General features: G+C 51.6%; 6 protein-coding genes, 1 long non-coding RNA gene, 1 other non-coding gene and 1 pseudogene across 17 annotated transcripts; 4 read left to right on the forward strand and 5 right to left on the reverse strand.

Moving 5' to 3' along the window:
- Positions 1-8,290: 8,290 nt before the first annotated feature.
- NMRAL1 (NmrA like redox sensor 1) lies at positions 8,291-19,051 on the forward strand. Of its 2 annotated transcripts, none has more exons than XM_066379987.1 (6): positions 8,291-8,555; positions 8,752-8,825; positions 11,425-11,654; positions 14,629-14,878; positions 17,510-17,700; positions 18,786-19,051. In XM_066379987.1, exons 2-6 carry the CDS (start codon positions 8,786-8,788, stop codon positions 18,963-18,965), a joined length of 891 nt encoding a protein of 296 aa, XP_066236084.1. In that variant the 5' UTR covers positions 8,291-8,555; positions 8,752-8,785; the 3' UTR covers positions 18,966-19,051. The 2 variants fall into 2 exon arrangements, with proteins under 2 accessions (XP_066236084.1, XP_066236083.1); XM_066379986.1 differs by having other exon boundaries at positions 8,292-8,555; positions 11,425-11,663.
- Positions 19,052-25,562: 6,511 nt separating this feature from the next.
- DNAJA3 (DnaJ heat shock protein family (Hsp40) member A3) lies at positions 25,563-59,128 on the reverse strand. Of its 2 annotated transcripts, XM_066382693.1 has the most exons (12): positions 58,880-59,128; positions 50,856-50,989; positions 45,551-45,634; positions 44,795-44,995; positions 42,472-42,624; positions 39,386-39,533; positions 38,283-38,347; positions 36,650-36,778; positions 36,044-36,159; positions 34,181-34,278; positions 27,393-27,508; positions 25,563-26,788 (listed from the first exon to the last, which is right to left on the reverse strand). In XM_066382693.1, exons 1-11 carry the CDS (start codon positions 59,088-59,090, stop codon positions 27,405-27,407), a joined length of 1,443 nt encoding a protein of 480 aa, XP_066238790.1. In that variant the 5' UTR covers positions 59,091-59,128; the 3' UTR covers positions 25,563-26,788; positions 27,393-27,404. The 2 variants fall into 2 exon arrangements, with proteins under 2 accessions (XP_066238790.1, XP_066238791.1); XM_066382694.1 differs by lacking the exon at positions 27,393-27,508 and having other exon boundaries at positions 58,880-59,125.
- An 11,075-nt stretch (positions 59,129-70,203) lies between these two features.
- On the reverse strand, positions 70,204-70,291 carry LOC136404578 (small nucleolar RNA U3; annotated as a pseudogene).
- Positions 70,292-71,738: 1,447 nt separating this feature from the next.
- Positions 71,739-71,814, reverse strand: TRNAV-AAC (transfer RNA valine (anticodon AAC)). The gene has a single exon. It is a non-coding gene; the product is annotated as a tRNA-Val (tRNA).
- An 861-nt stretch (positions 71,815-72,675) lies between these two features.
- On the forward strand, positions 72,676-155,172 carry LOC136403683 (mitochondrial import inner membrane translocase subunit TIM16). 5 transcript variants are annotated; one of them, XM_066382712.1, is made up of 31 exons: positions 72,677-72,861; positions 76,375-76,471; positions 78,091-78,165; positions 84,209-84,279; positions 84,746-84,929; positions 87,159-87,235; positions 98,594-98,644; positions 107,896-107,982; positions 108,440-108,522; positions 129,937-129,991; positions 130,509-130,566; positions 130,674-130,819; positions 130,898-130,990; positions 131,146-131,286; positions 132,501-132,627; positions 132,968-133,143; positions 133,616-133,724; positions 133,836-133,922; positions 134,007-134,149; positions 134,223-134,327; positions 134,405-134,490; positions 135,283-135,424; positions 135,529-135,618; positions 137,473-137,589; positions 137,838-137,973; positions 138,366-138,457; positions 138,952-139,038; positions 152,800-152,884; positions 153,719-153,855; positions 154,170-154,294; positions 155,023-155,172. In XM_066382712.1, the coding sequence occupies exons 1-30, from the start codon at positions 72,802-72,804 to the stop codon at positions 154,251-154,253; spliced, it is 3,081 nt and encodes a 1,026-aa protein (XP_066238809.1). In that variant the 5' UTR covers positions 72,677-72,801; the 3' UTR covers positions 154,254-154,294; positions 155,023-155,172. The 5 variants fall into 5 exon arrangements, with proteins under 5 accessions (XP_066238810.1, XP_066238809.1, XP_066238807.1 ...); XM_066382710.1 differs by having other exon boundaries at positions 154,229-154,294; XM_066382711.1 differs by having other exon boundaries at positions 131,146-131,277; positions 154,229-154,294.
- On the reverse strand, positions 112,830-124,200 carry VASN (vasorin). The gene is made up of 2 exons (XM_066382695.1): positions 124,075-124,200; positions 112,830-115,891 (listed from the first exon to the last, which is right to left on the reverse strand). Exon 2 carries the CDS (start codon positions 115,879-115,881, stop codon positions 113,878-113,880), a length of 2,004 nt encoding a protein of 667 aa, XP_066238792.1. The 5' UTR covers positions 115,882-115,891; positions 124,075-124,200; the 3' UTR covers positions 112,830-113,877.
- Positions 155,173-155,906: 734 nt separating the features above from the next.
- GLIS2 (GLIS family zinc finger 2) lies at positions 155,907-180,373 on the reverse strand. The gene is made up of 7 exons (XM_066382726.1): positions 179,876-180,373; positions 162,443-162,680; positions 161,029-161,201; positions 160,355-160,531; positions 160,140-160,273; positions 159,929-160,047; positions 155,907-158,728 (listed from the first exon to the last, which is right to left on the reverse strand). The coding sequence occupies exons 2-7, from the start codon at positions 162,612-162,614 to the stop codon at positions 157,929-157,931; spliced, it is 1,575 nt and encodes a 524-aa protein (XP_066238823.1). The 5' UTR covers positions 162,615-162,680; positions 179,876-180,373; the 3' UTR covers positions 155,907-157,928.
- Positions 180,374-189,524: 9,151 nt separating this feature from the next.
- Positions 189,525-213,114, forward strand: LOC136402522 (uncharacterized). Of its 3 annotated transcripts, none has more exons than XR_010750981.1 (3): positions 189,525-189,652; positions 190,206-190,255; positions 212,516-213,114. It is a non-coding gene; the product is annotated as an uncharacterized lncRNA (long non-coding RNA). The 3 variants fall into 3 exon arrangements; XR_010750983.1 differs by lacking the exon at positions 212,516-213,114 and adding an exon at positions 205,990-206,109; XR_010750982.1 differs by lacking the exon at positions 212,516-213,114 and adding an exon at positions 198,392-198,796.
- Positions 213,115-222,946: 9,832 nt separating this feature from the next.
- On the forward strand, positions 222,947-238,829 carry TFAP4 (transcription factor AP-4). 2 transcript variants are annotated; one of them, XM_066382731.1, is made up of 7 exons: positions 222,947-223,083; positions 234,168-234,333; positions 234,435-234,533; positions 234,950-235,120; positions 235,808-235,948; positions 236,539-236,694; positions 237,787-238,829. In XM_066382731.1, exons 2-7 carry the CDS (start codon positions 234,259-234,261, stop codon positions 237,979-237,981), a joined length of 837 nt encoding a protein of 278 aa, XP_066238828.1. In that variant the 5' UTR covers positions 222,947-223,083; positions 234,168-234,258; the 3' UTR covers positions 237,982-238,829. The 2 variants fall into 2 exon arrangements, with proteins under 2 accessions (XP_066238828.1, XP_066238827.1); XM_066382730.1 differs by lacking the exon at positions 222,947-223,083 and adding an exon at positions 224,069-224,291.
- The last annotated feature ends 4,724 nt before the right edge of the window (positions 238,830-243,553 follow it).

Below are 243,553 nucleotides of genomic sequence, written 5' to 3' on the forward strand. Positions count from 1 at the left end.
TTGAGCAAATTTGGCCCGGGTGCTGAGGATGGCTCCATGGCCTCTGCCTCAGGTGCTAGAATGGCTCTGGTTGCAATGGAAAAACGCCCCAGATGGGCAGAGCATTGTCCCCTAGTGGGCATGCCAGGTGAATTCCAGTTAGGCGCATGTGGGAGTCTGTCTCTCTGCCTCCCTGATTCTCACCTTAGAAAAATACAAAAAAAAAAAAAAAAAAGGAGAGAGACTGGCAAGCAGATTAACTATACTGCTCACAAAAATTAGGGGATCAGATAACATGCAGATACTCCAGTACTTTCAGCCTTTTGTATAGTACATTTTCACCAATGAAATAAAAGTTAGTTTTGAATCTCATTTGCATAATTGAACAATTTTCTTTGACTTGTTTGCTTTTCTGATGTTCTTGTTGAATAAAAAAAATAAAATGCTTTTTTTTATCACTTCACAGTCATTTGGAATATATCCCCTAATTTTTGTGAGCAGTCTATTTCCTAACCCTCACATATCTCCTATTCATTACAACTAAAAGGCTGCTTATTACTGAAGCCAAATTTCTCACTTTTGGGCTCCCCTATTGTGATAGGGGCCTAGTATTGTATATGGGACCCCAGTATTGTGTATAGAGAGTTGGACATAAAGAGAAACTTTAAACTTGCTTTTAGTAGCTGCTCAGAGTAGAAAATCCCCAATAGTCTGTACAAGGAAATTAAGCATTGACCGGAGCTTGCCTTCTTAAACCTAATCCGGAGGGACTTGAAACATTGAAGACATGAACAAAATCCGTCAATTCCACACCAAAGCTTTATTGTCTAGCTTGGCCAAGCGGAGGCAACTCCAACAGAAATCTGAGGGAGAGCACGCCACCCTTTGTTCTATCTAGTTTTTATAGTTTTGCAAGCAGGAAGTACAGAAGCAAAAATTGCAATTAGGTGCCCTTTACCACTATTGGTTATAGTCATATACCCTTTAATATGATTGGACCATGTTCAACTTGCAAGCCATACATCATTTTGGAGAAAACAAAATTTACAAGTCAACACAACGATAGAAAGATGTCTCTTTACATATTAAAAGACATTCCTATATTTTCTTTTTTTTTTTTTTTTTTTTTTTTTTTTTTTTACAGAGGCAGAGATAGACAGGGACAGACAGACAGGAACGGAGAGAGATGAGAAGCATCAATCATCAGTTTCTCGTTGCGCATTGCGACTTCTTAGTTGTTCATTGATTGCTTTCTCACATGTGCCTTGACCACAGGCCTTCAGCAGATCGAGTAACCCCCTGCTGGAGCCAGCGACCTTGGGCCCAAGCTGGTGAGCTCTTTGCTCAAGCTAGATGAGCCCGTGCTCAAGCTGGCGACCTCAGGGTCTCGAACCTGGGTCCTTCCACATCCCAGTCCGACGCTCTATCCACTGCGCCACCACCTGGTCAGGCCCTATATTTTCTAATGTTTATCTGCCATCTCTTTGTCCAGAGTCATACACATTAACTACATGCATTCACATGGGAGAGGTAATTTCTGTGGGGACAAATGCCCTCAAATGGCTCATTACTATAAGAAAAGGTTTATTTTGGCTTTTCTCTTCCTGCACCTGGCTAGCCATTCACCCCTTTCCCCACAGGTGTGGTGGAATGTCAGGAAATCCATGTTTTCCTTCCCTTTGCATTTACAATACAATGTCAAGGGCCATCCTGGTTTTATGCCAATCACACAGTACAGAGATCATTCACAAAATTTCTCTGCACACCTTAACCCAAATTAATAAAATGTTCTTTAAGCCTCTTAAAATATTAATATTGATTCTGTAGCTTTTGGTACAACACCTGCGGGTGAGGTGGCGCAGTGGCTCCTCAGGGCTCCTCAGCCTATGGCAGTAGTTTTGAGTAGAAAATTTTTACAAGCCCAACTAGTTAGATATCTTGACTTAAATCTTGCCTACAGAAGCAGGATATGCTTTTAGCTTTGCAGTACTTACAGGAAGAACTGTAATCAGCTTTAGAACAAAGAATGCTTTCTACCGAAATGTTGAGAATGTTGGTGCATATGTATTGTAATAGCTATGACTTTGTGATTTATCCCCTTAAATACTGCTCTCTCCCTAGGCTTGGGGCTGTTAGCTGTTTCTCTGCTAGCAGTTGCCAGCTGGTTAATAAAGGCTTGTTAAATTTATAATCCATTTGGGCTCTGATCAATAATTACTCGCATTTCGGTCCATAACACTATCAGCAGGAGCTCAGAAGGGTTCCTCCCACTGCTATTATTAGTATATGTCATTGGGCTGGGTGAACTGGCAAGCATTTTGTAGGAAGTCCTTTTCAGATATAAATTTCCACAGAAAGTGCTGACTCACAGCTGAGCATATAAATCTCTTCATTCATATCTCAAGGAACCCCAAGGTGGGTGGGTTTCAAGAGATAACACCTTTGCCCAGGCTACTACTATGTCTGCCCACTTCCAACAGCTCCCCTACCAGAAGCCCATGTGGTAAGGTACCAAAGAATATTAATATTATTTTTTGGAGGAAAAGTCAGGCTTCTTGCACCATCCCTTCTTTAGAGAATGGAGGGAGAAGAATGCAGAAGCTTTCTGGCTTGCAAGGACGACTGGGTCATTTAGTTTATAGAATAAAGGTTATCTAAAGAACTTCCTTTCCCTTTCTATAAGAGACAATATTTACATACCCTACACCAGGGGTCGGGAACCTTTTTGGCTGAGAAGCCACATATTTTAAAATGTAATTCCATGAGAGCCATACAACGACCCATGTACGTTAGGCATTATCCAATAAAAATTTGGTGTTATCCCGGAGGACAGCTGTGATTGGCTCCAGTTACCCACAACCATGAACATGAATGGTAGGAAATGAATGGATTGTAATACATGAGAATGTTTTATATATTTTTTTAAATTTTTTATTTATTTATTCATTTTAGAGAGGAGAGAGAGTTAGAATGAGAGAGAGAGGAGAGAGAGAGAGAGAGAGAGAGAAAGGGGGAGGAGCAGGAAGCATCAACTCCCATATATGCCTTGACCAGGCAAGCCCAGGGTTTTGAACCGGTGACGTCAGTGTTCCAGGTCAACGCTTTATCCACTGCGGCACCACAGGTCAGGCTGTTTATATATATATTTTATAGAGAAAGGGATAGACAGGGATAGACAGACAGGAACGGAGAGATAAGAAGCATCAATCATTAGTTTTTTTTTCTCGTTGAGCATTGCGATACCTTAGTTGTTCATTGATTGCTTTCTCATATATGCCTTGATCACGGGCCTTCAGCAGACCAAGTAACCCCTTGCTCGAGCCAGAGACCTTGGGTCCAAGCTGGTGAACTTTTGCTCAAACCAGATGAGCCCACGCTCAAGCTGGCGACCTCGGGGTCTCGAACCTGGGTCCTCGGCATCCCAGTCCAACACTTTATCCACTGCGCCACTGCCTGGTCAGGCTGTTTTATATTTTTAACATTATCTTTTTTGTTTAGAAAGGTTATTTTATTTTATTTTATTTTATTTTATTTTATTTTATTTTATTTTATTTTACAGAGACAGAGAGAGAGTCAGAGTGAGGGATAGACAGGGACAGACAGACAGGAACAGAGACATGAGAAGCATCAATCATTAGTTTTTCGTTGCGCATTGCGACACCTTAGTTGTTCATTGATTGCTTTCTCATATGTGCTTTGACCGCGGGCCTTCAGCAGACCAAATAACCCCTTGCTCGAGCCAGCGACCTTGGGTTCAAGCTGGCGAGCTTTTTTTTTTTTTTTTTTTTTTTTGTTCAAGCCAGATGAGCCTGCACTCAAACTGGCAACCTCGGGGTCTCGAACCTGGGTCCTTCCGCATTCCAGTCTGATGCTCTATCCACTGCGCCACTGCCTGGTCAGGCTGCTTTATAAATTTTATAAAGTTAAAGTTAATTCCCTACTTAATAAATCATCATTACTGTGGAACTGGTAGACGGTTAGAAAATTTTACTACCAAGAGATACAAAAGTGGGTGGTAGGTATAAAAAGGTTGACTACCCCTGCTCTAGACAAATGTTATAAGCTTGTTAGTGACTTTGTCATGCTCCCCCCCCCCTTTCCCCCAACCTGTATGTGGTCAAGGGTATATAACCAGCCTCTGAGCTATATTCGGGACTGCATGATTTGGGTCAGGTATACCCCATGTACATCATTTGCAGCCGGTTTAATCAATAAATCTCCTCTTAAAAATACTTCTGTATCCTGTCTTTTTTTTTTTTTTTAATTTTATTTATTCATTTTAGAAAGGAGAGAGAGAGGGAGAGAGAGAGAGAGGAGACAGAGAGAGAAGTGGGGGAGGAGCAGGAAGCATCAACTCCCATATGTGTCTTGACCAGGCAAGCCCAGAGTTTCGAACTGGCGACCTCAGCATTTCCAGGTCGATGCTTTATCCACTGCGCCACCACAGGTCAGGCCCTGTCTTGATGTCTCGATGTAAACACACGGAATGCTACTTTACAACACCCATGGCAAAGATACCATTCCCTGCCACATATTACCTGCAGATTCAGCAAGGCCAAAAGGCACTGGAGGCCCTGGCCGGTTGGCTTAGTGGTAGAGCATCGGCCCAAGAGTCCTGGGCTCGATTCCTGGTCAGGGTACATAGGAGAAGCGCCCATCTGCTTCTCCACCCCTCCCCCTCTCCTTCCTCTCTGTCTCTCTCTTCCCCTCCCACAGCCAAGGTTCCATTGGAGCAAAGTTGGCCCGGGTGCTGAGGATTGCTCTGTGGTCTCTGCCTCAGGCGCTAGAATGGCTCTGGTTGCAACACAGTGAATCCCCAGATGGGCAGAGCATCGCTCCCTGGTGGGCGTGCCGGGTGGATCCTGGGCAGGCGCTTGCGGGAGTCTGTCTAGCTGCCTCCCCGTTTCCAACTTCAGAGAAAAAAAAAAAGGCACTGGAGTTGCTTGCGTCCCAAAGTGGCTCTGGGATGCTATTCTCAATTAAACCTGCGCACCAGGGCCAGTTTTATGGGCTTGTGATCCAAACAGTTACATGGTGCTCAATGCTTAGAAAGACCCCACACTTGGTTTTTTGTTTTTTTTTTGTATTTTTCTGAAGCTGGAAACGGGGAGAGACAGTCGGACAGACTCCCGCATGCGCCCGACCGGGATCCACCTGGCGCGCCCACCAGGGGTCACGCTCTGCCCACCAGGGGGCGATGCTCTGCCCCTCCGGGGTGTTGCTCTGTCGAGACCAGAGCCACTCTAGCGCCTGGGGCAGAGGCCAAGGAGCCATCCCCAGCGCCCGGACCATCTTTGCTCCAATGGAGCCTCGCTGCGGGAGGGGAAGAGAGAGACAGAGAGGAAGGAGAGGGGGAGGGGTGGAGAAGCAGATGGGCGCTTCTCCTGTGTGCCGTGGCCGGGAATCGAATCCGGGACGTCTTCACACCAGGCCGACGTTCTACCACTGAGCCAACCGGCCAGGGCCCCCACACTTGTTTTAATGTTGAGCTTTCACTGTCTTGAAATGCTTGGTAATTTTGAACAAGGAGACCCTTGTTCTCAACTGGTAATCACACACATTTTCATTTTGTACCAGGTCTTGAAAATTATGCAGTTGGTCCCACGGTGAGCCTTCTTGTCTGGATTTATCTCCGTAAAGTAGAGACCTCAGAACATTGGGTTTTGTGTGGTTTAACGCCATGCAATTAAAGAATAACCTCATCAGAAAAATATGCACTTGAGTTCCTACTGAGTGCTGGACATTGTGTCTAGAAAAAATGATACAGGCACAAACAAGACATGGGGTCAGCTCTCAGGAAGTCCTCCATCAATATGAGAGGACAGTTTTGGCCAGTGCGAAAGACATGGAAGTGGAATAGGAGTAGTACCTACCCTAGGGGCCAGAGATGGCTTCCTGGAGGGAATGATGATTTTGTGGTCTTAAGGAATGAGTAGGGATTACCCTACTTAAGGGATAGGGATAAATTATTCCAGGCAAACTTTACATTCTGAGGAGAGGCAAAGCATAACTGGCTTCTCCCTCAGTACTCCACCATCTTGGCTGCTTCTCCTCTCCTCCACGTGGCCTTTCTCTGCTTTCCTTTTTCTGCTCTCTCCTCTAATGCTAATCTCAGGAACTAAGAGAGAGCAAAGCTCTCGGTCTGCCCCACTTTATAGTGTATAAATCAAAACCTTTAATCCAATATACAAACAAGGAAGTCTCTGATACAAAGTCACTTATCTGAGGCATAATAGGATTCCTCATGAGAGTGCACCACCCCACATCACGCAATCAGTCAAGGGTGTGGGGAAAAGCTTAGTCTTAAAACTAAGCCTTAGGCTATAACGACTCAGCCTGCTTACAGCCTGTCCCCCACACCCAATACAAACTATAAGCAAGCAAACAAATATATCATATTTACAAATTTATTTGACCAACAGTTGATATCTTCATTTATAAATGAAGTAAACATAAGTGTGTATTAAAATAAATATTTTTGTGTGTGGTTTTTTTAGCAAGAGACATTGTTGGGCAGATAAAATGTATTATGCTCACTTTATTAAAGATGGAGGCCGTTGCCCAGGTGATATTAATGTGTGTTGAGAATCCTTGTAGCCTGGGGCTTGGTTTTGGGATTAAGCCTTTCCCACCCTTTTTGATGTGGGGTGGTACAATCCAATCATGCCTCAGAGAAATGATTTTGTATTAGAGACTTCCCTATTTTGTATATTGGATTAGAGGTTGTGAAGCTACAATATAAAATGGAGGCAGAACGAGAGCTGGCGCTCTTGGTTCCTGAGAATAGCATGAGAGAGCAGAGAGAGTAGAGCCAGCAGCGGAAGGAGGCCACGTGGAGGAGGCCAGGAAAAGCAGCCAAGATGGCGGAGTGCTGAGTGAGATACCAGTTTGTGTAGAGTTTGTATCTGGGATAAGGAAGGAGATGGGGAACTGAGGAGAATAAGGCTGGTGAGCTAGAAACCTTTGATTCTAGGAAACTCGGATAAGTCAGTGGCTTTGTGAGCACTGAATGTGAGTGAGTTTTGGAGCCCAGTGTGTATTTTTACTTGCCCGCTGGGTGCAAGCTAGAATTAAAGACTATGGCCCATCAGTTTTTGGCTCCGCTGTTTCTTTACCGACTGTCCGAATCCAATGCGAACCTGCATGGGCCAGGAAGCTGCTGTGATAGTGGCCCTGGCCGTGCTTACTGGCTTTACAGACATATTTACAGACTGATAGGAAGGGAGAGAGATAAGAAGCATTAACTTGTTGTGGCACTTTAGTTGTGCATTGATTGCGTTTTCATATGTGCCTTGACTGGGGAGGCTCCAGTGGAACCAGTGACCCCTTGCTCAAGACAGCGACCTTGGGCTCAAGCCAACGACCATGGGCTCATGTCTATGATCCCATGCTCAAACTGGTGATCCCACACTCAAGCTGGTGAGCCCACACTCAGGCCGGAGACCTCAGGGTTTTGAACCTGGGGCCTCAGCATCCCAGGCTGACACTATCCACTGCACCACTGCCTGGTCAGGCTAAATATATGCACCTTATTATAAAGACCAGTATTTTACATAAAATATACATTCCCATGTAGCGTATCTCCACTGCTAGATTAAGGAAAACCACCTTGGTTTTAGTTAGAGTTCCCTGTAAGTCTAGCATCTAGCAGATGTTTAGACAACTAGTCAGTCATCCTACTTTGTGCCAGGTACTATTGTAGGTTCTGGAAATTCAGCAGTAAACAGAAAGACAAGTGCCTACTGTCCCGAAGCTGACATTCTGGGATGAATCTATACATATTTTGTTATCAATGTTTCTTAGTTTGACATCATTTAGATGAGTATCAAGCTCCTGTGGCAATAACAGGTCATCACACCCTAAGCAGGGCTTGAACCTGCCCAGAATCACCCCGGAGATCTTCTGGCCACTGCCTTGACCACTCACCCATAGCCAAATCCATACATATTTTGGAATGAATGGAAAAACAAATGTTCTCATCCAGTCCGAAGAACCTTTCAGAAGAAGAGTGAGAGGGGCAATTTTGAGTTTTAGTTGACCACACAGACATCTGACTTTTCTGTTAAAAAGAATTCAAATCTGTGCAAGTAGCAGCAACTTCAACAGCGAGTCGGGCATATAAGAAAGAACTCAGGCCCTAAGTGGGTTAAGACTCACAGAGATAGATTTAATTATCTTTAGGTGACACCCCACCCCTACAGGTTCAGATGTTCTCGGAGGATAAAGAGGTGGTTTTGGGAGGGAGGTGAGTCCAGAATATCCTCGGACTCTCGCGGGAACCAGGAGGAACCATCTGTGTCCGCGGGAGGGGGAGGCGGGTCAGCTCCGCGCGAAATCAGAACTGGGACAGCGTGGGTTTCGGAAGCGGCGCGGCCTGGGGTCCCTTCACACAGGGCGGCCCGGAAGAGGTGGGTCCCTTCACACCGGGCGGCCCGGAAGAGGTGGCTTTGCCAGGAAAGGACTGAAGCTGCGGCCGGGGGTCTGCGCCCCTCGCAGGATTCCTTTCTCTCCTCCGCGGTGGACTCGGCTGCAAAGCGGGTGTCGCGTTATACAGAGCGTTTCCCGCCCAGGCTGCGGTGAGGACCTCACGCTGGCAGGGCCCGGGGGTGGGGTCTAGGGTCCGAGGGCCGGGCCGGGGAGGGGGTGTCAGGCCCGAGGGTGGGGCCGCCACCCGCTCAGGCCTACGCGGTGCACGCGCGGGCTCGTTCCGGACAGGGTCCCCTTGCCCTGTCGCCCACACCGGGCCTCCCTCATCTCTCCCCTTGCTCCCAGGCTTCTTGGGACAGCATTTCCCACTCCAGCTCGAATGGCAGACAAGAAACTAGTGGTGGTGTTTGGAGCCACAGGTAAGCGGAACCCCAATAGAGGATCCTCAAACAAAGGGCCCTTTGATTGAGCCAGAGAGTCACCCAACGCCGGGAAACCCCCCCCCCCCTGGTCGGGAGGGGTGAGATACCTTGAACCCCTGATCCAGTGTGGGGCCGTGGGGACAAGACCTGAGTGCACATGCCCCTGAATCTTTAAGAAATTAACTTCTTTGAGTAAGTTAAGTGGTTGCACTGTCATACCAAAATTAAATCTCCTTTCCACCTCTGTACCCCCACCCTGTCCATCGCTGTTACCAAGTGTAAAGCCAGTAGGCACGGCCACCATCACAGCCGCCTGACCCCATGCAGGTTCGCATTAGATTCGGACAGATGGTAATGAACAACGGAGCCAATAAATGGTGGGCTTGCACCTGGTGGGCAAGTAAACACACACACTGGACTCCAAAACCCACTCATTCAGTGCTCACAGAGCTACTGACTTATCCGAGTTTCCTAGGATCAAAGGTTTCTAGCTCACTAGCCTTATTCACTTCTGTTCCTCATCTCCTGCACAAACTGCATTAACTGGCTTCTCCGTTAGCACTCCACCCTCTTGGCTGCCTCTCCTCTCCTCCACGTGGCCTTTTTCTGCTCTGCTTTCTCTGCTCTCTCCTCTAATGCTAATCTCAGGAACTGGTCTGCCCCACTTTATAGTGTATAAATAAAAACCTTTAATCCAATATACAAACAAGGAAGTCTCTGATACAAAGTCACTTATCTGAGGCATAATGGGATTCCTCATGAGAGTGCACCACCCCACATCACGCAATCAGTCAAGGGTGTGGGGAAAAGCTTAGTCTTAAAACTAAGCCTTAGGCTATAACCGCCCTGCCTGCTTACAGCCTGTCCCCACACCCGATGCAATCTATAAGCGAGCAAACATATATATCATATTTACAAACTTATTTGACCAACACCAAGTTTCTTGAGCATTATAGAAATGTCTAAGTAGATAATTATATTTAAATGATAGTGTTTTATTTTTCAGTTTTTTCATAGATTACAGCTTTATTGAGGTGTAAGTTACATTGTTAACATAAGAAACATCCAGACCTGTACGAATTGTTTTTATTTTTATTTATTTTTTTAGTGAGAGGAGGGGAGACAGACTCTGGCATGTACTCGTACTGCGATCCACCCAGCAATCTCGGTCCAATGCTTGAATCAATGGAGCCATCCTCAGCACCTGAGTGCTGAGCTGGGACCACTGAGCTATCCTCAGGACTCAGGCCCATGCTTGAACCATCGGGCCACTGACTGTGAGAAGGGATGAGAGAGAGAATGGGGGACGGAGGGGAAGAGAAACAGATGGTCATGTCTCATGTGTGCCCTGACTGGGGATTGAACCCAGGATGTCCACACGCTGGGCCAACACCAAAGCTGTGTAAGAATTTTTATTAGTTTATATGAGCCAAAATGACAGTTGCCAGCAGGCAAAATCTCAAAAGATTGCAAAAATGCTTCAGAAAATGGCAGTTTTACCACTTATTTTATCCATCAGAATCAAAGAAGAGGATACATGAGATTCACTGGTTGTAGATTAGGGAGGTGGGAGAAATCAAAACCAGGAAATCTCTGGGACTGGATAAAAAGTGAAATGTGTAGACACTGGCCTGACTTGTTTTCGTGGTGGTGCAGTGGATAGAGCATCCACCAGGACTGCTGAGGACTCATGTTCGAAACCCCGAGGTTGCCAGCTTGAGCACGGACTCAAATGCAGGCTCGCCATCTTGACTGTGGGCGCACCTGCTTGAGTGGGGGATCATCGACATGATCCCAAGATCTCTGGCTTGAGGCCAAGGTTGCTGGCTTGAGCTAGGGGTCACTGGCTTGCCTGGAGCCCCCTGGTAAAAGCATGTATGAAAAGCAATCAATGAACAACTAAAGTGCCGCTACAACAAGTTGATGCTTCTCATCTCCCTGTCTGTCTCTCTCTTGCTTTAAAAAAATGTTCTAAAATTAACTGTGGTGGTGGTTGCACCATTCTAAATATACTAAAAGCCATTACATGATACACTTTTAAAGTGTGCATGTATGGTAAATGAATTCTATCTCAGTAAAGGTGTCATTTAAAATTGGTGTAAGGCAGTTTATTTATTCATTTATTTATTTTTTATACAGGGACAGAGAGTCAGAGAGAGGGATAGATAAGGACAGACAGACAGGAACGGAGAGAGATGAGAAGCATCAATCATCAGTTTTTCATTGCGACACCTTAGTTGTTCATTGATTGCTTTGTCATATGTGCCTTGACCTCGGGCCTTCAGCAGACTGAGTAACCCCTTGCTCAAGCCAGCGACCTTGGGTCCAAGCTGGTGAGCTTTTTGCTCAAGGCAGATGAGCCCGTGTTCAAGCTGGCAACCTCGGGGTCTCGACCCTGGGTCCTTCGCATCCCAGTCCGATGCTCTATCTGCACCACCGCCTTGTCAGGCCGGTGTAAGGCAGTTTAATGAGAGCGACAAGTGAAAAGTATCTTGGGTGTCTTGCTATGGTGGAGCATTCTCTTTAGGGTTTTACTGTTAGCAGGACTCCCAGGCATATGCAATCCTGCAGGTAGATCTTTTTTGACTCTTTGCAGGTGCTCAGGGGGGCTCAGTGGCCCGGACTCTCATGGAAGATGGGACGTTCAGTGTTCGGGCTGTGACCCGGGACCCTGGGCAGAAAGCAGCAAAGGAGCTGAGACTACAAGGTGCAGAAATAATGCAGGGAGACCAGGATGATGAGGCCAGCATGGAACGGGCCCTGACTGGGGCTTACGCCACCTTCATCGTGACCAACTACTGGGAGAACTGCAGCCAGGAGCAGGAGGTCAAGCAGGTGAGAGCAGGAAGGAGGGTGAGGGAGACCAGGACTAGTTGCAGGGCAGTTTTTTGTGGGTTTTTTTTTTTTTTGTGACAGAGACAGAGTCAGAGAGAGGGACATATAGGGACAGACAGACAGGAAGGGAGAGAGATGAGAAACATCAATTCTTTGTTGTGGCTCCTTAGTTGTTCATTGATTGCTTTCTCATATGTGCCTTGACCGTGGGGTACAGCAGACTGAGTGATCCCTTGTTCGAGCCAGCGACCTTGGGCTCAAGCTGGTGAGCCTTGCTCAAACCAGATGAGCCCGCGCTCAAGCTGGCAACCTTGGGGTCTCAAACCTGGGTCCTCCGCATCCCAGTCCGACGCTCTATCCACTGCGCCACTGCCTGGTCAGGCTAGTTGCAGGGCATCTTAAAAAGAGTTCTAGGGTCCCTGTTGGTTCCTGGGAGGCAGCTCTAACTAGCCAGTGGGGCCTACACTGCCCAGGACCACTGACAACTGCAGGCCTTTCCCAACTTCTTCCATGCAGTCCTCCTAGGTTTTTAAAAATTATTATTTTATTATTATTTTCTTTACTTTTATTTTTATATTTTTAGCCCTCCTAGATTTTGATCAGGGCAAGAGGAGGATACTTTCTTATCCAGTGATTTTTTTTTTTTTAATATTCATGAACCCTGAAATTCATCCTTTAACCAACTGAGCTATCCAGCCAGGGTTGCAATTCATCCTTTAAAGTTGCAATTCATTGTTTTTTTTTTGTTTTGTTTTGTTTGTTTTTTTAAAGATTTTATTTATTATAGAGAAGGGGGGGGGAGGAGCAGGAAGCATCAACTCCCATATGTGCCTTGACCAGGCAAGTCCAGGGTTTTGAACCGGCAACCTCAGCATTTCCAGGTTGACGCTTTATCCACTGCGCCACCACAGGTCAGGCACAATTCATTGGTTTTTAACATATTCACAAAGTTGTACAGTCATTACCACTACTTAATATCAGAACATTTTCATCACCCCATAAAGAATCCCGTACCCATAAGCAGTCACTCCCAATTCTTCCCTTCCCCCAGCCCCAGGCAGACACTAATCTCCTTTGTCATCCAATAGCTAACTGTACTGATCCATAATTTCTTATAATAAAATGCATGTATTTTTCTTTTTTTTTCCCCCCTTTTCCCTCTTTTGCATTTTTCTGAAGTTGGAAACAGGGAGGCAGTCAGACAGACTCCCGCACACGCCCGACCGGGATCCACCCGGCATGCCCACCAGGGGGCGATGCTCTGCCCATCTGGGGTGTTGCTCCATTGCAACCAGAGCCATTCTAGCACCTGAGGCAGAGGCCATAGAGACATCCTCAGCTCCTGGGCCAACTTTGCTCCAATGGAGCCCTGGCTGCGGGAGGGAAAGAGAGAGACAGAGAGGAAGGAGAGGGGGAGGGGTGGAGAAGCAGATGGACGCCTCTCCTTTGTGCCCTGGCCAGGAATCGAACCCGGGACTCCCGCATGCCAGGCTGATGCTCTACCACTGAGCCAACCGGCCAAGGCTAAAATGCACATACTTTAATTGTACAGTTTGATAAAATTTGAAAATAAATAAGCTGGCCCTGGCCGGTTGGCTCAGTGTATGGATATCCCGGGTTTGATTCCCAGTCAGGGCACATAAGAGAAGCAACTGCTGCCTGACCTGTGATGGCGCAGTGGATAAAGCGTTGACCTGGAAATGCTGAGGTCACCGGTTCGAAACCCTGGGCTTGCCTGGTCGAGGGAGTTGATGCTTCCAGCTCCTCCCCCCCTTCTGTCTCTCCTCTATCTCTCCCTTTCCTCTCTAAAATGAATTAAAAAAAAAAAAGAGAGAGAAGCAACTGTCTGCTTCTCTCCTCCTCCTCCTCCCCCCCCTTCTCGTCCTCTTCCCCTCTACAGCCCATGGCTCGGTTGGTCCAAGCGTTGGCCTCAGGAACGGAGGATGACTTGGTTGATTCAAACATTGGCCTCAGATGGGGGTTGCTGGGTGGATCCCAGTTGGGGTGCATGCGGGAGTCAGTCTCACTATCTCCCCTCTTCTCACTTAAGAAAGAGAAAAGTAAGAAAATAAACCCATAACTGCCTGTGCGATCAAAATATATTTCTATCAATCCAGAAAGTCCCTGTGCTGCTTTTCACATGATTTCTGTTTCCTTTCAGTCTGTTTTCCACTCAGATTCTCTCTAGTTAGGTGGTTATCTTTATTTATTGACATATTTAATTTTTTTTTTTTTTTTTTGAGAGAGAGAGAGAGAGAGGACAGGAGGGGGAGAGACCTGGGAGGAAGAGAGACGAGAAGCGTCAACTCATAATTGTACCACTTTAGTTGTTCATTGACTGCTTCCCGTACATGCCTTGACTGAGAGGCTCCAGCCAAGCCACTGACCTTGGGATCATGTTGGTGATCCCACACTCAAGCTGGTGAGCCCACACTCAAGCTGGCGAACCTGCACTCAAGCCAGAGACCTCAGGGTTTCAAACCTGGGACCTCAGCATCCAGGTCAATGCTCTATACACTGCGCCACCACCGGTCAGGCTAGTTAGGTGGTTATTGAGCCTAGGAGCTGGTGGGAGGGTTATGAGAAGAACCATGAGACAAAGCTATTTCTTTTTAAAAGGAGGGACGATAGTGAGACAGACTCTCATGTGCACCCCAACTGGGATCCTCCCAGCAACCCCCCGCTAGGGCTGATGCTCCAGTCAACCAAGCTGTCCTCTGTGTGAGGCCTACGCTCAGACCAATGACCAATCGAGCCACTGGCTGCAAGAGGGGAAGAGAGAAGGGAGAGAGAGAGGGAGAGAAGCAGATGGTCTTTCCTCGTGTGGGGCCTAATCTGAAGGATAAGAGGTGCTGGTCTCTTAGCATCAGGCACAGTGGCAACTCTGGGGTTGGAGACCTGAACCGTGAATAGGGACAGGCATCGTCCCGCCTAGCTTTGTGGTTTCTCCTTTTGTGCCCACCAGGGAAAGCTGCTGGCTGATTTGGCAAAGCGTCTGGGCCTTCGCTATGTGGTCTACAGTGGCCTGGAGAATATTAAGAAGATGACAGCGGGGAGACTGACGGCAAAGCACTTTGATGGCAAAGGGGAGGTGGAGGAATATTTTCGGGATATTGGCGTTCCCATGACCAGTGTGAGGCTGTCCTGCTATTTCGAGAATCTCCTCTCCTACTTCCTGCCCCAGAAAGCCCCAGATGGAAAGAGCTACTTGCTGAGTGAGTACCCTTCCTCCTTGAGCACCTGCTCTCACTGTGTACCTATGAGTCTCGCAGAAAGTCATAGGCTTGTCCTCAGATGGTTCTGGGTCTGAGTCCTGGCTCACATTAGGCCTGTGACTGTGAGCAAGGCATAACACTTTGTTGGGCCTCTGCTTCCTGCTCTGTGAAATGAGCATAACCCTGACTCCTGACTTTCCCAGGGGCAATGAGAATATCTCCTGAGATGGGATGATACAATCTTTGTCTGGTGGAAAGCTTGACAGAGACCACTGCAGTTACTGTCACCTCTTCAAAAATGAGGAGAGGCTTGGGAAGATGAGACCCAGTTGTAGATTTCAGAAAGTGGAAAGCACTTTCCTCTCAATGCCCATTTGCAAGTCTCTAAACAGCTAGAGATGCCCTGGCTTCTGGCTTGGAGAGAACCTTATACAACTTTTGTCTTGCCAGTCAGCCAGTGGATTAGAGCACAATGCTCAGGAGGCCAGAGGGGGAGGGGTGTGTGCTCTCAGCAGGCCGTACTCAAGTTCTGCCCATCAGTGAGCAGTGTTGTCTTGGTATTGGCCTTTTACAGTTTACAGAGCTTTAGTCGGGGATGCTTCTCTGTGCGCCTTGCGTTGGACCTCCATCCCCACAAGGTCCCTGGGTGATCTGAATGGGCAGCTGTGGCGCGCCCCCCTTTTGAAAATTTTATTTATAGCTTGACTGGTGGCAGGGCGGTGGACATCGAGGTCCCAGATTCAAAACCCCGAGGTTGCCAGCTTGAGCGTGGGGTTGCTGGCTTGAGTGTTGGATCACAGACATGATCCCAAGGTCACTGGCTTCAGTAAGGGGTCACTGGTTTGGCTGGAGCCCCCTGGTCAAGGCACACATGAGGCAATCAATGAACAACTAAAGTGCCACGACAAAGAGTTGATGCTTCTCATCTCTCTCCCCTTCTGTCTCTCTAAAAAAAGGGGGGGGGGGCTGCCTGACCTGTGGTGGTTCAGTGGATGGAGCGTTGTCCTAGAATGCTGAGGTCACCAGTTTGAAACCCCTGGTCAAGGCACATATTAGAAGCAACTATGAGTTAATGCTTCCCGTTTCTTCCCCTACCTCCCCATCCCACCTTTCTCTCTCTCTCCTCTCTCCAAAATCAATAGGTAAATTATTTTATTTTATTAGTGAGAGAGAGGAAGGGAGATGAGAAGCATCAACTCATAGTTGAGTCACTTGAGTTGTTCACTGATTGCTTCTTATACATGTCTTGATGGGGGGTGGGCTCCAGCTGAGTCAGTGACCCCTTGTCCAAGCCAGTGACCTTGGGCTTCAAGCCAGTGATCTTTGAGCTCAAGCCAGCAACCCCTTTTTATAGGTGAGGAAGATGGCATAGCCCAAGCACACTGGGCGCCACATCTAGACACTGCTGTACCTCTCCATCTACAAAATCACAGCTTGGCAGGTAGTTTACTCATGAACTCAGCAGACATGAACGAGCACCTGCTAGGCACTGCTCTGCGCCAGGCCCAGCCTCAGCTAGCCAAGCATTCCTGTTAGTAGAGTTGCTGTTTGGAATACCCACCCACAGACTTCCGCATCCAGAATTCACAATATGACTAAGTACACCCAGGAGTCCTAGGAGCAGTGGGGCCTATGGGCACCAGCCTGTTCTCAGGAGACCTTTTGAAGTCCCTTCCTTTCCTGTCCCTTGTCCCCCTATCTCAACCTTGAAAGGGATGGGCAGGTCTAGTGTTCTTCTCCCCACTCTAAGAAGAGAGCAACCAGAGCTCAGAGAGTTTATTTTTTTATTTTATTTTTTTAAATTTTTTTTATTTTTTGTATTTTTCTGAAGCTGGAAACGGGGACACAGTCAGACAAACTCCCGCATGCGCCTGACCGGGATCCACCCCAGCACGCCCACCAGGGGGCGATGCTCTGCCCACCAGGGGGCGATGCTCTGCCCCTCAGGGGCGTCGCTCTGTCACGACCAGAGCCACTCTAGCGCCTGGGGCAGAGGCCATGGAGCCATCCCCAGCACCGGGGCCATCTTTTGCTCCAATGGAGCCTCAGCTGTGGGAGGGGAAGAGAGAGACAGAGGAAGGAGAGGGGGAGGGATGGAGAAACAGATGGGCGCCTCTCCTGTGTGCCCTGGCCGGGAATCGAACCCGGGACTTCTGCACGCCAGGCCGACGCTCTACCACTGAGCCAACCGGCCAGGGCCTAAAAAATTTTATTTATTCATTTTAGAGAGGAGAGGGAGAGACAGAGAGAGAGAAGGGGGGGGGGAGCTGGAAGCATCAACTCCCATATGTGCCTTGACCAGGCAAGCCCAAGGTTTTGAACCGGCAACCTCAGTATTTCCAGGTCAACGCTTTATCCACTGAGCCACCACAGGTCAGGCAGCTCAGAGAGTTTAAACAACATGCCAAGGGTGCAGAGCTTGACTTGATTCCCACTTCCCAACTCAGTTCCACTGCTGCTTCAGCTCTGCTATAGACGCTAGGAGATATCCAAGTCATGCTAGGTGCTGGTCTGTGCAGGTGTCCGGTTGGTTATCTGGTGGGAACACCAGTTTCTACCCCTTGGCCAAGGGCCCACTGTCCACTCCAGGACATGTCCCATGCCAGCACGTCCCTCTTCTCCTCCCCCCAGGCTTGCCCATGGGTGACATACCCATGGACGGCATGTCTGTCACTGACCTGGGCCCTGTGGTGCTCAGCCTGCTGAAGAAGCCAGAAGAATACATCGGCCAGAACCTTGGACTCAGTACGTGCAAGCACACGGCAGAGGAGTACGCTGCCCTGCTCTCCAAGCATACTGGGAAGGCTGTGTGTGACGCCAAGGTAGGCCCCTTGGCCCCTGTAGGTCACTTCAACTCCCCAGGAGGGCGTTGTGGGTAGTAGGAAGGAAGATCTAGGGCAAGGTAGATCTGAATTCATCACAACTGTGAACACTCATGTTGTGCTGTTCTTGAGAGCCAAGTATGGCTGCCTAGTGAAATTTCTGGCTTAGGTGGTTGATAAAGTCGGGGAGGGGGTTCCAGGAGGAGGGACCCTAGGGACCAAGGCCAAGAGTGAAAATGCAGGGCTGCTGGGCTCCTCTGGGATATGAGTTGAGGGAAGGGAAGAGGGAGAGGCCAGAGGGACAGCCGCCCCCACTTGGCCTGGCCGGATAGACAGGAAACCCACAGTCTCCTCCCCCCACTGACCCTGTCTTCCAGTCCAGACCCCTGAGTTTCTTGTGTCTTGTCATTCCCATTATGAAAGTAAGGCCTCATTAAAGAAAATCTGGTTAACATCTAGGTGTTAAAACACAAAAATTACTCACAGAGCTCCCAGGTCCAGAGGAGTGGTGGGGGTTTAGGGGCAGACCCCCATATTCAGATCCTGGTCCCTGCCCTTAACACCCAGCAGTATGTGACCTGGGGCATGGTCCCTGACCTCTCTGCTTCAGTTTCCTTATCCATGAAAACGGGTGTGTGAATAGTGTCCCCTGCTTGGGTTGTTGTGAAGATTGAATGGAATACACCTAGAAGCTTCCTTTAGCACGATGTACACTAGAAAACTGGCACTAAGGGGCCAGGTGTCCCTATCAGAACAAAGAAAAGCCTGAGGCAGGTCGTGGGGGGTTTGTGGAGTTCAGGTCCAATTCATTTGGGAAAGGGGAACACCTTTGGTTTTTTAGCAAGAAAATGATGTAAGCAGAGTTCTGATTTGGAAAGAACTGAGCAGTTTTCATCTCAAGATCTTGAAAGAACAGGATTTAAATTGACCTAGAATAGTGGTTTCCAGACTTTCCTCTTTTAGAATGATTTCAGATGTACTTAGCAAGGACCTTGGTAGGGACTGAGGTGTCCCCAGCCCTCACCACTTCAGTGGGGTGCTGAGATGTTGGTGGATCCTCGCAGACTCCCCCACTCTACTTCCAGACAACCCCTGAGGACTACGAGAAACTTGGCTTCCCTGGTGCCCAGGACCTGGCCAACATGTTCCGTTTCTATGCTTTGAAACCCGACCGGGACATTGGACTGACCCTGAGACTCAACCCTAAGGCTAAGACACTGGATCAGTGGCTGGAGCAGCACAAAGGGGACTTTTCCAGGTTGTAACCCCGCCCACCTCTTAACCCAATCTAGGGGGAGGGGACGCACAATCACACCGATTCTTTCTTGTGTTACAAAAAAACCTATTTTTTTTAAAATAAACGCCATTGTTCTCACAGATGGCTTCCAAAAGAACGGGGCTTTGTTTTGGATCTTGGACTGGGGTGGCGGCTACTAGACACTGATGCCAACAGGCGGCATTGAGTGGTGGAGGGCCCAGTCGCCTTCCCCTGCAGTGAGGGGTTGTGAGGATGGTAAAGGCATTTGGTAACAACATGTGGGACTTAAGTGCAGTGTTTTTTTTTTTTTTTAATTTTATTTATTTATTTATTTTTTACAGAGACAGAGTGAATCAGAGAGAGGGATAGACAGGGACAGACAGACAGGAACGGAGAGAGATGAGAAGCATCAATCATCAGTTTTTCATTGCGCGTTGCAACACCTAGTTGTTCATTGATTGCTTTCTCGTATGTGCCTTGACCGTGGGCCTTTAGCAGACCGAGTAACCCCTTGCTGGAGCCAGCAACCTTGGGTTCAAGCTGGTGGGCTTTTGCTCAAACCAGATGAGCCCGCATTCAAGCTGGCGACCTCAGGGTCTCGAACCTGGGTCTTCTGCATCTCAGTCTGATGCTCTATCCACTGCGCCACCGCCTGGTCAGGCTTAAGTGCAGTTTTAAGTTTCGTTCAACAGGTGTGAAACACCACTGTGACCACAGCCAGGGAGAAGCTCTGAGCATCCTAGTCCACATCTGAAATTCACTCAGAGCGTGACTAAGAGTCCAGGACACTAAGGCCTCCCTATGCCAGCCAGGAGCCACACCTTTTGAAATCCCTGTACACACACCCTTCATCTCCAGAAAGCTAGTGAGGTCAGCCTGACCAGGTGGGTAGAACGTTGACCTGGCATGCTGAGGACCCAGGTTTGAAATTCCGAGGTTACTGGCTTGAAGCTCAAGGTTTCTGGCTTGAGCCAAGTGTCATTGGCTTGAGCAAGGGGTCACTAGCTCAGCTGGAGCTCCCCCAAGGGATGTATGAGAAAGGAATCAATGAACAACTAAAGTGCCACAACTATGAGTTGATGCTTCTCATCTCTCTCCCTTCCTGTCTCTCTCTCCTGTTCTCACTTAAATTAAAAAAAAAAAAAAAAAAAAAAGCTAGTGAGGTCAATAGTGCCTATTCTTCCTTTGAATTGGGGGCAAAAAGACTGACGTCCCCTTCTTTTTCCTCACCCTTCTGGATGGGGCCTGGCCTAGAGTACAGCCTCAAGATGTGCGTGATCTTCAAAACAGGTTGGAAAAAAACACAGAATGTGGCAGATCTGTGGCCACCAGTCACCATAGTTGGACACTGCAGAGAAAAGGTGATGTTGCTTACAGCAACGGTTAGGAGTAAAACCGAGAAGTAACAAGCCTGTCTTGTTTGTGGTGTCCACCAGGCATTTAGATGGCAAGTGATTCAGTCTTCCATCTCAGGCTCACTTGAGAGTAAAAGAACTGAAGCCCAGAGAACACAGGCCACTCACCCAGAAGTTCAGTGGCCTGAGGTTCTGTGGCAGGCTTATTTTCTGTGGATTTGTGTAACTTCTATTACAGCCTTTTTTACTACCCTTGGTACCAATAGACTCATGGAAAGGGTAGTAGTTCTACCAAATTCATTCCATTTCTTTTTTCTTCTTTTTCCAAGAGAGGAGGGAAGATAGACAGACTCCTGCATGCACCTTGACCGGGATACACCCAGCAACCCATGTCTGAAGCCGATGCTCTCTGCCCATCTGGGGCCATGCTTGCAACAGAGTTATTTTTAGCACCTGAGGCAGAGGCTCCAAGGAGCCATCCTCAGTGCCCTGGGCTGATGCACTTGAACCATTGAGCCATGGCTTCAGAAGGGGAAGAGAGAGAAAGAGGAAGGAGTGGAGAAGCAGATGGCCACTTCTATGTGCCCTGACCAGGAATCGAACCCAGGACAGCCACACGCCAGACTGATGCTACCACTGAGCCAACCGGCCAGGGCCTCATTCCATTTCTTTATTAATTTAAAAAGCATTTCTTAGTCCTAGCCAGATAGCTTGGTTGGTTAGAGAATTGTCCCGAAGTACAGAGGTTGCTGGTTCTATCCCCAGCCAGAGCACATACAGGAACAGATTGATGTTCCTATCTCTCCTCTCTCTCCATTCTCTCTCCAAAAAGTGTCAATAAATTTTTAAAAAATCATAAAATCATTTCTTTGATAACTTACCAGTATACTGGGTCCTAAATACAGTGCTAACCAAAAAAGTTATGTGTCTTGCCTTGAGATTAGTGGGGAGCCAGTTATAAAAATGCAAAGAGCCTGACCAGGCGGTGGCGCAGTGGATAGAGCGTTGGACTGGGATGTGGAAGGACCCAGGTTTGAGACCCCGAGGTCGCCAGCTTGAGCGCTGGCTCATCTGGCTTGAGCAAAAGCTCACCAGCTTGGACCCAGGGTCGCTGGCTCCAGCAAGGGGTTACTCAGTCTGCTGAAGGCCGGCAGTCAAGGCACATATGAGAAAATCAATGAACAACTAAGAAGTCGCAAGGCGCAACAAAAAACTAATGATTGATGCTTCTCATCTGTCTCCATTCCTGTCTATCCCGCTGACTCTCTGTCTCTGTAAAAAAATAAAAATAAAATAAAGAATGCAAAAAATAATTAGATTGACATAGACCTACAGAGAACAAGAAGGATAATAATTAGAGAAGCCTACTTTAATGGGTATCAGGACAGTCTGTGAGGTCTGAGGAGAGGACAGCAAGCCTCCAAGGCAGTGTAGGAGGGAGAAGACCCCGCAGCTTGGGGTTCCAAGCCACCCAGGCAGCAGCAAGAGAACATGAGAGGTTGTCTGCATTCAACCCTGTGTGAGGATACCCATGACCCCCAGGACCCAGGGTGGGAAACTCACCTGTTCGGGGCCGTCACTCATTGTGCTGAGATCCTGGAGTGGCAGCGGTCAGTAGGGCCTGGGAATAGCTGCTGTGCCCAGGTCCAGAGGGAACCAGAAGTGAACTCTGGTAAGCTGCCAGCGGGCTGCAGGCGCTCTGCACCCACAAGCTGAGACCTGGGCATATGGCTGAGCGCCTCTGGTCTCTGTTCATCTGGTGCTGCCTGGCTGGGCTGTCGTGAGGGACCGTGAGGTCATTTATGGAAAGGAATGTCTGACACCCTCAGTCATGTTCTCCCTCTTAACACGCGTGGTCAAACCCTGCTTGCCTCCAGTGTCCTTCAGCTTGGTCCTGTCCCTCCAATGGGTGGTACCCACCAGCCCCCATCTCAGGTGTGGCCAGAGCAGCTGACTAAGGTGTGAACAGCCCGTCCCAAATCCAGTAAAGTGAGTAAGACCGTGTACAATTCAGGATGCCTGATGTGCTATGAACTATCCACACACACAAAACCCAAATCTAGGCAGTGAAACTACTCTGTGATATCAGAGATTCATGTCATTTATACATTTGTCCAAAGCCAAAAATGTATACCAAGAGTGAACTCTAATGTAAACCATGAACTCGGGTAATTATAAGGTATCAGTGTAAGTTCAACAATTATAACAAATATGCTACTCTGGTTTTTTTTGTTTTGTTTTGTTTCCCCGCTTTTTAAAATGTGTGTCTTTTTTATTTATTCATTTTATATTTTTACAGAGACAGAGTCAGGGAGAGGGATAGATAGGGTCAGTCAGTCAGGAACGGAGAGAGAGATGAGAAGCATCAATCATTAGTTTTTCATTGTGACACCTCAGTTGTTCATTGATTGCTTTCTCATATGTGCCTTGACTGTGGGCCTTCAGCAGACCGAGTAACCCCTTGCTTGAGCCAGTGTCTTTGGGTCCAAGCTGGTGAGCTTTGCTCAAACCAGATGAGCCTGCACTCAAGCTGGCAACCTTGGTGTCTTGAACCTGGGTCCTCTGCATCCCAGTCTGATGCTCTATCTACTGTGCCACCGCCTGGTCAGGCATGCTACTCTGTTGATAATGGGAGGAGGCTGTGCATATGTATGTGGGGGCAGGAAGTATTTGGGAAATCTCTGTACCTTCCTCTCAATTTTGCTGTCAATCTGAAAACTGGCTTGAGCCCAAGGTTGCCGGCTTACGCAAGGGATCACTAGCTTGGCTTAAGCACCTCCAGTCAAGACACATATGAGAAGCAATCAGTAGAAGAAAAAAAAACTAAAGAGAAGCAACTATGAGTTGATGCTTCTCATCTCCATCTTCCTCCCTCTCTCCCTCTCAAAATAAATAAATAAATAAATAACTGGATGCCCAGCTTTTCTTGGAAAACACCAGAAGATCTGGCAGCACTGGGTCTGAATTCCTGCATAGCCCTCTGCCCTACCTGGTGTGGAGCTGGCTGTCCTCTTTAAAGAGGCCAGCCACATAGCCTGGCCAGGTGGTGGCGCAGTGGATAAAGCATCAGACTGGGATGCGGAAGACCCAGGTTCAAGACCCCAAGGTCTCCAACTTGACCGCGGGCTCATCTGGTTTGGAAAAAAAAAATAGCTCAACAGCTTGCACCCAAGGTCAATGGCTCGAGCAAGGGGTTACTCAGTCTGCTGTAGCCCCACGGTCAAGGCACATATGAGAAAGCAGTCAATGAACAACTAAAGTGCCACAACAGAAAAACTGATGATTGACGCTTCTCATCTCTCTTTGTTCCTCTCTGTGTGTCCCTGGCTGTCCCTCTCTCTGACTCTCTGTAAAAGAAATAAAAAAAAATAAATAAATAAAAAAAAAGAATGTTTAAAGAGGCCAGCCACAGTCTCTACCACTCCTTACTGCCTCCTGGGCACTGAAGCTGCAGGTCAGAGCCTACAATGTGTATTTAAAATTCCTGACTAGTCCACATGTGATCTCTCACAAGGATCATGCCAAATAAGCAGAACTTCTGGTTAAACGATATAAAGATCAGGTCTCAGTGTTTATTAACGAGTGCTTCATGCTTCTGCAAGAGCCAATGTCAGTTTATACAATGCAGTATTCCGTGCCAGGCTCTGGTGTTACAGAACAGAGTAAAAGGCAGGGACAGTCCCTGGTCATAGAAGCAGCTGAGAAGCTTGTGGGACTGGAGAGATTCTTATACACTGAGGGGTATTCATGACAGAGGACACTGCATTCAAATTCACCAGAACCCAAAGGTCTGAGGAGGAGGAGAAAGAGGAAGAGTAAGGCTTCCCTGGGAAAACAAATCTGCCTCACCTCCATGTGACTGCTTGCCCTGGACCACTATCCAAGCATTTCTGCAAATGCTTAACACCCATCTACGTTTCCCCTCCTCTCAGTCCCCAAAGGCTTGGGGGCCTAGGGATACTTTTTTTTTTCTTTTTTTTTTGAGAGCAAGGCAGGGAGAGAGCCAGGAACACTGAGCTGCTCCTGTATGTGCCCTGACATTTTTTTGTATTTCTAAATGCTTTATCTCACACTCCAGCTCCAACTCAGGCTCAAAGTTGTCTTGTGACAAATGCCCCAGGAGCCAGCTGTGGAAATCAGCCCAATCTCGGGTGGGACTTGCAAGATTTGCATTGCCACCTTCCCAGAGGCAGATCAAGGTCGGTTGAGGCCCTGGGCACAGAAGAAAATATTGGGCCCCTTGTCATTAGAAAAAAGTATCAAGTTGGGGTTTTGTGGGGCCCTTCAGAAGTCGAGGCCCAGGGCACGTGCCCAGTGTACTGGCCGTTAAATCTGCCTCTGCACCTTCCAACATCTGTGGGAAGGACCCTCAGTATAGCAATAATGGTACCGCTAGCAAGAAAACCCACCTTTCTCTTTCCAAGTCTTCCTCTAGACTTCTGCTTTCCAAGGATGGGACATGAGTGGGACCTAGCTGACTTCTCCAGGAAGGAAACTAAGCTGTCCCGAGGTGCCGCATAGCTTTCTGTCACTGTACCTGGGTCTAGGATGGTGGAGGGGACTATGCTAAGAGTTCACAGCAGGCACTCAATAAACTTCTACTGAATGAAGGACCAGTATCTGAAACTGGCAGGAGGTCACAGCTGAGCCCCTTTCTTGCCCATCAGGTCTTTCTCATCCTCTTCCCCCAACCCAGCAAGTACACTCACTCTCTCAGGGGCTGGTCTGAGAGAGATGTTTGGGGGCCACTACAGCAAGCCACCATCAGGGCTTTTGTGAGACAGTCTCTGCTGGGAGCCCAGACTAGCCAAACTATAATGAACAAAAATTTTAACACAAATAAATAGGATAATATTCCCCTGAAAATAACAGAGGGAAAAATAGATGAGTGAGGGAGACACTGATGTAGAAGACCACACTGCGTATCTCCCATGGCACAGGCTCACGAAGCAGCTACCCACCCAACTCTAGAACATTCATTCATTCAAACCAGCAACTTCTGCATAGCAAGCTCCCTGCTCTGGGATCTGGGCCTGGGAGGGTCAGCACTAGTCCAAGCACCCACCCCATCAGTGTGAGTGTGCGCCCAGGCAGGCATGACTCTGGACGATGGAGCCACCTCTGCAGCCAGCTCCAGGAAGGCCAGCAGAAACGTGGGCGGCCAGATCTGCAGGGGAACACCACAAAAGCCCCTCCGGAGCCACCTGTAGAAAGTTGCTTGAACTCTTTCAAAACAAGTGACCACAATGAAGGTTTTAAATATCTTTTTTCAGTAATTATCTTTTACAACATTGATACAGAATCATTTTACATTTGTAGATCAGACACTAATAGATGCTTTATTTTAGTAAATTATGAGGAAAATAAAAGGGAAACTATTCAGAAGTGTTCTCCATTAGCCTGTCTTATCACACGGGAGGGTCTGGAAACATGGAATCTACAAATCCTAGAGCTCAGGTTGGGGAAATGGTTTTGCTCTGACTGGATGGTAGAGAGCCTTCAACTGCTTAGACTGTGGTTTCATTTCCCGAACAAACATTTCCACAGAAAAAGACGATGATTTTTTTCATTAAATAATTTAAACGCGCTTCTGAAAACAGTTGTCAACAGTGGAAGTGGGAAGAACCAAGCCGCAGCAGGCAGTGGGGGTAAGGCTCTGGGGTAAGGAGGCCGTTAGGTGGTGCCCAGGGATGGCTGTGCTCCAGCGGAAGGGCAGCAGTCTCACTCACGCTGGCTTCGAACAACAGAACTCAACAGTCACGGACAAGAGGCCACCCTGAAAGGGGGGGGGGGGGAGACGACTGCCTGTCCTGACGAAGGTAGCAGCCCACGTCAGAAGCAGCATCTCCAGGGACCCTCTGTGTGTGTGCCTCCCCAGGCCCCAAGGCCCCCACGTGTCAGCTGCTTGGTACCCTTGAGAATTAAACTCCAAGAAAAGCAAGGGATACCTCTACTGAGGGGTGGACGATGCTGGTGGGGCCTGCAGGCCCCAAGTTCCTGGAAAAGACCACCTGTCAGGAAAGACTCACTCCAGAACCTCCCGGAGGCTCGATGAGGGAAATTAATCTCTTTATAACTTGGTGCAGCTTCAGGCTTCATTTCGAAGCCGCAAGCATGGCCTTTAATTCTTTACTAAGATTTCCATCACATTTGACTCCAAATTAGAGTTTTGGCTCTACAAGAAGTGTCCAGATGTCTTCCTCTGCCTGAGACAGAAGAGGCCGAGTTATCTACCCATGGACAAGAAAGTCCTAGCAGCCCTTAGGCGTGTGCGCCTTACTTGCCCAGGGGCTGTTCACCATGACCATTCCGTGGAGAGGTGTGTTGTCATGTGATTTTGCTGTTGCCAAGGCGGTCCAGGGGGCTTCTGCAGGCGGGGCTCGGTGCTACTGTTCTGGAATCCTCCCGTCTCCCAGGCGCCCTGGCCACAAGGAGAGGCCACTGCTCCAGGCCTAGTTTCCAGTGGACCGTTTTCCTGAGCCAAGACACAAGGAGTTCTAGTTCACCGGCATTGCAGGAGCTGCACATTCCTGGGTGAGTTTCTATCATCCCTGGGAAGGAGCTATTCCGGGAGCCCCAGCCACCGGGAACCCACAAAAACTAAAAGTAGGTCCCGAGAACTGTGACCAAGCACAACCCCTGGTAGCCCCCAGAGGTTATATGGTCCAATACCCCCAGGCAGAACAGGGGCTATGGAACAGGTGGGGAGTTGGGAGATCTGAGTTGTAAGCCTGGCTCTATGACTCGCCCTGTGACTGTGGGTAACCTGGTTCCTACCATTGCAGGACGCAGCGCCCCTGGGAGCTGGCAGAAGGAGGGCTAGGAGACAGCCCCCAGAGCAGCCTTTCCCTGCGATCTGGTTCAGCCCTGCACTGTCACTGACTCTGCCACATTACCTAATGCAGGGGCCTCCATGGGCCAAGTGGCTTGGCTCCAAGGGGAGCCATATATACCACACCTGAAACTGGTACCTCTTCCAACTCCAGGGGGAGGGGAGCATGAGACTGGTTAAAGTGAGGGAAAACAGGAATTAGTTCATAGAGGGAAACAAAGGGGAGCAATCTCCAGGGTTTTCCTACCTCGGCTGGGTATCAGGAGGTAAACATTTTCTTAAGTTTGGAAAGGAATCCCTCCTTGTCCTCCCCAGCCTCAGGCCTAGCCTTGCCTCCTGCGGAGCTATCCATGGTGCTGCCACCTGGGCACAAACAGCAGAAAAAACTGGGGTCAAGGACGCACACCTCTAGGCGTCCCGTCCCAGGCCCCACCTACCCCCGCCTGGCCACCCCAGGACTCGACATTCAAGGAGCCACCAAGCACCACCTTGAGAGGAGGGGGCAGCTCCCAGGTTGGCCAAGGCTGCCTTGCTTTTTCAGATGACTAAAGCAAACAAGCCACGCAGCACCTTAGGAATCCCGACTGCTCCCCAAGTTACTGGCCTGCGAGAGGAACATAAGAAACAGAGCCGACTATCACCAGCTGTCTCCATCTGAACAGCTGTTAACAAAAATATAGCCCTGTGCCAGATGCCTTCTGGGCCAGCCACAAGGCTTCCACAATCCTTACAGTACTCCCCTTATAGGTAAATTTCAGATGAAAAAAAAAGAAATGAAAGTGCAAAGAGCTTAGGTGGTTTGCCCAAGATCACAGAGTAAGTGGGAGGGAGAACTAAGTTCAAACCTAAGCAGTCAGACTTCAAAGCCCAGGCTCTTAACCACCATGCCACCAGGTCTAAGGTGAGGAACAAGACCAACCGAGCAGCTTCCACACTCTACATGTGCGTGTCTCTGGGATACTCAGAGAAGGACTCACTGCCTCTTGGAATCCCAGGACATGCGCTTTTCTATCTGTAATGACAGCAGCGGAGGACTCTGTCTGTCACTGGGCAAGACCTCCCCACCACGGGGCATCTAACCCTAAATGTTCCAGAAGAAGGAAGGCTGGTTCCTGTTTCTTTAGCGCCCAGGAGGAGACCAACAAGAGCAACTCTGCTGTACAACTGCATCATTTTTTTTTTGGTATTTTTCTGAAGCTGGAAATGGGGAGGCAGTCAGACAGACTCCCGCATGCGCCCGACCGGGATCCACCTGGCATGCCCACCAGGGGGCGATACTCTGCCCATCTGGGGCGTTGCTCTGTTGCGACCAGAGCCTGAGGCAGAGGCCATGGAGCCATCCTCAGCGCCCGGGTCAACTTTGCTCCAATGGAGCCTTGGCTGTGGAGAGAGAGACAGAGAGGAAGGAGAGGGGGAGGGGTGGAGAAGCAGATGGGAGCTTCTCCTGTGTGCCCTGGCCGGGAATCGAACCCGGGATTCCTGCATGCCAGGCCAACGCTCTACCACTGAGCCAACCGGCCAAGGCCTACAACTGCATCATTTTAAAGATCTACCAACCATCAGGCAGGGAGGGCAAACATTTGCTATGAGTTAGACTACAGAGCTGTATTCAATATTTTTAATTGTAGGGCATGTTTTTAACATGCTAAGATATGTATGCCAAGCACAGTGCAATAGCAGAAGTAAATGGTCACGGTCTCTAAGATCACAAATTAAGACATTCCTCAAGAGAGGCCCCCAGCAGAGGTAGGATGAGGTTGTCCTAGGTCCAGCCCCCGGCTGCCCTCTGGACTGGCATGCTCTCACAGATCAGGAATGTCCTCAGAGGGTCTGTGGTGACTCTGAATGAGGACATCCTAACAGAGGTCTGAGCAATCACCAAAGCCAAGGCAGCTGCACCCAGGACTCTCCACCTAAGGCCCCGGGCACTGCATAATCAGCACAGCAAGCCCCTGTGAGAGAGGCCCACTGCCCTCAGTCCTTCACATCCCCGTTTCTTACATAAAGATGTAAGTAACAAAAAAGATTCTCCTAAAACAAAGAGATGCCCCAACCAGAAATTTCCTATTACTCCCAGGCCTTCTAAAACAGGGAGAGCAAGAGTATTGGATTCTATAACGCCCTAGGTAAAGAGATGGCAAATCTTCATGTGCTTGTGTAAGTGCATGAGAATTTGCATGTGTCACACTTGAGTTACCACTGATGGAGCTTCTAACATGTGCCATGTACCATGCCAAGTGCTTTACCTATGTGATATCATTTAATCATGTAGAACCCTATGAAGTTTCCTCATCTGTAAATTGGGGATAATAGCACCAATATTACCCCTAATTTACAGTGAGGAAACTGTGCATCACTTTTTAGCACACATTAAATGCTAAATGCTCAGAGAGGTGAAGTAATATGCCTAAGGCTTCACTGCTAATAACGGCAGAGCTGGATCATGAATCTTCTGACTTAAGAAACCAAGCTCATGGCCCTGGCCAGTTGGCTCAGCGGTAGAGTGTCAGGCCAGCATGTAGAAGTCCCGGGTTCAATTCCCAGCCAGGGCACAGAGGAGAAGTGCCCATCTGCTTTTCCACCCTTCCCCCTCTCCTTTCTCTCTATCTCTTTCTCTTCCCCTCCCGCAGCCAAGACTCCATTGGGGCAAAGTTGGCCTGGGCGCTGAGGATGGCTCCATGGCCTCTGCCTCAGGCACTAGAATGGCTCTGGTTGCAGTGGAACATCACCCCCTGGTGGGCATGCCAGGTGGATCCCGGTTGAGCGCATGCGGGAGTCTGTCTGTCTGTACCCCCTTTCTCACTTCAGAAAAATACAAAACAAAAAAAAAGAGAGAAACCAAGCTCTTAACTACTAGTCACAATGAGGCACAAAAACAGTCAGTGACTGCTGACATCTCCCCAACTCTGCTGTCCTCACCACCCCAAGGAAGAGTACAAAGTAGCTGTGCCCCATGGCCACAGTGATATTCGAGCCATGGAGGCCAATCAGGCAGAGCCAAAACAAGCACCTGATTAGCTGGTTAATAATTCATAACAAAACAGACACACACCCAGAAATTCTCCTCACTCTATACTACCAGGAATTCAGACTTCTCTTTGTTTTAAATCTGGCTAAAAGGAGTATAGACTCCTTCAGGAATATTTACTGATCAGGACTGAACTTAAAATTCTAAAGGAATACACTTTGAGCCTCTGCACGTAGATGACAAAATCTAGTAATACGTGGCTTCTCTCTCTCTCAGTCTTGATTTCTCTGAAGACTAGCTTGGGGTAGGAGGGGCAACGTGTCCTTACAGGACATCCTGGGCAGAGATGCCTTCTGGCCTCACTACATGATACAGACATGAGCACTGTACTTCCAAAGTTGCTTTCAATAAAGCTGATACAAGATTTCTGTGCTTTAGAATAAATAGGAAATGCCCCATGGTGGAATTCCACACCAGCAAAATAGGCATTTCTAGTCTGCTTTCAGAAGGTGACCCTAGCCAGAGCGCTATTCAGCCTGCCACAGACAGAAGTCAAACCCAAGGCCAAAGGACTCCTCTGACCACATGTGGCTTTGTTAAGAAGGGTTACATTTCTCTTACTCCCTCAGAATGTTTTCCAGCCAATGGTTAGGAAAATAGATCGAAACCAACTTAGCCAACATTCACCATGAACCAGCCTTGGGCCAGGTCCTGGGAACTCAAAAGATGAAATGTCATAGTTACTACAGGCAGGAGTTCTAAGTCACAATTGTCTGATGGCTGTTCAAAAGGAGATGCCAGGGGAAGAATACCCAGGTACAGATTCTGTGAATCTGTACCACCTTTTTGGGTCAAACTCCTAGTGTTGTATGAAAGGTCTAGCATTTATTTGGGGTTACAATGCTTGTCCTGCCTTCCCCCATTACTCTGTAGCTGGATGAGGGTAGAGATCCTGTCTATCCATCACTTTTTAGCACACAGTAAATGCTAAACGAATAGCTGTTTGAAAAAGCAAGGGCAACACTACTCCAGGATCTGACTTCTGAGGACTGGACCCACCCTCCCAGGTGGAGGTGCAGGTCTGCACTCACAGCCTGACTCCCTGAGCCATCTACACACGCAGGCTGAGCCAGCAGAGCGCCTCTCATTCTACTAGCATGTCTTTTCCTGGGTTTCTATAGTTACAGCTAAAGTACATATGTGTGCTGTCACAAGAATTAATGATGATCCAGAAACAAACTAGGAGCCACACTGCATCTCTAACTAAAAAGTCATGCAGTAATCTCAGTGTCCCAACTCCCTGTGTCTTTTTGGTTAAGTACTAAGAGTCCCTAAGCACACTACACTCTTTGTGCTTCAAACTGGGAAAAAAGCTAGGGTCAGCCCTTAAGGTTTTCAGCAGCTGCATTAGGGAACAAAAATAAACAAAGGATAATAAACCTACCAATAACTTTAGGTCAGTTTCCTACGCAATGATATCTATTCTAAATGTCTTCCAGGTACCCTTTCCCATAATGAAAGCAAAAACACTCAGGAATCAGTTTGTTTCTAAACTCTCCTGGGTCTCTAATGACTCTCAAACTCCCAGAGGCTACTGAAAAAAAAAGTATGCTTTATCTCCCAAAACCACTGATGACTGAATGCAACTGCTTAAACTATGACTTTAGTTAAACAGGACCCATTGTTAGTGAAGTTGTCAGGAAATGGGAATGATATGTACTGTCATATTCTCCTATGGAGATTGCAAAAGTCACTTTCTTCACAGTGTAAAGCAACGGTTCTCAACCTGTGGGTCGCGACCCCAGCAGGGTCGCCTAAAGCCATCAGAAAATACATAATGTATATCAGGTATTTACATTCCAAATCATAACTGTAGCAAAATTATAGTTATGAAGTAGCCACCAAAATTATTTTTTGGTTTGGGGTCACCGCAACATGAGGAATTGTATTGCGGGGTCACAGCATTAGAAAGGTTGAGAACCACTGGTGTAAAGGGAGGCTTACTACACCCAGGCAGCAGACTGACAGAGCATTCTCTGAAGCCAATTCTAAGAGTCTTAGAAATGCTATTGAAAAAATTATGTCTGAGGCCTGACCAGATGGTGGCACAGTGAATAGATCATTGAGCTGGGACACTGAGGACCCAGGGTATTTTTTGTTTTTGTATTTTTCTGAAGTGAGAAGCGGGGAGGCAGACAGACTCCCACATGTGTCCAAATAGGATCCACCTGGCATACCCATTAGGCAATATTCTGTCCCTCTGGGGCATTGCTCCACTGTAATTGGAGCCATTCTAGCACCTGAGGCAGAGGCCATGGAGCCGTCCTCAGCACCTGGGCCAACTTTGCTCCAGTAGAGCCTTGGCTGCGGTAGGGGAAGAGAGAGATAGAGAGAAAGGAGAGAGGGAAGGATGGAGAAGTAGATGGGCGCTTCTCCTGTGTGCCCTGGCCGGGAATCAAACCTGGGACGTCCACATGCCAGGTCAACGCTCTACTGCTGAGCCAACCAGCCAGGGCCAAGGATCCAGGTTTAAAACCCCGAGCTCACCAGTTTGAGCACAAGCTTATCTGGCTTGAGTGTGGGGTCGCTGGCTTGAGCAAGGGGTCACTTGCTCTGCTGTAGCCCCCTGGGTCAAGGCACATATGACAAAGCAATCAATGAACAACTAAGGTATTGCAACAAAGAATTAATGCTTCTCATCTCTCTCCCTTCCTGTCTCTCTTGCTAAAAAAATAATTGGTGACTACTAATACTCAGTATTCTACTATGGTGAATCAGGCCCAGGTCCTTGTGCAGGGCTCAGCTCAGGAGACCCCAAGTTTAGGGTGGGTGGGGAGAGGAGGTGGAACAGCTGAGAGGAGCCTGCAGAAGAAATCTCACATGCGACACAACCCTGGGAGCATTTGGGAATCAGGAAGGAGAAGCTGGAAGTGCACATCAGAGTTGTACAGAATAACTATGCCCACTACTTCCACTTCTTTTTTTGTTCAAGGATATAACAAGAAAATAAGGGGGAAATATATGTACTAAACCATTTAAAACAAGTAGCTAATCCATGCTTGGTCAGGCCACAGACAGGTTTTGTGGGTAGTACCTACTTTTTCTCAGAGGACTTGGTCCACTGGGCTCAACAAGGCATCAGCAAAATATATGCAAAGGCAGCTGCTGCCGCTGCTGGGACGCCCCTCCCCACTGGGTGGGATGGAATGGGAATACAAGACCAGGTCCTCCACTACACTGAGAAATCCACCCCCTGCTCCGATCACCTGCTCGGAATGACCATATACTAACCTAATAATATTCAAGTTCTGAAACCACAGAGGAACATCTAGGACCCAGACAAAAACAAAATGATGCAACAAGAAGAAAACACATTGTGCAGCTGAAGCCGGTTATACCATTGGCACAGCCTGTCCTGACCCAGCAGATGTCCAATCAACAGAGAACCAGCATCTCCACAGCAGAGCTCCCCCTCCCACAAGAGGGCTGTGGCCAAAGGTTCCCATCACCAAAGTTTCTGCTGGCCAACGTTTTGGTATCAAATATCACTAATATTTAACTACACTCTGTAGACAGAGCATGACATCTGAGCTCAGGGTAAATAAAGGTACCTATTCATTGCCAGAGGAGTGCTGGGAATGGGCAGATTTGGAGTTATGTGACCACGGTTTTTATTGCTGTGGAAGATGTTTACATGACAGCACACTCTGTAATCTCGGTGAAGTGTTCTGGGTCAGAAATGCATAAAGCCTTCCAAACCACCTTTGTAAGGTGTTACAAGGAACTCTCACGTGGTGATGTGCCCAACGTGACAAGGCAAGTGGCAGAACCACGGATAGAACTCAGAAGAGCAGCTCTCTGAGACAAAGGGCTGCTATCTGGCAGGAAGCAATCCAATACTATCTAACACAGAAGCTGTGCTCTGGAGCAGTTACACTCGGCTGTTCCAAGCCCTCAGCTCTGCTGTTTCTACTGTGCTCTCTGGAGGCTCCATCAAGATACCCAAATGGAAACAACATGCTTCCGAGGGACCAAGAGAAAGACCACGTGCCACTGTGGCCTCTTACCAGTGCTTGTGTTGGTGACGCCATTCACTGTCCCATCCACGTCAGTCTCGTCTTCAGCATAGCTCAGGATCAGGCTGTGTTGCCGGCTTGTCAGTCTCCTGTGGGACGAGCAGTCATTGTCAAGTGTTTCCTCTGGAGAACAGCTCTTTAAAGGACCAGGCCGGGGCCAGTGTGGGAAACGTGGGACCCCAACCCAGGCAGAGTACACAACCTGACCCTAAGAAACAGGCCCTCAAACCTGCTTCTCTTCTTCTTTTTGAAATGAGAGAAGGGGAGATAGAGAAACAGACTCTCACATGTGCCCCGACAGGGATCCACCTGGCAACGCCTGTCTGGGGCTGATGCTCCAGTCAACAGAGCTATTTTAGTGTCTGAAGCTGACACTCAAACCAACTGAGCCACTGGCTACAAGAGACGGAGAGAGAAGGGGAGAGGGATAAGAAGAAAAGCAGATGGTCGCTTCTCATGTGTGCCCTGACTGGGGGTTGAACCCGGGATATCCACACAGTGGGTCAATGCTCTACCACTGAGCCAACTGGCCAGGGCCACCTCAAAGCTTCTATAAAGAAAACCTTCTAAAATACCTTATTGTTTTAAACAACTGTCACTGTGGCTGTGCTAAATAGTTTACGGGAGGGGGAAAGAAAGCTTTTATGCCTGACTGGGCAGTGGTGCAGTGGATAGAGTGTCGGACTGGGATGCGGAAGACCCAGGTTCGAGACCCCGAGGTTGCCAGCTTGAGCGAGGGCTCATCTGGTTTGAGCAAAAGCTCACCAGCTCGCCTGACCAGGCGGTGGTGCAGTGGATAGAGCATCGGACTGGGATGTGGAGGACCCAGGTTCAAGACCCCGAGGTTGCCAGCTTGAGCGTGGGTTCATCTGGTTTGAGTAAAAGCTCACCAGCTTGGACCCAAGGTCACTGGCAAGGGGTTACTCAATCTGCTGAAGGCCTGCAGTCAAGGCACATATGAGAACGCAGTCAATGAACAACTAAGGTGTCACAACGAAAAACGAACGATTGATGCTTCTCATCTCTCTCCATTCCTGTCTATCTGTCCCTATCTATCCCTCTGTCACTGTAAAAAAAAAAAGAAGCTTTTATAAGTGCATGTAAATGTGTGTGTTAGACAGAGAGAGAGTATGTATGTGTGTGTACGAAATTATTTAATTAAAAAAAGTGCTGACCCAGTTCTCCCAAAGAGTTGGCATGCCTGTTCTGGATGCCCACAGCACTCGGCTCAAACCTTCCTCCCCGAGGACACAGACAGCCTGTGCCATGAACCGGTATAGATCTGTCTCCCAACTGTGAGTACCCTGAGAGCAATATCAACAGCAGCAGCCCTGGCCAGGTAGCTCAGTTGGTAAGAGCATTGTCCCAAGATACCAAGGTTGCCAGTTCGATCCCCGGTCAGGGCCCATACGGAAAGCAGCCAATGAAAGCACTCTAAGTGGAGCAAAACAAGTGGATGTTTCCTTTTCTCTCTCTCTAAAATTAATCAATTGAAAATAAATACATAAATAAAAAAAAAGAAAGAAAATCAACAGCAGCAATAGCTAAGCATTCCCTATGTACTATTTATTTAATTCTCCTACTCAAGGAGGTGAACCTTTTTACATTATCTCCACTTTGCAGACGGAGAACTTGAGCAGGACACACTGACTTGAAGAAGTAACCTGCCTAGGCCTTATCACTTCCGGCGGCAGGCAGCGCCACAACGTGGCCGGGGGGTGTTGGTGGTGCTGAACCACCACACTGCCACACAGCACAGGACCTGGCAGGTAAAAAGCCCTCAGCTGGCCCCTGATCAATGGCGAAAGTGTGCAGGGGTCCAGCAGGCCTCACCGTGGCTAAGTGGGCGCTTACTTTGGAACTCTTATCTTGACGTGAATGTAGTGATCTCCGTAGCCGTAACTGTTAATCCGGGGGATGCCTTTCCCACTCATCCGTATCTTCTGGTCTGCCTGGATCCCAGGGGGGATCTACAAGAAAAGGAAACCTGTGGTTTTCCTTGGTCCCCAGTTTCCCATCCAGGTTTCTAGAGAGAGCCCGCCAACAACCACATGGAAACGGGCTAAGCTGGGGTCCACCCTGAGCACAGCCTGGAACGAGAATGCAGAGGCAGGTGGTTGGGGAGGTGGGCCAAGGAAGGGAGCATGGAGAGCCAAATCGAAAAAGAGGCCAAGTCAGCACAGGGCCGTGTTGCTGAGGCTGCTCCCTGGCCCAGCAGAGGAGGGGATGTGACTCAGAAATTGCTACCCCGAGTGATGACACACTCAAGGCCCACAATCTGTGACTCAAACCCAAGAAATGGACAGACATTCCTCCTGCCTCCCCCAAATCTCATCTCCTCTGAATCCACAACATGTTGGTTGTTTACAGGTTCTAATAATTTGTTAGCCATTTTCCATTTCAGGAAAGACAAAAAAACAGCTATGAAGTAGGAGGGTGGCAGACAATCTTGCCTCTTACCGTCACATTAATTGTCTCATACAGGCCCTGGGCTCTGGCTGTCCCCCCAAGTATAGCCTGAGCTATAGAGATAAAGAGGTCGGAGTGGATGTCTGCACCGTCCCTCCGGAACACAGGGCTTTTCTGCACCTAGGGCCAAACACAAAAGATGAGCATATGCATTGAGAAGTCCTCCTGGAGACTGGACAGCAGCCCCATGTCTCAGCAGCCCGAGCTCCGGGCCGTCCCGCCACACTGCTTCTGTGCTTGGTTGGAGCGCAGCACCGAGGGAGAGGGAGACACTGCACCAGGGTACATGCCAGTCACTTCTCTGCTGCAATGCAAGAGCACTTACATCTCCTCAGGCTCAGACCAAGTCATTCAATTGTGAACAGAAATAAAGTAAAATTGGCTTTTTGAACATTAAAAAAAAAATCTTACTTTACAAGAAGCTAAAGAGGAATACAGACTAATAATCTACAAAGACAAAAATGGTTTTCCAAATGGTCATTTGGCACAAACTACCTTCAAGACAGACTGACAACACCAGAATTTTATAAGCACTGTCATCTCAGACATTTATTGCCTTCCAGTGATTTCTTCTCTCAATTTTTCCTTCTCTATTATTAGAGAAAATTAGTTTATTCTCTCTAATAATAGAGAATAGAATTTGAAACAGAACCAGAATCCTCTACCAAACTTTTCTCATTAAGTGGCTTCTAGCTTGCTGTGCTTATCTTTCATTTCTCAGTCTAGAAAATCCATCCTTTATTTTTGTCTGTTTTAAATTATGAAATATTTCACATGTATATAAACTGAAAAGTAAATAATATCACGCTATAAATCAGATGTTATGAATGCAGGTGAAATCTCTTTGCTTCTCCTCACCCCTCCGAGTTAACTGCATTGCTGAATTTAGTATTTATCATTTGTACAAGCATCTTTTTTCTTTTACTACATATTTACATGTCCTTAGGTAAAAAATAACATCATCTCGCGTGGTTTACAAGTTTATACAGACAATCTTCCCTGCATTCTCTTGCATCCTCTTTGTAACTGGGAAGTCTCGTTGCCCGTGTGGTCCAGTTCCTTCCTTCTGACTGCTCCGCTGTCCTCTGTGACCACAGTGCAGCTCACCCCGCCCTTCTCTTCTCCAAGGACAGCAGGCTGTTGTCTGTGTCTCACTGCTATGAATAAGACTGTCACACACCGCTGTGCCTCTGTCTGCTGCACCTGTGTGGGTTGTTCTCCGGTATATTTCTAGTGAAATGGCCAGTAGAAGCCACTGTCTCCTTTAAGGGTTCCCTAATCTCAGAAAACCAGGTTTGCCCTCGTATATAGCAGGTAAAACTGTAACTTTGGCATTGTCCCTACCATCAATTTGACATGTAAATAAAAACATGGAGTTGTTTTTTGTATTTTATGCCTTTTGTTTCCAACTTATAAACACCTTGAAGCAACTTGGTTCTCTCCACACCCAGCACAAAAGCTTAACAGTAACACATTTAGTAACCGCACCAAGGTGACCACTGATCCGCTTGGAAACACGATGGCAGGACATACTTCATGAAGCCCCACCTCTCTCCAGAAGTCTCAGTCACACTTCTCTAAGCAGGCAAAGCCCCAACAAAGGTTGTGCAAGCAGAGCACCTACCCTGAACGTGATGAAAATTTCTCTTTTTCCTACAGGCATCCTCACAGTCTGGCCATCCTCAACTCCTGTCAGAAAAAAAATGTTCAGAAGAGAACGATTACTTGGAGATCTCTCAAGGCATTTTCTACCCTGGATCCAAGCTACCGAATTCCTTACTCATTCCTGTTTCTTATTAATGAGGAACACCACTGTTGTCCAATATGGCAACAAGTATGACTTTTCAAAGGTGTGCCGTATAATAACTTATAATTAAACAAGAGTGCCTTCTATTCATTAATTAAAGTTTGCTGAATACCTACCTGCCTTATGCCAGGTCCATGCAGTACTCAGGCATGTCCAGTCCAGTAGTGGAGACAAATATTAATCAAATAACAACACTAATAATGTCATTATAAACAGAGCCATGTTTTCAGAAGGAAAGTCAGTCCAGACTAAGCACATTCAGACTAAGGTCCATCTAAGGAACAGGAAGAATTCCAGGAGCTTCCCTGAGGAAGCCCGTAAGAAGAGTTAGCTGCTGAAAAGATGGTGGAAAGCAAATTTCAGACGCAGGGAACAGTATACGCAAAGGCTGTTCTGGGAGGCATTACATCCCATTCAAGGAGCTATAGGTAAGCAAAGAAGGTACAGAGCAGGCAACAAGGGGAATGCTAATAAGAGGGGAGGCTGGAGAGACCAGCGGGGGCCGATAAGAAGCCATTTTTGGCCCCTGAAAGTCACTGCAGGGTCTTTAATAGGGTGAGTAACGTGCCCTGTGGAAAGAGCATCCTGGGAACAAGAGCCAGTTGGGGAGAAGTCACAGGTTGCCCCAGTGTCCAGGAGGAGGGGTGGTGGGTGGTACAGACTGGGCCGGCAGTGAGAACGCTGGCCTTGCAGACTAAATACGGAGATGATGGAGGAGCGCCTTCACTACGCATTGGGAAGGGTGGGCATAGTCAAGTCCCTTCTTCCCAAAGTGACACATAAATGCAGATTTTAAGAATAACTAGTGCAAAGAGAAAAATGCAAGGAGATTCTAATGCCCCTTCCGTCCAGGGCTCCAGGCTCACAAGAAAACAATGTCTCAGCTCTCAGTCCCACGTGTAGAGGAGTCCAGAACCCACCTGCAGGCACAGGAATAACCACTTTCTTCTGCTGCTTGGCTTGTCCGGACCCCCTGCACACCACACAGGGGGACGTGATGATAGTGCCTCGGCCACCACACCTCCGACACGTGGAGCGCATTACAAAAGGGCCTGTATTTATGGTTTCCTGATAAAATAAGAGAAGGAAAATGGAACCTTAAGTACACAAGGAAATTCTGACAGCCAAGGTTTTGGGACCACATGTGCACAACATAAATGTTCCATTAAAGACTCATGTTCCGTGTGCATACACACTAAAACACAGTGCCTGAGGAGCACAGGTACACAGGCTCAAATGCTTCATCTGACCTTCTAGAAGTGACTTCTGATTCCAAATCACCAAGGTGACTGACTACATGACACTGAAAAGTGAGATGCTGTCTCTATAGAAGGGCCTAAAACCCTGGGTGCTGAGCAAATACATTTTAAAGAGTGCCCCCCCCCCCAATCGCAGAAGCAATAGCTGGGAAAACAAGAAAATAAAGAGCAAAGTGACAACTGGATGCAATCCCCCACCCAGAGCTGCAGTCTGTCACCAAGCCTGCTATTTTGCCCACTCCAAGGGAGCAGCAGCACCGGCCTCTCTGACCCCCTGACCCCTTAGGGCCACACAGGGACAAAGGACTGGGCTGATTTTACCAAGCACTTTTCATCAGTGTAGTTTTCCATTATATGGGTGCACCAGGATTTTGTGGACAACTCACTGTTGATGGTCACCAAGGTCGTCCAGTCCTTTACTAGTACACACAAGGCTGCAAGGGAACCCTCTACATGTGCTATTTTACAAGCGTGATCTGTAGGATACAATCCCATAAAGAGATGTACACATAAAATCTTAATAGCTACTGCAGCTTCCATTTCCAAAAGCCAGATTGATTTCCACTTCTATTAGGGCACATGAATGCTCATGTCCCACAGGCTTGTCAGCATCGGCTGTACCAATCTTTGAAATGTATGCCAATCTGGAGGGTGAATCAAAGGTATATTTTTGTTTCCACTTGCCTTTCCCTGCCTGGTAGTGAGAAATGTTTCCTGGTCACTTGCATTTCGTCTTCTATTCATCCAGTCCAGTTTGTCTAATGAGCTGCCGGTCTTTTCTCATTATTCTAAAGGAGCCTTTTACCTATTCTATTAACCCTTTAGCAAACATGTTGCAAATGTTTTTCCCAGTCTCAAACATTACATTTTTAGAGAAATATACTTCAGCTTATTATCTTAACTCGGATGTTCACTTTAGAAATGTTTAAAAATATTCACAGCAATTCAGGGCCTTGGAGAAAAAAAACCTTAGAAATGAGAGGGAGATGGGAACAATCACTAAAAAATATCTAAGTATCTGTAACAAGTGGCAGCAACTCAGCTCACGGAACTGCAGCCCCAGGAGTCCACATCCTTTCCAAAAGTGCTCTCTCTTAGAGGAATGCCAGCTCACCACAACTTTATTAATTTCAAAGGGAAAATTATTCTATTAAATAATTTTTCCCCACTGACTGGAGAGAGAGAGAGAGAGAGAGAGAGAGAGAGAGAGAGAGAGAAGCATCTACTTATTGTTTCACTTAGTTCCAATTAATTATGTATTCATTGATTGCTTCTCTATGTGCCCTGACCAGGGATCAAACCTGTGACCTTGGTGACACTGTATAACCCGGCCAGAGCCCAAAGAGAAAATAATTTTATATGAAGAAACCTAGTAGATACTACCTTTACATTACTACTAACTGATCATGATCAAATGTAAAATCATCACTAATGGAACAGACAGACACTTCATGACTCTTGACATGATCCACTGAAAAGGGTACTAGATATCTGAGATATGAACTCAAAATGAGGGAGAGTCTACAAAATAGCTAGCTTATAATCCTAAAAAAATGTCATGGATACAAAAGAAAAAGAAAAGCTGAGAAACTATTCCAGATTAAAGGAGACAAAATAGATGACAAGCAAGTGCTATATAAGATCCCAGTTTAAATCCTGGACCAAGAAAAAAGGCATTGTAAGGATAATTGAATTAAATTAAGTACAGATAATGGTAATGTATCAACAGACTCCTGCATGCGCCCGACCAGGATCTACCAGGCATGCCCACCAGGGAGCAATGCTCTGCCCACCTGGGGCGTTGCTCTGTTGCAACTGGAGCCATTCTACAGCCTGAGGCGGAGGCCATGGAGCTGTCCTCAGCACCCAGGCTAACTTTGCTCCAATGGAGCCTTGGCTGTGGGAGGGGAAGAGAGAGTGAGAAGGGGGGGGAGGGAGAAGCAGATGGGCACTTCTCCTGTGTGCCCTGGCCGGGAATCAAACCCAGGACTTCCACATGCCAGGCTGACACTCTACCACTGAGCCAACCAGCCAGGACCAACATTAAATTTCTTGATTTTGACAACTATACTGTGGTTCTTGTTCTTAGAAAACACAGCGAAGTACGAAGAAATAAAGAGAGAGAATGTTTGCACCTGCCTCTCAAATGGTTGGGAAAACATGGGTACATGTGCATACAAACAGAACACACACACATACACACACACACACACACACACACACGGGGAGATGAAGGGGGAGGGGAAGGAACGAGCACACCCAAACTGACAAAGCAAACAGGACAAAATGTTAACAACTAGTGAAGCTGGGTAAAAGGAATAAGGGAGTGGTTCTTTATACTGTTCTATAAGTTTAAATTATATCAACAGGTACCAAAAACAAAAAATGATTAGACTTCCAGCAAAGTGAAGTGTCCCCCAACCACCCCCCCAGCTGATTTCAAATTACTAAAATATCCCAAAGTATATTTTTAGAGAAGGCAGCTAAGTCTCCTTGTTCTGTCTGTATTGCTGACCAAGACAGAGCACTCCTGGAGAAATACAAAAGGTTCTAGATAAAATAGTCCACCTACTTATGAATTCTCAAAGCCCTAGGTACTGCTGAAAGAAATATCCAAGGAAGTACAGGAGAAAAGGAATGGCGGGGAGAAGCATTAGGGTGGCATGAGGTGGGAGTCCCCTAGGAAGGTGGGGGGTAGGGTGGGGAGGGGGCAGGAGTGGAGGGAGGCGACTCCAACTTGCTCTTACCATGCCAGAGCCACCGCAGTAGTGGCAGTGCTGCAACTTGGTGCCAGGCTCATTCCCCTTGCCATCGCACCGCTCACAGGTATCAGTGATGTTCACAGTGAACTCCTTGTTGACACCCTTGGCAGCTTGATTGAATGTCAAATCCATGATGTACTAAAGAAATCAATGGATGGCCTGTCATCTTTCTGAAAGCAGGGGAGGGCACCAGCCAGCGGATTGTAGTTACTTTATTATTTTATTTTTAAAAATTTATTTATTGATTTTAGAGAGAGAGGAAAAGAGCAACATTGATTTGTTGTTTCACGTATTTATGCAATTATTAGTTGACAATCATTGGTTGCTTCTTTATTATTATTTATTTTTTAGAGAAAGAAGAGATAGAGAATGAAAGAGAGGGAGAGAGAAAAAGAGGGGAGAAACAGGACGCATCAACTCATAGTTGTTGCTTCCTGCATGTGCCTTGACCAGGAAATTCGAGCTGGTAACCTCAGTGCTCCAAGTCAATGTTTTACCCACTGTGCCACCACAGGTCAGGCCACTGGTTGACTCTTGTAGGTGCCCTGACTAGATACTGAAACCAGCAACCTTGGTGTATCCAGACGATGCTCTCTAACCAACTGAGCTACGTGGTTAGGGCATGCAGTTACTTTAATTTTAAAGACTTTATTTTTTAGAGCAGTTTGGTTTATAACAAAATTTAGAGGAAGGTACAGAAATTTTCCACATACCCCTTCCCCCTACCCATGTACAGCCTCTCCCATCATTATTACTCACTAAAGTGGTACATTTTTACAATATCAAGAATAAACCAACACTGACACATCATAATTATCCAAAGCCCACAATTTGCATTAGGGTTCACTCTTGGTGTTGTACATTCTGAATCTCGACAAATGCTTAATGACATGTATACATCATTATAAAAATCACAGAGTATTTTCTTTTCTTTTTTGATTTTGAGAGAAAAGGGAGAAGGAGAAGGAGAAAGAGAAAGAGAGGAGAAAGACAAGCATCAATTCATAGCTGCTTCACTTCAGCTGTTCATTGCTTGCTTCTCATACGTGCCTTGACAAGGGGGTGCTCAAGGCGAGCCAGTGACCCCTTGCTCAAGCCAGCGACCTTAGAATCATGTTGATGATTCCACTTTCAAACCAGCGACTCTGAGCTGAAGCTGCCCAGTGACCTCAGGGCTTTGAACCTGGGACCTCAGTGTTCTAGGTCTATGGTCTTATCCACTGTGCCACCAACCACTGGACAGACCACAGAGTATTTTCACTGCCTGAAAAATCCTCTGTGCTCTGCCTATTCATCTCTACCCGCCCTAGTTCCTTTACTTTTTTTTTTTTTTTTTTTTTCATTTTTCTGAAGCTGGAAACAGGGAGAGGCAGTCAGACAGACTCCCGCATGCGCCCGACCGGGATCCACCCGGCACGCCCACCAGGGGCGACGCTCTGCCCACCAGGGGGCGATGCTCTGCCCATCCTGGGCGTCGCCATGTTGCGACCAGAGCCACTCTAGCGCCTGGGGCAGAGGCCACAGAGCCATCCCCAGCGCCCGGGCCATCTTTGCTCCAATGGAGCCTTGGCTGCGGGAGGGGAAGAGAGAGACAGAGAGGAAAGTGCGGCGGAGGGGTGGAGAAGCAAATAGGCGCTTCTCCTGTGTGCCCTGGCCGGGAATCGAACCCGGGTCCTCCGCACGCTAGGCTGACGCTCTACCGCTGAGCCAACCGGCCAGGGCGTTCCTTTACTTTTTAACTGCTTTACTTACCTGTACTCTGCCAAGTAAAAGTAAATGAGACTCAATTGTTCATGCTCTGCTCCTTAGCATTTTTAGAGGTAATGTTTAGGTAAAAATGTACTTTTCAACAAACTGTTCACAGATAATCCAAGTATACAGTCCTTACAAACAGCTCAAAAAACCCAAAATCATAACACAAATTATAACCATTCCTCCTCTCTCTTCAACTCTGGTAACGTCTAATTAGGGCAAAAATATGGAAGAAGTCTAGATTGAGCTCTCTTGGAATGATGTAGCAGCTCTACAAAAAACACACACTAATAAAAAAAAACAAAAAACCACACACACTAGTAAAGGACTCTGAGAGCCTTAGATGCTGCTTGGTTAAGCAGCAAGTAAGACTCAAGTCAAAATGTATGTACATATTATTACCTATATGATTTTTCAAATTTTGGAATTCTTACCAAAATGGCTGCCTTTGGGTTTAAGCTACTTTGCCTTTTTCTTTGAGAAACAGAAATTAATAAAATCTGTTTGCATCATACTTAGCAGCTAAAATTTGAATGGTTCTTCAAAATGAGCTTACCTCCTGAGGCTGATTGAATATAGTCTGGAAATCTCCAAAAGAAGATGATGAGAACTCTCCAAAAATCTTCCTGAAGAGCTCCTCTGGGTCGACAGTAGGGCCCCCTTTCCAGTAGCTCTGCCTGGAGCCGCCAGCCCCAGGGTCAAAGCCAGCAGAGCCGTAGGTGTCATACTGCTTCCTCTTCACTTCATCACTCAGCACCTTCCACAAAAGACATAGGTCAGGCGCTCCCAGATCTCTCGAAGCCCAGGGACACAGACACCAAGTACTGATAATGGTACTGTATTAACATTAAATGTTCCAGTTCTGACAACTGAACCGTAGTTATGGGAAAGAATGTGAACTCTGGAATTGTTCAGTAGTTGTTTCATATATGTTCCGTCCCTCTGATTACATTTTAAATTCCTCCGGGACAGTGGCGGTCCTCCACTTTTACAAGATCCACCATCCCCACCAGACAGCGACGCCCTCTGGGGGGAGGGATCAAACAGGTGTGGAATTCATCCAAAAAGGTGTTCCCAGACCCAGAGACAAGTCCAAGCTCTGTTAATAGAGATTGGATCCTATTTCTCATTGAGATTACTAGTAAGATCTAGAATGAGACCCGAGTATCTCTTTTTTCTTTAACCAGGTGATCTGGTGTGGGGACACAGCCTTCATACTAGACCTCATGACACATCAGGTTGCCCGTGCAACACACTCTGATATGCATGCAGCTGAGTGACAGTGAGTGCACACATCGGTGGGTCACATTACCTCATAGGCTTCTGCCAGCTGGGAAAACTTCTCCTTGGCTTTGGGATCATCCTTATTTGTGTCTGGGTGATATTTCTTGGCAAGCTATGGGAAGAAATGAAAAATTACGATGGACACAAAATAATTACTAAAACTGAACCTCAAACACCTGTAACAATTTCACCTTTATAGCAGTTGTCTAAGACTTTACAAACAATAGCAATTCTTAAAACAAGGTTTAAGACATTAAAACAAACCATCTCTCCATCTCTTCAAATCTGAAGTATGTACATTTTTCAATCACAACAAATCTCTATCAAAAATAACAATTCTTGGCCCTGGCCGGTTGGCTCAGCGGTAGAGCGTTGGCCTGGCGTGTGGGGGACCCGGGTTCGATTTCCGGCCAGGGCACATAGGAGAAGCGCCCATTTGCTTCTCCACCCCCACCCTCTCCTTCCTCTCTATCTCTCTCTTCCCCTCCCGCAGCCAAGGCTCCATTGGAGCAAAGATGGCCCGGGCGCTGGGGATGGCTCCTTGGCCTCTGCCCCAGGCGCTAGAGTGGCTCTGGTCACGGCAGAGCGATGCCCCAGAGGGGCAGAGCATCGCCCCCTGGTGGGCAGAGCGTTGCCCCTGGTGGGCATGCCGGGTGGATCCCGGTCGGGCGCATGCGGGAGTCTGTCTGACTGTCTCTCCCCGTTTACAGCTTCAGAAAAATACAAAAACCCCCCCCCAAAAAACAAAACAAAAAAACAATTCTTTAGAATTTGGCACCTTTGTAAAAGATGCAAAATAGTGTATCTGGTGCACTTTATATAAAGAGAGGAAAATAACTGTATAGATATATATTTTTGGAAGAACAATAAACTGGTAACACAGGCTGTTATAGAAGGAATATGGATGAACAGAAAAGACGAAGACTTTTCTTTGTATACTCCCTTGTACTTTATGAATTTATTACTATTCAAAACATAAATTTAAATACTAAAAACAAAACTAAATTTTACTTGGTTGTGCAAAGCACACAGGTGTACAGCAGCTCTAAAAAGAAGGTTACCTCTGGCTGCGCTGAGTGTTACTGTGTGGTTTGTATATATGTCCATTCACCGTTGATTTCTGCGACTCCTATGCCTTCTAAGTCTGGATTACCACAGGTCCCTTAAGTGAGGGCAAGGAGGTGACCAGAAACAGAATCCTAAAGGTGAGAGTGACTTACTTGGGTGGCCTTCTGGTGCAGTCACTGGTAGCAGTGGGCTGCTTAATATGCTTCTGAAGATGCTGGTCCTCACACCAGCAAATGGAAGCATGTCAGAGGCTGCGGGCTAAGCCCTGAAGGGGGCAGTCTCAAGCATAGCCAGCTGATCACAGTGGGCTACAAAACAAGGCCAACGCCAAGGCAAGATATGTCTGTCTACTGGCTGGTCCCAAACTCCAAGACAAGATATGCTGAAACATGAGATCAGCACATGAAGAGAGGCCTTTTTCAGTCAGGAAGACCTGTATTTTAGTCTCACATGTGCCACATATTAGCTGCGTGGCCTTGGATGTGTGTCAGTATCTCGCCAAACCCCTTGCCACGAGGATTAAATAACGTAACACACACAAAGCTTTTTATCAAGATCTGACTCTAGTAACTGCTCCACATAGCAACTTAAAAATTTTTCAGTTTTGTCCTGTCTGTCCACCTCATCTGTCCCTCTCTGTCTCTCGCTAAAAAATAAATAAATAAAAAATTTTCAGTTTTGCCTTGGCTGAATAGCTCAGCTGGTTAGAACACAAAGGTTGTCACAATACACAAAGGTTGTCAGTTCAATCCCTGGTCGAGCACATACAGGAATATACTGATGTTTCTTTTTCTCAAATCAATAAATAAAAAATAAAAATTTTCCAGTTTTACACTGCACAGTTTTTAAACGATCTTTTTATTTTCACAACTAAAAACCTGAATGGTTCCCTACTCTTTTTTTTTTTTTTTTTTTTGTATTTTTCTGAAGCTGGAAACGGGGAGAGACAGTCAGACAGACTCCCGCATGCGCCCCACTGGGATCCACCCGGCACGCCCACCAGGGGGCGATGCTCTGCCCCTCCGGGGCGTCGCTCTGCCGCGACCAGAGCCACTCTAGCGCCTGGGGCAGAGGCCAAGGAGCCATCCCCAGCGCCCAGGCCATCTTTGCTCCAATGGAGCCTCGGCTGCGGGAAGGGAAGAGAGAGACAGAGAGGAAGGGGGGGGTGGAGAAGCAAATGGGCGTTTCTCCTATGTGCCCTGGCTGGGAATCGAACCCGGGTCCCCCGCACGCCAGGCCGACGCTCTACCACTGAGCAAACCGGCAGGGCTCCCTACTCTTTTAAATGAAGTCTCTAGCACGTGCTAAGGGCCTCAAATGCCCCATTAATTTGGCTACAGCCTCCATCTTTTCTAGCATTTCCCTCCCTTGCAGCAGGTACCTTACCCTCCAGCTCAAAAGAGGCATGCTATTCACTCTTCCCCGGCCAGGATCTCTGCTTTATTCCCCCATGCCTTTGCTCATTCCATTACAACTCAGTAGTAAAAAGCTTAACTCAAAAAACGGGCCAAAGGATCTGAGTACATTTACAACAAATGGCTGATAATCACATGAAAAGATGCTCAACATCACTAGCCACCAGGGAAAAGCAAATCAAAACCACACTAAGACACCACTTCACACACACCAGGATGGCTAGAAACGAAAAGACAGCTCACAACAAGTGGTGGTCAGGATGTGGAGAAACTGGTGGGGATGTAAAATAGTGTAGCTGCTTTGGAACACAGTCTAGTTGCTCAAAAGGTTAAATATGGAGTTATCATTTGACCTAGCAATTTTACTCCTATGTGTATGTATATAGCCAAGACAAATGAAAACATCTACACAAAATTTATACATGAATGTTTACAGCAGCATTCACAATAGCAAAAAAGTGGAAACAATCCAAGTATCTATCAGCTGATGACTGGAATGAAAAAATGTAGCATATTCATGCCATGGAATATTATTTGACCATTAAAAGAAATAAAGTGATACATGCTTACAACATGGATGAAACTTGAAAAGATGCTAAAGTGAAAGAAGACAGTCACTAAAGATCATATAGTGATTTCATTGCTACGAAATGTCTAAAATAGACAAAACCTTAGACAGAAAGCAGGTTAGCAATTACAGGAGCAGAGGAAAGAGAATGGGGTCTAAGTGCTAATCGTAAGGGGTTTCTTTTAGAGGTGTTGAAACGTTCTAAAATTGGCCCTGGCCAAATAGCTCTGTTGGTTAGTGTCTTCCCAAAGTGCTGAGGTTGCTGTTACGATACCCAGTCAGGGCACATACAGAAACAAATCTATGTTCTTGTCCTGCTCTCTCTCTCTAAAATCAGTCAATAAAAAAAATTAAAAAAAAACACTCTTAAATTGATTGTGATGATGACCATACCAACTCTAAATAATACTAACAACCAGTGAACTATATAGCCTGACTGATGGTAGAGCAGTTAATAAGTGTGTCAACCTAGGATGCTGAGGTCTTAGGTTCGAAACCCCAAGGTTGCCAGCTTAAGCAAGGGGTCACTGGCTCGGCTTACGGCCACCCTCGCCCCCATCATGGCACATATGAGAAGCAATCAGTGAACTAAAGTAATACAACTGAGTTGATGCTTCTCATCTCTTGCCCTTCCTGTGTGTGTCTCTCTCTAAAAAATGAAAACAAAAACAACAGTGAACTCTACATTTTTTATAAAAAAGATGAGGGGCCCTGGTGGGTTGGCTCAGCGGTAGAGCGTCAGCCTAGCATGCGGAGGACCCGGGTTCGATTCCCGGCCAGGGCACACAGGAGAAGCGCCCCTTTGCTTCTCCACCCCTCCGCCGCACTTTCCTCTCTGTCTCTCTCTTCCTCTCCCGCAGCCAAGGCTCCATTGGAGCAAAGATGGCCCGGGTGCTGGGGATGGCTCTGTGGCCTCTGCCTCAGGCGCTAGAGTGGCTCGTCGCAACATGGCGACGCCCTGGATGGGCAGAGCATCGCCCCCTTGGGGCGTGCCGGGTAGATCCCGGTCGGGCGCATGCGGGAGTCTGTCTGACTGTCTCTCCCTGTTTCCAGCTTCAGAAAAATGAAAAAAATAAATAAATAAAAAATAAAAAAGATGAGGGAGCCCTGGCCAGCTGGCTCAGTGGTAGAGTGTCGGCCCGGCATGTGGAAGTCCCGGGTTCGATTCCTGGCCAGGGCACACAGGAGAAGCACCCATCTGCTTCTCCACCCCTCCCCCTCTCCTTTCTCTCTCTCTCTCTCTTCCCCTCCCTCAGCCAAGGCTCCATTGGAGCAAAGCTGGCCTGGGCACAGAGGATGGCTCCATACCCTTCACCTCAGGTGCTAGAATGGCTCCAGTTGCAATGGAGTAATGCCCCAGATGGGCAAAGCATCGCCCCCTAGTGGACATGCTGGGTAGATCCCTGTCAGGCGCCTGCCAAGAGTCTCTCTGTGCCTCCCTGCTTCTCACTTCAGAAAAATACAAATAAAATAAAATAAAAATAAAAAAAGATAAGGGAGTAGCCATTCAAGCCACAAGCTGTTAGGTCTGATTTTGATTGGTACTTGGTCCACAAATACTGGCCTTAAAGGTTTTGCTTACCCATGTGGGAAAAAAATCTTGTAGTAAATTTTTCACAAAGGTAATCTATTTTTGTATTTAATTCATATTTTATTTTATTTAAAGATCTCTTCTTTATTCTGATATTATGGCTTTCCTATTTTTATGGTCTTTAGATGCTCTTTCTTTTACCAACATTAATAGACTGTAGTTATTTTTAACATCTACATTAGTCAAAATTCAAAAGCTGGCAATCCCACACTGGTGCCCCCATATTTTGTTTTAATTTTTAGTTCGCTGATCAGAGCAAACACCCAAGAACCACTCTTCTAGTTAACACACATGCCACTTTACCAACTAGCCCTAATACATTCTGGGATATGATAATGAGAATTTCACACTTTCTGAGTTAAAAGAAGAAATCATTCTAAGTCTATAAACTTTTATCTGAACACAAAGAATGAGTACTTAAACCAGCATGCCTACTGATTGAGAGAGTGCAGAATAAATTTAAGTATAAAAACAGCTGTGGAGAAAGATTCTTTTAATCTCTGGTTCTGATGAGTACAGCATCATGCACTGAAAAACAGTCCAACAAAGCCCATTTTTACAATATCGTCCTGTTCTGTCAGTTGCCTGTGTCCTAGATGTATGGGCATATACACTGCACTCATCAGGATCAGACCAGATCAACAGTGTTTCTTCTATAATCTTGTCTCTAAAATCTGGCTTCCATACAGACCTGGTAATAGGCTTTCTTGATCTCTTTTTGGCTGGCATTTCGGGGCACTCCTAATATCTGGTAATAATCCTCTTTGGCCACAGGGGCGCTCGTGTGGAAAGAGGCAGTACAAACAAAAGGGTGACTTTTTACTCCTAAAAAAGAAAAAAGGAAAGAAAATCACTCTGGGAATATGCTCAACAAAAGGAAATTGTGAGTAAACAGCGAGCCAGGTTCTATCTGAGAAGAAGCAAATAGGTCACAACTTTAGGGTCTGTTCTCCTCCAAGCCCAATGGGACCAAACTCATTGCTCTTTCAAAATGGCTAAGGCCACTGTATACAAAGAATATAAAACAATGTCAATATAAAACTGGGTGGGGCTGATCCTGCTGGATTATACTACTGCTGTAGCCTCATTAAACCACCAAAAAAACTGTACCTCTGATGGTTAAAAAGGGACTTAGGGTGGCTCTCTCTGGAGCACGCCAGCACTTTCCCTACCCCCTTCTATCTCCAGGGCATTCCTTCCTCTACACTCTCCAGCACTCTGGAACCTCTTTTTCTTCCCTCAAAGCATGTCTTTCTCTCTCTTCCAAGATCCAAGAGCTCTTCTTTTGCTGTAACTTGTTTCCTGAGTCCATTTCTTCTATGGTTCACTTATTCTACCTCTGTGACTTTCTAAATAAATTATTTTATCATTTAGAAAAAAGGAGGGGGCTTAGCTCCTATTACACTGCTTGAGGACCTACTGTAAGGCCAGGGAAAGCGGCCGCCATCGTGGCCATTCACATGCAGGTTCTCACTGAATTCGGGCAGACAGAAAAGAAACAGCTGAGACGGAGGATGGTGGGCCATTCTGTTTATTGGTGTCTCACCAAGACAGGCAAGCCACAAGAAAAGCCAAGGTCCCCTGGAGGGCAAGGGATCAGGGAGGTGAGAAAAATAAATCCTCCTCTACCTCTCAGTGTTGGGGGAAGAATCTCCCTTCCAGTAAACATTGGTATAACAATGGCCCTCCCCAAGCAGGAAGGTAATTAGCAGTTTCGTCTGGCAGCATAATTCACATGGGCAATGCCATTTTTAACAAAGTGAGCATAAAAATCACATTTTATGAATTTATTTGCCCAACACCTACCACATGCCAGGTATTTTCATGAGCTTGGTCTCACTGAACGCTTAACAACTCCCCAGGTTCGTTCCCTCTACCGAGCAGCTTGGATATCTGCTTACAGGGTAGGGTGATGCTCAGAGTGTGGTCCCTGGACCAGTAGATTCAGCTTGTTGGAATTTCAAATTGTTGAGCCGCTTCCCAGACCTGAATCGGAAACTGCGGAAGTGGGGCCCAGCAGGCCTCGTTTAACAAGCCCTCCAGACGATGGTTCTGTCGCATGCCCAAGTTTGAGAACCACTGTGTCCAGGACAAGATTCTGTCTTTAGAGTCACACATGTCTGAGAATCTGACGTAAGCATTGATCCCTCCCTTAAAAACAAGATACATATATAGACACACAAGATTAAAAGGCCCTGTGCCAGAACCTCTGTTTACCAGAGGAGACAGCCTGAAAGAAATCAAATACACGGCGAGTGGCCATATGCATGGACTCCTTTCAGGCCTCTTGCATCAGCAGCTAGGAAGAAAGACCAACAGACACATCTCCTCAACGACTCTTTGTGCATGAAGCAGAGTGCTACCGTCTCTCTGTCACAAAGTGAAGCTGGGGGAGCTGCTCTACAATCTGAATGCTGCCTCCTAACCCCCAAGCCATCTTGTGACAACAAGAACAAGGGTGAGTGAAGTTGGGCAGGAGGCCAAGTTAAGGCAGAAGGGAGAGGAGGGTTCAAGGAAAGAAATGATTATGAGGCAGCTACACATTTCTAAGTCAAATGTTTGCCTGTACAGAAGCTTCTGCATTCACTACTAATTCATTTAGCAGATACTTACAAATGTTGACCATTTATTCATTTGGCAAATACTCACTGAGCACCCACCAGGCACTGGGCTTCATGCTGGGGATATGACAGCAAATCATTAAAAGGAACTGCCCTCCTGGAATTGACATTTATTCAAGACCTAACACTGTACTAGACACTGAGGATACAAGATGAATAAACAAAGTCAAAGCCAATGCCCTCAAGGAATTCTGCAGTCCCAAAGGGCAGTCTCTGAAGCAGTGTATTGAGATACATCAGCAAGCACAACATGCAGAGAGAATACACAAAAAGGTCACCTAACCAGGGTTTCTCAACCCCCCCAACCATCCCTTCTCCCAACCCCAAGCTGGCAACTAAAAATGTCTCCAGGCCCTGGCCGGTTGGCTCAGTGGTAGAGCGTCGGCCTGGCGTGCAGGAGTCCCGGGTTCGATTCCCGGCCAGGGCACACAGGAGAAGCGTCCATCTGCTTCTCCACCCCTTCCCCTCTCCTTCCTTTCTGTCTCTCTCTTCCTCTCCCGCAGCTGAGGCTCCATTGGAGCAAAGATGGCCCAGGAGCTGAGGATGGCTCTGTGGCCTCTGCCTCAGGCGCTAGAATGGCTCTGATTGCGGCAGAGCGACATTCCAGATGGGCAGAGTATCGCCCCCTGGTGGGCTTGCCAAGTGGATCCCGGTTGGGCGCATGCGGGAGTCTGTCTGACTGCCTCCCCGTTTCCAACTTCGGGAAAATGCAAAAAAAAAAAAAGTCTCCAGACATTACCAAACATCACTTAGAGGGTAAAAGTCACCTCACTGGCAAACCAATTTAAGAAGTTCAGGCCCTGACTGGGTGGCTTAGTGGATAAAGCATTGACCCAGTACACTGAGGTCACGGGTTCAATCCCCAGTCAGCACATGCACAAGAAGCAATCAGTGAGTGCACAATTAAATGGAACATAGGTGGAACAAGTTGATGCCTCTCTCTCTCTCTCTCTCTCATCAATAGAAAAAAAAAAAATAGTTCAGCCCTGGCCAGATAGCTCAGTTGGTTAGTACACCATCCGAAAGCAGAGGTTGCTAGTTTGCTCCCCAGTTAAGGCACATACAGGAACTAGGGCACATACAGGAACAGGTTGATGTTTCTGTCTCTTTTTTTTTTTTTAAGATTTTTTATTTATTCATTATAGAGAGGGGACAGAGAGAGAGAGAGAGAGAGAAGGGGGTAGGAGCTGGAAGCATCAACTCCCATATGTGCCTTGACCAGGCAAGCCCAGGGTTTTGAACCGGCAACCTCAGCGTTTCCAGGTTGACGCTTTATCCACTGCGCCACCACAGGTCAGGCTTCTGTCTCTCTCTCTCTTCATTTCTCTTAAATTAATAAACACTTTTATAAAAAAAAAAAGTTCAGGGAGGGTCTTCTAAGGCTCCAGCTGTTAAATGTAGGAATTAGCTAGACTAAAAATGGGTTTAAATCCATTCAGATTTACCCTGGTTGTCTAGGTTATTTGCAAAAGCATCCCCTTTACTTTCAAAAGTAGCCTGTTTGGTGGCTAAATCACATAACCACTTTCGGTTTAGAGGCAGTGGTTCATTCCTGTGCATTTAGGATCTTTAGGTAATAGAAAGGAAGCACACGCACCTGTGTGTAGTGGCTGTGGTGATAGCAGAGAGGTGGTTAGAGATGATGATGATTAATGAGGCCTAGAAATAAACAGAAGGGCCTTTGAGCTAGCTAAGTGTCTGGATTTTATCTTGAGGGCAATAGGAAGCCACTGCAAGTGTTAAACAAGGAAGTGATCAGATTTGCATGAGGAAGAGCTCTCAAAAGCAAAACAGGACCTGACCAGTGGATAGAGCACTGGCCCGTCATATGGATGTCTCAGGTTTGACTGCTGGTCAAGGCACACAGGTGAAGCGACCGTCTGCTTTTCCCCCTCTCTCCCTTCTCTCCCTCTCCCCCTCCCATAGCCAGCAGCCAGTGCCTTGATTGGTTCATGTGTGGCAGGCACTTAGGCTCAGTTGGTCCGAGCATGTCAGCCTCAAGTGCTAAAAATAGCTCAGTCAAGCCTTGGCTACAGATTGAGTCGCCGGATGGATCCTGATGGGGCACATGAGGGAGTCTGCCTCACTATCTCCCCTCTCTCACCTAAAAAACAAAACAAACAAAAAACAAAACAACTCTGAAAAAAACAAACAAGAAGGACTGGGACACTACTTAAAATTAATCTGAGCAAAAGGCAATCAAGGTATTAAGCGTATGGATGAGCCTGACCAGTGGATAGAGCGTCGGACTGGGACACAGAAGACCCAGAGGACCCAGGTTCGAAACACTGAGGTTGCCGCATTGAGCGTGGGCTCATCCAGCTTGAGCGCAGGCTTGCTGGCTTGTGCGTGGGATCATAGACATGACCCTATGGTTGCTGGCATGAGCCCAAAGGTCACTGGCTTGAAGCCCAAGGTCACTGGCTTAAGCGAGGGTCATTCGTTCTACTGTAGCCACACACACACACACACACACCCGTCAAGGCACATATGAGAAAGCAATCAATGAATAAGGTGCCGCAATGAAGAACTGATGCTTATCACCTCTCTCTTCCTGCCTGTCTCTATCTGTCCCTCTCTCTGTCTCTATCACACACACACACACACACACACACACACACACACACACACACACAGCATATGGACGAAGATGGCAACATAAAGGATAATCAGAATGGGTAGGAATGGTCAGAACAATTAAAATCAGAACCAGAAAGAAAATCTATACTTTCGGTATCCCCAATACTTGTTTTCTGTTTCTGTACCCTAGATTTCCTGGAACACGAAAAGCAGACAGTGTGGAAGCAGTAGGGGCTAGGAGACCACTGTTGTCTTTCCTTGGTCAGATTTGAGAAAAACACTAGAGCTCGCTTCCTAGTGCTCCTGTACTCAACCCCTTCTTCACTCAGGAACAAGTGGTTAACCTGTCCCATTCCAGACTTTCCTGCCTACCCTTTCCAATCCAGAAGGTGCAGGCTGGTAGTGGCAAAGGCTCTGGCAACTGCAGCTTCAACATCATAAGCAGAGAACTTGAACTTGGGACAGAATGGTGCAAAACTGCATGTGGGTAAAATCACATTTAACTATTAATTTTGATGACTTTTGACATTATCCAAAGGCATCAATAATTAGCAATAATTAGAGATCATTTATTAGGCAAAATTTCTCAAAGATATGACCAATATCTGTCTTGCCCTTTATAGACTAAACCAGAATAGGATTAGTCTCCAAGTCGTTCCAAGAATGGCCAGAGCTAAACCTGGCCAGTTTGCTCAGTGGATAGAGCATTGGCCCAGGATATGGATATCTCAGGTTCGATTCCCAGTCAAGGCACACAAGAGAAGCAACCAACTGCTTTACTCCCTCTTCCACTCCTGCAGTCAGTGGCTCAACTGGTTCAAGCATGGGCCCCGGGCACTGAGGATAGCTCAGTTGGTCCAGCGTGTCAGCCTCAGGTGCTAAAAATAGCTTGGTTGCCTGACCAGGCAGTGGCACAGCGGATGGAGCGTCGGACTGGGATGTGGAAGACCCAGGCTTGAGACTCCGAGGTCTCCAGCTTGCGTGAGGGCTCATCTGGTTTGAGCAAAAGCTCACCAGCTTGGACCCAAGATCGCTGGCTCAAGCAAGAGGTTATTCGGTCTGCTGAAGGCCTGCAGTCAAGGCACATATGAGAAAGCAATCAATGAACAATTAAGGTGTTGCAATGCGCAACAAAAAACTAATGATTATGCTTCTCATCTCTCTGTTCCTGTCTGTCCCTGTCTATCCCTTTCTCTGACTCTCTCTCTGTCTCTGTAAAAAAAAACAAACAACAGCTCGGTTGATTCGGGCCGCAAATGGGGTTGCTGTTTGGATCCCAGTCAGGGCGCATGAGGGAATCTGTCTCACTATCTCCTCTCGTGTAAAAAAGAAAGAAACAGAGGAGAGAGAGAGAAAGGGAAAGAAAGAAAAAGAAAGGAGGGAAGGGAGGGAGGGGGGTAAGAAAAGAAAGAAAATGGCCAGCACAATGTCAAACAACTGCTGCCTTCTTTCTGTGCTTGGGAGAAAAATAAAATATAGAGTGCTGTGTTTATGTTACCTAAATGTACACCTGATTTGAGATGAACTGCAGACTAATCTTGGGAGCTAAATGAATGCCTTTAAATGTATCATAGTGCACCATGAAAGATGCCACCTCTCACCTATATTAACATGCCCATCTTAGGCAATGGGTTCTTTTGGGAGAAAAGGATAGCTGACTGCAGTTCCTTACTAATGCCGCATACAAGGCTCAGTACGTAGTGTTTGTCTTTCTCTCCTGCACAATAATCAAAGATGCTCCCCAAACTTGTATAAATGTAATATGAACAAATTTAGCTTGACATTAGAAAATGCTGGGAGTCTATTTTCCCTCCTCCACTTAAAATAAAGAAAATGTTAGCAAAATTGCCTAACTGGTGGTGGTACAGAGGATAGAGCAGGGGTCCCCAAACTTTTTACACAGGGAGCCAGTTCACTGTCCCTCAGATCATTGGAGGGCCACCACATACAGTGCTCCTCTCACTGACCACCAATGAAAAGAGGTGCCCCTTCCGGAAGTGCGGTGGGGGGCCGGATAAACGGCCTCAGGGGGCCGCAGTTTGGGGGCGCCTGGGATGAGCATTGACCTCGGACGTAAGGTCCCAGGTTTGAAACCCTACGGTTGCCAGCTTGAGTGCAGGGTTCGCTGACTTGAAAGTGGGATGAGTCTACGGCCATACTACCCTGAAGGGCCCGATCTCGTCTGATCTCGGAAGCTAAGAAGGGTCTGGCCTGGTTAGTACTTGGGGGATGGGAGAGTAGGATGATCCCATGATTGCTGGCTTGAGCCCAAAGGTCGCTGGCTTGAAGTCCAAGCTCACTGGCTTGAGCAAGGGGTCACTCACTCAGCTAGAGCCCCCCAGTCAAGGCACAAATGAGAAGCAATTGATGAACAACGAAAGTGCCCCAACTATGACTTGATGCTTCTCATCTCTCTCCTTTCCTCTCTCTAAAAAATTTAATCCTCTTTGTAAGGTTACAGTTAGCTTAAATATCATATTCACAAATTCTAGGGGACAGAAATGACTAGCACAATTCAGGTACATGGTTGTTCAATGATTCCTCCTTCTTTCTCTCACGATAATGGAAGCCATCCAACACACAACCTGAAAAAGTATCATGGCTAAGCACCTAAAGGCTTAATAAATATTATTTCACTATCACCCAGGCTATTAAGTAAGCAGCAGCAGGTACTGAATGAAGATTTTACCACTTTTTAGCTTTGTGACAATCTACAAGATGTTTAACATGTACGCCTTAGTTTGTCTACAAAATGGAATTAACATCAGTGGCTATCACATGCAAATCTCCATGCCTGGTAGATAGTAAGTACTCAATAAATGTCTGTATTTTTATTACCTTTACCAACTTAAAGACCTCTAAAAAGGAATGTTAAAAAAAGTAAAAATAAAAAAATAAGAGACTGTTCAGTGTAACCTTCCGTTTACAGCATGTGGTGGATGGAAAGCGTGAAAGCTATGAAAAGTACAGCTCTGGGTTTGGGGCAACTCCTCTTATCTAAATTGATGGCCTTGGGTAGGTCAGCTCCTGTCCTAGAACCTCAACTTCCCATCCTTTAAAATAGGGACGACAATCTCCCCGTTGCAGAGTTGTTACCATCAAGTGAGATGAGGCACAAAGTGCCCAGCACAAGAGCAGACGCTCACCGAATGGCAGTTACCTCTTCCCTTCCGCTACAGGACAGAAGGTGTAGGGAAGAGGGAGTCATAGGGCAAGGGAACAGCGGCAGGCCGGAAAGAGGCTTCCAGCAATGTTGACAGAGAGAGGTGAAGGTTCACGGCCTACGGGGCGGTTCACCCCCACGCCGAGGGCTCCATGCAGCTCTTCCTACTTCACCGCTTCTGAGCAGTCACTCGGGCCTCTGTACCTCCTGCTTGCCCGCTTCCCCAAGCAATTCCGCATACACGTGGGAAAATACCGTTCACCCCGTTGCCCTACCTAGTACCTGGAGCGAGGTGAGTCACTCCCTTCCAGGCCTTGGAGCCCCGACTCGGGCGCTGGAGCCTGCCCTCACCTGTGAAGCGGACACCGGGTCTCAATGTCAGTAAAGCCCCGGGGCCACGAGCTCCCAGAGAAGGCGCGAAGGCGGTAACGCTCAGCTTGCGGCTCAGCGACGCCCCCACCACGCCCGCCCTGGGCTGCCGAGCCCCTCTCCCGGCGGCTGCCCGCGGCGGAGGGGTCCCCACAGCCACCAACAACCAGCGCGTGGAGCACCGCGCCGCCATCTTGGCCTGGGGACACTGCGCCTGCGCCACCCGGCTCTAGGAGGCCTCGCGAGGACAACTCGAGCGCGCACAGCGCCAGCGCATAGGAAGTGGAGGCGGGGGCAGAGAGGCGGGGGGGGCCCGCTGCGCGCGCACGCAGGGACGCAAGCGCTGCGCAGGCCTGGCCGTATTTTAATGCATCTTCCTGGAAGCCAACGTTGAAATGAGGTTTGCTCTGAAGACTGCTACCGTGTATAGTTGACTTGGAGAACCTCGAAATTACGTGTTGGACGATCACGACTGTAAGGACCGGGTTGAATGTAGCTGAATGTAACTAGTTTAAAGTGCCTGGAAAGGAACGGACTACAAATCCTCTCGTGCAAAGCGGCTTTGGGTCGCGCAGATCCCAGTGTGCAGTGCGCGGATTCCTGCTTCTTTATCTCCACATCTTAGACGGTTATTACTTCACTTGGTGTATGCACTAAGTGCAGGTGTTTGCACAGAATGCCGGTGTCCGCACCAGATGCCGGAGTCCTTTGTCTACTCCCAAAACCTGTCCTCAGGCTCACTTTCTCTGACTGACTTCCCTCGCGGCGGACTTGGGTCGTTCAGGTCTTTCCTAAGCATGTTAGCTTCCGAACCTGTAGTGAACTTGCCGGTCGCGGATTAAGAGCCGAGTTCCCCTAAAATGAATTTAATGAACATTTTAAGGATTTGCTACGTGTCACCCACGTACTAGAATATTGGGGATACAATAATGAATGACATGCCATTCCTGCTCTGCAGGTGCACAACGATGAATTGAGACAGGCTTCTCAGCAACTAACAACGTAATCAATGCTATCTCAGTAGGTATGTGATAGGTTATAGGTACACAGGTGAAGGGGTTTCTCAGAGTTTGGGGGATTGGAGTGTTAGGGAAGGCATATGAGAGGTAACATTCCCGTAATGAAAAGTGGGTCAGGTGAGGGTGGAAGGGAAAAGTATTACAAATACCAAGAAGTTCAAAGGCAGGTGCCTAGAGAAGGAAAGTGCTTGCCCTGTTTGCTTAAGCCCTAAATTTAGGATATGTGACTGGAGATGAGGCCAGAAAGGTATACCTGACCTGGTAAGTCTTGCAAAGGAGTTCCAACCTTCACAGTCCCACCACCACCACCTCAAATAATAGGGAACCTGAGGTTTCACTGGTTTTTTTAAGATGATCTATGTTCTTTGTCCCTCTCCTCATTGTACACAAAATTTTTGTGTATGTGTATGTTAATCCATAATTTTGGTCAATAAAATCCATAGGCTCTGAGATTCAAAGGTTAAAAACCACTGGCCCAGCGAAGAACAGTTAACGAGGCTATTGTAAAATGCAAGGAATAGTTGGGAGTTTGTGCTAGGGAACGTAGAAGAGCACTGAAGTGAGCAAGGGACATTTTAGAGAAAAAAAGAAAAGGTGTCATGGGGTCGGAAAAGGGGAAAGGACCTCTTTAATATATCAACCAAGGCCCTGGCCGGTTAGCTCAGTGGTAGAGCGTCGGCCTGGCGTGTGGAAGTCCCGGGTTCGATTCCTGGCCAGGGCACACAGGAGAAGCGCCCATTTGCTTCTCCACCCCTCCCCCTCTCCTTCCTCTCTGTCTCTCTCTTCCCCTCCCGCAGCCGAGGCTCCATTGGAGCAAAGATGGCCCGGGCGCTGGGGATGGCTCCTTGGCCTCTGCCCCAGGCGCTAGAGTGGCTCTGGTCGCAGCAGAGCGATGCCCCGGAGGGGCAGAGCATCACCCCCTGGTGGGCAGAGCATCGCCCCCTGGTGGGCGTGCCAGTCTGACTGTCTCTCCCGGTTTCTAGCTTAAGAAAAATACAAAAAAAAAAAAAAATAAATAAATAAATATATATATATATATATATATATTTATTTATTTATTTGCACCTAGTCTGACCAGGCAGTGGTGCAATGGATAGAGCATTGACCTGGGACACTGAGGACCAAGGCTTGAAACTCCAAAGTTGCTGGCTTGAGCGTGGGCTCATCCCATCAGCTTGAGCAAGGGGTCATTGACTGAGCTGGAACCCACTCCCCTCTGCACCCCCCTCCATCAAGGCACATATGAGAAAGCACTCAATGAACAACTAAAGTGCCACAACTATGAGTTGATGCTTCTCCTCTCTTTCCCTTCCTGTCTCTCAGTCACTGGATAGATGATAGATAGATAGATAGATAGATAGATAGATAGATAGATAGATAGATAGATAAATGTTTCCAGTATAGTGATTAAGAGTATTTAGATAGCCTTGGACTGAATCCCAGCTCTGTGACTTAGCAGCGATGTGTCCATGGGCAACCTATTTTACCTCTGTGTCTCAGTTTCCTTTCTCTAAAATGGGGACATAACAGTAAGTACCTCAAAGGATCATCCATGTAAAAGCTTCATATAGTAGTTGGCACCTAGTAAATAATATATTTATATGTTAGTCCTACATGCTAGACTCTGTGCCAAGCACTGAATACCAAGCAGAGCTCAGACAATTACTGGTCACAGGGAACCCAAAACCTAGGGCGAAAGAGTTGGGGAGGATGCTGGTTGAGAAGTACAAATTTCAGGAATAAAAGCTGAGAACAGGAGGCAAAGGGACTTGCATTTACCAACTCAAGTGAGTTAGGAACTGGAGGAGGGCTCACTAATATGAAAACTTTGTCAGTTTTGTAACTTCCTCATTTTTTGGCATTTTAGTTTCCTCCCCCATATATTTTCCCTTGGTGACTTAAAAAATTATTTAAAATTTTTTTCAATTACAGTTGACATTCAATATTATTTTATACTAGTTTCAAGTTTACGTCTCCCATAGTGATTAACAGTAAAAATCCTCCACATTGAAAGGCGGGGTGTCTTATTTTAGGGGATAGCAGGAAGGCTGATTGTTCTTCCTTTTAGGAAGGAGAGAGCCCCAAGGAAATGGGGTGGGTGATGGTGGTTACAAATGGACCTATCCCAGGCTTGGCAAAAACTGGAATAAGCACACAGGCCACACCTGCCCACACTCCAAAGCAGAATATGTGGTGTGTCTCTCCCCTTCCCCTGCCTGCTTCTTCAGTTTAAAGCCAAAAACTTGAGCTTTAAGGAGAAACAAATGTTACTTGCAAAAGGCACACAGATTTCTCAAACATTGCCCTCTCTGTACTTTTTTTTTTAATCTTTTTTATTTTTATTTTTTTTCATTTTAGAGAGGAGGGGGAGTGGGGGGGAGGAGCAGGAAGCATCAACTCCCATATGTGCCTTGACCAGGCAAGCCAGGGTTTTGAACCGGCAACCTCGGTGTTTCCAGGTTGACGGTTTATCCACTGCGCCACCACAGGTCAGGCTCTGTACTTTTCATTTTAATGTTCCATAGATCCTTCTTGCTCCCCTGATCTAAGAGAGTTAGTAAGGAAGTTTTAAGTATGCTCTACTCTGTAATGACCTGCAGATACTGACCATCCAAGGTACAGTGGGTCTGGTCAAGTCCTTGGCTAATCGATGGGGTGACTGCTCCCCTCTCCATGTTAGTTCCAGGAAGGGCAGAAGGTCCTTAGCCCTTGAGAGGCAGTAAAGCTAGCTCATGAATTCTTTAGTTGTAGCATTTCTTTTCCTCCCCAAGAAAATATGGGCAATTCCAAGGGGTGTGAGATGTGCAACCCAGGTGTTCCTGGACATGACATCCACAGTGTATGCGGTTCCCTTCCGGGGAAAGGAGATGAACTGTGTCCTCCCCTTAGTTTTCTGTGCTAATGATTTCCAAAAAGGCCCTTTAAATAAACTACATGTGACTCCAGCTGGAAGCTAAATATCCTTTCACCCAAAGTAGGTTTAAACTTAAGCAATGTTTTGCAAACTTGAAAAATGAAAGGAATGTGTTTTTAAGAAAAAAAAAAAAAGATCACAAACACTTGAGTATAAAGCTCTGGATCCTCTGGCAATCACTAAACTCCAATGTGGGAAACATCAGCTTAGGAAAGGACAGTCTTTTCTATGAAACTGCCCTTTAGTTGTGAATTATCATTTTGTGCAAAATATTAAATATTAAATTATTAAAATATTGTGCAAGTTACTGCAAAAAAATATATCAAATCACTAGGTATAGTAAAACTTTAGAGCCCCAACAACACGTGTACACCTCCATATAAGAAAAACAAAATAATAATGTGAGGTACACTATCTCGCTGTCAAAGGAGAATTTTGAGTGTTTTCCCCAATTTTTAAAAGTATTTTTTAAAATATTTTATTTATTGATTGATTTTTTTAGAGAGAGAGGAGTGAGAGAGAGAGAAGGGGGAGGAGCAGGAAGCATCAACTCCCATATGTGCCTTGACCAGGCAAGCCCAAGGTTTCGAACCGGCAACCTCAGTGTTCCAGGTCGACGCTTTATCCCACTGCGCCACCACAGGTCAGGCCTTAAAAGTATTTTGTTGCATAATTCTTCATTTTATGTGCTGAGATAAATGCACATGCCTTTCTGTTCCAGCTCCTGAAATAAAAAAGGACTTACCCATAAAAATGTTTTCTTTCTTTCCTTTTTTTTTTAAGATTTTATTTATTGACTTTAGAGAGGAAGTGTGGGTGAGAGGAAGCATCAACTTGAAGTGGTTTCTTCTTGTATGTATGTGCCTCAACTGGCCAAGCCCAGGGTTTCGGTCTAGCGACCTCAGCATTTCAGCTTTATCCACTGCGCCACCACAGGTGAGGTCAGGCTAAAAATGTTTTCAGTATGCATCTTAGTAAACAACTATTTCACCCTGGCCAGGTGTAGATGGAGCATCTTCCTGGCACACCAAGGTTGCAGGTTTGATTCCAACTCAGGGCAATATGAGAGACAGGTAATGAGTGCACAACTAAGTGAAACAACTAAATGGAATGAGTTGATGCTTCTCTCTCTCCTTTCCCTCTTCCACCCCTCTAAAATCAATGGGAAAAATTTTAAATAACCATTTCATGGGCAGATAACTAGACCTAAGGAATTTGTTGTTGGCACCAAAGTTGGCTTCATCCATCCCTCTTTTACCAAAATTCTGATTGTCTTTCTTTTTTTGGTGTCATAGTTTAAAATAAGACTACATCTTTATTTATTTATTTATTTATTTATTTATTTATTTATTATTTTAGTGTTTAATAGAGAGAGAGAGAGAGGAATATACAGGGACAAACAGGAAGGGAGAGAGATGAGAAGCATCAATTCTTCATTGTGACACCTTAGTTATTCGGATTACTTGCTTACATGTGCCTTGGCTGTGAAGCTCCAGCCGAGCCAGTGACCCCTTGCTCAATCCAGCATCTTGGGCTTCAAGCCAGCAACCATGAGGTCATGTCTATGATCCCATGCTCAAGCTGGTAAACCCATGCTCAAGCTGGCAACCTTGGGGCTTCAAACCTGGGTCCTCAGCATCCCAGGCAGATGCTCTATTCAATGTGCCACCGCCTGGTCAGGCTATATCCTTTTTTTCTTTTTCTCTTTGGGCGTGAGTGCAAGAAAGACAGGGGGGGGGGGCCTGACCAGGCGGTGGCGCAGTGGATAGAGCGTGGGACTGGGATGCGGAAGACCCAGGTTCAAGACCCTGAGGTCGCCAGCTTGAGTGCGGGCTCATCTGGTTTGAGAAAAAGTCCACCAGCTTGGACCCAAGGTTACTGGCTTGAGCAAGGGGTTACTCGGTCTGCTGAAGGCCCATGGTCAAGGCACATATGAGAAAGCAATCAATGAACAACTAAGATGTCACAACGAAAAACTAATGATTGATGCTTCTCATCTCTCTCCGTTCCTGTCTGTCCTTATCTATCCCTCTCTCTGACTCTCTCTCTCTGTCTCTGGAAAGAAAGAAAGAAAGAGAAAGAAAGAAAGAAAGAAAGAAAGAAAGAAAGAAAGAAAGAAAGAAAGAAAGAAAGAAAGAAAGAAAGAGAGAGGAAGAAAGAGGGGGAAGAAGGGGGAGAGAGATATGAAGCGTTAACTTCTAGTTGTGGCACTTTATTTTATTTAGATTTTATTTATTGATTTTTGGAGAGAAGGGAGAGAAAGAGAGAGAAGAGAAAAAGAATAAGAGGAGGGAGAAGCAGGAAGCATCTTCTCATAGTAGTTACTTACTGTATGTGCCTTGACCGGGAAAGTCCAGGGATTCAAACTGGTGACCTCAGCATTCTAGGTCAACACTTTATCCACTGTGCCACCACAAGTCAGCAGCGGCACTCTAGTCATTCTTTGATGGCTTCTAATATGTGCCATGATGGGGGGGGCTCCATCTGAGCCACTGACCCCCTTGACCCCCTTGCTCAAGCCAGTGTCTATGGGGTCATGTTGAAGATCCCACACTTAAGCTGATGATCTTGGGGTTTCAAACCTGGGACTTCAGCATCCCAGGTCGACACTCTATCCACAACCTGATAAGCTCAGGCCTCAGTTCTTCTTTTTTTTTTTTTTTTTTTTTTGTATTTTTCTGAAGTGAGAAGTGGGGAAGCAGTTAGACTCCTGCATGCACCTGACCAGGATCCACCTGGCATACCCACCAGGGGACGATGCTCTGCCCAACTGGGGTGTTGCTCTGTTGAGGTCAGAGCCATTCTAGCACCTGAGGTGGAGGCCATGGAGCTGTCCTCAGCGCCTGGACCAACTTTGCTCCAGTAGAGCCTTGGCTGCAGGAGGGGAAGAGAAAGATAGAGAAGAAGGAGAGGGGGAAGGGTTGAGAAGCAGATGGGCGCTTCTCCTATGTGCCCTGGCTGGGAATCGAACCTGGGACTTCCACATGCCGGGCCAACGCTCTACCGCTGAGCCAACCAGCCAGGGCAAGCCGCAGTTCTTGATTGTTATTAATCATTCTTGGAAATAGGCCCTATGATATCTAAATCATCTGCCATGTACCAAACTAACCAGACATCCTCATATTGCTGGCATTTGACCCCCTTTTTATAGACTGCCTTTTAGTGTTGAGAGGTGCCTTTCAGGATCCTTAGAGACATTGAAGTGGAATTACTAGCAGCATAAAGAAACAAAACTGGGCCTGACCAGGAGGTGGCGCAGTGGACAGAGCATCGGACTGGGATGCAGAGGACCCAGGTTCAAGACCCCGAGGTCGCCAGCTTGAGCGTGGGCTCATCTGGTTTGAGCAAAAGCTCAAGGTCGCTGGCTCGAGCAAGGGGTTACTCGGTCTGCTGAAGGCCCACGGTCAAGGCACATATGAGAAAGCAATCAATGAACAACTAGGTCTCGCAACGAAAAACTGATGATTGATACTTCTCATCTCTCTCCATTCCTGTCTATCTGTCCCTGTCTATCCCTCTCTCTGACTCTCTCTCTGTCCCTGTAAAAAATAAAAAAATTAAAATTAAAAAAATAATAATAAAAGAAACAAAACTGGTAACTCTTAGGCTCATGGAATGGAAGGAATCTTAGATGTCAGTGCAACTTTGTAATTCATGAAGTGATTTATTCTGCTTAAGTTTGCTGCGGCCTTAGAGCTCTGAACTCTACTAGAATCACTCTCTCCAACCAGAATGGGAACAGGTGAGTGGTCACTCTCTGGGTCTCCATGTCCTTTTGGCCCTTCCTTTTCCCTTGCTGTAGAGCTATAGAGCTCACATTGGTCACTGTGGAAATGGGAAGATGATACTCTCCAACTATGCTCATGCCAGCCTCCAGTTTGTAGAAACAGTCACATGATCCAGCACAGCCAGGTCATGGCTTCTCCCTCTTCTGGGAGAGAAGGCCAGGGGTCACAAACCTAGGTGCCAGGGCCAGGCAGAGAAAAAAGCATAAGGGTGGAGTGACCATGTATAAGATAAGAGGGGCTTGACCAGGCGGTGGTGCAGTGGATAGAGCGTAGGACTGGGATGCCAAGGACCCAGGTTCGAGACCCCGAGGTCACCAGCTTGAGCGCGGGCTCATCTGGTTTGAGCAAAAAGCTCACCAGCTTGGACCCAAGGTTGCTGGCTCGAGCAAGGGGTTACTCAGTCTGTTGAAGGCCCGCGGTCAAGGCACATATGAGAAAGCAATCAATGAACAACTAAGGCAGGGGTCTCAAACTTGCGGCCCGCGGGCTGCATGCGGCCCGCCGAACAATTTTGTGCGGCCTGCAGACTAATCCACGAAGTTCAAAATATTTTGGATGAAATTAAGTAAGCCTAGGGGCCTACTTGTATTTTTCATTTCTCTAGCATCCTAGCTAGATATTAGCTTAGTTAACAGCAGTTGTGATGCGAACTACAGTTTCTGGTCGTTTTGTGACACTGAGTAAACTGCATGTACGATTGTGCTTGTTGTACTGATTTTTTTTTTGTTTTCAACTGCAGTGAGAAAAGTGTTGCGTAACAGTTGCCTTTTGTAGACCTAGTGTGGCCCGCCGAACGGCTGTGATCTTGCTCTGCGGCCCACATGCTGAGTTGAGTTTGAGACCCCTGAACTAAGGTGTCGCAATGTGCAACCAAAAACTAATGATTGATGCTTCTCATCTCTCCGTTTCTGTTTGTCCCTGTCTGACTCTCTCTGTCTCTGTGTAAAAAAAAATAAATAAGAGGTACCAGTGGGACTGCAGTAATTGGGAAAGCATACTTTAAAGGTGATAGGTGCTTCTCAGCTCTCCCCATTTTAGTCATGTGGGGCTATGGATCCACCATTGCCAAAATCTTTGTGGTTCAGAAAAAGCTGAAATCCAAACTTTTAGGAAATGTCTCCATTTTTAAAAAAAATTTTTATTTGTTGATTTTAGTGAGAGGGGCAGGGAGAGAGAGAGAGAGAGAGAGAGAGAGAGAGGGGAAGAGGAAAAGCATTAACACATAGTTGTGTCACCTTAGTTGTTCATTGATTGCTTCTCATACATGCCTTGACCAGGGGGCTCAAGCTGAGCCAGTGACACCTAGCTCATGCCAGCGACCTTTGGCTCAAGCCAGCAACCTTGGGATCATGTAGATCAGTGGTAGTCAACCTGGTCCCTACCGCCCACTAGTGGGTGTTCCAGCTTTCATGGTGGGCGGTAGCGAAGCAACCAAAGTATAACTAGAAAGATAGATTTAACTATAGGAAGTTGTTTTATAAAGATTTATTCTGCCAAACTTAGCGAAAATCCAACATAAAGTACTTGGTAAATAATTATTATTATATGCGTTAACTTGCTGTAACTCTGCTTTATAAATTTTATAAAGTAAAGCTATTTCCCTACTTTATAAATCACCATTACTGTGGAACCGGTGGGCAGTTAGAAAATTTTACTACTAACAGAGATACAAAAGTGGGCGGTAGGTATAAAAAGGTTGACTACCCCTGATGTAGATGATCCCACACTCAAGCCGGCAAGCCTGCGCTCAAGCAGGATGAGCCCACACTCACGCCAGCAACCTCAAGTTTTCAAACCTGTGTCCTCAGCGTCCCAGGTCAACACTCTATCCACTGTGCCCCACCAGTCAGGCTCAATAATTAAAATTAAAATAAATAAATATATATATATATCTGTTGCAAAGCACTGTCACTGTCAACACTACTGAACTGTATACTTTATTTTTTTTTAAATTTTTAAGACTTTATTTATATATTTTAGAGAGAAGAGAGAGAGAAAGAGAGAAGGGGGGAGGAACAGGAAGCATCAACTCCCATATGTGCCTTGACCAGGCAAGCTCAGGGTTTCGAACCAGTAACCTCAGTGTTCTAGATCGACGCTTTATTCACTGCTCCACCACAGGTCAGGCTTATTTTTTTAAAAAGCATACTTTATTGATTTTAGTGAGACAGGAAGGGAGGGGGAGAGAGAGACAGACAGACAGGAATATCAGTCTGTTCCTCTATGTGCCCTGACTGGGGATCAAACCTGCAGTCTTCCTGGTTCCAGACTATTTTAACCAACCAAACTATCTGGCTAGGGCTGAACTGTGCGCTTTAAAATGGTGAAGTTTGTTACATGTTTTTACTACAGGTGAAAAAATAAATAAGCAATATCTGCAGTAATTGAACACCACAACCAATTCAAGACTGCATTAATGGTGCCTTTTTGACTGATATGTGGTGGTGCAGTGGATAAAGTGTCAACCTGGAACGCTGAGGTTGCCAGTTTGAAACCCTGGGATTGAATGGTCAAGGCACATGCAAGAAGCAACTACTATGAGTTGATGCTTTCCACTCCTCCCTGATTTTCTCTCTTTATCCTCTCTCTAAAATCAATAAACAAATATATATATATATATATATATTTTTTTTACAGAGACAGAGAGAGAGTCGTCAGAGAGATGGATAGATAGGGACAGACAGACAGGAATGGAAAGAGATGAGAAGCATCAATTATTAGTTTTTCATTGCGCATTGCAACACCTTAGTTGTTCATTGATTGCTTTCTCATACATGCCTTGACCGCGGGCCTTCAGCAGACTGAGTAACCACTTGCTGGAGCCAGCGTCCTTGGGTTCGAGCTAGCTGGCGAGCTCGGGGTCTCGAACCTGGGTCCTCTGCATCCCAGTCCAACGCTCTATCCACTGCGCCACTGCCTGGTCAGGCAACAAATATATTTTTTAAATGGTGCCTTGTCAGCCTGACCAGGTAAGTGGCACAGTGGATAGAACGTTGGACTGGGATGCCAAGGACCCAGGTTCGAAACTTCGAGGTCGCCAGCTTGAGCACGGGCTCATCTGGCTTGAACAAAGCTCACCAGCTTGGACCCAAGGTCGCTGGCTTAAGCAAGGGGTTACTCGGTCTGCTGTAGCTCCCTGGTCAAGGCACATATGAGAAAGCAATCAATGAACTAAAGTGCCACAACGAAAAACTGATGCTTCTCATCTCTCTCCCCTCCTGTCTGTCCCTATCTATCCCTCTGACTCTGTCTCTGTCCAAAATAAACAAATAAAAAAAGAAAGAAAGAAAGAAAGAAAGAAAAAGAAAAAAAGAAGGAAAAGAAAAATGGTGCCTTTTCAGCCTGACCTGTGGTGGCTCAGTGGATAAATCATTGAGGTGGAACGCAGTAGACAGTTTGAAACCCTGGGCTTGCCTGGTCAAGGCACATACGGGAGTTGGTACTTCCTGCTTCTCCCCACCTCTCTCTCTCTCTTGTAAAATGAATAAAGTCTTTTTAAAATGGTGCCTTTTCCAAAGCTGCTGGAATTCAAGTCTGAAGAGTATGTACCATTAGAAAGCTGTACTCTAGTGGCTACCAGGCTGCTCAGAATTCCAAATTCTAGGCTTTAATCAACAATACTGACCTATTTTTAGTAACAAACTCTAGAAATGATCCCTGAAAGTATAGTCTTTGACTTATTTTTAGTTTATGGAGAACATTACTCTTAACTCACTGGTAAATTGCCTCTTTGTCCTCACTCAACTGAAAAGAGAACTTGCATTTTGGCCTCCATCTGTGCCCGTCGCCAGGCCAAGCTTTCAGAATCACCCCGTGCACAGCCTACCTCTCTGAAGCTTTCTTTGCCTGTGGCAGGCCATGCAAAGAGGATTTTCAAGGAATGGCGCTTCCAACCAATTATTCACATTCCTCAGATCAAAGTCCATTTTTCAGACACGCTTGAACAGGTGTTTCGTCTGTTTTCAGACAGAAATATGGGATCACGGAGTCAATTTTTTTTTTTTTTTTTTGGTGACAGAGACAGAGAGAGGGACAAATAGGTACAGACAGACAGGAAGGGAGGATGACAAGCATTAATTTTTTTTTTTTTTTTTTTTGTATTTTTCTGAAGCTGGAAACAGGGAGAGACAGTCAGACAGACTCCCGCATGCGCCCGACCGGGATCCACCGGGCAAGCCCACCAAGGGCGATGCTCTGCCCACCAGGGGGCAATGCTCTGCCCCTCCGGGGCGTCGCTCTGTCGTGACCAGAGCCACTCTAGCGCCTGGGGCAGAGGCCAAGGAGCCATCCCCAGTGACTGGGCCATCTTTGCTCCAATGGAGCCTCGGCTGCGGGAGGGGAAGAGAGAGACAGAAAGGAAGGAGAGGGGGAGGGGTGGAAAAGCAGATGGGCGCTTCTCCTGTGTGCCCTGGTCGGGAATCGAACCCGGGACTTCTGCACGCCAGGCCGACGCTCTACCACTGAGCCAACCGGCCAGGGCCAAGCATTAATTTTTTGTTGGTGTACCTCCTTAGTTGTTCATTGATTGCTTTCTCATATGTGCCTTGATGGGGGCTACAGCAGAACAAGTGACCCCATGCTCAAGCCAGCAACCTTGATCTTCAAGCCAGCAACCATGGGGTCATGTCTATGATCCCACACTCAAGCCAGCGACCCCACACTCATGTTGGTGAGCCCTCGCTCAAGCCAGATTAGCCTGCGCTCAAGCTGGCTATCTCAGGGTTTCGAACCTGGGTCCTCTGCATCCCAGTCTGAAGTTCTATCCATTGAGTAACCGCCTGGCAGGCTCAGGGAGTCAATTTTTTTTTTCTTTTCATTTTTCTGAAGCTGGAAACAGGGAGAGACAGTCAGACAGACTCCCGCATGCGCCCGACCGGGATCCACCCGGCACGCCCACCAGGGGCGATGCTCTGCCCACCAGGGGGCGATGCTCTGCCCATCCTGGGCGTCGCCATGTTGCGACCAGAGCCACTCTAGCGCCTGGGGCAGAGGCCAAGGAGCCATCCCCAGCGCCCGGGCCATCTTTGCTCCAATGGAGCCTTGGCTACGGGAGGGGAAGAGAGAGACAGAGAGGAAAGCGCGGCGGAGGGGTGGAGAAGCAAATGGGCACTTCTCCTGTGTGCCCTGGCCGGGAATCGAACCTGGGCCCTCCGCACGTTAGGCCGACGCTCTACCACTGAGCCAACCGGCCAGGGCTCAGGGAGTCAATTTTTAAAGGACGAGAAATTCTTGTGCAAGTAAAGGCCCCAAGTGAAATGAACCCACTCTCTTTTCTGCTGAGTTGCCCCTGGACTAAGCAAGCAGCGCAGGTAGGGCATATTTGCTATTTAATGCATTCTCCATGGCCCTTATCTTTCGCCCTTTCAGCTTACTGTAAATGATAAACTTATTTCCTCAGAGGAGTCCTGCCTCACGGCGTGCCCAAGTCCTGCAGCCAAGATATAGCCAAGTAACGGGATGCTGAAAGCTCCACCCTTCCCGCAGACACCACCTGGCCCAAGCAGGGTGGGTGAGATGTACTAGAGACTTCGGAGTAGACCTCACGGACAAGGATTTGCGTCAGACCTGGGCTTGCGTTCCCCCGCTTCCATTCACTATGCATGCACTATGCATAGTGCATTCAATATGCCATGCACTATTGCGACCTGGACCAGTGGCCCCTCTCTCCACGACTGCGTTCCCTGTCCCTAAAAGAGAGCTGGCTCATTCCCGTTCACCTCTCCTCCTCAGGAAGGGCGCAGTGCCCCCCCCCCCCCCACTCCCGGAAAGCCTCGGGCGGCCGGGTAAATCCCTGCATACAAAATCTCAGCGGATGCCCCTAGCCCCCACGCACGCACCGCTCGGCCGCGGGCGGACAGCACACTGCACGTGACCCCCTCACTCGCGTCGCTGGCTCCTTCGCCAACCCCGCCTGGCTTCGCAGGGCGATGGAGCAGCGATTGGCTGGGGGGCGGGGCCGACGGCGAGCGCGCGGAGGGAGAGGAGCCAGGGTCTGCGCCCAGAGGGCCGGAGCGGCCTGCGATTGGCCGGGGTGTGTCGGGGCGTGGTCGAGGGCGGTGGGCCGCGGGTGGGGCCGGAGCCCGCGGGAGGAGCCGGAGATTGCGGGCGTCGCGGCTGTTCGCGGTGCACCTGAGAGCCGACGCCCTGGTCTTGGAAGACGGGCTCGCCGCCGTCCTAGCCGCCATGAGCCGCTTCAAGGTGTCCAAGTTCAGGCACACAGAGGTCCGGCTGCCGCGCCGTGAGGTGAGCTTGGCCCGTGGGTCCCGCTTTCCTTTCCCCTCCCCGGACCCCACGCGCGGATCCCGGAGTCCGTCTGTCCCAGGGCGACCCCTTCAGGTCCGGGATCGACGTTCGGGCCGCCCCGTCGCCGTCCGGCAGGCGACGCTCTCTGGCCGCGCGCTTAGCCCCGCGGTTGGTCGGCCCGCCCGTCTGGCTCCAGGACCCCTGAGGTGGCGCAGCCCACCCGGCCCGCCGAGGCCTGGAGCCCGCGAGGCTGCCTGCTTCCGGTCGGCCTCGCAGGGGAGCCGCGGCTCCACCGCTGCGGGCGCCGGCTCCTTCTCCCTGCTGCTCCGATCGCTCTTGCCGGGGCTGGGGTGTGGGAGAAGATGCCGCTTTCTGCCCCGGGCCTTGGCGAGTCCGGCGGTGTCAGCTGGCGTGGGGGAGCCGCTCGTCCAGAAGCTCGCCTCTCCCCCGGGTTTCCGCCGGCACTTCCTCTCGCGGCTGGCGCAAGCTCTTCCCTTACTCGGGGAGATGCTGTAGGGGTTGGGTGGGGCCTGGGGAAGCCTGAGGAAGTGGAGCCCAGAGTAATGGGGGGCTCCTCGGGCCCCTGAAAGGCAGCCGGCCTGAAGAGGAGTGTGCTATCCCTGGTCAGCCGCTCCCCGTGTGATTTGGAGGGCCTGGGAGTGTCCTCCAGTAAGTGAGCCTAGGAACTGACCCTGTCTAGTGATTTTATCAGGGGCCAACGCACATCGGTGCAGCCTGGGGAAGAAGCCCTGTTTTCATCCTCTGGACGGTGTTCTCTCTGCATGCACTTCCCATGTGCTGTGTCCAGCTGCTACAGCCACAGTAGTGAAGCGAACAGTACTTTCCTTCCTCTGTGGTACTTGCAGCTTTACGAGGGAGGCATGCACGGGCATTGCAAGCAGATAGGCATGCACGGGCATTGCAAGTTTTAATAAATGCCCTCAATAACAGGGACAAGGTGCTGGGATGGAGATGGATAGTGAGGTGGGATTAATCTCACCAGGGTGGTCAGGGCAGGCTGCTGGAAGGAAGTGGCATTTAAGCTGAGGCCAGAAGGGTGAGAAGCAGCCAGCTAGAAGAAGAGCGGGGTGGGAAAGTGCCTGGTGGAGGAACGGAAAGTGGGCCATGGTGGATGAAAGGTAGTGATGGGGAAGCACCGTGTCCAATGAATGAGTCCACAGTGATCTTGCAGAATCTCACGGCCACAGGAAGAAGTTGGCTTTAATTCTGAGTGCAGTGAGCAGCAAGGAAAGGAGATGGGGTGGGGTGGGGGGAGAGTTGCTCATATTTGCATTGAGATCATTTCTCTGAGTGCAGTAAGTATGCTTGGAGTGGTTGAAGTGTCCTTGAGAGGACCTGAGGCTTGTTTCTATGTGGTTCTCAGTCCAGCAAGGTAAATAGACAGGCATAGAAACATGGATTACAGAGAGAATTTAAAATCGTTTATGTTAGGGAGATTGGGAGAACAGGTGATCTCTTCTTCTTTTAAAGCTATTTCCTGTTACTGTTGTACCATAAACATGAATCAGGAAGGGAAAATGATGATGATAATGTTCTATCCGAGATAAGTGAACACAGAGAATGAAACTTAAGTGGTGGAGGTGGTTTCTGGATCAGTGTGAGTGGGTGGGCTGGGAAATGTGAGTGCTTAATTGTTGGGTGGCAGGAAATACGCTTTGATAGTAACAGAAAACAACATGTAGACCTTGCTGATCTTAGTTTCAGAAAAAGTGCTCCTCTGCTTCTCCAGGTATGGGGGATGTTAACATTATTATCTTTTCATGGCTGTGTGTCATTCACTCATCTGTGGGGTTTCTTGGAAAGGCCTTGATTTTACCCTTCTTTAGGCTTCGGTTTCTCCTGGTGTTTGGAGGAGACCCCGGGACTCAGGTGGAGGTCTTAAGCAGTAGTACAGTTGAGGAAGTTGAATCTGTCCTCGCTCAATGTGTTGGCTTCTCCTTTCAATGCTTCTGTCACTTTTTTTTTATTTTTTTATTTATTCATTTTAGAGAGGAGAGGGAGAGACAGAGAGAGAGAGAGAGAGAGAGAGAGAGAGAGAGGAGAGACGAGACAGAGAGAGAGAAAGGGGGAGGAGCTGGAAATATCAACTCCCATATGTGCCTTGACCAGGCAAGCCCAGGGTTTCGAACTGGCGACCTCAGTATTTCCAGGTCGACGCTTTATCCACTGTGCTACCACAGGTCAGATATGCTTCTGTCACTTTTAAAAGACACAATGTAGCCTGACCAGGCTGTGGCATAGTGGATAAAGCATCAGACTGGGACACAGAGGACCCAGGTTCAAAACCCTGAGGTTGCTGGCTTGAGTGCAGGCTTGCCAGCTTGAGCGTGGGATCACAGATGGGACCCTACGGTTGTTGGCTTGAGCCCAAAGGTCTCTGGCTTGAAGTCCAAGGTCACTGGCTTGAGCCCAAGGTCACTGGCTTGAGTCCAAGGTCACTGGCTTGAGTCCAAGGTTGCTGGCTTGAGCAAGGTGTCACTCTGCTCTGCTGTATCCTCTTAGTCAAGCCACATATGAGAAAGCAATCAATGAACAACGAAGGAGCTGCAACGAAGAATTGATGCTTCTCATCTCTTTCCCTTCCTGTCTGTCCCTATCTTTTCCCCTCTTTCCCTCTTCTGTCACATACACACACAAAAAAGAATGCACACAAGTGGGTGAACAGCTGCCCAACTAGCCCTTTGACTTCATTCAGCCTGAGCTGAATGAAGCTTCCTCTCCCTTATTGGAGAACTGATTTAATAAGCAAATCTGGACGTTTTATGACTTCGACTATCCTTTCAAGAACACTAACATTTTATAAGGAACTACACAAATAGGTCAGGGCTTGATCTAAAGGGATGCATCTTGGCCTGACCTGTGGTGGCGCAGTGGATAAAGCGTCGACCTGGAATGCTGAGGTTGCCGGTTCAAAACCCTGGGCCTGCCCGGTCAAGGCACATATGGGAGTTGATGCTTCCTGCTCCTCCCCCCCCTTCTCTTTCTCTCTCACTCTCTCTCTCTTCTCTTAAAATGAATAAATTAAAAAAAATTTTTTTTTTTGTATTTTTCTGAAGCTGGAAACGGGGAGAGACAGTCAGACAGACTCCCGCATGCGCCCGACCAGGATCCACCTGGCACGCCCACCAGGGGACGACGCTCTGCCCACCAGGGGGCAACGCTGTGCCCACCGGGGGGCGTTGCTCTGTTGCAACCAGAGCCATTCTAGTGCCTGAGGTAGAGGCCATGGAGCCATCCTCAGTGCCCAGGCATCCAATAGAGCCTCGGCTGCGGGAGGGGAAGAAAGAGACAGACAGGAAGGAGAGGGGGAGGGATGGGCGCTTCTCCTGTGTGCCCTGGCCGGGAATCAAACCCGGGACTTCTGCACTCCAGGCCGACGCTCTACCACTGAGCCAACCGGCTAGGGCAATAAAAAATTTTTTTTAAGGGATGCGTCTTGTTTTAGGCACTTGCAAAGCCCTGGTCTTAAGGGTTCTTTTTCTTTATTTTTAGGCCTGGATCATTGACATTCGAGCAGGAACGATCCCCTCTTATGGGAACCATATCAAATCCAGCTGCAGCTTGATTGCATTCAACTCTGACCGTACAGGTAGGGAAGTGGACTTAGGTGTGGAGATTCAGACATTGTCATCCAAATAAGGTTGAACAGAAGGGTAGACTCATTGCAGACTAGAGGTTTGGAGGGGCCTCTTGGAGCTCAGAGGTCAGCATCTTGCAGGGTCTCAGATCCCTGCAAACTGGTCACCATGCCTTAATCAGGTTGGTTTTGGTTAGAATGTCAGTGTATACTTTGTATAAACCTCGTTAGCTGAGGTCTTAAAGAGCATGGTCAGGAGGGTGGGGAGGAGGCTGTCGCCTTAGTTTTCAGTTGTCCCCATATGCTATTCACTCCTTGTCTGGGGGCTTAGGGGTAGCTGGGATCAATAGAAATACAAAAATTTATAAAGCTCCTGTGTTAGTTGGGACTCTTTTGGTTGCCAGTGATAACTCAAACCTCAAACAGACTTAAGCAAAAATATCTTTTTTTTTTTTTTTTTTTTTTCTTAGCAAAACAGAGAGAGACAGACAGACAAGAAGGGGGAGAGATGAGAAGCATCAATTCTTCTTTGCGGCTGCTTAGTCTCCTTAGTTGTTCATTGATTAATTTCCCACATGTGCCTTGACCAGGGGGCTGTAGCTGACTGAGTAACCCCTTGCTCAAGCCAGCGACCTTGGGCTCAAGCCAGCAACCTTGGGCTTCAAGCTAGCAACCTTTGTGGGTTAAGCCAGCGACCATGGGGGTCATGTCTTTGATCCCACACTGAAGCCAACGACCTTGTGGTTTCAGACCTGGATCCTCAGCATCCCAGGCTGATGCTGTATACACTGTGCCACTGCCTGGTCAGGCCAAAGATAGCATCTTTTTGGCTCGTATATCTAAGAAATCCAGGGGCTTCAGGCTGAGCTATATTCAGAGGCTCATACATGCTGTTGGCCCTGGCTTTTCTCTCTCCTGCCTTAAGGTGATGGCTTTTTTTTCCAGGCAAATCTAGTAAAGTGACAGCTGCTGGCACCTTATGACCCACAGTGCCAGAAAGAGTCTCTTTCCTCAGTCTTTTTTTTTTTAAGTGAGAGGCAGGAAGGCAGAGAGACAGACTCCTGCATGCCCAGACTGGGATTCACCCGGCAAGCCCACTAGGGGACGATGCTCTGCCCATCTGGGGCCCTTACTCCATTGCAACTGGAGCCATTTTTTTTACCGCCTGAGGCGGAGGCCATGGTGCCATCCTTAGTGCCTGGGGCCAACTTGCTCCATCAAGTCGAGTCATGGCTGCGGGAGAGGAGGAAAAGATATATATACATATATAAATGTGTGTGTATATGTATGTATATGTATAAATATATATGTATATATATGGTATATGTATATATATATATAGAGAGAGAAACGAGAGAGGGAGGGGTAGAGAAGCAGATGCATACTTCTTCCATGTGCCCTGACTGGGAATCGAACCCGAGACATCCACACACCGGGCCAATGCTCTACCAGTGAGCCAACCCAGTATCTTTTACACCCTCTAGTGTCACAGAAGGTTCTTGTGTGAGGCAAGTACCTGGGCCAATGACTGTGTCCAGGGCTGAGCTTTTGGGGCTTGTGTCCTTGGGAGTCATAGGCTGGGAGGTATGGTCCCCATTAGACCAAAATAGAGCCTTGTGTTTATTTGGCAGGTGTGCTGGGCATCGTGCCTCTGGAAGGCCAGGGAGAAGACAAGAGACACGTGACCTACCTGGGCTGCCATTCTGGTAAGTGGGGGATGGACCCGGGAAGCCTGGAACTTGGCCCTCCTTTTCTGGGGCTAGGGATTCATACTCACGTGGTCTTACAGGCCTGTGGTTTGCCAGGTTTCTCCTGTTGTCCTCACTGTGCCTTGTGACAGGTGGGGTCCAGCTTGGAAGGCTAGGTAGAGAATCTGGGGCGGAGCAGACAGGAGGGAAGCTTGGTGCTCCAGGTGGTCAAGCTGGGAGGAAGGGGGATATATACCAGCCTACACCAGTCTTCATTGCTAATGCTGGCTCCCTGTTACTGCAGAGAACTCAACTCTGTGTGGTTCTTTTTTTTTTTTTTATAGAGATAGAGAGAGAGTCAGAGAGAGGGACAGATAGGGACAGACAGATAGGAACGGAGAGATGAGAGCATCAATCATTAGTTTTTTGTTGTGCATTGCAACACCTTAGTTGTTCATTGATTGCTTTCTTATATGTGCCTTGATCGCAGGCCTTCAGCAGACCGAGTAACCCCTTGCTAGAGCCAGCGACCTTGGGTCCAAGCTGGTGAGCTTTTTGCTAAAACCAGATGAACCCGCGCTCAAGCTGGCGACCTCGGTGTCTCAAACCTGGGTCCTCGGCACCCCAGTCTGACACTCTGTCCACTGCGCCACCGCCTGGTCAGCCTGTGTGGTTCTTCTTTTAAGAGTTTATTTTGGCCTGACCTGTGGTGGCGCAGTGGATAAAGCGTCGACCTGGAAATGCTGAGGCCGCCGGTTCAAAACCCTGGGCTTGCCTGGTCAAGGCACATATGGGAGTTGATGCTTCCAGTTCCTCCCCCCTCTCTCTTTCTGTCTCTCTCTCCCTCTCTGTCTCTCTCCTCTCTAAAAAAAAAAAAAAAAAGAGTTTATTTTATTGATTTTAGAGAGGGGAGAGAGAAAAGGGGGGAGGAGTGGGAAGTATCAACTCTGAGTAGTTAGTTGCTTCTTTTTTTTTTTTTTTTTTTTTTTTTTTTTTTAAATCAAAATTTTTTTTTTTTTTTTTTTTTTTTATTTTTTTTTTTTTAATTTTTTTTATTTATTCATTTTAGAAAGGAGGGGGGGGAGAGAGAGAGAGAGAGAGAAGTGGGGGAGGAGCAGGAAGCATCAACCTGCACATGTGCCTTGACCAGGCAAGCCCAGAGCCCCGAACCGGTGACCTCAGCATTTCCAGGTCGACGCTTTATCCACTGCGCCACCACAGTCAGGCTTTTTTTTTTTTTAATAATTAGTTGCTTCTAATACGTGCCTTGACTGGGCAAGCCCTGGGTTTTGAACTAGCAACCTTAGCATTCCGGATCGATTAGGTACCCAGTCAGGGCACATAGAAGAATCGACCAATGATCACATAAATAAGTGGAACAGCAAATTCAATATTTCTCTCTGTGTAACCACAGATGAGGCCCTATGTGGTTCTCAGCCCTGTGTCCTCTCCTGGATGCTGGGAGACCGTCCCTTGCCACCAGGCCTCCTCCCCAGCTAAGCTTCTCAGTGCCTTCAAAGGAGGAGGCGGGCTGGGCTGCAGGGCCAGAGATGGACCTTCACAAAGAGTTTTTGTCAGCTACTGCAAGTTCTGGGGGCTCCCAGCAATTTGCTGGCAGCCTGCCTGCTTTTAGGAAATAGTTCATTGTCCTGGGGTAGAGTCTGCTGCCTCCTCTTTCCCTGTCTAGCTTTGGCAGCTCTGGGCCCAGCCCCTCCGGCCTGCATTCCTGGCTGTCTGTTGGGTGGCCTCAGGTAAGAGAACGGGCTGATCTTTGACCTGTTCTGGGTGTGCAGCTCAATGTAGAAGTCCTGCCTGATGATGGCAGTTAATAAAATATAACAGTAATGAAGATTGATGGAGACCTCTCTGTGTCCTTTTTCTTCAGTTGTCCTCTAATCCTTTTTTAAAGCTTTTTACAACTTTATCAGGATACTGTATACATATTTTTTTAAGAGAAAGGGAGAGACTGAGAGAGAAATATTGAATTTGTTCCACTTATTTATGTATCTGATCTGCAAACTTGGCATATCAAACGATGCTCCAACCAGCCAAGTAACCTGGCCAGGGCCTCATTTACGTATCATTAACATTACCTGTTTTAAGTGAAGAATTCGATGACTTTTATTAAAGTTACAGGGTTGAATATAGTACCATGCAGTTTTAGAACATTTCACTAGAAGATTCCTCATGCCCCTTGCACTTAAACCATTTCCACTTTGGGCACTGCCACCTCAGGCAGCCTTTGATGTACTTTGCTGCTGCGATCGAGAGTCTCCAGGCTATGTGTGGGCAAACCTGGCTTACTGCCTGTCTTTGTAAACTGTTGTTTTGGGACGCTGCTGTGCCTCTTCATCGGTGGTCAGTCTGGAGCCACTTTCTCCCCAACAGCTGCCACATTGAGCCTGACCAGGTGGTGGCGCAGTGGATAGAGCTTCGGACTGGGATGCGGAAGGACCCAGGTTCGAGACCCTGAGGTCGCCAGCCTGAGCGTGGGCTCATCTGGCTTGAGCAAAAAAAAGCTCACCAGCTTGGACCAGGTCGCTGGCTTGAGCAGGGTTTACTCGATCTGCTGAAGGCCCGCGGTCAAGGCTCATGTGAGAAAGCAATCAATGAACAACTAAGAAGTTGGAATGCGCAACAAAAAACTAATGATTGATGCTTCTCATCTCTCTCTGTTCCTGTCTGTCTGTCCCTGTCTATCTCTGCCTCTGTAAAAAAAAACCACCAACAACAACAACTGCCGCATTGAGCAGAGACCGAATGGCCCTCAGAGGCTGAAATATTTACTACCCAACCCTTTCCAGAAAATGTTTTCCAGTCTCTGCTCTATAGATTCGTTGTTTTTTTAACATTTCACATAAATGGAAAACACCATACATAGTCTTACGAATCTGAACTCTTTCACTTAGTGTAATGCTTTGAGACCTACTTGTGTTGTAGCGGGTATGAGAATACTGCTTTCTCATCTCTCACACCTTTTTTTTTTTTTTTTTTTTTTTTTTTGTATTTTTCTGAAGCTGGAAACGGGGAGAGACAGACAGACTCCCGCATGCGCCCGATTGGGATCCACCCGGCACACCCACCAGGGGGCGATGCTCTGCCCCTCTGGGGCGTCGCTCTGCAGCGACCAGAGTCACTCTAGCGCCTGGGGCAGAGGCCAAGGAGCCATCCCTAGCGCCCGGGCCATCTTTGCTCCAATGGAGCCTTGGCTGCGGGAGGGGAAGAGAGAGACAGAGAGGAAGGAGGGGGGGGGGGTGGAGAAGCAGATGGGCGCTTCTCCTATGTGCCCTGGCCGGGAATTGAACCCGGGTCCCCCACACACCAGGCCGACGCTCTACCGCAGAGCCAACCGGCCAGGGCTCTCACACCTTTTTTTTTTGTATTTTTCTGAAGCTGGAAACGGAGACAGACAGTCAGACAGACTCCCGCATGCGCCCGACCGGGATCCACCCGGCACGCCCACCAGGGGGCGACGCTCTGTCCACCAGGGGGCGATGCTCTGCCCCTCCGGGGCGTCACTCTGCTGCGACCAGAGCCACTCTAGTGCCTGGGGCAGAGGCCAAGGAGCCATCCCCAGCGCCCGGGCCATCTTTGCTCCAATGGAGCCTTGGCTGCGGGAGGGGAAGAGAGAGACAGAGAGGAAGGAGGGGGGGGTGGAGAAGCAAATGGGCGCTTCTCCTATGTGCCCTGGCCGGGAATCGAACCCGGGTCCCCCGCACGCCAGGCCGACGCTCTACCGCTGAGCCAACCGGCCAGGGCCTCTCACACCTTTTTGAAGTATATTGTAAAATAACTCATCTCTCAGGAAAACTGAGACTCAGAGAGGTTAGGAACTTGCCAGTGTTGGTACTGCTGCTTTGGCACAGCCAGAACACAGGTCTGTCTGACCCTCTGTTCTCAGGCACTGTGCTGCCTGCTTCTAGATGCTTTTTACTCACGGGGGAGTTGCCCCACGTTAGTGATGTTTGTGAGGTGGTGATGCCCTGTGGCTCGGGGGCTCCAAACGGGAGCTGGACCACACTTCTGTTGGCAGGTTATAGCCTCACTGTGGCTCCAGCTGCTCAGAGCCTCTCCCTGCAGGAGCAGTCTTGCTGGGAAGTTGCTGTAGGAGTAACTGAGCTCCAGTTCCCTCAGGGCACCAGGGGCTATGTGCCCTCTAAGGTGCTAGTGGTGATAAGGAGTCTGGTTACTGCCCTGTCTTCAGATGCCCAGCCTTTGGAGCTCCTTCTACCTCTTGCCTCAAGGCCAAGTGGCCCTTCAGCCCAGCAGCCCGGTGGAGCGGAGGGCAGGGAACCCTCTAGAGCAGCAGTTCTCAACCTGTGGGTCGCGACCCCTGTGGGGGTCGAACGACCAAAACACAGGGGTCGCCTAAAACCATCAGAAAATACATATTTATTATACATATTTTTTTATACAATACATTTTTAAATAAAATATTATTTCCGATGGCTTTAGGCGACCCCTGTGTTTTGGTCGTTCGACCCCCACCGGGGTCGCGACCCACAGGTTGAGAACCGCTGCTCTAGAGGGACTTCCTGCATGTCTAGGCTGTGGGGTGGGCCAGGGGTCCTCTCCAGTTCGGGAAAGGCAGTGTGATGACGTGCTGAGGATGTAAGTTCTGAAGCTGGGCTGCCTGGCCTGGCTCTTGGCTTTACCCTTTCTTAGCCGGGTAGCTCTGGGCACGTTACTTAAGCTCTCTCTTTGTGTCCTTGTCCTCCACGTGGGTGATGATGCCACAGTGCCATCCTGGTGGGTCACTGCGGATTTGGGGAGATAAATGCACGTGAAGGACTCAGGCTTCCAGCACAGCCAGGCGCTCAGATCGGCCACAGTACTGCTGCTTATTGCCTTGGTGTGCCGTGCTGCCGACGTTGGCTGCTGCCTGGGCCTGGCTCACTGGGAGTCCAGGCTGTCCCAGAAGGTGCCTGTCCTCATACAGCCCCTCTTCTTCACCTCTGCAGTGCTCGGCCCTGTGGCAAGGCAGGAATAGGGTGGCCACTCTGCTCTTTGCCATGGTGATGCAGGCCTGGCCGTCCTGCTGACATCCCCCCAACACCCAGGCCCTGGCCTCGTCTCTGCCCCCAGCCCCATTTCCCCTCTGGGCTCCAGCTCACTTTGTGCCTCCCTGACCCCCCACAGAGCTGGCCAGTTCGGGCTCTTTGGTTCCAAAGGACAGAAACCAATTCCAGCTTGCTTAGGCCAAAAAGAGATTTATTGGGAGATTCCTGGGGAACTTCCAGAACCGAAGGAGCAGCTGGGTGCCCAGGTCTGAGGGGGGTCCTGGCATGGGAGTTGTCAGCTCCCTCCAAGCTGGTGGCCCTCCACCTAGGCCAGTCTCTCATGTACCCTGTCGCTGGGTACATTCCAGGTGCACTCCAGGTTTAATTCCCCTAAGAGAGAAGCTGGCTCCTGGGGTGCAGGTCAGGTGCACTCCCATGCTTGGACCAGTCAGCCCTGGCCCCGGTGGGAGTAATGGGGCGGAGAACTCCTAGGTCAGGCATGTGGGAATGACCTTCCTCCCGTCCCCCGCCACCTCCTCCATGGCTCACCATGTTCCTCACCAAAGTCTTCTCTGCCCTGACCTTGGGGTCATCCCTGTGTGCACAACTCACCCCTCGTTGTGTCTGCATGACCTGTGTGTCTCCTTGAGAAGGTGGTGAGGGCCAGTCGGGCTGGGTGGGTTGTGAATCTTGTGTGATTGGAGAGGGGCCAGCACTGTGTTCGCTCACACATTCTCGAGCCAGGCCCTGTGCTGGACTCTGGATTTTCGGTGAGTGCAGGTGCCTGGTAATCTAAGGAGTTTCCTGCCCATTGCCCTGCTGACCTCTCCGTGCCAGGCCCTTGGCCACCTTGTCTGTAGGCTCTTGGGGAAATGTGTTGCAGGCCTGTGGCGTTTGTCCATGGTTTGCAGAGGCACTCTCCTTTTGGGACTTTGAGCCTACTGCCATGTGCAGAGCACAGGTATTACCTCTGAAATCCTGGGCTTGAGCAGTTAGGGCTGGAAACAGGATGTTCTGATGGGTTCTTATCAGGCCTGAGTCAGCCATTCCTCTCCCCGCAGACCTGGTCACAGACTTGGACTTCTCTCCCTTTGATGACTTCCTCCTGGCCACAGGCTCAGCTGATAGGACGGTGAGTGGAGCCACTGGAAGAGCTGCTTGATTTCTCACTCACTCCTAGTTGGGGCCTTCTGAGCCCCCTGAGCCTTTGGGGCCCTGCTTCCTTCCAGTCCAGCCCCGCCACTACCCCTTCAGCTCCTCCACAGACTGCACCAGCTCCCAGGTACTCCTGTGCACGTGACAGAGCCCTGCCTGTGATCTGCTGTCCTGCTGCTCGACTGCCTAAGGACAGCAGGGCTGGATTGGCATGGGAGGCCTGGAGGAGAGGGATCGGAGCCCAGGCTCACTCGCTCCCGTAATCTTCTATCCTTTAACCACACCCGTGATGCTCACCCGGTCCTGCTCCTTTCTCCCAGCATACATGGACCCACAGTCTCATGCCCAAACATGACCCCTGGGACAGCTGCAGGCAAGGCAGGCTGGAGGCAGTGAGGCCCCTCCCTGTCCTGGGCTCACAGACATGCTCTTCTTTCCCACAGATAAAAATATGGCGACTGCCAGCCCCCGGCCAGGCGCTGCCTTCGGGGCCTGGGCTGGTGCTGGGCCCTGAAGACACCAAGGTGGAGGTGCTGCAGTTCCACCCCACCGTGGACGGCATCCTGGTGAGCACGGCAGGCACGGCCGTGAAGGTCTGGGATGTGGCCCAGCAGCAGCCCCTGACAGGTGCGGACTGCACGAGCCTCGTCGCTTTCCGGGCAGCCCTCTGGAGAGGCCTCTGTTTCTTAGGTGTTTGATATCATAAGTTGTAAAGTATCAAAAACTCATGTGGACTCAGTATAAAATCAAGTCTTAGTTATAAACACCCCACCCTCTCCATTTTCTGTAGCATCTGTTTTCATCTGACTTAGCTGTTTTCCTGCTTTTCCTCCATATGTCTGAATAATTATTTTTCCTCATACTGTCGTTTCTTAAATTGTTGAGTTGTTTCGGTTTTGGAAACAAGCTATTGACTACCTGGAGATGAGGGTTTGCTCTCTTCTAGCCCCATCCCATCCCCACCTCACCATGCTTCGCTCATTTTCCCAGTATAGATTGTCTTAGTTCAGTGGTCGGCAAACTCATTAGTCAACAAAGCCAAATATCAACAGTACAACGAATGAAATTTCTTTTGAGAGCCAACTTTTTTTTAACTTAAACTATATAGGTAGCGCCCTCACGTGGTATTTTGTGGAAGAGCCACACTCAAGGGGCCAAAGAGCCACATGTGGCTTGCGCACTGCAGTTTGCCAACCAGGATCAGTTTGTTCGGGCTGCTATAACAAAATCCCATAGACTGGGTTTCTTATAAATGATAGGAATGTATTTCTCATGTGCTGGAGGCTGGAAGTCTGAGATCAAGGTGCTAGCTGATTTGGTGCTGGTGAGAACCTGCTTCCTGATTCATTGTCTTCACCCTGTGTTCTCACATGCTGGAAGAGCAGGCAGCTCTCTGGGTCTCTTTTTTTTTTTTGTATTTTTCTGAAGTTGGAAACGGAGAGGCAGTCAGACAAACTTCCGCATGTGCCCGACTGGGGTCCACCTGGCATGCCCACCGGGGCGATGCTCCGCCCCTCTGGGGCGTTGCTCTGTTGCAACCAGAGCCATTCTAGTCCCTGAGGTAGAGGCCATGGAGCCATCCTCAGCGCCCAGGCCAACTTTGCTCCAATGGGGCCGGGCTGGACTGAGGCTGGGCGGCTTTTACGTGGTAGAAGAGTACTAGAGTACCAAGGATGGACACTCTTGAGCCCCTCCTGCCCTCAGCCGCCTTCCCTGGCTGTGGGAGGGGAAGAGAGAGACAGAGAGGAAGGAGAGGGGGAGGGGTGGAGAAGCAGATGGGCGCTTCTCCTGTGTGCCCTGGCCGGGAATCGAACCCAGGATTCCTGGACGCCAGGCTGATGCTCTACCACTGAGCCAACCAGCCAGGGCCTCTCTGGGTCTCTTTTATAAGGGCATTAATCCCATTCATGGGTGCTTTCCCCACATGAGCTAATTACTTCCCAAAGCCTCCACCTCTAGATTCCAACACAGTGGGCATAAGGTTTCACCATGTGAAATTTGGGGGAGCACAGATATCCAGAACATGCATAGAGGATGACAACTTTGGGCCAGACTTCTCAGTATTTGACTGGTTATGACTCTGCCGTGTGACTCACAGCTGAGCCGAGGTGTTTTCTGGGGTAGTGTCGCTGAGTCTGTTCTGCAGATTCTCCCTGACGTGCTTGTCTCCTTTTTAGGGTAAAGACACAAGGGTCAGAGAGTTGAAGGACAGACTTCACCCCAGGGCTATGCAATATCCTGGGTGGGCCAAACTTACTGCGGTGATGTTCCCACCTCTGGGGCTGGAGCCAAGGGCCATTAGTAGCACAGCTAGGTGTCTCAGGGATCCCCTCCTAACAGCATAAGCCAGTTCCTACCGTGAAGGCATCTTGTACCATAAGGAGTGGGAAGTATAAGGTACAGTGCCCCCTACTGCTAGCTCAGTCAAAGAGACAAGCCTGACCCTTGAAGCAGAGGTGGTCACCAGGCAGATGTCATTAGGGAGTCACCCCAGCTGTAATTGTCATCTCAGGCCCTTACCATGTGCTCAGCACTGTGCTGAGGGCTTCATGACTCCTCGACACAGCACAGCAGTTCCATGGGGGTGAGGAGCAGGGAGCCTTGGAAGGTATGAGAGTAGGAGCCTGGCCTGAGAATGGTGGGCCTGAGGAAGCCCCTGGTTATAAGGTTATAGGACAGCGAATCTAGAAAAGCTGCTGCCCTTGCTCTTCCCACTGGAGAGGAGACCCTGGCAGCTGCTGCTTCTGCCCTGGGGACTTAGCCCAGCTGGCCCCACCTACTTCCCTGTGTTCTCATTGCCCAGGGCAGGGTGTGGGGACCCTGGTGCTCCTCTTGACCTTGGCTGCTTCTCTGCAGAGCTGGTAGCCCACGGGGACGTGGTACAGGGTGCTGTTTGGAGCCGGGACGGAGCCCTGGTGAGCACCACATGCAAGGTAAGCAGTCGGCGGTGAGGCTCATGTAAGTGCCCGCGGGGTCCTGAGTGCCCTGCTCTTCTCGGGGCCGGGCTGGACTGAGGCTGGGCGGCTTTTATGCAGTAGAAGAGTACTCGAGTACCAAGGATGGACACTCTTGAGCCCCTCCCCGCCCTCAGCTGCCTTCCCACCTTCTAGCTCACATCTACATCTGCAAAGCCCCTTGATACCAGGGCCTGGGGTCCCTATCAGATGAAGGCCCAAGGAAAGCCCCCCATGCTGGGCCCTGGTTTGTGCCATTTGGCTCCCATCACCAAGTTTGGGCAGCCTCACTACCCTGCCTTGCTGCTTTGTCCAAACTGTTAGGAGGATCCAGACTCAAGGCATTGTGCCAAGCCCTGCACCCAGTCAGCAGACCTCGTGGTCCTCACTGACACCAGGGCCCATGCTCACCCAATCCTGTGGGTGGGGGAGGCCAGTGTGGGACAAGGGGTCATACAGATGGACAGTAATCGTGACCTGTGGAACAGGATCTGAGTGAGAGACATGAAGTGCCTTGAGCTGGTCAGAGGAGCCCGGCTGGGCCTCAAGCAGTGGCCTCTGGTAGGGATTCTGAAGGAAGGGTTCATGTCATGAGGCAGAGAGAGGTGCTGGGAGCTGCAGCTTTGGGTGCAGAGGCCGGGCAGGGCTGGGTACAGAAATCAGAGTCAAGTGCACAAGCGTTGTGCTTGTTTCTATAGAAGTACTAGAGTGTTTAAAGCCGGAGGAGGGGCAGGCTGTGGTATGAGTTGAGCAGATTTGCATTTTGAAAGCCCCACAGCTGCCTTGTGGACAGAGTGTTGCAAGGCACCCCAATCTGAAAGTGAAGGTGAGACAGCTTCTGAGGAGAAGTCCTCAGCCAGGGGTGGTGCAGAGGGGCGGACTTGGGGATGAGAGCTGCAGGCTGGTGGTGGGCTGGATGAGAGGAGTGAGGGGTTGGGAGCCTGACTCCTGGGTTATATAGGCTGGAGGAGAAGCTTGCCTCTGGGATGGGATGCTCCCAGGGATAGCTGTAGGCCTGTTCGGTTGAAGGTACCTGAGACATGAAGTGGAAGTATTTGAATCCACGGACAGGGGCTCTGGGCAGCTTGCTGAGCTCAAGGTGGAAGCGTGGGCATTGTCTGTTTCTGTGGTACCTGCAGAATGACTGGAGTGCTCCTAAGTGGAAGAGAAGGAAATGAGAATAAGGAGGCAGAGTGAACGGGGAGGAAGGATCAGAACCTGCAAGGGAAACAGAAGGAGCTGCCTGGTGGGAGGAAGGAAGCCAAGCCAGGGCTGCCACCTGAAGGTGGCAGGGAATCCTGGGGAGGGTCTGCCCGGCTGTGGGATGTGAGCGCCTTCAGGACCTTTTGGGTTATATTGTGGCCTGAGCCACTTGTGAAAAGTAGTGGAAGGTAAGGAAAGAGGCTGCAGGGGCCCTTCTGGGAAATGCAGGGGCTGGGAGAGGGAATGGGGGACAGGAGCTGGTCCAGAAGGGATGTGGGGTGAGGACTCCTCTGCAGGAGAAAATGTACCATCTGCATACTTGGTGGGATCCCATTTCCTACCATTTTTGTGTGTGACAAAGACAGAGAGAAGGACAGATAAGGACAGACAGACAGGAAGGGAGAGAGATAAGAAGCATCAGTTCTTTGTTGCAGCTCCTTAGTTGTTTATTGATTGCTTTCTCATATGTGCCTTAACCAGGACTACAGCAGAGCAAGTGACCCCTTGCTCAAGCCAGTGACCTTGGGCTCAAGCCAGCAGCCTTGGGCTTCAATCCAGCAACCTTTGGGCTCAAGTCTATGATCCCACACTCAAACTGGATGAGCCTGCGCTCAGGCTGATGAGCCCTTGCTCAAGCCAGATTAGCTGGCGACCTCAGGGTTTCGAATCTGGGTCCTCCATATCCCAGTCCAATGCTCTATCCACTGTGCCACCGCCTGGTCAGGTCCAACTCTTATTTTTTTCTGCCTTGGAATCCCCATTTTCTAGTGTTTTTTAAATTTTTGAAAAAAAATTTACTGAATTTAATTGGGTGGTATTGATTAATAAAATTATATAAGTTCCAGGTGTACAGTTCTAGATCATCTTTATATTGTATTGTGTGTTCACTTAAGTCTCCTTCCATCCTCATTTAGCCCCCTTTTACCCTCTTGGACCTCCCACCACCCCCCTTTCCCTCTGATAATAACCAGACTGTTGTCTGTGTCGATGAGTTTTGTTTTGTTTCAGGGTATTTTTTGTTTGTTTGCTTGTTTTTGCTTAATCAACCTTTACCTTTCTTACCCAGCCCCTCAACCCCCACCCCTCTGACACCTATTGGTCTGTTCTCTGTATCTATGAGTCTCTTCTGTTTGTTACTTTATTTTGTTCATTAGATTTCACATATAAGTGAAGTCATATGGTACTTGTCTTTCTCTGACAGGCTTATTTTATTTACCCACTTCCTAGTCTTTATTAACTTTTTTTTCCCCATTTGGTTCATTAAGCAATAGGTTCCAGACATTGACCTAAGCTTTGGGAATAGAGAGGTAAGTAAGACTAGCCAGCTGGCCCCCACGAAGCTGCTGCTTGAGGCCAAGGTGGTCACATGGCTATTGCTCAGGCTAAAGGCTGGTGAGCATGACTTCCAAGGGACAGTGAGGTCAGGGCCGCTCACTGGGGAGGGGAAGGGAGAGAGGGAGGAAGCTGAAAGGTGCTTCCCATCAAAGCCACCCTCCTCTCAGCTCCATCTCTCCACTGCTGGGGAGATCTCGCTGGTGCCTGGCCTGACTCCCATCCTGCCTTGGAGCAGCTCTTCCTTCATGGTCCAGTGATTCCCCTGCAAGGCCTGGGCCTAATCGCACTCAAGTCCCTTCCTGCTGTTCTTCCATCTCCTCCAGGCGGCCACTAGGGGGTGCGCTAGCTTCATGGATAGCCGGCCTCCCGCTGAGCTTCCTACTGGTACCCCTGTGAGCCTGGCAGGGACATGTGGTCCCTCATAGCCTATGCCACTTCTTCTGTCCAGGCTCTGTAAACCCCCATCAGTGCCAGACCAGCCTCCAGAGCCCAATCTGAACCCTGGTTAGATGGCCCAGCTGACTTGAGGGACTGCTTACGTACCGAGACTGTTCATACCCTCGAGAAGCTCCGCCAGCATTCTCATCCTGCCAAGGGCTCTGGGTTGCCCACATCACAGAGCACCTGAGTGATAGAGTTGTGTTTGAATCCAGGCAGCTGGCTCTCCAGTGGTGGCTCTGCCACTCAGATATGCGTTGCCCTTGCTGCCAGGAGTGGGTCTCTCTCTCTTGTCCCACATCTCTGTTTCTCCCTGTCTTGTGTCCCTGTCTCTCCCTATCCTCTGTCTCTAGCTGCCCTGTCTTTCCCTTGTTCTGTCTACAGTTGTCCTTTCTGTCTTCTGTCTCTCTGTCCGTCCCCCGCCCCCGCTTTATATTTCTCTTTGTGTCTTGTCTCTCTGCCTCTCTCTATCTTCTTTCTCTTTCTCTCTGTCTCTGTCACTGTTTTTTCTGCATTTCTCTGTCCCTTGCTGTCCTCCTTGGCTGTCTGATCTCTGTCTCTAAATGGCATTCTGAACCCGAGGCTGCGGAGTGGTGGAGTGCTTCAGAGCTAATCCCTCGACTGTGCCTGGTGTCCGCCTGACACCTAGCAAGTGCTTACTAAATTGTAGCAGGGAAGACTTTGCCAGGAGGGACCCAAGGACCCTCAGATCCTGCTGAGGTGTGTCAGGAAAGCCTGGGACGGGTCTTCCAGGGAGATGTGGCTGTCAAGGCCATCTCTGGGCTGTCCCTTCCCTTGTCCAGCTCTGCTTCCCCACTGCCACTGTTCCTGCCACCTGCTTTCCTTGCATGGCCATCTCTTCCTCTCCACTTCACATGCCAGCAAGCTCATGTCTCCGCATCTTTGCTCATGCTTTTCTACCTCCTCAAATATCTTTCCCTTCCCAGCGCAAGTTGTGTTTGTTCTTCAAGGTTCAGCTTAGGTCCACGTTCCTCTCCGAAGTTTCCTGAGACTACCTGAAGTGTTTCACAGTCCAGCACTCAGTGAGGACTGTTTGCTTTCCCTCCATCCCAGGCACCCAGGTGGGGGACCCCGCAGAACCTTGAGCAGATAGTACTGAGAGTTCCCATATCCCTTCTCCCCCTTTCCATGTGGCACAGGTGTGCATTTGTTACAATTAAACCAAGATTGCTACATTATTACTAAGGAAAGCCCATAGGGTTCATTCCTGGTGTACATTCCGTGGGTTTTGACAAGTGCATAATGCCATGTATTTACCACTGCAGCATCATACAGTGTAGTTTTACCACCCTCAAAGTGCCCTGTGCTTCACCTGGTCGTCCCTTCCTCCCTGTCCCCAAACCACTGGCAGCCACTGGTCTTTTGTTCTCTCTGTAAGATTTGCCTTTTCCCAGATGCCATATAGTCAGTCATACAATGGTAACCTTTCCAAATTAGCTTCTTTCACTTAGTAATATGCATTTTTGGTTCTTCCATGTCTATTGTGGACTGATAGCTGTTTTTTCATTGTGATAAAAATGCGTCATAAAACTTACCAACTTAAGCATACTTAAGTATACAGTTCAGTAATGTTGAGTATATTTACATTTTTGTGAAACGGGTCTCCAGAACTTTTTCCTCTGTAGAACTGCAGCTCTACACCCATTAAACAACTTCCTTTGCCCCTCCCCCAGCCCTGGCAACCACCTTTCTCCTTTCTGTCTATGAATTTGCTTTAGCTCCTGCGTGTGAGTGGAATCTTATAGTATTTATCCCATTGTGACTGGCTTATTTCATCTAGCATAATGTCCTCAAGTTTCATCCATGTAGTATGTGACAGGATTTCCTTTCTTCTTGAGACTGAATAATATTCCATTGTATGTATATACCAACCACACTTTGCTTATCCATCCATCCGATGGACACTTGGGCTGCTTTTACATTTTAGCTACTGTGAATAATGCTGCTTTGAATATGGGTGTGCGAATATCTCTTTGTGACCTTGTTTTCAATTTTTTTAAATTCATTTTTTGTGAGAGAGAGGCAGGCAGAAAAGGAGAGAGATTAGAAGCATCCACTCATAGTTGTATCACTTTAGTTGTTTGTTGATTGTTTCTCATACCTACCTTGACCAGGGGGCTGAAGCTGAGCCAGGACCCATTGCTCAAGCCAGCAACCCTGGGCTTCAAGCCAGTGACCTTTGGACTCAAGCCAGCGACTATGGGATCATGTCTGTGATCTCACGTTCAAGCTGGCGACCCCATGTTCAAGCTGCTGAACCGGCGCCCAATCTGTGCTCAAGCTGGTTACTTCAGGGTTGCGGACCTGGGTCTCAGCATCCCAGTTCGATGCTCTATCCACTGTGCCACCACTGGTCAGGCATGTTTTCAGTTCTTTTGGTACATACTACAAAGTGGAATTGCTGGATTGTATGGTAATTCTATTTTTAATTGTTTGAGGAATGTCCACGCTTTTCCTAAGTGGCTTTACTATTTTACATCCTATCAACAGTACACAAGGCTTCCCATTTATCCACATTCCCACCAACACTGGTTATTTTCTGGGTTTAATTTTTTTTACTTATGGATTTTTAGAGAGAGAAAGGGAGAGAGACAGAGAGAGAGTAACATTGATTTGTTCCATTCATTCATGCCGTCATTGGTGGACTTTTTTTTTTTTTAATTAAAAAAATTTATTTATTTATTATTTTTTTTTTTTCTGAAGTTGGAAACGGGGAGGCAGTCAGACAGATTCCTGCATGCGCCCAACTGGGATCCACCCGGCACGCCCACCAGGGGGTGATGCTCTGCCCATCTGGGGCGTCGCTCTGTTGCAACCAGAGCCATTCTAGTGTCTGAGGCAGAAGCCACAGAGCCATCCTCAGCGCCCGGGCAAACTTTGCTCCAATGGAGCCTTGGCTGCAGGAGGAGAAGAGAGAGACAGAGAGGAAGGAGAGGGGGAGAGGTGGAGAAGCAGATGGGTGTTTCTCCTGTGTGCCCTGGCTGGGAATCGAACCCGGGACTCCTGCACACCAGGCCGACGCTCTACCACTGAGCCAACCGGCCAGGGCCTTCTGTTTTTTTTTTTTTAAATGAATTATTTATTTAGTCATTTTTAGAGAGGAGAGAGAGACAGAGAGGGAGAGAGAGGAGAGACAGAGAGAGAGAGAGAGAGAAGGGGGAGGAGCTGGAAGCATCAACTCCCATATGTGCCTTGACCAGGCAAGCCCAGGGTTTTGAACCGGTGACCTCAGCATTTCCAGGTCGATGCTTTATCCACTGCGCCACCACAGGTCCATTGGTGGACTCTTGTATGTGCCCTGACCGGGAATGGAACATGCAACTTTGGCATGTTGGGACAACACTGACCAGCTGAGCCATCTGGCCAGGGTTATTTCAGTTTTGTTTTTAATTGATTGGTCTTAGAGAGGAAGGAGGAGTGGAGAGAGAGAGAGAGGGAGAGAGAGGGAGAGAGGGAGAGAGAGGGAGGGTGAGAGAGAGAAGCATTCATTTGTTCAGTTTAGTTGTGCATACATTGGTTGCTTCCCATGTGTGCCCTGATTGGGGATCAGACCTGGTGTTTCAGGACAACGCTCTAACCAACTGAGATAAATGGTCAGGGTGCATTTTCTGAGTGGTTTTTTTTGTTTGTTTGTTTGTTTTTGTATTTTTCTGAAGTTGGAAATGGGGAGGCAGTCAGACAGACTCCCGCATGTGCCCGACCAGGATCCACCCGGCATGCCCACTAGGGGGCGATGCTCTGCTGCAACCAGAGCCATTCTAGCACCTGAAGCAGAGGCCACAGAGCCATCCTCAGCGCCTGGGCCAGCTTTGCTCCCATGGAGCCTTGGCTGCAGGAGGGGAAGAGAGAGACAGAGAGGAAGGAGAGGGGGAGAGGTGGAGAAGCAGATGGGCGCTTCTCCTGTGTGCCCTGGCCGGGAATCGAACCCGGGACTCCTGCACGCCAGGCCAACGCTCTGCCACTGAGCCAACCAGCCAGGGCATTTCTGGGTTTTTGATAGTAGTCATCTAATGGGTATGAGGTAATAGCTCATTACGGTTTTGTTTTGGTTTTTTTATTACGGTTTTAATATGCATTTCTCTGAAAATAATGATGTTGAATATCTTTCCATATGCTTCTTGGCCATTTTCTTTGGAGAAATGTCTGTTCAAATCCTTTGCTTATTTTTTAATCTGGTCATTTGATAATGTTTCTGGAGGTTAACCTTTTATCAGATGTATGATTTGCAAATGATTTCTTCCATTGCATAGGTTGTCTTTCTACTCTGTTGTGTTCTTTGATTAACAAAAGTTAAGCTTGATGTGGTTAGTCCATTCATTTTTGGTTTTTGTTTTTTTGTTTTATTTTGTTTGCTTTTGTTCCCTATGCTTTGGTGTTATATCCAAAAAATTGTTACTAAATCTGATATGAAGCTTTTTCCTTATGTTTTCTTCTAGGAGTTTTATGGTTTGGGGTCTTAGCTGGTTCTTTTTATCACTGAATAATATTCCATTGTGTGAATGTACCATAGTGTATTTGTTCATTCACCTATTGGGGGACATCACGGTTGCTTCCAATTTTTTTTGCAGTTATGATTAAATTGCTATAAGCATTTGTGCGGACTTAAGTTGTTTTTGTTTTTGTTTTTTTAATTTTTCTGAAGTTAGAAACGGGGAGGCAGTCAGACAGACTCCCGCATGCGCCCGACCAGGATCCACCTGGCATGCCCACCAGGGGGCAATGCTCTGCCCATCTGGAGCATTGCTCTGCCGCCATCAGAGCCATTCTAGCGCCTGAGGCAGAGGCCACAGAGCCATCCTCAGCGCCTGGGCCAACTTTGCTCCAGTGGAGCCTTGGCTGCGGGAGGGGAAGAGAGAGAGAGGAAGGAGAGGGGAAGGGGTAAAGAAGCAGATGGGTGCTTCTCCTGTGTGCCCTGGCCGGGAATCGAACCCGGGACTCCTGCACGCCAGGCCGACGCTCTACCACTGAGCCAACCGGCCAGGGCCCGGACTTAAGTTTTAACTCATCTGCCTAAATACTTTTAAGAGCACAATTGCTGAATCATATGGTAAAAATTTTTGTTTGCTTTGTAAGAAACCGCCAAACTGTCTTCCTAAGTGGCTGTACCATTTTATATTTCCATCAGCAGTGAAAGAATTCCTGTTGCTCCACATCCTCACTAGCATTTCGTGTCTTCAATTGTTTGGATTTTAGCCATTCTGGCAGGTGTGTAGTGGTAGCTTATTGTTGTTTTAATTTACAGTTTTCTAATGAGATGTATTATTAAGCATTTTTTCATATATTTATTTTCCATCTGTGTATCTTTTCTGGTGAGGTGTTTGAGTTCTTGCCCCCCTTTTTTTTCTTGAAACTTTGCTCTTTTTTAACTGGTTGTTTGTTTTTTTATTTTTGAGTTTTAAGTGTTCTTTGAATATTTTGGATGCAAGCCCTTTCTCAGATATGTGCTTTGCAAATATTTTCTCCTAGTTGGTGGCTTGTCTTTTCATTTTCTTAGTACTTTTTGTAGAGCAGAAGTTTGTCATTTTAATCAAGTTCAGCTTATTTATTTTTCTTTCATAGATCATGCTTTTGGTGTTGTATCTAAATAGTCATTGCCACCTGGGCCAGATAGTTTGGTTGGTTGGGCATTGTCCTTAAACACAGAGGTTGCTGGTTTGATCTGCGGTTGGGGCACATACAGGAACAGCTCAGTGTTCCTGTCTCTCTCTCTCTCTCTCTCTCTCTCTCTTTCTCTTTCTCTCCCTGCCTCTCAAGAACAAACAACCAAACAAACAAATAAAAAATTTTAAAAGTTAGTCATTACCAAATGCAAGGTCACCTAGATTTCCTCCAGTGTTATCTTCTAGAGGTTTTATAGGTTTGTCTTTTACATTTAGGTCTGTGATCCATTTTTAGTGTTTATTTCTATTGATTTTAGAGAGGAAGGGAGGGAGAGAGGGAGAGAGGGGAGGAGAGAGAGAGATAGGAACATCGATCTGTTCTGTACATGCCGTGACTGGGGATTGACCAAGCAACCTCTGCTTCAGGACGACGCCCTTACCAGCTGAGCCATCTGGCCAGGGCTCTTCTTTAATATCGAATTGACTACTCTGAGTCGTTTGCTTGTTCATATAAACTTTAGAATCATTTTGTCACTATCTATGTAATAATTTGCTGGAATTTTCATTGGGAATACATCGAATCTATAGGTCAGGTTGGGAAAAACTGACATTTTGATAATATTGAGTCATCCTTTCCGTGAACATGGGCTATCTTTCTCTCTGTTTATTTCATTCTTTCATTTCTTTCATGAGAGTTTTATATTATTCCTCATATAGATTCTGTACATATTTTGTTAGATTAATAACTAACAAATAGTATTTCAGAATTTTTGGTGCTAATATAAATGGTATAGTGTTTTTAATTTCAAATTCCAGTTCATTGTGGGTTCATTGTTTTCCAAAATATGAAAATATGAATCCATGCTGATTGAAACAAAGTGGAACTATTTAAGATGTAAAAAGGAAGAGCTAATCAACCTCCATTTCCCCCAGATTTGGTACCCAACTTTTTTATTTATTTTATTTTATTTTTTACAGAGACAGAGAGAGAGTCAGAGTGAAGGATAGACAGGGACAGACAGACAGGAGTGGAGAGATAAGAAGCATCAATCATTAGTTTTTTGTTGCGACACCTTAGTTGTTCATTGATTGCTTTCTCATATGTGCCTTGACTGTGGGCCTTCAGTGGACCGAGTAACCCCTTGCTTGAGCCAGCGACCTTGGGTCCAAGCTGGTGAATTTTTGCTCAAACCAGATGAGCCCACGCTCAAGCTGGTGACCTCGGGGTCTCGAACCTGGGTCTTCTGCATCCCAGTCTGACGCTCTATCCACTGCGCCACCGCCTGGTCAGGCGTACCCAACTTTTAACACGTGGCTTGTGCTGGTCAACACCTTTCTCCTTGCTCAGCAAACTTGCAAAACCTACAAAACTGTGATTAGACAAATAGGGATTTTTCATTTTTACCACAGTAGGATTATACCATGCCATATTATTCTCTGTCTTTCTTTTAGCACTTAAGAATTTATCATGGCTGCCTGACCTGTGGTGGCGCAGTGGATAGAATATCAACTTGGAAGGCTGAGGTCCTGTGTTTGAAACCCCTAGGTCACTGGCTTGATATGGGTTGCCAGCTTGGGCGTGAGGCCACTTGGATTGAGGGCAGGATCATCAACATGATCCCAAAGTCACTGGCTTGAAGCCCAAGGTCACTGAGTTGAGCAAGGGGTCACTGGCGCAACTTGATCAAGGCATGTATGAGAAACGATCAGTGAACAACTAAAGTAAAGTAACTACAAGTTGATGCTTCTCATCTGTCTCTTCCCTTTCTCCTTTTCTTTCTTTTTCTCTCTCTCAAATCAATAAAAATTAAAAATAAAAGGAACTGATCATGGCCTAGCCTGTAAATAGTGGATGTAGTTTCTGTCCCCTCTCTCTCAATGCTTTATATACATATGTTTGTGTGTACACACATACAGTGGCACCTTGAGATACGAATTTAATTCGTTCTGTAACAGAGCTCGAAAGTCAGTCAAGTCGTATATCAAACTGCTGATACTGGACCTGTGCGCCAATGCGCCAACTAGTGGCAGCTTCCCGAATCATGACTCGTATCTCAGAATTTCGCTTGGATTTCAAACAAAAATACGGACCAAGTCGCAGCTTGTATCTACAAATTCATATGTTGGTCTGTTCGTATCTCAAGGTACCACTGTACATACACACAGATTATTCCACATATATAAAGTTTTTAGACAGGTGTAGGCATTTTATCTTTACCTTTTTTTTGTCTGTTCCCATTGCCACCGTGGGGTAATATGAATCAGGAATTGTGTGATGAGTAATGGTTATCCTGATTAGACACCAAATTTTTTAAGCGTAGGAATGATGTCGTGCGAGCACCTCTGGGCTGTGCCAAGCACAGGGTTGGACATTCGTGTAGCAGTTGGTAGCCTAGAGTTTGGTACTGGGTTTCAGTTTCTCTATCTGTGAAGAGGCATACGGTCGTTGGAGAGATGGGGAGAGATCCTACAGATAACATGCCTGGCATGTGGTAGGTACTTAGGAGATGGGAGCTCTTGTCAGTGAGTTCTCTATTGCAAGTGACTGGGACAGGGAAAGGGGCCAGCCCCTTGTTGTGAGAAGGAGGACCCAGTCTGGGGACGGTCTGTAGGTGGTGAATGCCAGCCGTGTATACTGGGCGGTGGGAACGACCAGAGCCTGCGGTTGGGAGGAAGGCTGGCCCCCAGGGACCCAGCCTGCCCTAACTGCCCTCTTGTTGCCTCCTCTTTGTTTTTCCAGGACAAGCAGCTGAGGATCTTTGACCCCAGAGCAAAGCCTGAGGCCTCCCAGGTGAGTTGTGAGGCCCCAGTGGCTCCAGGAGGTGCCTGTAGGGGCAGGCTTAGCCTCCTGGCAGACAGATTCTGCCACATCCCGTACCCCTGGCCAAGGCCCGGTGGGTGTCTGGGGGGGTCACCAAAAAGGTGGGCTCCAGCTCTTTCTCGGAAGCATATTCTGGGTCCTGGGAGGGTCTGGCATTGATCACAGGGTGAGGCACAGCCAGGCTGCCCACATGCCTTCAATAGAGGCGTCCCGTGGCTTCAGGAAGCTAATTTGAGACTCCAACTTCCTTTTCTTCTTTGAGACTTTTATCCCCACCTTCCCTTCCTGGTGTGGTCAGCAGAGGCTAGCCACAAAGGAACGAAAAGACGCAGTCCCTATCTTCTGCACCTCTCTAGTCTCAGCAGCAGACCTCTGTCTCTGCCCAGGGTCTGTGGGCTGTTCCGGGGGTCCTGCCAGATTTGCAGGACACGGGCAGTGAGTGTGTTTGGTTTTGTCTGTGGGTGTGCACGGGGTATGTGGCCCTATGATTTCTGAGTGGGTTCATGTTATTGGCATTCAGTCTCTTCGGAGTCATTCATTCATTCAACAGTAGCTTGGTGCCAGGCACAGAATGTTCTATAGTGAGCGAGCAGACATACAGGGTACTTGCTGAGGGGCTTCTCTTGCTGGGACAGCTTAGTGCTTCTCTGAGGAAATGGCTTGGGTAAAAAGAGGACACACACAGACAGCCAGAGGTGGGGTGAGCTTTTTCTAGGAGTGAGGACCACAGAGGAGAGGCAGGACCCATGGTGAAGGGCCGGTCACCTGTGCTGTGGGAAGCCATTGGAGAAGGTTGTTTTTTTTTCTTTTTTTTTTTTTTTTGACAGAGAGTCAGAGAGAGGGATAGACAGGGACGGAGAGAGATGAGAAGCATCAATCATCAGTGTTTCGTTGCGGCACTTTAGTTGCTCATTGATTGCTTTCTCATATGTGCCTTGACCGCAGGCCTTCAGCAGACCGAGTAACCCCTTGCTCAAGCTGGCGACCTCGGGGTCTTGAACCTGGGTCCTCTGCATCCCAGTCCCATGCTCTATCCGCTGTGCCACCGCCTGGTCAGGCGAGAAGTTTCTTTTTTTATTTATTTTTTATTTTTATTTATTTATTTTTAGCAAGAGAGAAAGAGAGGGACAGACAGAATAAGATGCATCAACTCATAGTTCCAGCACCTTAGTTGTTCACTGATTGCTTTCTCACATGTGCTTTGACCGGGGCTCCAGCCGAGCCAGTGACCCCTTGCTTAAGCCAGCAACCTTGGCCTTCAAGCCTGTGACCATGGGGTCGTGTCTATGATCCCGTGCTCAAGCCATTGACCCCCGCTCTCAAGCTGGTGAACCCACATTCAAGCCTGTGACTTCAGAGTTTCGAACTTGGGTCCTTGGTGTCTCAGGCCCATGTTCTATCCACTGCACCACCACCTGGTCAGGCAAAAAGGTTTTTTTATTTAATTTTTTACTTACTAATTTTTAGAGAGAGCAAGAAAGAGAGAGAAACATCGACTTGTTCCACTTATTCATGCCATCATTGGTTGATTTTTATATGTGCTCTGATTGGGGATCAAACCTGTAACTTCAGCCTTTTAGGACGACACTCTAACCAACTGAGCTACTTAGTCTGGGCCCATTAGAGAGTTTTGAGCAGGAACAAGCAGATTTATGTACATTTAAAAGTTTTTTTTTAATTGATTTATTGATTTAGAAAGAGGGAAAGGGGGAGAAAGGAAGAGAGGGAGAAAAACATCTATTTGTTGTTACACTTATGTATGCATTCATTGGTTGATCTCTGTATGTGCCCTGACCAGGGATCAAACCCACAACCTTGTCATATTGGGACTATGTTCTAACTACTGAACTACCCAGCTAGGGCTGGATTTACTTTTTTTTCTTTTCTTTTTTAATGAGAGTAAGGGAGATACAGAGACAGACTCCTGCATGCGCTCTGACTGTGAGACACCTGGCAATCCCCATCTGGGGTCGATGCTCTGCCTGTGTGGGGCCACTTGCAACTGAGCTATCTTTAGCAAAGCCTGAGGTGGAGGCTCCACAGAGCCATCCTCAGAGCCTGGGGCAGATGTGCTTGAATCAGTAAAGCCATGGCTGTGGGAGGGGAAGGGGGAAGAGAGAGGAAGCAGATGGTCACCTCTACTGTGTTCCCTAACTGGGAATCGAACCCAGGATTTATACACATTGGGTCAGTGGCTCTACCACTGAGCCAATTGGTCAGGGCCAGATTTACATTTTTAAGAATATTTTTTAAGAAATGGATAGCAGATTTACCTTTTTTTTTTTAAAGGATCAGGAAGGGAGAGAGATGAGAAATATCAACTCATAGTTGTGTCACTTTAGTTGTTCATTGGTTGCTTCTCATTATGACTTGAGAGTTGGGTAGGAGGGCTAGGAGGGCTCAGGCTGAGCCCGTGACCCTTTGTTCAAGCCAGCAACCTTGAGCTTCAAGCCAGCAACCCTGTGTTTAAGCTAGTGAGCCTGTGCTCAAGCCGGATGATCCCACGCTCAAGCCAGCGACCTTGGATTTTTGAACCTGGGTCCTTAGTCCCAGGTTGATGCTCTATCCACTGTGCCACCACTGTTCAGGCAAGCAGATTTACTGTACTTTCATTTTTTAAGGTTTTGTTTATTGATTTTAGAGAGGTAAGAGATTGAGAGAAAGAGAAAGAAAGAAAGGAGGTGGTGAGGAGTGGGAAGCATCAACTCTCATATGTGCCATGACTGGGCAAGCCCAGGGTTTTGAACTGGTGACCTCAGCATTCTCGGTCAGTGCTTTATCCACTGCGCCACCACAGGTCTTGCTGGATTTATGTTTTCTTTTTAAGGTTTTATTTATTGATTTGAGAGATAGAGATAGAGAGAGAGAGAGAGAGAGAAAGTAGGGAGGAGGAGGAGGAAGCATCCTATATGTGCCTTGACCAGGCAAGCCTGGGGTTTTGAACCAGCAACCTCAGCATTCTAAGTTGATGCTTTATCCACTGCAACACCACAGGTCAGGCCAGATTTACATTTTTTTTTTAACTTTGTTTTTCTTTTTTTTTTTTCCGAAGCTGGAAACGGGGAGGCAGTCAGACAGACTCCTGCATACACCTGACCGGAATCCACCCGGCATGCCCACCAGGGGGCGATGTTCTGCCCCTCTGGGGCGTCGCTCTGTTGCATCCAGAGCCATTCTAGCGCCTGAGGCAGAGGCCACAGAGCCATCCCCAGCGCCCGGGTAATCTTTGCTCCAGTGGAGCCTCGGCTGTGAGAGGGGAAGAGAGAGACAGAGAGGAAGGAGAGGGGGAGGGGTGGAGAAGCAGATGGGCACTTCTCCTGTGTGCCCTGGCTGGGAATCGAACCCGGGACTCCTGCACGCCAGGCCGACACTCTACCACTGAGCCAACCGGCCAGGGCCCAGATTTACATTTTAAAAAAGATTTTTCTAAAAGCTGATGAGCCTTTTCCCTAAGAAAGATGAAGTTCAGGTCCTGTTGCCAGGTCAGGAGAGGAGCTCCCCAGCAAAGCCCCAGTCCCATCATAAATACTCTGGTCTCCATTTCTAGACCCCTTTTTCCCTACCTGAGGTCAAGGATAATCCACCAGCAGTAGCTGGGGCCTTGTTGCTCCACCCCCTCCCCTGCATTCCCCTCCTGTAGTTGTACCTTTTTGCCGAAGATAGTCCAAGGCTGGCTGAAGACCAGAAGAAGGCTCCCTCCTGACAGGTGAACCCAGTTGGCCAGCAGTGTGTTTAGTGCTTCTCCCGCCAGGCTGTGTGCCTGTGGCGGCTGTGGGTAGCTGAGCCTGAGCCTCAGGCAGTGTGGGGTAAGCAGTGAGCTCCACTGGATCTCTGTGCGGCTGATCTTCAAGCCTTTGCCTGGAAAAGGGGCCCAGGTTCAGGAAGGAGGAAGACTGAGGCTCTGTTGCTCCAGCTTTCTCAGGGTGCCCTCTCCTGCCCAGGGACTTGGCATAGTGCACAGCACCCCCATTCCTGCCCCACTGGGCATTGCAAGCTTCTCCTGGCCTGAACGTTTTCATCCTTTCCCTTTTCCTCCTCATCCTCCTCACCTTCATCTTCCTCCTCCTTCTCACCCTCTTCCTCCTCCTCACCCTCCTTCTCTTCCTCACCCTCCTCCTCTTCCTCACCTTCATCTTCCTCCTCCTTCTCACCCTCTTCCTCCTCCTCACCCTCCTTCTCTTCCTCACCCTCCTCCTCTTCCTCACCTTCATCCTCCTCCTCTTCCTCACCCTCTTCCTCTTCTTCTTCATCTCTTCCTCACCCTCCTCCTCTTCCTCACCTTCCTTCTCCTCCTCCTTCTCACCCTCTTCCTCTTCCTCACCCTCTTCCTCTTCCTCCTCATCTCCTCTTCCTTACCCTCCTCCTCTTCCTCACCTTCCTCCTCCTCCTCTTCCTTCTCACCCTCCTCTCCCTTCCTCCTCTTCCTCATCCCCTCTTCCTCCTCCCCTCTTCTTCTTCCTCACCTTCTTCCTCCTCCTCCTCTTCCTCACCTTCCTCCTCCTCCCCTCTTCCCCTCCTCCTCCCCTCCTCTTCTTCCTCACCTTCCTCCTCCTCACCCTCCTCCTCTTCCTCACCTTCCTCCTCCTCCTCCTCTTCCTCTTCCTCCTCCTCACCCTCCTCCTCCTCCTCTTCCTCACCTTCCTCCTCCTCACCCTCCTCCTCTTCCTCACCTTCCTCCTCCTCCTCACCTTCCTCCTCCTCCTCCTCTTCCTCCTCCTTATCTCCTCCTCTTCCTCACTTCCTCCTCCTCCCCTCCTCCTCTTCCTCACCTTCCTCACCCTCCTCCTCCTCTTCCTCTTCCTCCTCCTCACCCTCCTCCTCCCCTCCTCCTCTTCCTCCTCTTCCTCCTCCTCCCCTCCTCCTCTTCCTCCCCTTCCTCCTCCTCCCCTCCTCCTCTTCCTCACCTTCCTCCTCCTCCTCCTCCCCTCCTCCTCTTCCTCACCTTCTTTCCCTCCTCCTCCTCCTCCTCACCCTTCTCCTCTTCCTCACCTTCCTCCTCCTCCTCCTCACCCTCCTCCTGCTCTTCCTCTTCCTCCTCCTCCCCCTCCTCCTCCCCCTCCTCCTCCTCCTCCCCTCTTCCTCCTCCTCCTTATCTCCTCCTCTTCCTCATTGCCTCCTCATGTCCTCCAGCAAGGAGGGACAGTAATGGGGCTGAGGTAGAGATGCAATGGCTGTGGTCCAAGGGGCTCCAAATTCCTAGAAGAGGGAGAGAGATGATCTGGTTTTGGAGGGAGTCCCCCCCCAAAAGGGGCTTCTGGTCCAGGAGACCTGGGAAGAGCGTGGGTTGCTCCACCCACTCCGTGCTGCTGGGTCAGTGCCTGTGCTGGTGTGGGGGCAGTGGGCCTGGAATGCTGCCTGTGCGTGGCCCTGCCCCCCACTTCCGCCCGGGGCATCTGGCCCACACCTGGCTTCTATTAGGAAAACTACCGCTGGCGGCCAGGGCTGGTGTGAGCTGAGGGGCCAGCTCCAGTGATAGGCCTTTTGGGAGCACCTTCTCCTGAGACCTTCCTTCCCTCCAGAGGGGAGCGTTGTTTGGGGGGTGGCAAGGAAGGAAGTGTTGCCTGGTCCAGCCTCTGCCCCCCTGCTCCAGTGGCTGTCCCTGTTGCCTGAGGTTGGGTGGGGAGGCCCGAGGGGGCCTCCCTCTGCTCTCTTTGCTCCTTTTTTGGACCTTGTCTCAGGCAACCTGAGCTTGGAGCAGGGGATAGTTGGGCAGCTTCCTCCTGTTCGCACCCCTACTTTGTTTTTAGTTGGCATTTATGATCATTTACTATGTCCAAGGCCCTTGGCATGCAGGAGCTCCTTCCGCCCCCGTGACTGGCCTATACAGTCTGCCCTCGGGCCACTTCTGCCCCGTCACACAGCTGAGTAGCAGAGGCAGGTTTGGTGTAGGAGCTGGGCCACTCTGGTGCCCCTTCCTGTACCAGCACCCAGGTGGGGTTGTCCTAGGCCCTGAAACTAGGGGTGTGCTACGGAAGTATCCACAGCTGAGGGGTGTCCAGGTAGTGAGTACCCTGACAGGGGCAGGAGGGGGTCTGGGACAAGCCCTCTGACCTCTGGTGTGTGCAGGTGGACCTGTCCCTTCTGACCACTCCTGTGTGATGGACAGGCCTGCCGGGGTGTCAGGCATCTGGACACCAGCGCTGAGCTTAGCCAAGGAGGGGCGTGGGTGGATGGGGTGGGTGGGTTTCTTACCACTGCAGGAGGTCCTCTTGCTCTAGTTGGGAACCCAAGTCAGCTCCTCCAGCTGCCCTGCCCCACACAGGAAGTGTTGCCATGGCAACAGAGAGGGGATTTGGCTGCACTGGAGCTGGAATGCCAGGTATGCGTCTGCTCCTGGTGCCCCTGTACTGGGCAGGTATTGCCTGGTCTCAGCCTCTCCTGTTCTCTTACAGAGCCAGGTGTGGGGGAGACATGGGGACAGGGGCTTCTCCACAAGCAGGACACCCTGCTGCCTGTCCCTGTGAGAGGGAAACCCCCAAGGCCTGGCCTGCAGGTTTGGGCGGTGTGGGGGCAGTGGGCCTGGAGTGCTGCCTGTGTGTGGCCCTGGAACCAGCAGCGGTTCCTCCAGGGGCTGGGACTTGGGTTAGCAGGATGCCTGGGTCCCAGATGCAGCCTTCCTGCTGCCCCAGGAGAGGAAGAATCTGGGGATCTTTAAAGAGGGCTCCTCCTCCCTGAGTCTCACTGAGGTCAGCGAAAAAGAATTTGCCATTTCTGAAAATGAAAGTCACTCCAGTAATCTGGAGATTGAGGAGAGGGGAGGGATTCCGTGGCTATCCCTTTCCTGTTCGTGGGGCTTCCTGTGGCCCCTAGGAAGGCTGAGCTGAGCTTACCTGGAGTGGGCACAGTGGGTTCAGCCTCAGTTCTTACCTTGTCTTCACTTCTTGGTTCAGAGACCAGACGATGCAAGTGGAAAGCCACAGGGCAAGTAGGACTCGCTAGTCCACACCCACCCTCACTGCAACTGCCTGAGCACAGGGGCCTGGTTCTCCCAGTGTGAGCTCACGCAGAGACGTTTGTTGGAAACCTGAGGTGGCCAAGGCACAGCCAGGACCCTGGGCGTTTTGTGGCCCAGGCTCTGCTGCTTTCTAGCTGTGGCTCCATTTCCTTGCCTGCCCTCGCCTCAGGTTCCTTTTGCATAGATAGAGAACAGTAACTGTGGGCTCAGCCCACAGTGGGCAGGAGTCTCAAATAGCCAACAGCTCTCTTGCTGGGTGACTTGGGGAAAATGGCTTTCTTTCTCTGGGCCTTTAGTTTCTCCATGTATAAAATAGGGAGGTGGGAGATATGGGCCCAGGTATATTCCAACCCCAACTTGTGCCTCTGAATGAAGAACCGCTCTGTTGCTGCCTGGCGGCCCTGCAGGCTGGGTGTTGCGCCCCCTCCCTGGCCGCACTCAGCCGCTGCACTGGGCCCTGTGCTCTCCCAGGCCTCTGCGCTGCTGGCTTGGCCCACACCTGCTATCCTTCACGTCCTAACTCAGATGCTACCTTACATCTACTTCTCAGTTATACTCTACTCTGTTATGCTTTAAAAATGCAAATGAACCCTGAGCACAGTTCACTACTGTTAACACCCTTGAAACTGCCATCCAGTGTAGGTCCCACTATGGTGCTCTTTTTACAGATAAAGGAGCTGAGGCACAAAGTCGTTGAGTAGCTCATCCTGGGACGAGGCCCTCAGTGGCAGGTCAGGTTTTTACCCAGGTAGTCTGAGTCCAAAGCTTGCTCTCTTAACCTCCACTTTACCCTTTCATGGCATTAGTAATGACATGTGGTGATACCGTTGTTTCTCTTTGGTTCACATCTGCCTCCTGACTTGCCTGTTCTATGAGTTTGGAGACCTTTTTTGTTCACTGTGTCCAACACCTAGCATAATATGCAGCTCAGATTCTTGTATTGAGAAAATGAATGAGCAGCTCTCCTTAACCCAAGTATATGACCCTCCGTCTGAGATCTGTTTGACCCCACAACCAGCTCCTAGCACAGTGCCTGGCCCTTGGGAGGCTTCCTTGAGAGGATAGATGAATAAATGGTGCACAGATGCATTGTGAGGCATCCGGTTTGCTGTTTACACTGGGGGTATTTGCACACTGATGAGAGGGTGAGAGCCCATGTGACACTTCTGACCTCCTATGGGGTGTTGGGAGTGGAGCTGACCTTCACCCTGACCCTCGTATATGGAGAGAGGAGTGTGGGTTCCTGGTTCTCAGGCTCTGGCCCTGACTTCCTGTGCAGGCTGTGGCTGGGTGGGAAGTAAGCAGTGAGAAAAGCCCCTTGAACGACACTGAGCTGTTTCCGATGGTCTCCCACGCTGGGGTCTGCCTCTGTGGGCTGGGGAGGGGGCGCTGGGCCAGCTCATCACAGGCCGCCTCCCTCCCTCATTCATTCCCAAGGAGATCGTGGGAAGCTTAGAGGAAGCTGGCCACAGTTTGGGGTGAGCTATTTTTGGTAACAGGGTCTTTTGTCTCAGGCTCTAGAGGCCAGGGTGACTGGGAGGGAGCTGTTTGCATTTCCTCTGGCTGCCGTGACTCCCCCCTGCCTGGGCCCAGGGGACAGGGTCGCCTGTGGTATGAACTTGCCTCTCCTCCCTGGGTCCCAGGAAGCCTTCCAGCTGGCAGGCAGCTCCAGCACCACAGGAGGGCGGAGAGGGGCAGTGCTCTGCCCTCTCCGGGACATTGCCCAGAGCTTGGCACCAGGCCCTCTCCCCAGCCCCCTGGCAGCATCAGGAGGCAGAAGTAATTCTAGTAATCCCTTGATTTGCACAGTGCTTTGCAGCGGGCCCATTCCTCTCACATATAGTCTCAGTTGATCCTCTCACCAGTCCTGGGAAGTAGGTGGCTGGGGCAACATGAGCCCTATGCACAAGCGAGAAAAATGAAATTCTGAAAGGGCACTCAGGTCCCCAGAGCCTGGAAATGGTGGCCAGCAGCTGAGTGCTGCCTCTAGGACACCTGCCAGGGCAGTGACATGCTATCGCAAAGGGCCTGGTAGTGAGCAAGATAGCCTGACAGTCCCTAACAAGGAGGAGACTGAGCCCACGCTGGGTGGCTGGGTCTGCCCTCCAGGTGCAGCACTGCCTTTAGCCCAGGTCCGTCCTGTAGTGGCATGAGGCCCCTCCGTCTGCAGTCAGCCCCCGGGGCCCTGACCTGGCCCCTGCTGCTTTCTGTGTGACTCTGGCCAGTGGACCTGCAGTGGCTCAGCGCTCTCTCCTGCCCCCTGCAGAGCACACAAGGCCACGAGAACAGCAAGGATAGCCGGCTGGCGTGGACAGGCACCCAGGAGCACCTTGTGTCCACCGGATTCAACCAGGTAGGGCTCCTTGAAGGTGAACAGGGACCTAGAGAGCAGGGGTGAGGCCCACTGGCAAGCTAGGACTGGAGGCTCGCTCCAGGCCTGTCCATATACGGCCCTGAGTGCAGCCTGGTCTCAGAGCCCCGGGAGACCAACTGTGGCTGAAAACTGGCAGATTCCATTCTCAATAGCTAAGCCTGACCCTGGGAACCGTGGCTGCACCCCCAGGGACCAGAGTCCATGGAGGGAAACGCCCCTTGTCCCTTGTCACCTAAGGGTTCTTAAAGGGGCAGGACATGAAAACCCAAAATCTCTCTTCCTGGCATAATCCCCCTCCTCCCACTGCCTTCCAGGCTCTGTACTGGGGCAAGTGCCACTTTGCCAGACTGTGTCCTTGGGCACTAGGTTCCCAGGGAGCCTCAGGGGCTGATAGACGGCCCTCTGAGCCCCCTGACCTCTCTGCCCCTCCCCGTAGATGCGTGAACACGAAGTGAAGCTGTGGGACACCCGGCACTTCTCCAGCGCCCTCACCTCCCTCACCTTGGACACTTCACCTGGGTAGGAGCAGCTGGCATGCTGGGATGGGCTGGGGCTGGGCTGGGGCAGGGGCCCAGACGGTGTCTGGCTTACAGGTCTGTGGAGAGGTACCCCTGCTAAGGCCCCTGATGTGCGTGCGGTGGCAGGGCCATCTGCAGAGGACAGGGGCTCAGTCCAGTGAGAGGGCTCTCCCCAGCTCAGACCATCAGGGAGGTGGCTCGTCACCGGAGCAGCCAGGTGCCTGTGCTGGCAGACCTGGCCCTGCCTGGGGGCCTGGAGCATCACCTGCAGTGGGTGATGAGGCCGCTCGGAATAGGCAGCCCCTTGGTCCTGGCCTGGAGACTCAGGTTGGTGTATTTTAGTGTTTGGGGAGGGGACTGTGACCCGGCGGATGCATGGGTGGCCAGCAAGAGCATGCGCTTGATTTTGCTGTGGGTGTTCTGGTGGGGCTGAGGGCCAAGGAGATCTGAGGCTATTATCGCAAGGTGGACTTGGGGAGGGCGTGGGGTGATGTAGGGACAGATGGGCTGGCAGGTTTGAAAGTGTAAGTAGCAGAGGGAGGCAGGCCTTGAACTTAGTGGACTCTGTGAGACCCTCTCAGCCCTGGCCAGGTGCCTGTCCCTGCTTGTCCTTGTGGGGGGTACGGAGGCAGCACGGAGTGCAAATGCACTTCATCCTTCCTCCCCAGAAGTGAGTGGGAAGATTTGCGGTGGTGCCCTTGGGGTTCTGGGCAGAGATGGCCCAGAATCACTGTGGCTCATGGTGCTGAGCAGTGACTTGTCCATTCAGTCCACTGGGACCTCATGTCCCAGCTGAGGAAAGAGTTCTGGCTGGGACAGAAGGAGGCAGGGACCTGGCCCCTGTTCCAAAGCCTTATCCCTACTTAGCTATTACTCTTGGAGGGGCTTCCTGGGACTCCTACCACCACCACCAGGCAGGGGCATGCAAAGGTCAGAGTAAACAAAAGGTCCTTGGGCCTTGGATATCCCTTTAGCTGCTTCCTCTTCTATTTTACAACTGGGGAAACTGAGTCACAGAGGGTGCTATGACCTGTCCAAGTTCTAAGAGCATCAAGGGCTGTGTCTGGGGGCAGGGAAAACTAAACGCCATAAGAACTGCTAAGGTGTCCCCTGGCTGAGTGCCTAGGAAGGGGTAAAAGGTTGGTAGGATCCTCTGCTCCCATCCTCTCTCACAGTCCAGGGAGAGGGTGGGGAGCTGGCGAGGTCTGTTTCACAAATGAGGAACATAAGGCTGCTCGAGCGCCAGTGCCTTCCTCAGAATTACAGTTGGTTGTGAGGCTTCGGCCTGCTCTGGGCCCTGGGGATTCAGGGGAGTCACTAGGAACGCCCCTGGGCTGGAGCAGTTGGAGCTCCAGGGCCACCTGGGTCCACGTCTAGTATCTCCCACTCCTGGCCCAGATGCTGTGTTGGTATCTTGTCCCTGTGCCTCTGCAGGCCAGACAGCCCCTTCCCTGCAGGGCTCCTCAGCAGAGGGAGGGGAGTGACTGAAGCTGGGAAAGGGACCAGCACTAGCCATCAGAAGTTCCCCACTCACCAGTTCCTGCCTTTCAGGCTCCCCACCATGCCTGCAATGGGTCCCCCTCCCCTGGATGAGCAGCCCCCCCCCCCACTGTGCCCCATCATGGCCCCTGGAGGAGTTAACCGATGCCCAGACTGCACAGTGCCACTGGCCAAGGCTGACCCTGTAATTATAGTAGTTAAGAATAGCCTTGTAGGGCCAGTGAGGCCTGGAATTTCTCAAATCACTCCCAGATGGGCCCTCTAGGCCAGTGTTCTTCCCACTCCATCCCCCAGGCCTGGCCCCTGCCTCGACACCAGGCCCACACCCTTGGCAGGGTAGTAGGGACTCCAGTCCTCTACAGTGGTGGTGGACACCAGGGATACATGCCAGCCTCCAGGCTGGCCTGAGAGGTGGTGGGTCCCTACACTGGCTCCCTGAGGTATGGGAGCTGCTGAGTAAATTAGGCTAAAGGTGAAAAGTGTGGGGTGGGCACAACCATGGGCCTTCACTGCACCCCCTCGATTTCTTCTCTGTTCGCATATTTTCCATTTCAGTTTAGGCAGAACACTGTGTTCTTGTGAGAGCCAGAGGGGCCCAGAGTCAGGCACACAGCCGTCCCAGGCCTCTCCCAGGGAGAACCCAGGGCCCCACCTTCCCAGGGACCTCTGTCGCAGCCTCCACCTATGCCTTCCTTTTGTCATCCATGTCATATGTGGAGTGTACCTCACTAAGAGGAGATGTGTCATGGTGGGAAGAGCAGGACATCTGGGTCCTATCTGCAAAGCCAGACTCAGGTGGCAGGTCCACAGATGGCTGCCCTGCTCTCCTGGGTACCAGGCCACGGGTTCGGTGTAGGGTGGGGGTGGGGGTGGTCTCGTAGGGCCCAGTGCTGGAGGAGCAGCTTGTGCTCCGTCCAGGAGATACAGACACCACTGGTCTCAGGTTCATTCTTCTGCGCTAGGTGAATGGTCAGCTTCCTGGGCCTCAGGCAAGTAGAGATATTTTATTACTGATTTTAGAGAGAGGAGAGAGAGAAAAGGCAGGAAGGAGAGGGAAACATCAACTCATAGTAGTTGCTTCTTGTATGTTCCTTAACTGGGCAAGCCCAGGGTTTTGAACCGGTGACCTCAGCATTCCGGGTCGATGCTTTATCCACTGCGCCACCACAGGTCAGGCATCTGTAGAAAATTTTTGTGAGTTTATTGGAGCCAAACTGACAATAATTGCTAGAATGCAAAATCTCATCAGATTGAGAATATGCTCTAGAGAGCGGCAGTTTTGCAGCTTATTTTATACATTACAATCAAAGATGTTGTAAGGGGTTTGTGAAATTAACTGGTGGTAGGTTAGGAAGGCAGGAAAAAGCAAAGGGGGAAATCTCTAAGATTATCTAAAGAGTAAAACAGAGAGCCATACTTCCTCTACGTTGGTGGGTCGAGAGTTAATAGTTAACATTTATAGCACGTAGAGATGGCAGTCAGGGAACAAGATAACAGCAAGGGGGTCTGTGCCGCTCTGGTGCCATGGGTCTGCCCTGCGGGTCTGGGGAAGGAGATTACTCTTGACATTCTGAAGGTACGTTATTTTGGATGCAAAAGGCAAGAAGTGACTTACCTGTCAAGACCTGCTTTTAGTTAGAAAGTTTTCATTTCAGATCATCCTGTGATCACTTTTGGTTTCTGGGTCTGTAAGGCTCGCCATGCAGGGCTCCCTGAGTTTGTCAGGTTTGGGATGTAGCCCCTTTTTTGTCCACAGGTCCCATACCCAGCATGTTCCTTGAAGATTGGGTACTCCCTCCCCATCTGAGATTTTGCTCACAATGGCCCAACCCCCCTTTTGGAAACATAAGCCACCATGGTTTGCAATGCCCTCCTGGGCCAGGGAGTGGGGGTTGAGTGTTGGGCCCTGTCCCCTGCCCCTCTGCTGTGAGCAAGCTGCTATCTCACCTCTCCCAGCCTGTCTAGGAGAAGAGGGAAGAGAAACAAATGGTTGCTTTTCATGTGTGCCCTGACTGGGGATCGAACCCAGGATCTCTGCTGCCAGGCCGATGCTCTATCCACTGAACCAACCGGCCAGGGCTCCAAGTGCCTTTTCTAGGAGGGCTCATGCCAGCCTCCTTTCTTTATGTCCCACCCACCGCCTGCTGGCCCATGAGGCCAGGTCTGGCTTTGCAGGGAAAACATTTATTCAGCAGCAGCTCATGGGCCCACAATAGCCCCATTGACTGGCCTACCCAAGGTGGGAGGGCAGACGCAGCGTAGCCACTCCAGTAATGAGACCCAGACCCACAGGAAATCCACCTGGGCTGCCGCTGCGGCCTCGGGAAGATGGGGCCCCACCCAGGCACACTGCCACCACCCTCTGCCCCAGCCCCCTGCTTGCCTCCTCCCTTCTCATGCCAGAACCCTCAGCAGCCACTAATTGAATCCAGAGCCTCGCGTGGCTGGGCGTGACTCGGTGCTGACATCAACGCCCCAAGCCACAGGGCCTGTTCCCCAGGCCTGACTGGGCTGCCTCCTCCCTGCCAGGGTGAGGCTAGGGGCCAGGGGCTGTGACCCACAGATGGACACAGGCATGGGGCCTCAGGGTGGCTTGTTCCAGCTTCTCTGGGGCCACCTCCCCTACCATCTGAAGGGTATTAGGAAAAGGTGCTCTGTATCTACATCACTGTCCCCAAGGTCCCAGCACTATCCCTGGCCCTGGCCCTGCTCCTGCCTCTGGTCTTCCTTGAAAATATTCCCACTTCCGGGGTTTTGGAAAACCAGGCACATCCCAACTGGAGAGTAAAGGGACATCACAGGGCCACCAGGGCTCCACAGGCCACACTCAAATCTTACCCTGTTCCTGGGCCACTCACTCCTAACAGTTTCTTGCAGCCTCCCTACCCACCAGAGGGCAGCTGCCATTCATGATCTGTGATGCCCTTGACTAAGGCCACTCTCTGCAGCCGGAACAGGAGCCTGTGCCGAGGGGCAAAGGGAGTGCAGGGAAGGTGTAGGCACAGCCCAGGGCAGGATTCGTGGTGAGGCTGCCTTTCCCCCCATGGCTCTCAACAGGCGTCCTCCCAAGCCCAGGGGATGCTGGCCAGAGCCTGACATCTGCTAGAAAGAGGGGTCCTGACCCAAGTTCCCCACAGAGAGGGCTGTCTGTACCCCCATCTTCCCTCTACCCAGACCAGGAGCCCTAGGGCCATGCCAGAAAAACACTCATTTCATTTTATCTTTTATTTTTCTTATAAAAAGCCTTCATATCATCATTTGTCTTACAAAAACCAAAGTCCTTGTCTCTGAGTTTGAAAAACATTTTCCCAGAATAAATGGGAAAAGATCTCTTATAAATATATTTTAAAAAAACAAAGCAAAACTTGTTCCTAAAGTGTCTTTTCTTTCCAGTTTCTTTTGTTGCTTCGCTCCCTGGAGCCAAGACTGGGTTACATACACACCCATCCTTACCCACTCTCCCTCTGCTCCCTTTCTGGGGCTTCCTTCACTGGCCCGAGTCTCCTTGGGTTGGGGGCCTGGCAGCCCTAGGCCCGTGTAACCAGCACACGGCAGAGCCTGCCCGCCCTGCCCTACAACCCAGAGGCTGCACTTTGCACAGGATGGAGCAGACACCATCCTCAGAGGCACGTGGGCTCTGGAGGCGGTCCTTAGAGGTCTTCACCTAGGTCCTAGCATCTTAGATGAGGAGAGCAAGGTCAAGAGGGGGACAGGGACTTGCTGCACTCACACAGCCCCTGCCCTGTCACGTCTTCCTCATCACATGGATCTGAGAACTTCTTGGCCTGGCAGCAAGAGGGCGCTGGCCAGTTCCAGCAGGGCTGAGAGCCCAGCCCAGTGGTCCATTATTCCCAGCTTAGATGTAGGGCTTAGTAGGAAGGGGCCCTTGGAGCCCAGGCCCTGGGTAGCCCATGAGTGGCACTTCACACTCAGGCCCACCAGGTGGGGCTTCCCCACCACCCTCTGTTGCCTTGGGGCCTGGCTCTAAGGGGGCCTTCACCCCCTCCAGCTCTAGGGGCCCAGGCCCCACCTGCCCTTTGCCCTGAGCTGCAGCTGCTGCGGCCCTACCCCGCCGCACGAAGTAGGCCGTCCCCACGGCGGCTAGCACAGCCAGGAGCACTGCAGCCAGGGCCGGCGCGATGAGAAGCGGCAGGTTGCTCTCGCGGGCCTGTGTGACTGGGGCATGATTGGAGCGGACAGCTGGGGGGGTGCGGGCCTCCCCACAGGCCTCCTCACCTTCAGGCACCCGCCCAGCACCCAGGGGCCTGACACAGATGGAATAGGTGGCATTGGGCCGGAGCTGGGTGACCGTGTACTCAGCCAGTGAGGCAGGCAGCCGGAGCGTCACCGGCCGCTTGTCAGGGCCTGACAGGTTGCGGTAGGTGAGGCGGAGCTGCACGGCACTTCCCTGCAGGTAGCGCTGCAGCCCTACCCTCAGGGAGGTGGGGCTCACCGGTTCGATGCTGAGCGGCAGGGGCCCGGGGGGCCGCAGCGTAGCTGCTGTGGGAGTGGGCCGTGGGCCCAGCCTCACCAGGCTTTCACAGTACAGGCCAGTGAGGCCCTCAGGGCACAGGCAGGCTAGGTGGCCCTGAGCCCCGAGGTGGCAGGTGCCCCCGTTGAGGCAGATGGATGCCGGGCAGTCCTGGGGCTGGGGATCAGGTCCCACGGTAGGTGGGGTAGCAGGGAGCAGGCTAGGGGCTTTGGCAGCAGGCTCCGTGGGGTTTCGCCAGGTGGGGGCTGGGCTGGAAGACAAGGGCGTGGGTTCCCATGCAGAAGACCTCGTGGTGGGCACTGTAGCTGTGGTCGTGGTGGCCGGGCAGCCAAAGTCGGCATAGTCGAGGTCCAGGAGCATCTGACCAGCGTTCTTGGGCGGGAAGTGGCAACGCGTCTCCTCTGGGCTGGCCAGTGCCACGCGGTTCTCCCGTACCCAAGGGCTGAACCAGCTCAGAGGGCACACGCAGTTGAAAGGGTTGCGGGCAGCTGACAGGAGCCGTAGGCGGGGGAAGAGGCCTGAAAGCTCGTGTGGCAGGGCCTGCAGGCTCAGGTTGCTCAGGTCCAGCTCCTGCAGGGCCGTCAGGCCAGCCAGGTCCTCAGGCCGCAGCTGGGCGATGCGGGTGTTGCCAGCCAGTCGCAGGCGCGTCAGTCCCTGTAGGCCCCGGATGGCAGGCGGCACGCGGTCCAGCTGGTTGTCTGACACGTCCAGGTCATGGAGGTTGCGCAGGCGACCTAAGAGCCCCTCGTCCAGTTGCTGCAGCCCCAGGCCAGCCAGCCTCAGCGCCTCCACGTTGGCAGTGTCCAGGGTGCCGGGCTCCAGGGCCAGGAGGCTGTTGTGGCTGAGGTCCAACAGCAGCAGGCTTGGTAGGCGCAGTGGGGGCAGTGCTCGCAGCTCGTTGTCCTGCAGCTTGAGCTCCAGGAGGCGGTCAAGGGCGTCGAAGGCGCCAGGCTGGATGTGCTGGATGCGGTTCTTGCCCAAGTAGAGGCGCTCCAGGCGCCGCAGGCCCCGGAAGGTCTCATTGGTGATCTCACGCAGCCTGTTGGCGGTGAGGTCTAGGTTACTGAGGTTGGCAAGTGGCCGGAAGACCCCACTGGGCAGGCTAGTGATGTGATTCTGTGACAGGTCCAGGAGCTGCAGACCTGGCAGACTGGCAAAGGTGTCTGTGTCGAGTGTTATGATGCCGTTGTTGAAGACGTACAGGCCTGCTGTGTCGGGCGGCACGTCTCGAGGCACCGTCGTCCCCTGGCGGGCAGTGCAGAACACTGTCTGTGGCTGGTTGCACTGGCAGCCAGATGGGCAGCCCCACACCCCAGGCCCTGAGGCCAGCAGCAGCAGCAGCAGGGGCAGAAGGACCCTGGAGCGCATCTTTTGGTCCCTGGAGACAGAGAGGAAAGAGGAGAATCTGAGTCAGGGGCCCAGGAAACAGCCATTCCAGGAAGGACCAAGAAGGGAATTCCGAGCCCTTCTCACCATTCCCTGCCCCCAAATCCAACAGCACAAAGGAGTTATGAAGTTATGAGTCAGGTCTCTAGTGCTTGGGCCCAATTCTTGTCCCAGCCCCATCACTTCCTCACTATATGACTTTGAACAATCACATGACCTCACTATGCTATCAGTTGATACTTCCTGCACTGTCACCAGGGTTTAGTGGGTTGATGCAACCAGAATGGGGCCCAGCCCCCAAATACTCAATGACCACGAACAATAATACCTTTACCTTAATCCCAGCCCTCCCACCCCTCTGTGGCTCAGAGAGAACACGTGGACAAAAAGGATCAGGTTCTGTGCCCTCCCCCCACCCCGCCACCCCCAGATCTCTGCTGAGGTGGACAGGGAAGCAGGAAAAATGGTGGCTCCGGGAGCAGCAGCCCTTCCCCAAAGCTTCTCGGAGGGATTGGTGGGCAGTCAGCCCAGTGCGTAAGTGGAGAAGCTGGCTGCCCCAGGCCACCAGCCCCTGCCGCCACGCTCTACATCCTCCAAGTGAGGAGACCGCAGCAGGAAGACTTCACATGGAAACTATGGGATCGGTGTTTTTCCACTTGTGAAGTCAGACCTGCCCAGGACGGGAGCTGTGGGCTGGTCAGGATGTGGCCAGTGGGAAAGTTCCTAGGAAAGAGAGCAGAGGAGCTGGAGCAATTGGCAGGTGACCCCTGGGGGGGGGGGGGTGTAGGGAGGGAACCCCAGTCTTCATATCCCCACACAGGCACAGTGATAGAACTAGATGTGAGGGGCTCCAAGCCTCCCTGAGTTGGGGGACAGTGCCAGGTCTGGAATCACCCCCCCAGATTCCTTCATGTCCCATTTCTTGGGCTCCACTATGGGCCGGGCACTGAAGCAGAGCTGCAGCCCTTCCCACGTGCCAGTGCCTCTGAGCGTTCACAGCCACCTCTTGTAGTGCCCCCGCCAGCCATTCCAGGTGGAAACTATTCTCACCACTCCCAGATGACAGAAAAAGGGGGGCTCCTGGAGGTGCAATGACTTGCTGCCATTACACTGCTGTGAAATCTGAGCCAGAGCCCAGGTCCTTAAGCAGGTCCAGGTGTGGCTGGGCCCGCTGCCTGCGCGGGGCCCAGTCCTGCTGAGGGGGTCGTGGCTCCCCTAGCTACTCCAGGCTCCGGTTTGTAGCTTGACCTGACCGAGACAGGATGGGGCCACAGCATGGGCCCCCTTCATTCAGGCTCCGGGGGGAAACCCAGGGACCACCCCCAGCAGCAGTCCCTCTACTCTGGGCCCAGCTCAGAGAGGCCAGCACCCCTCCCTTCCAGGCACCTCTGTTCACACAAGGCCCTTTTGTGCTGAAGCTCAGCCTCCCCTTCCCCCACGCCAGCCAGCTGTCAGTCTAAGGCAGGTAACATGGCCCCCCACCCAGGATGCCTTCTGCCCTGCCGCCATCCATTGGGTGCCTCTCCTCCAGGCAAGGAGACTCCTGGAATATGAAGTGGAGGAGGGGCATGTGGGGAGGACACTGTGGTCTCAGACCAGTTCTAGGTAAAGGCCTGTCACCCTGTTTGGGCCCACCTATGTCTCGACCACTTGCAGGGTCCCCTCTGCCTGGGAAGTGGGGCCATTGGCCTCTGTCACTAGTTCACACTTACGAACGCCCTTCAGAGGCTAGCCAGGGAAGCCTTCCTTGAGCCCTAGCCAGTGCTCCCTCCCCTGCTCTCTAGGGTCCTGGCTGCCTCATGCACCCCTGGACCTGCCATTGCCATCTCAGGGGGGCTCTTGCACCCTACCCGACCTCCTTCCCTGTGAGGACTTACTCCACCCTCACTGACTCAGAAGTGAACGGGTTCAGCCTGGCCTCCAGATGTGGGCTATGAGCATCCCCCACCCCCATGTCCATGTGGGGGGCGAGCCACCTCCCACTGAATCAGCTCTCCTGGTGGAACAGGCTGGGGTCAGGCAGGGATCAGCCAGACTTGGGGTGGGAGGGGACCCTACGCGTGGCCAGCTTGACCACCCCTGTGACGTTGGCTTCCCATAGGACTTGTATAAGGTCATGGTTATGAGCTCAAGCTCCAATCAGGCAACCTTGGGCCAGGAGTGTCCGAGCTGTAAGGTGTAGACATCATCAGTTCCTCTCAGCACCGAAGTTTCTCCAACTGTGCCGCAGGACATTTCAGAGTAGACACCTCCCAAGACTGGGACACTGCTGGGGGTGCTCCCTGTTCTGCACTGAGGAGGGGGACCAGCATGGGCTCTGGGCTTTGCTCCCTTTAATCAGTGAAGTCATCACAGGGGAGAAAAGTAGCGACTGCTATGGGTCTGTCTGGACCCGGAGCGGCAACGTGGCTGAGTGGCTGGGAGTGGAGGCTGCACCAGGAAGAGTGCATCCAGGAGACCCCAACAGGCAGCAGTGACCCTGTTTCCCACTCCGTAGGGGGCGGTGGTGAGTGCCTTGGCCTGGGCCCCGGTCCACCACCCAAGCAAGGAGTTGGCACTGGGGCTTTGGAAAACAGCAGTGGGGACCGATGATTCCAGGGGCTCTGCCAAAAGGTGCCTGGCACCAAGAGCAGATCAGACAGCACCCCAGAGAGGACCCAGAGGGCCATGGGCGGGCAGGAAATAGGCATCAGAGGGTAGGAGACCTTGGCCTCAACTTGGGCCCAAGTTCTGCTCCTAAATAGCTTCCCAAGTCCCTTCCCACCCATGGGCCTCGGTTTCTCAGTAGCCCTTCCTCACGCTCCAGAGTTGTTCTGAGCACCCAGTATTGTTTGTTTTCAAATGGGGAAGTTCTTTAACAAGTTCTGGAAGCAATTCTGCTAGTCTGGGTGCATGCTGGTATGTGTGTGTGCATTGGGGGTGAGGGCATCTCGTGGGGGGGTTGGGTCACAGCTGCCCTTCACCAGCCAGTTATAATTTCAGCAGCTCTGAAGGACCAGAAGCCTGGGCTTTGATATCTGATCTGCTGACCAGAGGCAGGGAGGTGGGACCTTTCCCTCTGCAAAGGGTGTTGGCAGTTTCGGGAGGCAGCCCTGGCATTTGGAGGGTAGAGGAGAGGGCAAGAGGGTTCAGGGCATCCATCTTCCACCTGGGTTCAACACAGCCTCACCCTGGCTTGGCCCTGCCATGGTTTGGTGGGGGGTGGGAGTGGGGTGGCAGGCTCAGAGGCCTGGGCTCTGTCGCTGGCCTTGGTGAAGTCCAAGGAATAGTGCTGGGATAGTGCTGCAGGCCGACTGCTGGGGTTTGCACCCTGGTCTGTCAGTCTGGCTGTGTGGGTTTTTACCGAGGCTCCCGCTAGGGAACTGGTCATAGTACATGGTTTTCAGGGCTCTTAATCTGTATCTGGAAGACATTCTGAATGGTCTGTCTGCATTCATTCCTAAGGGTGTTAATCCATAAGACCTGAGCCTTGCCTTCTGCATGCATGGGGACAGTGCCACGGTGTGAGAGGTGCTTTGTGCTCCTTTCAGCAGATAGGAGGCCCCCTGAGACGAGGCTGCGGCCTCTGTGCAGAGGCCGCCCGCAGCCTCCACCCTGGCGTGTGGGCGTGGGAGAGCAGCCTGACGGGGGAGCGCCTTGAGTTTTAGAGGGGATAGGGGGTGAGCTGTCCTTTGGCCAGCCCCCTTCAGCATGTTGACCTCAGAGTGTGAGGAGAGCAGAGGGAGGGCTCTATGAGTAAGGACGTTCATCATCTCAGCTCTCAGGGGGACCCAGAGTGCCCTACCTACTCCCAAGAGTAGGATACACGGAGGTACCCACTCACACAAAGGCCCTGGGTAAGGCAGGGGCTGGCAAGTGGGTGGAACCTGGGCATCAGATCTGAGGTTGAAGCATCTCACTGCTCCTGGGGAAAAACGGGCCAGGGTGCAGGGTCGAGTACTACAGAGCTGACCCTGAGGCCCTGGGCCTCTGGCTCCCAGTACTGGCCCGCCTGGGCTGAGCACTGCCGGCCAGGCCTGGCAGCAGCCCAGCCCAGGAGTCTGCCAACCCCCCAGGCAGGCGGGACTGTGCCGGCGGCCAGGACAGCTGGCTCCAGTTCTGCTGACGTGTCTGAGGAGGCTCAGGGCCCAGGTTGGGTCCACCCATCTCCCCATCCCTGGACAAAGCAGCCCTTGGCCCAGCAGGGTAGAGGTTGAGGTCTCCCTTCTGGGCCCTCATGGAAAGGGTCAAGAGGGCAGAGCCGTAGGTTCCTCAGAGATTGCCCTCTCTCCAGGTGGGGGGGGGGGCAGAGCCTGGCCCTGTGATTATACTGGAGGTCCCCACCAGTCTTGGCATCTCTCCTTTACCACTCCGACCGGCTCTGCTCATTCTATAGGTAAGACCCTGACAGTTTGTGACCTCATCCAGTTCCCTTCCCTTTCTGGGTTCCCATCTCCCACCTGGAACCCCAGGGGCTCCTCAACCCCAGCTGCACATCAGAATCACCCTGGCAGCTCTGAAAAGTCCTGGTGCCTGGACCCCATCCCGAGGCTAACGAAATAAGAATGTCTGGGGTGAGGCCTGGCAGGGCTGTGTTTTGGAGACACTCCTTGGCTAAGTCTCCCCTCCACCCGGGGCTTAGACCCTGGGAGAGACTGCAGAAGGGACAGTCTGGACAGAAGCTTGTTTCTCCTAGTCAGGGGAAGATCCCTGAGCAGGTGTGGCCAGCTGCTGGCACTGGGAGAAGAGCAGGAACCTGCCACGCCCCTGGTGGGGACCTTCTGTGGCACTGTGGGTGACTGGGGAGCAACCAGACCTGTCAGCCCAGGGCAGGAAGATCAGTGACTAAGGCCAATCCGTGGCTCACATGGGCCCTCGGGGTGGTGGATGTGTTGTCTCTGTCAGGAGAGCTGCCTCTCTTGGGAGAGGACACCTGCTGCCCCAGGAGCTATTCAGTGGCTGCGGCCCAACCAGAAATGGGCCAGTCAAGATGCCACTGCCAGCACACGCAGGTGTGATGCCACCAGGGCTGGGCTCAGACACAGGGCCTCCTCATACTGCCCTGTCCACACCCAGGGCCAGGTACCCATCAAGTAAGGTCCTAACCCTGCAATTAACCCTAAATTTGCCAGAGGAAGGCCTTACGAAGTCAGGCCACCACCTCCAAGCCAGCTGGGCTCAAGCTGTGTGGGGCCTAGTCAGGGTCTGAGAAGGAAGTGGCAGAGATCTAGGTCACCCTGTGGCAGAAGTGTCCCTTTCTGGGATCTATGAGCTGATCAGCGTGCAGGTGGGATTTATATGGGGAGCCACCACCCTGCCCTCCTTACTTACCACTGCTGCCTATCCAGGCCCCAGTGACCACCCCAGCCCAGCCCCTTCTCAGTGCAAGCCAGCTCTCTCCTCCCGCTTTAATTAAATCTCTCAGGCAGCCTCAGAGGAATGTCAGAGCCTTATTGCATTTCCCTGGAGGAGACTTCTCAACCTTGGAAAAGAACTGGCTCCTCGCCTGCCCCCACCCCCTAAACCCAAGGTGGTCCAAGGGGGCCTGCTCCAGCCTCTTCATACCCAGGGAAGCTGGAATGAGGAAAAGCGGGGGAGGCCTGCAGGCCCGGCCGGCCAGGCGGCCCAGCTAGCTAAGGGAAAGCAATCCGGCTGACTCTGGAATGTGGAAACCGATAAAAGGGAGAAGGCTGAGCCCGCCCCGCCGGTGGTGCATGCAGACACCGCAGCACCCCTGCCCGCCCCCAAACATAGCCCTGCTCCAGTCACGCGCACACAGACACACGCCCACGCCAGAAACACGCCCAGTGGGCCGTGTTCTCTGTCTCTCTCTCTCTCACACACACACACCCTCCCCCTTCTCTAAGAACTCTCACAAATTCCACAGCAGTGAGGGGAGCTGGTTTTCTTGGCAGTACAGAGCCTTGGGCTCCCCAGCCCAGGGAGGGGGACTCTAAGGAGAGCAGAGGGGAGCTCCAGAAGGGGTCACTAACCCATTTAGGTAGCATTGCTGCCCTTCCATGAGCTCAGGGTTTGCCAATGGTCAGGGATGTTTCTATGGGCAGAGGTTCACGCAGCCTTCTCTGTCACCAGGGCATACTGGCTGGCTAGCGCACTGAGATGGAATGTGCCTCCTGGGCCCAACTGGGACCCCAATTTTCTGTCCCCAGGAGCTGCCTAGATGAGGACTCAATGCTTTTTTTTTTTTTTTGACAGAGAGTCAGAGAGAGGGACAGACAGGAAGGGAGAGAGATGAGAAGCATCAATTCTTCGTTGTGGCACCTTCGTTCATTGATTGCTTTCTCATATGTGCCTTCACCGGGGGTCTACAGCAGAATGAGTGACCCCTTACTCAAGCCAGCGACCCTGCGCTCAAAGCAGGTGAGCCTGCGCTCAAGCCGGCAACCTCAGGGTTTGAATCTGGGTCCTTCGCATCCCAGTCTGATGCTCTATCCACTGTGCCATCGCCTGCCTGGTCAGGTGAGGATTCAATGCTCTTTACCTGGTACTTGTCCTAGGTCCCTCGAGACTATAGTGGGCGTGTCAGGAATGGGAGCCAGAAACTGTGGTCCCATCTCCTGCCCAGATAATCTCCCTGGCCTTGGGGCTGCCTGCCAGAAGGGCCTTCCTGGGGAAAGGAGGTCTGGGCAGTATCTAAGGGTCTTCTTATGTTGAACCCTTCCCCTATTTCCAAATTCTCGGGAGTGGTGCCATTTCAGTAAATGCCCTGGAATACGGACCCCCACTGATCCCATCTGACTCTTTGAACCCACAGGTCTCAGGGTAGCTGTTTCATTCTGCAGCTGCATGAGGCCAGGGAGGTGGAGGTAGGCCATGCCCAGGCTCCCAGCCTGGCACGAGTATGCTCGTTGTCCCTGCCCAGGTCCAGGAGAAGCCAAATAATGGTCTGGAGGGAATCCAGCTGGGCTGCTCATTACCAGAGCCCTCTTCCTGCCTCTGACATTCTGTTTACAGAAGCTCTGGGGCCTGATTCCCTTGGGAGAAGACAGCAAACTCAGGGGACTACTCTCCCATCCCCCCACCCACTTGCCTTAGTGCTGTTGGGCCTTGTCAACAGCTGGGCTCTAACTGGACTTCACTGCCTGCTGGACCAACTCCAATGGAACCTACTTGGAGGGTACCTGCCCAGCCACTCCTTTATGCCCCCAGTACCCAAAAGTCCAGCCTAGTGGGAAGGGACCTTTGAGATTCAGTCCAGTCCCCTGGCCCCAGATGCTTGTGGCTGGGGAGAGGAGCAGTAGGCTCTGGTGCCTGTCTCCAGAGCCTCACCTGCTCTTAGTGCGAAAGACAAGCAGGGGACACTGGAACTGTCAGGGTCTCTTCTCCCTTCCCACCTTGCAGACTCCACCCCTAGGCCCCAGGGGCAGACGTGGTCAGCTACCCTGGTGGGGTAACAGTTAAGGAATAGTTGGCACCAGTCAGCTGATCTGCCAGTGACCACAGGGGGACCTCAGCAGCCCTCAGGCCCCAGCACTGCCAACCCTGGGACACAAAGGACTAGGCTGGCTCCAGGCCATTGGGTTCATAGCCCAAGCAAAGCCCCTTCTCTGGCAGAGGCAGAGATGAAGCATGATTAATGCCTGGCTCCCCTAGGACAGCCAAGGTCTGCAGTGATGTGGAGACCAAGGGGTGAGAGGTAAGATGGTGCATTGGTACTTGCCAGCCACCCACTTACACCTCCCCAGGGCTGCATGCCTGTGCCCCCAGCCCAGCTCTGACCTGAGTGACAAGGGCCCTAAGGACCCTGGCCAGCCGATATGCCTACAGGCACCCGGGGCTTCAGGCCCAGAACCAGATTGCCCCACTTTAGTAGGTAAAAGTAACCCAAGACTATGGCGTGGCCATTCCTCAAAGGGGTTTGATTCATAAAACTGGCCATGCCAAGGGCCCAGTCGTGGGAGGAGGAAGCGAGGGAGGGGGTGTTTATTTTGTCTGCTGCAGCCCCGCCGGTCAACCGGTGAGCCATATACACACACCCGCGTGTGCACCCGACCATGGGACTGTCCGCACTCGGTTGGCCCAGGTGATGATGGTGGGGGGCTGAGGGCCCATGCCCGCCCTTGAGTGAGTGTGCACGCAGCGGGGGGTCTGCGCGCTATATTGGCGCATGTGCATAATCTGCCTCCGGGGCGCTTCGGTTCCCGTCCGCAGCCCCCCAGCCCCTCAGACACTCACCGGACAGTGGCGGCGGGAGCCGGGCGGGGCGAGCCGCGGCCTCAGTTCTTCCCCGCCGGCCGGACCAGAGGGTTCACTGCGTCCTGAGGCAGCCGCGTCCGCTTGCCCCGCCGCGGGCTCGGTCTGCGGAGTCAGCTCGCGGGAGGCGGGTCGCGCATTTAAGACAGGGGAGGGACCGCTGTGGAGGGCGGAGTCACTCCCCATTGGTCGGGGCGGAGCGAAACCAAGGGGGACCCGCCTCCCTTCTCCACTGAAGGGGGTTTTTGGCTGTTAGTCCTAGTCCTTACTCTGCCGCCTCCCAACCTGGCGAGTGGGAGAGACCCTGTCCCGCCCTGTCCAGAGTCAGGAGTCCTACGATCCAGGCAGATCTACCACTTGTTTGCTTTATGACTGGGCAGGTCCGTTTTTCGTGTAGAAAGCAAGCTAGTTTGAGTGCGAAGCGCCCCAAATCCGATGCCTGTGACACAACAGACCGCTGACATGAACTCGAGAAGCAGACCTGGAAAGGCAGGGGAGAAAGGGAGTGGAGCCTGGTGTGAGGACTCAAGCCCTATGACCTGCCTCAGGCTGTCAGAGCTTTGGGTTTTTCAAGAGAAACTGAAAATCTGGATTTTTTTTAAGGTGAAATCTCTCAATATGCCATTGTTGGTAGCTAACACCAATTTCAGAAACGCCTAGGCAGGTCCTGCAGAGCCCTTCTGAGGGCCTCCTAGATGCAAACTCTAACGCCAGATCTGAGTTCCGGGGTTCTTTACCATGAAAACTTTAGGAGCTGTGAGCATCCCAACACCACCTTTCCCGTGTCTTAGATGAAGGGATTGAGACACAGGAAGAGGAAGGGATTCTCTGACCAAGGCCCCACAGTTACAGGCAGCTCCCAAACAGTGTGCATGTGGGAGTAAGGGACTGGGATAGGGTGGGAAGTTGGGCCTCACCGTCTGTGGGTGGAGCCTGGGTGCAGCTAGCTGATAGTGGCCCTTGATGGGGCAGGAGGGACCAGTGCCAGGGGCTGGCCAAGTCCTGAAAAATCCCCTGCCTTGGAAGATTCCAGGAAAAGGCTCTGCCCTCCTCCCCCTCCATGTTTGTGGTCAGAGGCATGCTACAGAGCTTTGGGACCCAGCTCAGCTCCTGAGTTCCAGAGGGCCCCAGGACACCCACCTCCTCTTCTAGCGCAACCTGCAGCCAAGGTCTTTGCCTGAGCCAACTTGAGTCCCAGGGGGCTTGAGGGACTTTTCCCATAAGGCTGGGCTACACCAGTGGGGATTGGGGAGTAGTCTTTGGAGGACATGACCATCTCCAGGAGGCGGAACAGACTCTAGTCTCCTTAGGACCTCTCCCCCATAGGGCTCCTTTGCTCCTTTCCAGGGTAGGCAGAGGTCTGGACCCCACACCTGCACCCTTTGCTTATCTTGGTATTTGTGGATATGTAACATAATTTGTGAAACTGTCCCTGGACCAAAGCTGGCCCTTGGGTGTGTTTCATTCGGCCTATATGGGACTTTTTAAAACTGACGCCATTGCAAACATTAAAAATCTGGTGGTTAGCCTGACCAGGCAGTGGCGCAGTGGATAGAGCGTTGGACTGGGATGTGGAAGGACCCAGGTTCGAGACCCTGAGGTCGCCAACTTGAGCGCGGGTTCATCTGGCTTGAGCAAAAAGCTCACCAGCTTGGACCCAGGGTCGCTGGCTCCAGCAAGGGGTTACTCAGTCTGCTGAAGGCCCGCAGTCAAGGCACACATGAGAAGGCAATCAATGAACAACTAAGAAGTAGCAACGTACAATGAAAAACTAATGATTGATGCTTCTCATCTGTCTCCATTCCTGTCTGTCTGTCCCTGTCTATCCCTCTGACTCCCTCTCTGTCTCTGTAAAAAAATAAATAAATAAAAATTAAAAAAAAAAATCTGGTGGTTTCACATTAAAATGGGACTTCCCAGCTTGCCTTGAATAGGAACTCTAAGCTGGAGCCAAGTGGTAGCTGCCCCCTCTGACCAAACCTCAGGCTCACAAGTCACCCCAGTCCCCACCACTCCCAGTTGTCTCACACGAAGCTTCACACACTCAGTTTCCTGAAGCATTTGAGTTTACAGTTGGTACCATGTGGCTCTGGTCAGACTGTCTGTATGCCTCTGCCTTTGGGTCCTGTTTCCCTGACACCCTCAGGAGTGTCCTCAGATGCTGTAGGAGGGAGAGAGTGCTGGGAGGACCTCCAGCCTAACTTTCCCCAAATAACAGACCTTCCTGACAGGCCCCAAAGCCTCTCACCTCTGCAGCCAGTTCTCGATGATAGAGATCCCCCCACCTGCCTAAATGGTTCATTCCCTGCCATGGTCTTGCGCCCTGGACTCAAACAGGCCATGCTCTCATCCCCCCAGAGGTTCAAACGTAGCTTCCAGGAGACCATTCTCCAGTTTGTTCATCTGTTCCTCATATGGCTTCAAGATACCACCCCCCACATGCCCTGTGGTGGTGCAGTGGCTAAAGCATGGACCTGGAACACTGAGGTTGCTGGCTTGAAACTATGGGCTTGCCTGGTTAAGGCCCATATGGGAGTTGGTGCTTCCTGCTCCTCCCCCTTTCTCTTTCTCTTTTTCTTTCTATCTCTCCTCTCTCTCTAAAAATGAGTAAATAAAATCTTAAAAAAAAAAAAAAAAAAAAAAAGGATACCACCTCCTTTTAGACCCCGGTTACCTGGAGTCTCTCTGAGGGAGAGAGCTAAGGAATGTGAGGCAGAGCTTGGCCCAAGGTGGCAGAGACAAATTCAAAGGACTTGGACTGCTTTGGACCAGTGGCGATGCCGGGACGTGTAGATGGGTGGGCTGGCGGGTAGGACCAGAGAAGGCCTATTGAAGCTGCCTTTCCCAGCAAGTACACCATGATAGTGGGAGAGCTGATAGAATTATCAAGGGCTGACCCCTCCTTCACGTGATCCACTCTGTACCACCATCACCCTGCATCTTCTGGGAACTGGGCTCAGGGCTAAGGGGCAAATCTGGGCCCTGAACAGACCTCTAAGTCGGAGCTCTCTTCAGTGTTACACCCAGATGTTAGCCTTCCCCCTGCGCTATGGCAGCAGGAGAGGTGCCTGTGACCCGAGCCAGCTCTTACCACCTCTGGCCCTCTGCCAGGCTGGGCTTGGTTTGGCATTCAACCCAGACCAGGCTTGGCTTTCCTTTTTTTTTTTTTTTTTTTACTTATTTATTTTAGAGAGAGAGGAAGTGGGGGAGAAGGAGAGAAACATTTATTTGTTGGTACACTTACTGATGCATTTGTTGGTTGATTCTTTTATGTGCCCTGATGGGAGATTGAACCTTCAACCTTGGTGTATTGGGAAGATGTCTAATCAGTTGAGCTACCCAACCAGGGAACTTGGCTTTCTTTAAAAGGTCAGGCTTATGCCAGCTGTTGACCAGCCCTTGGGCCTGGTACCATGACCCCATTTCCTGGCCAGTGCCTTGGCAGGTAGGTTCTCTGCCTGAGGCAAGGAAAACTGGCTGGACTTGTCTGAGGAGCCTTCCCGGCCTTCTGTGACTTCCTGCCCCCACGCCCCCAGCACCTGAGTCAGTAGGCCAGCCAGCTGGGACTGATGGGGCGGAGGTGTAGCGAGGCCAGGTCAGACCTCGTAAGGAGGTTGATTTAGAACACAGGTGAGCCACTGATGCTGCGGTGGAACCCACAGTCCCAGCAGTTTTCACCAAGGCAGCTGGAGTCGCCCTAGCCCACTTGCCTTCAGACTCTACCCTGAACCCATCACCTCTTGTTTCCACTCCTCCCACCCATTTCCACATACATAGTGATCTCTGCACAGTGCACATCTACTCCTATCTCTGTTCCCTCTTCACTTAAGGTGTACCATCAGCTTTTCATTGCTTGTCTGATGAAGGCAGAACACTCCTGATGCACCAGACCCGGTCTCACCTTGCCTCTATCCTTATCAAAGCCTCAGCCCCTCACCTTCACTGCCCTGGCCACCAGCCACTTTGTCCTCCATATTCCTCAAACAGGCCGTGCACCTACCTGCCACAGGCCCTTTGCTTATGCTGCTCTTTCTGTTTGGACTCTTTCCTACACATGGTTGATTCCTTTTTCACCTTTGGGTCATTGGGATCATCCCCTCTATCCTCTGCCATGTGTCCTCAGAGAATTTCACATGTTGATCTGTGCGACTGTCTCCCCCTCTCTAGATTGGGAGCTCCTTGAGATCAGAGGTGGGGTCTTTTGTACCCACCTCCAGTCATACTTGGAGGCGGCGGAGTCGAGGACTGGGCTCAGATCAACTTGCCTAAGGAATGAATGGTTGAGAATGAATTTAGTGAAAGCCCTGTTAGAGCTCCGAAAGGGACCTACGTTTAGCCTCCTCTGGAGCCAGCATCAGTGTGGGGGGCCCTCCTGCCCACCTCCTCCCCCAAGCAGGCAGTGGTCAGATCAGGTCAAGAAAGGCAGTTCTTAGCCCAGCTTGCCCTGCCCTGCCCGAGGTAATTATAGGCTGTGTTACTCACAGGTGACCAGTCCAGGGCTCTCCAGGAAGCTGTAGAGACACCCAGGGCCCCACCCAGCTTCTCAGCTCACTCTGTAGCTCTCAGCAGGGTAGGGGGAAATGGGCAGCAGGCGAGCTTCGGGAAGCTGATTGAGGAGGTAGAGAGGCCTGTCCTGTGGTGGCACACTGGATAAAGTGACGACCTAGAATGCTAAGGTTGCTGGTTCGGGATCCCTGGCAACTGTGTGCTGGTGCTTCCCATTCCTCCCTCTCTGCCTTTCTCTCACTCTCCTTCCTAGAATCAATAAATTTTAAAAATCTTTTAAAAAAGAGAGGGGTGTAGACAGGCAGGGGAAGAGAGGACTGGGCCTTCTGTTGCCTGGGTGAGGGATGAAGGCAGCTGCCACTGCTGGGTGACCTCTGGCCACTGGGACCACAGTGAGGACAGGGTTCTGTGTGGGGACAAATGTCAAGGGGGGATCCAGTCCCATGGGACCCCAAGGACATGAAACCAAGACTGGAAGCAAACAAATGGGTGAAGACACTTGTCAGAGTTCTGCTGGGCCCCTCCCCCTGATACCCTGGGCTGGAAGGCAGCACTTACAGGGCTGGGGGCTCCAGAGGGGCCTCCACAGAACCTAGGGAGGGGCATTGTAAATCCCTGGGCAGCAACAGGGCACAGAGCAGCAGGCGTGCTGAAGGCTTCAAGCCTGCCCTCCGTGTTTCCAGCCACCACCCTCCCCAGGCACCCTTGGGAATAGGGATGGAAAACAGGGAAGCTTGGCGACAAAGGAGACTGTGCTCTGGCCCATGGCTCAGGCTTGGGCACACGGGCTCAAGGTCAGTGCTGAGGGGCTTCTGAGTCTCTAAGATGTAATCAAGGCCCAAAGATGCTGGGATGACTGAGGAGATAGTCCCAAACCCACCCAACTGCACCGGAGGGGGATGGAGGAAACCCCAGCTCCAACACCTCCCCTGCGGTGGGGATGCTAATGCTGGCCGGATGTCACGGCTGGCCAAGGTAGAACCAGGGACAGAATGTATTTGGGGTCTGCCTGGGGTGAGATTGGGGCTGAGGTGCAGAAAGGGCATGGCTCCCCTGTGCCCAGGACCCAGCACAGTTCGTGAGTGAATCAGGTAGGCGGATGGAAGACAAGGAGAAGAAAGCCTGGGATGTGGGGACGTGCTTGGTGTATTGGTCGCACAGGGAGATGAAGCAGAGTACCCTGGGGGACCAGCTGGAACTACCTGGAGGGGCCACGTCTCCCCAGCCACTGTGGTGCTTGGCCTGAGCCCTTACCTGGGGTTACAAGGCTGACAGCCCTCTTACTGCCCCTCACCCGTGGGTGGCTGGTTCCACCCACTGAGAACTTCTCTCCCCCAGGTCTCTGATGCCTCTGCTGGACCCAGACTCCGGGCTCCTGGTCCTGGCGGGAAAGGTGAGGGAGAGGCAGAAACCCACCTTACCCATGTCTGCCCACATCGGACCCCCACCTCAGGGCTAGTACCCTCACTTTCCAGGCCTGGCCCTGACCTCCCAGCAGACAGCTGGGAGAGTGGGGCGTACAGGATGGTACCGTACCCAGAAAGAAGGAAATAGAACAGTGCCACCCAGGCTCCACCAGTGCCAGGCTGAGTGGCTTCCTGCCAGCATCCGGGCTTGTCAGCTTCATGCGGACAGGCTGAAGATGGAGCAGGGTTGGCACACAGTAGGCACTCTGTAAATACTGAACACACTCCTGGTGCTCACTCCATCTGCACTGATGACGAATAGGTGAGGTCAAGTCTGCCAAGGGCCCAGCTCATTGCCCAGTGCATTTTGGTGCCCAGTTTGATGTCTGCCGTGCTTCGGTAGCTCAGGCCCTTGAGAGGAAGGGAGGGCTGGTGCTGGGCCTGGGGCTGCCCTAGGCCACCAGGGCTCAGTCAACGAGGGTACTCAGGCCAGGCTTGTTTCAGGGCGGGAGTCAGCTGTACTGCTACGAGGTGGCCCCCCAGCAGCTGGCACTGAGCCCAGGTAAGCCCTGCCCTCCACGCTCCCCTCTCCTTCTCCTTTCTTGTTTTAGTTTTCTTCCCTCCCCTCCACTGACCACCCTGATGCTCCTTTCATGGTGTCCCCAACAGTGACCCAGTGCTTCCTGGACAGTGTGCTTCGCGGGGCTGCCCTTGTGCCCCGGAGGATGCTGGCTGTCATGGGCTGTGAGGTTCTCCGAGTCCTTCAGCTGAGTGACACAGCCATCATGCCCATCAGTTACCATGTGCCCCGCAAGGTGAGGAGGACCCAGTGAGGGGCTGGGAGGGCTTGGGGGATTTGTGTCTCACTGGCCACATGCCTTGTCTACCACCAGGCTGTGGAGTTCTACGAGGACCTCTTCCCCGACGCTGCAGGCTGCGTGCCCGCCTCTGAACCTCATGCTTGGTGGGCGGGGAGCAACCGGCAGGTAGGGCCAAGGCCTGGCTGGACGCTCCTAGTCTCCCCCGGCCCCTGGAATCCCTCCTCACAGCATTCCCACCCATGGCCCCACAGCCAAGCACTAACTCAGCTGCCCTGTGTCCCTCAGCCCTCCCTACCCCTCAACTCTGCCTGTCCCCACAGGTGCAGAGGATCAGCCTCAACCCGACCTGCCCGCCCCACCCCAGCTTCACCTCCCACTTGGTGCCGCCTGCAGAGCCCTCCCCGAACGCAGCCCGGCCTGTGGAGCTGCCCACAGGCGACGAGGACCCCAGTGTGAGTAGTGCGAGTGCCAGCGCCGCCTGCTTGTCAGTACCAGAGTGGGAGCCCCATTGGTCTTTTCTTCTTTAATTTTTAAATTTTTCTGAAGTGAGAAATAGGGAGGCAGAGAGACAGACTCCCGCATGTGCCCGACTGGGATCCACCCGGCATGCCCACCAGGGGACGATGCTCTGTCCATCTGGAGCGTTGCTCTGTTGTGGCTGGAGCCATTCTAGCACCTGAGGTGGAAACCATGGAGCCATCCTCAGTGCCCAGGCCAACTTTGCTCCAATGGAGCCTTGGCTGCGGGAGGGAAAGAGAGATAGAGAGAAAAGAGAAGGGGAAGGGTGGAGAAGTAGATGGGCACTTCTCCTGTGTGCCCTGACCGGGAATCGAACCCAGGACTTCCACACACTGGGCCAACGCTCTACCGCTGAGCCAACCGACCAGGGCCCCATTTGTCTTTTAATCCTTTTTTAGCTGTCAGGTGTAACAGAGAGAAGAACCTCACAGTGTTCTCTAAATTGAACATTTAGTGGAAAGTGAGACTGTCACATAAAATCTAAATTTTTGGCTTTTCTGGCTTCTCTTGAAGTATTGGCAGGTCTTTTGTTTTTTTTCCATGTAGTCTATTATTTTATTTTATTTTTTTTAGCGAGGTGGGGGACAGACAGACAGGAAAAGAGATGAAAAGCATCAACTCATGGTTGTGGCACCTTAGTAGTTCATTGATTGCTTTCTCATGTGTGCCTTGACTGAGGAGCTCCAGTCAAGGCAGTGACCCCTTGCTCAAGCCAGAGACCATGGGGTCATGTCTATGATCCCACACTTAAGCCAGCAACCCCACACTCAAGCTGTTGAGCCCACACTCAAGCCAGTGATCTCAGGATTTTGAACCTGGGTCCTTGGCATCCCAGGCCAATGCTCTATCCACTGTACCACCTCCTGGTCAGGCATATCAGCAGACCTTAACCACCTGGGCCTGCCTTCCCCCAAATACTGGAAGCCAGGAGCTGTCACCTGCTGTCCCCATGGTTTGAAGTTCACTTTACCCCCATGTTATCCACAGTCCATCAACATCTGTAATTTTGCTACTTCCCCATGTCCCAGAGCGGGGCTTTATGCCCAGCACAGTGTCACACAGGTCAGAAGAGGGACCCAGAGTGATGATGCCAGTGTCTCCTCTCTTTGGCCAACGTGCCCAGGTGCCTGTGGTGACCCTGGGTCTTTGCCCCCAGGAGGGCTTCTCTTCCCCTTCCAGCTCTCTTATCTCACCCTCCACGCCATCTAGCCTGGGGCCCTCACTCTCCAGCACCAGCGGCATCGGCACCAGTCCCAGCCAGAGGTCACTGCAGAGCCTTCTGGGTAAGTGGGTAGTCAGGTGGCGGACCAGCCCAGTCATCCTCTGTACCCCAGCCCTGCCTCCCCTCCTGGTGGAGTCCCATGTCCTGTGGTGTGAAGTCAGTCTTATCGGAAGAGGGCAACCTGGATGCTTCCTGGAACCCTTTGCTTCCACCGAGATACCCCGAGTTTCATTCCCAGGCACCCTTCTGGGCGAGTTGTGTTGGCTAGACCAGCAGAGGACTGGGCCTGGGCACATGCCCGGCATAATCCTGCAGTGAGAGGAGTGGGCAGCCGGACAAAGGGCAGCACTGGCTGGTCAGGCAGGACATCCTCTCACAAGAGTGTCTTTGCCACCCACTAGGCCCCAGTTCCAAGTTCCGCCATGCTCAGGGAACCGTCCTACACCGAGACAGCCACATCACCAATCTCAAGGGGCTCAACCTCACCACGCCCGGTGAGAGCAATGGCTTCTGTGCCAACCAGCTGCGTGTGGCCGTGCCCCTGCTCAGCAGTGGTGGGCAGGTGGCTGTGCTTGAGGTGAGGGCTCCACCCTGCTACAACTGCCCTCAAGCCCCTGTAGGACACTAAAGGCATTGGGTACCCACACCAACCCCCATTCTCTGAGTACAAACCATGTGCTAGGCACTCATCCCCATGTGGGGGTGCTACTCTTATCCTCACTTTACAGATAATAGCAGTGAGGCACAGAGAGGTTTAGTGACCTACTGGGTCACTCAGCTATGTAAATGGCGGAGCTGGGGATTTGAACACAGACCACCTGAGCCCCAAGCCAGAGCTTTTTCCAGCACTCTACGCTACGCCCCCCCCCCCTCATTTTTGGGACCTTATGGTTGGCACTTATAGCTCAGAGCATGTGGTAGCTGAAGCAGAAAGCTTGGACCACCCAGCAATGGGGCTTCTGCTACAGAGGGTGGGAGCCCAGACATGCTGCTTGACCTGCGGTCCTCCCTGTTACTAATGGGACTTGGGACGGGGGCACCTCTCACAGCTGCAGAAGCCTGGCCGCCTGCCTGACACAGCGCTACCTACGCTTCAGAATGGGACAGCTGTGACCGACCTAGCCTGGGACCCTTTTGACCCCCACCGCCTTGCTGTGGGTAAGGATGATGGGTGCTGGACTTGAGGGAGGGTCCCAAGGTCTTGAGTAGGAGCAGGGGCAGCCTGGGTATCTTAGGCTGAGCAGTGAGGAGTCCCTTTGCTCTGTGCAGCTGGGGAGGATGCCAGGATTCGTCTGTGGCGAGTGCCCCCAGAGGGCCTGAAGGAAGTGCTTACCACACCAGAGGCTGTGCTCACAGGTCAGGTGGGCCCTGGTAGGGGTAGGCGGGCAGGGCGAGCCTAGCTCCTGAGGAGTTCAGTGTCACCCCGTGCCTCATCCCCAGGGCACACAGAGAAGATCTACTCTCTGTGCTTCCACCCGCTGGCGGCCGACCTCCTGGCCTCCTCTTCCTATGACCTTACCGTTCGAATCTGGGACCTTCAGGCTGGAGTCGAGCGGTTGAGGCTGCAGGGCCACCGGGACCAGGTAGGACAGCTTTGGGGGCAAGTACTTAGCCATAGGATGAGAGACCACCTCTTACCTCTTCACCTGCCCCCAGATCTTTGGCCTGGCCTGGAGTCCCAATGGGCAACAGCTGGCCACAGTCTGCAAGGATGGATGCTTGCGGATCTATGAGCCTCGGAGTGGGCCTGAGCCCCTGCAGGTAAGTAAGATAGGCTGGGGGCAGTCCTCAGGCACAGCGGGGGGCCTGGCTAGGCCTCATGTACTGTATTCCAACAGGAAGGCCCAGGGCCCGAGGGGGCCCGTGGAGCCCGCGTTGTTTGGGTATGTGATGGTCGATGTCTGCTGGTGTCTGGCTTTGACAGGTGAGGACCGAGGAACTGCCATCTCTATTCCCAGACTTCAGGAGCCACTTAAGTCCCCCTTAGATAATATATGCAGAAACTGTCTTCAGCCATCACTTACTGGATGGATGGGTGGGTGAGTGGGTGAGTGGGTGGATGGCTGGGAGGGAGGGAGGGGAGGAGGGGAGAGGGGATGGGAGAGGAGAATGAGTCAACTGGGGGCCCAGAAGAATGAAGGCTGTGCCAGCTGCGAGGAGCTCATGCCTGGTCGGAATCGAGTAAAGCTCACGAAACAGACGCAAGCTAAGGATTGGGCATTTTTCACTTTGGAGGAAGGGTCAGAGAGGCTTCCTGAGGGAGGTGTCATCTGACCTCATCTGAACTGTGCCACAAAGAGGCTAAAAACCAGCGGGTATCAACTGTGGCGGCAAGGCCACGAAGCTGACCAGCCTAGCTGGTTCAGAGGGTGGGAAGCAGACCTGGGGGAGGAAAGTCCAGGCTTAGTGGGCCACAGCGGCCACGGGACAGGTGCTGGGGCCCAGACTGTGCTGAGGAGGGTTGGAGGGTGGCAGAGAGTGGCGATGGGAGGATTGGAGGTGGGGCTGCAGATTAGTACACTGTTGCTGTATTGGGTGAGGCCAGAAGTTCTGAGGGCTAGATCATGAAAGAATGGGCAGGGCCTCTTCTCTGGCCCTGAGGCCCTGAGGCACCCTCTCAACAAGATCAGGGTTCTTGCTGGAGTCCTTGTCCTGCCCCATGCCCCTCCAGCCGTATACACCTGTTTCAGTCCCCCCCTCCCTCACCTCACCACAGCCAGAGTGAGCGCCAGCTACTCCTATACTCAGCTGAGGCCCTGGCCGGCGGCCCCTTGGCAGTGCTGGGGCTGGATGTGGCTCCTTCCACCTTGTTGCCCAGCTATGACCCAGATACCAGCCTGGTGCTACTCACGGGCAAGGTAGGCTGGGGTGCACATGTGGGGGTGGCGAGCAGATGAGAGGATGTTCAGCAAAGGCAGCTTTAGCTAGCTACCTCTCTCTCCCACGTACCCACGCCTGCCAGGGTGACACCCGCGTGTTTCTGTACGAGCTGCTGCCTGAGGCTCCTTTCTTCCTGGAGTGCAACAGCTTCACTTCACCTGACCCCCACAAGGTGAGCCTTCAAATCCTGTCCCACCCCTACCGCCCCATCCTTCTTCCCTAGGTGGCACTGCATGGCTCCCCCGCCCTCTTGTGGCCATATGGGAAAGTGTTGGGGCCTGTGGGTTGGGCTCAGCCTCTCTCAGGAGCTTGTTGTTAAACTCAATCCTTATTAGTATTTTTTAAGTAAAGTTTTTAAAAGATTTATTAATTTGAGAGAGACAGAAATGGAGAGAAAGAGAAACATTAACTTGTTGTTCTACTTATTTATGCATTCATTGGTTGATTCTTACATGTGTCTTGAGTGGGGATCAAACCCACAACCTTGGTATATTGGATGATACTCTAACCAACGGAGTTACCTGGCCAGGGCCAAACTCAGCTAATATTTTTTTTTTTTTTTTTTTTTTAATAGAGGCAGAGATAGACAGGGACAGACAGACAGGAACGGAGAGAGATGAGAAGCATCAATCATCAGTTTCTCGTTGCGACTTCTTAGTTGTTCATTGATTGCTTTCTCACATGTGCCTTGACCGCGGGCCTTCAGCAGACCGAGTAACCCCCTTGGGTCTAAGCTGGCGAGCTCTTTGCTCAAGCCAGATGAGCCCGCGCTCAGGCTGGCGACCTTGGGGTCTCGAACCTGGGTCCTTCCGCATCCCAGTCCGACGCTCTATCCACTGCGCCACCGCCTGGTCAGGCTCAGCTAATATTTTTTAAGGTTATTTATTTATTTATTTGACAGAGAGAGGAGTGGGCAGGGACGAGAAGTAGTTGTTTCACTCTAGCTGTTCACTGGCTGTTGATTGTGTGTGCCTCGACCAGGCAAGACCAGGGTTTCTAACTAGCAGCCTCAGACTTCCAGGTCAGTGCTTTATCCATTGTGCCACCACAGGTTGCCAGTTCAAAACCCTGGGTTTGTCTGGTCAAGACACATATGGGAGGCCCTGGCTGGTTGGCTCAGTGGTGGAGCGTCGGCCTGGCGTGCAGAAGTCCCGGGTTCGATTCCCGGCCAGGGCACACAGGAGAAGCGCCCATCTGCTTCTCCACCCCTCCCCCTCTCCTTCCTCTCTGTCTCTCTCTTCCCCTCCCGCAGCTGAGGCTCCACTGGAGCAAAGATGGCCCGGGCACTGGGGATGGCTCTGTGGCCTCTGCCCCAGGCGCTAGAGTGGCTCTCGTCGCAACAGAGCGACGCCCCGGAGGGGCAGAGCATAGCCCCCTGGTGGGCAGAGCGTCACCCCCTGGTGGGCATGCTGGGTGGATCCCGGTCGGGCGCATGCGGGAGTCTGTCTGACTGTCTCTCCCCATTTCCGGCTTCAGAAAAATACAGGGGAAGAAAAAAAAAAAAGACACATATGGGAGTTGATGCTTCCTGCTCCTCCCCCCTTCTCTCTCTCTCTCTCTCTCTCTGTCCTCTAAAGTGAATATAGTTTTTAAAAAAAGTTAAACTATATATGTTAAGTTATATGAACCTGCAAATATTTTAAAAGAAGGCAATAAATCATTTATCATTTCCTAAGTATTTTACCCAGTTTTGTTACCTTTTGTGCCATTGAGGTTACTTACATCTGTCAGATCTGTCCAGTGGAAAATACTATATTGGTGGCATGCTACGCACATTCCTGCCCACATCTGAACGCAACAAGTCAGGGAAATCAGCCACGTAGTCATTTTCAAACCATGGAAACAGCAAATACTACAAATCAGGGTTTTCCTCCTGAGAGCCAGTTGTTGAACATGTGCCAACACACTTCTGTCCAGGAATAGGCCTTGGTCTTAAGTGAGGGGTTCTGGTACCCTGGGAGCCCAGGTGCCCGCCCAGCTGTGAGCTTTGGGCTCTAGCCCCAGCATGACTCCCCTACCCTCTCAGGGCTTCGTCCTCCTGCCCAAGACCGAGTGTGATGTGCGCCAAGTCGAGTTTGCCCGGTGCCTGCGGCTTCGCCAGACCTCCCTGGAGCCTGTTGCCTTCCGGTTGCCCCGAGTCAGGGTGAGGATGGGGCCCAGTATGCCAATGCCTACCTCCTTTCGGGGCTTTGGGGCCTGACTGTCCCTGTCCCAAACTGCCTCCCTCACTGCTTTTTGGGGTACCTGTTCCCTTCCTACTGAGATTCTAAAACTCATGCAAACTTCAGGCGGGGTCCAGGTCTGGCCATGCGCCCCTCCCAGTGCATGCCGGTGTGCCTTGGCCGCCTGATCCGCAGGACAGCCCCTCCCTCCCTCCCTCCTTCCCTGCAGAAAGAGTTCTTCCAGGATGATGTGTTCCCAGACACGGCCGTGAGTTGGGAGCCGGCGGTCAGTGCCAAAGCCTGGCTGGGGGGCGCTAACAGACAGCCCCGGCTTCTCAGCCTGCAGCCCCCGGGCATGATCCCAGGTAGGAAGAGGGAATGGCGTGGGTAGGAAGCAGGGAGTGAAGGGGCAGCAGGCAGATCCTCTGTCCCTGCTAGTGTGCAGACACCTGTGGTTCTCCTGAGGGTGAGGTGGCTGCGTTTCCAGGCTTAGTCTCTAAGCCACTGTAGGGTAGGCCCGGGTCTGTTTATATTGCCATCACAAGTCCCCGGCCCAGACACATGCACACTCACACACTCACCCATGTATGCAGCCTGGTGCTCACAGCAGGCCTTGTGAACAGAGGGTTGAGTAGCTGTTCATGCCACCTCTGGGAGTCTCTGCCACAGAATCCCCTAGGAGACTGGTTCCAAAGGGCTGGGCAGAGAGCCCCCACTGAAGGGTCTTATGCCTGACACTTGTCCTTGCCCTGCCCAGTGAGCCAGGCCCCCCGTGAGGCCCCTACCCGGAAGGCCCTGTCCTCAGCACACTACCTGGAAGAGAAGTCAGACGAGCAGAAAAAAGAAGAGGTATGCACAGGAGAGGGCTGGCTGTGGGGAGGGCATAGGTCCCTTCAGTTGTCTAGCCTGACCCTAATTGGGACCAGAGCCACTGCCACACCCCTCTCATTTGGAGAGCTTGATGGGGAGACCTTCCAGAGCCCTGAGGTTGACTGCTGCTTCCCAGGGGACACAGGACTCAGGAAGCCAGGGAATAGCGGAGAGAAGCCATGCCCCAGCCTGTCCCAACCTATCCAGAACTGGAGGTTTTGAACCCAAGTGTGTTTCGGACCCTGGTGCACACTTGAACCTCTGAGATGGTGTGTGGTGACAGCTGCCCTGTGACTCCGATGCTGCATGTCACAGTGTGTCTGTCTCTGGCTCCCCCATCCCTGTAGAGCTGTCTCTTTCAGTGAAAACCATCAACTTTGTTGGGGCTCTAACGAAAATGGCTCTTTCATAACCTTGATGGGGTTCAAAGTGGGGTCTGACATTCCCACCTCTTCTCCTGCCCACTGTCCCAGCTGCTAAACGCCATGGTGGCAAAGCTGGGGAATCGGGAGGACCCACTCCCCCAGGACTCCTTCGAAGGTGTGGATGAGGACGAATGGGTGAGTAAACGAGTGGGCCTGGCAGCCCATCTCTCCCCTACTCACCCCTGCAGCACGTGCCACTTCCCTTCTTGGATGTCATCTCAGTTCCCTCCCATTTCTTGGTTTATCTCCCCAGGACTAGTCTGTCCACGAAGCCACTTCTCGCCTCACCTGCTGTTGCCACCTCCTAGAACCACCTAGTACCCCTGCATACTGCATACCTTACCCTCAAACTGGAAAACACCTCTTGGCTTTGGCACAGCTCATCCCAGAAGCCCTGGCTTTCTTTGAGCCTTGGGCACTTCCACACCCTCTGGACCCTGCTAAAACACCCATGGATTTTCTGCACCTCTGCTTTCTCTGGTATTGCCCACTTCTCCTCAGCCACCTGCTGGCATGTGGAACTAGAGGCATGGGGGTGGGATGAGGATGGGGGTTAGTAGCATGGCAATAACCTGGGCAGGCCCTGGGCTCCCTCTCTCCCTACTCTGACCTGGGCTACCTTCACCCAGCACCTTCAGTTACTACTTGCCACCTCATCTTGCCTGCTGCCCCAATTCTGGTCATGGGCCTTGGGGGTCAGCCCCCTGCCAGGCCGTTTGGAGCAGCACTGGCCTCGGGTCTGGGACCACTCACCCTGCTCCCCAGGCTTGAAGCCAGAAGAAGGGGCCATCACAGGCTGGTGGCCCGATTAAGGGAGTATGAGCCCTGCAGGGACTTGCCTGCATGTGCCTGGGATATTTTCAGCAATTAAAGTTTTCTAAGCTGGCCACCTCTTGTGCTGCTGTGGTCTCTGGGCAGGCTGGGACGGGAAGGGAAAAGGAGTATAGGTGAGGGTTCCCTCTGGTCCCAGGTTCTACTTTGCTCTAGGGGCCATTCCGGCTGCATGCTCCTGAGAGCTCATTCATTCATTCAACACGAAGGTATTCAGCACTGCTCTAGATGGTAAATACTATAAAGCAGATGGGGGTGATGTGAGCCTCTCAAGGTACTTATTATAGTCTTATGCAGGGAGCCAGACCATGTGCAAATAAAGAAATAGAGAGCTGTAAAGAAGACAAATTATGTGGAAGGGAGCAACTGGGATGCAGGGGGAAATAGCAGTCAGGGTCTGAGAAGGTGATATTTAAACTGAGAGGTAAGACCTGAAAACTGAGAGAGCTGTGAGAACATTTCAAAGGGTAGGATGGCTTGGGTGCTGAGGGAGGAAAGAATTTGGAAAGTTGGAGGAAAGGAAAGAAAGGCAGTGGTCCATAACAGTGCAAAACAGCCTGATTTTCATTCATTCAACAAACATTTGGTAAGTGCCTTTCATAGGTCAGCCAGTCTTCCAGGTGCTGACCTCCAAGAGTGGAGAAAAGAGATAAAAGGTATCCACCAAGAATCCACATCCTAGCAGGAGGGAAAAGATTATAAACAATAAACATAAAAATAAATGAGTGATATAATATGGTAGAAGATGATAATAGCTTTGGGAAAAAGGGGAATTTGAATGGAGATTTACTCCAGACACAAAAGCCACATAGAGTATGATTCCATTCATGTGAAACTTCCAAAACAGGTAACTCCATAGAGGCAGAACGGATTCATGGTCTCCAGAGGGAGAGGGAAGTGGGCAGTCACTACTCTTGGATAGCAAAGGTGTTTTTTTTGTTTGTTTGTTTTTTGGGTTTTTTTTGCATTTTTCTGAAGCTGGAAACAGGGAGAGACAGTCAGACAGACTCCCGCATGCACCCGACCGGGATCCACCCGGCACGCCCACCATGGGGCGATGCTCTGCCCATCCTGGGCGTCGCCATGTTGCGATCAGAGCCACTCTAGCGCCTGAGGCATAGGCCACAGAGCCATCCCCAGCGCCCGGGCCATCTTTGCTCCAATGGAGCCTTGGCTGCGGGAGGGGAAGAGAGAGACAGAGAAGAAGGCGCGGCGGAGGGGTGGAGAAGCAAATGGGCGCTTCTCCTATGTGCCCTGGCCAGGAATCGAACCCGGGTCCTCCGCACGCTAGGCCGACGCTCTACCGCTGAGCAAACCGGCCAGGGCCAGCAAAGGTTTTTTGGAGGGTGATGTGATGAAAATGTTCTGGAACTAGTGATTATGAATATACTAAAAAGCACTGCCGGACTGGGTTGCCGAGGACCCAGATTCAAGATCCTGAGGTTGCCAGCTTGAGTGCAGGCTCATCTGGTTTGAGCAAAGCTTACCAGCTTGGACCCAAGGTCGCTGGCTTGAGCAAGGGGTCACATGGTTTGCTGTAGCCCCGGGGTCAAGGCACATATGAGAAATCAACCAATGAATAACTAAGGAACCTCAATGAAGAATTGATGTTTTTCATCTCTCTCTCTTCCTGTCTGTCTGGCCCTATCTACCCCTCTCTCTGACTCTGTCTCTTTTCCAAAAATAAAGTAAAAAGCACTGAAATGTACACTTAAAAGGTGAATTGTATGGTGTGTGAATTATATCTCAGTAAATTTGTTATTAAAAACAGTTGGTACCCAGGTGGGCTTCATTAAGAAGGTGACACTTGAGCATCGGCCTGTCGTGCAGGAGTCCCGGGTTCGATTCCCAGCCAGGGCACACAGGAGAAGCGCCCATCTGCCTCTCCACCCCTCCCCCTCTCCTTCCTCTCTGTCTCTCTCTTCCCCTCCCGCAGCCGAGGCTCCATTGGAGCAAAGATTGCCTGGGCACTGAGGATGGCTCTGTGGCCTCTGCCTGGGGCGCTAGAGTGGCTCTGGTCGCAACAGAGCAACGCCCCAGATGGGCAGAGCGTCGCCCCCTGGTGGGCATGCCAGGTGGATCCCGGTCGGATGCATGCGGGAGCCTGTCTGACTGCCTCCCCATTTCCAGCTTCGGAAAAATGAAAAACAAACAAAAAATAAAAATAAATAAAAAAATAAAAAAAGAAGGTGACACTTGAGCAAAGACAAAGGAGGGAATGAGCCTCCTTCCCAGGCAGAAGGAACCTGGAATAAAGCCTGTTTTGAAGTTTTCTCTTTTCTTAAATATTTGTGAGAATTTGGTATGGTGCTCATGTTTGTGAGGTGTTGTATGTATATGGCATATTTTTAGCCTCACATAGTTTGAAAATATCAAAATCAAAGGAATAAATTGGCCCACTAAAACCAGCGCACCAACCTGACCAGGTGGTGGCTCAGTGGATAGAGCGTTGGACTGGGACGCGGAGGACCCAGATTCAAGACCCCGAGGTCGCCAGCTTGAGCGCAGGCTCATCTGGTTTGAGCAAAAGCTTACCAGCTTGGACCCAAGGTTGCTGGCTCAAGCAAGGGGTTACTTAGTCTGCTGAAGGCCCACGGCCAACACATATGGGAGAGCAATCAATGAACAACTAAGGTATGCGAACGAAAAACTGATGACTGATGCTTCTCGTCTCTCTCTGTCTATCCTCTCTGACTCTCTGTTTCTATAAATAAAATAATATAAAACCAGCGCACCAGGTTTAGCAAGAAGGCTAGAGTCCTGGGACCGCCCATCACCCGCCTCTGGTTATCTTCCGAGGCGGAACCGCCTCCAACTCCGCCCATGTCTTGTGCATAACCACTGGCGCTCCGTCCCTCTGGATCGAGGCTGTGCGCATGCCCAGCGCGGCATCGCGCACGCGCTCTCGGTAGCCTCCCTTGACCTTTGACCCACCGGCCGCCCTTGAGCCGGGGCCGCGGGACCTGGAAGCAGCAGTGAGTACCCCGAGGCAGAGCGGCCGCAATGGTGAGGCCTGAGTCGGGAGCTGCCCAGGGAAGGGGAGGCCGTTCCGGGTGGGAGCGGCGGGTTTCGGCCGGGCTGCTGGCGCCCCATTCCCCTTACATGCCCGACGGGAAGCGGGCGGGGGCAAGGTAGCCGCTGGCGGCCTCGAGTGAGGGAGAGCCTACTGGCTGGATGGCAAGGCGGATCTGGTCGGCCGGAAAATGCCCAGCAGATGTGATCGCCGTGTGCGCTAGTCCATGTGCGAACAGCCTGAGGTGGAGACTGGCCCGACCCATGAGCCCCTGCTCTGGCCCTGAGGTAGTTGATGGTGTCACCCTATTGCCCCCATTTGAAAGCTGGCGAAATGGGCTCTGAGACTTTCTCACTAAAATGGCAGAACTGGCTGGGGCTTGGACCAGGCCCTGCGACACTGAAAACTGAGCGTTTCTGCGGTACCATTGGCACCTAGAGTCAGTCCATACTGGCTGTGTCAGTTCACTTGGGTCCTGAGCTCTACCCCGGAGGTTCTGTATATGTAAGTTCCCCAAGTGATCTATGCAAGGTTCTGGGAACCGCTTCCTGACAATGGTAAAGATAACATAAGAGCCAGAGCTGAGATTTTATGTAGATTTTCATTTAGTACTTATAAAGTCAGTGCTCTCACCGCCCCCATCTCACAGAGAAGGAACCCGAAGCTCTGAGATTTTGACTCCTCCGGGGTCACGCATCCCACAAGTGTCGGAGAAGTCTTGAGCCCAGTTCCTTCTATGTCCTGAGACTCAATGTTTCCCATCGCGTTATTCCTGTCTTGTAATAGGTTGAGGTCTATGATGATCCCTCCCTGTACTGGGTCCTTCACACATACTCCCACATGTGACTCTGAGCCACCCTTAAGGGTTGAGTAAAAGTGACTGGAGAAATTTGTGTCCTATAGGACAGTGGTCCCCAACCCCCGGGCCGCGGACTGGTATCGGTCAGTGGGCCATTTGGTACCGGTACGCAGAGAAAGAATAACTTACATTATTTCCATTTTATTTATATTTAAGTCTGAATAATGTTTTGGGTTTTTATTTTTATTTTTTTTGTATTTTTCTGAAGTTGGAAATGGAGAGGCAGTCAGACAGACTCCCGCATGCGCCCCACCGGGATCCACCCGGCATGCCCACCAAGGGGCAATGTTCTGCCATCTGGGGTGTCGCTCTGTTGCAACCAGAGCCACTCTAGGGCCTAAGGCAGAGGCCATGGAGCCATCCTCAGCGCCTGGGCCAACTTTGCTCCAATGGAGCCTTGGCTGTGGGAGGGGAAGAGAGAGACAGAGAGGAAGGAGAGGGGGAGAGGGGGGAGAAGCAGATGGTGCCTCTCCTGTGTGCCCTAGCTGGGAATCGAACCCAGGACTCCCGCATGCCAGGCCGACACTCTACCACTGAGCCAACCGGCCAGGGCTGAACAGTGTTTTATTTTTTAAAAATGACCAGAGTCCCTCTGTTACATCCGTCTAAGACTCACTCTTGACACTTGTCTCGTAAGTTTGACAATTATATTTAAAAATACCACAGTTTTTACGCCGGTCGCATCATTTTATTTTGTGCATTTATCCATCCCACCCTAAAGGCCGGTCAGTGAAAATATTTTCTGACATTAAACCGGTCCGTGGCCCAAAAAAGGTTGGGGAGCACTGCTATAGGAGAAGGCAGGCCAGACTGTAAATTAAGGCAATATGACAGTATATTATTAGGAAAAGAACGAGTACTAAGGGAAAGTAGAAATGTGAGGAGTCTGGATAGGTTTCATTTGGGGGAATGACTTAGTCTTGAAGATGTTGGATTTTGACACTGTTGGAGTAGAAGGGAGGATAATTCAAGGCTAATGAGTATAGAGTATATTTGGCAGGGTGATGAAAATGTTCTGGAACTAGTTGCAAAGCTCTGTAAATACACTAGAAAGCACTGAATTTTGCACTTTGGAAGAATGACTTATACGGTGTGTGAATTCAGAGATGCAGACATTTCAGGTAAAGAAGTAGGAGAGCTGATCTAGGAGTAGATGGTTGAGAGAGGTGACGAGAAAAGGAACCTCTCATTTGTAGCTGGGCAGAGCTGGGGAATAGATTGAATTTGGAGGCGATGGAGATGGAGAATTATGTATATTTTGGGGGATGGCGAGAGCAGTGGTTTTTAACCACTGGTTTGCATAGCAACAGTTAAAAACCACTGGACTAGAGCCCTCCTTCAGCAGAAGGAATGGGAGGCATTTGGAAATTCTGTCCAGGGGCTTAGAGATGATGAGACTTCAGTTTGGCTAAAGCAGAGCTGATGGGGACTTGGTTAAGTGTAACATTCATTCAAATACATATCAGGCTCCTGCTGCACCAGCCACAGGCCTAGCCCACCCATAACCATGGCAAATGTAATACAGTGGTACCTTGAGATATGACTTTAATTTGTTCCGTAACCAAGCTTGCAAGTCAGTCAATTTGTATATCAAACAAATTTCTCCCATTTAAAAAACCTAAATAGATTTACTCCGTTCCAGCCCTGTGAAACATCCCCAAACCATCCTAAATTATGAAAAAAGACGTTTTTAATTAAGAAACACACATGTATACTTTACCAATGCATAACAAAATATATGAAATAAAAGAAAAAAGTGTTATTTAGTACTGTATTCTTACCTTGGAGACAGACGAGTGTGGCTAACGGAGGTGAATGGTGGAGGAGGAGGAGGGAGGGAGGAAGGGATGCAGGCACTGTAGACACGGAAACTAAAACTGCACTTTCTTAACGCTAAATGTTATCTAAAACTGCATTTTCTTTTCTTTTTTTAATACTTTATTTATTGATTTTACAGAGACAGGAGAGAGAGGGGAGCATGGAATGGGAAGTATCAACTCATAGTTGCTTAATCTTAGTTGTTCATTGCTTATTGTATGTGCCTTGACCAGGGAAGCCCAGGGTTTCGAACCAGCAACCTTGGGTGTTCCAGGCTGAAGATTTATCCTCTGCACCACCACAGGTCAGGCTGCATTTTCTTTACTTTAAACAAAACTAAAAGCCTGACCAGGGGGTGGTACAGTGGATAGAGTGTCGGACTGGGATGAAGAGGACACAGGTTCGAGACCCCGAGGTTGCTAGCTTGAGCGCGGTTTGAGCAAAGCTCGCCAGCTTGGACCCAAGGTTGCTGGCTTGAGCAAGAGGTTACTCGGTCTGCTGTAGCCCCACGGTTAAGGCACATATGAGAAAGCAATTAATGAACAACTAAGGTTTTGCAATGAAAAACTAATGATTGATGCTTCTCATCTCTCTCCGTTCTTGTCTGTCCCTATCTATCCCTCTGACTCTGTCTCTGTAAAAAACAAAAACAAACAAAAAAACTAAAACTGCACTTTCTTTACCTAAAATTAAACCACAAAAACTAGCATCAGCTTCCCGAATCACGACTCGTATCTCAGAATTTCACTCAGATCTTGAACAAAAATATGGACAGAGTCGCAGCTCGTATCTTTTTTTTTTGTGTTTTTCTGAAGCTGGAAACGGGGAGAGACAGACTCCCGCATGCGCCCGACCGGGATCCACCCGGCACACCCACCAGGGGGTGACACTCTGCCCACCAGGGGGCGATGCTCTGCCCCTCCGGGGCATCGCTCTGTTGCGACCAGAGCCACTCCAGCACCTGGGGCAGAGGCCAAGGAGCCATCCCCAGCGCCCGGGCCATCTTTGCTCCAATGGAGCCTCACTGCGGGAGGGGAAGAGAGAGACAGAGAGGAAGGAGAGGGGGAGGGGTGGAGAAGCAGATGGGTGCTTCTCCTGTGTGCCCTGGCCGGGAATCGAACCCGGGACTTCTGCACGCCAGGTCGACGCTCTACCACTGAGCCAACCGGCCAGGGCCACAGCTCGTATCTTTAAAAAAAAAAAATTGTATGTTGATCTGCTCGTATCTCAAGGTACCACTGTAGTTGTGGTCCTGACCTCCTTCCTGCCTCATTGTGATACCAACAGCTGTTTACAGGGGCCCTACATGAACAGAGCTCCCTTCCTGCCTCCGTGTGTCCTTGAGAAGAGGGTGAATCTCAGTGGCTTTTGCTGCCCACCAGCCTGAGGGCCTGTAACTATTCCTTGAAGGAAGCATTGCACATCGGTCTGTCTGAAAGCCAGGCTCCCTTCTTGCTGCTTTTGATGTGGGATAAACCACATTCCTGAGTGCTCCCTGGCCCCCAGCATGTCTCCCTTTGTGCCAGCCATGGAGCTTTGGTCCTGCATTAGGGCACAGTGCTTCCCAGATGAGAAGGCATGTGTACTATCCACATGGGTCCCAGACTCAGAGTCCTGTGGCTCTGACCTGTGCTCCTTGTCAGCGAGGCCTGAAGTTGGATGCTGTGTCAGTCAGTTGCTCTAGCCCAGGGTCTTTAGGCCCAAGCGTCAGTCCATGGACTATGGGATGTTTCAGAGCTTTCTGGTAGAGGCCTCAGCCAGTGGTGGCTGTCTTTATCACCTGTGGTGGCTGTAGCTGGCAGAACTCTGCTTTCTATCAGTCCTCTACTCTGAGCATAGTTGACCCACAGGTGATGCTCAGCAGGTGTCTGGGTTCTGAATAGGTGGATGAGAGGCTTGGCTACACTCCTGATCTCCAGACCATTCAACACCAAGCAGGATCTGGTTCAGAAGCACAGGCAGCTGTTGAGCTGCTCTGGATCTGCCACTTGCCACTGTCTGTGTCCTTTTGGTCTTACATGCATTGTCTGCTGAGAGCCTTACAGCTCTCCTCTAAGGAGGTTATTATTTTCCCCATTTTGCAGATAAGAAATTCAGAGAGGTCGAGTAATTTGCCTAGGACCACACAGCTAACAAGAAGCAAAGCTGGGCCTGACCAGGTGGTGGTGCGTTGGATAGAGTGTTGACCCAGGGCGCTGAAGAACCTGGTTCGAAACCCCGAGGTCACCAGCTTGAGCGTGGGATCACAGACATGACCCCATGGTCGCTGGCTTGAGCCCAAAGGTTGCTGGCTTGAAACCAAGGTCACTGGCTCGGCTGGAGCCCCCCAGTCAAGGCACGTATAAGAAAACAATCAAAGAACAACTAAAGTGGGGTAACTACGAGTTGATGCTTGTCATCTCCTTCCCTTCCTGTCTGTGTCTCTCTTGGAAAAAAAAAAAAGGCAGCAGCAGAGCGGGGGTTCCAGGTTATGTGAGCCCAGTTCTAAAACTGCATTCTCACTCTTCTCACACTGCTTCTGAGGCCCCTGGGAGTGTGGCCCAGCTTTTTTTTTTCTATTTATTTATTTTTTTATTTTTATTTTTTCATTTTAGAGAGGAGAGGGAGAGAGAGAGAGAGGAGACAGAGAGAGAGAAGGGGGGGAGGAGCTGGAAGCATCAACTCCCATATGTGCCTTAACCAGGCAAGCCCAGGGTTTCGAACCGGCAACCTCAGCATTTCCAGGTTGACGCTTTATCCACTGCGCCACCACCTGGTCAGGCTTTGCTTTTTTTTTATTTATTTTTTTATTTCTTACAGAGACAGAGAGAGTCAGAGAGAGGGATAGTCAGGGACAGACAGACAGGAATGGAGAGAGATGAGAAGCATCAATCATTAGTTTTTTATTGCACGTTGCAAGTGTGGCCCAGCTTTTTGCAGCCTTCTCCCCTGAGTAAGCCTCTATCAAATGAACTGCTTTGTTGAGAGAAGCTTTGTTGCTCCATAGTGACTGGCCATTGTCAAGTTTTGTGAAACAAAAAATAGTAATAAGTGAAAACCAACATTGAGCATCTACTGTGCGATCAGGCTCTGTGCCAGGCACTTTACAAACATGACTTCATTTCATTCCTATGGCAGCCCCATTGTAGGTGAGGAACCAGAGGCTCCGGGAGATCGAGAACTTGTCCAGGACACTCCGCTGGGATTTGTACACAGGTGATCCCAGAGCTTGCCTGTATGACCACTATACCATACTGCCTACCCTGGAAGATGGCTGTCACAGGAACCTTGATACCCTCAATCAGCTAACCAGGCAGCTACCTTGGCCAGGGGTGTGGCCCCTGAAGCTTTGCAGGCCCGTCTGGCCTTCCCGCATCCATGGGGTTCTGATAACTAGAACTGTGGGGCTCCCATGCCACTTTGGTTTGAAGCCTGCAGGGATGGTTAGGGAGAGATGGTTGGGGGAGTTGCCCAGTTATAGCTTTTTTTTCTTTAGTGAGAGAGACAGATGGACAGACAGACAGGAAGGAAGAGAGAGGAGAAGCTTCAACTCATAGTTGCGGTACCTTAGTTGTTCATTGATTGCTTTCTCATATGTGCCTTGACTGGAGGGCTCCAGATGAGCCAGTGACCCCTTGCTCAAGGCAGCGACCTCAAGACTTGGGCTTCAAGCCAGTGACTCTTGGGCTTGCAACCATGGGGTCATATCTATGATCCCACGCTCAAGCTGGCAACGTTGGGGTTTCGAACCGGGGTCCTCTGCATCCCAGTCTGACGCTCTATCCACTGCGCCTGGTCAGGTTACAGCCTTTTTCTCTTATCTTTTTCTTTTTGTATTTTTTGAAGTGAGAAGCCGAGGGTGGCAGACAGACAAGACTCCCGCATGCGCCCGACTGGGATCCACCTGGCACGCCCACCAGGGGGCGTTGCTCCGCTGCAACCAGAGCCATTCTAGTGCCTGAGGTGGAGGCCATGGAGCCATCCTCAGCGCCCTGGCCAACTTTGCTCCAATGGAGCCTTGGCTGCTGGGGGGAAAGAGAGAAATAGAGAGAAAGGAGAGGGGGAAGGGTGGAGAAGCAGATGGGCACTTCTGTGTGCCCTCACCAGGAATCGAACCTGAGATTTCCACTCACCAGGCCAACGCTCTACCCCTGAGCCAACTGGCCAGGGCCCAGCCTTTTTCTTAACATTCATTATTTAGCAACAATTACCACCGTAGGCAGAGAAGTTAACTGGTGAGTTCAAGGTGGTATGATGGGTTGCACTAGGGCAGGGGTTGGGAACCTATGGCTCGTGAGCCAGATGTGGCTCTTTTGATGACTGCATCTGGCTCGCAGACAAATCTTTAATTAAAAAAATAATAACGGGCCCTGGCCGGTTGGCTCAGTGGTAGAGCGTTGGCCTGGCGTGCAGGAGTCCCAGGTTCGATTCCCGGCCAGGGCACATAGGAGAAGCGCCCATCTGCTTCTCCACCCCTCGCCCTCTCCTTCCTCTCTGTCTCTCTCTTCCCCTCCCGCAGCCCAGGCTCCATTGGAGCAAAGTTGGCCCGGCACTGAGGATGGCTCTATGGCCTCTGCCTCAGGCGCTAGAATGGCTCTGGTTGCAACAGAGCAATGCCCCAGATGGGCAGAGCATCGCCCCCTGGTGGGAATGCCAGGTGGATCCCGGTTGGGCGCATGCAGGAGTCTGTCTGACTGCCTCCCTGTTTCCAACTTCAGAAAAAAAAAATAATAATAATAATGTTAAAAATATAAAACAGGCCCTGGCCAGTTGGCTCAGTGGTAGAGTGTCAGCCTGGCATGCAGGAGTCCCGGGTTCGATTCTCGGCCAGGGCACACAGGAGAAGCACCCATCTGCTTCTCCACCCCTCCCCCTCTCCTTCCTCTCTGTCTCTCTCTTCCCCTCCCGCAGCCAAGGCTCCACTGGAGCAAAGTTTGCCCGGGCACTGAGGATGGCTCTGTGGCCTCTGCCTCAGGCTCTAGAATGGCTCTGATTGCGGCAGAGCGATGCCCCAAGATGGGCAGAGCATCGCCCCCTGGTGGGCATGCCGGGTGGATCCTGGTCGGGCACATGCGGGAGTCTGTCTGACTGCCTCCCTGTTTCCAACTTCAGAAAAATACAAAAAAAACCCCATATATATATATATATATATATATATATATATATATATATATATATATATACACATTGTCATGTATTACAATCCATTCGTTTCCTACTGCTCATGTTCATGGTTGTGGGTGGCTGGAGCCAATCACAGCTGTCCTCTGGGACAACATCAAATTTTTATTGGATAATGTGTAATGTACATGGGTCATTGTATGGCTCTCATGGAATTACATTTTAAAATATGTGGCATTCATGGCTCTCTCAGCCAAAAAGTTTCCCGAGCCCTGCACTAGGGCATGTGGCAGCAGAGGAAGGTGTGTTGAGAGGGTTGAGGGTGTGCCAAGCTTAGGGAACCCTCTGGAGTCACCTTGTGGCCTGCCAGCCACTCCGTTGCTCAGACACCACCAGCAGTTTAGCCCAGAGCTTCCTGCCCTACTTGTGAGTGGCTTTAGGCAGGGTTGGGTGGTCCGTTGAGGCTTCCCAATCAGCATTTTGTCCATTATTCATCTTTACTCCATGAGGCAGCTGGCTGCAGCCCTGCCCTTTCTGTGATTACAGGAATCTTCACCGAGCTTTGGTTTCTGGTGTGAAACACGGGACTTATGAAATTTCCACCCACTTGTGAAATCCAAACCCACTTCCATTTATTAATTCCCATTCCCAACTATGGCCCAGAATCATGTCCTGCCACACCCATTAGGGAAGAGCAGGGTCGTTGGACGCCTAACAAAGCCAGTTCTGGAGTCTGGGTTCCAACCCAGAGGCCAAAGAGGGTCTTGTCAAATTCCAGTGGAATCCAGACTCCAGAACCCTGTGCAAGGTGGGCAGCTTAGGGATGCCATGGCATATAGCACTGGCTTTGTGATCCCCGCCCACCTTCCTCGAGTACCATCTCTGTGTCTGGGGATGATCACGAAACACCTCTGTACCTCAGTGTCTTTTTTTTGTTTTGTTTTTGTTTTTTGTGCCTCAGAGTCTTAAGTTGTGGTTAAATGACACAAGAAATAGAATGTATTTGGCATGGTGCCTGGCACCCTGGCTCAGTTGGTACTTATTGACATATAGGAAATCTAGTGACAGAAAAGTACAGAGAACAAGGGAACTGCTGGATGTGCCCTGTGAACAGTGTTGGCCCGCAGTGAGCATTCTCCCGGCATCCTCCATGCGCCCACCTGTGTACCGTCTACATGCATGGTCGTTTTCACATGTGCTGGCTATATGGGACCTCTGCTCCTTTGCCCATCCCAGCCGCCTTCCTGGTCTCTAACCACTCAAGTCCTCTAGGTTCCTGGCTGCTACCCAGACATTTCTTACGCTTTCTCCCCATTTTGGCTCCCCCTGGTCCCTCTGCCTAAGAATTCCTAGTATTCCCATCAAAATTCTGTCTGCCCTTCAAAACCCATCCCAGTAGAAATGCCATTGTCTCCCAGTGTCTCCATTTCACTGCTGGTTTCTGTCTGTCGCCTCTCCACACCTCTGGTCATACGCTTAGTAGACTGACTCCTTGCTTGCCTCTGTTGTATATGACCAGCTGCTCTCGGTGTAGAAAACTGCCACATGGCACTGCCATGGAGGTTTCCCCACGAGGCCTGGTGGGTACCAGATATCTGAGGGCAGGGGCCCACGTGTCTCTGTAGTCTATGAGTGTTCCCTCTCAGTGCGTGAGTGACTGAAGGAGCAAGCCAGTGGAGGAACAGGTGACCAGTCCTCTCTCACCACTTGGCCCTTGATGTGTTTTGGCTAAATGCCTGCCCTGTGGGCTTTCACTCTCGGAAGGTGCAGAGTGGTTCTGCTGTTTTGTTGTGTTGAATGGAGCACACTTAAATAGTGTTGCAAGAATTAGAATGGCTCCGTTTCCTCATCAGTAGAATGAAGGTTGGACCAGCTGATCTCAGAAGCACAGAAAGTGCCCTCATTGGTTCAGGTGGCAGAGTGAGTTAGTGGTGAGTCTGGGATTGGTCCCCAGTTCTGGCTCTAGGCCACAGTATTATTCCTGAAGCCGTTGGCTTCTGTGCTCTGTAGCTGCCACTTTGCCTTGGCTCGTTTGCCTCTTTCAGAGGCCAGGGGAGAGCCCCATCTGCCTGTGTGGATTCAAGCTGGTTTATCCCTTACCCTCTACCTCGCGAGCCCCTGAAGCCTCCCAGAGCCGCTTTTCATTGAAGAGGCTGGTGGCTGCTGCTCTGTGCTTCATAACCTTAACTCTCCGAGGCGCTACCCTCAGCAGCCGTTTCCAGGGTCCATCTCTAGGGGCTGACGCCTGCTAACCAGATGCCTGCTTTGCCCATAGGCCAAGTACCTGGCCCAGATCATTGTGATGGGGGCACAGGTGGTGGGCAGGGCCTTTGCCCGGGCGCTGCGGCAGGAGTTTGCAGGTAAGCTTGGCCCCTGTATCCCCCTGGCATGGGAGTTCCTGCCCATGTCGGATTTCCCCCAGAGCTATGGGCCCCTCGTGCTGGGCAGTTGTGAATGCAGAACTCTGGGCTGGGGCTCTGGCAGCTTGGGTGGCTTATGTCACTTCCCATGGTGGGGAGCAGTGCTAGACTTGGGGGCACTCCCATAAAAGAGCAACCTGGTTGACAGAAGCATCCAGGCAAGGGTTGGCAAACTGGCCTACCTGGCCGTCTGTGTCTGTAGGTGGAAAGTTTCATTGGAACGCAGCTGTGCCCTCTGGCTGTTTATAAGGCAGAGTTTAGTAATTCAGCATGGACTAATTGGCCTGCAAACCCTAAACCACTTACTCTCTGATCCTTTAAGAAAAAGTATACTAGCTTCTGATTCTAGGGTCATTGACAGGGAAGTGGTCACCCAAGGCAGCCTGCTTTGGAGGCCTAAGTGACCAGTGGGCAGCAAGCCTTGACAGAGCTATTGCTGTCACTCCCTGTCCACAACTCCACTCTGCTCCCCTTGGTAGCCCAAAGATGCCCATCTTCCTGTGTGCCCAGTGAGAGGGCAGTGGAGAGAAGAGGGACAGGTCATCTCGTGGTCGAGGCTCCAGGTTTGGGGACCAGAACCTGCCCCCATGGAGCGTATCTGTCCTCGTACTGCCCCCCTTCCCAAAGAAAGCACTGCTGGAGAAGCGTCCTCTAGCCGCTGCTGCCTCCGTGTGTCCTTCCTCCCGTCCTGCCCGTCAGGGGTGAGCCACCCACAGGAAGGCGAGGGAGTTCTGGGCTGCTGAGGGCTGAGCACTAATCCGCGTGTCCACACAGCCAGCCGGGCAGCAGCTGACGCCCGGGGACGTGCCGGACACCAGTCTGCAGCCGCCTCTAACCTCTCTGGCCTCAGCCTCCAGGAGGCCCAGCAGATTCTCAATGTCTCCAAGCTGAACCCCGAGGAGATCCAGAAGGTGAGGCCACAAGTAGGGAGGCAGGCCGACAGCATGGGCAAGAGGGAGGGAGGCCTGGCAGGAAGGCTGGGGTGAGGCTTTGGCTCCATCCAGCTGGGATTCTGACTTGTGGGAGCCAGTGTCCCTTGGTAGTGTTAGGCCCAGGCAGGCAGTAGCAGAGGCATAGAGCAGTTGGTGCCATAGCCGAAGCCCTCTCCGGGCGTGCCTGTCCGCCCCTCTGCCCCTTAGCAGTTGCAGCGGCTGCCTGTGCTGAGTTGCGGGCTCGCAGGGTGGAGGAGTCGAGCCCTTCGCTTTCCTTCCTTGTCCTCTCCTAGCTCCCCCGCCTCTGTAATCCAGAGACTGCACACCTCTCACCGTCTCCCCTCCTCTGCAGAACTACCAACACCTGTTCAAGGTGAACGATAAATCTGTGGGCGGCTCCTTCTACCTGCAGTCAAAGGTGAGTGTCTTTGCTGCTGGGAGGAGGGCAAGCCATGTTCCAGGCAGTTCAGAGCTTGGCAGGTAGAAAAGTGTGCAGTGGCCCTGGCTGGGTGGCTCAGTGGTAGAGCGCAGCCCAGTGTGTGGATGTCTTGGGTTCAACCCTGGTCAGGGCACACAGGAGAAACGGTCATCTACTTCTCCAGCCCTCCTCCTCCTTCACCCCCCCACTCCACTTCAGACACGGCTTCCCCCTCAGATAGATTCAAGCGCCTTGGCCCTGGGCACTGAGGATGGCTCTGTGGAGCCTGCACCTCAGGTTCTAAAAACAGCTCAGTTGTGAGCACGGCCCCAGATGGGGGTTGCGGGGTGGATCCCAGTCTGTCTGTCTCCCCTCCTCTCACTTGGGAAAGAAGAAAATGAAAGGTGTGTGAGCCTTTTCCTAGTTCCCCAACCTCAGGTTGGCCCCCCTAAACTGTCACTGTTGGGCCATCAGCCCGAGCCCTGCGGCAGCCTGGCTTTGAGGGAAGAGGAGGACCATTATTAGCTGGTGGATTGCCAGAAGCAGTTCTGAGATTCCGGACGACAGTCCATATGTGCCCTGGGCTCTGCCCCCCTCCCGCGGGGGAAGCCGCCAAGCCACCCTTCCCACCCCGGGCACTAGACCTGCACAGTTGTCCAGGACACAGCTTGGAACTGGACTATCTTGTGCAGGCCGCCCAACCTAGCTGTTTGTAACTCCTTCCCCAGGTGGTCCGAGCGAAGGAGCGCCTCGAAGAAGAGCTCCGAATCCAGGCCCAGGAAAACAGAGAGAAAGAGCAGAGGCCCCAAACGTGACCACTTGACTCCTCCCACCCCCTGCCTCTAATTTATAGCTCTGCAATAAATGTCTTTTCCGCATTTCCCAAGTGTGCACATCCAGATTCCAGCTGCTCTTCCTGCCAGCTGGGGGCTGGGCTGGGGTGTAAGTTTGGTGAGAAGCCAGCCAGCCCGCTTGGGCCCTGCCTGCCCATGGAGAACTGGCCAAGTTCTGTCATGTACTAGACATGGCCACTCCTGGTCACAGCACAGTACCAGGCCCTCCTTTGGCATCACCAACCTCAGGCCTGCCCCCTCCCTTCCCACCGGGTAATGGAGCCCTGAGCCCCCAAGCTGTCACAGGTTGCAACTCCACAGCTGGTTTTGACTTGAGCATGTCAGTGATTTGGGCAGAATGCTGTGTGTGGCTGGGAAGAGAAGCCTCTCCCTTCACCGAGGCCTGGGAGCCGTGTCCCCAAGGGAAAGCCACTCACCAGGGCACTGGCAGGACAAGGACCTGTGCCTGTCTGACCCTTGTCCAAAATCTTGTGCTTCAGTTCCCGGCACTCCTGTTCCCTCAGCACCTGCCCCTCCCACCCTTCCCTTTCAGCAGCAGGTGGAGAGGTGGTGGCACCCACAGGGTTGGGAGAAAGCCCTGGGTGCTGCAGACTGGGTGGGTGACCCGAGAGCCAGACACAGGGCGGTCGGAAGCAGTTTCTTGTTGGGTGGCCCAGTTTCTGGCATGTCCAAGGCAGAAACCATCTTTGCAACTCACTTTTATTGTTTCTTTATAAACTTCCTCTCACATGGAGGAATATATTGTTATAGTCATTAGCTTATCTCTTTTTTTTTTTTTTACTCTATGCTAACAGCAGTGGAGCCAAGAGGAGGAAAAACATAAGCTACGATAGAAAGGCACTTAGAACCTGTTAAAATACTGATATCCTGGAATGTGCAACAACAAACCAACAACACGTACACCAGCCCTCTTGAGCCTGGTCTATCACTGAGTCACATGCTGAGCTAATGTCACCTTCCAGTGCCCCGTTCCTCTGCTCCCTGGGCTTGAGTCTCAAACCCTTTATTCCCCAACAGGGGACTTAGGCCTGAGGCCCTTCATGGGGCGGGTGCCTGGGTCCTGAATGGGGCCCGAAGAAAGGAGACCAGCTCCTTCCTGCTTTGCTCACAGCCCCTGCGAGAGGCAGAGCCAGCATTGCCGGGCCCTGTTAGGGCGGTCTGGGTCAGGGTGACCCCTCTGGGACAGAAGGGCAGTCCAGGAAAGGGGGGGGGGGTGTCAGCAGAGCCGCTCAGGGGAACAGCAAGGGGGTACTCTGGGACTACAGAGCTGCTAAGAACCCCACTGCTGCCCTGCAGCTCCCTTGTTTTCCCGCCAGGAAAAGGGCAGGCTTGCTCACTGAGGCCAGGGACAGGGCAGGCCTAGGAGCCACCGCTCCGGAAAGCTAGGCTAGAGCCTCCCAGACTGCACCTGGCCACCGCGGGGCACAGTGAGGGCTCAGGGGAGGGGAAGCACATGCTGCATCCCCAGAGACCGGTGAGAGAGCCCACTCCCCAGGGTCAAGCAGGGGGCATGTGGAGCACCAACACCCTTGGCTTATTCTGGGCCCTGGGAGGCGAGGGGAGAGGTGTGTGTGTGTGGGGAAGCCCCTCTAGGACAGGAGAAAAGCCAGAGGAAACAGCACGTCTCAAGTCCAGGCTCCTTCCAACAAACTCCCCCTCCCAGGTGGAGGGGCTGGGCCTCCCGCGGCCACTCGCCACTGCTCCACTGCCCTCCAAGCCCAGTGCCTCAGTCCACGCCCTCTGGAAACCTGTACCTAGCACTGCCCTGTAGCCCTCCCTAGCCTGTGTTGTGCTGGTACTGACTTGGCACCCTCAGAACAAGAGTTATGTCCCAACCTGGGGTCATCCCCGAGCCAGCCTCCTGCCGCCTACAGGTTTCTGCAGCCCCTGGTGCAGGGCGGATACTGCCCCAGGCCAGGCCCACCCCACCTGTTCCCTGAGCCAGGTGGGCCAGAGGTCTTGGCACCTCCCCTCCCCACACTCCAGGGGAGTGAAAGGTAGAGGGAGGAGGCCAGTGGTAAAGGGGCAGCTGAGTCAGCTGTCCCCTCACTTTGGAGAGCATCGTTCAACCCAGAGAAGGGGCTGACCCTGGGACAGTGCTGGCTGCTTGGACGGGTAGGTAGGTGGTGGGGGGGCAGAGGGGCAGTGGGTGGAGCAGGCCTCCCTCTCTGATCAGGAGGCACCTTGTCATAAGGAGAAGGTGGCTCTTCCTGTGGCTTTGTGGGGGCCAGCGTCTGTCTGGTTTGCCCTCTGAGGGGGTGGCTCAGAGGGAAAGGGGTCCAAGGGCCCCTAGAGCAGGGGCCTGGTGAGGCTAGGCAGGAGGGGAGGAGTAGAGCAACAGTCCCGGGGCTCCTCATCACAGCTCACCACATGAAGGGGTGCAGGAGCCCTGGGTCAGCAGAAGGCAGATGCCACCCCACCTGCCCCCACTGCTAGGATGTGGCTGGCAAGTAGACAAGGAAGGGAAGGAGGGTGACCTGCCCAGATTGGCCACTAGACAAGGGAGGCACCAGGGTGGAGAACAGGGCAGGGACACTGAGGGCTAGAGGTAAGCAAGGCCTCAGCACCCAGAAACTCAGGTCTCTCTGGCCACTGGGAGCCTGGGACACCAGCGATGACCTAGCACCATCCTTACCGCCCAGCTTGTCTGGGGTGGGGCTGCCAAGGGGATACAGCCAACCAGGCTCCGGGGGCAGGAGGACATTATTGCTATTTCGCAGAATAGTTTCCGTTCGTCAGGGCAGGGCCAGGAGCTTCAGGTAGCTGTCCCTGGGGTGGGTTCAGTTCACCACAGCTGGTTTGAGCAGCACAGAGCCCGGTGGGATGACCACCCAGCCAGGGGTCAGTGCTTCTGGGCTGCTGGCTGCCGAATTGATGCCTGTGGACAGGTCCAGCACGGTGCCTGGCAGCAGGGGCAGTCCTTCAGGGCTGGGCCGGGCGCGGCCACTCTCAGTCCTCTCTAGGGGGGTCTTGTGGCCCTCCAGGCCCAGGGCCCTGGCTGGCACTGCCCCACGCCCTTTCTCCCCCTCGGCCTTGCTCCCTGTGGTGCCAGCCAGGAGGGAAACCACAGGCAGGCCTAGTCCACCAGCCCCGAAAGGTGAGGGCAGCAGCGGGCTCTTGGCCAGATTGAGGGGCAGGACAGGGCCTGGTAGCCCATGGCCCATGCCCGCCCTACTCCCACCACCCCCACCACTGCCACAGGCCAGGGCACTGAGGTCAAGGGGGCCGGGGGGCAGGGGCAGGGGCAGGCCGGGCAGGCCAGGGCCTCCAAAGAGGGCAGCCGGGTTGGGGATGATGATCTGGGCCCCACTGACGTAGGGGCTGCCGTCGGGGGCAGGCAGTGGCGGTTTGGGGGGCGGGCGCAGTTGTAGGAGCTCTTGCTGCTCATGGGACACGAAGTGGCCGTGGGCCTTGATGTGCTTGCGCAGTGAGCTGGGGTCCGTGTAGCGCTTGTGGCAGCCGGGCATCTTGCAGTAGTAGGGCTTGTCCACATAGTGGGTTCGAGTGTGCTTGAAGCGGTCACTTGAGTTGGAGTAGCGCTTGTTGCAGCCTTCATACGGGCACACGTAGGGCTTCTCACCTGTGGGAGGGGCTGGTGTGAGGGGTCTTTCAGCCCAGCATCCTGCCCTTACCCACCAGCTACTTGGCAGCACCCAGACCCCTCATCCCAGACCAAGATCTCCTTGAAAATACAGACGGGGCCCTGGCCGGTTGGCTCAGCGGTAGAGCGTCGGCCTGGCGTGCGGGGAACCCGGGTTCGATTCCCGGCCAGGGCACACAGGAGAAGTGCCCATTTGCTTCTCCACCCCCCCTCCTTCCTCTCTCTCTCTCTCTCTTCCCCTCCCTCATGCAGGAGTCTGTCTGACTGTCTCTCCCCGTTTCCAGCTTCAGAAAAATACAAAAAAAAAAAAAAAGAAAAGAAAGAAAATACAGACGGTCCCATTTGCAGCTCAGTGGCCTCAGCACCTGGCATGAGATCTAACCCCAGGTGGGGGCAGCAGAGCACAGCCACTAAGAAGCCAGCCGGTCATCCCCAGAACCCCTGGGAACTGACTGTGCCCTTGGCCTTAGTACTACGGCTCAAATTGCACGGCAACCAGGCGGACCGGTCGACGTAATTATAGACTTCCTTAAAGCCCCTACTAGGGGCAGGCCGACAGTGAGCATTGCATGGATGCTGACTGCCCATTATGTTGCAAACCTTACTCAGCAGAATGGCTCCAGATCCACTAACCACCTGCTCCTGCGCTGACTAGGATGGAGCCGCTTGAGAATGGGGGCCTCTCAAGTGTGGCTAGTCCAAACTGAGATGCACTGGGATTCTGCAGACTCCATGTGAAATGAAGAATTTCAAAGTCTTATGGATATACATTTTAAATTTGAAATGGTAACACCTTCAATTTATTGGGTTCAAGAAAATGTATGATTACAGTTCATTTCACCTGTTTCTTTGTACTTCAATGCGGCAATTAGGAAATTTAAAAGCAGTTGTGTGGCTCTGTGGGCCAGTGCTGGCCCTACTGTGTGCTGGGGTATGGTGAAAGCGAAACAGATACCCTGGCCACAGACCCTGGTGGCATCAGGCAGTCTCACAAACGTCACGCCGAGGGTGGAGGGACCTGTCTGTGCTCCCGTACACTGGGGGTCTGAGCCACAGGAGAGGCTTCTCCCCGCAGGTGGCGCTCAGAGGGACCAGTCCACAGCGGGACGCGTCCCTCATCTCTCCGATGCCTGCGGATGGCCGGGCACTCCACCGCGGCCCTCCAGCTGCACTGCTCACCTGTGTGTGACCGGTTGTGGATCTTCAGGTTCTCCAGGCGGGAGAAGCTCTTGCTACAGGTGGGGCAGCGGTGCGGCTTCTCGTTGGTGTGTGTGCGGATATGGATGAGCATCTTGTACCTGCTCCAGGGAGGGCACAGAGCACGGCTCAGCTCGCTGGACACCCGGGCCCCCTCCCGCCCGCCCTCCCGCTGGCTCTCGCCCTCCCTCACCTGGCGTTGAAGCCCCGGCCGTGACGGGCGCAGCCTTCCCAGTGGCAGCAGTACCCCGCATCCTTCTCGGGTTTGACGTGGTAGTCGTTGACGTGATCCACCAAATCTTGCAGGAGCTCGAAGAGCTGGTTACACTGTGGGGCCGGGGAGGGTTCTGAGCCCATGTGGGGCCACCTGCCCCAGGTCCTTCCCCACTCTTCCTGGCCCCCACTCACCTTGGCCCAGCGACAAACCAGCTGCTTAGGCAGGGGGAGCTCTGGCGAGAGGCACTTGTCCTTGGCGGGGGTGAGGAAGGAGGAAGCAGGTAGGTGCAGGGCCCCCCCGGAGCCCAGAGGCAGGAAGAATTGGAAGGAGCTGGGGACGCTGTCCAGATAGCGCAGCGGCTGGAAATCCTGGGAGGAGAGGGCGAGGGGCAGAGCTGGTCAGTGCCCTGCGGGGCCAGCAGGCCCAGACTCCGTCTGTGGGTTGTGTCCCCCCAGTGTTATGTCCTAGTCCTAACCCTCGGTGCCTGTGCGTGTGACCTTAATTGAAAATAAGGTCTTTGCAGATGTGATAAATTTAGGAGGGTGGTCTACATAGGGTGGCCCTAAATCCAGTAACCAGTTTTCATAAAAGAAAGGAGATTGGGACACAGACACACACAGAGAGAAAGAGGCCATGTGACAACAGGCAAAGATTGGAGTGATGTAGTTACAAGGCAAGAATGCATTCTTTTCTAGAGCCTTCAGAAAAATCAACTCTGTCGACACCTTGATTTCGGACTTCAGCTTCCAGAAGAGTGAAAATAAAACATTTCTATTGTTTTAAGCCACGCAATTTGGGGTTCTGTTACAGTAGCCCCAGGAAACTAATACACCTTCTGTCTCCAGAACCCACATCCTCTCCTTACCGGGGCAGTGGGGACTGTGGACAGGTCACCGTTGCCTTGGCGCTCAGGGGACAGCGAGCTGCTGCCATTGGGAGAGTCCAGCCCTGATGATGGTGACAAGCTGAGGTCTACCAGAGGGGCCGCTGAAAAGCGTCCCTCCACCTTCTCGGGGAACTTAGGGTTCAGCAGGAAGCCTGAAAGAGAGGCACAATTCAGGAGTGCTAAGCTAGGAGTCCTGATGGCCCAGCCCTCTGACCTCTGAATCCTAATTCATGACCCTGGAAGTGGACCCCAGCCATGCCACACCCCCTAACCACCCCAGGACCTCAGGTGATCTCAGGTGAACAGATCTGAGCAACAGCCTGTCCAACTGACAGATGTGACCTCTGCCATCATGGGAACTTGGCCATCAGTTGACATGAGAAGTGGCAAGTTCCCATTTTACAGATAGAATGACCTAGTACACGTAACTGACTAGGAGCCTGAAGCCAGGGCCCCAGCTTCCCATCACATTGGCAGGCCCCTTCTGCCTTAGTGATCCCTTCTATAAAATGGGAGGTCTGGACTGGGCTACTTCTAAAGCCTTCCAGCTCAGAGTGGCAGATCTGGTTTTCAGGTGCACTAGAGGGAGAGGAGAGTACCTGGGCCCTGAGCATCCTGAGAAACACTTGCTGGGCCGGGACCCCAATCGCAACTGACCAGGCCAGCTGCCCACACTGCCTCAAAGCCCAGGAGTTGGGTCTCAGGGCCTTTTGTTATTACATGTAAAGCCTGCTCCCCCTTATCAGCCACTCCAAATCTCCCCAGAGGCCTCAATTTAAATCCTGGCTCTGGGCCCTGGCTGGTTGGCTCAGTGGTAGAGCGTCGGCCTGGCGTGCAGGAGTCCCAGGTTCGATTCCCGGCCAGGGCACACAGGAGAAGCGCCCATCTGCTTCTCCACCCCTCCCCCTCTCCTTCCTCTCTATCTCTCTCTTCCCCTCCCGCAGCCAAGGCTCCATTGGAGCAAAGTTGGCCCAGGCACTGAGGATGGCTCTGTGGCCTCTGCCTCAGGCGCTAGAATGGCTCTGGTTGCAACAGAGCGACGCCCCAGATGGGCAGAGCATTGCCCCCTGGTGGGCGTGCCGGGTGGATCCCGGTTAGGCGCATGCGGAAGTCTATCTGACTGCCTCCCCATTTCCAACTTCAGAAAAATTAAAAAAAAAAAAAAAAGCCTGGCTCTGCTGTTCCAGCTTTGTAAATGGACAGGTCATTTCCCTCCTCCTGGGGACCAACCCCAAAAATAAATGACTGGAAGGATGAATGGCCAGAGTGTGGGAGCACCCTAAGCCAGAAGCTGTGAAGGGCTGCAGCCATGTCCTGGTGAACACACCTTGGACAAGATGCTACCACGGCTCCATCTGGGCCTGGGACCTGTTGCCCTGCCCCAGTGTCGTACCTGAGGGTGGGGAGCCCGGGGAGCCCGGGGTGGGGCTGTCGTCCACCACACCAAGCTCCCTGTGTAAAGCTCGGTGCCGGACGACACTCAGCGTCCTCTCCCGCTTTTCTCTCGCCGCACGGAGCTTGGTGATGCTCAGCTTCAGGTCGAGCGGCTCGTCCAAGGAGTGCATAGTGATGGGGGGCTGGGGCTGGTGGCAGGTAGTGGGGAACTCCCAAGCTGGGTCTCAGGCAAGAACCTAGGGGAGGACAGGAGCTGTGCTGTGACACTGCGACCCCAGGCCCTCCTTAGGCGGCACTCATTACAGCCAACGGGGGAGGTAGGCAGTGCGTGTCTAGCAGTGTGAAGGCTGCCTCCCCAAGTGAGGAGACCCTCTGAGTGGCCTGGTGAAGTGTATCATGAAGACAGCCAACCACCTACTCAGAGCTTCGATGTCCACTTCCCACAAGCTTTTCTGGGAGGCAAAGCTCAAAGAGTCCGTTTGCCGTGACACTGAGTTTTAGAAACCCTGACTAAGGTCACAGAGCTAGGAAGTGGTAGAACTACCAGATTCAAGGCCAGATCTCCCTGGAAATAACCAGCCAAGTCTGAAAGGTCATTTCTGACTGAGTGGCAAGTCATGCCTGGTTTGAGCCAAAAGACCCAAAACCAGGCCAGAGGAGCTATAACTGTTCTCGTGGCCATTAGTAGTCCTCAGCTACTGACTGCCCAGCGCCCACTGTGCTGGGCCCCATAGGAATCTGTGGTCATCTGAGGACACAAGGCTGATAGCTTGCTAGGCAAAGCCGAGCAAAGCCTGACCCCAAGGTGCAGGGGTGCAGACAGGTGGCCTTGCCTCTCAGGTAAGGTCAGGAGAAGAGGAGGTGCCCTTAGAAATGGGGAGCCAGAGGGCTCTGCGCAACCACCAGGGGGCAGCTGGGGGCTGTGGCCCAGCCAGGCCAGCCAGGGGCAGGGCTGGAGGAAATTGGAGCAGCTCCAGCTCAGGTGGTTAGTAAAATATATGCATATGTCATTTTCTATTGGTGATGATATTATATTATTATGAGTTCTTATGCTGGAATTTTCACCATTTTCTTAGAATGTCTCAATGCTGTAGTTTTCTTCATATAAAAATGACCCAAGCGCCTGACCAGGCAGTGGCGCAGTGGATAGAGCATTGGACTGGGATGCGGAGGACCCAGGTTCAAGACCCCAGGGTCGCCAGCTTGAGCACAGGCTCATCTGGTTTGAGCAAAGCTCACCAGTTTGAGCCCAAGGTCGCTGGCTCGAGCAAGGGGTCACTCCGTCTGCTGTAGTCCCACGGTCAAGGCACATATGAGAAAGCAATCAATGAACAACTAAGGTGTCGCAATGAAAAACTGATGATTGATGCTTCTCATCTCTCTCCATTCCTGTCTGTCTGTCCCTATCTATCCCACTCTCTGACTCTCTCTCTGTCCCTATAAAAAAGAAAAAAAGACCCAAGAGCAAGGTTAACTCTTCATTTCAATTTCAAACTTTTCTTACTGTAGCAATCTTTTCACGTTGGAGGGTCAGTCACACCGTTTCCTTGCATTTGTCCACTGCACCACCACAGGTCAGGCTGTTTCCTTGCATTTGTTAATTGAGAGGATTATATCCCGAACATCAATCTACTAAACAGGCCAACATTGAGTTACACCCTTCCATTCACCAAATCCAGGTTTTCACAATTTAATAACATCCCTAGGACGCCCTGCCAGGTAGCTCAGTTGATTATAGCATCATCCCACTATACCAAGATTGCAGGTTCAATCCCTGGTCAAGGCACATACAGGAATCAACCAATGAATGCTTAAGTATAACAACAAATAGATGTTTCTCTATCTCTCTAAATCAATCAATAAATTAAAAACAAAATAAGAATACCCCCACTTGACAGGCAGTGGTGCGGTGGATAGAGCGTCGGGCTGGGATGTGGAGGACCCAGGTTCGAGACCCCGAGGTTGCCAGCTTGAGCGCGGGCTCATCTGGCTTGAGCAAGGCTCACCAGCTTGGACCCAAGGTTGCTGGCTCGAGCAAGGGATTACTCGGTCTGCTGTAGCTCCACAGTCAAGTCACATATGAGAAAGCAATCAATGAGCAACTAAGGTGTCACAACAAAAAACTGATGATTGATACTTCTCATCTCTCTCCGTTCCTGTCTGTCTGTCCCTATCTATCCCTCTCTCTGTCTCTGTAAAAAAAAAAGAAAAAAAGAATATCCCCATAACCACCACTTGGTAAAAGACTTTGTTTCACTGGACTGGTGTGTCTCCTTGGGTGCCAGTGTTGACCAGATACATAGAGAGATGTCTGGAGCTCTCTCCACGAAACAGGACATAGGAGGACAGCCCCTATGCCCCACTCATGTTTCCTCCAGGTCAAGCCCCTCAGCAACTTTATTTATTTAACATATTTTTACTTTTTTTAACTTACTGATTTTAGAGAGATAGGAAGGGGGAGAGAGAGACAGAGAGAAACAATGATCTGTTCTTGTATGTGCCCTGACTGGGGATTGAACAAGCAACCTTTGGGTAGGACAACGCTCTAACTAACTCAGCTATATGGCCAGAGCCTGTAACACAGTGGTTCTCAAAGTGCATGCCAGGGTGCACTGGTACGCCCTAGAAGATTTCCAGGTGTGTTCTATGGCAGTGGTCTCCAACCCCCGGGGCACGGACTGGTACCAGTCCGAGGGCCATTTGGTACCGGTCCGCAGAAAAAGAATAACTTACATTATTTCCGTTTTATTTATATTTAAGTCTAAACAATGTTTTATTTTTTTTTAATTACCAGATTCCCTCTGTTACATCCCTCTAAGACTCACTCTTGACGCTTGTCTCGGTCACATGATACATTTATCTGTCCCACGCTAAAGGCCAGTCTGTGAAAATATTTTCTGACATTAAACCGGTCTGTGGCCCAAAAAAGGTTGGGGACCACTGCTCTATGGTATTCCAGAGAAATATGTGCCTGTTGGGGACCAAAAAACCAACAGGGTTTTTGGAGTTTAGATTTTTGGGGGACAGAGGTGTGGGGTATTGGCTATAAGCTGACAGTCTGCCCAAACCCCCACCTCACTTGCCTGATTAGGTTGCAAAAGGCTGTTAAGCTGTGGTGCTGGATTGTTTACACTACCCCCATGTTCCCGAAAAGGCTGGAGGCAAGTTTCTTCTAGCCTTTGGTGTAAAGTTAAGATTATAGGTATGTGGGGTTTTCTGCACTCAACACAATTAAGAGTAAAAAGAGAGGAATTCTTCAATGAATTGATGAGGAAATGAGAGTTTGCCTTTCAAATATATGCCCAAACATTGAAGAAATTGCTAGGACACATCAGGCTCATGTTTCTCAGAAACACAAGAATGAAAAAACAACACATTCACCCCGGGACCTGCTGAATTTACTAATTTTACTAAGAATGTATATATATATATATATATATATATATATATATATATATATATATATATAAGATAACTTTTTTGTCGTTATTTTATTTTTGAACCCCTCTTTTTTACGAATTCTAAAAAGCTTAACTCAAAAAATGTAACATAAAAATATTTTTTAACGTCAGAATAAATTTAATTTTGTATTTATTTTGTTTACTTACCATAAAAGCACGCTTGGACTTTATTTTTTTAATATTTGACTTAATTATTAAAACATATTTCTCAGAAATCTGTATATAGTGCGCCTACAATTATTTGTAAAATTTTAAATGCACCCCAACTTCAAAAAGTTTGAGAACCACTGCTTTAACATATCGATAGATGTATAATTTTTTTCTAAGGTGAAAGGAAGGCAAGATAATGAGGCAGACTCCCACATGCGCCCCTCCTGGGACCCACCTAGCAACCCCATTATGGGCTGATGCTCTAGTACCAAGCTATTTTTAGCACCAGAGGTTGACACTCCAGTGGAGCTGTCCTCAGGGCCACTCTCAAACCAATCTAGCCACTGGCTGTGGGAGGGGCAGAGGGAGAGAAAGGGGAAAGGGAACTGGGAAGAAGCAGATGGTTGTTTTTCCTGTGTGCCCTGACTGGGAACTGAACCCAGAACATCCATATGCCAGACTGACGTTCTATCCACTGAGCCAGATATATCTTTTAACTTTATTGATTGATTTTAGAGAGGCAGAAACACTAATCTGTTCCTGTATGTGCCCTGACCGGGGATTGAACCTGCAACCTTCGCATATTGGAATGATGCTCTACAAACAGCTATCTGGTCAGTGCCGCCCCTCAGCAACTTTAAACAGTCTTGGTTCATGTGTATCCCTGAACAAGCTCCACTTTTGCCAAGACCCTCCAAGCACACAAGAAATAAGGTGGTCCCCTCCCTCATTTAGGACCCTCAGCCTAAGGTCCCACCAGCAGCACGTGGCTTACATCAGTCTGAGCCTAAGGAGGGGACTACATTATCAGAGCACAGTTGGCTGCACTTGGCCACGGGACCCAAGTCTGTGATTTTACCTGTCCCTGTTAAACTCTATCAGGTGAGAGTCAGCAGATCTGTTTGGATTTGCACCCCAGGCCGTGCATGGGCCAAGAGCTCCCAGCGATGCAAGGGGGGCTGGGGCCAGGCTGCCACCCTGTCTTGGAGCTCCAGATCCAAGCGGGCAGGTGAGTGGATGACAGTGATGGAGAGACCTGGGCCCCCTCCACTGTCCTCCTGGCTGGGGGAGGGGCAGCCCTCTGCCTGACCCACCCCCCAGTTACCTCTGTCTGTCTGTGCGTCTGCTTGTCCCTCCACCTGTTTATTTTTAGACACAGGCCCCTTCCAACCTCCCTGAAGCTCCTCTGTGCTAGGAGCCTGGAAGGAGAGGAAGGAAGTAAATATTTATGCTGATTAAGAATTCAGGAGCCAGGAAGGGCTGGTGGCCTGGTCCTTGGCTGGCCTAGGGCCACAAAACTCCCCAGCCACCACCCCCCACCCCCAACCCAACCTTCCAGAGAAGGGGACCATGAAAGCAGAATAGTTTGGAACTGAGAATTCAAAGTGACACTGACTCTCATTGGTGTCAATGCCCAAGTGACATTCTTTGGCACCTGCCCCACTACCCTCCCCCAGGCCAGAGGGGGAAAGGGGAGCCCTGGGCCCTGGGTCACCTGGTTCTGAAGACCTGAAGGAGATACTACCTCAATCCAGAACAAGGGAGGGCCCCTACGAGAAACCTGTTTCCCTGGGTGGGGCTGGGCACAGGGGAGGGGGGATTCCAGCACCCTACCCCCTAGAGTTCCCCCCACTTCCGGCCCTTGGGTTCTGCCCAGGGGTCCATTCTGATGGAAACCAGAGCTGAGCCTAGAGGCCCAGCCTCCCCATTCCTGGGAAAGGGGGGAGGAGCCACCCCCAAGGCCCTCAGCTCCCAGCACCCCCACCTCCAGGCTGGCCTCACCCCGATTTCCCTCCCAATGGTGGCCCCACTCCAAGGGGAAAACACCTGTGACCCCACTCCTTGGCCAACCTCAGTGTCCTCTTTCACCCCCCTAACCCCCATCCCCCAGGCAGAGGCCAGTCCTGGGCTCAGGCTCTGCTCTTTGTTCCTAGGCGGGTGAAGGGGGGTGGGTGAGAGCCAGAGTTATGCTGTCTGGAGGCCAAGAGGACAACTGGGCCTGGAACCCTGGGACTGGAGCTGGGATAACCCCCAGAGGCCAGCCAGCCATCACCCGATTTAGACGGTGGAGAACTATTTTGCTCTGAGGGTGCAGGTAAGTTTCTTCACCGGTGGTGGGGCCTGCAATAGGTGGGGGCCACAAGTCTCCTACAGCCCAGTGCGGGCACCAGCAGGCACCCCTTGGGTGCAGCGGGGAGTCCCTTCCCCCAGGAACCAGGCTATGGAATGCCTGGTTCAGTTCAGGCTGGCTGGCTCCGAGGGGACACAACTTGGCCCTGCTGGTGCCGGGTTGTGAGGCTCCTGGTGGGTGGGATGCTAGGCTGGGAGGCCGCTGAGGTGGTCGTACTGCTGGGTACAGAGCTGGGGATCCAGCTATGAAAGGAACTAATTAGAGTGGAGGGAGGGGAGGGCAAGGCGGTGCAGGGGACCACCGAGGTGGCGGGGGTGGGGCGGGGGTCACCTGGGGGTGGGCTCTGCTGGCCCTCACACTGCACCCCGCCCCACTGCACCCTCCCTGCCGCCGGGGCCAAGACAATGGCTGCTATTGTATGCTGCCTGTGGCCAGCAACCGGCCCCCAGCTGCAGGGCCCACCAAGTACCCCCCCTCACCCACCCTTGGCCTGGCCTACCTGGCAACGCCCCCCACCCCACAAGCAAACAAGCACCATGCAGGCTGACACATGGGCAACTGAGCCCCCCAAAAGGCAGTCTCCGCCAGGGCCCTATGGCTGGGGTGGATGGCACACAGAAAGGGGGGTCGACATCCACTAAACACCTACTGTTCATGAACTGTGTGTCCATGAATCCTCTGAACTCTGAAACCCCTGTTGTGAGTAGATGTATCACTTCCCCTGTTGTACAGATGGAGAAACTAAGGCTTGAGGTCACCAGGCTAACAGGAGCAGGCTGGAATCTCCTCTAGATAAAGTCCCGCCTTCCCTGCTTGGGGGAGGACAGCAAGCTGGCCCTCAGCCTGGACGGTACCTGTGTGGGTGGAGGGGAGCTCCACACACCCACCCTGAGAAGCACTCGGGGTCTCCTTAGCAGAAGCACGGAGGGTGGGGCCCTGTCAGGTGGGGGCTTTCCCTGCCCACCCCACCATAGCACAGAGCCAGCTGCCTGACCACCGGTGCAGCAGTGTTGTCAAGGGCAACATGAATGACACCTCTTAATCCCAGAGTAGCCCTGAACTACCCTGTGGTCAGCTATGGCTCGTCCAGTTTAGGACTTAGGGACAAGGGCCCAAGATACAACTCTCAAAAACATATGTGGCTTTTGTGATAGAGACTGAAAAGGAGCAAGTCCCTGGCCTCCCCTATGTTCCACGGTGCCCCCATGCCTGGTGACTGGGACCATCACTGTCAACACACTGTTCTTACAAATGTGGAAACTGAGGCCCAGAGAGGGAGACCACTGCCCCAGGTTCACAGTGGGCAGCAAGCCCAGGACTAAAGCCACGGGTGAATATTAATAGGATAACAGTACCAACAGCCTGTTGTTAATAATCAGGGAATGTGCTAGCACTTGTTACGGCAGATGCTCTTTCATCCCCGTTTTACAGATGCAAAAACTGAAGCTCAAGGAGATCAAACAACCTGTCTAGGGTCACACAGTCTGTCTGTGGCAGAGCTGGGTTTCAAGGCAGGTGACTCCAAAAGCTGTGTTCAACATTAGCCTCTCTTGTGCCCGGGGACTTGGGGAGCGGCCGCCGAAGGGCACCCACTTCCTACGCAGAGCTTTGCTGGAGCTCGGTACAGAGCCCAGGAGGGGCGGCAGGCAGTGGGTGGGCGCTGCAGAGGCTGGCTGGGGGGTGGCCACAGGGAGGCTTGGAGAACTGTAGGCAGATCTGCTGCCAAAGCAAAGGGCCCACAGCCCTGCATTCCTGGGAACCACTGCAGCTCCACCCTGCTCTAAGAGCTCCGCCCTCCACGGCAGCCAAGCAGCAGGGCTAGGGGCAGGGGCAGGCCTCTTCTCCCGGCCCCCCTTCCAGACCAGGCAGCAGGGCACACGGAGGGCTCTAAGTATGGGGTAGACCACCTGGGTCTCCAACACGGCTCTGCCGCTTCCTGCCCACGGGTCTCCAACATGGTTCTGCCCGCTTCCTGCCCACGGGACTTACTGCAAGTCACCTCAGGGTCCTCATCTCTAAAATGGGATGATAATGATAGTAATAAGCCATTCCCATTGGGTTTGGGGAGAAACCAATGCAACAATGCACATCCAATGATTACTTATTGTTTCCCACTCTCCGCAATATTCAGAACCTAGAACAGTACCAGGTGCATAGTAGGTACTTCATCAACCATGTGGGGTTGTGTTTTTTTGTGTTTTGGTTTTTTTTAAATGAGAGGAGGGGAGACAGACAGACTACTGTGTGCGCCTGACAGGATCCACCCAGCAACCCCTGTCTGGGACCAGTGCTGGAACCAATCGAGCCACTGGCTGCAAGAGAGGAAGAGAGAAGGGGGAGAGGGAGGGGAAGAGATGCAGATGGTCACTTCTCATGTGTGCCCTGACTGGGATTGAACACAGAATGACTGCATGCTGGGCCGACGCTCTATCCACTGAGTAAACCAGCCAGGGCCATGGTGTTTTTCTTTTTTAGAGAGAGACAGAGGGAGAGAGAGGAACAGAGAGATGAGAAGCATCAACTCATTGTTGCAGTACTTTAGTTGTTCATTTGCCTCTCATACATGCCTTGATGGGGGGCCATGGGGGCTCCAGCTGAGCCAGTGACTCCTTGCTCAAGCCAGCAACCTTGGGCTTCAAGCCAGTGACTTTTGGGCTCAAGTCAGCAATCATGGGATCATGTTGATGATACCACGCTCAAGCCAGCAACCTTGGGGTTTTGAACCTGGGACCTCAGCATCCCAGGTCGACGCTCTATCCACTGTGCCTCCAGCAGTCAGGCATAAACTTGTTGAATGAACTATTACCACTGCTAAGTTCTCCTTGGCAGTCTAGAGCTATAAGGACAGCTGAGCGGGGGGGACTGGTCCTCCCCCCTGTACCCACAGATACTATATAGTCTTACATCCATCTGGGCTTCGGTTTAGAGTGTAACTAAACAACTGTGTGCCCCTCAGAGAGCCTCAGGCCTCTGTTGTCCCGTGGAATGACCACGGCTACCATAGTCACCTTCCAGAGCCTGACTGCATCAAAGAAAGAACACCAGGAGGCCCTGGAGAGGTTCTGAGCAGCTCTGGAAGAAGCAGGCCTCCTCCCAGGATGAAGGGGCGGGGCTTATCCTGAGGCCTCTGCCCAGCAGGTCCCAGGAGAGGGGCCAGCACAGGCAGCACTTCCTGGAAGAGTATAGGGTTCACCTTCCCTGGGAACCTCTTGCTCCAAAGACAGGCCCCACCCCCATCATAAGATGGGTGCTCAGCCAGCACCCTGGGCCTTCCCAGATCCTGTGGGAGGGCAGACCTGGGCCCTGGGGGGCGTGCAAGCACCCCCAGCTGACCCAGCCAGGGCTAAGCTCTCTGCTCTAGGTTTATGAGGGTCTCGGGAAAGGCCCCAGCTGGCCAGCACCCAAGACTATGCTACGCAGAGCCAGGCTACCTGGTTCCAGTCCTCTGTGCCCCCGTCCCTGGCTGTGGGGGTCTTAGATGGGACCCTATCACCCACTCTGAGCCTTGGTTTCCTTGACCAGAACAGGCACCACAATAAGAGGCCGGCTCACCAGGCACAGTGGGGATTCAGGGCATCCAGCAGGACTTGCCTGGCCAGGTGCCTGGCACACCGGAGGTGCCAGCAGCTGGTAGCCCTGAGGATTCTTGTTCCTGGCCCCAGGCTGGGGTGCCCCACACAGTAACGTGGCCTGCCAAAGTCTCCCGGAGAGTTCAGGCAGCACTGACGCTGGAAGGCATGCGGCTGCCCCCCCACACCAGCACCAGCTTCGCAGATGAACTTCCTTCCCCACCACCAGCAGGGTGACACCAAGCTGGGGGCTGTGCTTCACACAGATGTGTGCAGCCATCAGCTGCGGGACCCAGCCTGGCACCGAGTCTCCCCGGGACCTGGTGGCTCTAGGGCCCTCGTGCAGCCCCCACCCCTTGCCGCCTGCCCGCCTGCAGCCACCTTTGCACAACTATGTCTGGTATTTTCCTGTCTGCCCAGCTTGGGGGGAGGTGGTATGCGGGGCTGTGAGCACTGCCTGCACCTGGGCCTCAGCCAGTGGGGAGCCGCCAAGCAGCCCCCACGCCAGCCCGCCCACCAACCCACCCACCGGCCAGCGGGTTGGGAGGGAAGGGCTGGGCCCAGGCTGCCCAAATCCCTGGGAGGGGCCCGCGCTGGGTAGCCGGAGAGGACACACACCCAGCCAGGCCTGGACACAGGCAGCACAGCCACTCTCAGTGGGCAGCAGGGCTGGGCCCTCCTCCAGGGCTCTCTGGGGCCAGCAAAGGCTGGTCAGTGTGCCACAGGACATGGACAGGCACCCACAGCACCCCCAGACATACAGGCACATGCATATGTGTCACACCTGTGCACATACCTACACGGGACTCACAGGACATGGCAGGCAATCAAAGTCAGAGTCTGGAACCCAGAACCCAGAACCCAGCAGTCTTAGCTTATGGTGGGGAGCCGGGATGAGGCCTTTGACACCCCCTCATCGCCACAAGACAGGCACCAGGCCTACTGAACAGCAGCACCTGCCAAGTCCCAGCGGGAGGGGAGGCAGGCAAGGGAGGCTCTGGACTTTGGCCTTTCCTTCCCAGCCTCATTTACCCCATCCTGCAGTCATGCATTCCAACGCCAGGCCCTCCACTCAGTTCTGGGAGGGGGGGCAGAGATGAGTGAGAATGAAGGACACCAACTTCAGAGGGGGAGCCACTGGCAACAGAGAAATCGTGTTAGGGGTGAGCTGCTTCTGCTGAGTGGGGGTGCAGATCCAAGTCAGCCACAGGGACATGGGGTGAAGCAAGAGGGTGAAGCAAGAGGGTCCTAACAAGTTCTGCAGGCTGTACTGGCCAGCCTGCCTCCCGCTCACCATCTCCATTCATCCTCACCACCCTGCCAATTAGGTGCAATTCTCCCCATCTTCCAGATGAGGACACCGAGGCTCGGGGTAGTCAGGCATCTGCCAAGGTCACAGAGCTTTAAGTAGCCAATTGGGATTCACCTCCAGGTCCAAAGCCCTCCCTCTTTCTAGGCTCAATGCTACAGAGACCTGGGGGTATGGCCCCAACTAACCCACAGCGAAGCTGTCTGTCATGCGGCAGAAGAGGAGGCCCAAGGGGGAGGCTGGGCCAAGACTTGGGAGCACTCGGGAGCCACGGAATGTTCTGCACAGAAAGTGCCACATCCTTTCAGCCCAGACTCTCCTCTGCAACACTTCTTTCTCAAGATTCCCTGCCTCCCAAGAGCCTGGGGCTCACCTCTTAGGTGCCAGCTCCTGCTTTATTCCTTTCCAGGCCCCCAGAATCTCCTCCAGCTGTCACTCCCCAATACGCCCTCCTTTAGCAAGTCTTCCCTGATTCAGCCTCTTGCAGCTGTACATGAGCTGTTCTTCCAGGAGCCTGAGAGCTGAGCAGGGCACCTGGCACTGTTTCTACACGCTGAGGGCAGCATCTCTAGTCTTGCAACAAACAGCCCAGTGCTGCCTGCTACTCACCTTGGGTCCAGGTCCTCACTAATATATCACTAATGTCACCAGCACATGAGCATGCCCTGCGTGCCCAGTCCTGCACACAGTCACATTCACTGCCCCCAACCTTCAGCCCCTGGTTTTCACCCCCGCACTGGGCATTCAGAACCTCTTTCCAAGGAGGGAGACCCAGGGCAGACAGGGATATCTCTGGGGCCCCAGGCAGCTCTGAGTCTTCTGGGGGTGTTGAAAAGAAGGCCTCGAACAGACCACCACCCGCTCTCCCACAGCCCTCACACAGCCCACTCCTCTCACCAGCATGACCTGGCAGCGATACAAAGTGCTGGGGTCAGGACCACAAACCGGGCCTCCCCCAGCGTGATGAAAGGAGGGAGCTGGCTTAGAGCAGGGCTGGAGCTCAAGCTTCCCGACCACGTCCCTAACAGCACCACTGCCCTTTACTTTTCCCGGGGACGTGGCCCTGAGTGAATGTTGGCTGAGTGACTGCATCTATCTGTGGTACCACCAGCCAGGTGAGATAGGCAGGTCTGGAGGGACTTAAAGCCCAAAGAAGGCAGTGGCCTGCCCAAGGTCAAGGAGAGACAGGGCCTGCGCCCTGACACAGATGCTTCCTCCTCCCCATCCAGGGCTAGGGACCTAGCAGAGGATAGGGTGGGGCTGCCAGATGCGCCCTGATCAGTTGGGACAACCAGAAGGGCCCAGTTCCCCCAGCCACATCTCCTGCCGCTCCTACAGAGCAATGGCGGAGCCTACCCTAGGACAGCTGGACGGGCAGGGACTCTACGCCATGCCCTTCTTATCAGCCGCCCCACCCTCCTCTGCTTGTCCACTCCAGGCAGCAAAGCAAGTCCAGAAGCTGGGGGCAGCCTCCAAACCCAAAAGGAAACAGCATGCCGTGCCAGGCCTGCTTCGGGCTCTTGGGACCCAGGGTCCACAGGACCACACAGGGTGACTACTAGGGATCCTGAGGTAGTTCTGGGCGCTTGACCTGGAGGAGCATGGGGCTGAAAGGCAGACAGCCAGCAGTACTGGGGTGGAGGGACTTTAGAACAGACAGAACAATGGAGAGCCCCACAACCGTGGGGGAGGAGGACATCAGAGCTGGGGTCAGTCAGCCTGGAAGGGTTGGAGTGGGGTTAGGGGGCTCTGGATGTAAGGAGGAAGTGTCCCCAGAAGAGAAATGGCTAAGGCAGGCTAGGACTTCCCAGCCAGACCCAAGTGGACTTGGGAATAGGAGAGGGAGGCTTTTTCCAGACACAGCTGTCCCCCATGTCACGCCCAAGCAGTGGATGGGGGGGCAGGGGTGGAGCTGGGGGGATTCCCAGGCTGAACTGACGTTTCAGGGGTCAGGGCCAGACAGCTCTAGGCTCTAGGCCCCTCTTTCCCTTCCTGACCCTAAGTGGCCCTGGGAAAACCTCTCAAACCTCTGAGCCTCCGTTTTCCTCCACCAGTGCCTACAGGCAGCCTCCTTGCCCCCAGGGCCCCAGTGGGGTGCCAGCCTGTGAGCACACTGTGCAAATGGTGGCAACCCTCTACCAGCTGGCAGGACTGTTTTCCTGGGGCACCCAGGGCTGACTCACGCAGCACAGCAATCGCCTGGGGCCCCCTTTTGCCATGATTGGAGGAGGGGGCCAAAAGCTGGGTCTGAGTCCTCACCCCAGGCAGTCATCTGCCAAGGTGGGAGTTCATGTGCACACGTCACATACTTGAACGTCAGGTCCTCCCTGTGGCAAGTACCACCTGGCTTCTTAGGCAGTGCAGGCAAAGGGCCTGAGGAGACAGGCCCCAGGCAACCCCTCAGTCCCGGCCTAGAAGATCCTCAGTCCCTTCCTATTCCCCACCGGGGGCATCTGGAACAGACCGGAAGCTCCCCTCCCCCCATTAGAATCACTTCTCACACAATATGGTGCACAGAGATGTGCTATAGACTCAAGCCCCTGAAACCTATATAATAACTAATGTCACCCTAATAAATTCAACAACAAAAAGAATCAAACCCCTCCCAGCCTAGCCAGCAATTAATCAGAACCCTCCAACCTATCTGGGAGGGGGCACGGGAGGCCAGAGCTCCCCTAGTCAAGATGCCTAGAGCCAGGCCCTCCATGCTACCCAGCCTCAGGGAGCTGGGAGAAATATCCCAGCTAGGACAGTCAGATCTCTGGGGCGCCACAGGGACCAGATATATGGAAGCTCCCAGAGCTCCCCTGGAAAGATCGCAGAGCTAGAAGGGAAAAAAGGGCCAGGCCTTGCCTCTCCCCTAAACAGGTCTGGAGCGGAGGCCAGAGGGTCAGAGCAGGGAAAAGATGGATGCTTGGGGCCTGGTGTGCACAGCTGCTGGGGCCAGCTCAGGGTCCCTCAGGAGCAGGGTCCCTTCTCATCCCAGGCTGGGGAACTGGCCATCAGACGCCACCACCCCAGCCATAGCAGACCCCAGGGAACAAGGGCCTCCCGATGCCACTGGCCCTTTTCCATCCTGAGCTTCAGTTTCTTCATTTGTCTATTAGGGATGGATGAATGGATTTCTCTCACAGGATTAAGGTAGCAATTTCAAGTGACAAATAATTGAAAAGCCTTGTTGATTTTTTCAGAGAGTTGTTACTGGGCATTCCACCCATGCTGCTCTCTCCCTGAGCCACTTCACCCCCCACCCCCTCCCTGGGGACCTAAGATGGCATTTTTATTAGTTGCAGAGACAGCAGAGGTTTAGGGAGCTACATAGGAGCATCAAACAGTTGCCCCAACCCTGGCTGACCATCAAGCACTAGCGGTCCTGGTGGACAATGGGAGTCTCTCCTTGGCCACACCTGAATTAGAATTCTCCAGGGTGAGGCTGAGGTATCCACCTGGGAAATTCTGGGCAGATGTGTCCCAAAAGCCTTGAAGGAACTGTGGTCCCTCATACCCAGAGCTGGCAGCAGGCTGGGGCAAGGTGTCCTGGCATTCTCACAGAGGCAAACCTTCAGACACATGTCTGGGCCTCAGCCTCTCCTAGGACCCTTTCACGGGCCTTGGATGGGGCAGCAACTCTGGTGGGGCTGGTGAGGGGGAATCCACCCGGAGAGCCCCTCACCAGCCAGTGATGCTCCACCTCTGAGAAGGGTGCTTGTCTGGGTTAAGGGAGGATCACCCAGTGCCCTCCAGGGGTCACCCTTCTGGCCTTAGCCATCTATGTGAGATATATATACAATGACAATAATAACCCTGAATAGATTCCACCTAGCTCAGGCCTCTCCACTATAACCCAAATTTCCCACTTGGGTAAGGGGCCTCTTCAGCTTGTTTCCCCGGGACACAGGAACCTGGGAGGCATCCCCCACTGGAGAGGAGGGGGAAGCAGCAGTCTTCCCTGCCCCACCCCATCCTACCCACCCCGCCTCTGGCATCAGGGGCACCCCCCCCCCCAAACACCTCCCACATCCCACATCTGGTCACCCTGTCACAGCTTCCACCACCCTCGCTCATCCTGGGATTCCCCCAAACTCTGCCCATCACCCATCCCAGCCCCCCTGCCTAAGTGGGAAACTGGGATTCCAGGCCAGTCTTGGTAGATGGAAACCCACATGGGAAAATATCAAGAAAACACATTCTTCCTTCTACACCGCAGCTCAGACCCTGGGAGGATTATGTGGCAGAAGACACTCCCACCACCCAGGGCCAGGGCCAAGGCCAGGCCAGGGAAGGGAAGGGGGAGTGCGGTAGAGAAAAGTGGTGGCCCCATGGTGGGCCTGAGAGGGATCTGGGCCTCCTTACAGGCCCCTGGTGAGGCCCTGGCCAGCTTTGTCTCGTTCAGGTCAGTTCACCTCTCACCCTTCATGGGCACTCCCAGTGAGGCGGCCAGGGAAGCCCAGGCAGGAGAAGACATGGCTGTGGCTACTCACTTGCAGCTGGGCTTTTTAGAAACAACAAAAGCTTGGGGGGGGGGGGGGGAATGCGGTTCACACGATTGTTTAAAATGAGGTTTTTGGATGTCTGTGGCATCCAGTTATTCATACTGGCTCCACCCACGGACAATTGAGAGTTAGCTTTTGTTGGCCTTACCTCCCTCTCAACACCCCCCCTCCAAGTCTTCTCATGGACTCTGGAGCTCAGGAAGTTCACCTTGTCTGACCCCTTGGTTTGACAGATGAGGAAACTGAGGCCCAGAAAGGGGAGGAGCCTGGCTCAACGACTCCTGGGAGTTGGTGGCTCAGCCAGGGCTCAATTCCAGTTAGTCAGACTCCTAGGTGGGGGCTTTTCCTACTCAGCCTCCAGGCTGTGGCCCAGTTACAGTGTATCCCCCAAAGCCACTGACCCTAAAGTGGTGGTGCCTAGAAGTGGGGTGACTCACTGTCTGGCTTCCTGGGGCACCCTTCCCCATCAGTGAGGGAGGGACTGGCAGGTGTCCCTATGTAGAGAGCCAGGAGGGAGACCCCCCCCCCCAGGAGGCCTGCGCCAGGGTCACTCAGGGGCCGAAGAGCCCCAGCTGGAGGGATTTAACACTGAAGGTTAAAGGTCACAGACAGGGAATGGTGGGCAGGCATGGGGGGTCAGAGGGTCAGTACTAATGGCAGCTCCGGAAAAGAGGGGGAGGAGAAGAGGCTGAGGAAAACAGGGCTGCTTCCAAGGGATCCCCAACCCCCATAAATGGTGCCCCAAACCCCTGGCATTGCTTCCTGCTTGGTGGCTATAGACAGGGCCAAGTAAGCTCGGGGTAGGCTGTGAAATGGGGCGGGCTGAAGCTCAGAAGGGGATGTCCTGAAAAGGACCCTCAGGTGCGGCCCCTTCTCCAGGACAGGACAGGCCAGCTGGGAGGCCCAGCTGTGGCCCAGAGGGGAGAGGGAGGAAAGAGGGAAGGCGAGGAGGTCAAGGGGAGGGACGTATGTGCTGGGCTGTAACAGCTGTGGCACTGTGGCCCCTGGCATGGGGCTGGGGGAGGGCTGGGCAGGTGGGCCGACTTAAGGAGCTGGTGTCCCCTCTCCTGAGCCTGGGGGCTGAGAGAGGCCCTGGGGGACACGCTGGGGAGTAGTCTTCCCTAGCTGCCTGTTAAGCTCCACCTTCCCTCCAGGATGCCAGGGCCAGGCATGTAGGACCCTCAGGATGGCTGCCTCCCACGACCGCAGCTCAGGCCCTGTCTCTAGCCCAGACCGAGAACCACGGGAGCCCAAGCCTTGGCCAGGTCTGGGGCTGCCTGGCTGCCCCTTCAGTGTCAAGCATTCCCTTCAGAGCCAAGATCCTGGGTTGAGATGGCTGGGGGCCCAGGGCTCCTCCCAGGATCCCTTCCCGCTTCCCAGGCCCCAGGGCAGGGCCGGGTAGCTCCCTGCAACCATAGCTGCCCTGGGCAGCCAGGCCAGGCAGGCCCTCCTGGACAGGCGACAGGCGGCATGCTGCCCTGCTGTGGCCTGAGTACCCGGCTGGCAGGGCAGCATGCCAAGGCCTCCAGGTGCCAGCCTGGATTCCAGCCCCATCCCAGGGGACAGGGGGGGAAGCAAGGCACAGGCATTTCCCTCCTTCCAGATGCACCTGCCTCAGCCCCTCCAGACCTTTCCTAGGCTGGTTGGGTACCCCTACCCTCCCTACTCTTCCTCCACTTGCACCCAGACAGCAGGGGAGGAACAAGTGCTGGACAGGACTCTATTCCCAGTCCAAACGCAGCAGCTCCCCGGTCCTGAACCTCAGGAACGCCTCCCTCCTTTGCTCAAGGAAGGGCCGGGTCTAACCAGGGGCAGCAGTGGGGGAGACTTTCAGGGACAAGGGAGGAGACACCTTTCAAACCTCGTTTTAGAAACAGCCCGATCGCAGCCGTGGGAAGGGATGGCTCCCCAGCAGCCCCAGGCAACTTCTTGCCCAGGCTCCGAGGGGCCCCCTCTCACCCCGCAGCGCGCCCCCACTGCGGCCGCCCAACTTCCCCGCCGAAGTTTGATCCCGCCCCGGGCCCGGCCGCGGCTCGGCCCGGCCTCGGAACGGAGAGAGGGTAGGAGGGGGGAAAGACTGAGAGACGGAGGAACGGGACCGGGGGGCCGGGGAGCCGGGGAGCCGGCGAGGGAGGGAGCGCGCAAGCCAGCGAGCGAGGGAGCGAGCGCAGGGGCCCCGGCGAGGGCTCACAATGGCCCGGGGCGAGGCACGGACACGGTAGGGGGAGGCGACCCTCGAGCCCCGCAGCCCCCGCGCGACAGACCAGTCCCCCCGCCCGGTCCCCGTCTCCAAGACGTGACGCCCAGAGGTTTCCTACCTCGGCGGCGGGGGCGGTCGGGCTCCCGGCTGCGGGCTCCGGCGGTCGGGGGGCGGTAGGGGTGAGCGGGGGAGGGGCCGGGGCGGGCGGGGGCCGGGGCGCGAGGCTCACGGGGCGCGGGCTCCCCTGGCACGGCCGCCCGGCACCCGGCCGCTCCGCCACATCTGCAGCTCCGGCGGGGAAGGTGGCCGCGGCGGCCGGGCCGGGCCGGGATGTCTTACAGAGGGAGGGAGGAGGGCGGAGGGAGGCGGAGGGAGGCGGCGGGAGGAGGGACCCGCGGGCTGCGGAGGAGGGGGAGGAGGAGGGGCGCGGGGGGCGGCCGCCCTCCCTCCGCCCTCCACTGCTGCTTCGCTCCAGCCCTCCCAGCAAACCCCTCTCGCCGCCGCGGCCCCAGGCCCGGGGCGCCAGCTGCCAGGCGGGGCGTGAGCGTCTGGGGGAGGGGGCGGCCGCTCGCCGGCGCTGGGCCGGGGGAGGGGAGGACGGCGGGCAGCGAGGCGGCGGGGAGCGGGCGCCCGGAGGGAGGGTAGGGGCGCGGGGCCGCAGCCGGGCAGTTCGCGTCCTGCTCAGCCCCATCCTTGGATCCCCCACCCCCTCGGGCCCCGCCCCCAGTCCGAGGGCAGCGCTAGGACACGGCCTGGAGGTGGCCCGGGGCTGGCGAGGGGAGGAGGGACGTCCCGCCCTCGGGGAAGCCCGGGGAGGGGGCGGGCTCGCAGTGGACTGAGGGAAGACGTGCGGGCCTAGAGGATAAGCCCCGAAAACCTGGAAGATGAAGGAGGGGGCGGGGCCCATCGCCTCCCTCCCGCGGGGTCACCTTGGGCAGGCCCCCCGCAGTCCCGCGTGGCGGGGAGCGCGGCAAGAATGCCTCTCTACCCGCCCTGATTTCTCCGCCCAGCCCTATTCCAGGAACGCGCGGGCAGCTCCCGATTCGGGGCAGTGGAGTCCGCGGTTCGAGGCCCGGCTCAGCGCCTCTCGTCCGACGCTGGGTTGGTTCCCCCGCCTTTCCCTCGGCCTCAGTTTCTCTCACAGTAGAATAAAGACCAGGTCCGGCCCGGAGCAGTCCGGGCTTCCGCTCGGCACCGGTCTTGGTCCCAGCTTTTGGGGCAACCTGCGTCCTCAAGCTGATGCGCCGCGGGGTCTTTGATTGCACCTGACCACTCAGCGCCCAGCGCAGTGCGGGTTAGAAAATAGAATGAGTGGATAGACGTGAGTGAGAAAGCCCGTAACCTGCTCCCACTAAGCAGATTTTACCTCCTGATGTTGAAACCCGATCGGCGTTTTTGAGTGTTTTGTTTGGGGCCAATCTGGACCTCCCGCCCAGTTATCTTCTTGTTGCTTGCTATCTGGTGGCAAACCTTGGTTCAAAAAAAGCCTTGCTGCTTTTGGCCAACCCTGCTGCTACGCAGTTGGTCTTAAGGAGTCCAGCAGACAAAAAGCACCCTCTATAGGTAAGGCATCTATCTGCCTTCGGGAGTAATTCCGCCTTCTTGCCTTCATTCGCTTATAATGGCGCATCCTCGACGGAGCACGCAACATCCCCAGCGCCTGGCACAGTGCTTGGGACATAGTAGGTGCTCATGAACTGTTAAACGGACGCGCAGTACATGCTCATTATTTTTTGGGCAAATAGGTACTTAGTAGGTGCTCATGACTGTTGCGGGACACAGAGTAGGTCTTCATCAACTGTTGGGTGATACATGAAAGGCCCCTAGGCCTGGAAGGTGATTTGGAAGTGACCCTACCCCCACCCGGGTTTCCCTCCTGTGGATAATGTGGAGTGAGGTCGGGTTAAACATTACCCGGCAGATGGGCCCCGCGGGAAGGCTAGCTTCACGACCTAGCGCCTCCCATGAGGGGACTGTTAAGGGCCGACACTGCGGGTCCACTGACTATCCGGTGCCTGGGGAGGGGCAGAGGCTGAGCGACGTAGAGCGCCCCCTCCCGGCGTCCCGGATCGCAGAAATTCAGCCCACGATGTCTCAAAGTCTGATTGATCTCTGCCAGGCCAGGCTGCAGTCCCCGGGGAATCCAGGTGTATGGAAAAGGTACACAGGGGCTAATTTTTTTTAAGGTTATTTATTGATTTTTAGAGAGAGAGAATGGGCGAGAGACAGAAATATCGATCAATTCCTGTATGTGCCCTAACCAGGGATGGAACCCCTTACGTATATGGAGGATGCTGTAACCAACCCAGTTATCGGGCTAGGATGGCTAATTTTATATCCATTAAAAGTGCTTACCGCCTGACCAGGCGGTGGCGCAGTGGATAGAGCGTTGGACTGGGATGTCAAGACCCAATTTTGAGACCCAGAGGTCGCCAGCTTGAACGCGAGCTCATCTGGTTTGAGCAAGGCTCACCAGCTTGAGCCCAAGGTCACTTGGTCTGCTGTAGCCCCCCCCCCCCCCCCCCCGGGTCAAGGCACATATGAGAAATCAATCGATGAACAACTAAGGAACCACAACAAAGAACTGATGTTTCTCATCTCTCTCCCTCCCTGTCTGTCTGTCCCTATCTGTCCCTCTCTCTGACTCTCTGTCTCTCCCACACACAAAAAAAGTGCTTACCAAGTGTTTGCAGGATGCCAGGTACTGTGCTACAGTGAGACAAAGAGTGACAACTTAAGTTGACCTTGCTCTCATGGGCTAAATCCAGTAACCAGGGAATCTAATAATTTCTGAGCCATAAAGGGGACTTGACCATAAGGAACCTCTCACCCTTGAGGACCTTTCTCATTGTTTTCTATAGACACTTGTTTTCATGCACAAGCAGGTTGTTTGCAGTGAGAAATCTGACTTGGCATTCCCCTGCTGGGATGGTGAATAGCATCTTTTTTCTGAGGTTGCTTTGAAGATTAAATGAGGTACATACTCAATTTATATTAGTGATCACTACCAGGTGTCAATCCCGATCCTAAGCTGGTCAATTCCAGGACCCAGCTAGTGTTCCCTTAGCTGTAAATAAACTTCTAAATTGGATCCTGCAAATCCAACAAGAGTGAAGAATGCTATAATCTTGCTGGAGTTGACCTAACCAGAAACCCCCAATTCTCAGCCGGACCAGTTCTTTATCTGTACCAGATGTTTTACTTTCTTTAAAAAAACATTTTTTTTTAAGATTTTATTTATTTGGCCTTGGCCGGTTGGCTCAGTGGTAGAGCATCAACCCAGTGTAGGTAGGTCCTGGGTTCAATTCCCAGCCAGGGCACACAGGAGAAGCACCCATCTGTTTCTCCACCCTTCCCCCTCTCCTTCCTCTCTGTCTCTCACTTCCCCTCCTGCAGCCAAGGCTCCATTAGAGCAGGGTGGGCCTGGGCGCTGAGGATGGCTCCATGGCCTCCACCTCAGGTGCTAGAATGGTTCCGATTGCAATGGAGCATCACCACCTAGTGGGCTTGCCTGGTAGATCCCGGTATGGCACATGCGGGAGTCTGTCTCTCTGCCTCCCCTGCTTCTCAATTCAGAAAAAAAAATTTTTTTTTAATTTATTCATTTTAGAGAGTAGAGTAGAGAAGGAGCAGGAAGCATCAACTCCCATATGTGCCCTGACCAGGCAAGCCCAGGGTTTTGAACCTATGACCTCAGCATTCCAAGTCAAAGCTTTATCCACTGCACCATCACAGGTCAGGCCAGATGTTTTACATTATTATTTTTTTAAATTAAGTGAGAACTGGGGAGGCAGGGAGACAGACTCCTGCAAGCACCCCAACTGAGATCCACCTGGCCTGCCCTCTACCAGGCGATGCTCTGCCCATCTGGGGCTGCTGCTTGGTTGCTTGGCAACCAAGCTATTTTACTGCCTGAGGTGAAGCCATGATGCCATCCTCAGTGCCTGGGGCCAACTTGCTCAAACCATTTGAGCCATGGCTGCTGGAGGAAGGGGGAGAGAGAAAACAGGGAGGGAAAGGAGTGGAGAAACAGATGGCAGCTTCTCCTCTGTGCCCTGACAGGGAATTGAACCTGGGACTTCCACATGCTGGCCCATGCTCTACTGCTCAGTCAGCCGTTCAGGGGCAGATGTTTTACTCTCATTATATCCATAACAACCCTGAGGATGGGTCCTATTATTATTGCTATTTTACAGAGCAGGATACTGAGGCACAGAGCTTAAGTAACTTGGTCAAGTTCTTAGAAGCTACTAAGAGGCATTGTCCATACTGCAATCGCAGTCAGCCTGATTCCAAAGTTTGTGTTATAATCTGCTATGTCCCTTGGCATCAGATAACTGGCAAGGTGGGGTTGCAGGACATCCAAGAGGGCCAGGCTTTGAGAGAGGATTTCAGGGACCTTGGCTTTTCCAGGAGGCAACATCTACTATAGCAGTCAGCCCAGGTGTGACTTCCTCCTTTTTAGTAAAAGGTGGATGAAGAGAGATGTCCTCCTTTCCCACCATCATGCTGAGTTCCCTCTCTTCAGAATTCTTCCTCTGAGCAGCCATCTTTGCTACCTGCTCCTTCCTATGTGTTAGGGACTGCCTCTCCTGTTAGACCCTAAATTCCCTAAGAAGTAGAATACAACATTATCTGCCTTGTCACTCCCCTTGCAGAGTTCTGCCCAGGATCTGGAATATAATATATGCTTCATAATATTGCTGTTATAAAAAAAATATTGCTGTTATGAACTGAATGTTTGTGTCCTCTCCAAATTCATAGGTTGAAGCCCTACTCCCCCAATGTAACTATATATTTGCATGTGGAGCCTTCAGGAGCAATTAGGTTTAAAAGAGGTCATGAGCGTAGAGTCCCCATGATAGAATCAGTACCCTAAAAGAGGAGGAGAGCTAGGCTCTCTCTCTCTCTCTCTCTCTCTCTCTCTTTCTCAGATGTGACACAGCAAGGTGGCCAATGCAAGCAAGAAAGAAGTCTTCACAAGGAAGTGGCTCTGCCAGCACTTTGAACTTGGACTTTCCAGCCTCCAGAACTGTGAGAAGTAATTGTGTGTTACTTAAGCTCTCCACGCTATGGGGTTCTGTTATAGTAGCCTGAACTAAGAAAATTGCTGATAGCCTGACCAGGTGGTGGCACAGTGGATAGAGTGTTGGCCTAGGACAGTGGTTCTCAAAGTGTGTGCCAGGGCGCACTGGCACACCCTAGAAGATTTCCAGGTGCGCCCTATGGTATTCCAGAGAAATATGTGCCTGTTGGGGACCAAAAAAACAACAGGGTTTTTGGAGTTAGATTTTTGGGGGACAGAGGTGTGGGGAATTGGCTGTAAGCTGACAGTCTGCCCAAACCCCCACCTCACTTGCCTGATTAGGTTGCAAAAGGCTGTTAAGCTGTGGTGCTGGATTTTTTTTTTAATCTTTTTTTTTTTATTCATTTTATTTTTTTATTTTTATTTTATTTTTTTTATTTATTCATTTTCGAGAGGAGAGGGAGAGACAGAGAGAGAGAAGGGGGGGAGGAGCTGGAAGCATCAACTCTCATATGTGCCTTGACCAGGCAAGCCCAGGGTTTCGAACTGGCGACCTCAGCATTTCTAGGTCGACGCTTTATCCACTGCGCCACCACAGGTCAGGCTTTTTATTCATTTTAGAGAGGAGAGGGAGAGAGAGAGGAGAAACAGAGAGAGAGAAGGGGGGGGAGAGGAGCTGGAAGCATCAACTCCCATATGTGCCTTGACCAGGCAAGCCCAGGGTTTCGAACCAGCGACTTCAGCATTTCCAGGCCGACGCTTTATCCACTGCGCCACCACAGGTCAGGCAAGTGGTGCTGGATTTTTTACAGTACCCCCCATGTTCCCTGGAAAGACTGGAGGCAAGTTTCTTCTAGCCTTTGTTTGGTGTAAAGTTAAGATGATATGTATGGTAGGGGTTTTCTGCACTCAACACAATTAAGAGTAAAAAGAGAGAAATTCTTCAATGTATTGGCAAGGTAATGAGAGTTTGCCTTTCAAATATATGCCCAAACATTGAAGAAATCGCTAGAACACATCAGGCTCATGTTTCTCAGAAACACAAGAATGAAAAAACTTAACACATTTGCACCAGGACCTGCTGAATTTACTAAATCTTACTAAGAATGTATCTATATATATATATAAAGATAACTTTTTGTCATTATTTTATTTTTGAACCCCTCTTTTTTACGAATTCTAAAAAGCATAACTCAAAAAATGTAACATAAAAATGTTTTTTGCCTGACCAGGCGGTGGCGCAGTGGTAGAGCATCGGACTGGGATGCAGAGGGCCCAGGTTCGAGACCCCGAGGTAACCTGCTTGAGTGCGGGCTCATCTGGTTTGAGCAAAAGCTCACCAGCTTGGACCCAAGGTTGCTGGCTCGAGCAAGGGGTTACTCGGTCTGCTGAAGGCCCGCGGTCAAGGCACATATGAGAAAGCAATCAATGAACAACTAAGGTGTTGCAATGCGCAATGAAAAACTAATGATTGATGCTTCTCATCTCTCCAATCCTGTCTGTCTCTCCCTGTCTATCCCTCTCTCTGACTCTCTCTCTGTCTCTGAAAAAAAAATGTTTTTTAATGTCAGAATAAATTTAATTTTGTCATATTTATTTCTTTTACTTACCATAAAAGCATGCTTGAACTTTATATATTTTTTCTTTAATATTTGACTTAATTATTATAACATATTTCGCAGAAATTAGTATATAGTGTGCCTACAATTATTTGTAGGATTTTAAATGTGCCCCAACTTCAAAAAGTTTGAGAACCACTGGCCTAGGACGCTGAGGACCCAGGTTTGAAACCCCAAGGTTGCTGGCTTGAGTGTAGGCTCACCAGCCTGAGTGTGTGGTCGCCAGCTTAGGCATGGGATCATATCTATGGTTGCTGGCTTGAGCCCAAAGGTTGCTGACTTGGAGCCCAAAGGTCACTGGCTTGAAGTTCAAGGTTGTTGGCTTGAGCTCAAGGTTGCCGGCTTGAGCAAGAAGTCACTGGCTCAGCTGGAGCTCCCTAGTCTAGGCACATATGAGAAACCAATCAATGAACAACTAACTGCTGCAACTATACATTGATACTTTTTATCTCTCTCCCTTCCTGTCTGTCCTTGTTTGTCAGTCAGTCTGTCTGTCTCTTTTTCTCTCTCTCTCTCAAAAAAGAAAAAGAAAACTGCTGATAGACGTATTTTGGGGACTGAATCGTGTTCCTTAATTTATTGAACATTTCCTAGATTCCCATTTATTCAACAGATGCTTATTAAGCTGTTATATGTTCATTCAACAACATTTACTAAGTGTCTACTATGTGTCCACACACTCGGCTCTTGTGTGTACAATGCTAGCTCCAGCAGGAAACTCGGCAGTATAGCACAGTTTCTGTCTTTCCAGAGCCTTTATTCTATTCGAGGAGCTGAGAGTAAACATGAAGAAGTGAGCCTTAAAACGTACATTGCACACATAGTAGAGATGACAAACCAGGATAAATGAATGGCAGCAGACCCTAAACTCTAACCTTTGAACTTAGCCCAGCCATTAGATCTCTCTGAACCTTAGTTTCCCTCATGCCTATTACAGGCTATGTGATCCTCATTTCTATTATAGGCTATGTGAGGCTCAGTGGAGAGGGTACACAAAGCACTTCCACCAACACCTGGTGGGGAAGAAAGAGCAGTACAACAAACAGTAGCTACTGTTATTAAGGAAGCCTGCAACCCACTGTGAGTGGGGCCAGCATGTGGAGGGAGTGAGATCAGGATGACTTATTAGCCTTGAGCTGGTGGCCTGGTGAGTGTCTCTCCAGTTGGTGTTGTCTAGTGGTGCCTGCTGGCTTGCCATGCCTGCAGGGCTGGGGCAGACTAAGGGTGGGGTGTTGTTTATTCTGGGAAGCAGCCCTGGCTGCTCCTCATACCCTGCACCAGTAGGAAGGAGAGCTCAAGTCAGTGTGAGGCCCCTTCTGGGCCTGGCCTACCCCTTAAGATCCTGCCCATCTGCCTGAAGGGCCCAGGACTGAGAGTGCCCAGGAGGCACAGCCCCAAGGGCCAGCTGGGTCATTGAGGTTTGGGACACACTCTCCCTGTGAGACTCACCTGATCCTCAAGAGACTGGTCCTGGAGGGCCTGAAGTCCTGGAGGCCAGCCCTTGTTGTGAGTATGGAGGTGAAGCTCCTGGGCTGAGTGGTGGGGGTGGGTGTCATTGGAGGTGGGGTTCTGACTTCTCTGCCCCTAGAAGAGCCCCTGAGTGCTTTCATCAGGGTCAGCTTCATGACCCTCACCTGTGCAGTCCCACCTGCCTGGTATACTTAGAAGGACTCACACTTTTGGGGCTCAGTGTTCTCCCATCACCATCTTGAAATTCCTTCCTTTTTTAACTCTACTTATTCTTTTTCTTTTATTGATTTTAAAGAGAGAGGATGTGGGGGACATACATCGATGTGTTGTTCCACTTACTTATACATTCATTGGTTGATTCTTGTATGTGCCTGAACAAGGATGGAACCCACTGGAAGGACGTTCTAATGAGCTACCTGGCCAGGACTTAAATTCTTAACCATTTTTTTAAAGATTTTATTTATTCATTATAGAGAGGGGAGAGAGAGAGAGAGAGAGAGAGAGAGAAGGGGGGAGGAGCAGGAAGCATCAACTCCCAGATGTGCCTTGACCAGGCAAGCCCCAGGGTTTAGAACCATCAACCTTGCCTGACCTGTGGTGGCGCAGTGGATCAAGCATCGACCTGGAACGCTGAGGTCGCTGGTTCAAAACCCTGGGCTTGCCTGGTCAAGGCACATATGGGAGTTGATGCTTCCTGCTCCTCCCCCTCTTCTCTCTCTCTCTCTCTCTCTCATCTCTAAAATGAATAAATAAATTAAAAAAAAAAAAAAAAAAGAACCATCAACCTCAGCGTTTCCAGGTTCACGCTTTATCCACTGCGCTACCACGGGTCAGGCTCTTAACCATTTTTTAACACAGGGCCCACGCTCTTTTCGTTTTGCACTGGGTCGAGCCAATGGCACAACCTGTCTGGCCTCCATGCTTTGGTTTCCCCCCATGTAACTTCCCCTCGGCCACACCCAGCCCGCCGGGTGTGCCCAGGTAAACCCATTTCGGGAAAGATGGTGCGGGACCAAGCACCTCCGGAAAAGCCCAGGGTCTGTTGTGTAAATAGTGGATATTGTCACTCAACTTCTCTGAGCTTTTGGATGACAATATTGTACTTACCTCAGTTGGACTGTTGGGAGGGTTAAGAGAAAAGTTCATACAAAGGGCACGGTGCCTGGCACAGAGTACGGGCTGAATAAATTAGAACTATTATATTTTTTAAATGAGGATTATTACGGCGCTATCTTGGAGGCAGGGAAGGAGGGAGCGGTCAGCCCCAGATCCCCAAGGACCTGCCCCAGGAAGGAGTAGCCGCCCCTCCTGCCTTCCCAGGGAAGAGAGCCCCCCCGCCCCCCAGGGCAGGAATGAGGGGGTGGAGGAGCGGGAGCGACACATTTTTGAGTTGTGACCAAGTGGAAACTCCCTCCCCGAGGCGGAAGCCGGGGGCGCCCCACTGGGGCCGGAGCCTCAGCCCGGGCGGGACAAGAGGCCCGGGGGCGGGGTGCCGCGGCGGGTGGCGGGTGAGGGGGCCCAGGTTTCACCCCTCACCCCCTTATGAATATGCATAAGCCGGCCTGGTCGAGCGGAAGTGTGAGGCGGCCCAGTCCGGGCTGGCTCCGCCTCCGCCTCCGCCTCTACTGTGGGCCCGCGGTCGGAGGGGCGTGGCCTGGCAGAGAACGTCCCGCCACTCCCGCCCCGCGCGGGGCCTCCTTCCGGCTGGCACGCCCCGGACGTGACCTTGCGGGTGCGCTCTGGAGCCGCCCGCGGGGAGGTGCCGGCGCCCCCAGCACAGGTAGGGCAGTCCTTTGTCCCCGGCACCGCCCCCCGAAACGCGGGTCCTCCGCCAGCCGAGGTCCGTTCCCCTTAGTGCGTGCTGCCTTTCTTGCTTCGGCCCAGGGCGGGGTCCGGACCCTGAGCCAGACTACCGGGCGCGCCCGCTTCTCCGGAGACGTAATCGGAATCCTTCATACGCTCCGGCGGGCACAGGGTCGAGAATGTGGCAGAAGTCCTGCACTCGGAGGGCTTGCGGGCCAGGGCGAGGGAGACCAGCTGGGTTCATCGGTAGAATACATAGTATGTCAGATGACTGTTAGAGTGAGGACAAAGCAGAGAGAAAGGCATCAACCAGGCGGCTGGGGAAGGTGTCTTTCGAGTCAAGACCTGGAGAAAGCCAGGGAACCAGCCGGCGCCCGGGGGTTTGAGGAGGAGCAGGACACTGAGGCCCCTATGGCTGGAATGGAGAGGGGAGAATGAAAAGGATGGAATAATGGTAATGGCTCACGTGTTTAGCAGGTGCCAGGCCTAGTGCTAGGTGCTTTATGCATATTATTTCCTTTAATTATCAGGACTACGTGGATCTGGGCGCTACTGTTAGCTGAGAGGAAATCGGTCTCAGGTAGGTTAAATAACTTGCCCAAGGTCACACAGCACTGGAGCCGAAGGAGACTGACATTATTGCCTGAAACACACCCAAGAGGCCAGGGTGGGGTGACCTTTACCAAGATAGGTTCTCCACTCTGCCCCTCAGTTTCCTTCCCAAGTACTAGAGGGAGGGGGCAGTGAGTGACCTGAAGGAAAGGATGGGCTCAAGGCCCTTTTTGCTGACAGTCTGCCCAAAACGCCGTTTGCTGTTATGCACACCCAGCAATTGGGGCCCTGAAACCCAGCCTAAAATTAGTGTACAGAACAAGGGTGTAGCAGGAGCTTTCCTGGATGGAAATCTGTTCTCCTGGGAGAGGCTTTTGTTGTCTGTGAAGCACTTGTCACCCCTCCAGGCTCTGAAGCAGATACAACTGGCTTTGGGGAGGGAGAGCAGAAGACCTGGAACTGGGTAGAGGCTGCTGCTGGGAGTGGGTTGGAGGCGGGGACCCTGATATGGCCGAGTGCTCTGAACAGTAGCAAAGACGATGTCAGCCTGGCAAGCTCTATGTACCCACCAGCAACTGCAGGACAAGCAGAATCACCCAAACGTCCCTATAAGCCTGGAGAGATTAAAGCACCCATGAAACCCACCCAAGTCTGCACCAGCAAGCAGGGTCTCTGATCACTGACCAAATGTGGTGGAAAGGGCCTCAGGGTTGCCGATCTGGGGCCTCTGCTGGCTGTGCCCATTGCTTTTCTGCTGTGGAAGGGAGGAGATGTTTTTATGCTCCTGTAAAGATCTGCCTGTGATCTGGACCCAAGGCACTGAGGGCCTGTGGGTTTCTCATGGAGACCTCCTATTTTCCAGCCTGGTACAGCTTCTAGTCTTGGCCTTTCAGCTATGGTGTGAAATGTGGCCCTGAGAAGGTTTGGGAGGGGACTCAGCCCTCTGTGTTTGAACCTCAGGATACCAGTGAATCTGAGGTCCTGGTGGTACGGAACCATAGGGGAACTTACTATTAGGCCATTTTGTAGACAAGAGAGAGGCTCAGAGTGGTCAAGTGGTTCACCTGAGAGCCCACAGCGATGAAGTAGAAGAGATGGGATCTAAGTACAAACTGTTGGAGTCCAGAACCCAAGCCGTGTCCCTCAGGGAGTAGATTCACCCTAGCAGAAGAGATATACTTTGTATGTGGCCACATGTTTGCTAAAGTGTGGCCTTGGAAACAATCCCCCTCACCTCTCTCTCCTCATCTCTCTCTCTCTCTCTCTCTCTCTCTCTCTCTCTCTCTCTCTCTCTGGGGGCATAGGGATGGGGACACTTTCTATTCTCAGCCATGTAGTCCCCAGTCCTTATCTCCAGGCTTTTGTGTCTGGGCCGTTTCAGTCAGTTCCTTCTCAGGGTGGGACTGATGTAGGAGAGGCCAGAGGCACCTTAGGGGACACCTGCCAGTGTCTTTAGCCAGAGGCTTCCTCTTCATGAAGTCTTGGGCCTTTTTTTTTTTTTTTTTTTTGTATTTTTCTGAAGCTGGAAACGGGGAGGCAGTCAGACAGACTCCTGCATGCACCCGACCGGGATCCACCTGGCACGCCCACCAGGGGGTGATGCTCTGCCCATCTGGGGCGTTGCTCTGTTGTGACCAGAGCCACTCTAGCACCTGAGGCAAAGGCCATAGAGCCATCCCCAGCGCCCGGGCCATCTTTGCTCCAATGGAGCCTCAGCTGCGGGAGGGGAAGAGAGAGACAGAGAGGAAGGAGAGGGAGGGGGGTGGAGAAGCAGATGGGCGCCTCTCCTGTGTGCCCTGGCTGGGATTCGAACCCGGGACTTCCACACGCCAGGCCGACGCTCTACCACTGAGCCAACCGGCCAGGGCCAAGTCTTGGGCTTTGATCCTGAGCCAGGGTCAAAGGAGTGAATGATTCCACTTGGGCCCCCAGAACCCACCTGCACACCCTGGCCTTGAACTAAGGCCCCAGCTGAAGATATGGCTACTGACTGGGTGGCCGTGAGTGTGGGGGTGCCAGGATGGAGGGAGATGACATATGTGAATTGTGAGACTCGTGTGACTAGAATGCCAGAAGGAGGTGGAAGCTGGTCCCCTTAAAAGACCCCTGTGGGCTAGGGCTTCTGAACAGTCACTCTGCACAAGGCTTCCCGGTGATCTGGTTCCTCCTTCCTTCTGGACTCCATTTCTCCCTGGAGATATTCTGAGTCATAGAGCCCCAATGAGTTCTAATACTCCACATGCTGACCAGTAAGTCTGGGGCAAGGCCCAGAGATCTGTATTTTTTTTTAACAAGCTCAAGTGACGTGTGATGCATGTGGTCCTCCGACTAGACTTGGAAAACCACTGTCCCAGGCCTCCCTGCCAGGCAGCTGCGAGGAACCCCTTCCAAGCCTTCTGGCAGATAAGAGACTGTGCCTAATGGTTTTCCACAACTGAATTTAAATGCAGTCTCTGTTGGTGTGCTGTCATCAGCTGAGCTTCTTCCTTGTTTAAAATAAACGATGGAATCTCAAGCATTAGGCTTGTCTCCAACCGTCCCCTGCTGAGTATCCCCAAAGATCAGGCTGCACTGGATCACCCCCTCCCTTCTGAGCTCCGTGCTCTGTCCTGAGCTCTCCCCTTACCCAGCACTTCACACCAGGTTCTGAGCTCCGTGCTCTGTCCTGAGCTCTCCCCTTACACAGCACTTCACACCAGGTTCTGAGCTCCGTGCTCTGTCCTGAGCTCTCCCCTTACCCAGCACTTCACACCAGGTTCTGAGCTCCGTGCTCTGTCCTGAGCTCTCCCCTTACCCAGCACTTCACACCAGGTTCTGAGCTCCGTGCTCTGTCCTGAGCTCTCCCCTTACCCAGCACTTCACACCAGGTTCTGAGCTCCGTGCTCTGTCCTGAGCTCTCCCCTTACCCAGCACTTCACACCAGGTTCTGAGCTCCGTGCTCTGTCCTGAGCTCTCCCCTTACACAGCACTTCACACCAGGTTCTGCGTCTGTCCTGAAGCCCCCAGGGTCTGCCTATGGCCCTTGAAACAGGTGTTCCTGAAGGTTTTGTCTTTGGACCTCTTTTGCTTGATGGGATTCCACAACTGAAGAGCTAAAGTGATGGGAACCCCCATCCCCCCATTTCTACTCAAGAGGGTTCCCAATATTTATACCCAGTCTCTGGAGTGCGCCAGGCCCACTTTTTTAAGGGGCTAGCTTGATGTCTTCCCTAGACCATCCCACTGGATCTCTTCCAAATGGGCTCTTTGATTTGAGGGGGATCTAGCCACATCTGTCACTCAGGGTGGTCTAGCTGGGTGGGCGCTGTGTGTCTCCTTCCCAAAGCTGCACACCCTGAGAGAGAAAAGAGCATCTGCCTCTCTAAGGGAGCTCCTGCCATCTTTAAGGGCTTCCCTATTGGAAACCTTTTGCTTTCCCTGATAAAACTGTGTGTACCATCTTATCTTGACCCTTGAGCCTCTCCTCACCATTGGTGTCTGTTCTAGTGCCCTAGGCTTATAGCCCCAGGATCTCTTTGCCTCTCCCCACCCCTTGCCTGGGCACTACAGTCCCTCATTTCGGATGCTAAGCACTTTGGACTAATTTGTCTGTTGCCTGATTAGAGACTGCCCAGGTTTCCTCCATCTGTGTTAGGGGTCGCACAGCACTGAGCCACACGCTGCTTGGAGTTAGGACTCTTTTTTTTTTTTTTTTAATTTTATTTACTCATTACAGAGAGGGGGGAGAGAGAGAGAGAAAGAGAGAGAGAGAGAAGGAGGGAGGAGCAGGAAGCATCAACTCCCATATATGCCTTCACCAGGCAAGCCCAGGATTTCAAACCGGCAACCTCAGCGTTTCCAGGTTGACGCTTTATCCGCTGCGCCACCACAGGTCAGGCGAGTTAGGACTCTTGGTTCAGATCCTGGTTTTGCCCTAACCAGCCTCATGACCTGACAATTCTTTGAGCCCTCAGAGATACTGTTTCCTTCTCTATGGTGTGGAAGCTGGTAATGATAGTCCTGTCTCACAAAGCTCTGGTGAGGATTGACATTATGTGACCTTACCTCTAAGGGTCCTTGGCACATGATATTGCCTGATCTGTATTATGTCATTTATTTTTATTTATTTTTTTTTTTATTCATTTTTAGAGAGGAGAGAGAGAGAGAGACAGAAAGGGAGAGAGAGGAGAGAGAGAAGGGGGGAGGAGCTGGAAGCATCAACTCTCATATGTGCCTTGACCAGGCAAGCCCAGGGTTTCGAATCGGCGACCTCAGCATTTCCAGGTCAACGCTTTATCCACTGCGCCACCACAGGTCAGTCTGTATTATGTCATTTAATCCTCAAAACTAGCCTGACCTGGGGTAGTGCAGTGGATAGGGTGTTGACCTGGGACACTGAGGTCCCAGGTTCAAAACCCCAAGGTCACTGGGTTGAGTGCAGGCTCAGCAGCTTGAGCATGGGGTCCCTGGCTTGAACCCAAAGGTTGCTGGCTTGAGCATGGGGTCCCTGGCTTGGCTGGAGCACCCCAGTCAAGTTACGTGTGAGAAGTAATCAGTGAACAACTAAAGTGCCACAACTATAATTTAATGCTTCTGATCTCCCTTCCTGTCTGTCTGTCTCTTTCTCTAAAAAAAAAAATACTCAAAACTATCCAGTCTGGTAGATTGTTGCTGTCAGGCCCATTTTGTAGATGATGAGAGGGAGGCTTAGAGAAGCCAAGTGATTCACCCAAGAATACATGGCTATAAAGTAGAAGAGGTAGGATTATTCTGGTGCAAATCATTTTACTTAAGAGCCTGAGTTTCTTTTTTTTTTTTTTACAGGGACAGAGAGGGATAGATAGAGATGGAGAGAGATGAGAAGCATCAATCATCAGTTTTTCGTGGGACACCTTAGTTGTTCTTTGATTGCTCTCTCATATGTGCCTTGATCGCAGGCCTTCAGCAGACCGAGTAACCCCTTGCTTGAACCAGCAATCTTGGGTCCAAGCTGGTGAGTTCTTTGCTCAAACCAGATGAGCCCGCGCTCAAGCTGGCGACTTCCGGGTCTTGAACCTGGGTCCTCCGCATCCCAGTCCGATGCTCTATCCACTGCGCCACTGCCTGGTCAGGCCAGAGCCTGAGTTTCTACCACTAACAACCTACCGCCCGCCACACCCCTGCTGTGGGTTCTTTTTCTTTGTCTTCTGTTCATCCAACAAGTAATGGACCTGACCAAGTGGTGGCGCAGTGGATAGAGCATTGGCCTGGGATGCTGAAGACCCAGATTTGAAACCCCAAGGTCACTGGCTTGAGTGTGGGATCATAGACATGACCCCATGGTGCTGGCTTGAGCAAGGGATAAACTGGCTTAGCTGGAGCCCCCCGGTCAAGGCGCATATGAGAAACAATCAATGGACGTCTAAGGTGCTGCAACTATGAGTTGATGTTTCTCATCTCTCTTCCTTCCTGTCTCTGTCTTTCTCCCTTCTTGTCTCTCTCTCCCTTCCTGTCTCTGTCTGTCTCTCTCTCTCTCTCAATCTCTTGCTAAAAAAGAAATAATAATGGGATGCCTACTACCTAGGGATAGAGCAGTGAATGAACAGAGAGGAAGCTCTGCGCTCGTGGAGCCCTCATGGAGCTTACATTTTGGTGGGACACAGAAGAGATGTATAGGAACTCCTGTCGGTACTTGCCCAAGAGCCCTCTTCCTCACTGTCCTGGGGACACAGACCACAACCCCCTATCTCGCCTCCCTACTAGTTTTTGTACCTGAAGGCCTCAGGCTGTAGGCATTGGTTGAATTGGACTGGATGTGGGCTTAACCCTTGTGAAGAAGGAAGTAGGCCAGGGCAGGTGAGGCACAGGGTTTGGAGGCATTGGAGTCTTCAGGGGGTGGGGACAGTGGTAGTGCTAGCATGGGGGGAATGGGGATACAGTTGGGTACTACCAGCCAGGATTAGGACAGGCTTTTTTAAAAAATGTTTATTTTATTGATTTTGGAGAGAGGAACATTAATCCACTCTTGTATGTGCCCTGACCAGAGATTGAACTGGCAGCCTCTGCACTGTGGGTCGATACTGTAACCAATGAAGCTATCTCACCAGAGCTGCGCTGCTCCTTCTTTTCTTTCTTTCTTTCTTTTTTTTGAGTGAACGAGAGACAAGCAGGAAGAGAGATGATGAGAAGCATCAATTTGTAGTTGTGTCACTTTAGTTGTTCATTGATTGCTTCTCATATGTGCCTTGACTGGGGGTGGGGGGGCTCCAGCTGAGCCAGTGACCCTTTGCTCAAGCCAACGACCTTGTCCTCAAGACAGCAACCATGGGGTCATGTCCATGATCCCACATTCAAGCTAGCAACCCTGCACTCAAGCTGGGTGCGGCTGCACTCAAGCCGGTGACCCCACGCTCAAGCTGGTGAGCCCACGCTCAAGCCGGAAGAGCCCATGGTCAAGCTGGTGACTTTGGCATTTCTAACCTGGGTCCTCAGCGTTCTAAGTAGACGCTCTATGCACTGCACCACCACCTGGTCAGGCTATTTATTGATTTTAGAGAGAGAATGGGGGGAGGATTGGGAAGCATCAACTTTTTTTTTTTTTTTGAGAGACAGGGAGAGAGAAAAACAGGAATATCTAGCTGCTCCTGTATGTGCCCTGATTGGGGAATCAAACTGACAACCTTTGCAGAAGCATCAACTTTTAGTAGTTGCTCCTCATATGTGCCTTGACCAGGCAAGCCTGGGGTTCTGGCAATCTCAGCAGTCCAGGTTGATGCTGTATCCACTGTGCCACCACAGGTCCTTTTCTTTTTTGAGGACAAGCTTTATTAGGGAAGTATAAATCAAAACCACTATGAGATGCTGCTTTACACCCACCAGGATGACTATAACAAAAAAAAGAGAGACATTGCCCTGGCTGGGTCCCTTAGTTGGTTAGACCATTGTCAGTATATGCCAACATTGCAGATTTGATTCTCCGCCAGGGCACACGCAAGAGTCAAGTGGAACAACATACAAGAGGTCAATGTTAGCCCTGGCCGGTTGGCTCAGCAGTAGAGCGTCGGCCTGGCGTGCGGGGGACCCGGGTTCGATTCCCGGCCAGGGCACATAGGAGAAGCGCCCATTTGCTTCTCCACCCCCACCCCCTCCTTCCTCTCTGTCTCTCTCTTCCCCTCCCGCAGCCAAGGCTCCATTGGAGCAAAGATGGCCCGGGCACTGGGGATGGCTCCTTGGCCTCTGCCCCAGGCGCTAGAGTGGCTCTGGTCACGGCGGAGCGATGCCCCAGAGGGGCAGAGCATCGCGCCCTGGTGGGCAGAGCGTCGCCCCTGGTGGGCGTGCCGGGTGGATCCCGGTCGGGCGCATGCGGGAGTCTGTCTGACTGTCTCTCCCCGTTTCCAGCTTCAGAAAAAAAAAAAAAAAAAAAAAAGAGGTCAATGTTCCTCTTTCTCTAAAATCAATAAAAAAAAGAATAATATGTATTGGGAGGAGAGGGAGGAATGGGAACCCTCACACACTGCTGGGGGCAATGTCAAGTGGTGCAGCTGTTCTGAAATAGTCTGCGGTTTCTCAACATAGAGTCACCATTTGACCTAGCACTTCCACTCCTAGATATACACCCCAGAGAATTGAAAACATATATCCAGGCAAAAACATGTACATGGATATTCATAGCAGCATTATTTACAATAGCCAAAAGGAGTAAACAACCCAAATATTCAACTGATTGATGGGTAATGAGATGTGCTCTAGCCATACAATGGAGTATTAATCAGCCATGAAAAGGAATGAAGTTCAATACATGCTACCACATTGGTAAACCTTAAAAATATGCTGAGTGGAGCCCTGCCTAGATAGCTCAGTTGATTAGAGCCTTGTTCTGAAACACGGAGGCTGCCAGTTGGATCCCTGGTCAGGGCACATACAGGAACAGCTCGATGTTCCTGTCTCTCCCCACCCCCCACACCTCTCTCGCTAAAATCAGTAAATAAGAATTAAAAAATGCTTAGCGGAGAAACCAGACACAAAAGGCCAGATACTGCATGGTTCTGTTATTTATTTTTTATTGTTATTTTTTAGAGGATAGAAAGAGAAAGACAGGGGGAGGAGCTGGAAGCATCTAACTCATAGTAGCAGTTGCTTCTTTTATGTGCCTTGACCAGGCAAGCCTGGGGTTTTTTGTTTTGTTTTGTTTTTTTATTCATTTTAGAGAGAAGAGAGTGAGAGTGAGAGTGAGAGAGAGAAAGGAGGAGCAGGAAGCACCAACTCCCATATGTGCCTTGACCAGGCAAGCCCCAGAGTTTTGAACTGGTGACCTCAGCGTTCCAGGTCAACGCTTTGTCCACTGCGCCACCACAGGTTAGGCTGTATGGTTCTATTTATATGAAATGTCCAGAATAAGCAGATCAACAGAGATGGAAGGTAGGCTACTGGTTGCCAGGAGCTGGAGGCGCAGGGAATGAAGAATAACTTAATAGCTGTAGGATTTCTTTTGGGGGTGATTGAAAATGTTCTAAAATTGACTGTGATGGCTGTAGAACATGGTGAATACACTGAAAACCTTGAACTGTATACTTTAAAATGATAAATTGTATGGCATGTGAATTATATCCTAATAAAGCTCTTACTGAAAAAAATATTAGCCAGACTTCCCTGCATTAATGCTAACAGAAGGCACCAGAAAGTGGATTCAAGACCTTGCTGAGCAGCTGGGGAATATCTTTGCAGTTCTACTGCTGTGCTTCTCATGAAAAGATCGCAGAGGAGTGGCTCTGTAGAGGAGGCTCTGATTCATCCTTCAGGCCTCAGCTTATGTGTTACCCCTGAGAGTGTCCCCCCATCACAGTGCCCTGCACCTCATAACCCCGCTTTGTCACTTGCTTTCAGTCTCAGCCCCGTCTTCCCTCTTCCTTTCCTCTTTAGCACTTACCACACTTGGAACTATTCTCTGTCCCCGAGCCCAATTTTGTCTGACTTGCTGGGCTGCGTTCCATGAGGTCAGGAGCTTGTCTATAAACGTGGTTTGTCCCACAGTAGGTATTCAATAAATACTTGTTCAGTGAATCAACCCACACAGGGGTGGGCAAAAGTAGGTTTATGGTTGTGAGTACGCAAAACAGACTTTGTTCTTGTATTGTTATTTCTTAATTATTGTATTATATTCCATACCAACAACTGAAAAACCACTTTTGCTCCACCCTGTATATACTGATAACTGGGGGAGCTCTCGGGTGGGGTCTGTGCTTGCTGCGGGGGAGGGAGCAAGCGGAGTGCATCAGGGTGTCTCCTGGCCCCAGTGGTTTTCTCTTTCTCTCTGTTTCGGTTCCAGGAGAATGTCTCTGGAAGGGAAAAGCCTGGTCTGGCTGGGAGGAGGGGAGGGGAGCAGGAGTGGAGGCTGGGCTGGGCTGGCCTGGGGAGGAAGTCTGCAGCCCCAGGCTGCCGAGGGCGTGGTGTCTGTGTTTGCACCTTTGGAATGCGGCTGATTCACTGGGGAGAGCCATGTGCAGCCACCGCTGCTGCCTTGCATCTTGACATCTGGAGGCTGAATTCCCGGAGGAGAAAGATTCTTGCAAGCAGATGCCAACTTTGAAGGTCAGACTGAGTGATGAAGCTGCTTGAGGAGGAGGCCAGAGGCACCCTCCTTTCCCCACAGGTTTCTGGGAGAGAGGTGAGGAGGCCCCATCCCCAGCAGCCTCCCAGCCCCTAAGCCAGTGGTTCTCAAAGAGTGCGCCAGGGCGCACTGGTGCACCCTAGAAGATTTCCAGGTGCACCCTATGGGATTCCAGAGAAATATGTGCCTGTTGGGGACCAAAAACCAACAGGGTTTTTGGAGTTTAGATTTTTGGGGGACAGAGGTGTGGGGAATTGGCTGTAAGCTAATAGTCTGCCCAAACCCCCACCTCACTTGCCTGATTAGGTTGCAAAAGGCTGTTAAGCTGTGGTGCTGAGTTGTTTACACTACCCCCATGTTCTCCAAAAAGACTGGAGGCAAGTTTCTTCTAGCCTTTGTTTGGTGTAAAGTTAAGATGATATGTATGGTGGGGGTTTTCTGCATTCAACACAATTAAGAGTAAAAAGAGAGGAATTCTTCAATGTATTGATGAGGAAATGAGAGTTTGCCTTTCAAATATATGCCCAAACATTGAAGAAATCGCTAGAACACATCAGGCTCATGTTTCTCAGAAACACAAGAATGAAAAAACTTAACACATTTGCGCCAGGACCTGCCGAATTTACTAAATCTTACTAAGAATGTATCTCTATATATAAAATGATAACTTTATTGTCATTTTTTAATTTTTGAACCCCTCTTTTTTACGAATTCTAAAAAGCGTAACAAAAAATATAACATAAAAATGTTTTTTAATGTCAGAATAAATTTAATTTTGTTGTATTTATTTCATTTACTTACCATAAAAGCATGGTTGGACTTTATATTTTTCTTTAATATTTGACTTAATTATTATAACATATTTCTCAGAAATTTGTATATAGTGCGCCTACAATTATTTGTAGAATTTTAAATGTGCCTCGACTTCAGAAAGTTTGAGAGCCACTGACGCTACCAGAGCCTCTATGGGAAACAGGGAGCTCTGCAGTCAGACCTGTGTTCAAAGACCAGTTACTGAAGAACTCATAACTGCCAAGGTGGAGGGCCTGGCTGCTCAAGTTCACTGGCTTGCATCTCTTGGCCCAGTATCCTGTGTGTCACCAGCTAGGCTCTCTGGAGCTCCAGCAAGACCCCAGGCTTGCCTCTTGTTGGGTCCCCGTTTGTTGCTATTGCTGATTGGACAGGTCTGGGTCAGGAGCATGCTGTGACCTAGATCCGCAGGGAGAAGGTAGGAGTGAGGGTTTCCCCAAAGGAGCCAGTGCCAGGGGGTGGGCGAAAACAACACAACCCCCCTCTGCTCAGCTGCCTCCACAAGACTGGCTTCTGGGGCTGGTGCCAGGCACTGTGCTTGGCTCTATGACTCTTACCTACTGGGAGCCCCGCTGGCTAAGTTCCTTAAGCTCTCAGAAGCTCATTTTCTTCATCTATGAAATCTTACAGGATTCTCTTAAGGATTGAATTAGACAATGTATGCAAATCCCTTAGTACCTGCCAGGCCTAGAGGAGGCAAAGCACTAACATGTCTAGTTCCCTTTCTCTTCCCTTTGTCTAAGTATTGTGTGATCTGCTCTGTGACAGTACGGGCACGTGTGTGCACACACATGTATATGTACGTATATGCACGTGCATGCAGCAGGCCCTTTTCTCTTCTCTAAGGAGTTCTGTACTATTTGGCTTCTCCCCAGAGGGTTAGGGACTACACAGCACAGAGGGTGGAGGCAGGAGGGAGAGGAAATGGGTTGAGGGACAAGCAAGCCTGTGGGCCTCACTTGAAGGTCTGCAGGCTCAGGCCTGCCTCTGGGAGTCACCTCCCTGTTCCCTCCTTCCTCCCACCTGGGGCTGGAGGAAGGACCCAGGCTCTGAGGAGTGGCTGCCTCTGTTCCCCCCATCCATATTATAAGCACCTCTGTTCATTTGACAATGGGGGACAGTCCCTAACTAGGCTTGCTGATCTCTTATCTCTCCCGTCTGAAACCCTGGAACCTGGCAGTGGGTCAGAGAGGAACCCAGGCCCAGGGCTTCTCAGAAGTAAGTGGTACCCAGAGTAGTCTGAGCCTCTTGGATGCCTCAGAGTGGGGCTTCTGGAGGGCAGAGGGCAGGCCTGCTGTAAGTTTTTTCCAGCTATTTGTCAACCAAGGTAAAGCACATTCCAGAGCCAGGGGTCCCCAAACTTTTTACACAGGGGGCCAGTTCACTGTCCCTCAGACCGTTGGGGGGCCGCCACATACAGTGCTCCTCTCACCACCAGTGAAAGAGGTGCCCCTTTCCGGAAGTGCGGCGGGGGCTGTATAAATGGTTCCAGGGGGCCACATGCGGCCCGCGGGCCGTAGTTTGGGGATGCCTGTTGGGGCCATGGAGCACTAGGACCAGTATTCCAGCCCCTGGGTTCAGTGTTCTCCCCTCCCGCCAGCCCTGCCTGGTGCCACACCTCTAAGCCGCCACAGGTCTGTGGGTGCCAGCCCGTCCTTCCCAACCACCCACGTTCTCTGGCTCTCAGCCCAAACTCCACTACGTGCACCTGTGATTATTCTCATCTCCACGGCCACGGCCATGGGTTCAGTACCTCTGTGCAGGGCTTAAGAAACTCCATCAGTCAACATGGCAGGCAGCAGCTCCTGCAGGTCAGTCACTCATTCACGTCCGTGTTCACTGAGCATGATTCTGTGACAGTCATCCCGGGGTGCCAGGATCATGCTGTTTGGCTTTTGCCTGGGTGTCAAGTATTTTTAAATGTCTTCCATTTTATGACAGACTCTCTGACATTGAAGGATATAGTAATGAGAGCTGCATTTTCTGAGCTCTTACTAAGTGCTTTTTTTAAAATTGAGATATAGCCTGACCTGTGGTGGCACAATGGATAAGGTGTTGACTGGAATGCTGAGGTCGCTGGTTCGAAACCCTGAGTTTGCCTGGTTACGTCAAATACAGTGTGTCTGTAAAGTCATGGTGCACTTTTTTGTTGTTTTTTTTTACAGAGGCAGAGAGACAGGGACGGAGAGAGATGAGAAGCATCAATCATTAGTTTTTCATTGCGAGTTGCGACTTCTTAGTTGTTCATTGATTGCTTTCTCATATGTGCCCTGACCGCGGGCCTTCAGCAGACCAAGTAACCCCTTGCTGGAGCCAGCAACCTTGGGTCCAAGCTGGTGGGCTTTTTGCTCAAGCCAGATGAGCCCGCGCTCAAGCTGGTGAGCTTGGGGTCTCGAACCTGGGTCCTTCTGCATCCCAGTCCAATGCTCTATCCACTGCGCCACCACCTGGTCAGGCCATGGTGCACTTTTGACCAGTCACAGGAAAGCAACAAGAGACGATAGAAATGTGAAATCTGCACCAAATAAGAGGAAAACCCTCCCAGTTTCTGTAGGATGATGTCAGCATGTGTGCATGCGCAGATGATGACGTAACACCGTGTATACAGTGGAGCAGCCCACGGCCATGCCAGTGGAGATGTGGACGGTACAGAGGAAAGTTCAGTGTGTTCTGTGGCTCGCTAAATTTGAATCCGTGACCAAAGTACAACATGAATATCGGCGCATTTATAACGAAGCGCCACCACATAGGAATAGCATTACTTGGTGGGATAAGCAGTGGAAGGAAACCAGCAGTTTGGTGGAGAAACCCCGTTCTGGTAAGCCATCAGTCAGTGACGACTCTGTAAAGGCTATATGGGATAGCTACCTAAGGAGCCCTAAAAAAATCTGTGTGGCCTGACCTGTGGTGGCACAGTGGGTAAAGTGTCGACCTGGAAATGTTGAGGTCGCTGGTTCGAAACCCTGGGCTTGCCTGGTCAAGGCACATATGGGAGTTGATGCTTCCAGCTCCTCCCCCCCCCCCCCTCTCTCTATCTCTCCTCTCTCTCTCTCCCTCTCCTCTCTAAAATGAATAAATAAATTAAAAAAAAAAATCTGTGTGTGAGCCCACATCAAACTGCACTAAATATATATGAAACTGGGAGAGTTTTCCTTTTATTTAGTGCAGATTTCACATTTCTGTCGTCTTGTTGCTTTCCTGTGACCGGTCAAAAGTGCACCATGGTATAAGAAGCAACTACTATGAGTTGATGCTTCTTGCTCTTCCCCCCCTTTGTTCTCTCCTTTTTTTTTTTTTCCAAAGTTATAAGCGGGAGGCAGTCAGACAGACTCCCGCATGCACCTAACCAGGATCCACCTGGCATGCCCACCAGGGTGCGATGCTCTGCCCATCTGTGGTGTTGCTTCTTTGCAACCAGAGTCATTCTAGCGCCTGAGGCAGAGGCCATGGAGCCATCCTCAGCGCCTGGGCCAACTTTGCTCCAATGGAGCCTTGGCTGTGGGGAGGGGAAGAGAGAGAGAGGAAGGAGAGTAGGAGGATGGAGAAGCAGATGGGTGCTTCTCCTGTGTACCCTGGCTGGGAATCGAAACTGGGACTTCCACACGCCAGGCCAATACTCTACCGCTGAGCCAACTGGCCAGGGCTCTCTCTCCTCTTTCTAAAAATCAATAAAATCTTTAAAAAAATAGAAAAAATGAAGATAAAATTTACATGCCATTAAATTTCCCTTTGTAAAGTGTACATTCAGTGGCTTTTATAGTATATTTACAGGGTGTGCATCTATCACCCCATCTAAGTCCAGAATGTTTTCATTATCCTAAAAAGAAACCCTAGTAGGTTTTTCAGTTTTAACAAAATGTACCACTCAGGGGTGTTGATAATAGGAGAGGCTATACATGTGTGGGGTCAGGGGGTGTACGGGAAATCTCAGTCTTCTGCTCAGTATTGCTATGAGCTTAAAACTGCTCTAAATAAATTGATTGCCTGACCAGGTGGTGGCGCAGTGGATAGAGCGTCGAACTGGGATGTGGAGTACCCAGGTTCGAGACCTCGAGGTCACCAGATTGAGCGCGGGCTCATCTGGTTTGAGCAAGGCTCACCAGCTTGAGTCCAAGGTCGCTGGCTTGAGCAAGGGGTCACTCGGTCTGCTGTAGCCCCCCGCCCCGGGTCAAGGCACATATGAGAAACCAATCAATGAACAACTAAGGAGCTGCAATGAAGAATTGATGCTTCTCATCTCTCTCCCTTCCTGTCTGTCTGTCCCTATCTGTCCCTTTCTCTGACTCTGTCTCTGCCACAAAAATAAGTAAAAAAATAAGACTCTTTAAAAAAAAAATTTAAAAAATAAAAATAAATTAAGAACAAAAACAAGCCTGACCAGGCAGTGGCGCAGTGGATAAAGTGTCAGACTGGGTCACAGAGAACCCAGATTTGAGACCCCGAGGTTTCCAGCTTGAGTGTGGACTCATCTGGTTTGTGCAAAAAGCTCACCAGCTTGGACCCAAGGTCACTGGCTTGAGCAAGGGGTTACTCAGTCTGCTGTAGCCCCCCCCCCCCAGGTCAAGGCACATATGAGAAAGCAATCAATGAACAACTAAGGTGCTGCAACAAAGAATTGATACTTCTCATCTCTCTCTCCTTTCCAGCCTGCCTGTCCCTATCTGTCTGTCTCTGTCTCTGTCTCTGTCTCTCTCTCTCTCACACACACACACACGTTTTTTTAAAAATTAAAAAAAAAAAACAAAAACAAGGCCCTGGCTGGGTAGCTCAGTTGGTTAGAGTGTCATTGCAATATGCCAAGGTAGTAGGTTCAATCCCTGGTCAGGGCACATACAAGAATCAATCAGTGAATGGGTAAGTAAGTGGAACAACAAGTAAATGTTTCTTTCTCTCTTCCTTGCTCTCTAAAATCTTTTTTTTTTTTTTAAGTAAAAGGTGGGGAAGCAAAAAGATAGACTCCCACATGTGCTCCGACCAGGATTCACCTAGCAAGCTCCCTATGGGAACAGACAACCAGGAAGGGAGAGAGATGAGAAGCATCAATTCTTTGTTTTGGCTCCTTAGTTGTTCATTGATTGCTTTCTTATATGTGCCTTGACTGGGGGCCTCCAACAGAGTGAGTGACCCCTTGCTCAAGCCAGCGACCTTTGGACTCAAGCCAGTGACTATGGGGTCATGTCTATGATCCCACGCTCAAGCTGGTGACCTTGGGGTTTCAAACCTGAGTCCTCAGCATCCCAGGCCAACACTATAAAAAGTGCCACCACCTGGTCAGGTTCTACCTTTTTTGAATAATGTGAATAATGCTGCTATGCGTGTAAGTCTTTTTTGTGAAGATGAAGGCTTTCAATATAAGTGCTTTGTGACACTTTGTTTAATCCTCGCAGCAGCCCTGTGTGTCCTCCTCCTGCAGATGAGGAAGCTGAGGCTCAGAGAGGCGAGGAAGATCACGTGACCGGAGGCACTGTGATTCTCCGGCTTTTGGCCACCAGGATCCATGATGCCTACCGAGGTGTTTCCATTAAATTTTTTTATTTTTACAAAACATTGTCTAACTTGTAACTAGATAAGGGCCAAAGACAATATTTGAGGTCTAATTCAATGCTCACATCTTTTTTTAAAATGTTTATTTTATTGATTTTAGAGAGAAAGGGAGAGAGAGAGAGGAACGTGGGTCTGGTCCTGTATGTGCCCTGACTGGGGACTGAACTGGCAACCTCTGCGCTTCAGGACGATACTCCAACCAGCTGAGCTAGCCAGCCAGGGCTGTTTCCATTAATTTTTAGCAGAGCCTTGCTGAGCACTGTCCCACAGTAAATGTTGGTGACTTTTCCAACAAGGACCACGCAGACCTAAAGCCGCAGATGTGCTCCATGTTTTGTCAGCGTGAGCGCCAGTCACTTGCTCAGTGGTGATCCTGTGGCCCCAGGGAAGCACCTCAGGGATTACAGGAGATCCCTGCTGCTGCGGGTTTGTTCACAGATCTGGGACTGGGCATTTAACTGCTGCCTGAATAGTTCTCTGTCTGTGCCACCTTAACTTCCTGGGGTCCCAGGGCTGCCTTTCATCTCGCCTTGGATTTGGCGCACAGACCTGTGGTGACCTGCTGGTGAGCATTGCTTCTTCTCCCGTCCTTCCCTAGTGGCTTGGTGGGTAGCTGTGCAGGTCCTGCTGTCAGACAAGCCCTAGTTCAAGCTGGCTCTGCCATTCTGCCACTCTGCCTGTGTGGCTTCAGGCAAGTGTCTCAACCCTTCTGAAGATTCATCTATATTGGGGGGTCAGAATAATACTCCCCATTGATACACTGATTAGGTGGTTGTGAAACTAAGAGAAGGAGCCCTGGCTGATTGGCTCAGTGGTAGAGCGTCGGCCTGGCGTACAGGAGTCCTGGGTTCGATTCCCGGCCAGGGCACACAGGAGAAGCGCCCATCTGCTTCTCCACCCCTCCCCCTCTCTTTCCTCTCTGTCTCTTTCTTCCCCTCCTGCAGTCAAGGCTCCATTGGAGCAAAGTTGGCCCAGGCACTGAGGATGGCTCTATGACCTCTGCCTCAGGCGCTAGAATGGCCCTGTCGCAACAGAGCGATGCCCCAGATGGGCAGAGCATCGCCCCCGGGTGGGCGTGCCAGGTGGATCCCGGTTGGGCGCATGCGGGAGTCTGTCTGACTGCCTCCCCGTTTCTAACTTCAGAAAAATACAAAAAAGAAAAAAGAAAAAAAAGGAAAAAAAAGAAAGAAGCTAAGAGAAGGGAGATGAGTTGCTCACTCAGTACCCAGCACTTCACACACACTTAGGAAGCCAGCCATCTCTGGTCGGTCCTCACTGTGAAGGCAGACGGCAGATGGCAGCTGACCTGGGGAGGAGGCAGGAGCTGTGTGTGTCTCCCTCACCCTGGAACAGTGGGAGGCTCCTGTGACTCAGTTCTGCCCAAGTAGAGGGAAGTCAAGGCCAGGCCTCTGAGGTAGGGAACCCAGAGGACCTCCCTGTCCTCCTTTCTACTCTGTCGACCTCTCCATCCAGAGCTTCCGGCTCAGCTGGGCAGGGCCCGATGCGTTTTCTGCTGGCTGTCTTGGCCCAGTTCTCCATCCGTTCCCCAGATCTGTGGCACAGACCCTCTGCCCAATGGACCATCCTGAGTGCATGCCACAGCCCCCCAACCTGAGGCTGGAGGGGCAGTCATTTGGAGGGGATGTGGGTCAAGGATGGGAAGACCTTTTCTGGTCGCCAGAGCGGAGTCTCCAGCTCCTGCCAGGGGAACCCTCTCTGCTGCTGCTGCTCAGCTTTTCTCAGCCCTGCCTCTAGCCTGCTTCTCACATTTCAGCTTCTGAGTTGCTGGCAGCACCGTGTGCTGCTGCTGCTGCTGAGGCCACTGCACCAGACAGACGTTAACCCCATGTGTGCTGGCAGTGGCTCACTGCTGGAATAGCCACAGGGGATCAGGGCCACAGGGGGTTGAGGAGGAGAAAGCCATCCTGAAACATCCCTTTGCTCTAGCGCGGCTCCCCTCCTGGCCTTTATCTGCCTCCTTTCTCCATGTCTGCCCAAACTCGAAACCCAAGCCTCCCTGACCCATAGGACTCATTCTTCCTTTTGCCTCCCGGATACTGACAGTCAACCACAGAACATGGGTTCTCTATCAGTGTGTACTTGATCTTGTCTTTTCACATAGAATACGGTATGTTTTCTCCCTCTGTATTTTTCAATGCACCCATCTGGGCGCCTGTCTGGCACCTAGCTTTATCTGCTCAGGGCTGGGCCACTAGTCCCAGGTGAGTCCTGAGGCCACAGGAGGCTGTGAGGAGCAGCTGCAAGGCGCCATGTGCTGGCACCAGCCAGCTGGGATGATCTTGGGCTAATCCTTGGGGTGTGATAACAGATTCAGGTGCTGTAGTGAGGACAAAACGCAGAATTTGAGTAAAGCCACCAGAGCAGCAGTTGGCACTTAGTGGCATTCTACTACTTGTGCCCACATACATACACATGTGCCTCCCCACACACACGTTGGAGCTTTGAGTCCCACTCCCCAGGGAGAGCTACTCCTATTTCCTGGCCTCGCCCCTCATAGCCACGCAGGTCTGCTTTCTCATCAAAGCAGACCTGTGTCCCTCCCCTGGCCTGGTCAGTGCCAGCCCCAGACCCAGACCCAGCGCCAGCTCCAGGCCCAGGCCCAGCCCCAGTCCCAGCGCCAGCTCCAGGCCCAGCCCCAGCCCCAGTCCAAGCGCCAGCGCCAGCTCCAGGCCCAGGCCCAGCCCCAGTCCCAGCGCCAGCTCCAGGCCCAGCCCCAGTCTCAGCACCAGCCGCAGTCCCAGCGCCAGTCTCAGCACCAGCCCCAGTCCCAGCGCCAGCCCCAGTCTCAGCACCAGCCCCAGTCCCAGCGCCAGCCCCAGTCTCAGCACCAGCCCCAGTCCCAGCGCCAGCCCCAGTCTCAGCACCAGCCCCAGTCCCAGCGCCAGTCTCAGCACCAGCCCCAGTCCCAGCGCCAGCCCCAGCCCCAGTGCCAGTCTCAGCACCAGCCCCAGCCCCAGCCCCAGTCCCAGCACCAGCCCCAGTCCCAGCACCAGCCCCAGTCCCAGCGCCAGTCTCAGCACCAGCCCCAGTCCCAGCGCCAGTCTCAGCACCAGCCCCAGTCCCAGCGCCAGTCTCAGCACCAGCCCCAGTCCCAGCGCCAGTCCCAGCACCAGCGCCAGTCCCAGCACCAGCCCCAGTCCCAGCGCCAGTCTCAGCACCAGCCCCAGTCCCAGCCCCAGTCTCAGCACCAGCCCCAGTCCCAGCCCCAGTCTCAGCACCAGCCCCAGTCCCAGCGCCAGTCTCAGCCCCAGTCCCAGTCTCAGCACCAGCCCCAGTCCCAGCGCCAGCTCCAGTCTCAGCACCAGCCCCAGTCCCAGCGCCAGTCTCAGCACCAGCCCCAGTCCCAGTCCCAGTCCCAGCACCAGTCTCAGCACCAGCCCCAGTCTCAGCACCAGCCCCAGTCCCAGCCCCAGTCCCAGCACCAGCCCCAGTCCCAGCACCAGCCCCAGTCCCAGCCCCAGTCCCAGCCCCAGTCTCAGCACCAGCCCCAGTCCCAGCCCCAGTCTCAGCACCAGCCCCAGTCCCAGTCCCAGCACCAGCCCCAGTCTCAGCACCAGCCCCAGTCCCAGCACCAGCCCCAGTCCCAGCGCCAGTCCCAGCACCAGCCCCAGTCCCAGCGCCAGTCTCAGCACCAGCCCCAGTCCCAGCCCCAGTCTCAGCACCAGCCCCAGTCCCAGCCCCAGTCTCAGCACCAGCCCCAGTCTCAGCACCAGTCTCAGCACCAGCCCCAGTCCCAGCACCAGCCCCAGTCTCAGCACCAGTCTCAGCACCAGCCCCAGTCCCAGCACCAGCCTCAGTCTCAGCACCAGCCCCAGTCTCAGCCCCAGTCTCAGCACCAGCCCCAGTCTCAGCACCAGCCCCAGTCTCAGCACCAGTCTCAGCACCAGCCCCAGTCCCAGCACCAGCCCCAGTCTCAGCACCAGCCCCAGTCTCAGCCCCAGTCTCAGCACCAGCCCCAGTCTCAGCACCAGTCCCAGTCCCAGCCCCAGTCTCAGCACCAGCCCCAGTCTCAGCACCAGCCCCAGTCCCAGCACCAGTCTCAGCACCAGCCCCAGTCTCAGCACCAGTCCCAGTCCCAGCACCAGTCTCAGCACCAGTCCCAGTCCCAGCACCAGTCCCAGCGCCAGCCCCAGTCTCAGCACCAGCCCCAGTCTCAGCACCAGCCCCAGTCTCAGCACCAGCCCCAGTCCCAGCCCCAGTCCCAGCACCAGCCCCAGTCTCAGCACCAGCCCCAGTCTCAGCACTAGCCCCAGTCCCAGCCCCAGTCTCAGCACCAGCCCCAGTCTCAGCACCAGCCCCAGTCCCAGCGCCAGCCCCAGTCCCAGCCCCAGTCCCAGCCCCAGTCCCAGTCCCAGCCCCATCCTTTTCCTTCCTCAGGTGGAGCTGGCCATCCTGCCTGCTCTCCCTTACCTTTCTCCATTCCTAGGGGCTCCAGGTGCCCAGAGAGACATCGGACACCCTCTCTGAGTTCAACAGCACCCCCAGTTGTCCTCTTCCCCTATCCCTCTGCTTCTGACCTTTCTCCTGAACCCCAAATGCTCCTTTCTGGTTTCTTGTGGCAACTCGCTGACCCTTCCCCCTCCCCGCCCCACCCTTTTGGTCCCTAGGCTGATTTATTCTCCTTTCCTATTGACAGAGGCCCTGAGCTCTGTGCTCCCCTCCCCTCTGCCCTCTCCCGAGGGAGGGGCCCAGGCTGGGTGTCAGGTCCCAGCTTTCCAGTATGCCATGCCTCAGACTGCTCGTCTGCTGGGTGGGATTGTCACAGCTGAACTGTGCTTACAGAGATGAACTGAGAACATGGCTAACCATTCTGGTTTAAAACTGAAACAAGCCCTGACTGGATAGCTTGGTTGGTTAGAGCATAGTCCCCATATACAAAGGTTGCATGTTCAATCCCTGGTCAGGGCACATACAGGAACAGATCTCTCCCTCGCTCTCCTTTGCCCTTTCCATTCCCCCCTTCCTCTCTCTCTAAACTGAATGAATGAATGAGTGAATGAATAATGGAAACAGCCCAGCCAGGGTGGCCATAATGTCGAGGTGTGTGTGTGTGTGTGTGTGTGTGTGTGTGTGTGACAGAGACAGAGAGAGAGACAGACAGGGACAGACAGACTGGAATGGAGAGATGAGAAGCATCAATCATTAGTATTTCGTTGTGACACCTTAGTTGTTCATTGATTGCTTTCTCATATGTGCCTTGACCGTGGGGCTACAGCAGACCGACTAACCCCTTGCTCAAACCAGTGACCTTGGGTCCAAGCTGGTGAGCTTTGCTCAAACCAGATGAGCCCACGCTCAAGCTGGCGACCTCAAGGTCTCGAACCTGGGTCCTCCGCATCCCAGTCCAACGCTCTATCCACTGCGCTACTGCCTGGTCAGGCTATGTTGAATTTTTATAAAGGGAATGTGCCTAACTGAAGCAGGGCATACCTGGTTCCTCCTTGTTGACATGGTGTAGAGCAGAGTGACATTTCCCTGTAGGAAGGTCCCTCACAGACGGAGGTAAAACATTCATGGAGTGAGAGGGGAGGAACTGAGTGATGACATGACCATGGAGGGAAAGAAGAGAGATGAGTCAGGAGCCCACCCCAGTAGGCCGTAGTAGTGGACCTGGAAACAGGGAGCAAAACCAGAGATGGGGGATGGGATACGCCACAAGTGGGCTCCAGCCCCCTTTTCAAGGGTTTGCTGATGAGCAAAGTTAATTGGATTGGTCTGGATAAAGGAAGCAGGCCTCCGGAGGTCAGGGCCTTTTGGGGCTCCTAGACAAGCCCAGTGCCCCAAAGATCTGCAAGGCCTTGGGGATGCAGGAGGCCAGAGGTCAACCACCGCCACCCAATCCCTGCTTTGGATTCTCCAAGTGTGTTCACCCTGCTTGCCTTCAAAGCATATGTGCGCCGGCGCCCCCTAGTGGTTGGGGAAACCCAGACTCGTTGGCCCGGAGATCTCTGTGTCTAGGGTAGGAAAGGCGACCAGGATATTGGGGGATATTGGGGTTTGTTTCAAACCCCTACATGAGCGCCTGACCCCCATTCTGCCTTCCTGGGAGTATTTAGCATCCCTTCCCAGGCACAGGCTATTTGCTTCTATAGGGCCTCCATTCCCGATCCAAGAGCTTGTATCCACCGCCCCCCCCGCACATCTATCTCCTAAACAGGTGGGCTCCCCAGAGCATGCTGTGGCCCTAAAGGCCATCTGTCCAATCCTGACCCACCCCGTACTCACAGCATATTTGCTTGGAGGAAAACCCTCAAATTAGGATTGGGGACCTAGATTCCTGTTTAGGTTTCATTTCCAATTCTCTGTATGTTCTTAGGAAAGTTCCTTAATCTTCTTGTGCCTCCTCAGGTTTCCCTCATCTGTGGCAGCAGGATTCTTCTAAGGCACCCAGTGACCTTTGCCCTCACGTACTCCCCTCCCATCGAGTGTGGGCAAAACCTGTGAATAGGGGTATCATTCCCACGACTAGGCTATGCTATATATGCACAGTCGACTTTGAGTTAGAGACATTAACCTGATAATGTCAGACTAACAATATCCGTTAACCTGACCTAATCATATGAACCCTTTAAAAGTAGAGAGTTAACTCCAGTTGATTCTGGAAAAGGAAATTAGAGAGATTTGAATCAAGAGAGGGATCCACATATGGGACACTCTTGCTCAGATGGAGGGGGCCATGGAACAAGGAATGGCTTCTAGGAGCTGACAGCGGACCGCAGCCAGTAACCAGCAAGCCATTGGGACCTCAATCCTACAGCCAAAAGGAACTGAATTCTGCCGACATCCAGTGAGGTTGGAAGAGGATCAGAACCCCAGATGATATCGAAACCTCAGTTGAAATGGATTTCAGCTGGTGAGACCCTGAATCAGGAACCGAGCCATGCCACGCCTGGCCTTCTGGCTTCCTGAACTATGGGATGATAAAAAGGTGCTGTTTTAAGCCAATAAATTTGTGGAACAGGAAACGAATGCATCATTTGTGCAGAGAGAAGAATAGTATTTTAGAGACATGTAGGATAAAAAAGAGAAAAACTAGATTCCCTTCTTCCCATGGGTACTATGTAGTCAAAACCTGCAACAGCGCTGTGCTTACAGCCCCCCCTCCTGGCAGCAGTTAAACCCACATTTCTAGGGCTCATATCCCTCACCTGAGCTTCCAAACGTTCTGAGATGCGGCAGGTTTGTTTTGAGAAGAGCTGTGCTAAGGGCACCGTCAGAGTAGCCAGATCCCATCTTGGCTGAAGAAAGGAGCTATGGAACCCCTTGCTATAGGGGATCTCTGGGCTTCTGGCCATCTTTAGGGTCAATCCAATGTTTTTAAAAACAACAGTTTTAGCCTGATCTGTGGTGGTATAGGGGTTAAAACATTCACCTGGAACACTGAGGTTGCCGGTTCAAAACCCTGGGCTTGCCCAGTCAAGGCACATATGGGAGTTGATGCTTCCTGCTCCTCCCTCACTTCTCTCTCTCTCTCTCTCTCTCTCTCTCTCTCTCTGTCTCCTCTAAAATAAATAAATAAATAATGTTTAAAAAAAGATAAAATAACAGTTTTATTAGATATAATTCACCATCTAAAGTGTAAAATTGAGTGGTTTTAGTATATTCAGAGTTGTGTAACCATCACCACAATCAATTTTAGAGCATTTTCATCGCCCCCAAAGAACCCCCCATACCCATTAATGGTCATTCTCATTTCTTCCTAACTCTTACTCATTCCTTGGCAACCACTGATCTTTCTATTTCTATAGATTTGCTTATTCTTGACATTTCATATAAATGGAATCATATAATATGTAACCTATGTCTAGCTTCTCTCACCGAATATGATGTTTTTAAGGCTCATCCATATTGTGGCATGTGTCACTATTTTATTCCTTTTTAAAAAAAAAAGATTTTATTTATTGCCCTGGCTGGATGGCATGGTTGGTTGGAGCATCCTCTCGAAGTGCAGAGGTTGTTTGTTTGATCCCCAGTCAGGGCACAGGCAGGAGCAGCTCAATGTTCCTGTCTCTTTCTTTCTCTCTCCCTTTTTTTCTCTCTAAAATCAACACAATAAACATTAAAAAAAGAGATTATATTTATTGATTTTAGAGCTAGAGAGAGAGAAAAGCAGGCAGAGGAGCAGGAAGCAGCAACTTGTAGTAGTTGCTTCTCATATGGGCCCTGACCAGGCAAGCCCAGGACTTCAAACCGGCAACCTCAGCATCCCAGGTTGACGTTCCATCCACGGTGCCACCACAGGTCAGGCCTTTATTCCTCTTTATGACTGAATAATATTCCAGTCTGTGGATGGACCATATTTTGTCTATTCATTCATCATAAAGCCTGTTGATGACTCTCATTCACTCCTCCTACCTGGAATTTAGGAGGGAGTAAAAGGGAGGGAAGGGTGCTGGCTCTGTAGATAATCTGCATTTCTTTTTTTTTTAATTTTTTTTATTCATTTTAGAGAGGAGAAGGAGAAACAGAGAGAGAGAGAGGAGAGGGGAGGAGCTGGAAGCATCAACTTCCATATGTGCCTTGACCAGGCAAGCCCAGGGTTTCGAACCGGCGACCTCAGCATTTCCAGGTCGACGCTTTATCCACTGTGCCACCACAGGTCAGGCGATAATCTGCATTTCTAACAGGGATAATCCATGAGCAGTTATTTGATTACACTCTTTACAGAGTCCTAACTTTTATTTGTGGTTTTTTTTTTGTTTGTTTTTTGTATTTTTCTGAAGCTGGAAACCGGGAGAGACAGTCAGACAGACTCCCGCATGCGCCCGACCGGGATCCACCTGGCATGCCCACCAGGGGGCGATGCTCTGCCCCTCTGGGGCGTCGCTCTGTTGCGACCAGAGCCACTCTAGCGCCTGGGGCAGAGGCCAAGGAGCCATCCCCAGCGCCCGGGCCATCTTTTGCTCCAATGGAGCCTTGGCTGCGGGAGGGGAAGAGAGAGACAGAGAGGAAGGTGGGGGTGGGGGTGGAGAAGCAAATGGGCGCTTCTCCTGTGTGCCCTGGCTGGGAATCGAACCCGGGTCCCCCGCACGCTAGGCCGACGCTCTACCGCTGAGCCAACCGGCCAGGGCCCAGAGTCCTAACTTTTAAAGGGCAAGCGGTCTGCAGGCTGATTTTCACATCACTCGATTCTATGTGCAGTTGTCTCGACTGTAAAGCAGGTGAGCCCTATATTCAAAGTCAACCTTACAACATGTCTGTTCCCTTTCACCTGGAGCAAGTTTTAGCAGGGAAGCTGGGGAGAGAGCTTGGTCTCTCCTCTGCCCCTCCCTGCACATCACCAAACCTTCTATCATTCTCCCTGAACCAGCTTGGATGCTTCTGACCACTGCCCATGGCAGAATGGTACCAGTGATATCTCAACTACCACTTACTAATGTTATGCATGCCACTACTTCTCATGACAGCCTGCAAACTAGCAGTACAGCCTTCTTCTTCTTCTTCTTCTTCTTCTTTTTTTTTTTTTTTTTAGCAAGAGAGGGAAAGAGGGACAGATAGGAAGGGAGAGAGGTGAGAAGAATCAATTCTTCATTGCAGCATCTTAGTTGTTCATGATTGCTTTCTCATACGTGCTTTGACAGGGTGGGGGGGAGATGTCAGCTGAGTGAGTGACCTGTTGCTCAGACCAGCGACCTTGGACTCAATCTAGCAACCTTTCGGCTTAAGCCAGCAACCATGGGGTCATGTCTAAGATCCCACGCTCAAGGCAACAACCCAGTGCTCAAGCTGGATAAGTCTGCATTCAAGCTGGTGGTGGTGCTGGAGGGTTTCAAACCCGGGTTCTCAGCATCGCAGGCTGATGCTCTATCCACCATGCCACAGTATGGTCAGGTAGTACAGCCTCTTTAAAAAAAAAAACGGGCCCTGGCCCGTTGGCTCAGTGGTAGAGCATCGGCCTGGCGTGTAGAAGTCCCGGGTTCTATTCCCGGCCAGGGCACACAGGAGAAGCGCTCATCTGCTTCTCCACCCCTCCCCCTTTCCTTCCTCTCTGTCTCTCTCTTCCCCTCCCACAACTGAGGCTCCATTGGAGCAAAGATGGCCCAAGCGCTGGGGATGGCTCCTTGGCCTCTGCCCCAGGCTCTAGAGTGGCTCTGGTCGCAACAGAGCGAACCCCCGGAGGGGCAGAGCATCGCCCCCTGGTGGGCATGCCAGGTGGATCCCGGTCGGGCGCATGCGGGAGTCTGTCTGACTGTCTCTCCCCGTTTCCGGCTTCAGGAAAAAAAAAACACAACAAAAAAACCCCAAACAAACCAGAGATAGAGAGAGGAATAGACAGAAAGGGAGAGAGATGAGAAGCATCAATTATTAGTTCTTTGTTGTGACACCTTAGTTGTTCATTGATTGCTTGCTCATATGTGCCTTGACCGTGGGCCTTCAGCAGACTGAGTAATCCCTTGCTTGAGCCAGCGACCTTGGGTTCAAGCTGGTGAGCTTTGCTCAAACCAGATGAGCCCTCACTCAAGCTGGCGACCTTGGGGTCTCGAACCTGGGTCCTCCGCATCCCAGTCCGATGCTCTATCCACTGTGCCACCCACCTGGTCAGGCAGTACAGTCTCTTTTTCACAGATGAGGAAACTGAGTCAAGTGAAGAACTTGCCCTGCATCACCTTGTAGCTAGGGTTCAGGCAGAGTCTGCATTCTGAAACACACTGCATGGTTTCTACTCCTTTCTGGTGTGTAGACAAGATCTGAGGACAGTGGCCCAGAAAGTGGGGCTCCCAAATGCCAAGAAGAAAAATTTACAGGAAGGTCAGATATGGTAAAGACAGAAAACAGCTCTTTGGAGGTCACCAGTGACTTTAGCAAGAGCAGTTTTTTATGGAGTTGTAGGGACTGGATGCAGAGCAGGAGGGAGGGGAGAGTGAGCATCAGCACCCACCCCAGGGCTTTTTGTGGTGAGGGAGGCTGGGAAGACAGTGTAGGGTTATGGATTCTTTTCTTTTTTTTTTTTTTCATTTTTCCAAAGCTGGAAACGGGGAGGCAGTCAGACAGACTTCCGCATGCGCCCGACCGGGATCCACCCGGCACGCCCACCAGGGGGTGATGTTTTGCCTCTCTGGGGCGTCGCTCTGTTGCATCCAGAGCCATTCTAGTGCCTGAGGCAGAGGCCACAGAGCCATCCCCAGCGCCCGGGCCATCCTTGCTCCAATGGAGCCTCGGCTGCGGGAGGGGAAGAGAGAGACAGAGAGGAAGGAGAGGGGGAGGGGTGGAGAAGCAGATGGGCGCTTCTCCTGTGTGCCCTGGCCGGGAATCGAACCCGGGACTCCTACATGCCAGGCCAACGCTCTACCGCTGAGGCAACTGGCCAGGGCCGGATTCTTTTTTAAATTAAAAAAAATGGAGCCTGACTTGTGGTGGCGCAATGGGTAAAGCTTTGACCTGGAACACTGAGGTTGCCGGTTCAAAACCCCAGGCTTGCCTAGTCAAGGCACATATGGGAGTTGATGCTTTCTGCTCCTCCCCCTTTCTCTCTCTCTCTCTCTGTTTCCTCTTTCTAAAATGAATAAATCTAAAAAAAAAATGGATTGATTTTCAGAGAGAAAGGAAGGGGGAAGGAGAGAGAAACATCCATTTACACATTCATTGTTTGATTCTTTTTAGAATTTTTCCATTGATCTGAGGGTCTGGGAAAGGGAGAGAGAGAAGCATCAACTCGTTTCACTTAGTTGTTCCGTTTAGTTGTGCACTCATTGATTGCTTCTCCTATGTGCCCTGATTGGAGGTCAAACTTGTGGCCTCTGGTATGCTGGGTTGACACTTTATCTACTGAACCACCTGGCTAGGACTATTGGTTGATTCTTGTATGTGCCCTGACCAGGGATCAAATCTGCAACCTTGGCATAGCAGGACATTGCTTTAACCAATTGAGCTAACAGGCCAGGGCTTTTTTTTTTTTAATGAGAATAAGGAACCATCCAACAGTGGCACACAGAGGATGCAGGAGAGTGGACAGCTCCTGCAGAGACATCTTTGAATAATACATGGGCGGGTTCTCTACGCACAGACATTCATCCAGACACTTCATAGGTACGGGGAGGAAGGCAGAGGTGGTGATGGAGTGTGTGGAATTTCTCTTCTTCTTTTTTTATTTTTTATTTATTAATTTTTAGAGAGACAGGAGAGAGAGAGAGAGAGAGAGAGAGAGAGAGAGAGAGAGAGAGAAAGAAGGGGGTTGGAGCAGCCCATATGTGCCTTGACTGGGCAAGCTCAGGGTTTTGAACTGGCGACCTCAGTGATCCAGGTCGATGGTCTATCCACTGTGTTACCACAGGTCAGGCCTCCTCTTAAAAAAAAAATTATTGATTGATTTTAGAGAGAGGAGAGAGAGAAAGGAAGGGGTGGGGAGTGTAGGGAGAAGTAGAAAGCATCAGCTTGTAGTTGCTTCTCACATGTGCCTTGACCTGGCAAGCCCCGTTTTTTTTTGTTTGTTTGTTTTCTGTATTTTTCTGAAGCTGGAAACAGGGAGAGACAGTCAGACAGACTCCCGCACGTGCCTGACCGGGATCCACCCAACATGCCCACCAGGCGGCGATGCTCTACCCATCTGGGGTGTCGCTCTGTTGCGTCCAGAGCCATTCTAGCACCTGAGGCAGAGGCCATGGAGCCATCCTCAGCGCCTGGGCCATCTTTGCTCCAATGGAGCCTTGGCTGCGGGAGGGGAAGAGAGAGACAGAGAGGAAGGAGAGGGGAAGGGGTGGAGAAGCAGATGGGCGCTTCTCCTGTGTGCCCTGGCCGGGAATTGAACTGGAGACTTCCGCACACTAGGCCGACGCTCTACCACTGAGCCAACTGGCCAGGGCAAGCCCCGGGTTTTAAACCGGAGACCTCAGTGTTCCAGGTCAACGCTTTATCCACTGTGCCACCATAGGTCAGGCAAGGGACTTGTCTTCTTTAAAAAAATTTTTTTTTTAAGATTTCATTTATTGATTTTAGAGAGAGGACAGAGAGAGAAAGAAGAAGGAGTGGGAAGCAGGAGGCATAAACTGATAGTAGTAGTTGCTTCTCAAATGTGCCTTGACCAGGCAAGCCCAGGGTTTCGAACCTGTGACCTCAGCGTTCCAGGTCGACATGATAAAGTGCCACCACAGGTCAGGTGGGATTTCTCTTCTAATTGCTCCCGTTTTCTCAGAGAAACAGGACCTGAGGTCGTGAGCTGAGAGTGAGGAGCAGGAAGAGGTGACGAGGGTCTTGGGGAAAGGAGGAGGTGGGAGAGGAAACGGACTGGGCAACATGGAGCAGTTGCCGCCACCCAAGGACCCACTGCAGGATCTTGGTCTGGCATTTAGAAATAAGATCAGTCAGAAGGGTCAGGGGGTTTCCTTTTCCCAGCCCTGTTCAGCTTGTCAGGGTAGGAGCAGAGCAGGTGGGGTTAGATTTGAAAGGGAGAGTGTATGCAAGATGATCGTGCTGCTAAGCTAACTAAGGAGGGAAGTGAGAGAATAGGGGGAAAATATGGGGTAGGTCAGTTACTGTCCATAGGCCAAAGCCAGCCCACGGACCTTTTTAATTTTATTTATTTATTCATTATAGAGAGGGGAGAAGGAGAGAGAGAGAGAGAGAGAGAGAGAGAGAAAGAGAGAGAGAGAGAAGGGGGGAGGAGCAGGAAGCATCAACTCCTATATGTGCCTTGACCAGGCAAGCCCAGGGTTTCGAACCGGCAACCTCAGCATTTCCAGGTTGACGCTTTATCCACTGTGCCACCACAGGTCAAGCCTGTTTTAACCATTTTAAAGTGTAAAATTCAGTGATATTACATGCACAATGTTGTACAATCATCACCACTATCTATTTCCAAAATTTTCTATCACCCCAAACAGAAAATCCATACTGATTAAGCAATAAGTTCCTATTCGTTCATCCCCCCAACCCTTGGTAACCTCAATCTACTTTCTGTGTCAATGAATTTGGAATTTGCCTATTCTAGATATTTCACATGAATAGAACCATATAATAGGTGATCTTTTCTGTCTGACTTACTTCACTTAGCACTGTTTTCAAGGTTCATCCATGTTGTAGTGTGTATCAGAATTTCATTCCTTTTTAAGAATGAATAATATTCCATTGTATGGATGGGCCACATTTTGTGTACCCATTCATCAATTGATGAACAGTGGGTGGTTTGCTGCCTTTGACTATTGTGAATAATACTGCTGTGAACACCACTGTAAAATGTTTGAGTCACTGTTTTCATTCTTTGGATCTATGTCTAGGAAGGAAAGTACTGTGGTATATTGTAACCTTTGCCTCATTTTTTTTTTTTCCATTTTTCTGAAGCTGGAAATGGGGAGGCAGTCAGACAGACTCCCGCATGTGCCTGACTGGGATCCACCCGGCATGCCCACCAGGGGGCGATGCTTTGCCCCTCTGGGGCGTTGCTCTGTTGCATCCAGAGCCATTCTAGCGCCTGAGGCAGAGGCCACAGAGCCATCCCCAGTGCCCGGGCCATCTTTGCTCCAATGGAGCCTCGCTGCGGGAGGGGAAGAGAGAGACAGAGAGGAAGGAGAGGGGGAGGGGTAGAGAAGCAAATGGGCGCCTCTCCTGTGTGCCCTGGCCAGGAATTGAACCTGGGACTCCTGCATGCCAGGCCGATGCTCTACCGCTGAGCCAACCGACCAGGGCCCCTTTGCCTCCTTTTTCATGGCTCACAAACTAAGAGTGATGTGGTAGATAGGATAATATACCCTTCCCCAGATATTTATGTCCTAATCCTCGGTGCCTGTGAATGAAACCTTGCAAAAGGAATGTTGAACATGTGATTAAGTTAAAGATCTTGACATTGGGAAATTATTCTGAATTATTTGGATGGGTCCAAAGTCGTAAAAGGGAGGGTGGAGGGTCAGAGAAGATGTGATGACAGAAGCAGAAGTTAGAGTGACACACTTGAAAATGGAGGATGGGGCCATGAGCCAAGAAATCCAGGCAACTTCCAGAAATTGGAAAAGACAGGAAATATAGTCCCCCATAGAGCTTTCAGAAGGAACACAGCCCCGTTGACACCTTGATTTTAGCCATATATAACCCATTTGGAATTCTAACCTCCAGAGATTGAATTTTTGTTTTTTCTTGCGAGAGAGCAAGAGCAAGACAGACAGACAGGAAGGGAGAGAGATGAGGAGCATCAACTCAGTCTTGTAGTTGCAGTACTTTAGTTGTTCATTGCTTCTCGTAAGTGCCTTGACCTGGGGGTTCCAGCAACCGTGGGATCATGTTGACGATCCTATGCTCAAACAGTTGACCCTGCACTCAAGCTGGCTGCCCTGTATTCAGGTGCTCAAGCCAGCGACCTTGGGGTTTTGAACTGTGTCCTCAGATCACAGGTTGATGCTCTCTCCACTGAGCTACCACCAGTCAGGCTAAATTTGTGTTGTTTTAAGCTAAGTTTATAATAATTGTTACAGTAGTAATAGGAAACATTAGTTCCCAAATAGCTTTGCATGCCTTTTACAGAAAAAGTTCCTGACTCCTAAGTTAGAGCAAGGTGACCAGTAGTCAGGTGTCAAGGATCTAAGGGATTTTGCTGAGCACCTTCTAAGGGCTCCAGAAGGCACAGTGAAGTTGAGTTTAGGAGTTGGGAAGTAGAGGGAGATGGGATCAGATGAAAAAATATACAGAACCGCCTGACCAGGCAGTGGTGCAGTGGATAGAGCATTGGACTGGGAAGCAGAGGACCCAGGTTTGAAGTCCTGAGATCTTCAGCTTGAGTGCAGGCTCATCTGGTTTGAGCAAGGCTCACCAGCTTGGGCCCAAGGTCGCTGGCTTGAGCAAGGAGTTACTCAGTCTGCTGTAGACCCCCAGTCAAGGCACATATGAGAAAGCAATCAATGAACAACTAAGGTGCCGCAACAAGGAGTTGATGCTTCTTATCTCTCCCTTCCTGTCTGTCTGTCTGTCTCTATCTGTTCCTCTGTCTCTATCACACACAAAAAAAAGTTAAAAAAAAACACACACACACACACACACACATAACCTTCTGGGAATGGAGGACAGCCTGGATTTTGGGGACTTACTATGCTACTGCCATTGATGGTATTTCAGGCCTTAGGGCAGGAGCTGCTGATCTAGTGCAAAGGACTTTGGGTTTGTGCATCTGAGACAGCTGAGGGCTCTCTGTGAGAAGGTGCCTTTGGCAGAAATGGAGGGGCCAGTCATAGTGACAGAGCTCATGGGGACCAGGCTGGGTCAAAGCTATTCTATAGAAGAAGAAAGAGCAAGGGGGAAACCCAGCTGCTATTCATTCATTCATTCATTCATTCATTCATTCATCCAGGCACTGTACACATTGCTCAGTGTATAGTTATGGGGCTTTGTATCCTACTGTCCCCTAGAAGTCATCATTTCCTGAGAACACTCCCTGTCTCCATAGTGAGGCCTTCCAGGGACTGTTAAATGGCTTGGCTCTGTCCTTAGAGATACTGCCCAATGGGTTGCTTTAGGTACTGGAAAACATGCATGCAAAACTGCTCAACATCTACAGGATGCTCACACTATCTAATAACAGTGTTTCCAAATAATAGTCATCCTTGTTATTAGTAGTAGTATTTCAATTAGGAGGTGTGATTTGGGTGGAACCTTGAAGGTGAATGGGATTGAGAAAGATGGAAGGCAGGAGGCAGGACATTCCAAGGCAGGCGTGGTCTTCCTGAGCCAGGGGCCCGTCCTGTAGCCAAGGAAGGGCTTGGGGAAGGAAGGTAGGGCTCTGGTGAGTGTGGTGGTGGCAGGGGCGGAAGTTCGTGGTTAGCCAATGTCCCTCCCACCTCCACCCCAGGCTATCACCCCTCCCAGAAAGTGCACCCTGGCGTTGGGGCTAGTCTTGCACTGGCTTCGCGAGAATGAGAAGCTGCAGCTTTCCGTCCGCTCAGGCCAAGACTCCCACCGTCCGGCCTCCCCACGGAGGGGGAAAAGTGTGTGTGTCGAAGGTTAGGACGGGGACCCAGCAGCAGTCACCAGACCTCCCAGCCGCACTGGAAGCTTGCCCCGGGCCGCTGCCGTGCTGGCCTCCCTCCACCTTTTCCTCCCCTCCAGGGCCCCCGCTTCCCAAGGCTGCTCCAGGATCCGAGGCGCCCGGCGCGCCCCCTTTGCATTCCTCTCCCCGGCTCCGAGATTCCCAGGCTTTGGAGCCGGGACCGAGCGGCCAGTGGCGAGCAGCTGGGCAGGGAGGGAGGGTGGGAGGTAGGAGGCTGGCTGACCTCCGAAGTCGGACCCAAGTTGCATGTGGGAAGCGGAGGCTGTGACGCAAGTTTCCAGGGGGCCCTGAGCTCGGAGGGAGAGCGCCAAAGAGGCTCCACTCTGTAGTTGCAATCGTGAAAAAGGAAAAGCCCGGAGCAGCACCCCAGGCCGCCTTCGCCCGGCCCCGCTGCGCATCCCCCGGCCCCGAGGGCCGCAGAGAGCGCAGAGTCTGCACTGGGCAGTCCCCGCCGGACCCCGGCCGCAAGATCTGGGCTCCCTTGTGGTGGCTGGCTTTTTTTTTTTTTTTTTTTTTTCAACGCTTGCCAACCTGTCAGCTGATGAACCTCATCACCCATAGTGGCGCATGTAGCTCGGCCGCAGCTCGCTCCATTCACGCCGCGCCCTCCAAGTCAGCCTGCGGCCCTTGGCTCTCAGCGCCGGGATGGGGGGAGGGAGGCTCGCAGACCCATCCACCCCCCCACCTCCGGGGGCCCGAGACCCTCTTGCCCCGGCCTCGCGCCGCCCGGGGGGCGCTGCAAATAGTCCTTTGTTTACATGCAATTCCTTACTCCGCGGAAGGAGGCCGGGGGAGTGCTGAGTTTTCACCAGCTGTTTCCCGCCTTGAAACAGACATCTGATCAGCTGCAAACACACACACACATACACGCGCCCGGGGAGGCAGGCCGGAGAGACCTCCCTCCCGCCCCTCCCGCCCGCCTCCCTCCCCTCGCCGCCGCCGCCGCCGCCAGCATCTGGGACCGGCCGATTCTGCACCTCCGTCCGGCTCTGCCCTTTGATTCGGATTTCCATCTTGCATTCTCCGGCGGACCGCGGGATCCGGCTCGTGCAGAGGAGGGGGGCCGATCGCTATGGAGTATTTCATGGTGCCCACTCAGAAGGTGCCCTCTTTGCAACATTTCAGGAAAACAGAGAAAGAAGTGATAGGAGGGCTCTGTAGGTGTGTACTCCTCCTCCCCCCTATTCCCTTTCTACAATTGCAACCTGGGGCCAGCCAGCCCGGGCGGGCGCGTGTGTGCGCACGCATGGCCCGCGCCACCGACCCCGCTCGCCTTTCTTAGCCGCCGGGGCGGCTGCAGCTCCGCACGCTGGTCTCGCGCCGTCCGGGGACCCTCCTCCCTCGGAACATGGGGGCCCTGAGCGGCCCCGGTCACTTTTGTCCGCTGCAGGCGGGCGAGTCGCGACGTTTGTAATTGCAAACAGACCCACGTGGTTCTGCAGCAGTCCCGGCCATGCTTGGTGCTGGTGGCTTCCCCTCCGCCCCGCGCGTCCTCCTCCCCTCTCCCGCATTGGCTTCCTTCCTCTCCCTCCTTCTTCACTGTCTCTGGGTGCCCCCACTAAGGGGGCCTGGGGGCCCCGGGGCTCGCGGGCGGGCGGCTACAATGCAGCCACGCCGCGGCTCCGGGCGTGGGGGGGGGGCGGGGAGCCGGGTGGTATCCGTGTTTGCACGACTCGGGGCTGCTGCGGGGTTGGAGGCGTGCTCGCGTGGGGGTTCAGAGGTGGGCGGGACCCTAGCGACTTGCGCGCCGGGCCCGGAGCGCCGCGGACCGGGGCACGTTGCGGCCGCTTGCTTGCTCACTTGCCGCCCGCGCTCGGGCGCTGTTTACTAGCGAGGCCTGGACGTGACTCTGCAGCCCTCTTGGAGTAGGCGGACCTCGGCGCGCCGCCTTGCGGGAGCTGTAGTTCTCCGTGTCCCTCCGGTGCGGCATTGTGGGAGTTGTAGGCACTTAGGAGCCACGCTTTCCCCGCACAAAGCTTGGCCCCTGCGGGTGGGATAGGCGAGGCAGGCCAGGCAGGGCAGCTTTTGGGGCAGAGGGCTTCAGAAGCCGCCCCTAGTCTCACCAGGCGCCGCACGTGGGTCTCTACCGCAAACTTTCCCATCCCACGCCCCTCCCCCGCCCTGGGCCATAAACCGAAAGCGTCAGGTTTCCCAGCTGGGTGGGTGGGTGGGTGGTCCGAGGTCTGCAGCTCTACCCTGGAACCACTTTACAAGTTTTGACCCAGGTTGTTCCAGATCTACCTTTTACCAAAGGGTGATGGGTTTCTCGCACCACTCCCACCAGAATCACTCTGGACACTTGTTAAAATGCCAGTGCCCGCAACTGCAGTCACTAGATGGGCCTGGCTATTTGCATACTGAACACCACCCACGGGACGGCAGTGCTTCGTGGGGGTTTCTTCGCGTGCCAAGTTTGGGACCTCCGGTGGCTTTCCTGAAACACTGCTTTAGGAGCGAAATGGCTCCCCAGGGTTGAGGCCACGTGCTCTGCAGCCGGGGAAGGCAAGGCGCGGAAAGTGGGGGAGGTGGAGCCCCGGGTGGTGTGGCCCAGGCTAGTGGACACCAGGGCCTGCAGAAACCAGGTTGGAGGAATGTTGCTGTGCACGTAACTCCCCTCTCCCCCCTCCCACTTAGCTCCCGCCTCAACTACTTTCAGGTAGAGGAGGGTCCTGCAATTAGGAGCCCCCCCCCAGGACTGACCCTTCTGCAGGGCCACGGGGGTGGGGGGACCTAGCTGTAAAACGTTAAAAAAAATTTCTGGACCTTTTAATATGTTCTAGGGACTTGTTTTAATAGATTCTTCTCACTTAATTGTCGGTCTTCCTAAGTGGCCTTATGATTCCTTTGTGGGATGAGGACACAGGTTTGGAAAGTGAATAGTTACAGCAAGTGGTGAGTCTGGGACTTGAATCCTGATCCCAGGGCTTTGCTTTTAGCGCTTGCTGGTAGCCACCCCCCTAGCCTTCCCCTCCTTGAGAAATGCTGGTAGTTGCTCAGAAGAGGGCTGGGCAGTGAGGAGGAGGGGTTGAACTGCCAGATGCTAGAGAGGACATTGCTGGCCCTGACTCTGGGCAGGCTTGGCACAGTGGATCTTGGCTTCACACTGTCCTTGTCCCTTATCCCAATTTAGAGGAGTCCATCTGTCCCCCAAGTGCTCCAAGGTGGTGGAACCCCGCCTCCCTCCACAGGGCTGGGCATGGGGACATCCTCAGCCTGTCTTGCTGGGAGATACATGTCAGCCTGTGCACTGGGTGTGGATGGAGTTGGGGCCTCTGGGTTTGTTCATTTTTAGAAGGAGTCTTGGGGTGAGGTGAGAGACCTGTTGAAGATCAAGGTTGTGGGTTGGACAGGACCTTCTGGCCAGATGGTCTCACTTTTTAGGCTGGTGGACTTTGTTCCATCCTTCAGACAAGTAGAGCACCCTGCTTCTCCGGACACCCCCTGTTCCCCTGCACTGCACAACAAGGCTCTCACAGGCTTATGTTTTGGACCTGTCACCTAACTGCTCTTAGCCGTTGTAAAATGGAGCACCTATGAAGTATGGTTACGTGTGTGGAAAGTGCCTGGTAGCTATTAAAATGGCTCTCAAGATCTCTGAAGCAGGAGTTTCGGGACTACCCTCAGTGGGGAAAGAGACAAGCTACTCTCAGAGGAGTTAGAAAATAATTAGGGGTTTTTGAATGCATGTTGTGTCCCTGATCCAATATTTACAATGCACCTTCTTTGTGCCAGGAGTGAAGAATTCACAATGAACCAGAACTGGCTCCTGCCCTAAGAGTTTACAGTCTTGTGGCTCTAAAGGGTCTTGTCAACCCTTAGAGATCCACGGTTCTCTTAGAGGCCTGTGTACAAACCCTGGAAAAATAAAGCATCCCATTATCCTCAATCTTCCCCCCCCCCCCTTAAACTTCACCATGACTCTGTGAAGTGAGGCATTATTCCTCCATTTTACAGATGGGTATACTGAAGTTTTGAGAGATGAAGTGGCTAAGCTTAGGGTTCCATAGCTAGTAAGTGGCAGGGCTGGAGTTTGCCTGTGAACCCACTGAGTGCAGGGCCCCCTCTGAAGGGCTGGAGAAGCTGTGGGAAGGAGGTGTTTCTGATGGGCACAGCCTAGACAGGGTATGTTCTGGGACTGAGGGCAGGGGTGGCAGGTTGGTCAGAGTGAGGTCTATGGAGTAGTGGGGATGGGTGAGGGGGCCCCACGCTGCTTTAGTGCCTGCTACAGAGAGAAGGATGAGCACCTTGGGCATCCTTGGTGAAGGCCATCTGCCTCCCTCTGTCTTTTTGGCGTACGGGAGAAGTCCTGTGTGGCTTTCCCACCTCTGACTGTGTAGCTGTTGAATGGCAGATGTGTGAGTGACTCTGGGGCAGTGTGAAATGAGAGTTGTCCTTGGCTAATTTGAGGCTGGAGCCAGGCAGGGATGTCTAAAGAGGGGTGGGGGATACCTCTTACCCTTGGGCTGGGTGTGAGGGACAGGTGCAGGTCAGGATCTAGCCCTGACCCCTGAGCCTCTGGTTGGGATGCTGGTGTTGTTCCCAGAGGACTGTCGGAGGTACTCCGGTAGTGGGGTGGCAGCTCTGATATTGGCACCTGAGGCTGGTACCCAAACTGTACCTTTGTAGGTGCCCTCCCTTATTCCTGAGGCAGGACAGTCTCTGAACAGCCCCTGGAGACTGTTTAGAGACTGTTGGGGAAGGAGAGAAGCAGGAGATACTTGGTGTCAGTGAACCCAGGCCACCTATATTGCTCACCTGGGGGGGGGGGGGTGTCTGAAGTTGATGTGGAAGGTGGGGGGGCGTGTAGGACTTTTTTTTTTTTAAACAGAGACAGAGAGAGGGATAGATAGGGACAGACAGAAACGGAGAGATGAGAAGCATCAATCATTAGTTTTTCGTTGCGACACCTTAGTTGTTCATTGATTGCTTTCTCATATGTGCCTTGACCAGGGGCTATAGCAGACCGAGTAACCCCTTGCTTGAGCCAGCGACCTTGGGCTTAAGCTGGTGAGCTTTGCGCTGGCAACCTTGAGGTCTCGAACCAGGGTCCTCTGCATCCTAGTCCGACGCTTTATCCACTGCGCCACCGCCTGGTCAGGCAGGACGTTTACCGTAAATCATGTTTACTTCTGCAAAACGCAGAAAGAAATGCAAAAATGATGTAAGGCATTTGTAGTATCACCTGAAAATTCCAATTAGTCATTCTTTATAGCAGGGGTCGGGAACCTTTTTGGCTGAGAGAGCCATGAACGCCACATATTTTTTTTTTTTTGTATTTTTCTGAAGTTGGAAATGAGGAGGCAGTCAGAGCCCCGCATGTGCCTGACTGGGATCCACCCGGCATGCCCACCAGGGGGCGATGTTCCACCCATCTGGGCCGTTGCTCTGTTGCAACCAGAGCCATTCTAGCGCCTGAGGCAGAGGCCATGGAGCCATCCTCAGCGCCCAGGCCAACTTTGCTCCAATGGAGCCTTGGCTGCAGGAGGGGAAGAGAGAGACAGAGAGGAAGGAGAGGGGGAGGGGTGGAGAAGCAGATGGGCCCTTCTCCTGTGTGCCCTGGCTGGGAATCGAACCCGGGACTCCTGCACGCCAGGCTGACGCTCTACCACCGAACCAACCGGCCAGGGCATGAACGCCACATATTTTAAAATGTAATTTCATGTGAGCCATACAATGACCCATATACATTATGCATTATCCAATAAAAATTTGGTGTTGTCCTGGAGGACAGCTGTGATTGGCTCCAGCCACCCACAACCATGAACATGAGTGGTAGGAAATGAATGGATTGTAATACATGAGAATGTTTTATATTCCTAACGTTATTATTATTATTTTTTATTAAAGATTTGTCTGCGAGCCAGATGCAGCCATCAAAAGAGCCACATCTGGCTCGCGAGCCATAGGTTCCCGACCCTTGCTTTATAGGAACCCCTGGTTGGTCAGCATCCCACCAGTCAGAACCCATGATTAGGCAGCATTCTACCAATCAGAACTCCTGGTTAGGCAGCACTCCCTCAGTCAGAGTCTGGTTGCATCTATTAAAGAAATTGTCAGCTGGCTCTGGCTGGGTAACTCAGTTGCTTAGAGGGTCTTCTTTTTTTTTTTTTTGTATTTTTCTGAAGCTGGAACCGGGGAGAGACAGTCAGACAGACTCCCGCATGCGCCCGACCGGGATCCACCTGGCACGCCCACCAGGGGGCGATGCTCTGCCCCTCTGGGGGGTTGCTCTGTTGCGACCAGAGCCACTCTAGCGCCTGGGGCAGAGGCCAAGGAGCCATCCCCAGCGCTCGGGGCATCTTTGCTCCAATGGAGCCTCGGCTGTGGGAGGGGAAGAGAGAGACAGAGAGGAAGGAGAGGGGGAGGGGTGGAGAAGCAGATGGGCGCTTCTCCTGTGTGCCCTGGCTGGGAATCAAACCCGGGACTTCTGCATGCCAGGCCGATGCTCTACCACTGAGCCAACAGGCCAGAGCTAGAGGGTCTTCTTGATACGCTAAAGGTGTGGGTTCGATCCCCGGTCAGGGTACATACAGGAATCAACCAGTGAATGTAGAAATATATGGAGCAACAGGTCAATGTTTCTCAGAATCTCTCTCAAATCAATAAATAAATTTTAAGAAGAGAAAAAGAAAGTCAGTGGTACTTCCAGGGCTATTTAGGTGAGTGAGAGTGGAAAGTCTTGGTGGCAGCCCAGGTCCCCATGAGAACTGTAGCTTTGGGGAAAAAGTCTTTTCTGGGACTTAAGTTTGCACTAGGTCAACCAGAAGCTGGTTCCTGAACCAGGAGTGTGGGCTGATGAATTTGGTGTTGAAGAGGACAGGATGGAATATTGAAACGATCCAGGCTGGTGGCTTCCAGCGAACAGGAGACAATAGGGGATCCTGCAGTCTTTGTTCTCATTAGGTTCGTGGGCACCCTGGGGAGAACGGAGTGGCAGAGGGTTGGCTCCCCAGAGCTGAGATTTCACAGGCAGATGAGCTTGGGGAGAGGGATCTGGGGTGATGCCTCTTGCAGCCACACACAAGGCTCTGATAAACAGTGGGCTGTGTGTGTGAGCTGTCAGTAGAGGGCACCATTGGCTAGTGGGCATGGAGAGTGTGGACTTTGGCATCTGCAGGTACCTCCTGCTCCCTGGTCTAGATGCCTGAACTGGGGCATGTCACTTTCCCTCACAGGACCCTGGATTCCTCATTGCAATAGGATGATGCAGCCACCGTGCTGGGTTTCTGTGAGAATCAGGGAAACATGTAAAAGAGGTCTGTGAATAATAATAGGAGTTAACACGAGGGCAGGGCATACCTGAGCTTGGTCCTTTCTACAGGGGTAACTGTCACCTGTCTATTGGGATATGATGCTCTGGTATAGTGCACAGCCCACTCTGCTATGTGGTGAAACCTTTTGGGGTTAAGAGCAGGCCCTGGGATTTGAGTTCCAGTCCCAGCCCCACCACTTGCTGAGCTATTTCCCTTTCCAAGCCTTTGTGTCCTCATCTCACATAGGAATCATAATGCCACATAACTCAGAGGAAAATTGTGACAATTCAATGCGAAAATCTCAGCAGAGCTAGTCCTAGCACATTATAATTTGAACTTTAAAAAGACTTTTTATTTCATTTTATTTATTTTTTCTTCTTTTTCAAGTGAAAAGAGGGGAGATAGACTCCCGCATGCACTGTGACCGGGATCTACCCGGCAACCTCTGTCTGGAGCCACCCATGCTCTGCCCATCTGGGGCAAGCTATTTTTAGTGCCTGAGGTGGGGCTCCATTGTACCATTCTCAGTGCCCAGGGCCAATGAGCTCAAACCAATCAAGCCATAGTTGCAGGAGGGGAAAAGAAAGAGATAAGAGGGAGGAGGCAGGGTGAAGAAGCAGATGGTTGCTTCTCCTGTGTGCCCTGACCAGGAACTGAACCTGGGACTTCCATATGCTGGGCCAACGCTCTACCACTGAGCCAACTGGCCAGGGCAAAAAGACTTTTAAAATGCTGACCAGGTGGGGGCACATTGGATAGAGTGTTGATCTGGGATGTTGAGGACTCAGGTTTGAAACCTCGAGGTTGCCGGCTTGAACATGGGCTCACCAGCTTGAGCATGGGGTTGCTGGCTTGAACATGGGATCACAGACATGACCCCATGGTCACTGGCTTGAGCCCAGAGGTCGCTGGCTTGAGCTCAAAGGTCGGTGGCTTAAGCAAGGGGTCACTGGCTAGGCTGGAGCCCACCGCCCCTTTTAAGACAAGTATAAGAAGCAATCAATGAACAACTAAAGCGACACAACTATGAATTGATGCCTCTCATCTCCCTCTTTCTCTCTTTCTCACTAAAAAGAAATAAAGTAAAGTAAAATAAAATAAAAACACGTATGACTCTGTTGCTAAGCCCTCCAGGTTGGCCTTCTCTAAGTACTAGCACTCAGGATGGCCCAAGGGTGAACATGCGGCTCCTTGGACCCTTTACACTCTGGTCTGCTGTGACCGTTGAGCATCACTGGAGAGACCCAGGGAGTGGGTGACTGGGGTTCTCTCCCTGTATTTCTCCTGAGGAGGAGGGTGATGCTACTGGACAGAGTCACTCAGTGGCTTGGCTACCCCATCTTTCTTGCCCCAAAGACTCCTGACTTTAATCCAGCCACCATAGAATTTCTGGAGGGTACTGTCAGACCCAGGAGCCTGGACTTCTTTCTAATCCACCCTCCCCTGAACGGCAAGCACACCTCTGCCTCTCAGGTCTCCGACCTGCCTCCTCTCCAACCACCCCGTCACCCTCGGTGTAGGGGCAGGGAAACTGGGAAGAGGGAAGTGCCCCTTGCCCAGAAGTGGAGGAGCCAGATACTGGCTGGCTCACCTTAAAACTGTTCCTCCTCTCTGTGAACCCCAAGCCTCACCTGTAAAGTAGGGGGTCGTGAACCCCCTTTACAGTGCTGACATTCTGAGGCCCTGTGAGGGACCTGTACCCTGTGGGAGGACGCCTGGGAAGGCCCTGGGGGGACTGGTGAAGAGGGCTTGTCTCTGGACCCCCAGTAGCAGCTGATGGGGAGCCCACTCCTGGCCCATCCCCAGACGACTACCCTCTGTCAGGAGGGGAGGCTGAGGTGCAGGATGGGGCAAGGACAAGACAGGACCTGCAGGGAGCCGAGGTGGGACAGATAGGGTAGGCTGGGGGGGGGGCAGGAAAGGCCTTGGCTGTCTCCAGCTGTTGCAGATGTGTTCTGGTTTTCGTGCAGACTCCTTTCTGTCGGGGTGGGCATGGGGCCTGGCATAGCAGGGGAGCTGGATCAGACACCTCTTTGAGCCCAGGCTCCCCCGTTACGGAAACAAGGCTGCCCAGAGTCCTTTCCCTATTACCTCAGACCCAAGGGTGTGAGCCCAGGCCTGCACCGGTCACCCTGGGGAGGCCCCCCGTAGGAAGAAGCCAGGGCTGTGGCTTTGGGTGGGGCCAATGGCTTCTGGGAGCTCAGCATCTGGAAGCCATCAGGCCAGGGGCAGGGGGAGTTGCTGGAGAGGGCCAGGAAGGGGGACATGCTTTCTTGAGGCCACACACAGGCCCACCCCTTGGGAGTAGTGGCTTTGGGCCTACAGGCCCTGCTGCCATCTCTGCCTCCTGCCAACACCTCTCGTCTTGCAGCCTCTCCCCCTGCCCCTGGCTGCCTTCTTTCTCACCCTGGAGGCTGCTGCTCCTGCAGGATGCACTCACATAATATGCAGTAACATTGACCCTGCATGCAGGGAGCTTTGTTTCTCTGGCACAGGGTGGTCTGCTACTTGTAGTAAGTGGGATGGGGGAGAACTGTCCCTAGGGGTGGTTGGCTTGGCACCCCCTCCTTCAGGCCTAAAGCCTGTGACTCTAAAGGAGGTAGTCCAGGTGCATAGCAAGACGTGCAGAGAAGTCCCAGGAACAGGTGTCTCCAATTGTCACTTGGGCCCACCTGGATCAGAATACAGGGATTCTTGCTAGTCATGCAGGTTTGGGCCCCACTCAGACCTGCTGGGCAGACACTGGGGCTGGAACCAGGGTCGCATGGTGATTTTGATACCCAGGCATTGCAAGCACACTACTCTGTCACCCTCCTGATCTGCTAGGGCAGTGGTCGGCAAACTCATTAGCCAACAGAGCCAAATATCAACAGTACAACGATTGAAATTTCTTTTGAGAGCCAAACTTTTTAAACTTAAACTATATAGGTAGGTTACATTCCTAACCGAGGTACCGCACGTGGTATTTTGTGGAAGAGCCACACTCAAGGGGCCAAAGAGCCGCATGTGGCTCATGAGCCACAGTTTGCTGACCAGGGTGCTAGATTGTAGGTACCAGACAGGTATGCATCTTTTTTTTTAAGATTTTTTATTTATTGGACCTGGTCTATTGGCTCAGTGGTAGAGCATCTGCCTGGCATGTGAAAGTCTGGGTTTGATTCCTGGCCAGGGCGCACAGGAGAAGCGCCCATCTGCTTCTCCACCCTTCCCCCTCTCTTTCCTTTCTGTCTCTCTCTTCCCCTCCTGTAGCCAAGGCTCCATTGGAGCAAAGTTGGCCCGGGCACTGAGGATGGCTCCATGGCCTCTGCCTCAGGTCTAGAATGGCTCCAGTTGCAATGGAGTAACTCCTCAGGTGGGCAAAGCATCACCCCTGGTGGGCATGCCGGGTGGATCCCAGTCAGGCATGCAGAAGTCTGTCTGACTACCTCCCTGCTTCTGACTTCAGTAAAATACCAAAAAACAAAACAAAAAGATTTTTTATTTATTGATTTTACAGGGAGTGGGAAGAGGAATAAGAGGTATCATCTCATAGTTGCTTCACTTTAGTTGTCTGTTGATTGCTTCTCATATGTACCTTGACTGGGCAAACCCAGGGTTTTTAACCGGCGACCTCAGTGTTTCAAGTTGATGTACCACCATCCAGGCTAGGTCTGGCATCTTTTGCAGGAGGAGAAATGCAAGTTACACTCAGGGCCCTCTGGAGATGAACTGTAAAGACAGGGGCCCACTGGGGGCAGGGCATGGGGGATAACTAAACTGAGCGTGTCCCTGTCCTCCCTGGCAGTCTTGCCAACATTCCACTGACCCCTGAGACTCAGCGGGACCAGGAGCGGCGGATTCGCAGGGAGATTGCCAACAGCAACGAGCGGAGGCGCATGCAGAGCATCAATGCAGGCTTCCAGTCCCTTAAGACCCTTATCCCCCACACAGATGGAGAGAAGCTCAGCAAGGTAGGCGAGGGCTGGGAGGGCTTTCTGGAAGAGGTGGCAGAAGGAAGTGAGCTTCAGGAGACGCTGCCAGCTGGGGCTCCTGACTTGTCCCTCCCCCGCAGGCAGCCATTCTCCAGCAGACAGCGGAGTACATCTTCTCCTTGGAGCAGGAGAAGACCCGGCTCCTGCAGCAGAACACACAGCTCAAGCGTTTCATCCAGGTAGCACCTGCAGAGGCCTTTCGTCACCTCAACACCCGTCCTCCTCCTGGCTCCCTCTCCCTGGCATGGGCGTGTCTGGGCTCAAGCACTGGCCTGGGACTCGGAGGAGGCTGCAGGCCCACCTTCCCCACTGACACGCCTACTTCAGGCACTGCCTTCCTGCCAGGGCCTCAGTTTACTCAGTTGTGAAGTGCAGTTGAGCGGCTCTGGAAGGAACTGGGTGACTTGGCAAGCAGTTCCATTCTGCCTCCGTTTCTGGCCTGTGGCCATTGTTGGATTTGCAGAATGGGGCTCCCAGTGCCAGAACACCTGGGTTGACAGCTTTGGGGGGCTGCGATGGAGCCCTCCAACTTCCCTGTTGGTGGTGGTGGTACGAGGGTGTCAAGGCACATTCACCGACCCCTTGGGGTCCCCAGGAGCTGAGCGGCTCGTCCCCCAAGCGGCGGCGGGCAGAGGACAAGGACGAAGGCATTGGCTCGCCGGACATCTGGGAGGATGAGAAAGCGGAAGATCTGCGGCGGGAGATGATTGAGCTGCGGCAGCAGCTGGACAAGGAGCGCTCGGTGCGCATGATGCTGGAGGAGCAGGTGAGGCAGGCAGGTGGGTGGGCTGGGGGGGGGGGGGTTCCAGTGCCTCCCTCTTCCTTTCCTCCTGTCCTTGCTTCCCTTCAGCTGTCATTTACAGGAGCACCTGCTTTGTGCCAGGTCTGGGGATTGGGGTCCAGTGGGGAGGAAACTAGACAGGTATTTGCCCTCAGGGGTCACCATCTGTGTTGGGTAGGATTAGTCAAAGGATTTTACACTAAAAATGCAGCAATGATAAAGGTCCTGCAGGAAGCATGGGCATTGGGAAGGGAATTTGGGCTGGTTCTGGAGGGCCTTCTCTGTTAGAGTGACTTGAGCTGAGGTTGGGAGGTTGGTATCAGGTAGAGAGGGCAGAAGGGTACTCCAGGCAGAGTGAACAGCATGGGCAAAGGCCCTGAGGCTGGAGGGAGGAGGCAGGGGAGTGAGGGAGCATGGTATGAGGGAGGTCATGGCAGGATAGATGAGTCAGGGAGGGCCTGGCAAGCTATGGTAGGACTTTGGTTTCTACTCCAGGTTCCTTCCCCAGGGTGGCAGAATCCTGCTAGGGTTTGCAGCAGGACTGAATGGCCTGCTTTGGAAAGGGCAGAGCATGGGGCGACTGACCTCAGCAGCCCTGAGGGCACCACACTAGAGGGAAGGTGCCAGGGTGTGGTCCGGGTCCTACCCCTGAGCCTGCCTCTGTGCCTCCAGGTGCGCTCGCTAGAGGCCCACATGTACCCGGAAAAGCTCAAGGTGATCGCACAGCAGGTGCAGCTGCAGCAGCAGCAGGAGCAGGTGCGACTACTGCACCAGGAGAAACTGGAGCGGGAACAGCAGCACCTTCGGACCCAGGTGAGCAGGAGGTACCCAGGAGGGGCTGTGTGGGCTGTGACTGGGGCTCTCGGACTCAGCAGTGGGGCCTCAGGGTCCTGCAGGGTAGACCCAGGACCTAAATCATAATAATGCGGACTTCCTGGTTTCCAGTTGTCTCACATACATTATTCCATGTCCTCAAGCAGCCTTTTGAAGCTGTTTTACTGGTCAGGAAAATGGGGCATAGATAGGCTAAATAACTTGCCCAAGATCCTCAGTGACTGGGGCAGGGATTTGAACCCTGGCCATCTAAATCCAGAATCTACGCTCCTGATTACCACCACATTAGGTGCTGGAATGCTTGCTTGGTGCTGGACAGTAAAGGGGCCAAAGGCTCATGGGTGTCTGGAAGCCCCTCTCTAGGCTGCCTGTTCTTTGTTACTTAAAATAAGATGTGGCAAGAGGCCCCAAACTGGTTGGTCCCCCCTGAGTGGTTGGCAGAGGCTGTCTCAAGGCAGTGGGCAGAGGGCGATGGTTCTGGAGGACATCCCACATCCTCTGTGACTATCAGAAGGGAAGGGGAAGCTCCCTGAACCTTTGGAGAAGGACTGAGGGTCTCTGTCTCACAGCTCCTGCCCCCTCCGGCCCCCACCCACCACCCCACGGTGATCGTGCCAGCACCACCTCCCCCTCCCTCCCACCACATCAACGTCGTCACCATGGGTCCCTCCTCAGTCATCAACTCTGTTTCCACATCACGGCAAAATCTGGACACCATCGTGCAGGTATTGGCTTGGGGAGGGGGCAGCATGCGGGGGTCGTCCTCTGGGAACAGGCCTTTCTGGAGAGATTAGGAAGCAGGGACTGGAGGGGAATACGACAGGGTTTGCGTGTGGAAGCTGTGTGTCTGTCTCCATCACCGAGTGTCCCTCTCTTTGCAGGGATTGGGGAGGGTGCTCTGTGAAGAAGGTGAGGGGCGGAGGTGGGGAACAGAATGGCCTGGAAAACCTTGTTTCTTCCTTCCACATGGAGTTTGTTGAGAGGGTCCTTTGCTTCTGGAGTCCCTGGCTTCCAGAGTTCCTACATCCAACTCTTGTTTTGGTCCAGAACTTCCTCTCACCTCCATTTCCTGGGACCCGCGATGGGGAGATGGAGGTAGTAGTGCTGGGAGGGTGACAGTTAAGCCTCCGACAGAGGAGGAAGAAACAAGATGATAGCTCTGTGGGTCAGGCCTGAAGTTACTGCTGTACCCAGTCCCTGGCAGAGGCCCCTGGGGAACCCTGATAATATCACAAAGAAAGAAATAACTAAACCAGAAAAACCCAAACAGAAAAAAAAGCCTATCAAACCCTGGACCTTTAGTTGCACATAATTCCAGGAAATTGAGTAAAATAATTAATAACAAATACCTTTTATCAGGAAAATGCAACTCTGAAAAGTACAAATAAATGAAAGTCCTGTCTAGGTAGCTTAGTTGTTTGGAGCATCATCCTGATATGCCAAGGTTGTGGGTTCTATCCCTCTTCAGAGCACATACAAGGATCAACCAATGAATGCATACATAAGTGGAACAACAAATCAGTGTTTATTGCTCAAATTTAGAAGTAATGATGAATGAAAGAAAGAAAGAAAGACAGACAGACAGACACTGGTGACTTCCAAGCAGCCATGCACTGTCCTCTCCAAGGGTTTTTTTCAGCTCAGTGGAAGGGTTTGCTACAATTTGTTTCCCCTGCCTGACTGGCAGGACACCTGCTGCTCTGCCAAGCTTACTTCTGGACCTTTCTGGTGTGTGTGCGTGTGTGCGCGTGTGTCTGTGAGGGGTGATGGTGGCTGTCCAGGTGCCTCCAGCCACCCTCACCGCAGCCTGTCCCCAGGCGATCCAGCACATCGAGGGCACCCAGGAAAGGCAGGAGCAGGAGGAGGAGCAGCGGCGAGCTGTAATTGTGAAGCCGGTCCGAAGCTGCCCAGAGGCCCAGGCCTCTGACACTGCCTCCGATTCAGAGGCCTCGGACAGCGACACCATGGACCAGAGCCGGGAGGAGCTGGCTGGGACTGGGGGGCTTCCCTGACCACCCCCCAGCCCTCCTGTCCCTTCTAGGGGCTGGAGGGGGCCGGGGCAGCAACAGGGAGTATATGCGGGCCAGCGAATGAGGAATTTTTACAAAATTACAATGTCATTTGGGTCTCTTTTATGACCTCTTTTTCAATACTGTAAATCAACCTTTGCGCGAAGGCCACCCAACCCGAGGTCCTGGGGGCTAGGGTGGTGGGAGTGTGTGGGAGCACCCAGACACCTGGGGCTGGGCCTCGCCCAGGGGGCTCGGGAAGCTGACACTTGACGTGCCTGGCCTCTCTCTGCCAAAAAGCATTTTTTTTCATTTAAACATGTTTTTTAAGAACAGGGAAAAATCAAACAAAACCCCAACATATTTCTGCCCTTCCCAGAGCCAGCTCTATGACCATTAGTTTTTAATTCCCCCTTCCCTTCTCTTTTTGGTTTTTTTCTTTCTCTAAGCACTTACATGGGTTGGGGGTCTGGCTGGGTCAGGATTCTCTGGGGGTCTGGGGTGGAAGTTGCTTCTCCTTTGGGGTTTGCTGCTGCCCTTTTGCCCTGCCCTCCGTTCCCTGCCTGCCTCAGCACTGGGATTTGCCACTCCACCACCAGCGGCCCCCACCTCTCCCTCCAGGTTTCCCATCTCTGACCCCCCAAAATGTCCTTGTCTTTCTCTTTGTTTTGTTTGTTGGGTTTTATTTTTTTTTTGTTATTTTTTGTTGTTGTTTTGTTTTTACAATTTTTGAGGTCTTTGTGTTTAAGGAGAGCTATTATATTTTGTTAAGAAAGTTGGGGGGGTGGGGAACCAAGAGGCCACCATGCCTTTTATAAAGTAACAAAATAAAGTTTGTACTTTGTTTTTTAGATTGTGTCTTCTGGATGTGTGTTGTCCTGAGTTGCTGGGGAAAGCTTCCTGGACTATTTGGGTCTACCAGAGGGGACTGAATGTGTGAATGTGGGTGAGCTCATGTTGACTCTCCCAACTTGTGTGTGGTGTTGCAATGAAAAATCAGGGTCCTCACATTCCCTGGGATTACTTTGGGTGTTCTGCAAAGATGGGATATGGTGTTGGGTGGGGGGGAGTGGCTCCCAGCTCCTTGGTGGGCAGGCAGGGGGAGAATGAACAACCAAGAGAAAGGACGCGGGATGGCAGAGTTCACGGTTGATCTCTAGGCTTCATCACGTTTTTTAGCTTGTGTAACCTCCCTGAACCTCAGCTATAGAAGGGAAGGGAGTCCTCTCTTGGTGTGGTGTTTAAGAACTCAGGTTCTAACCTGAAAGGTGGTGGCACAGTGGATAGAGCATTGACCTGGAATGCTGAGGTTACAGGTTCAAAACTCTGAGGTCACTGGTTTGAGTATGGGCTCATCCGGTTTGAGCATGGGATTATCGACATGAGCCCAAAAGCTAGTTTGAAGCCCAAGGTTGTTGGCTTGAGCAAGGGGTCACTAGCTCGACTGCAGCCCCCTGGTCGAGACAGATATGAGAAGCAATTAATAAACAACTAAAGCAGGGGTCCCCAAACTACAACCTGCGGGCCGCATGCGGCCCCCTGAGGCCATTTATCCGGCCCCTGCTGCACTTCCAGAAGGGGCACCTCTTTCATCAGTGGTCAGTGAGAGGAGTACTCCTGGAGTACTGTATGTGGCAGCGCTGCAAAGTGCGGCTGCAGCGTTGCTCACATACAGTACTACCAGTGACGCGGGACGCATGCGTCAGGGCTCTGGAAGTGCGTCATATCCCTTGTTACGGCTAGCAGTGACAAATATGGAACCGGACATTGACCATCTCATTAGCCAAAAGCAGGCCCATAGTTCCCATTGAAATACTGGTCAGTTTGTTGATTTAAATTTACTTGTTCTTTATTTTAAATATTGTATTTGTTCCCGTTTTGTTTTTTTACTTTAAAATATGTGCAGTGTGCATAGGGATTTGTTCATAGTTTTTTTATAGTCCGGCCCTCCAACGGTCTGAGGGACAGTGAACTGGCCCCCTGTGTAAAAAGTTTGGGGACCCCTGAACTAAAGTGTCGCAACTACGTGTTAATGTTTCTCATCTCTCCCTGTCTCCCCTCTCTTGCTAAAAAAAAAAACAACAAAAACAACTCGGGTCCTGGAGTTGGTCTGCAGTGGTCAGTTACACCTTGGGCAAGCCATTTATATTTGAGCTTCAGTTTACTTTTTTTTTTTTTTGTATTTTTCTGAAGCTGGAAACGGGGAGGAAGCTGGAAACGGGGAGAGACAGTCAGACAGACTCCCGCATGTGCCAGACCAGGATCCACCTGGCACGCCCACCAGGGGGCGTCGCTTTGCTGCGACCAGAGCCACTCTAGCACCTGGGGCAGAGGCCAAGGAGCCATCCCCAGTGCCCGGGCCATCTTTGCTCCAATGGAGCCTCGCTGCAGGAGGGGAAGAGAGAGACAGAGAGGAAGGAGAGGGGGAAGGGTGGAGAAGAAGATGGGCGCTTCTCCTGTGTGCCCTGGCCGGGAATCGAACCCGGGACTTCTGCACGCCAGGCCGACGCTCTACCACTGAGCCAACCGGCCAGGGCCAGTTTACTTTTTTGAGAGTTGAGAATAATTAAAAAAAAAAAAAGAAAAGTTGGGAATAATAATGGCACAGGGCAATACATCTTATGGGGGGGTCCTTTAGAATCCTTAATCCTCTATAACCAGAGAGCCTTTATAACGTATTCTTTTTGGCCTGCTTTTCTTCATGCATACACTGTGTCAGGTACACAAGGGCTGAGGCCAGAGTGGAATAACCAATTCACTTTTCATTGAATGCCTTCAGACATGAACTTGAATAGAAAGGCAGACAGCAGCCTGCATTTAAAAATTTTTTTTACTTATTGATTTTAGCTAGAGAGGAAGGAAGAGAAAGAGAGTGAGAGAGACAGGAAGCATAGATCTGTTCTTGTATGTGCCTTGACTGGGGATCAGACGGGCAACCTCCGCACTTCTGAGTGATGCTCTAACCCAGTGGTCCCCAACCTTTTTTGGGCCACAGACCAGTTTAATCTCAGAAAATATTTTCATGGACCGGCCTTTAGGGTGGGACGGATAAATGCACAAAATAAAATTATGCCACCGGCGTAAAAACTGGTATTTTTTAATATAATTGTCGAACTTACGAGATAAGCGTCAAGAGTGAGTCTTAGACGGATGTAACAGGGAATCTGGTCATTTTTAAAAAATAAAACATTGTTCAGACTTAAATATAAATAAAGTGGAAATAATGTAAGTTATTTATTCTTTCTCTGCGGACTGGTACCGGTCCGCGGCCGGGGGGTTGGGGACCACTGTTCTAACCAACAGCTATCTGGCCAGGGCAGGAGCCTGCATTTTTTAAAAGAACTTTTCTACATTTTTTAAGGTGGTATTTATAACAAAATTGACCATTTTATTTTATTTTATTTTTACAAAGAGGGTATATTATTTAAATTATTTATTTAGAGAGGAAGGAAGGTAAGAGAGAGAAACATTGTTTTGTCCCATTTATTTATGGTTGATTCTTGTATGTATGTGCCCTGGTCAGGGATGAACTCACAACATTGGTGTATCCAGAGGATGCTCTAACAAACTGAGCTACTGGCCAGGGCCAAAAATTAACCAGTTTAAAGGGAGTGGTTCAGTTTGTAAAAATTAAAACGAATTTACATTCGGTAAATTTCATGCATACAGTTGTATAACCACTACCACCACAATCACGATATAAATCAGTTCCTTCATTCCCAGTATTCTGCCATGTCCCTTTGTGGTCCATCCAGCTCCTAGTAACAACTGATCTATTCTTGCATTTTCTGAAAAGTTATAAATGGAATCATACAATATTTAATCTGTTGAATATGGCTTCTTAGTATTGTAACTTTATCTCTTTTTAGGTATATCTAGCTAAATTTACCTAAGTTGAATATATGTTTGAGGGGAAGGGCTTAGCTAGGATCTGGGGGTAGATGCCCCTTCCTAAGGCCAGCCCAGAGACCCCTTTTGGTCAAGTGCAAGGCGCCCCCCACGGGCTCCATGCAGTTCCTAAGAGGATCAACAGAGTGTTGCGAGGCCAATACACCTGGTCCGGCAAGAGCGAAGGCTCCACCTTTTTCCGGTGGCCCACGGACTGATTGTTCATTTCCTATTGGCCAGGGACGGGGTTTGGGGTAGGGCGAAGGAAATTGCCCCTCCTCGACCTGCGGTGGTTTGCTCTGAGGCCGGACGCGATCCCACCAACCCGCAGCGGAAGTTAGGGGCACCGCCCTTGGTCCCGCCTTTTCCCGGACTGGCCCCGCTCCGCCCCCCGGCGCGCACGCTCTGTGGCACGCCAGGCCGGCCGGCGCGCGCTCGTCTGGCCCCGCCCCCGCGCTTAGCGGCACGCGCTCGCGCACGCCCCCGCGCGCCAATGCCGCAAATATGAGGCTCCTGCGTATCTTCCGCGCGGAGGCGCTCGCCGACTTTCTTCCACAGCTACCAGCCCAGCCGCAGGACGCCCAGTGTGGCACCCGGGTGGTGGAGCCCCGGCTGTCCGGCCGGAGTCCGGCGCTCCCCACACGTGACTTACGACGGTCTAGAGGTCATAGTCTCGAAGGCGCCAGTAATTTTAATAATATAATTAATTTCAACCCACAGTACCTGATACATTGTCCGTTCAGCACGGGTGAGGAGTGGAGGTGCCTAAACACGGAATACTTTTTTTCTTGCGAGTCTGGGGAGCTCGCTATGCTCCGTGTGTATCTTGCCCTGGTCATGCCTTCGCCATGGGTCCAGCGTCGGGAGCCCAGTCCGGGTCAAGCTCCGTGGGGAGCCAGACCTGGTAGCTAGAAAGTGCATGGTGTCCTGTAGTAGGTGCGGACACTGGCCTTTTGAGGAGGAAGTGGAGATGGGGGGATGTCGGAACACTCAAGGAGTTCGCTGCTCCGGGTGCTCTAGTCAAAAACGAGATGTGGTTATCAGCTACCTGACCAGGCGGTGGTGCCGTGGTCAGAGTGCCGGCCGGGTTGCCGAGGACCCAGGCTTGAAATCCCGAGGTCGCGGGCTTGAGCACAGGCTGATTATCCCACCAGCTTGAGAGTGAGGTAGTTGGTTTGAGCATGGGATCATGGACCTGACCCCATGGTCACTGGCTTGAGCCCAGAGGTCGCTGGCTTAAAGCCCAAGGTTGCTGGTTTGAGCAAGGGGTCATTGGCTTGGCTGGAGCTGCACGCCCCTCCCCCACCCGAGGCACGTAGGAGAAAGCAGTCAATGAACAAGTAAAGGTGCCAAAAGGAAGAATTGATGCTTCTCATCTCTCTCCCTTCCTGTCTGTCTGTCCCTCTCTCTCTCTCGCTAAAAAAATAAGTAAATAAATTTCCCATTGATTTAATAGAGAGAAGCAACAACTCATTGTTTCACTTAGTTCAACTTAGTTGTGCACTCCTTTGTGACTTCTTCTCTGTGCCCTGACCAGGGGATTGAACCCGTGACCTTGGTGCACTAGAAATATGTTCTATCCCCTGAGATATGTGTTACTTATTATTATTGATTTTTGGAGAGAAAGGAAAGGGGAGAGAGAGAGAGACAGAGACAGGAACATTGATCTGTTCCTGTATATGCCCTG

This window comes from Saccopteryx leptura, chromosome 4 (genome assembly GCF_036850995.1).
Source record: "Saccopteryx leptura isolate mSacLep1 chromosome 4, mSacLep1_pri_phased_curated, whole genome shotgun sequence".
In the NCBI taxonomy this organism is placed as follows: Eukaryota; Metazoa; Chordata; class Mammalia; order Chiroptera; family Emballonuridae; genus Saccopteryx; species Saccopteryx leptura.

What these genes read in the sequence shown, in the direction of transcription:
- NMRAL1 (XM_066379986.1), top strand. Translation starts at nt 8,786, where the DNA reads ATGGCAGACAAGAAACTAGTGGTGGTGTTTGGAGCCACAG. An exon ending in GGTGGTGTTTGGAGCCACAG is followed by an intron (nt 8,826 to 11,424) that starts GTAAGCGGAACC and finishes GACTCTTTGCAG; the next exon opens with GTGCTCAGGGGGGCTCAGTG. An exon ending in TGGAAAGAGCTACTTGCTGA is followed by an intron (nt 14,879 to 17,509) that starts GTGAGTACCCTT and finishes TCCTCCCCCCAG; the next exon opens with GCTTGCCCATGGGTGACATA.
- DNAJA3 (XM_066382693.1), bottom strand. Translation starts at nt 59,090, where the DNA reads ATGGCGGCGCGGTGCTCCACGCGCTGGTTGTTGGTGGCTGTGGGGACC. An exon ending in TCAAGAAAGCCTATTACCAG is followed by an intron (nt 45,635 to 50,855) that starts GTCTGTATGGAA and finishes TTCTTCCCATAG; the next exon opens with CTTGCCAAGAAATATCACCC. An exon ending in TATTCAATCAGCCTCAGGAG is followed by an intron (nt 42,625 to 44,794) that starts GTAAGCTCATTT and finishes TGATTTCTTTAG; the next exon opens with TACATCATGGATTTGACATT.
- LOC136403683 (XM_066382710.1), top strand. Translation starts at nt 72,802, where the DNA reads ATGAGCCGCTTCAAGGTGTCCAAGTTCAGGCACACAGAGGTCCGGCTG. An exon ending in ACCTTGGACACTTCACCTGG is followed by an intron (nt 108,523 to 129,936) that starts GTAGGAGCAGCT and finishes TCTCTCCCCCAG; the next exon opens with GTCTCTGATGCCTCTGCTGG. An exon ending in GGGCGGGGAGCAACCGGCAG is followed by an intron (nt 130,991 to 131,145) that starts GTAGGGCCAAGG and finishes CTGTCCCCACAG; the next exon opens with GTGCAGAGGATCAGCCTCAA.
- VASN (XM_066382695.1), bottom strand. Translation starts at nt 115,881, where the DNA reads ATGCGCTCCAGGGTCCTTCTGCCCCTGCTGCTGCTGCTGCTGGCCTCA.
- GLIS2 (XM_066382726.1), bottom strand. Translation starts at nt 162,614, where the DNA reads ATGCACTCCTTGGACGAGCCGCTCGACCTGAAGCTGAGCATCACCAAG. An exon ending in GGCCGGGGCTTCAACGCCAG is followed by an intron (nt 160,048 to 160,139) that starts GTGAGGGAGGGC and finishes TCCCTGGAGCAG; the next exon opens with GTACAAGATGCTCATCCATA. An exon ending in CCACAACCGGTCACACACAG is followed by an intron (nt 158,729 to 159,928) that starts GTGAGCAGTGCA and finishes CCCCTCCCACAG; the next exon opens with GTGAGAAGCCCTACGTGTGC.
- TFAP4 (XM_066382730.1), top strand. Translation starts at nt 224,203, where the DNA reads ATGGAGTATTTCATGGTGCCCACTCAGAAGGTGCCCTCTTTGCAACAT. An exon ending in AGCTCAAGCGTTTCATCCAG is followed by an intron (nt 234,534 to 234,949) that starts GTAGCACCTGCA and finishes TGGGGTCCCCAG; the next exon opens with GAGCTGAGCGGCTCGTCCCC. An exon ending in ATCTGGACACCATCGTGCAG is followed by an intron (nt 236,695 to 237,786) that starts GTATTGGCTTGG and finishes GCCTGTCCCCAG; the next exon opens with GCGATCCAGCACATCGAGGG.